At 44.2% G+C, this 256,627-nt stretch overlaps 7 protein-coding genes and 1 long non-coding RNA gene across 17 annotated transcripts; 4 read left to right on the top strand and 4 right to left on the bottom strand.

Moving 5' to 3' along the window:
* Positions 1–18,603: 18,603 nt before the first annotated feature.
* On the bottom strand, positions 18,604–25,292 carry MARVELD1 (MARVEL domain containing 1). Its single transcript, XM_032952096.2, has one exon. The coding sequence runs from the start codon at positions 24,520–24,522 to the stop codon at positions 23,893–23,895; it is 630 nt and encodes a 209-aa protein (XP_032807987.2). The 5' UTR covers positions 24,523–25,292; the 3' UTR covers positions 18,604–23,892.
* A 3,390-nt stretch (positions 25,293–28,682) lies between these two features.
* LOC116941250 (uncharacterized) lies at positions 28,683–34,489 on the top strand. The gene has a single exon (XM_032952097.2). The coding sequence runs from the start codon at positions 32,889–32,891 to the stop codon at positions 33,330–33,332; it is 444 nt and encodes a 147-aa protein (XP_032807988.2). The 5' UTR covers positions 28,683–32,888; the 3' UTR covers positions 33,333–34,489.
* Positions 34,490–44,491: 10,002 nt separating this feature from the next.
* On the top strand, positions 44,492–55,618 carry ZMAT4 (zinc finger matrin-type 4). Of its 3 annotated transcripts, none has more exons than XM_032952098.2 (7): positions 44,492–44,610; positions 50,863–50,967; positions 51,071–51,160; positions 51,601–51,784; positions 53,268–53,504; positions 53,731–53,827; positions 55,052–55,618. In XM_032952098.2, the coding sequence occupies exons 1-7, from the start codon at positions 44,557–44,559 to the stop codon at positions 55,188–55,190; spliced, it is 906 nt and encodes a 301-aa protein (XP_032807989.1). In that variant the 5' UTR covers positions 44,492–44,556; the 3' UTR covers positions 55,191–55,618. The 3 variants fall into 3 exon arrangements, with proteins under 3 accessions (XP_032807989.1, XP_032807990.1, XP_032807992.1); XM_032952099.2 differs by lacking the exon at positions 44,492–44,610 and adding an exon at positions 47,534–47,697; XM_032952101.2 differs by lacking the exon at positions 44,492–44,610 and adding an exon at positions 47,807–47,891.
* Positions 55,619–62,510: 6,892 nt separating this feature from the next.
* On the top strand, positions 62,511–68,714 carry TM2D2 (TM2 domain containing 2). 2 transcript variants are annotated; one of them, XM_032952102.2, is made up of 5 exons: positions 62,511–63,129; positions 64,170–64,329; positions 65,609–65,696; positions 66,818–66,933; positions 67,690–68,714. In XM_032952102.2, the coding sequence occupies exons 1-5, from the start codon at positions 62,907–62,909 to the stop codon at positions 67,901–67,903; spliced, it is 801 nt and encodes a 266-aa protein (XP_032807993.1). In that variant the 5' UTR covers positions 62,511–62,906; the 3' UTR covers positions 67,904–68,714. The 2 variants fall into 2 exon arrangements, with proteins under 2 accessions (XP_032807993.1, XP_032807994.1); XM_032952103.2 differs by having other exon boundaries at positions 62,513–63,129; positions 64,197–64,329.
* A 1,851-nt stretch (positions 68,715–70,565) lies between these two features.
* LOXL4 (lysyl oxidase like 4) lies at positions 70,566–146,708 on the bottom strand. Of its 3 annotated transcripts, none has more exons than XM_032952104.2 (14): positions 146,560–146,708; positions 139,971–140,422; positions 134,968–135,143; positions 118,909–119,126; positions 102,821–103,037; positions 101,585–101,768; positions 98,027–98,181; positions 95,736–95,906; positions 85,511–85,676; positions 84,527–84,770; positions 80,196–80,311; positions 76,543–76,679; positions 75,375–75,486; positions 70,566–74,677 (listed from the first exon to the last, which is right to left on the bottom strand). In XM_032952104.2, exons 1-14 carry the CDS (start codon positions 146,655–146,657, stop codon positions 74,607–74,609), a joined length of 2,517 nt encoding a protein of 838 aa, XP_032807995.1. In that variant the 5' UTR covers positions 146,658–146,708; the 3' UTR covers positions 70,566–74,606. The 3 variants fall into 3 exon arrangements, with proteins under 3 accessions (XP_032807995.1, XP_075922471.1, XP_032807996.2); XM_076066356.1 differs by lacking the exon at positions 146,560–146,708 and adding an exon at positions 94,167–94,322 and having other exon boundaries at positions 139,971–140,343; XM_032952105.2 differs by lacking the exons at positions 95,736–95,906; positions 146,560–146,708 and adding an exon at positions 94,167–94,322 and having other exon boundaries at positions 139,971–140,343.
* LOC142924282 (uncharacterized) lies at positions 118,236–140,817 on the top strand. The gene is made up of 2 exons (XR_012941470.1): positions 118,236–118,378; positions 139,767–140,817. It is a non-coding gene; the product is annotated as an uncharacterized LOC142924282 (long non-coding RNA).
* Positions 146,709–156,603: 9,895 nt separating the features above from the next.
* On the bottom strand, positions 156,604–222,816 carry LOC116941255 (uncharacterized). Of its 5 annotated transcripts, XM_076066352.1 has the most exons (16): positions 222,485–222,813; positions 205,307–205,390; positions 198,786–198,860; positions 190,642–190,878; positions 187,897–188,020; positions 186,879–186,920; positions 185,379–185,469; positions 181,490–181,631; positions 176,812–176,916; positions 173,675–173,765; positions 167,555–167,633; positions 166,155–166,232; positions 164,487–164,589; positions 163,355–163,458; positions 161,708–161,849; positions 156,604–161,195 (listed from the first exon to the last, which is right to left on the bottom strand). In XM_076066352.1, the coding sequence occupies exons 2-15, from the start codon at positions 205,376–205,378 to the stop codon at positions 161,708–161,710; spliced, it is 1,485 nt and encodes a 494-aa protein (XP_075922467.1). In that variant the 5' UTR covers positions 205,379–205,390; positions 222,485–222,813; the 3' UTR covers positions 156,604–161,195. The 5 variants fall into 5 exon arrangements, with proteins under 5 accessions (XP_075922467.1, XP_075922470.1, XP_075922468.1 ...); XM_076066355.1 differs by lacking the exon at positions 164,487–164,589 and having other exon boundaries at positions 222,485–222,816; XM_076066353.1 differs by having other exon boundaries at positions 156,604–161,849; positions 187,897–188,017; positions 222,485–222,815.
* A 7,637-nt stretch (positions 222,817–230,453) lies between these two features.
* LOC116941256 (histone-lysine N-methyltransferase Smyd1-like) lies at positions 230,454–255,892 on the bottom strand. The gene is made up of 10 exons (XM_032952114.2): positions 255,585–255,892; positions 254,105–254,278; positions 249,246–249,459; positions 247,286–247,416; positions 244,806–244,844; positions 242,836–243,013; positions 242,021–242,113; positions 240,739–240,902; positions 237,850–238,018; positions 230,454–233,435 (listed from the first exon to the last, which is right to left on the bottom strand). The coding sequence occupies exons 1-10, from the start codon at positions 255,710–255,712 to the stop codon at positions 233,280–233,282; spliced, it is 1,446 nt and encodes a 481-aa protein (XP_032808005.1). The 5' UTR covers positions 255,713–255,892; the 3' UTR covers positions 230,454–233,279.
* Between the last annotated feature and the right edge of the window lie 735 nt (positions 255,893–256,627).

The raw sequence follows: 256,627 nt of genomic DNA, 5'->3' as shown, positions 1-256,627 counted from the left end.
TGCGGCACTGCCAACTGCGCTGTGAGGCAAGCGCGTCCACGTAAGAGAACCACCGCAACTGTGGTCGCGCCATTGAGACACACAGCCCATCACACAGCCAGAACCATCGATATATCGAGGCTAAGGGAGCAGAGGTGGCCATGTTAGTGAGACCCCAGCCCGTTAATGCAGAGGCACCCAACAGGGCAATGCAACTCAGAGAGTCGGAGATAACAGCCAAACGGCAGGGAAGAATGGAAGCACCACAGCAAGTTACGACTTTGCTTGGTTAATAACGTCCTTCCAATGATTGCTCAGCTTATAGCCATCTTCTCGGTTGAAATTGTCTCTGTGTTTATATATCTGGATGGCTTCATGGACAAATCTTTGATGGTAGCCCGAAGGTTTGCAGAGTACCTTGGTCTCGGAAAAAACAATATCGTGCGAGCCCACTGCGATATAACAATGATCAGCTACGGCAGAGGTATTGGTTCTGCCGTGTTTCAAATCTGCCTTGTGTTCGCGAACACGGTCCGAGACATGTCGTTTCGTTTCCCCAATGTAACTGCTGCCGCAGACACAACTTAGTTTGTAGACACCAGGATATTGCATGTCAGGAATGACATCCTTCACAGATGGGATCAAATCACGGATTTTGTGTACTGTATTGAATCAGACCTGGATCTTGTGTTTGTTTAAGATTTTGGAAATCTTTTTGGTAACACCTGCTATGTATGGCAAGGTGATGGTTTTGATTGGGTCCTCAGATGGTTGTCTCCCCATGGTTGGGGCTACAGCTTTGTGGTATGTGCGGTCGGAGTATCCATTAATCTTGAGGGCTTGATGTACGTGCTCCAGTTCACTGGCTAGGTGGCGCTGGTCGGAGATGCAGCCCTATGGTGTAGTGTTTTGATGAGGGAGTTCTTCTGGGCCGGATGGTGGTGGGAGTCAGGCTTTAGATAGGAATCCGTGTGGGTGGTTTTCCTGTAGACAGAATGTCCCAACGATCCATCAGGCCTCTTCTTGATCAAAACATCCAGGAATGGTAGCTTGCCATCATTTTTCATTTCCATGGTGAATTTGATGGTTGGAATTGATGTGGTTGAAAAATTGGTTCAGTGCTGGCTGGCCATGTTGCCAGATGACAAAAGTGTCATCTACGTATCTCTTCCACAGGGAAGGACGTAGGGTGGATGTCAGGATGGCATCTGTTTCAAATTTATCCATGAAAACATTTGCTACCACTGGTGATAAGGGAAAACCCATAAGGGTACCTTCATTTTGTTTGTAGAATGTACCATTCCAGATGAAGTAAGTTTTGGTAAGGCAGTGCCTCAGTAATTTTTATATTAGTTTAGTATGAATACATGTTCATTTTGATTCATATGTTGTTTTTTTCTGACTTTATGTGGACGAAAAGAGACAAATTCGCCCGTTTTCTAATTGAAAATAGGTAAATTTCAAAATATCACTGTCCTGGTCACAAAATAAAGTTTGTGGGGAATAATATAAATTTTCTGTACTTTTGAGGCATAAGCAATTAGGAAATAACACTTACTACCCAGAAAGAAAATGTGTTACACAGTGTAATAATAATAATGCCTACGATATGTAATAATCTGTTCTTTGATTTACCAGGCCAGGTGAGAGAGTACTCGGCTTGCAATACAAATGTTGGGGGTCAACTTAAACCCTTTATCCCTCCAGAGTCAATATATGAATTACCACTCAGTGGAGAGTTCGACAGTGTTTGGACCATAGGAATGTGGAATTTCCATCAATGGCTCAAGAGCTGTAAACAGGAAATTAATGCCAGCATATGTTCAATTGAACGAGATCAACGCCGACTTTATACACATACATAACACGTGTTTAATCAAGTGTAGTGTTGCGCAAATGAGCACACTAGGGCGGTGCTCATCTCCACTGGTGGTCCTGAGCTGTGGAAATTCCACATTCCTATGACGGGACAGTCTCCATTGGGCCACCACTTGCCGCACTTGTTTTAATATTCGGTGAATTTATGTATCTATATCCTGTTGTTAACCTTCTCCCTAATGTTGTGCAGCACATTCTGCAGTTGCAGGCGTTATTTATACGCAAAAGTGTGTAAACCATCACAGATGTGGCATCCAACACCCGTGACAAAACATTGACAGCTTGTTTTCAAGCATTCATTTCTGAAGTCAAAAAAGTGCATTCGCAATTCTGACCCAGAGCGATTTTAAACAACAGTTTTGTATCGCTTCCATGTTGGGTCATATATCAGCGTTGTCAGTTTGGTATGTTAAAAAAAAACACGGTTAACTAAAAAAAAACACGTTAAAAGCCATCACTGTTTAGTTTCTCGGCGTCCATCCTTTCATATTAAAACACTTAATTACTTCAAATATACCTGTCATTTTCTGTATAGGATAACGCAAGCAGCAATGTTGATACTGCTAATAAATGATGGTGGCCATGATGCATTGACTTTTGTATTTAGCTCTGTGCAATTGAATGTAATCTAGTCTCCGATTGGACAGGACAATCTAGCTTGGACAACACATGGGAAAACGTAGCAATGGGATGGGACGTGATAGAGTGCAGGAGAAAGAGAGATAGATGGGAAATGAGATGGCGGGTGAAGGTGTACAAGGTTTGGAGGGTTGCACTGCATGGAGGTGGCAAGAGATCGCAAAGAGCGGAAAGCATTGGGTGGATGGAGGCCTTGGCCCAGAAGTGGAATCTTACCAGTTGTGAAATGAAGACTTAGTATTAGCTTTGTACGTTAGGCTTGTATTGCACCCACTGTAATGCCCATCACGGGCGACCCACTTCACCCTTGGAAAAGCGGTTTGAAGTCTCAATGAGTTTGTTGTCCTTCCCCGCACCTCCGATTTGCGCGGTTGGCTACGTACGGTGCGCAATAAGTTTAACATACATAAATACCACCCACAATATACATTCGTCTATAAGCCTATACAATCTTTGTTTACACACACACACAGCTGTGTTTGGGGAAAAAACATGTCTACACGCCGTGGTACAATACAATAACACATACAACTTGATCGTATCCACTATTGTGGGTGATGGGCTGTTATATGTACATACTACAGGCCACCGCCACAAGAATGTGGAATTTCCACCACGTGCTGCGGGCTATCAACAGAGATGAGCACCACCCCAATGCTTGTTTAGGCGTTCGTTCGAGCGTTGGCAAATGTCGTCACCACTCACGACCTGCAAACCCTCCCTGGCCCCGCCGTCGACTGACATTTGCTCGCTCAAAACAAGGGCACCATTGGGATAAAAGCCCTTTTAATATCCTCACACGTCGGGGTAAATACGAAATTCAAAAACAAATTCTTGAAGCTCCCAGCATGTCACACCACGTTAATGCAAGAATGTCAACAATAGCCAAACGCCAAAAGTTGCCATCATCATCATCGTCGTCAACAACAAATACATAAATAAACACGCAGGAGGGCGGTGGCTGTGTCGAGGCATAATTGAGGGTGGGGGCTTAATCGTTGACATGGCACATGAAATGCTGAACAACGTGTTCACGTGTGCTTTTCTCCACTCCTTTCGCTCCTGCCTTTCTCTTCTGCCGATTCTGACTGCAGGTCGACCCTGTCGCTCTTCTTCTGATGATATCTCTCTCCTGTGTCCTTTCTTCTGAACATTTTCCTCCCCCTATCGCTCTTTTTCAGAACGCGTCTAAGATGCCTGTCGCTTCTGATGACACAGCTCCTGTCTCGCTTCTAAGATATATATCCTGTATTTCTTTGTGTCTTGTGTATCACTTCTGAATCCCTCTCCTGTCTTTCGACAGAATACATTTCTCAACTGAATGTACATCTCCTATTGTAGTTTATTTTCTAGTATTTACATCTCAATCTGAAAACATATCTCCCAGCATCTCGCTCTTCTGTCTCGCCTGAATTGTTTCCTATCTCTGAATACACCCTCTCCTACTTTCAATCTCATCTCTCTCATAACATATATATCTTCTATCCAATTCTAATGTATCTTCTGTCTCCTGATCATCTTAAGAATGCATACCCTCAATATCACTGAGCTCTAATAACAGGGTTTTTCCACTTTTTTCTGGCAACAAAACTGAAACCTTTTTACAAGGATTCATGTCTGGATTAACCACAATACCTGCAGTCAAAATGCAAACAAAAAACATACTATGATAATATATGCATTTCGATTTAAAGCTTTCGTGACTGCAAGGATTCATCTTCTTTGGTTCTTTCGGTAAAGTCACGTAGAATGAGAATAAAATAATGAATTGTGTTATTTTATTTTATCAATTTATTATTTTATTCTCATTCTACGTGACTTTACCGAAAGAACCAAAGAAAATATATGCATTGTCCTTGAAACTGATTGGTCCACACCAAGGGACGGCTTGCTTTTGAGCCTCGACCCAATTGGTGCTCGACCAGATGACGCCAAAAGGCATACAGCTCAAAGACAATGCACTATCAAAGTAATGAGGGCTCGGGATGAGCATCTACATCATTAGACCTCCTTTGCCAGTTCCAAAATGTAATAACAGGGTTTTCCCCTTTTTTGACTTCAGGTATTGTGGTTAATGCAGACATGAATCCTTGTAAAAAGGTTTCAGTTTTGTTGCCAGAAAAAAAGGGGAAAACCCTATTATTACATTTTGGAACTGGCAAAGGAGGTCTAATGATGTAGATCACTAAGCTCATTTGAATGTATCTCCTAGCATATTTCTCAAATCTTATCTATCAATTTCATATTTTGTGCGAATACATCTATTTCAATGTTATATTACTGTCTCTTATCACTTCATCTCTCTTATAAATCATTCCCCATACATCTCTGTTCTTGTCTGCATCTGTCCTCTCATCTCACTCAATCTCGGTCTCTTGTCTGCATCTCTCATTTCACCACATGACCGCCTCGTCTGGATCTCTCATCCCATCACACTGCACGCTCATCAATTGACGACGTCTCACTTCAGCTCTGTGTTGTCTATACTTGTAATCTCATGACTTATCTCGCGTCTAAATCTCTTCCGTCATTTCACGAGAGTGGGGGGCCTCAGAAATATGGTTTTGCTTAGGGGGGTCCCAGAGATGCCCCCCCCCGACCCACCCACCCCCCAAGGGGCTAGCCACCACCACTACAACGTGGACGGGGATCGTGCAAAACTGCCCGTGCAACAACAGGACTTACGTGACTGCACGGACACGCGTGGGCTTTCATCACGAGAGCGGGGAACTCCCCGTAAACCCGTGTAACCACTGCCCTACAAAGCCTCTGGTTTCAATGCCAGTATCACTCCCTTAAATCTGAACATATGATGCCATCCGAAAATGACGCGAGTCAGCGTAAATAATGTGCACACCCGACTTTTAAACAAAACAGTAAATATAGTACTCTTTGGTTATTTCGGTAAAGTCACGTTGAAAGAAAAAATACATTAAATAATAGCTAGCATAAGACGCGTCGATTGCAACACAAGCAATCATCATCAGGTACAAATGAAAGAGAAAACAAACCTAGTAAACTTAGAAATATAATGATTGCTTGTGTTGAAATCGAAACGTCGTATGCTATTATTTAATTTATTTTTTCTTCCTACGTGACTTTACCGAAAGAACCAAAGAGTAATTCCTGCAGTCTTTTTCAGAACAAACGTTCCAAATCTATTAATAATTATAGTACTCTGCCAATGAGCAATGAATGAAGAATCGTATATACATCCTGGGACATTGTGCCACGAATATAAACGTAAAAAAAACACCGCAATTGTTCAACAGAAAAACGTAATTGGTAAACATCTATATTTGGAAACATTTACAGCCCCTATCTCAATCCCCCTGCTGGATGATGAATGGCTTTCCCGATGCCATGTCGGCTATTATGGCGGTTGTTTGACCATACTTGACCAATCTGGTCAGTGTGGGTGGGCTGAGGTGGTGGGGGGCATAGGTGATGACGTTACACACCACTCATATTAGCCATGGCCAGGAATCGAACTTAGGTTGACAGTAAAAAGCATAAGCCACTGTGCCACCATTCCACACCACGTCATACTTTGTAATAATGATAATCATTTTTGTTTAATTGAATCGGTTAACCTTTACAAAGCCAATTAGAACGAGTCTTGCTATTCTTATGCATGACATCACTCGATTCATATCAATGATCTTACGATGCGTATATGCATCGTTTAAAAGTATTAAGCATGAACAATACACGTGCAACAATTTTTGTTGTGGAATAGACTTTATTTAATGGTATATATTGCGCGTAATAAGTTAATGTAACCTTACCAGCCCGTAGAGGTCGCTATATTCTCCACAGTGTAAAACATTCATTTTTTAAATCAAATCACCACATCGCATCGTTACCATTTGTCAAATCGTTGGGGGAGGGGGGGGGTGAATTGTTCAACCATAACGCAAACTTCTTATAAACAGGCACCACGGAATTAATAACCCACAGTCCTACGCATTTCACCTTTTAGTTCACGACAAGCCTCACACATGCATATGCTTCTTATAAAATAAAATTCGATTTTAGCTCGAAGCATATCAGAACTTCCCCATCACGAAGTATTGTTTGATTTAGCCCAATCCTTTTGATGTGTGGACAACCAGTCCTTTTAATGCACACACAGCCGGCCGGCTCTGAGATTCCACCGTCTCGAGTTATTTTGCATGGCCACAGGAGGCAGCCAGGGTAGTAGCCACAGGAGCACAGGAGTTGGCTTATTTCGCAAATGTTCAACAGAACCATTTGGGCAGTCTTTGAAAAAAACATATCTCGTCGTTTTAATTTTTTCATTTTCCTTGACCGTAAAAGATGGTTGTTAGAAATAAAGACTTTATGCACAATCATAATATATTTGAGTTCGCAGGGGAAATATGCATAAAAAATAAGGCGGTTCGAAACAAACATTTCTCTGTAAATATTGGATTTCGTATTCAAATAAAGTAATGAATGGCCCCCCTTGTAAAGCAGAAATTCATTCATCGACAGAGTGGATTTTGGTGGAGGGGGGGGGGGGGCCTTGGAAAAAAGTTGAAGAAATAAGACGTGCGAATGAATGGAAATGAAGATGCAATGTTTTGTCTGATTCAAGGCACATTTTAAAGTTGAATTAAAGACATGGGTAGAGCTGATTATGCATTCACTGTCTGCCATGTGTCGCTGTGTGGCTATTTAGCACGCTTCTAACTCAGAATAATAAGGCTGGAATAATTGACGGCGCTTCTGGTCAATCCATTACTGGAGAAGGGCCTTCTCACGTCGTGGCAGTCGCGAGAATCGTTTGACCATACTTCACCACGCTGGTCAGTGCGCATTGGTTAAGGATGTCTTGTTTAAATCACAGCCTTAAAATTGGCACGACTCATAATAATCGATGCCGATAATTGCTCTTTAAATCACACTTCTGAGGAAAAACAAATATATTGACAATCATTTGATGCAGCATCATCATTAACATACTCATCAGCAGCCATGATCCATCCACTGCTAGTTGAAGACTTACTAAAGTCATCACCATGCAACAGTCCATCTAGCTCCTGCACACCGGTTGTTTTCATCGCCCCAACACAAGGGTGGACATTCTCCCGGCCGGGTCTCCTCTTTTGGCTGCCACTCTCCGTAGTTAATTTCGGCCACGGGTCATCAAGCGATTGTGTCCTGCCCACGCCCACGTTCCTTAACATTCAATATCGGGTTATAAAATAAAAAAATATATATATAACCATTTGTGTATCCACTGCTGGATGAAGGCCTCCTCGTGCAGTGTAGGTTATTGGGGGGGGGGGGGGAAGCGGTGTTGGGTAATGGTCCGAGACTGGTTCAGATATTACTCATCACCGATGTTAGCCGTGGCCAGCAACTAAACTCAAGGTCTCCGGGCTCATAGCCAAATGTACGAACCACTGTGCTACTGCTCCATGCCTTATAAGGTAACAGGGGGATTCTAACCACAGAATCATTGGATCCTGCTGACGTGTAGTTATTTGAACTTATTTCGCACCATACGTAGCTACATAGCCAACTGTGCTAATCGGAGGACTTATTAACCTGGATATTCATTTGCTTTCAATTATATCCTGTAAAATAGTTTCATTAGTTACCGATTGGCTTTTTATCCTGAGAAGTATCTCATTACTTCCCATGGTCATCTGCTAGATTTATTTACTCAAAAGTGTGACCCGTGATGAATTGCTTCATTACTTTAAGCAGTCCAACAATCCCATCTTCAGAAGGGTGTCACCCCCCACGCTGGAACGTGTTTCTGATATAATGCAAATTATAATGTGGTGGTGTGATGCTGTTGTGAAGGGAGTGGGTGGGCAGACAAAGGGCACTTATGGCAAGATAACTCAGCTGAAGTGCGTACGTACTACCTGAATGACGTCGAACATTTGCTGTAGTGATGTCACGAGCAGCCCAGTACAAACTGTTTATGACTTATAGTGGTTGATAACTAACCGTGTGAAGACAACAGCTGCCAATGTTCTATACTCAAATGTTGAGAAATAAATACTTACACAATACATAAGCAGACTATACGTCTCCTTCACATATATGTTTCTCAAACGTAAAAAAATAAAAGTGTTTCCTCCACAACCAAGCAGCCACACGGCCTTCTGGGAGTGCATAATTTCAGCAAACATTATTTCATGACAAGCCAATTCTGGACCGGCTTCAACACAGTGTCTCATCAGCAGTCATGCTTGCTTTAATCAATGCTGGAGAACTGCTGATCCTACAGGCAAGGACCCCCTCCCCTTATGATACTGGGTCCCAGTTCGACGCGAAATTATATAAAACATAACTCTAAATAAGCATTTGCATTATTGTGGAGAGTATAAAACAAAAAATATATAAGCAATGTCTCCAATGGCTGTTTTTGAGCTCCAGAATGAGTGGCTGTTCTAATGGCATAACAGTGCATGGAAGGGAGACCGGCAGAGTTGTAATCTGCTCATTGCGCTATAAACCCGACGGCCTAAGTTTGATTCGTTATCATGGCTAATACTGCTTGTGAGTGGTATCAGAACGAGGCCTGAGCTCCTTTCACAAAGACAAAGATTCCCCGTATAGCCTTGACAGACTGTTGGAGAAAGTGCTGTTAGCAAGCACCTATTAAGGTCTGCACAGTACGGTACACGACAGGGTGGGTGACCAGTATCACGCCCGACTGCCTTTGTCTCCCCAATGACGATGTTTACACACTGCACCAGTTACTCATTGAGGCTGAGTCGACCTAGGGGATGCACATGACGGGCTCAGATATTCGTCACTGGTGTTGGCCTTGAGCAGGAATCAAACTCAGCTGGCCGGGTTCGTAGCGCAGCGTGGTTTCCGCTGCACTATCGCTTCCCCTTCACCACCCACACTCTGACCAGCGGAGTGAAGTATGGGAGGCTTTTATGCAGCAGTGGACTGACAAAGGGGGCTTCAGAAAAAAAATACATGAAAGCCAATTTATCAATGAAAAAATAACTCGGCACATTTTCTTCTCAAGCCAATTGCACAGTTAACACTCTAACCGTGCATGAAATATCATGCACACGTTTAGAGCAAGTGGAAAGTGGATAATTTCAATTCAACACAAAAAGCCATTACTAAGGAAATCTGAACTGCTGTGTGATAATTATGGTATACTTACACGAATAAATAGCATTCAACCGCAACATTGTGACAGGTGTCCCAGATGCTTTGCATGTCAAGATGACATAACCATGATTTGTGCACATTCTGCATACAGCCTTGCGAATGCCACCAACTCATAAGAGCCTAAAGAGTACGGACTTTTTTGGTATATTCATTTGGTACATTAGCTGCAAATCAAGAGAAGATTGTAAAATGGGGCATCTCTGATTAAAGCTTTTAGACCTTTGGCTCATCGTCAAACAATGGCCGACTCTTGATTGAATCACAGGCTCTTGTTAACTCTACTAATTGAGTTGTGCCTTATAAAAACTTGAACCAAGGCTTTTGTTGAGAGTAGGTAGATTTATTGAATGAAAAACATGAATCATAAAATCCATTGTGCTACCATCCATGGGGAAATTATACCATAAAAATAAATATGAAACGTGTTCCAATCAAGTTCGCATGGTTTTATTCATATTTATGTATTATGTGAGGGGTTGACACGTTTTTTTCCAAGACACCCATTGATATTCCAAAGCAGTGAAACTCAAAATATTGACTAGCTCATTGGCAACCATTCAACTAAAGCATCCTGCCCATTGCCCTATTTATTTATTCACCCAAAACACAGTACTGTACGTAAATACACAGCGTATTAGTAATGAATATATTGCAAAAACAGCTCACGCTTAACAAATGTGCAGTGTACACTATATTTAGCAAACAAACTGGGCCCCGTACCTTAGTGGGTACAGTATTGACATTTTTTTTTTAAAAGGCATCCAATGTGCCTGGCAGGCAAAGATACACACATTCTAGACCACGTGAATGCCCTCCTATTGATGATGCAGAGCTGCCTGCCAAGAACGGTTCTCTTGAGCACAGGTTACTCACGTAAGACATTCAAAAATATGTTGTTTTACAGCAGCTGTATTGAGTTTGGATTACCCTCGGCAAAACATTTCGAAAAGTTATATGGAATATATATTCGGTTTTAGTATGCCCTTTCCTGTGTTTTTCTCAATATAATGGTACGGTAATGTATTCGCTCTCTTTACCAGTATCATTCGATGCCAGCTGCGTGTTTTGCGTTGTTCACATATAATTGCACAGTGTATTTGCGTTATTGCGTGGCTGTTTATTTGTTATTTAAGCAGCTTGTGTGTTTGTGCTGTCGTTGGCAGGGCCATTCTGTTCAAGAAAACTAAATTCATAGCGTTCTCTTACCTGCTTAAATAAATAAATGAGCCGCGGTATTGAGATACAGAGCAGTGTACAATTACACAGACTCTACTACGTCTCACTGAGGGCAAGACATCCTCCTCACTAATAAATGTAGCACTGAATGTCCTTGCAACAAATGTGTATATAATTATTATTTACGTAAATGTTGTCAATCCACTGCTGGATGAAGGCCTCCTAACGTCTTGGGGCTTGTTTAACCATAGCTCACCACGCTGATCAGTTTGGGTTAGCGAAGGGGTTAGGGAGGCCCAGGACCCGATCAGAGATATCAAGCTCCACCGATGTATGACGTGGTCCAGAATTGAACTGAGAACGTAGCGCAGTGCACTCATCACTATGCCACCACTCCACCCCCAAATGTGAATGCTAGTAATGTTTTTTTTAAAGATTATATGATTACATTCAATGTAGTTATTATCAGGTAGCTGTACTGGTTGCAGACTTGTGTTGTGAACTGTGCCAAGTAAACAACGCGATCTAACCCAAAAACCTTTATTGTGAATAATATTGGTCGCGAAAGCCTACGTGTTAAACTGTGCCAAGTTGTAGGCTTCAGAATTATATCACACAACGTAACATTCACAACACAAGAGTACCATTTTTTTGAAATGTGAAGTTATCTGCCACATTTAAAAATTGAATGTTTGGTATTGGCATGTTAAAAGTTGAATCAAAAAAATAATTACGTTTGATAAACATCACAATGAAAGAGTTAATCAATTTGAACACTGAAAGATGGACAGAACCCTATTATACAACTCATAAACATGGGCAAACAGTACCTTCCCTTGCTGATCTTGCAGTTGAATATTTATTAACAGAACGTTTTATATTCTTGGTTTGAGGCCACATTAATGGGTGGCATTAGCAGCAATATGGTCATTCACTGATGGATCGCGTTTCTGAGAGGAGGCAGCCAAAATTATTAGCCAGGAAAACTTAATTGCTGCACCCCCGTCACCTCCAGCTCTTACTCATCCTCATCCCTAAAAATATCCCCACCGGTAACTATGCAGGGAAGAAATTAGGGTCCAGATTTAGCAACATTCTCGTAAATATAATTAGTGCGTAAACACAACGTGAATAGATGTTAGTGACTTCCTAGAAAATCATTGGGTCAGTTTTTATGGCTCGTTGAAAAAAATGGATTGTTTTTGTGTATATCCAAAGCTTCCGGGTAATTATTTGTAATTTTCCTACTAAGCTCATACTCTGCATTTCTGGTAACTATAAAGTGTGTGCACGGACGTGCACGTTCGAAAATAAGTGTTCCAGTAATTAGACAGAGCTGCGTGTGTGGGGAAAGCACGCAGCGTGGCCCGATGCCAGGGGACAATAGTCGGGAAAGCACTCAAGGCCACTGCAACAACAATAACAAATGATGAGACGACGATACTTTACAGCCCTTTGTTTAGTACACCGTTCAACGAATGCCTCCCGACGATGCGTCAAATGTGGGGGCTATTTGACCCAACCTCATGACGGTCAATGTGGGTTGGTGAAGAGAGGCGGGGTGGGGGGGGGGCTCAAGATCATTGGGGGTGCAGCCAAACATTGGAAGGTTGGGGGCGTCCCCCCGGTGGTTTTTGGCCACATTACAGATGCACAGTTGTTGCCCATTATTTGTTCATGCTCCCATTGATTACAGTTGCCATGATACACGTCGCATTGGCACACCTTATTTCACGTTCGTTTCACTTGTGTTGGAGATAAGGGGACAACACATTTCTGGGTTTTTTTGTGAAACTACTGCAGCATAAGCTTATGAACATAACAAAATGTAATTCAATAAAATAAGAAAAATAAAAATTTCTTGAGACTTTGCATTGGTAATATCCACGAATTTTTTCCACTCATGACAGTCTTGGATAGTTTGATGTACGTATTAAGTTACGATCCTGTACCTTGTACAAACATACTTTACAACTTGCGGGTCCTATTATCCGCCGGTGATTCGCACTTTATTACTTATCCGTGACCAACAAAAAAATACGGCTGCTCGCAAATAATAGGATCAATTTGCCACTCAACAAGCGGAGTTGGGATGTTCCTGGGACATTGCATTTCTATGGTGACGCTATAAAGGAGAATGGTGTGGACAGCCGTTGGCGCTTGAGTAGATGTGCGTGTTGGCCGTGTGCGCTGGCTTTGCGGTAATGTGTGGCCGACTGTGTGAATGCGTTGTGTTGACCACACTCTGCACCGTTGAATATTCTGTGTGTGTATTCAGTGCGAATGTGGGTGTGCGTACTGACAAAAGGTGAGCGGTTAGTGTCGCGGTTTGCCCACTGCGCGACAAACTCGGCGACCCGAGTTTGATTCCCGCTCACGGCCAACATCAGTGACGATTATCTGAACCGGTCCTGGGCCACTCATAGGTTGACTCGGCCTCAAATGAGTACCTGGTGCCATGTGAAAACATTGGTACTGGGGGCGTGATGCTGGCCACCCGCCACCTTGTGGTGTACCATGTCGGCCTTCATAGTTGCTCGTTACCAGCTCTTGCCGCAACAGGCTATCAGGGAGATATTTGTCCAGTTTTGTGCTGTGTGTACTGACCAGGGGTGCAAAATATTGTGGGTGTCTCTGAGCCATATCCAACAATGTTGATGAGGGTGTAAAGGACACCCAGGACACCCACAGTGACTGCACCCCTGCTCAGGACCGGTCAAGGTACCACTCACCATTGATATTAGCCATGGCCGGGAATCTAACTTAGGTATCTGGGTTCATGGTGCTGCGCATTAATCACTGAGCCACCGCTCCAAACCGGAACGCATGCATACTGTACACTGTAATACATGTAACCCAATTCTTCCTGGGGGAAAAAAAAAACATGATTTTATTCTTAGTGTTCTCGCCTGGTTAAACAACCAAGGATCTGTCAGTGTACACGAAGCCGATGCGCACATATCCTTCATAAATGGAAAATGAAATACAAGGCAAAGTCGTGCGATTGTGTCCATGCAACTGTAGTCTGGACTCCTTCGACGAACGAATAACACAACTACACAAACGCCCTTCAGAAGCCCTCTCGTCGTGGCTAGCAGACCTCGACATTACCACTGTAATGAATGTTCATCATCATCGGCCATGATCAATCCATTGCTGGATGGAGACTTCCCCAAGTTGTCACCATCAACTATCACAGCATCGGGACCAATTGTTGGAATAAATGTCATGGACTTGTTCACTAAACATTAAAAAAATAAATGAAGTACCTCTATCATGCAGTGGGGACTCGGACATCCGTAGATTCAATCAAAGTTTAGATTTGCCGAATGAACCTTATGTGAACTATTCGGAAAAAAGAGATTTGAGGATGAATTCTATGACAAATATGGACAACGTTAAAAATAGCACTGGAATGATGAAGCAATTGGTCGGGTGCAGTGTGGCCGAGTGTACGGGAAGCGATTGCTGAGATTGCTGCAGTACGTGGGTTTGGTTCACATGACGCATTGCATTACAACATGAACTACTAAATTTGGTCAACAAATTTTATTTCTGGAAAACGTGTAAAAAATACAATTTGCATAACTACTGTGCCATGCACATACCTATAAAAAATATATTAATGTATAAATGCGCAAGTGTGTATTAATCTTGAGTACTGTACTTTATTTGCTTACACATTGTATACATTTAATGAACAAGGTGTCCATATTCTGTTCGTGCTGCGCTATCCGACTATTTAAACAATCGATTATTCTCCCGATTATCAGTTAGATTTCTGGAAATATCTGATAACATGCAAAAAGTTGATGAAAGCTCTCAACTGTGTGCCCACGTGTGCCACTGGAAGGCAGGTTATGGACAAGGATTGTTTACGTCATCAGTATTATCAGTTGTATCTCGCCAGGCGTGGTTTGTAGGGGTTTCCTGCCTTCAGTAATTGACCACAAAAGTGATGATTTTTTGTACATTTTGGTTGATTGATCGACGTAATTGACTCATTGTCCCAGCTGCACTGTGTTTTCAGCTGTTCTCATTTGCCCTTGGTTTATGCTTTAAAATGATTTGAACATGTCTATGAAAGATTGGGTAAATTATATTGGTGCCAACACTCCAGCAAACATGCCACCGTTGGACCAACGTTACATGTTTACAGGGATATGTCCAGCCTTGGCTTAGCTAATAAAAACAAACATTACAATATTTATATAATTTGGATATATCCTTATCGTTAGCACTGTGCTTAAAGAAAACAGATGACATTGGTATAGGCTCTCATTGATTCATGTCGAATTATTTTCCCCTATAGCCATGAGTTGAATCGCGTGTCGATGAAGTGAAGTTTGATTTGCAATGTAAAGGGTTCAATGTATGTAATGGGCTCGCTGAGCCCTACAGCAGCTAGAGGTCGCTACATTCACCATGGTACAAATTGCCATTGATTCTTTAATCGATTCGCCAGGGGGTGACTCGTCACATCCCTGTTGATAATAAAAATGACCAAACATGCTTCATGTTATAGACATATATGGGAAACTACATGACTTTTTCTAAATGTTTGGGTTCCAAATAAAGTGTGCTATTCGACATATGTTACAAATGCCGGGAACGAATTGCAGAGATGGATTGATGACTTCAGCTCTCGTCACCAGGACAAGCGGATTGAGAGACGAACGAACCGTGGCTGGGGATCGAACTTAGACGTGGACGCACGGGCAATGAACAGCGCAGTGCGCTAACCACTGCGCCACCGCTCCGTCCACCACAAGTGCTGTTCCTACTGTGTCGGAATGTGTCAGCTCACGCCGGCGCTCAACCTCGGGGGACAAGTGTTGGAAACGTTTCGTATCCGTGACGATTTTACGATTGAACTTCTACGACGATTTCACGATTTGTGTTGTTGTTGTTCTAAAGACTCCCACCAGCTAATACTGACATCAGCACCCCCCCCCACCCACCCTACACCATCACAGGGAGGAACCTATCGCTCACTCAACAGAGTCATTTAGCAACCAACTAAATATAATCATCAGCAACGGACAAGCAGCAAACATCATCTCTGCAGTCGTGTACGACTGTGATTATCATACCTGTCACCCCCTTATCAGTGCCCTACTTATTAAAGACCAATTCAGACCTTACTGGTCACCCCGTGCCCCTTATAAATCGCAACGTTCATCCTGTAAAGTCCCATCACAAGGGGGAAAACACAAACAGACACCAAATGTTTCACTCAATTTCCCTGGACAAGAATACGGGTGAATCGTATGGGTTGATAGGTATGGGTCACCCAGAACAGACCGGTGACGACGTATAACGAAGCAACAATGGCCGATCCACAAATACGAAGAAGACATCTACAGCGAAACCACGCCACTTCTGACGCGGTCATCTTGACTTGACCACCTTAATGTCGTGACATTGTGGCCGTTGCTCTGCACATTGACACATCACCAGCACTTATACGAAAGGAAGAGGCGAAGGTAAGATCGAGATATAGCCACGGGGCCACGGGGGGCAGGGAGGCGGGTTGTTTGGTCATACTTCACCAATTCTGGTCACCGCGGGTTAAGGAGTGAAAATGGGGTAATGCTACAGATCCACGTGTCGCTCGCCACTGATGTTAGCCGTGGGTCAGAGGACAACAAAAGCGTCGGCACCCCGACTTGACGATGATGCACGGATGACCAACATGTTGTAACGCTGTACTACTGTGTTAACAAAGGCAAAGACCCCTCCCCCCCCGTGTAGCCTTAACATACTTTTGGGGCAAGTGCTGTTCGCGAGTAGCGCTATGAAAGCCGACACAGCAGACGAGAGGGAGTGGGTGGCCAGCACCACGCCCGGCCACCTTTGTCTCACCAGTGGCGATGTACTCATTTTAGGCTGAGTCGACCTAGCGGGAACGCCCAGGACCGGTTCAGATAATCCTCACCGGTGGGAGCGATGAGTACAGCGGTTTAGTGCGCTGTGCTTACGAACCCTGTGACCCGGGTTCGATTACCACTCACTGTGTCAAAACACGCACACACACACACCTAAAGCATGACCACTTTGACGCCAAATGAATGTTGAAAATGCTGTTCTTGTTTCTTACCAAAATTGAGGAGGGGGTCCAAGACTGCTCCAGCGTTTTTTGGCCCTAAATGGGCAATCCTTTCCTTCCTTGCCCCGAGCAGCTGCTGTCCTGCTGGCTTTGTCACACACACACACTCTCTCTGGAGCAATGTCAGGGCGCAATGGCCCTTGCTGCTAGCCACTGAGTAATCATTCTCACCCATCCCCCAGTGCGCCACTCTCTTCACTGCCCAACGCTACTGGAATTTGCTGTTGATTTTTTTTCTCAGTTTGTATGTAGGAGAGCTCCAGTCACAACACATATTTGCTTAAGTCCCTTGAACCTTAGCTCACAACTAGGCGTGTGCGTTGTGTGTGTGTCTTTTCACTCCTGTGCTGTGCCACCCCCACACCGCTGGATGCCACTTTCATCATTTCACTGCTACAGTGCCTGTGTCAATGTTTTCCTTTCTTCAGGGTGGTCGGGATGTCTCGTGACCCCCATTTAATTCTCTAAAACGTATTTTTTTTTTGTTTAAAGTAAGGTTTATTTAAAACAAATAATGAATATGCAAAAAGGAAAATAAATGTTCGGGGTCAATTAATTTTGGGGTTACGAGACATGTGGAGGACCCTGTACATGCCTCGTCACCTACAGGTCACTGTAAGTAACTTCAGTGAGTCTGCAGGGTGGTCCATGTGCAGATAACCCAATAAAACAAGTAGTGAAAAGTGAGACATCATTAATTTCTAAGCCTCCACTTGTCCCCCACCCAATGCATGAACGATACGCGTTTACCAATGTCTCCTCTGTAATGTACGAAGCTTATCGCTTTCACAATATTCACCCCACGTGCTGAGAAGAAAGCGTGTAATATAAATGCTTCGCCCTGTATTTGGGCGACATAAGCAACAATACTTGCGACGTGCGTACGCGGTGTCCAACATCACTCATGTCCACCGCACATTTCGTCACTTGTCTCTACTTGCCTCTGTCTTTGTGCCAAAATGCTCAAGCAGTGCCACATGTCTGGCACCAATCTCGAATGTCATTCTCTGTGAGGTCTTCTTCCTTTCATTGGACAAACCACTAGATTACCATTTCACAATGAAGTATTCTTTTTTGTTGTTCAACTATGGAGGCAACGTCACGTGTGCCCCCTACAAATGTGGCGTTATTTTTTTTATGTGTTAACCAGCTACTGTTGTTTTCAAATCAGCAATCGTGATGTGATTATTGCTGGAGATATTGGTTATCAGCTTATTTTGATCAATGTAACATTTAATCATTCAGACGGTTTACAAGTGTAAAACTAAATATATTAAAATGCGCCTTTTTGAACACTAAGACAAGTGTGTGTTTTTGCCTATCTGACAACTACAATTGATGTTAAAATGCAACTTAAGAATCCGTAGAGCCTATGAGTGACTGCACAAGTTAAAAAGTGTCAAGTACTCGACATATTTTCACATACAGTAGGCACACGTTCGTAAATTGTAATGGTTGCGTTTGCTTCACAAAACCTGGAGAATGTGATTTATTAAAATTCTAAGTAGGCTTTAGGCTGACTTTGCCTACATACACTTACAGAATAAACACAGCTAGTCAAACACGGGCTCCCCTCCATTGAACATACCGTGGTCTTGAAAAATGTGTGTGTGTTTTCAGTGTTTTCTCACCAAAGTGCACTTTAGAGGCAACACAAAAGGCCGTTGTGTAGTAATGATTTATTTTGTATTAACACTAAAATGACAGCTGTTTCAATGGTAAGAGATTACATAGCCCTCGTACAAAACTGCATTGGTTTAGCAAACGTTGGGAATGATGATACAGTCCGTAGCCTATACGTATATCATGTTCTACAATTATTTTTTTAAGGCGAATGTAAACATAACAAAGTAACATGTACCTTTAACGAATCGTACAAAAAAGGCCTCTTATTAAAAATGTAAAATTTCAACGAATACTTAAAAAAAGTTTCAACTTGGCAGTTATATGTTTTATGTAAACAAATATCTCCTCCCATGATTTATTTGCGGAGATTGTACACCGTGTATTTGTTCATTACTGCACCACACTGAACAATTAGGTGTTTTAATTTCAGTAATTAAAATAACTTACGACTGTGACCGAATCTCCCAGAATGCACCCCAATCTCGTCAGTTTTCAGAAGCCAAGCAAAGTTTGGGCCTGGATAGTGCTGAGAAGCCAAGGTGTCGTGCGTAAATATCCATTGTTATACTGTACTCATGTATGCTCCCTGCCTTTACCAACCTATACTGTAGTGATCAGTGTGGTGACGTACGGTCAAAATAGTCCCCACAGCCTGTATGGCATGGGGAGCCCCTCATCCAGCAGTGGACTGACATGAGGGGAGTACAATACAAGTCATTATCATGCAGGTGATGCGGGAATGTAATTTGGTACGGTATATGTGGCCCTAATGTCAGGACACAGTGTCATTGTATTTATTTTAACAAATATCGGGTTATTTTTTTAACGAATGTTCAAACTGACTTCCATTAAGATTAATGAGTGCATGAATTATCGTTTGAAATGTATTTCGGACTTTTTCAAAAAGATTATCTTCGAACATTGATCAATCCTTTTTGTTTCAATTAATTCTGGGGTTTTTGGGTATATTTTGTAAACGACGGATTTGAAGTGACCCCACAGGAAGAAGAACAATAGATGATAATAATAATAGAATGAAGAAACAATGACAATGTTTGATTGCCAGTGTTAAAATAAATGAAATAACCCTATGTGTCCTGACTTTTGGACCACTCTATAGATTTAGTGTTTTTAAGGAAGTATTGTTGACAAGTGTGTTGCGTATCTTTGTTAATTGTGCTTGTGCACAACGAAATATCCATCGGCATGTTCTTTGTTAGACGCTGGCGAGATGTTAATTACCTCGTCTGGTATACAGGAGGTCGTGGAGTTCGATCCCGACCCTGACGCCTATATATTTGGAGTTTGCATGTTCTCCCTGTGGTCGCGTGGATTTTTTTTATCCCGGGTCCTCCGGTTTTTCCCTTCACGTTTATAAACACGCGTTTAGAGTATTTTGCTGCTCTTAAGTGTCCACATGATAATCCACTTCTTTTAGCTATCATTTGTGATAGCCAAATCGCTTCTGAGAAAGAGCTATATAGCTCATTGGGCTTTACCTGGTGATTTTTTTTCATTGCATTGGCTTGGCTAAAAACCATGGAGCCACATATCCTCAATGTTATGAGTCTCAGCTTTTGTTCTTTGCCCACGGATACATTTGGTACATTTTGTTCCCGCATAATTTTACATGCACACACCGCTAACACATTTATAAAACCTCATGTTAATATTTAAAAAAAAGAAATGCTGGTAGAAAACGTAATAAATATACAAAACAGTACTGTTAATTCTATGGCTGCTTAGGAATTGGTCATTTGTGGTCAGTTTCAGATAAGGCTGGAATTCCGATGAGGGAGATAAATGAAAAAAATAGCAAATATAAAAACATGTACTTGGTTCATTAGTAGTTGAATATGCTCATGAGCATATTCCTAAAATGTGTATACCACTAGGGGTTCGGTGGTTAGTGCAATGTGCTATGAACCCAGCAACCACAGTTTATTTCCCTGCCACGGCTAACATCAGTGGTGAGCGATATCCAAGCTGCTCCAGCCCCCCTCTAACACTTCACCAACCTGTACCGACCAGCGTGGTGAAGTATAGTCAACAAATCCCTATGATTGACAAGGTGTGGGCAAGCTGTCATCCAGCAGTGGATGAACAATGGCTATTTATATATACCACTAACATTCATGTTGTTGGAGGCAGCGCAATATCATAAGCCAGTTATTGATGGTAGTGCTTTAGAAGGCATCAATGTAATAAAAAAAACTGTAAATGTATCCAACACTTTGATGAGAGTTTTCTTATGCACATGGAATAATGATGCATAACCCAAATGTAAATTATGCTGTACCATCGTTATACTCCCCCTTTACGTATAAACAGTGCATTGCATTTGACAATAGTTCACAGCAGTATGCTCAGCAAACATACCAATTGGAATGGTACATTCATTCCTCATGGAAGGCTACTGTATTCTGCGATACCGTGTTAATTTCACAAGCTATGATGATGCAAGCGTGGCTATTTGAATACTTTACACTACATGAGCAAACTTAGCATGCTATATATTTCTCACTACGAAATTATATAAATACGTTCAGGAAAACAGCTTATTTTTATATGTAGACTTTCACGACTAATGATTCATAAACATTTTTATGGTTAGATCGTGTATGTATAATACCAATTTTTCACTATAAGCCTCCACTACCCGACATAGCCAATCAAATCAAGTTGTCTCGTGAGCAAATACGTGAGCGAAAGTCAGAAATAACTATCTGATCTGCAGATTCGTAGTATTCTGTCTGCACATCGCGTACAGGACTTGTGGTTCAGATTACTGCATAACTTTCGGTTTGACCAGACAACTGCCAAATAGGTGTGGGGTCAAAGCATGCCAGTTTATGGATAACATTTGTAAAAAAAATTGTTTCACGTAAAAAGGTAGTCTTTACCCAAAATGCAGAGGCAATTACTGTAGCTATAACTGGGGACCTCATGTCATTACGCGAGTCGTTTGTAAATACCCTAACCTGACCGTGGTCTATTCTGATTTGGTTCACTTGGTTTTGTTAAGTGAATTGTTAGAATTGTATTGTGGTAATTTATTTGGCATCATTGTTAATGTAACAGTTATTTACTGCTCCAGTCACAACAAAATATTATAGCCTATATTGTATTCAGACTATTATAGTTATTTATAAATACTGAGGGTCAAATCTCAGACTTCCAGGGACATTTGGTAGGCCAAACATTAACCCACAGCTCAATGTTGTTATTGAAAAAGACCCTTTAGATAATAGAAGTGACTGAGCATGCTGAAATCAGAAATTATTGAAAGAAACTTCCCTCTTGCACCCGATTAGTGCAGCTAAGATGCTTGTAGTGATAGGTGTCATTACGGGCTATTTGGAAGTGGTAGGCCTGATGTGGCTGTGATCCTCATGTCTCTTTTACAATTTCCACGTATGGTTGAAATAGTCATTGCCACTAAGTCTGTGGTCACTCACTTTCCTTTCTCGCTATGAGCCTGTTGATGAGGGTGCCATCTTTACCTTCTGTAGAACATGGAATTCTTAATCTCTTGTGACTTCCTATAGCCCAATTTGTAATACATGATTAAAAGGCAATCTTGATTTGAAGCTTTCGTGACTGCAGGAATCCATACTCTTTGGTTCTTTCGGTAAAGTCACATAGGTATAAAATAAAATACATCACGACGTTTCGATCGCAACCCAAGCGGTCCTCCTCAGGCGGAAAAAGTATAATCGTTGTAACAGTTATCTCGCTGGTTCAGCACTTCCACTGCTGGATTATATTATTTCCGCCTGAGGACGACCACTTGTGTTGCGATCGAAGCGTCGTGACTTATTTTATTTTATACCCACGTGACTTTACCGAAAGAACCAAAGAGTATGAATTAAAAGGCAATCGCCACCAAATCTGTAGTCACTCCCTGCTCTTATGAACCAATACCAATATATACCAATACCCGCCACTGACGGTGACGTCACCACGGCACCTGTGCCAGGTGCACTTTGAGGTCACGTGAAGTGTCGAAGGCTCGCTGACAAGTCACGAGACAGACCCAGGTGCCATGGGCTGACTGAGACGACTGGCAGATGCACCAACTGTGCCCCCTACTTTGCCAACTTGCTTAACTTTATCCGCCCGGCGCTCCGCTCGTTGTTGTGTGCATCACTCCTCTGCTCTCCGTTGTTGCTGGAGGGTGACTGTCTCCAACTGGCCAGTAGCGTCCTTCACGAGCCTCCTGCATAGAGGCCGATCTTGACACCGCTGGTACCAGTCTTTGGCAAGTCCACTCAGCTCCACATCCTCCCGTACCGCATCAGTACATCTCTTCTCCAGCCCGTGTCATGCCCGTTTATCCTACTCTATCTGGCCAAACAAAACCTGCTTGGGCATCGTGTGGTTGGGCATCCATGCTACATGACCCAGACATGGACAACACATAGGTGGTTACACAAAGATGACTCTAAAAGCTCATCTCAACATATATGTACATCATTAGACCTCCTTTGCCAGTACCAAAATATAATAATAGGGTTTTTCCCCATTTTTCTGGCAACAAAACTGAAACCTTTTTACAAGGATTCATGTCTTTGAGCTGTGTGACGCCTTTTGGCGTCCTCTGGTCGAACACCAAATGGGTCGAGGCTCAATAGAAAGCCGTCCCTTGGTGTGGACCAATCAGTTTCAAGGACAATGCATTATATTATCATAGTATGTTTTGTTTGCATTTGACTGCAGGTATTGTGGTTAATGCAGACATGAATCCTTGTAAAAAGGTTTGAGTTTTGTTGCCAGAAAAAAGGGGGAAACACCTATTATTATATATGTGCATTTCTAGAAAAGCCACATAATGACACACCCAAGTCTTGACTCCACCTAAACAAATTCATCAAGTTGCCACAAAGAGGCAGTTGACACTTTGAATAAAGTGTTGAGCAGTTGAAAAAAAAACCAATACTGATACAGGCCCTATGACCTTTGAAATGTAACATCAGAGGAGGCCATTCAAAACCCATTCCATGCCCGCCAGCCAGTTTGTAACAGTACAGGGTAGCTGTCATCAGCATGAGGGATGGAGAGAGCAACCGACAAAAGGACTGTGGGAGGACCAAAGAGGGTCCATAGGAACGAATAGGATTGTGGGACGGACAGAGGTTTGCATGACGGACAGAGGAATGTTGGGAAGCGCCAAAGAAACATAGAGACGTTGGGGTGGCCGTGGGCAGGGTGAGAAAACCAAACAAGGGGACAACAAGGATAGTGGTTGGACGACGAACATTAGGGACGGTGGGTATTAAAACGGAGAGACTGTAAAGACGACATCAAAACGCATCTGCAACGTTAATTCAAGCTAGGGCAGCCGGCCGCTCCTGCTGCTCCTGGCGGTGCAGCCGCCGCCACTTGAGGCCGTGCAGGAGCGCCGATGCGGCGTAGAGGAGCGCGCAGAGGCAGCAGAGGACCGCCGCCGCCACGTAGGCGCGATGCGGGCAGCGGGATCGGTAGCCCGTGACGTCACAGAAGGAGTGCGCGCGCGCCGCTTGCACCGCGACGGCGCACGCGGCGACGCACAGCAGCGCGCACCCGCAGTCCCCGCACGCGTTGCACAACAGCCAGCCGAGCCGGTGGCTTCCTCCTCCTCCGCCTCCTCCACCGCCTCGATCCTGCCGCTTGCGAGCTAATCCCAGGCCCAGCAGGGACGTCGCGTAGGCGGCGAGCGTGAGAAGCCACGAGGTGACGGCGGCGAAGACGACGAAGTGCAGCGCGCCGTGGTAACGCGTGCACGCCACGCAGAGCCACGCCGCGGCGCTGGCGAAGAGCTGAGCGGCGCGCAGCGCGCCCGGGACGCTTCGGGCGTAGGCACGGTCCAAGGAGAGCCGGCTCGCCTTGCTGCTGATGGTGGTGGTGGTGGCCGCCTGTTGCTGCTGCTGCTGTTGTTGTTGTTGGCCGCTGGTGGGGCCGCTCGCTGACTGAGCCATTGCCGACGATGCGTAGTTGTCGGCTGTTGTTGTGTTGGTTGGTGGTGGTTGTTAGTCTTCTCGCACAGTACTTGTGCTGGTAGATATTTGGTGGTGGTGGTTGTTGTTGTTTCACAGTACTTGTGCTGGTAGATTTGTGGTGGTAGTGGTGGTTGTTGTTGTTTCACAGTACTTGTGCTGGTAGATTTGTGGTGGTGGTTTTGTTGGTTCCCACCTTTTGTCCGCTACGCTGCGGGTTGCAACCGGGCGCGGCTCGCTGGAATGTCTCTCTCGGCGTCCCTCCCCGCCGTAGTCTCCTTCACACACTGCCGCAGATTCCCGAAGCGCTTTGGGTTGACTTTATTCGCCGTGTAATCAGCCAAGTATACTGTGGACTGACCGATGATACCGCGTCGATCATATGTACGAGCGGATTGCCCAGGTTCCGTGTTGCTAGAATCTCAGCGCTTGGACGTCGTCTCCGAGCTTACTTGATGAGACTGTGCGGGGTTTTTTTTGTGTGTGTGTGTGGTGTTGTTGTTGCGTGTGGCAGGCTCCGGGTTCCGTTTCCTGGCGGCTGCGGCTGCTGCTGCTGCTCCCACGGCGTATTTTTATTATTTATATTCTTGCTATTAATGTAAGGGGGTTCTGTCTCATCACGTGAAATTAAAATTACGCTTCGGTGCCTCTTCGGAGGGATTTAAGCAGCGTTTTTGCCGAGTCAAGTGCGACCAGGCTCGGAATTTTGAAAGCTGAAACCGGTTCGGACTTTGCCAGCGTAAATAAATGCGGCTGGAAAATATTGGCTGATGAGCCAAAGTTATATTTAGTAGCGTGGTTCAACATTTGTCCTATGTCAGTTCCCATAACACACCACGGCATATGACCACATCTCCCGAAATGCGCCCCATCTCGTCAAATGTTAACTACCTCGCCTGCTATGCAAGGAGATCGTGGGTTCGATCCCTACCCTGATGCCTGTATATTTGGAGTTTGCATGCTTTCCCCATGGTCGCGTGGATTTTCCTCCGGGTCCTCAGTTTTTTTCCCTCCACAACATTTAAAACCATGCGTTTAGGGTATTTTTGTGCTTTACATTTACACATGATAAGCCACTTCGTTGAGCGATCAATTGTGGTCAGGTCACTTCTGATAAAGAGCTATGTAGGTTAGTGAGCATTACCTGGGGGAAAAAAAATTGAAGTTGATAGTTTTAAATCTCGGAATGTTAATCATGCTGGAGCCCGGATAGTGCATGGATGGGCAATTACCTCTCAAGCAGGTGTTATAGACTGTGGGTCTATGTTGTGGGTAGTGCAGTGTTTAACGCGCTGCGCTACGAACCCAGCAACCCGGGTTCGATTCCTGCTCACGGCCAACACCAGTGACAATTATTTAAACCGGTACTAGGTCTCCCCTAGGTCGACTCAGCCTCAAATGAGTACCTGGTGCGGTGTATAAACATCGCCACTGGGGATACAAAGGCGGTCGGGTGTGGTGCTGGCCACCCATCCCCTCCTGTACCGTCCCGGCCTTCATAAGTGCTCGCTAACAGCACTTGCCTCTACAGTCTGTTGCATAGTCCGGTCCTCCTCTGGCAACCTAAAAAAACTTGAAAGACTTCAAAACAACCGAGTACGCATCATCATTGGCCGCACTTATCCTCGGCTCGACTCACTTGCCTCTCTCGGCACCATCCACTGGCTCCCCATTGTCAGCAGGGTCACATACAAGATCGCCTGCCACCGTGCCTTTACATCTGGCAGATGCCTTCGCAGTGCGGCTCACGACCTCCTCTCGATACCAAGATCCAGGAAGGTCACGGCTATGCGCCGCTTCTCGGCGGCTCCCCACAACAGTCTGGAACGCCATCCCCTCTGCACATTCGCAGCATCACCTCCATTGTCTCCTTCAAGAGACACTTAAAGACTCACCTCTTCAACCTGACTTTCGAGTCACTGAGCTTGGCTCCGCACCTCTGAGTTGCGGCCGTTCCGTCCACAAACTTGCGCGCGTTACAAATTGTATTATTAAAATCGAATTATAACATTGATTGTTAAGAAAATTGTTCTTGAGCAGGCCACGTCGCAAGTAGGGATCATATTTATATATTATGACTTATACTTTTATATTAGGCCACATCGCTAGATGGGATGAAGGCCGGTGGTCGAGGCTAAAAATGGAGCGACAGCCAGTGGAGAGAAAACGCCCGTGGGGACTTCAACCCTGGAGATGGAACGACTAAATCATATCGTGCACAGGTGCTCTCGATCTTTACATGACAAGACCGTGAGAGATGGCGATGGCTTGGGGGAGGCCTTCATCCAGCAGTGGAAATCCAGTGACTAACACAGTAATGAGTGTGACGATGGAAAACAAATAGCCACGATGTGACAAACATTACGTTTTAAAATGAAAGTAATCGCTTACGCGAAACTGACTTCTTGTAACGGAATGTTAAAGCCTGCTGGAGAAACTGTTTCCCGTTTCACCAGCCTCCCTGAGTCATAGGCGCTCTGCTCTAAACATGGATATGCAGGAAACGTGGATGAAAGCAATCAGCTGATTTAGGTGCACACTGCAACCGCTACCGAACTGGCTGCTGGGTTAATGGCAGAGTGCCAGATGTTGCATCACACTTCCAATATTGCAAATTAACGTTCTTAGCTCTCCGATGTAGTTTCCTGTTATGCCGTTTGTTGTTCGGAATGACATCCGACGTTTTGCTCCACGTGCTGGGATGGGAGCTTCTTCAGTTCCTGAAGTTACCGGGTTCTCAGCATATGGACCAAAACGTCGGACATCATGCCGAACATCACGCGGTACAACCCGAAAACACATCGGAGAACTCCGCAGCACAACCATGTAAAGTGTAAACCATTCCCCGCAGTATTATAACGTTCCTGTTACAAAAAAATGATGAATAACAATGTATTGATATTTGTCAATCTACTGTTGTATGAAGGCCTCGCTACACCGTATCAGTCGTGAGGTTTGACTATACTTCACCATACTGGTCAGTACTGGTTGGTAAAATGGGTGCTTCAGATATCACTCGCTGCTGATGCTAACCCGTGGCTAGGAATTGAACCCATGTTATGTTGTGTGACGCCACGTTTTGCTGTATGTGCTCTGACGTCACACCAGGTTGCTGTGTGCCTGACACACTTTTACGTCACAACGTGCTCTGTGCTTAGTGACGTCACCAGCGATTCAGAACCGGAGCCTGAACAATATCAGTTCAGACACCGCTTTTAAAAATTAATGAATATCCTTTATTGGCAAATTAATAGGATAGCAGAAAATGTCTACATCCTTCTAAAGAACGTATCCTGTTCACCAACGGCATATAATTGTGTACCGCCTTTACATATTTTCGAATAATTATGTTTGCACTCAGTGAATGTTTTATTTCAAAATAAGCCACACGTGACATTTTGGCGAATGACAGACAGTAGCTATAATTGGGAAATACAGTACTTAAAAAACTATGCATACACCATCATATGACACCAATAGCAGCTGTAAAAGAGATACTATTCCGCATAGGGTAACTAAGCCACTCAGATTATTTGAATGTTTACGAATCAGCCAAATAATTATTTGAAAACCCAGTAAGAGATAGAGAGAGATGGGCAGGGAAAGACACAATGAGATAGACCTGAAGACAGACGTGGAGAGAGATAAAAAACAGTTACACGGAGTGGCACAGTGAGACAATGAGACGGAAAAACATGAAGAGAGATCGACACGGAGACGCAACGAAACACAGAGACAAGACATGAGACACTGAGCAGCAGAGACACGCTTCGAAAGAAACTGAGAGATGCACAGAAACGTGGCGAAACTCGAAAATTACAATAGTTTTTCACTTTCAATGTTATGCAAAAGTGACATAGGTCTCGTCATTGGCGTGGGTGAGCTGTGTGGTGTGATCCAAAATATGTATTTTGGTTTAGATCGCGTAAATATATTAATGTCTCGTTAAACCCACCACCACCCGACACAGCCAATTAGTAAGGTCTGTCACGTAAACAAAACATGCCAATTCGTTACTAGTACAGCACACTGGTGTGTTGGAGAGCAAAACCACACCATTTACAATGAGGACGATGTTTCGTACTCAGGGCTAAACGCCGTACTCAGATTGTAAATGTTGTGGCTTTTCTCTCCAACACTAGTAACGAATTGGAATGTTCTGTTTACGTGACAAACCTTACTAATTGGCTGTGTCGGGTGGTGGCGGGTTTAACGATATATTTACGCGATCTTACTCAAAAACCTGTATTAAAGATATTGGTCGCGAAAGCCTACGTGTTAAACTGTGTGGTGAGATTTTCGCAGTATTGGTTTTGGGGTTTTGTAGTTTCCTGTGAAACCGTGTGGCTTGTTTGCGGATGACACAGATGTTCCCAGAATGTCATACAGCATAACGACCATGTCAGCTTCCTTAATACGTTTTATCTCAAAGGCCTTTATCCATCCACTGCTAAATGCATGTATGTTGAACTTATTTCGCACCGTACGTTGCCAACCGTGCTAATCGGAGGTGTCAACCGTGCTAATTGAAAAGAGGGACTTCAAACCGTGCGGGTCGTGGATGGTTATTTGAACGGACTTCACTACACTGGTTAGTTAATGCGGCTTGGTGTGGGAGTATAGAAGTGCAGTACAATAATTAGCGTTGCAGCACTACTCACCACGCAGCCCTGCAACCTCTAAATAACAACATAGTGGCCACGCAGCGCCTATCTAGATTGTAGGCGTCTTAAAACTTAAAGCTCCGTTCGGGAAAGTACCATTGTGGTCGAGCATCTAAGCACTCACTTGCCCATGCCTGAACACACGCCTAACTTTCGAGATGCCGCGAAATCTGGCGCCTAACCGTCTGGTTTAGTCATTTCCTTAACAAGCAGGACTTGCGTAGTGAAACAATTATATTCTCCGCTCACACCCAGTGATAGGAAGTGACACTTGACCCTAGCGACTACATGAACCGTTTGTTTGGCGTGCGCGGTGTTGACCACCGCTCCTAGAGACGGATTTCAGGGTGAGTAACGGCCAGCCGTAGATGGGGGTGGTGGGTCGGCAACTGCGGTCGTGGAATAAAAAAAATCTACGGTCTTCGTGAATTCGCAGTGCCAGCAAGTATCTCTACAGCTGAGCAATGCCCGTGTGCGTCACTGGAGAGCCTTGGCATAACGTTGAACGCACTCCCGCTATACGAACCCCGCCTACCACAGTTCGATCCCCGACCCCGTCTTACGTCGGTGGACGACGAGTGACATCAGCAGTGTGATAAAATCACCCTGTCCCGGGCCTCCCCTTAGGTCGACTCAGCCTGGTACAACCATGTGTCAATCTACTGCTGGACGTAGGAGGCCTCTAAACTTTGTCGGTCACGGAAATTGTTCGACCATACTTCACCACGCTAGTCAACGTGGATCGGTAAATGGCGAGCGGTGAGTCCAGGATCGGTTGGGATATCACTTGTCAATGATATTATAATTGTGGTTGGGAATTTAATTCAGGTCACCGTGTTCATGCAGCAGTGCGTTAACCACTGCGCGACCGGCTCCACATTATCAAGGGCTTGGCGTTGCCCACACCACGCACTCGTGCGTCGTGCTGACCTTAATAGGCGCTCAATAACGGCACTTAAGTCAATGTTGTATACGACTATACGGGGGATCTTTGTCTTCGTGACACACGGATGGACAGAGTTCAACCACAGCCTGCGTCATTTGCCAGCAGAGAGGCGTGACTCACCGCGTGCGGATTGCTCGTACAACGCAAGTAAAATACTCACCACGGCTATTTGGGAAAGCCCTACCATGTCACGATAGCGCGCTTTGACGTGAGATAAGACCGAATGATTTAGCGTCCTGTAAATTATCACACTTGGTCACTGTCTGCAAAGGCACTCCCTGGCACATGGCTTGCTCTGTAAGTAAAAATAATAATGATCGCCCCCATCCCCCCACTATTTCTCACATCATCATCATCTATGGATAATTTACAGCTGGATTAAGGCCACCCCACGCCATTGCTATCTCACAGTGTAGCGATGGAACGTCCACGACTGGCCCAGAAAGAGATGTGGCTCCCCCAAACATCGCATGAGCACGTGGCGACTGCGGTTTATCTATGTCTGTACTGCGATCACGTGAATGGATGGGAGCGATTAACACACTGGCCGACGAACCTACCATCAATGGCGAGTGATATCAGAACCGGTCCTTGGTCACCTCCTGTGACCGATAGTGGAGGCGTTTATCCAGCAGTGGATTGGCAAAGGGGCTGTAAGTAATCAATTTCATTCAGCCACTATTGTATATATGCATTCGATGGGAGGAAGCCAGTGTTTGGGGTTGGTGTCTCTATGTATAGCGCAACCTACAATAACTTATCATTTATCTTAACTCACGTCTCCCTTGTGAAACAGATATGCTGTCTCAAATTACGGTCATCCGGTTAAATAAAAGAAATGGTTCATGTCAATATAGTACAATGTACATGTTTGATATGTATCGCAGTTACATACGGAGACAGACGGAGAGGGATCCGTTTTAAAAATGGGAACCAGAGTTTTGTGGTGCAGTAGAAGGTTGAGCGCCCCGCACTGATGTACGTCTGGGTTCCAATTCAACCATGGGACTTTTAGTTTGCAGGAGAGATATGTTACAGAGGTTAACGCATTATGATACCAGGCACCCGACTTCAAATAAAGGCCATGGTTAAAATTCGCGGTAAGGGTTACCTGAATCACTCCCCAGCACAAACCCGCAACTGACTAGCGAGCGTGGTTAAGTTCAGTGAAACAACCCCTATGATCGATTCGTGGGGAGCCCTTTATCCAGCAGTGGATTGACAACAGGGATTATAATTATTACTTCAGTAAGACGCTTATTTGTCGACTGATTATAATTTCATTACGCAGTAATAATCCTTTAACATTAACGTATCCGTATAATAATCGTAAGGAGGGAATATAAATACGAATACAGGACCTGCTTAATGAATAAAACATTTTGAGTGTGCCCAGACATGTGATATTTTCGGATCAAAGAACCGCGTATTGTTCAAGGTGCCAATTTTACCGTGAATAATTATCTTGAGATATCCTTCTAGAATTACCGCGTGCGTATACTTCCAAGGGACGCGTGCATAGAACACATAGAACATGGTGTGCCTCTAAAGAACAGAGACACCGGTCAAAACAAGAAACATCTTATTGTTTAGATTATTTTTGGCACTGGCGCTCCATGGAATAGAGGACACTCAACCACTATAGTATTTGCTCTGGTAAACCGGCAATATTTGCTCAGCACACCTGATGACTGCTGATGATCCCCAGAAGGGTGAAACTGCCCCCAAAATGTACGTGTTTAAACAAACGCTGATGGTGAACAAACACTTTGAAAGGAAAATAGGCCGATGGATTAAAGCCATATTTTTGGTGTACAGACACCTAAGAATTCTGACACGGGTCACAGGGTGATTGATGTATTTATTTATGACAACGCAAGGGCTGTACAATGTACGCACACTACCACCGATACAACAACTTTAAAAAAAAACTGGGTTCTTTCCCTTGACAACTTAAATACAGTACGGTATACTGTATTTATTGCCTCCACACTCGCACGTACGGTACAACAAACATCCATCCAGCCGATGGTGAAGGTGGCAGTGTGTAGGCCTGCACCAACCCAGAGCACGTTTACCCACAAAGCCCCGTAACGCTACCACACCAACCAAGAAGCTGAATGTGGTCGTCTCGCTCGCCTTTATAGCCGGGGCTATTTTTCGCGAACTCAGGGCCCCTCTCTGCGGGCTTATCCATTGGCTAGGCTATAGGACCCCCCCCCCCTCTCGGAGTGGACGTTTCCGCCGATTTGTTCAGCCCCCGTCTTGCCACCCACCCCCCACAGTCCTTGCTCTCCTCCCCCAACCCGGGCCACCACCCTCGTCATCCCTTTCATGTCTGCTGCTGCTGCTGCAGCTGCCGCCTCCACACATCCTGTCGGACGGAGCCAATTGGCGCGAGGCTGGCGGCCACGAGGAGAAGGAATAACGCGCGGCGGTGGGGGTGACGGCTCCATGCGGGTGGGGAGGCTCAAGTTCGCCGAGTGTTTGTTGGTGGGGGCGGGGCTTGGCAGGTTGAGAAGGTGGAGCTTGGCTCTGGTACAGGAGGGCGAGTGGGCGGGGACTAAGTCGCGCTCGCGCGCTCTCTCTCTCTCTGCGGCTATAAAAGCAACGAGCACCCCAGCGCTTTGCCCAGCCCATAACCACTCTCCGTCCGAGCGATGAGACATCCTGCCAACGACACCGTGTCAACCGCGCACAGCACCGGCTTCGGCGCGCGACTCTCGGCCGGCTGAACGATGCAGGGCGAAACGTGCGTCCTCCACGCGCTGGCGCCCCGCGCCCCGGCCACCCTCGACGACGACGCCGCCGCCACCTTCGGCGGGTGCAGCCGCCCCGTGAGCCCCGCGAGCCCCGCGAGCCCCGTGAGCCCGGCCGTGACACCTGCGGGACGCGCCAGCACTGTGGCGGGCAGGCGCTGTGCGAGCGCCCACATCTTCTCGGGCGTGAGCGAGCGCGCCGTGCGGGGTCTGTTGTCCCGCGCCGGGGACCAGCAAGCGGTGGAGAGAGCACGGCTGGCGTGCACCGCCGCGTCCGTGTACGGCGGCGGTGATTCCTCCGCCGACGAGACGGAGGAGCAGCTGGCGGTCACCGTGAAGGCGCTGGCGGCGTTGGAGCAGAAGAAGAGCTCGGGATTTAGGAAGCTGCTGCGCTTCACCAAACGCTCGCTGAGAATCATCTGAAGAAAAGCGCCGCCCGCCCGCCTTGACGCCGCGGGTTCTCCCCCCTCGCCGCCTTGGGTCGATGCCGCGTTGACGAGCGGGGTGGGAGGGTGGTGGTGGTGGCTGGGGATGGGGGGAGACGCGAACGGCCACGGAGGGCGCAAGACGTGCGAACAAAGGAGAGAGACGCGCGCCGCATTGCACCAAGCCGCCACCCACCCCCCCACCACCACCCCCCCTAGGCGCGAGTCGCGATTTATTTTGCGTCGTCGTCTTCCCCCGGTGTCGCCATCCTTCCGTTCGCTGGGGGTGGAAGAGAGAACGACGTTTGCTCGCGCAATCTGGAGCGCGAAGGAGCTCGCTCTCCTCTCTCTCTCTCCCCCTGTAGGGGAGGACACACATGGAGAAGGTGAAATGAAAACGCAACTGACTCTCGTGTAATAGATGCCCAGCGTTTTTAAGCGCCCGCGGTAGCCCCGCAAACTGAGAGACGAGCTCGTGGCCGGGAGGAAGAAGAATAAGAAGACCAAGTCGCATGGCGGCGTAATTTGACGCATCGGTGCGCAAATGTGCAGATGAAGGTGGAAAAGGGAGGAAGAAAGAGCGTTCATTAAAGACCGTGAACCCTATCCCGTACAAGATTTACGGAGCGCCGAAAAAAAAATAATATCGGGTCCGAAAGTGGTGTAAAATCAATGGACCACTTTGCCAAGAAAAGATTGAGCTGTTTGCAACGGCGCGCGTTATGTGGTGTCCGCTCGGATTAATTAACACATTATGTATCGCAACTGTTGCTATTGAGGCATAACACGATGATGTTGCCGTTTTACTATCGATAGTATGTGCTGCACCTCATTGTTATGCAATGTACCCGCTGGTGTAAGAAAAAAATGACATGTTAAAACCGTTACCCTTAAATATTTATTTGACGAGACCCATGTTCGCAGATTTTTTTTACGCGATTGTCTCTGAACTATCGTATAGTTCAAAATGATGGTGTAACGATGTGACAATGCCGAAACCTTGTCGATTTTGTAAGCGAGTATTGTTACTGTAATGTCGAGTTCCTTTTGTGTTCCGTTGTGCGGTTGTCCACACGTGCCAAAGTCAGACTTGCGATGTGTGAACACAGCAGGTCTGTGATTTTTTTTAAAAAAAATACATTTTTACAAACTATACCTCACCAAGACCCCGTGTGATATGTTGAACTCACAAACGCCTCATACATACAGACATTAAAAAGGGAAAGTACTGTATACATTTTACTATACAATTACCGCTTAACAGTTAATGAGGCGTTAAGCAAAACGCCCCCAAACCTATTGCTTAATTATGATAATTGATTTATTTATTTACAAAGCAAATCCACCAGTGTCTCATTATTTTTTTAGGAGTGAGAATGGGATTTCTAGCCAATTCCATTACTCAGTTATTTGGAGTGTGGGAGGCAACTGGAATACCAGGAGGACGTACATATCAGGGGATATACAGCTTCAGTGTACACACAGGCAGATTAAATATATCGTCTCAATCCAGTGACTGGACCAAATCACTCCGTAAACCCCACACATTGCTGCACTGCCAATTCGCTGCCCCATACAGCCCCCACGACTACAACGCCTGCGTATCCATTGGCAGTCGCCCATCTCAATACTAACCAGGCTCGAACCTGCTTAGCTTGCAAGGCCCAACGAGATGACATCGTTATAGTCAGGGCGATTTGGTCGTAGGCAAATGTTCCACAACACATTGTGAAACAGTATTTGCAGTACTTTTGTCTCCCGTATGGTACAGTTACGCAGACCATAAGATTTTCTTATTTTTTTAGTAATACGTAATATGTAATGTCAGTTGTGTATATACAAGTACAATACCGCTATCCTAAAACAAGATCTGGTATATTTTAGCCAGTGAGGATATTACACGTTAGTTATACTTGATATGCCATATTTATCACTGAGTAGTGTATATATGCACTTGAAGTATACAGCTAATTTCAGTGTTGAAGACTAGGCAGTACTTATCAAGCACCACATATGGAAGACTAGTAAGTGGAGCGTCATGAAATTGATCATTTTTAAAATGGCTGCAGGCTTGAATTTCAGAGGGCTCGTTTTAAATGTAAAATAGTGTATGTAAGCTAACTACACAGCTTCTCTGCCATGACACCCGATGTGAGAGCGAATGTGGAGAGTCCACAAAGGTTAATAAGAGTCAGCATATAAAGACAACTGAATAATTTAAAATTCCTATGAGAATTACTTCAGCTTTATCATTTTTGACCTGAGAACTTGCAGACTTCAGGTTAATTCCCATCCATAGTTAACATCAGTGGCAAGTGGGGTCTCAGCCGGTCCTGTACAACCCCTAGGTTGACAAATGAACACCTGGTGTGGTGTGTAATTACTACCGGGGAGATAAAAGTTGTTGTATTGGTAACGCCACCTTATTTTGCAGTCCCAAGTGCGCACTGACAGAACCTTGCCCAAATGCAGTGGCATAGCTATTGTGTGTACAGGTCGTGCAACTGCACCAGGACCCACGGGCTACAGTGGCCCAGGCACCAGCCTACAAAAATAGAGGGAATTTGTTAGACAGGGGGCCCTAAGACATTACTTGCACCAGGCTACATCCAAATTACAAAAAAACACTGGCCCCACGCTTAATAGGTCCTTGCAGCTATTCGACGCACGAGCCTATCAGCACTTGGACCCACAATTGTCTGGCTGAAAGGGAGCTATTTGGAAACAGCTCCATAAAAATAGAGGTTCATGTTGGGTAGTGTGAAGTAACCAACGACTGAAGAAATGTAGGACGTCATGTGTGTTTCGTTAGAATTGAACATTTCCCTCGAAATTCATCTTTCCCCCACTCAGTTATAACATTCGGCATCGAAAATATACTCATAACGGAAGAGGCGCGTGTGGTTATGGCTGGAAGGGAAGCTTAGGTTGACACGCCAGCATGAGCAAATATGATTAAACAGTACTCGCACTATGAATAACTCAGACCTCACTTTCATGCCATGGTGGCACCAGGGAATTTAAATGAACCCCTCGTACGAAAAGCATTGCCAATATGGCCTTTATATCACGGACCAATTAGCTCAAAACATAAATTTAAAATTGCATAAATTCCATGGTGCCTTTGCTCATGCACACATTTAGAGAAAATGCAATTGTCCCTTATTTATTGATTAAACAGGACCGTTGTTTATTAAGTAACACTTATAAATGTAGGAATTACATTAATTGGTAATGGATAAATCAAATGATTAAATTGTGATCGATTGGCTTTGGTGAAACAACCTTGCCATTTGAACTATTGTTTTATATCACCATCATGAGCCGTGGTCAATCCACTGCTGGATGAAGGCCACCTCAAGATGTCACCATTTCTCGCATTCCTGGGATGCAATAATCCTTCTAACACTTCTAATTGCTGATTGTCATACACATATACTTTACACGTATGTACATGTTGGTCGAACATTCTTCACCGCACTGGTCAAGGTGGGGAGCATATACATGAGAACAATAACATTCACCACGACATTTGATTTTCCTGCACTGCCTACTGTTTCCCACCACAAAGCACAGCCCCTAAACTGCCAATGACAATTCATAAGAGGTTTTTTGGGTTCGATCGCGTTATTTATAAATGTGTCGAAACCCACCACACCCGACGCGGCCAATCAGCAAAATAAAGTGTCACGTTGACAAAAGACAATTAGTTCACTACTTTAGCCCACCGGTGTGTTGAAGAGTGAATCCACAACATTTACAGTTTGAGTACGACGTTTCACTGGTAATTACACCCAGCATTATCGGGCAATTCGCCAGAATGATAAAGCCCTTACTTGCTCTCGGCCTTAAATAGAGCAGCAGGGTGACGTCATCATTTAACTCATTTCAGGTGCAGTGAATTGAGGCGGAGGGGGGGTATTGTAATTATATAATCGATTGGCAATCAGTCAATGGTTATGATTAGTAATGAGTTGTAGATTGGTAATTAGTTGTAAGGTGTGTTATTGTGATTATATGCTACATTAGTAATCCGTTAATTAATATGTTTCCCTTATAAGGAATTGTAATATGTATTATTTAATGATACGCTGCCAATGACAACCCGGTTCAAACGGTGTTCACACATCCAAACACTCGAGGCTCAACGCTGCTTAGCTTCGGAGATCTGATAAGAAGTTCGACGTGCACGCATTTGTGTGATTTGGTCACAGGCTTACTAATTATCATTAAAGTTAAATGTTTTGCCTCACTGCGTAAGCACCGCCTATACAGAGCCCTGCTTGTGGTGTTGTTCAAGAGCCACGCGTTTAATGTTTCACCAGCTCGAATCATTCGCCCGAAGTGATTGACCCAGCAACAGTGCCTGCATTCAGAAATCCAGAAATATTTGTTAAATTGCACCAAAAATATCAAATACATTGACCCAATTTCACAACCGCAAGCCAAGTGCTAGTCCTGGGTATTTAAAGATGATGGTGCAATTGAAAATGGGTGGCAGCTTGGTTGACGATACCACTTGTAGAAATGCATTGAATAGAAGTGATTGAATGTAAAATCACTATATTGTACAGTACCGTATTTCAGTATTGTTCAGGTAATAACTTTGAACCACATTTTTTAAAGTATCAACGAGACATTCCACATACCGAACTATAATTTTAATTTGTAAAGGCTATCGAGTGTGCAGACCGTGCAACTTGCACAGACGCCCATGAGCCGGAAGGGCTCGGCCCATGCCAACCACAATATGCCGCCGAGGACTGGTCAATCTGAAATTGTACATTGGTGTTGTTAATCCAGATTTCTTCGTGGCTTTAGTGGAAAATGTGATTTGAAAAGTCGAGTGCATTCATTGAGTGAATTAATTCGGAAAAAAAACAAATCTCGTAGCTATGCATAAGTACAACAATTAACGATTAGAAGCAAAATGACATTGTCCCAAGTCAAACTACGGTGTTGGTCCCAAATGTATTTTTTTTAAACAGGGGTCTACATAAAAATATACATTCAATTTATTTTATTTTTGTAAATGGAAATCCAATCGAAAATGTTTAGGGCCTCAAGGAGAGTGTGGGGAGTGCCTATCGCCCCCTAACCCCGTCACTGGCAACATCCCTTTATTCTTGCAAGCCAAGCTGGGCTGCGTTACAGAGCCCCGTAATATTCATGCCATGTGCCTGTGGTTATAGCGCCATCTGCTGGCTTATCAGCATACCAATCTTTATTTGGACGGGAGGAATCCGATGTGCTCTGGGCGGGTTAAACAAGTTACAAGAAACAAAACAAAAAAACGATAATCGTGCAAAATAGAGGAAAATGTAAGCAAGTCACTCACTATGTATGTATGTCTAGGTGGGTGAGCAGTTAATGTCCCCTACTGTGCTGAAGCTTGAAAGGATCTCAGAGGTAGCTCTGTGTTATCCACGAACAATTCAATTCTCTTTGGTTCTATTCGGTAAAGTCACGTAGGTAAAAAATAAAACGACAAAAAATCACGACGTTTCGGCCACAACACCAGGCCACTTGTATATGACTAATGAGATAGGAGACATTAATCGGTGTGGTTATAAGTCAAATTATGCATGTTTTGATTGTTCATGTTCACGTGTTGGTCTTTTTCAACAATTGAATTGTTTATTTCTAGATTTGAAGCTTTCGTGACTGCAAGGATCCATACTCTTTGGTTCAATTCGGTAAAGTCACGTAGGTAAAAAATAAAACACGAAAGCTTCAAATCTAGAAATAAACAATTCAATTGTTGAAAAAGACCAACACATAAACATGAATAATCAAAACATGCATAATTTGACTTATAACCACACCGATTAATGTCTCCTATCTCATTAGTCATATATTTTACTCCGGCCTTAAAAGTAATGCATAAACATTTCATACCTGTCAACCCATACGGTTTACCCGTATTCTTGTTGCAGGGAAATTGAGTTTTCAGGTCTATACGACAAACAGCCGTTTCAAAACGGGCAACATTTTTTTCTATTCGTATTTCTCCCTTGTGATGGGACTTTGTAGGATGAACGTTGATATTTATATGGGCACGTGGTAACCAATACGGTCTGAATTGGTCTGTAATAAGGTAGGCACTGATAAGGGGTTGACAAGTACAGTATGCCATTTGTACAAATACATACGGCACACTCTGCCTTGTGATTGTGAGTACACAACAAAAGGTCACGTCATCCTGTCAGGTTATTTCTTCCTTTTTTGTAGTACTTCACGTGAAAGTTGCAAATTTACATTCCTTAAAAACACCACTCGTGATTTTTGTTTTTTAGACAGGTATAATAATTACCCAGAAAACTCTCGACGTTGGGTCAATGTTGGCCCAACCTTGCATGTTTACTGAGTAGATGCCACCATATATGTATGTTGAACCTCTTTCGCACCATGCGTAGCCAACCGTGCAACTGTGCTAATATACCTGATAGTGATTTTTTTTCATTCAACCTCTTAATAATTTGGACTGATAATTATGAGGCCTATCGAGATGTAGTATAAACATAACCGAGCCATAAAGAAAACATTACTTTTATAACACTGTGCAATACATTTGTATTATTTTTTGTTCCTGGGTAGTAAGTGTTATTTCATATTGCTTATGCCTCAAAAGTACAGAAAATGGCTATTATTCCCCACAAACTTTGCTTTTGTGACCAGGACAGTGATATTTAGAAATGTAACTATTTTTCAGAACATTCCAGATAGATTCAGTGCTGAGTAAACTTGGAGTAACTTCTAGAACATTCTAGAACTTTCCAGTGATATAAAGAGTAGTATAAATGCAGGGGCCTTAAGCCCACCAGTTCAGTTTAGTTTCAGCTGCCTAAGTAGATACATAGGCTGCAAGCATCCGGCAGACGCATTGTGCTATGTCTGCGGCCAATTTATCAAGATAAGAGTGAAAAAGTACTTTGTAGAAGCATCTGCTAAGATATGTGAGGCCTACAAGGCATATTTCGCCATGCCTGTTGGGGATCAAGACAAACCCTGGGCACCTCATTTCACCTGTGAGCAATGCAAAAAAACTCTGGAAGGTAAGATGGGCAATTGTTTCTTGGAATTTGATGTTGTAAAATTTATTAAAGTATTAAATCTTTCGTGACTGCATAAAATTACTCTTTGTTTTTTTCGGTAAAGTCACGTATGTAGAAATACAATAAAATTATATTAAAACAAAAAAACAATCACGACGTTTCGATCACAACGCAAGCGATCTTCATCAGGTGTCAAGAACAAATCACGGAGGTAAATACAACAAAAAGATGAGAGACAAGAATTCAACAAACCTGAAAAAACATTATGTGAAGCACATCCAGTCAGGCCAACAACACAGACACTTCCTGGCGGACCAAGAATTTCAGAAGAGTGTTAAATTTCGTGTTCAACCTTTGGATTGCACATACCAGCATAGATAGAATGAAAAATACGAGGTACACGGTCAGTAGAAATACATATACAAGCCCACCAAGAGGTAAGGAGGGAGGAAAGACGGACAGGGAGGCAAAGAGAGAGAGAGAGGGGGCAGCTCAAAAAAGGACCACCTCTTGTAAATACAAAACGGCAGCTCAAAAAATGACCACCTCTTACACGTAATTACAACGATAACTTCCCCGTAGAAGTGTGATAATAAAGTATTAAAGCTTTCGTGACTGCATAAAATTACTCATTGGTTTTTTCGGTAAAGTCACGTATGTAGAAATACAACTTGTTCACGTATGTATAAATGCAACATACGTGACTTTACCGAAAAAACCAATGAGTAATTTTATGCAGTCACGAAAGCTTTAATACTTTATTATCACACTTCTACGGGGAAGTTACCGTTGTAATTACGTGTAAGATGTACCCTTTTTTCAGCTGCCGTTTTGTATTTACAAGAGGTGGTCCTTTTTTGAGCTGCCCCCTCTCTCTCTCTCTGCCTCCCTGTCCGTCTTTCCTCCCTCCTTACCTCTTGGTGGACTTGTATATGTATTTCTACTGACCGTGTACCTCCTATTTTTCATTCTATCTATGCTGGTATGTGCAATCCAAAGGTTGAACACGAAATTTAACACTCTTCTGAAATTCGTGGTCTGCCAGGAAGTGTCTGTGTTGTTGGCCTGACTGGATGTGCTTCACATAATGTTTTTTTCAGGTTTGTTGAATTCTCGTCTCTCATCTTTTTGTTGTATTTACCTCCGTGATTTGTTCTGGACACCTGATGAAGATTGCTTGCGTTGTGATCGAAACGTCGTGATTGTTTTTTGTTTTAATATAATTTTATTGTATTTCTACATACGTGACTTTACCGAAAAAAACAATGAGTGAATAGTTGTAAAATTTGTTTTTTATTGTAAAAGTTGTTAATTTTAAAATGTTTTTCAATTTTCAATGTTATTTAAAAAATATATCATATATGAAAAATCTCTTACACATTAGTCATGGGTGAAATAAATGGTCGTGAAAGCCTACGTGTTCAACTGTATTTTGTAGGATGGTACAGAGGGGAAAAGAGAGCCATGAAGTTCGCTATCCCAAGAATTTGACGGGAACCCACTGACCACTCTAGCAACTGCTATTTCTGCATGGTCGACCTCTCCAAACGTCGGACTGGCAAGAATGCACCTGCTATCACGTATCCGGACCTTCCTTCATCCATCGCCCCGGTGCCACACTGCCATGAGCTCCCCGTACCCACTCCTCCAGAGAGAAAGCAGTCGTCTTTAGAAGAGAGCAGCAAGTCAGGGAGCGAGGAAGACGTTGTCGATCCAGATGACAATTTCAGAGGTGGAGCTGAGGAGAGAAACCCATACTACCCCAACCAAAAAGACTCAACGACTTTATCAGAGATCTTGGTCTCAACAAGTCCAATGCCGAGTTTTTAACGTCTAGGCTGAAGCAGTGGAACTTATTGGATGAAAGTGTACAAGTCGCAGATCAGAGGAAGCATCACCAACCTTTTTGCAGCTTCTTCACCCGTCAAGATGGGCTCTGCTTCTGCCACAATGTGACCAGTCTGTTCGAGGCAATCGGAATCGCCTGTAACCAGAATGAGTGGCGCCTCTTCATTGACAGTTCATCCAAGAGCCTCAAAGCCGTGCTGCTCCATAATGGTAACAAGTACCCGTCTCTTCCCCTGACTCACTCGGTGCACCCCAAAGAGGATTACAACAGCATTAAGATCTTGCTGGACGCCTTGAAGTATGATGAGTATGACTTGGAGGTCATCTGAGATTTAAAAATGGTGGCATTCCTGATGGGTCTCCAAGGTGATTTTACCAAGTTTCCCTGCTATTTTTGCATTTAGGACAGCAGGGACACCAAGGCACACTACCACAGGTGGGACTGGCCACAGCGGACCGAGTTCTCTGTGGGGAGGAACAACGTCAAGTGGGAGCCACTGGTGGCCCCCGGAAGGTGCTGATGCCACCACTGCACATCAAATTGGGCCTTGTGAAACAATTTGTCAGAGCTGTAGATAAGGAGTCGGCAGCCTTCAAGTACCTTCAAGATTTCTTCCCTAAGCTGTCTGAGGCAAAGGTCAAAGCCGTTGTCTTCGTAAGACCACAGATAAAGAAGATCCTGGAGTGCAATGAATTCCCCAAGAAGCTCACAAGTAAGGAGAAAGCGGCTTGGAACAGCTTTGTCGCCGTGGTTTGTGGCTTTCTGGGCAATCACAATGTCGAAAACTATGTGGAGCTGGTTGCGACTCTGGTGAAGAACTACGGCACAATGGGCTGTAGGATGTCCCTCAAAGTCCATATCCTTGATGCTCATCTTGATAAATTCAAGGAGGACATGGGAGCGTACTTGGGGGAGCAAGGTGAGCGCTTCCACCAGGATATACTGGACTTTGAATGCCGCTAACAAGGACAGTAGAACGAGAACATGATGGGAGACTACATTTGGGGGCTGATTCGTGAAAGTGATTTACAGTATAATCGTAAATCTCGAAAAACTACTTACTTGTATTACTTTAGTATAAATGCATGTTAATTTTGATTCATATGTTGTTTTTTCTGACTTTATGTAAACGAAAAGACACAACTTTGCCCGTTTTCTCATTGAAAATAGGAACATTTCAAAATATCACTGTCCTGGTCACAAAAGCAAAGTTTGTGGGGAATAATAGCCATTTTCTATACTTTTTAGGCATAAACAATTACGAAATAACACTTATTACCCAGGGACAAAAATTGTGTTACATAGTGTAATCCATAAGCCCATCGCAGTGGCAAAGGGTGGGTTGGCATGGGCCCTGGTGCAAAGAAATAAATGGAGAGGCCCCTGTCCAATTTTCCCTTCTTTGTAGCCCAGCCCATGGTCCCCGGTGCTATTGCACCGCCTGCACACTCGATAGCTAACCCCACTGCTCCAGACCAGCAGGTGTTGTGGCACAGGGATAGGACTGGGTGGTGTGACGTGGCCAAGGGGTAAGCGCGTTCGCCGCGTGTTGCCAAGGTTTACGGTTCGAATCTAGCTGCCGTCTTGGTTATAACTGCGGGTGTAACAACCAAAACAATATACCCTGTCTGCTTCACAGCAGACGCTAAAATATGCCGTGGTGTTATTCGAGTATGCCATTGTGTGTTTTGGTCAGGGTAGCACATTTTAAAAACAATAAATAATAACCTGCAAATTACTCAATTTGAATAATGAATCCCCGCTATAAGTTGCCACGTTATGCGCTGACGCTACAGGTCAACAGGAATAGAGGGGTTTGTCGATCAATCTTTAAATTAACCTCAGTTCTGTTACGCTTCGAGAATCAATCCCGCTCTCATACTCGGACTTGGTAAAGTGGACAAGCTGAGCACTGGCTGTGCCCGCAAACAAACCTTGCGGCTTGTTCTGCTGTGATCTGAATTTAAAGGGTACTGTGATTCCACAATCAAGGATGCAACAATCAATTGATGTGTGTAAGCGATCTACGTGTGTACGTGTATGGAACTGTTTGGAGAAATTATAAAGTGTACACTTTGAGATGATTGGGAACAAGTGCCCTGAGGGGACTGTATCGAGGACAGCGAAATGTACATGTTGAGATAATTGAAGGCACGTGGCAGTCAGGGGCGGAGGGCGCGGTCCAATTTAAGGCGGGGAGAGGGGGTATTATTTAAAGCAGCAGCCAGGGCATGAGACCAGAAACTACAATGTGGAAGACTTGGGAACGGAAACTACAATGTGGAAGACATGGGAACGGAAACTACAATGTGGAAGACATGGGAACTGAAACTACAATGAAGAAGACATGGGAACTGACTGTTCGCGGAGCTGTAGGTACATAATTATTTAAGGAATACAGACTTGACCATTTTATAATGGACGTCCCCAAATAGATGATTTAATATTGATATGGGATGTCCTAATTGCCTTCTTAGTGTATGTGTATGTATCTGCTCAGGTGTGTGCCATTTAATCAGATTACGTGTAATCCTTCAAACGATGTAGCTATCAATACATTAATATAGGCATGCTATTGATTTGAGCATGTGCATAGAAGTATCCTAATTTCCTTTATTGGTGTGTATGTTCACTAACGTGTAAATAATCGGATGGCACCCTTGACAATGTATTAACCAATTAAACATGACAATCTGCGTGCATAAACTATATTATAGCAGATTTATGTTAAATTCCTGAACAAGGGGAGGAACAATGACAACCTGAAATAACCTATGCAATATTTGCGTCATCACAGCTACCTATACTTAAGCAACAAAATATATTAAACTAAAATGCGTGTTCCTGTATTGGGTAGTCGTGCATCCTAACAAATAAGGTATTACAGTTACAATTATAATTTATTGGTAACTTATCAAAATGTCTAACGACACTTTTCAAAATATTATTTAACTTGTAGGCATCATCTCTTGAAGTTTCGATTCTGATGTCTATATATGTGTAGTCCTTTATGGATCAAGTGCTGATAATAATAATACTTTCTATGTCTACATAGGGCCTCTGTTTAAGCAAAATAAATGTTACATTCGCCAAGATAGTTCAGGCAGTGATCTGCACCTGGAGCAGTCGTCTTTTTTAGCATGCATCACTGGGATGTTTTAGTCAGTTAGCGAGATGTCTCTGGCTCTTCCAAGTAACATTGACCGCAACTACAATGTAACTTGTATACACCGGGGTACTGAAGCTCAGAAATATTAACTTTGATTGATGTGAGTTATGTTTAACCTCCAACTGCTTAAAAATAAATAATATGCACCCTCGATTCCTAATGTGAGGGATAAAGCGAACCCCTGCTTCCCCAAATATAGATGTAAAACTCCGCCTATGAATATTATCAAAGATATGATACTTCGTTAGAACCAATGGCAAACCTTATCAGTGCCTAGCTTATTACAGACCAATTCAGACCTTATTGGTCACCCCCTGCCCTTTATAATATTTCAACGTTCATCCTATAAAGTCTCATCACAAGGGAGAAACACAAATAAATAGACAAAAATGTGTTCTTTTTGCTCGTATTGTAATGGCTGTGCGCCGTGTGGACCTAAAAACTAAATTTCCCTGTACAATAATACGAAGTAAATTGTATGGGTTGACAGGGTATGCAAATGGTGCTGAAATGATGGGAGAGTAGCCGGTGCTTCGCGTACGAAATAAAAATTATAATTCGTTAATTTAGTTTGCTCTCCGAGCTTACATTTACATAAAAATTTCTCACTGTAACATCACTAGCCCCTCCCACTCAATCATTGGAAGGACGTTATTAACCAGTTTAAGTCATAACTGGCTGTGATGTTTCCATCCTACCTTCCGTTGTTAGTAGTTATTTTCGGCTTTCTGGTTTTACATTAACAGGTTAAATGTCTCGCTAACACAGCCACCGTTGCTCATTTTCCTCTATGTGGGGGTGGCTCTCCGATCTTACATTGACATGCAAATTTCCCACATTAACATAACTAGCCCCGCCCACTACGCTTTTGACCCTTGGGCTCCACCCATTTCAAACCTTTAAAACAGCCTGCTTCAGCAGCTTACCTGCTATTTTCTTCTCCTGATGACGATTGCTTGTGTTGCGATCGAAACGGCGTCGTTTTTTTTTTGTTATTTTCTTTGAACCTATCTACGTGACTTTACTGAAAGACTCAAGAATATCGTTAATTTATTTGAACGCGGACACGACGTGTAATGCGAAGGAGACACGTCGTCAGCGTATCTATTTTAGTCCTTTAATATTTTACAGGGTGCTTTAAAAAAGTGTTAACACATCTGAGAATTTTCAACAATACCACAATAAATGTTACCTCGGGGCTCTGGGGTACCACCCTGGATAAGATTCCATCCAGGCACGCGTTCGCAATGATGGCGAACAAGTGGGGAGACTCTTTGATCTTTTGAAGCTATTAACATCCATTTGTTCCATTTTATTTATTTCCATTTATTTGGTATAGTCCTGTGAGCCATTTGGCTCTTGAATCGGGTGCAACCGCAACAAACAAAAACATGAACAAGAAAACATCTTAAAGTGATTATGCGACTGTGCAAACAGAAAATCCAGGAAAAAAACCAGCAAAATATTCCTGAAATAGCACCGTACACCAACGCTGTGTGCAAAAATCCCAGTGGGATGCAAGTCAAACAACAACCACAAGACAACTAAGATTAAGGCCATCAGTCTAACTCCGTACTACAATAAACAAAAACAGGCCAAACCAAAAAAAACGTTTTCTAAATCACCAAAATAAAAGCCATAAATGCAATGTAACAGTGATCATAGGGACTGTGACCGAATTTTTTAAACAATAAACTATATAAATAAATTATAACACAAAACCCGAGAGCCATATTTTTGTTGTCATGTTTCTATTAAAAAAAACGATAGTCCCGTAATAAGTGTTAACATTTTATACTTTCGGTAAAGTCACGTAGGTATAATTTATTTTATTTTACCGAAAGAACCAAAGAGTATGGATTTCGTGCAGTCACGAAAGCTTCAAATCAAGATTGTTAACATTGTGTTTTGTTTGAAACACCCTGCATATATATTCTTGGTTCTTTCGGTAAAGTCACGTAGAAGGAAAAAAACAACACAATAATACGAAAAAAAATCGTGAGAATTTTATACAATTTTGTTGTATTGTTTCCCCTTTTCTACGTGACTTTACCGAAAGAACCAACAATATTAATCCATGCAGTCACGAAAGCATTAAATTAAATCTGGAGGGAAATCCTCGAGAACCTGACAACGTTGGGGTGGGGGGGGCGGGCGGTTCGCGTCGCTCCACCACGGCTCGAGACGAAGGTCTTAGCAACCGCGGGCGGCGACCTCGGCGCGCAACACGATGCCTCTCTCGCCTGCCAACACGTCTGGCGGCGGCGGCGGCGTCGACAACAACAACAAGGTTTGTTTGCGAGCCACGGGATGTTTTTTTTCTTTCTTTTCTTTCCGTTGTGTCTACCGCCGAGCGAGAGACGAAGCCGCTCCTCCGTGCCCCCCCCGGTCTGAACGCTGCGTCGCGGCTTCGCGCGGGAGTTGAAATGGCGATTAATGTCGAAGCCTGGGCCTCGAGGCCTCGGCTTTCCTTCACATGCTTCGGTATTTTCTAAATGTAGAGTAATAGTAATTACAAATAAACTGTGTTGTTGGTGTCGTGACGCGCGTTGAGTACCGATGTTTCATTTGCCGCGCCGATTAGTGATGTATGTTAATCGATGTGTGGTGTTTGTGTTGTGTATCGCTGCTGCTGCTGCCCATTGTCTTGATGGGGAGACGCACCACAGCGGGCATTTAAGGTGTCCCAAACGGCGCCGTAGAGAACACGACTTTACTATCTAACTACCTGCGTGCACCCCTTTATAGGGGGAATTTATCTGTGATGGCTGGGTTCTTATTTCGGGTATTTCAAGTCGGAGGAAGGGGGGAAGAGAGTGCGCTTAAATTGGTTGGCGTGTTTGCGATAGTCACGATTTTGCAACGTTATCATTAAATAAATGTGCGTTGCTGCCCAGTTACGTTATACATCTTAAGTTGCGGAGTGCAAACCACTGAAATGACGACATTATTGATCAATAGTGGATAGTAAGCTATCTTGTAATTATAACAGGCACGGTGCAGATAAAGCAAGGGCTTTTGTTAAACTGTTATTGACGGTCAGTCACCCTTATTGAATACCAAAGTGGATGGATGAATACGTTTGGTAATGTTACTGATATTGGCACATTTAAATATAGTGGGGTGCGATATGGTTTTTAATAGTAAGTTATGCTTCCTCTTGCAATGTTGGCTTGACATCAGCTTTTGATGAAGTTATGGTATTTTAAGATCTACATGTTTCTGATCACGCGAGGTCTCCAATGTATGATTTAATGTGCAGGGGACAGCCGACTATAGCTATCGTGTACATTCATTATTACTTATAGCAAACTGGCTCGGTTAATCAAAGAGTTGCCTAAAAACGTTTCAATCGTGAAAACCAGTGCTAAATAAGTATTTTATTCGACAAGGAAATCATGTAAAATGCTATGTACACAAGCCTCTCCTGCCCAACACGTGAGCTTACCTGTCAGCCCCTGATCAGTGCCCCTACCTTACTACAAACCAATTCAGACCTAATTAGTCTCACCCCGTGCCCTTATAAATCTCAACGTTCATCCTACAAAGTCCCATCACAAGGGAGAAACACAAACAAATATGAAATAAGAAAAGACAATTGCCCGTATTGAAACGGCTGTAGGCAGTATGGACCTTAAAACTCTTATTTTCCTGTACAAGAATACGGATGAACAAGTATGCGTGAAATTTCGATTTAAAGCTTTCGTGACTGCAGGGATTCATATTCTTGGTTCTTTCGGTAAAGTCACGTGGAAGGGAAACAATAAAATAAAAAAATATTAAACAATAAAATTCTCACGACGTTTCGACTGCAACACACGCAATCATCATCAGGTGTGAAAACCACAGCAAAAAAAACAAGAATAAGAATGCGTGAGCTACTTCGTAGGTCATCTGCCGTGTGACGTCTCGCTATGCGGCTTGTTATTATCGCTAATTGAACAGAAACTCCTTCCAGAATCAATGCAGTTTGCAGGGACACAGCCGTCGTGATGGTCTGCAGGAGATGCCTGACTAACACATTAAATATGATTTAAAAAGCAACATCGTTTTAGGGTTTTGACTGTACAGAAGCTAAATAGCTTGATTCAAGTATCAACAATTTTTGTCTTGTTTTTACTCTTTTTATTTTCCGTTTTTTGTGTATTTTATCATTAGCTACAGTTACATACCATTTGCATATGTGTAAGGCAATTATTTCTTAAACATGCGATTGAATACACGTGTTGTGAGTACTACTGATTGATAATGCATATTTACTGTTACACGCCTAATTTGAGATTTGATGCACGAATCGTATTTTTTTCGAGTAACAAATAATTGCGGCCTTAGTATGAACGCTAAATCTGAATCTGTCGTTGGGTTAAATCTCAGCAGGCCCACTCCAAGAACCTTCGTTGGCTGCATATCACCTGGCTGAAGATATTTTTATTTATTTTAATCTTAAAACCAAATGGCACATTCTTATCCTCTTTAATATAACACACATTCACGTTGGACTATTCATATTAATGCAAATTTTAAGACATGAAGAGGATGATGATGTTACTATCAAGAAAACAGATTGATTGTGTTTTTTTTATGACCCTGGAGTCGAAGCCAGGTAAAATCTGGAGCCAGCATGGAGCTGATTGAGCACTGCCTACCATAATTTTCAAGCAAAAGATTTCAGACAAGCACGATTAGCCATGTTCAATTACTTCATTAAATTCAACATTGACTACAAGCTGTAGTTAGTGGGTAATTTTGAAAGTTGAGTTTTTTTGTAGAATCTTAAAATGAAAAACAGCAGGCCTACTAGATTTCCAGCTGACTTGCCAGGGACTGTAGATGACATCTGATATAGCCACTTCATCTCATGGATGAATGCACATTGAGGACAGTGGCTTGCAATGACAATTATTTTCAGAATCAGAAAGGGTTTTATTCGCCATGAAAGTTCACACCGACACGGAATTTACTTTGGCAGGATGGTGCATACATTCAACATATAGGAATCTAAAATCTTAAATAAGTTTTAAACAAGTCTTACTATAATAATAAGGGTTAAAAGTCTAACTAACACCAAGGGGCTGAAGTATATAAAATTGTATAAATATCGAATATAAAATAACTTTAAGATATAATTTAAATGGTCAGAAGCAATCCTCATATTTTTCAGTGGAACTAAAGCAGTCGGTGCTGTATAATGGCTAGAATGTTTATTTTGTTCCAACGAAAGCTGATGGAAATGCAGTACTGTAAGAAACCAATCGCAGAAATAAAAGTGAAGGGTATTGCTATATATCACATGTCCTCCAAGCATTGTGGTCGAAAGTGCAATAAAACCAACATTTTAAACCACAAATTAAGGAAATGTGTAAATATTTTTTTATCAAAATTGTCAGATGTTAAATGCAAATACGTACAAGTTTTCTTTTAATATATTCAAACGACACTTAAAAATTGTTTGCAGATGAAGCCGGAGCTCGAGTTGGATGGCGTCCTGTTCACCGAAACCTTCTGTAAAGTTTGCTCTGCAAAGCTGATCTCCGAGTCACAGCGCCTGGCTCATTATCAGGTGCGGTTTTCTTCTGCTTATTTCATTTGTGGTATGTGTCGACGTTAATATGCGCAAAATGGATGCTGAATATATATGCGTGTCCCTGTCCTATTTTATCCAGAGCCGTAAGCATGCCAATAAAGTGCGCATGCATTCGATGCTGAACCCAGAAGATGGAGGTTCTCTGCCAAAGATGGTCCGAACAGAGGTGGTAAGTCTTGATTAATAAAAAAAATTTGCAAGAAGTTATGTTGCTGTTTTGGCCAAACAGATGACAATACATGCACTGTCTGCTTCATCTTTTTTGCAATCTTATCTAAAAATTGTGAAATATTAAGTAAAATTACACGAATGTATTAAGGACTCAGTGATTCGTTTTTTTATTAACGTGAATTAAAAACACGTGAAATACTGTATCTAACTGCTGTATGGTTTAAATAATTAGATGAATGCTTTGTGAAATGTTTTTCTTGTCCCACAAGTCATGCATATTTTAACAAATGGAAATGTGAGGCTTTGCCACGAAATAACAACTATTATATATACAAAATAGCATTTTTGTCTAGTTATTTAATAAAGATGTCCATTCTGTAATTGGTATTTGTCACGTACACAGATGTAACGTTTTGCATTTACTGTGTCACTTGGCAGCCTGGTGGCACTGAGGATTCCACAGATGTGGAACGTATGAAGGCATGCACCCTTTGTAGCATGGTCTTCAATTCAGCTGTAGTGGCTCAAGCACATTACCAAGGCAAGACCCATGCCAAGAAGCTGAAGCTGATGTTGGGCACTGAAGATGCCACTGCTACTGTGAGCCCTGCGTCCAAAAGGGGTAAGTGCATTTGCAGTGAATAGAAGGGTTTTAACACAATGGCATGCATAAAAAAATTAGACATTTTTATGCACAACTTGTATTAACATCCTATAGCAATTTAAAGGCACATTGAATGTTTATCTCAATATTTGAAGGATAATTGCAAAAGACATTGATTGAGCAATCAAGTTTTGAAAGTTACTGTAAGATTGTGTTCACAAATAGATATACATGCATCAGCAGTAATTTACCAACAAAAGAACTTGAAAATGATGTACTAGAAAGTATTTTGAGGCTGTGTAATCATTATGCATCAGCTGTTATATAAATTATGATGTCACAGTGTATTGAACTGTGGAGTAAAATTGATACATTTGCTTGCAAAATACATTAAATGTATTGTGTATAATAATTTGTTAATATGTATATACATGATTGAATCACGAAAACCTTGCAAACACTCAAGTTTCTTCACCAGAATGCCCAAAAAGGAGTTGGAACTTAAATTGTGAAAAATCACTTAATTGGTATGTACTTGATTGTCTTAATTGCAATTTGTAAATGTACAGCAAGTTTGTCAATCTATTGCTCGATGATGGCCTTTCCATGCCACGTGATATTAGGGTTATTTGACCACCCTTCACGCTGGTCAGGGTTTGTGAAACCAAGGGACCTTAGACATTGGAACACAGTACAATACAACAATGTATTGTACTGTGTGCTTCACTGCCCTCTGCTGTCAACGTAGATTTACAACCACCCATCATACCTATTTTTATGCATGGTAGTCGCCCATTCAAATGATATCTAGGATCAAGCGAGCTTAGCTTATGAGATCAGGTGCATGTAATTTATAACATTGCTATTGCATTCTCTGAATTATAAGACACTACTTCATGGGACCTCCTTTGCTGGTACCAAAATATGATAATAGGTTTTCCCCTTTTTTCTGGCAACAAAACAGGTGTTAAGATGTTAAGACGCCAAACTGAAACCTTTTTACAAGGAATCATGTCTGCATTAACCACAATGCTTGTGGTCAGAATGCAAACAAAAAACGTACTCTGATAATATATGCATTGTCTTTGAAACTGATTGGTCCACACCAGAGACAGCTTTTTTTGAGCCGTCTCAAAACGGTGTTAGACCAGAGGACGCCAGTTTCAAAGACCATTAATATATTATCAGTGTTTTTTTGTTTGCTTTCTGACCACAAGTATTGTGGTTAATGCAGACATGATTCCTTGTAAAAGGTTTCAGTTTGGTGTTTTAACATCGTAACACCTGTTTTGCCAGAAAAAAGGGGAAAACCTATTCTCATATAAGACGCTTTTCTCTCTGTATTTTAAAGCAAAAGTTGAGGGGGTGTCTTAACCCTCCAGAGTGTCTTATAATCTGCAGAATATGGTAATACTATTTAATACAGTATATTTTGGTGGGTGAGGAGACTGGTGTTAAAAGTATACAGTAATTCACGTGTGTTGCCTGTTTATATCCGCAGTGGTGATCCCTCCAAGCGGTGCTGCAAACCCAAGCCCAGTCGAAGATGCTGCATTGGTCAATGCTTCTCCTCTGGCAGGATCTGACCCACAAAAGCTGTGCAGGCTTTGTAATGCATTTTTTAATAATCCTGGAATGGCAGCTCAACATTATGAAGGAAAGAAGCACCGAAAGAATGCTGCACGTGCTCAAACATTAGGGGAGCCTGCAAGTGGTGTTACAAATCCTACCCCTGCACGTAAGAATTTTTTGTAGTTTTTACATTAATGTAGAGCATAATGGGCAGCTAGCACTATACTGGATAAGATATTTCATGTCAACATTGCGTTGTAATATTTTTTCTTGAATGCAGTACTTTTTAAAATAAAATATTTATGTGTAGTGTTGAAATTACATGTATTTTAAGGAATGGCCATATCTTCATCTTGTGGTGATTAAGAGTATTTTTTTCTATTTTATTTTAGCCGCCAAGACCACCTATGTCTGTGATTTGTGTAATGTGAACCTAAACTCAATGGATCAATACCAGAATCATCTCAAAGGCAACAAACATCAAAACAAGTAAGTGATGGTCTTTTGCAGCACTTGATACAAATAATGTTTTTACATATGTAAGATGACTTTATTCGCATTAGTTTCATGTAATTAACAATAGTATTGAAATGCAATCGACCATAATTATTTTTTATTTTGAGGCACAGTTTATAATTTGTCCTTGATGCATTGCAACATGAAAACTCTGTCCATATATTGTTTGTGCAGAAATAAGTGATTTTGCATTATTATTTCATGTTTTAATCTATAAAAGGCAAAATAAAAAAATACTACCTTTTAGCATTATAAATATTCCTCTACACTCCAATATACTATCGTAATAGTCACATTTAAACAGGCCAAGCATGTTCCTCCTGACATATTGGAAAGGTTGATCAACTTCATATAATGTAGTTTTTTCACCGAAATACTTCAATTCTATGTGGCTTTCATTTACGAGTCTTGAGATTTTTGGACAATTTCTTATTTTGTGTATTTGACAATCTGATTATCTGGCGAAAACTCCTCTATACCTGGGGATATAGTAAAACATCTCGGCAGATATGTGAGCAACTTGCTAGTAAGCATGAAATAATTCCTCTCCCTTTGACACATCATGAAATGATTAGATTTGGGCGGATTATATTTAATCCTTTTTTGACCAATCTGTTGCCTTTGTCTCGATTATTCAATTTGCTTAAAGGTATATCGACGTGTATAATTTGTATCAATTAATAAATAGCTCATTCAGATATGCATGATTCATTACGTCTTGTGTGAGCGTGACCATCAATTATAATTGAAGAATCGTTCGTTCATTTAATGGTTATTCGCTTCCATCTGCTGGTCACAAAATAAAAAAATATAGACCGACTGTACGGGAGCCGGAAGTTAGTATTGTATTATATTGACGTGTGATTTAATTAATTATATTAATGTCCCTCCAACAATATGCATATGTTTTCTTGGCTCCCACATAAATGTATGCATATATAGCACAATTACCACTTCCTTGCTTCCTTTGCATCCTCCACCCAGTGATCATGGCTTGCAGCTCAACATAATTTTCCCATACCCTTTTATTCTGCCCTTCACGACCCCTCTGAGCTCATCTAATGACAAGTGACCAAACAAGCCTCCCACTGGACACTCTAGGGAAAAAGACGGTTTACAGTTTTAGTTATGGAGAAGCCTGTACAAAACTCCAACCGATTCAAGACTTTTGATTATTATTTTGTGGTTGTTTTGCAGGCTGAAGCAAACATCGGCAATACGACCAGTGAGCAGCGACACCACCGCTGAGGGGAAAGATGAGGAATGGAAGCCTGAGACATCAGAAGAGGCATTCGCCGAAGAACCCACTCCTGGCATGGACCCAGAGTGGCTCTGAACACCTCCAGTCGCGCCATCTCTTGCCACCCTCCCACTTTTGATGTGGTTTCTGCTACAGTACAAGTCCGTCTTTGCTTATGATATACAAATCTAAAAGCTTCATTGCTCCAATAGATTGACTAGTCTTTAGTGTATTTACCATATATTGTGTTTTAATAAAGTAAAATAAGTAATGCTTGATTTGTTTTAAACTTGCATAAAGCTTTTCAAAAGGCACCTATTATAGTACGGTGTGGAAAAAGTTAAATGTCCATAGTTACAGTATGTAAGGATAATGTGTCGTTTGGTTTAGCTTTTTTTTACATGATGAGTTTCAGACATTCAAGTGTTTTACATTAGGTAGTTAATTCAACAAACAATAAATTTGGGGTGTAAGAATCGCTGTACTGTAGTCCACTAAATATTAAAATTGGTATAAAGGGTCTAGCTTGATTCTCCAGAGCATGAGTTTCAGTACGTGGGAATGGTGATGTCAACGTGAGGGTTTTTTTGCATTACATACACCGAAGGATCGTAACCTTGTTGTGGTGGTGGGGTTTGTGTTCCAATAACCTTCAGAACTATGTTGTCTGGAGTCTTGTATTCCTAGTTGGGTCTCCCTTTGCGAACAGGTCTGGAGGGAGGTTCCAGACAAATAACGGTCCAAAACAAGCCCCTTATGAATGATTCTGAAATATAAAAATCCTGAGAACCTTGCCCAGACAAGGTATACTGGGATCCCCTCCCCCCCCCCCCCCACGGAGCCAGGCCTGGTGGTGGTGTTCGCTGGCAAGCGCCTGGTGACTGGGTGACCCACGTAACCCGGTTGGGCCCAGCCCCAAATGGCTATTTGGTGCCGTCCTGTGGGCCCACCATCCGCAGGACGAAGGGTGAGGGCGGTTGGGATGCCATAGCAGGGAGAGGGATGGTCTCGGATGAACTGGACTTTGGCAATGGATACTAGTTATTGGGACGGCCAATGTCACGCCGCTGGGGGGAATGAGCCAAAGCTGGTGGAGGTCAGTCTCACCTCCACACACAGTTTTGGCACTAGAACCAAACTTCTCGAAGGGGGTGGTTTCTCTCCTATTCCGGAGTATCCCCTGATGAGAGGCCCTGAATGGTTGTGGGGATACTCACAAGGACCCCGGCTGGGTGCTGTTCAGTTGGAGAGTGTCCCAGTGGATGAGGGTCACCTAAATGAGACTTTGCGTCTCGGAAAGGAAAACTCTGTGCTTATGCACCAAACAGCCGTTCAGAGTATTCGGCCTTCTTGGAGACGGTGGGTGTAGTGTTCGATAGTGCTGCCTACCGACTCCATATTCTTACTGGGCGACTTAAATGCTCACATGGGAAATGATGGAGATACCTGGAGAGGTGTTTGGAGGAATGGGCCCCCCTGATCTGAACCCGACTAGTGATTGGAATTCTGCACTAGTCGCGGAATGTCAATAAACACCATGTTCGAACACAAGGATGCTCATAAGTGTACTTGGTACCAGAGTACCTTGGGCCGAAGGTCAATGATTGACTTTATAGTTGTATCATCGGACCCAAAGCTGTATGTTCTGGACACTCGGGTGAAGAGTGGGGCAGGGGTGCAACTGATCACCACCTGGTGGTAAGTTGGATCCAACGCGTGGTGCACTGACCAGATGGACATGGAAGGCCCAAATGAATAGTGCGGGTTTTCTAGGAACGTCTGGCGGAAGACCCAGTGCAGAGAGACGTCAACTGCCACCGAGAATACTTTTTCTACACTCGAGGTCATGGATTTTGAGTCCGAGTGGACGATGTTCAGGACCATGATTGTCGATGCAGCTGTGAAAAGCTGTGGCCTGAAGGCAGTTGGTGCCTGTCATGGTGGCAACCCTAGGACCTGCTAGTGGACACCAGTGGTGAGGAAAGCTGTTAATTTGAAGAATGAGGCTTTGAGCTATACTCAGGAAAAAGGTCTCCTGACTCGATTGAGAGGTACCTGCTTGCCAAGAGGGAGGAAGCGGTAGCATTCGCAAAAGCCCGGATGTGGGAGGAGTTTGGAGAGGGACTACCGGGCAGCCTCAAAGATGTTCTGGCAAACCATTCGATGCCTTCGGAGGGATCGACGGGACGTGGCCAAAGCTGTTCTCAGTAAGAGTGGCATAACATTGACCTCAAGGAGATAGTCGAGAGGTGGAAAAAACACTTTAAGGGGTGCCTCAACGCTGTGGATATGCCCTTGTCTCAGGAGGCAGCCCTGCAAACAGGTGGGGGGGGGGGGGGTCAAGGGCCTTCGTAGCGGCAAAGCTGCCAAGGTGGACGAGATTCCCCCAGAGTTCGAAGTGCTGGACAGTGTAGGAGTGCCATGGTTGACACGCCTCTTCAATGTTGCATGGGAGGTGGGTACAGTACCTCTAGATTGGCAAACGGGTTGTGGTCCACATTTTTACGAAAGGGGACTAGAGGGTGTGCTCCAACTACAGAGGGCTCGGCGTCCCAGGTAAAACCTATGTCAGAGTGCTGGAGCGAAGGCTACGCTCGGTGGTCGAGCCTCAGATTCAGCAGGAACAATGCGGATTCCGTCAGGGTCGTGGAACAATGAACCAGCTCTTTGCCTCAGATGTTTGAGGGGTCATGGGAATATGCTTCTCCGGTCTACCTCTGCTTTGTAGAATTGGAGAAGGCATATGACCATGTTCCCTGCAATTTCTTGTGGGAGGTGCTGCGGGAGAATGGTGTACCGGTGCTGCTTTTGCATACTATCCGGTCCCTCTTCCCGCAGCGAGAGCTGTGTGTATGTGTATTCTTGGTGTTAAATCGAAGTAATTCATTGTGGGTGTTGGACTCTGCCAAGGGTGCATCTTGTCTCCCCTCATGTTTGTGATTTGTATGGACAGGATATCAAGGCGCAGCCGAGGTATGAGAGTATCCAGTACGGGAGCATGGAGGTGGTGTCGTTGCATTTTACAGATGACATTCTCTTTCTCTCGTCAGTCTGATCTCCAGCGTGCACTTGAACGGATTGATGCTGAGTGTGAAGCGGCTGGGATGAGGATCAGCACTTCCTAAAATTAGGTCATGGTTCACTTCTGGGAGACAGTGGATTGTGCTCTCCAGGTGAGGTGGGAATAGCTGCCCTTAGTGGAGGAGTTTTAAGTACGCCGGGGTCTCTTTCACGAGTGGTGGTATGTGGGCAGCGGGAGATCGGCCGGTGGATCGGTGCGGCGTCCGCAGTGTTGTGGGAGCTGTACTGCTCTGTGGTAGTAAAAGCAGGAGCCGAGTTCTCGAAACAGCTCTCGGTTTACCGAAAGGATGAGACCGTGATTACAAGGGGCTGAAATGAGGTTTTGCCACAAGGTTGCCGGGCTCAATCTCCCATCATCGGGTAAGGAGCTCTGTAATCCTGGAGAGCCTTGGAGTCGAGCCGCTGCAGAACTCTACTGGGCACGTCCCACTGGGCGTAGATCCTGGGGCTGGCGCAGGACACGCTGGCGGACTAGGCCTCAGCAAGGTAAGGTAATTTACCCTTTTTACCGGGTAAAAGGGTAAAGGTGTCGACATGCCAAGGGTAAGGTAAAGGGTTGGGTAAAGGTAGCGCGGAAGAATTGCCCGGTAGGGTAAAGGTAGCGCAAAGTATTAACCCGGTAAATACGGTGCCTTGTTTACTGCTAAAAGCTCCGTGGCGCAGTCCGTGGCCTCCATTTAATAAGTAAAATTTTTTGAAAAACTTTTTTTAAAACACGCTTTTATGAAATGTACGAGTAATGGCAGAACTCCACGACTCGAGGAAGTGGCCCTGAAGCTCGCCACAACGTAAGGGACCGTGGGCAATTACAGCCAACGTGAGTTGACAGTGGACAATTAGACCCAAGCCGAAACAACATACAAAATGTTTAAAATTATTTTATTTTTAATGATAGAATATAGTATTGTCATCAGTATGACATAAGTATACCAAGTTTGCAGTCGATACCACATTGGGAAGTGGGTTAAAATTGAGTCACAAGATTTGAAGATACAACGACGACAACAACGACAACAGTGAGTTTAAAGAAAGCGTGTAAAATTGGAATAATCGAAAGTATTCTATATGATAAAAGCTCTCTACCTAGCATTTACCTGTTATCAACCTTGTTCATGTGTAGTACCCCAGTAATTACCCTGTAATGGGGTGATTTGTATGGGGTAAGGGTAAAAGGTCGGGTAAAGGTAGGCTCGTTGCTTTTAACCTTTTACCTTACCTGCTGAAGGGTAAAAAGGTAGGGTAGAGTGATTGTATTGTGGTAAGGTAAAAGGTAGGGTAAAGGTAGGCTCGTTTTTACCTTACCTTGCCGAGGTCAAGGCGGGACGATGTCACTCGGCTGGCCTGGGAACACCTGGGAATTCTCCAGGGAGAGCTAGAGTCTGTGTATAGTAGTGTATAGTGTAGTGTAGTAGTGCATAGTAATGTACTTCTGGAATCTGTCACCAGGGAAAGAGAGGTCTGGACCTCCCTACTCAACATGCTGCCGCCGCCGCGACCCTCACTGGGACAAGCAGATCGAGGAACGAACGAACGAACAATTTCACAACAAAAAACCTCTTTTACAATTGGAACATTGGTCGCAAGTCTGTTTTTAACTCTATGGGGCCTGATAAAGGCCTTTATTTTTAGCTCCTCTTGTAAAGTTGAGCGTGCAGCTAATGACAAACTGAAAAAAATTATGCTTGGCTGTTTTTGTTTGCTGTGAGGATTTGGGGGAGAATAGTGAATAGCAACATTATTGAAAGTCATGCAAAGTTGTGCTTAAACTTCAAGAATAAAAATGTTGAAAAATATTTTGTGTTCGTATTTTATCTAAGTATGGAAAAAATACGTCACGTACCAGGAGGAGCTTATGCAAGTTTGGAATTGCACTTAGGAAAAGTGTCTGGATCAGTTACCATCCTGTCACCTGACTAATTTGTTACTAGCCCTTTGTCACACCGCTGCTGGATGAAGGCCTCCCCTCGCTGTTCCGTAATGGAGGTTGTTGCAACATTGTCAGCTTTACATAATTTAAGTGCAGATGTTTTCTTACAGAACTTCGGTACACTCAACACATGGTGCAGTCTTGAGCCATGGGCCTTATAAACACCTTGCACGTGGAGTACTGTAGTAATGCACAAACTGCTTAAAGTCAACACTAAATCATCTAACGGCAACAAACGTAATGTGTACAGCTTGTGTTTATTTAGAATTTCAACCGTGGTGAATAGAAACGTAAGAATACTCACTTTACCACAGGCTAATTTTGTGTTGGCCTGCCTCTTTACACGTAATCTATTCATATACATTGTTCCATTATGCATATAGTTTTGGTGATCTGCAATGCCTCACACTGTATGCTGTGTGTAACGCTGGACAGGCTACGTGGATTAAAATGGTAACTAATTGTTAGTTTGTTACAAGAATAAAAACCAAGTGATCCCCTGTTTTTGTATTTTATCTTTGCGTTTTGTACACCTTTACAGAATGATAATAATATCCGGTGAATGTTTGTGACAATAGTTTTCTTATTTCTTATACATCGAATAGAAATTTAAATAAGCAGAATCACTTAATTTGAACTCAATGCAATTTCACTTTGACTTTTGCTCGCACTTACAATGAAAATTAGTGAACACCGACCTGCCCTTTCGGTTTATAGTTATTTATTTTGTATTCACATCAATATAAAATCTAGCAAGTCTATACCTATTCCTAAAACGATAAAGGTGATTCACATAGAGACATTTTTGATTAAATGAATTCAATACAATCTTTACATTTTAACCTTTTTCATAATGTTTTTAATGAACCCATCATATGAGGGGCAATTACACTAGTCTCTAAATATTCATGAAATTGCTAGAAAAGGCTATCTTGGTGTGTCGCGAAGTGATGGAATTACACTTTATGAACCCGGTAACCTTAGTTCTATTCGCGGCCACGGCCGACGTGTCGGAACATATATCATTTGTGTGGCACATATCATTTAGGCCAAAAAACACGCCAATTAAATATTTTCCCATTAATATATTCAAGTTTCCCAATCGACACGTTAGGCAGGTTACATGTTACACCTACGTTGCCATATAATTATTTACCAAGTTACTTTACAACATACTCTTTGGTGTTATTCGGTAAAGTCACGTAGATAAAATAAAACAAAATAAAAGAAAATAATTAAATCACGACGTTTCGGAGGCAACACAAGCTTCTTTTATTTTGTTTCATTTTATCTACGTGACTTTACCGAATAAAACCAAAGAGTGTGAATCCTTGCAGTAACGAAAGCTTCAAATCTAGAATTACTTTACAACATTCCCCAGCATTATTGCAAATACGAGGAAGAATTAGGGTTCTTAAACAACTGCTAAACCGGTAACCATTTTATAATCAACTAATGTACTCGTATTAGTAATTTTTAGCAGCAACAAAAAAAATGCAGCCCTGCAATGATGTCTTGCTGACCCCACTAAAGGTGGAAGGGCCTCGCTTAGAAGGCACCCTAGTGGGTATCTTGGTCTAATCTTCCACGCACACCAAGACGTCTTGGAAGAGGTCAGTGTGCCCACACTTTATTTTATTGCACACGAATTGCCAAATCTCCTGTGGTTGCAGACTTCTGGGTGGACAGGCCAAGTCGCTGGGGATTTGAATGAACTCACACCAATGTTTTAAATGCCGCGCCGAGAGACGGGAGTCGAATCGGCGAATTCTCTGGACTGCAAGGTCCAGTGTGATAATATAACCAATACACCACGGAAACTCCATGCGTTTTTCACTCGAAATGTTACGTTTGTGGATGTGCAGGCATAAACCGGTAATCGTTTTAACAAAAAAAAATCCGTTTTCAATGTGGTTACCGGTGATGCAAATACATATTTAGACAACTCAAGCAGGAATTAATACAAGTCTTAATTACTTCGAACACTAATTTGTACGCGCATTATTATTGATTATTATTGAGCGGCAACAGAGTGGTGTAACACACTGCGCTTTGAACCCGGCAGACTTCGATCAGCGGCCACGGTTAAGATCAGTGGCATATATTATCAGAGCATGTTTTTTTGTTCGAATGTTCGCCACAAGTACGTGTGGTTAATGTAGACATTATTCCTTGCAAGAGGGTTTCTGTTTGGTGTTTGTTGAACGTCTCGGCACCTGTTTTAATGCCAGAAAGGGTCAAACCTAATTTTTTTCACATTCATTCATTGGCATTTTCCTCCAACGTTGGCGTAAACAGCACATTGCGTCGCAGTGTGGTAAACGTAAAATTCCGGTAAGGGTTTTTTTTTCAAACGGTACTGGAGTGAGTGAATCCATTCCAGTGCTTTCCGCTGTTAAAGATCACTCCGTTCCATGAAATCCAGTTCAGGTTTCCTCTCCAACCCAGAACCGGGAAAACCTCAAAACATCTTCCGCTTTTTCCACGTATTCTTGAGGCGTGTTTCAATTAAATTAATTAACAAATGCGCGCACAAGACGCGTGACAGCGGTAATTGGGGCACACACAATGCATAACAGTGAGCGAGTTCGTCTTTAAAGCAGCACAGTTTACAAGTCTGAGCCACATTAGCAGCTCGTTCTCGAGGGCCTACGTCCGAACCTCGAGACCTCCGGCCTCGCTTGGATTTCCGCGGGGTCTTAAGCGCTGGAGGCCTGGCCGAGGCGACCAGGCGAGCCCGGTTGGGTGGGTTACGGGGTTTGTTGCTGGTGCCGCGTCCGCCCGATTTTGTGGCGCTGGCAACGATGAAAGCGGCGGTCCTGAGCTATGTTCTCGTGGGCGTCCAGCTGCTGCTGCTGGCGGCGATGCTGCTCACGCAGGGCTTCGCCGTGGAGACGGCGAAGCCTCCGAGCCTGGAGCCCGGGGCGGGCGCAGGAGCCGAGATCGGGGCTGAGGACGGGGGCGCCGAGAACAGCACTGATCCACCGTCGGCTTCGTCTTCATCATCACCGTCGTCGTCGTTGTTAGGTGTGAAGCGATTTAAAGTGGCCGGGTGGCCCAGAGTGCTGAGCTAGCACTCGCTGAGAACCCCGTGGTCGAATCCAGGTTTTCAGCGGCCCTTGATTAAACCGGGTTGTGCAATTAGTTGATGGTCTTAGCCTGGTCACCATTGACGGCACACTATTAAACGCGGTTCCGCACAAAATGTAGTCAAATCGCAAGTGTGGGGGATTTAATATCTCGACGTGGTTCCACGTCAATTGAAGCTTTCTCGGAGGTAGCTCTGTGGTATCCGCTTCCGTGGGCTGTTCTCTAGCACGAAGGGGTTTGCAGCTGTGCTTGATATCCGGATGGATACTTTTTACATCATAACATGACGCCGATAGCGCAATTGTGAAGGTCTGGAAAGACTGACCTCACATCCTTCCGCTCCACCCGGTGGTTTGACACAATTTGAGGCCAGAATTCGATGTTTTTTTAATGAATCGTTTGCACTGTATGATGCCTTGTTTGATTCGTAAACTTTGTTTTGTTCAGACACATCCTGTGGGTAGTCTCATTTGTATAAACTATTGTGTTGTTTGCTTTGAAGTGTCCGTACTGTTGATCCCCATTGTCTCTTATCGTTCTATCTTTAGTGTCTCCTACTGTCGTCCTCGATTATACTGTTTGTCTTGCCTGTATTCTCTCGTGTGTAGTCAGTCGAATTCCGTATAATTTGTACGCAGATCTTAGTACTTGTGTGTACTGTAAGTACTGTTTGTCCTGCACCGTCAATAATTTTCTCTCCTGTCTTGTTTGTCTATACAGTACTGTCTCTCTTTATACCGCCTTGCCTGTGCCTCGTTTTGCACAGTCTTGCTCTGTCATTAGTACTTCTCTATCTCGTGTATACCGTGTCTCGCATCTACTGCCTATCTGGTTTGTACTCCGTCTCATGTTTGTTCCAGCCGTTTGTTTCAAGTGAAAAATCGCATGAATGCAAAATGCTCAATTCGCTTGGCCCCAAATTTCAATCGTGTATCATAAGCGTGAGGATTGACCCTTAATTGATGAACACTTCTCAGATGCCTGGTCTTTATCATCCCGCTCAGTGGCGGAGGAGTCGGTAGAAGACCAGGAGGACACGATGAGAGCCGAAGTCAAAGACCACGAGATCTTCGAGGGTGGAGAGACGAGCGGCGCCCAATACGACCCCATGTCGCCGAATGTTATGTGCAGCTTTCTGTGAGCAACTCTTTCGGTTCCTCCTGGCTGTGGTTTATTGTTGTTCTCAAGTAGGGCCTCTTGTTGACGCGTCTTTTGTACCCCCAGACGGTGAGAATTCAGCTAACCGTGAGGAGGGCAAATGCTGCATGTTTGATGTGTTTCGGGCTCTCGCACGGGGGAGCAGTACAGATTCTCAGGCATTTCACGAGTGTGAGAAATCGGTGCTCTCCATACTGTGGAGCATAGCTACTCTCCACAGCCACCCCACCCATGTGGTCTCTAACGTTCACCAGTCAACATAAACATTTGGCGCATAATATATTCCCTCCTCACAACTGCAGTAGATACATTCTCTGTTATGAATGTAGCTCATCTAGTGGCTGCTGCAGGGTAACATAAAACTATGTAATGTAGTTTTAAGTATTTGAGCGGAAGAATACATTTTAGTTGCTTAATTGATGTATCTCTCCCTGATTTATTTTCGGTTTGTACAATGTGTTATTCTGCATAATGTCCTCCATTTTGCTAAATGTATTTGGAGCTTCATGATTCAGTTCTTGAAGAAGCTCAATTTTTGAAGAAGCTCCCAGCACATTGAGAAAAACGTTGGACATTATACGGAACAACACTGGGTACAACCCTTAAACACATCAGAAAGCTATACAGCATAACCATGAAAACATACGCATCGGTAACTGATGCATTGTTACGTGCTTGATAAGACATTCTCTTGGAGCCTTCACCAAACTGCACTGACCAGCGTGGCAACGTTTTATTAAATAACCCCCCTTAGGGCGGCCTGTAGGGGGCCCTCGTCCAGCAGTAGAATGACAAAAGGACTGTACATCATGCATGTATATGGAACTTGTTTTGCACCATTGTGCCCAGGTATCCATGTTATGCGTAACCCATTTCTCAGGTTCTTCATGCTCCCTCTCTCCCCCTTATGCCAGCTAGCCAGCAAAACTTTTAAATTATATAGTATGATAGCCAAGGTGGAGGATGGGTGGGGGGGGGGACGTGTCTTCATCACACTTGCCTGCATGCCGGCCACCCCAGTCAGGAAGCCAGCTAGCAAAAGTTTATTTATTTATAATATCGTATGATATTGTTCCTGTCACATTCAGGAATACTAAGGCTTTCAGGCCAGCGCTGGCATTGTTGTATACCCAGACATGTTTTTTTGATCCAATGACAGCATGGCATGAAACATTCTTCTGTAAGTTACTGAACTTTAGATCTGTTTATTATATATTGTGCAACTTTCTTTGTGCAAACTTTGTCCCTGTTATTGCAGGCCTGATGAGTTTGTGGAATGCGAAGAGCCAGTGGACCATAACAACAATGAAACAGCCTTGCACGAACTTGGATACGGATGTTTAAAGGTGCTCATGAAGCCTATTGAAATGCAATTCCTGATACTTGATTTTTCTGCTGTAATGGAAATCTCACAAGCATAAACCTCGAACGTGCATGATCCTTGAACATTATCCTCAGTTACATTGCCCATGAATATTGGTTCAGACTTTGTTGAAAGCAGTTGGCACTGTTATTAACAAACCTTGGACATGAACAAAAGCAGCAATATATTGAAAGTGGAAAATGCCGCTAAAATTTTGCTTTTGTAAATTTCTGAACCATTCATGTTGCTTGCTACTTTGAACTGAGAACATTTTCGTAGTTTTATTTCGTTAAGGAACTTTCTACAGCTATTGAAAGTGGAAAATGCCGCTAAAATTTTGCTTTTGTAAATTTCTGAACCATTCATGTTGCTTGCTACTTTGAACTGAGAACATTTTCGTAGTTTTATTTCGTTAAGGAACTTTCTACAGCTATTGAAAGTGGAAAATGCCGCTAAAATTTTGCTTTTGTAAATTTCTGAACCATTCATGTTGCTTGCTACTTTGAACTGAGAACATTTTCGTAGTTTTATTTCGTTAAGGAACTTTCTATAGCTTTTAACAGGAATTTAAAAAAATCTGAAATGTATTTTCTGCATGCATATTTCCATACTCTTGTGGCTTTCAAATATAAAAAAAAACTATTGACTATGGAAAGGCCTTTGTCCAGCAGTAGATTGACAAAGTATTGTAAATAATTGTTTTTGTATTGGTGACTGTCCCATACCTCTCAACCCTTATTCCTGTACAGATACATTTTGTTTTTAGGTCCATATGGCATACAACCGTTTTCAATACGGGCAAAATATATATTTTGTCTTTGTGTTTCTCCCTTGTGGTGGGACTTTGTAGGATGAACGTTGAGATTTATAAGGGTGACCAATAAGGTCTTAATTGGTCTGTAATAAGGTAGGCACTGATAAGGGGTTGACAGTCATGCTGTCCTATGTGCATTGTGTTGTACAATGCATGGACATATGTCACCTTTTCTGCAACATGATTTTATTAGAAAGTTATTGGTTGTAAACATAGCCATTGGCAGTTTTGGTGGGTTGAATAATGCGTCTTTGTGCCACTCCTCGCATCCCTCTTCACTCCCATCCTAGTTTGGGGGCCATGCTTACAAGGATGTGAATCACACTAAAGTAGTTTGCACGGCTCTCCCTAAGATTGAGTGCGTTGGCAAAAGGACTTTTCTTCGGGGACACGTGCCCTGCATCAAGTAAGTGATAAGTATCGCATCAATAATATAAACTACAAATGTGCAGTTTATTGCTTTTATGTCATCCGCATACAGGAAGTTTGCTAAAGTGTTTTACTTGTATCATAAACAAATTATGATATTCTTGAACCGCCAATAAGTCCCATTGATATCAATTGACGGTATCAATGAGTTTCAGAGAAAATTCTATACATCTATTGTACAGTTGTTAAACTAGTTTTTGACCATCAGTTCATGGCCTTCCAGGATGATATTTTTCAGCAGCATTTTTGTTAAGCAGGAAAACTAGTCTTAACAGCAGAGTGCGTTACGTTAAAACTGCTGCTGAGTTGACCGATAATATCAGAGGCAAGAGCAAGAATATTTATTTGATAAACATCTTACTATTAAGGAAAATATGTAAGTTTAAAAATATAGCCAAAGAATACAAGAGTGATATATCATTTGCAACATGGTGATGTAGAGCAGTTTCACAATGGTTTTGAATCTAACATTTTTAAAATTCAGAGTACATTCAATGCCCATTGGCAAAATGTGTGGATAAGAGCTTTTCTAGATTTAAAGCTTTCGTGACTGCAAGGATCCATACTCTTTGGTTCTATTCGGTAAAGTCACGTAGGTAAAAAATAAAACAACAAAAAATCACGACGTTTTGGCCACAACACAAGGCCGCTTGTGTTGTGGCCGAAACGTCGTGATTGAAATTTCTCCTCGTTTTGGCGTGTGTAAACATGTTTTTTGCTTTGTCTGCTGCAGGTACAATGGGCACTACTTCGTCACCACGCTGCTTTACTCGTTTTTCCTGGGCTGCTTTGGGGTGGACCGCTTCTGCCTGGGCCACACGGGCACGGCGGTTGGCAAGCTGCTGACGCTTGGCGGGCTTGGCATTTGGTGGTTTGTGGACCTGATCCTGCTCATCACAGGAGGTCTCATGCCTAGCGATGGCAGCAACTGGTGCACCTTCTATTGAGCCGTGTAGGCTGGAAGGAACTTGTGGCAGCGGACTAAGATTCTGCTAACTTTCAAATTCTGCTGCATCTGGAATGACAAACTTTCCTGCACCTCCGTTGGCTATGTGTGGTGGGACAGAAGTTCTACATACATACATATAAACTTCTAGAAAGACAAACACTTGTAGCTGGCCTGACTTCAACAAAATGACTTAACTTTGTGCAATCAGCAGATATGTTTGTTCTTTTGTTTGCATTTATTTGGCACATGGTTTGCACATGCACAGGTTTGTAAAGTAAACTGTAAATGAGCCTGCTTAAGCAATGCTGTTATTTTTTTTGTAAATCATTTTTTTATTTTATAGGAAGAGAAGTCATTTTTATTGTCAAAAGGAAATGACCATTATAAATGCCTTGCTGCCATGTGGTCATGTCATAGTTTTCAAATCTTGATATATACAGTAAACATGCTCTTTTAACTCCATGGCATCATGTTCGTTAAAAGTTTTTTTTTTTACTTTTGCATGCCTTTTGTTTCTCACACGATGCAGTTCCAAAGTGGGAACTGTTTAAACAAAACAATTATTGGGCCCTTTGGTCCATGGGTTAATGTATATTTATGATAATTTCCCAAGAAGTGCACACATGGTCCTAAATTTTACACGCTCAAATTTGTGACGGTTAAGTAATTTAACATTTTTGTTTGTGTAATGTCACAGGTTGTGTTCTTTTTTTAAGTTGAGTAAATAAATGTTAAAGTTTCTGGAAATACGAATTACAGCAATTTTATGGCTCTCCATTCTTTTCCTGAAATAAATCTCATTGGCTGCAGCGAGGAGATCGGTTCTCATTAGTCAGAAATATCCCCGCCATCTCTGGAGGCTTAAGTAAGCGCTTGGGCAATGGAGGGGAGGAATAAGGCTATGGGATGCACAGTTATGTATACAAAACTATTTCCACAGCGTAAATTTTATACCTGTTGGCTTTTAAGAAAATGTGTGGATAAGAGCTTTCGTTCTTTTTGTAAATATAACACTTTTTATTTGACACATGTAAAACGTGTAGGCCATTAGTGTACTTTTGCATGAACGCCTTCCGACACCATTTCTGTCTTGTGGGTTGTTTGGACAATGTTTCACCAGGATGATCAGTGTGGGTTGGTGAAGAGGTGGTAATTAACTGGTTCAGATATCAGCCGCCATTGATGCTAGCCATGGGGTGGAATCCTACTCGGGTGCCTGTTTTATATACTCCACTATGGATTAAAGGCAGAATTTAGCTCCTGTAGTGAGTACGTTTGGGATAATGTGGAAGAGTGAAGTGGTGTAGTGTAATGTGCTAACCTTGTGGCAGTATTGACAGAATGTTAATAGTGGCAGAAGAAAAAAACATCCTTACCAGCAGCCATTGCCTATCCACTGCTGGATACTTTACCTACGCCATCTCAAAGTTCTGTGGTGACACAATCTTCATTCGTGAAAAATTAAGGAACATTTTCCCTCTTAGTCATTGCTGTTTATCCTTTTTTCGGCGCGTTCTTTTCTTTGGCCGTCCTTCAACGACCAGTTTCATCCACGAGCAGAGCAAACGACCCCGCACAGCAGGTGACCACGTACAGTCAGGGGAAACCTCGCACAGCAGGCAAATGCGCACAATGGGCACCGACGCGGCATGGGCGGCTGCAAGCTGGCAGTTGTGCCAGTGAACACGTGAACCTGCCACCTGCATTCCGAAGAGCATGTGCGGCACAAATGTAGCCCCTGAATGCACTGCAGAATGTCTAATGACCCATCCCCCGCATTTTGTCCTGCAGCCCTCATATTTTGCATCATTATCACGATCATCTTTTAAAAAAACATTTTTTTGTATAAAATATGATCACCCTAGGGAGGGAGGGAGTAGTCACTGCATTGGCAGCATGCATTTTCATCATCAATTGTGAATTTGTGAGTATAAAAAAAGTAAACGGTAATCTTCCTATTATCTGTTGTTTTTTTATTGATAAAAGCTTTGAGACCGTTCATCATATCTGCATACCCCCCCCCCCCACCCCAGTGAAATGGAAAATGATGCCGACAACGTTTTTGTATTGGCCAATATCTGAAAGTTGGTGTGGTGAAGTATGGTCAAACCCCAAGCGTAGGGAGGCTTGCACAGAGCACTCGCAACACTGCATATGTAAGGCTGTTATGTACCTATACAGACAGTACAGAACATTTTCTCAGCGAGATCCACCAACCCCATACTATGGGTCAGTGCTGGATGGACCTGCACAACCACAACATCGTGTGAGAAGCGTAGCGGCAGCTTGTGGTATTGTAGCTGTACTGCTGGATCGCCCGTGTCTGTGGGTTTGATGTTTGCTCCGGTCCAGTCTGCTTGGAAATTTACTCAGCCAGTTTTATGTCGGGGCAGGATGGAGATTTGACAATCGCCGGCTTTGCACTGACAAATGAGGCGCTGTCCACTTTGTCAGTTGTGGCGGGGCTTGGAATATGCAGGATTCACTCTCATTTAAAGACTTTGTCAATGCGAAAGCTCACTTCCACATGGAAGGTTAGTTGGGTGTCAACATTCAGCCAATAAATTGACGTACTCACAATACAATTTTGACTCGCATAGCGTCAAAATGCAATTACATTTCAAGACAATGCACAGAACAATCGGACATGGACAACCAGGGGAAATGAGTCATTTATTATGTATAGTGAAAGAAGAAAGTCAGTCATAAGCAGAGGAAATGATCAAGGGTCTTGAGCCTGGACTTCAGGAATAGCGAGTCGACGGTACGCATGGCTGGGGGAAGAGTTTCTCGCTATGGGGGCGTCAGATATATCAACAAGTACATAATATACATACGCACACAATAATACAAGCGAACACATACAGACTACTCCCACATTGTACACTTGTCCACTTTTGGTCTCAATACACAAAGACATACATTAATAAAGTATTAAAGCTTTTTGACTGCATAAAATTACTCATTAGTTTTTTCGGTAAAGTCACGTATTTAGAAATACAATAAAATTATATAAAACAAAATTATGTTTTAATATAATTTTATTGTATTTCTACATACGTGACTTTACCGAAAAAAAACAATGAGTAAAGACATTGTGTACATACATTTCACAAGTTCAATATACAGTACTGTATTTCATATCGCGTACAGCTCCACGATAATTGATCGACAACTCTGATTCACATGGCTCAATCAGCACCCCAGGGTCATCCTCCCCCACCCAAGCTTCTAAAATGCTAATTTTCATGCGCGTCTTTCTCCAGAATCTGGTTGATCCTTTGGGTCCTACTACTTGCGTAGGTTTTCGCGTTCACGCGACATTGCACTCCGATGCGTTTTTATGGTTGGACCGCGATTGAGGCATTATGTCTGAAGTTTCGCTCCATTTGCTGGGAGCCATTGAGTTCCGAATAAAGCACGTGGAGCAAAACGTCGGACATCATGCCAAGCAACACGTGGTACAACTAGGGTGGCCACCTGTCTGGGGTTGACCCGGACAGTTCAATAATTGGCATCTGTGCTTGGGTGGCAAAAATTTATTTGTGCTGAGATCTGGTGGTATTGTGTTCAACTTTATTACGGTTTACTGCACAATTTTGATAGCGAAATATGTCCAGGTTTGCTCTGTGGAAAAAGTGACAACGGCAACCCTAGGTACAAGCCAAACACACATCAGAGAGCTATCCTTTGGGCCAATAGAAAATGGAGCTCGATACGTAACTGTCCTTCTGTCCCTTATTGTGTCTTGGTCCTGTGCCAAGCTGTAGCGACCATGGAGAAATATAATGCTGATGATGACAATATCCTTGTACGTGTCAATCCACTGCTGGATGAGGGCCTCCCACGCTTCACCGAGCTGATCAGTCGGTGCGAGTCTGTAAATGTGGGGAACATAGAGGTGGGAGTGTAGAAGTACAGTAGTACAAATGGTTTTTATTGCAATGGTTTCTGGTATCCACAATGTAGTCCCACAGCCCAATGCCAACCTGTTCGTGCGTGATCACCCAACAAAGCACTATGCAGGCTGGGCCCTGCTGAGATCTGATGGGATTGGCAGTATTCTGGGTGAATTGGTCATAGGCAAATTCCCCACATTCCTGGATGCTGCGCTCTAGACTTGAAATTCAGACATCGCCTGTTTGATGCTATCTCCCGGTGCAGCAGTTGCAACAATTGGCACGTTTCTTAAAATTCCACGCCTCTGTCAACCCAGCAGTATATACTCGGGCACACCACAGTGAGTCGACTGGCAGGTTGCGGATGACGAGGGAAAGAGTGGGTACTCCCACCTCTGGCAAGACATCTGACTAGTGTGGAAGAGTAGGCCAACTTCCCTCGGGAGAGGCTCTCTTGAGCTCCCTCTAGTGGAAGCCCTTCTGCCAGCAGTGGCGTGAGTGAGATATTGCAGGACTGTGCCTTTACCTTTTACAATCTCACAATTATAGCTGAAATATCTAGTTTTTATTAATGAAATGTTGGTATACCCCAACTTGTCATTTTTTACTTCGTAGCTGTAACCATGTAAATAGAACAGAGTTGGGTAAAGCTGTACTGCTCTCAAGACTTGTATACGCATATAGTGTATACATTGTATTCTTAATATAGTTACACATGTATTAAATACTTATATTGTACACTGAAGTCCCTCAACAACAATGATAATGGTTTAAGTATTTCGTGACTTCCTTATGAGCAAAGGTTGAATATATTTCCTGATTTATAAATGAAACAACAGATTGTATAAAATCCAGGAAACAATTATCAAAACAATGACATTTTAATTGATGACATTTGTTTTCATGAAGTTGTGAGGCATTTAAGTGGCATATTCAATCACCACAGAAAAATAAAGATTTTTTTTTTATTTAAACGCACCAAAATAACGTGCCCACAATCATACCATTGTTAACCTTAACTTCAAGTAAACTGTAAATCATATCAATACAGTAACGTTACTTATGGCAAAGCATTCCTCGTAAAACTGAGGAGCTCATAGCACCAGATTGCTAAACTTGTAAGAAAAGACAAAATATAAATGCGTACAATGAAAGAATAAGATGTTTGGAAGGTTGTTTTTGTTTGCTGTATGCATTTAAGAAGCAAAAGAGAAGGGTAAGGAAGTGATGGAATAACCGCAGCCTACTGTATGGAGGCACGCTAAATATGTAGTTTGGACATGTGGAGGGAGGACCATCAGGGCCAATACAAATGCAGAGAAGCACAACAGCACCCTAAAGAGCACCTTCAATGAGACTGGAGTGCAACCAATCAAAATCAATATTATAAAGTGCTCTGTGAAACATTGTGCAGCCAAGACGAATGTCAAATTTGGTTTCTTTTCTTCCCAGAAAAATGTACAGCTTTTTGTCAAACCACTGCTGGATGAAGGCCTCCCCATACCGTTGGGTATTGTTTGACCATACTTCACCACGCTGGTCAGTGGGTGTTGAATACCCCAGATGAATATACTATCCGAGATGATTTGTGTGTAGAGATTGCTTTTAAATCTAACCTCTAAGTTATTAAAAGTGAGATTTTATGGAGCTCTTTTATTAAGTGCTTCTGTGTATTTTTATTGGTTCTGATGCTGTGGTTTGATTGTATTAACCATTTTTTTAGATTTTGATTTAAAGCTTTCGTGACTGCAATTATTCATATTCTTGGTTCTTTCGGTAAAGTCACGTTGAAGGGAAACAATAAAACGTGCTTTTTTTAAATGTTGCACAGCGAGGATAACTTTGCATACTGTATATATTAATGAAAAACTATTTTTATTTTAGCAGGTAAGGCCCACTGGGCTATATAGTTATTTTTTTCAGAAGCGACCTGGCCACAAATCATAGCTCAACCAAGTGGCTTATCACGTGACTATTTATAGCAGCCAAATACTATAAACACGATTCAAAATGTGGTGGGAAAAACCAGCGGACCCGGAGAAAAATCCAAGCAAACACGGGGCGAACATGCACCTCCAAATATACGACAGGCGTCAGGGTCGGGATCGAACCCGCAACCTCCTGTATACCAGGCGAGGTCGTTGACATCTCACCACCGTGGCGAGATTTGCTCAAGTACTACCTGTATACATTAAACTATACACAGCTATTACCATGATCGCTGTTCCGACCGATTTAAAATAGAGCGGTCGTCATATGATGTCTAAATAGGAAACAACAATTAAAACTGGTGATGGAAAGTAAACCAAGGCCCCATTGTCCTTTCCCGTGCTCGCCGAGTCTATCAGTAGAGGTATCTCAGCTGCATGTCTTTGATTCAATGGAATGCAGCATTAGATTGAATTTACTTAACTTTATTTTCGAGCAACATATGTCAAAGTACGTTTTATAATAACGTAGTGAAAAAAAAGCTCTGCCGTTATTGCAATAACCTTGGTGACACAACGTGTTGTAAGGAAACAAAATTCAAATTATTTTCTTCTCTCCCCTTCCTGCCACCTCCATATGCAGTCCGAATGGAAAGTGCCAGCTCGAAGCTGGTGGCATAAAATCTGGATAAACTTGAACTGACGTGCGGGCACCGTAGTGTTAAGACATGTCACCAAAGGGTAAAGAAGAGCCTTCATTCGAAACGTACGTCCGTACATGGGACAATGAAGTGAAGGCTCTGAGTTAGGGGTGGGGGGGTTAGTTGTTGCGTGGCTTAAAGACCACGGTTCTGTTGACGGTCGTGGAGCGGTGTTATGAGATGAGGTTGTTTTCTCCCGGATACAGGTCAAACAGCTTCTCCACTTCCGCACTGAAGGCATCGCCTGGAGGCACAGAAAGCAGTCCGGAAAGAAATGGTAAGATTCCGCAAAAAATGTTGTTCTTGTGGAATTGTTTATGGGTACTGTACAGTATATTTCTTGAAAATTATAACTAGATTATAAACTTTGACCGATTCTTCATAGTGTCTCTAGGAATTTTTGTAATAACACTGTGTATTATTTTAAACTATTTTTATGTTAGTAGGTAAGGCCCACTGAGCTATACAGCTCTTTTTTCAGAAGCAACCTGGCCATAAATGATAGCTCAACGAAGTGGCTTATCACGTGCAAATGTAGAGCAGCCAAATACTTTAAACGCACGTTTATGCACATTAACTGACTTTTTTTTTGCCTACACTGATATGTTTTTGCACGCATTGTCCAACGGCTAATTGCACGATTGATAGATTTCTATACACAATTCTCACCAAGTCTGATGACAATGCTCGTGAAGTGTACGCAGGGTAAACTAAAGCCTGTTTTTGTCCACCTTTAACTAAGTGAGGTCAGTCAGTTCCTTTCAATGACATGGGAACCTAGAGAATTCAGCGGAGGCACTGAAGACTTCCATTCTGCTTCCCCCGAAGCTGTGATTTAGCTGTTAGACCTGGACTTAGGAGTTGCTACACACAAGAAGACGAAGAATGAGAGAGGTCATGAACAGCAACTCTTTCCCGTTTAACTCTGGAAGAAGTCGTACCATTGTGACAGTTGTACATCCACACGCGGTGTCCGTCGAATTTGCAGTTGCATTTCATGGCGTTGTTGGTGAAGTCAGTTTCTGAGACCTCGTAGTTGGGGTTTATGACAACCTGGAATTGTGCACAAAACAGAGCACCTTTACTTCACCGAATTATTAATGCAACGTTTCATTCTCAAAGGACCTATATTTTTCGTTTGTGAACAACAATTTTTTTATCGCACTAAATTATTAATGCTACTTTTAACCAATTATAATTATCGAAGGGCTATATTTTGATCATAGGAAAGGGTAACAGGATGCTGTGTGAGCTCAGTTTGAATGTTAATTCCATTGACTCATACTCCTTAAATTTCCATTCAACATAGTTCAGGTTTAAGTCATGCACAGGCACACTGACATAAAAACCAGATGCTTATTGAAATGCAATGTTTACACTATTTAATGAGCATCTTTGCCTCCTGTTTCCGTTAAAAAAAGCTTTTTGGACAATTTTCATACGTTTATAATGAAACACTTAAATAGCACATGGAATGTGAAATATCGCCCTTACGATATAGTTACTGTGATTTGTATTATCGTGGAATCTACATGTACAGCCCTTTTGCCAATCCACTGCTGGATGAGCGCCTCCCATGCAGCGTGAATCATGTGGATTATTGACCATACAGTACTTCCCCACAATTAATGTAATGGAATTAATCAATATATTTAATGTAAAATATAATTTGGTTATAATGTACCAATTCAATATCATTATCACACAATATGTTTTTTCCCCCCAGAATCTAACAAAAAGATTTCATTATTTTATGGGACACATGCTGGACTGTATTTAATACATTATACAGCTGATGCTTTGCTTTGTATTGTCATAAAATCAAATCTGGACAAATCTGTCCAGTTCTTAGAATGAGACTAACAATAAATTAACAAAGATTCAGGTGCTTTGCAGATGGAATTAGTGCATCATGTATATTTTATCACGTGGGACTCCAAACTGCAGGTTCGTGAATTGTTAAAAACAAAGCAAGAGACGTCTGCCGGTGGCTCAAAAGTTTGGTGGGGCAGTATTCTGGGTGAGTCTCATGCAAATACATATTATTATTATTATCATGATAAATGTTCAGTTTGTGCTGTTGGGTCATCACGCGGCAGCGACACTGACTTGGAAGATGTAGTCTCCCGGTGCCACATCCGTCACGTCGACCCACTGACAGTCGATGTCATGACGGTAGATGTCTTGGCAGCCGACTGCAATTCCCTGATCTCCAAAGTTCGCACACTCGTAGCGCTTCTGAACACCTGCACGGAGCCACAATTAAAACTATGAACGAAACATTTATTTTTATTTTAGCAGGTAAGACCCACTGAGCTATATAGCTGTTTTTTTTTTCAGAAGCGACTTGATAAGCCACTTGGTTGAGCTATGATTTGTGGCCATGTCGCTTCTGAAAAAAAAGAACTATATAGCTCAGTGGGCCTTACCTGCTAAAATAATTTTTTTGTTTAGTTTTAGTTTACTTGTCCAAAAGAAGGCCACGACGGACTCACATCGCGGGTGGCACGTTTGTGATTATTCCCGCGTGGTCATCGGCATTGTTAGGACAATGCCGAGGCTAAGCGATGAAAACGTAAGCGTATTAAAAAAACAAACTCATGACGCCATGTGGTGATTGACAGGCTTGTAATGCAGCGTGATATCCACTGGGCCACCGATACCCCAGACATTATTGAACAAGTGAAATAAAATTACACACAGACCTTTGTCAATCTGGTAGCATAATACAGTTAATAAAGGGCACGAGGAATGAGCCACTGTGTACATAGGGTAGCAAGCCCTCCTCTCACGGTGCAGTTGACAATGATTCATCTCGGCTGTATTCGTGATACCTGGAACTATGATCGGCACTGCGATTGCCGTGTGCTGTGCGTGGTGTACATATGGGGGAAATTCGGCGATCGTTCTCCGTTCGTGACGCTTTGTCGGTGGTGGAAATGCAATGGTACGGTAGAAAACCCTCTTAACGACAGTAACTGATTCCGCGAAACCGGCCGTTAAGTGATTTGGTCGTTAAGCGAGAAAAGCGAATGCACATTAAAGGCTTTAATTCGCTCCGATAGCATCTAAAGTTATCCCTTTTCAACCCAAAAAAAGTACTTTATTATATTTAAACAATGGATATTGATACATAAAGATACCAACAACATTATAAACACATAATATGAAAATAAACACGGTTAACCAATGCATTAATTAATATTTACTGTACCTACAACAGCCCGTCGCTAACAGGGGAATGGTCGGTAAGTGAACATATTGGGCTCTATGGAGGCACTACACTACTATAGACTACTCTATACACTACTATACACTACTCTATACACTACTCTATACACTACTATACACTACACTATACACTACACTATACACTACACTATACTCTACACTATACACTACACTACTATACACTACACTATACACTACATTATACACTACACTATACACTACTATACATTACTATACACTACACTATACACTACTATACACTACTCTATACACTACTATACACTACACTACTATACACTACACTATACACTACACTATACACTATATTATACACTACACTATACACTACTATACACTACACTATACACTACACTACTATACACAACACTATACACTACACTACTATACACTACACTATACACTACTATACACTATACTATTATACAGTACACTATACACTACACTACTATACACTACACTATAAACAACTATACACTACACTACTATACACTACACTATAAACTACTATACACTACACTATTATACACTACACTATACACTACTATACACTACACTACTATAAACACTACTATACGCTACACTACTATACACTACACTATAAACTACTATACACTACACTACTATACACTACACTATAAACTACTATACACTACACTATACACTACACATTGGGCTCTATGGAGGCCTGTCGTTATGAGACGGGTGGTCGTTACGAGGGGTTTCTACCGAGTGGCGCCCAGTCTATGACTGCAGAGAAACACATCGCAGAGCCTCGTTGGGGTAAGTGAGTTAGCGTCTGCCCCGGTTATAATCTTCTCAGACTTTCACTTCGTCTTGTTTTGTTGCACCTCTTTGTTGTCGGTCGTGGGGGTGAGGGGTTGTTTATGTCATACTTCACCACACTGGTCATGGCAGGCTGGTGAAGCAGACCTCTGGATGCGTTTCGTATCTCACTCGCTGCTGACGTCAGCTTTTGGCCGGGGAGTCGAACTTGGTTCGGTGATTTTTTTTCGGTAAAGTCACGTAGAAGGGAAACAATAAAATAATACAAATATAAAACAATATTTTATTATTTTCTTGTTTCCCTTCTTACGTGACTTTAAAATATAAAAAATATTTTAAAATTTTTTTGTTTCCCTTCTACGTGACTTTACCGAAAGAACCAAGAATATGCATCCCTGCAGTCACGAAAGCTTTAAATAAAAATTTAGTTCGGTGAGTTTAGGGGCCGTCCATAAATGACGTCACGCGATTTTGGACGATTTTTGACCCCCCCCCTCGTCACATGGCGTCACAAAAAGTCAGACCCCCCCTCAAATATGACGTCACAAAGCTCTGCCCCCCCCCCCAAAAATATATAAAACATGCTTCAAATCGCTTTAAACTATTGTCATTATAGTGCGTATTTAATGTGGCGCTGCACTCTGATGTTGTAGGAGAAAACATTTATTAAAAAGTCAATTTAATTAAGTAGAACGTGTTGTCTATATTTATTTAAAGTTGCGCATTTTTATGTGACGTCACATTTCTCAAACCCCCCCCCCTACTCGTCACACATCGTCACAAATGTCTGACCCCCCCCTCCCTTAGGTGCGTGACGTCATTTATGGACGGCCCCTTATCACGCAGGGTGATAACCACTGCATCGACACTAACCCCGGTTTTAGTGTGTAATTAGTTCACTAAAACTAACAGTTTGTGTCCAGATTAATTTTTGTATGCCAGTTTGCGTTATACACATTGTGTGATTTTGTTGTGGAATGTATACGCCGCACTGGGTATCCCACATTCCGCAGACCCTGCCTCGCGTACAGAGTTTGGCCAGCAGAGGGCACAGCAGATTAACAGATGAGCGAGTTGGGTTTGGACTGGGAATTATATATACACACACATTTTGGACAAATATACAACGATTATTCCATTAGTTTGAGCACACAAAAAAATAATGTATGCGTGTCAAAAATATTAAACAGTGAAGGAAAATTAAAAACTGTTGTCCTTATTTTTTCAGGCAAAATATAAAAAGTGATATATGAACCTACGCAAGTTTTGTAGTTATTTTGTTATACATATGCAAATATTAACATTCTTTGACACAGACAAGTTCTAAAGAAGAAAAAATATGGCCAAACATCCTTTTCCAGTTTCCCCCTGAAAAAAAGAGTTGAATGTATTTATATATACTTGGGGGTGAAAATCTGAAATTACATGAATTTTAATAAAATGAAAACAAAACTTCAGACTCAATGCAGCATTGATGAGTAAAAACTAATAGATGCCAATGGAAACTCTGACACGAATTAAACTCGAAACCGTTTGTAGTATTTTTTTAATATTATGATGGTTAGCATGTGAACCCACGTTTATAGAAAGTAAAAAAAAAACATCTAACATTAATGACTCAAGCTTCTCCCCCGCGTTGCTTCTTAGTGTGCGCTCTTGAATTAATTCACAGCAACGCAAATGTTGCCGATGGGTTTGCGTCGGCGCAGCGAGTTGCCGTCACGAACCTGGCTCGCACGACGTGTCCTCCAGGCAGAAGCTGGCTTTGTGTCCCTCCGCCACCTTCGTGCCGTTGAGCGTGAGCAAGTCGTAGTGGGTGAACACCTCCATGCTGTGGTAATGCCTGCGGTGGTACAAGTGAGGAGAGCAAAGTCCCATCTACTGCATCGGTGAGCAAGATGGGCTTCTCGCCAGTTGTAACCGCCGTTCAATGTGCTCACGAGATGTCTGCAGTGACAAACATCTACAGGTCGAAGTCAGCTCAAACTTCCCGTAAACCACCACTTGACTTCTGTGTGGTCACCAGCACTCTGAATCCCTCCCCTTTCCCGGCCCCCTATGAAAACACACGCTGACGCTCCTCCATGCAGCTCACTCTTGTTGCTCCTTATCTTTCCTTCCCGCTCAATTTCCCTGATCCCCAACATCTCCCGGTCATTCCTTCTCCCCTTTCCTGTCCGGCGTTCCTTCTATATTTTTATAACGATGCATCTATTTATTTATTTATTCATCTATTTATTTATTTAATCCTGCTGCTCATCTCGAGCTGTGCTCTCTGCTTTGTCTGGCTTGGGAACTTCTATCCCGCCATTCCTTCCCTTTCCCATTCATTTTAATTTCTACGTAAATTATATCCTTGACTCTACTCCCCTTCCCGTTGTTTGTCATGGTTTAACAGTTTTATATTCATCAAGTAAGATCTTTTTTTTAATATTAGTCAACAATAAATATGAGTGGACTAAAATCTTCAAGCGTGACAATGACTGCAACTACCCAACAAGCATGATTATGATGAAATCAAATTAACTATCCTGAATGAAGATGCAGACTAAGGTAAGTGAGTAACGTTTTCAGACAATACAGTGCACTGAGGAAGGCCAAAAATGGTAATTGGATATTTATGTATATGTAAATAAAACATATTTACAGTGTTCGCTGATTGGTTGACCAGATATCTTTCTAAAGAAAAATTGGCACCTCTCACACAAACATTTCATAACTAATCGTTAACAAATGTTTTACTGCGATAGTGGACCAGACTAAGAGAATGACAAAAAAAAATGCTGAAAAAATAAGACTGGTTCTAACAGTGTATGAATGATATTCAAGTTGACTTTGGCTAGGCCTTTTAGTTTTTCAAGACAACAGAATGCAGTGTTTATCAAATCTGGGAGTAGCATTTTCATTGCTTGCTAAATTGTAAAGCTGTTATCACTAAAATAATAAACAACGTAATGTATAAACACTCATCATGTGCTGCAGTGGAGGATTATGGGTAATAAAATAGATATCCAACTTTCATGAAAATAAAATACTCTTTAGTCCATCAGCCGATTGGCCTTCCAGACTAACATTGACTTGCTTGAATAAACACGACGGCATATTTTATTTGTACGTGGAACGACTAACAGAGGCCGGATTATTTATTTCCCCATGATCATTTGAATAACTTGGCGGGACCCCGGGGTCCCGCAAAAATCAGGTCAATAATAATTATTTTTTCAGTCCGCCCACTCGTGATCCCGACAGCAACGCGCCGCCCGCCCAGACTCGCGCCAACAAGCGCCAGCAGCAGCAGCAGGCGGCGATCGACACGATGGGCGCCACCCCACCGGCCAAACGCGAGCCCCGGGGGGCGTCCGCCGCAGTCGCGCGCGGCGACGACGCCCTCCGGTCGGCCGTCGATCCTCGGCTTCTTTGCCAAGGCGAGCCCGCCCCCGCAGTGAATTTAACGTGTTTATGTAATTTTTCAACTTTTTACGAAACTTAGTGCCCAAAGTAGCTCTCGACGAGGCCAATCGATTGACCACTAGTTTTGTTGTTGTCGGTAAGGCAAGACTCGTGTCGCTACGAAGGTTTTTCCCACCCCGGGGCAGTGATGGGACCCCGGGGTCCCGCCAATTGCTTCATTTACTCAATTGCATAGTCCGTTCTTATACAGTACAGCTGTTTTGTGCTGAAAAGGGGCCCTCTCTACATATATCTTATGTGGAGTGCTTATGCCTATAACATCTGGCACCGAACAGTACTTTGTTTAATAAACCTGACTCTGCTGATACAGTACGTCCTACAAGGTGAAAATGGAACACAGGAATTATATTCAGTCATATTTCAACCATTTACACGTGGTGGCAGGGAAAGTATCCAGTGAATTGGTGTGACGGTAAAGCAAGTATGTTAAAATCAACAATGTGTGGATTTGACCGGTGGCCTTAGTGGAGAGCTTTTGCAACTGTGAAGAGCCTTCGGAGCAAACTAGTCCTGGCGAAGGTACTGTGGTGACATCACCATCATTACAACGAGTGGTACTCATGTGTATACCTTTACTATTAATGTACTTACTGCGTGTTGAACTTCTTTCGCACCGTACGTAGCCAACCGAGCTAATCGGATGTAGACATGTACGTATTTCAACTTAATATGTATATCAAATGCTCATGAGCGCAGTAGTTAGGGGCTATACAACTGTGTATCGTGTATATGGAGCATATTTTTCTTATGTTTGCAACATTAACCAATACCATACGCACATCGAAACAGATCGGTAGACTTCCACTGCTTGCTACGTCATGCAAATTAAGCAGGATTGGGGCTCGCTTGTAGCATCAGCAAACTGTGGAGAAAGAGGGTTGATCGCAAGCATTCGAAGCAACTAGCCACCCCAACGATGGTGCCATGAAAATGTACCAACGGTGACCTTTCGGTGATCTCTGTTTGAGAACCTCAGACATGTGCCTCTGTGAGTTAGTGGACGGAGTTGCTTCGGGGGATTGTTACTCATCGATTTGCTCGTACGCGCACTCTGTGGACAATTCTCATCATCAATCTGCCGTGTTGCGTGCCTGTCCAAGGTGCTGCTTTAAAACGGACTAGCCACGCACATCTGTGGGACACAAATCACGATGCGACTTTCTTTTAGGAGACTAAAAGGAAGGGGCGCACACACCAGCTGCAGAATCTCCATTACATTTCAGGACTGCGTTGCCCTATCGCTTTCCATAATATATCGCTGCAATGTATATTTTTAATATACTGTATATATCGGCATTAACTATAACGATACAGAAAGGCGGCCTTTTGTCATCAGTTGTGAAATGTAGTGAGGCATGATTGTTATTATTATCTGCACCACTGCCAACAAGTTTCAAGATATTTGAACTATTTGACTTTAGCATTATATAACACGTAGGTTCAACCTGGCACTATCCAACACAGTCAATTAGTAAGGTTTGTCACGCAAACAGAACATGCCAACCCAAAAAACCCCTATATTTTGGATTTAGCATTATTGAAATAGGCAATCAGCTCATAGGTAAATTTTATACATAAGGCTTTCGTGACTAATATGATTGATAATGATCACACATCTTAGTAGATGCTTCCACAGAGTACTTTTTCGCTCTTGTCTTGATAAATTGGCCGCAGACAGAGCAAAATGCGTCTGCCAGATGCTTGGAAAGTTCTAAAATGTTCTAGAAGTTACTCCAAGTTTACTCAGCACTGAATCTATCTGGAATGTTCAGAAAATAGGTACATTTCAAAATATCACTGTCCTGGTCACAAAAGCAAAGTTTGTGTGGAATAATAGCCATTTTCTGTACTTTTGAGGCATAAGCAATTAGGAAATAACACTTACTACCCAGGAACAAAAAAATAATAAATTGTTACACAGTGCTATTGTTTTCTCCTGGGATAAATCGTGGAGGTATAATGCCATTTTTTTACTATAACGCTCCACCACCCCGACACAGCCTATCAAATCTAGTTGTAACGTGGGCAGATATGCAAATTGATTTTCGTTAATTATCAAAACGGGAATGTTGAAAGGCAAGCAACATTTTTACACTTTTATACATGCCGTTTCGCTTGAGATTACATCCAGCATCATCAAGATAACTAGATTATATTTTATTTATTTCAGCAGAAAAGGCCCAACAAGCTGCTAGGTTGTATTGCAAGAGCCCGGATCTCGTGTGAAACCTTTTTTACAGTAATACCCCGGTTTACGTCGGGGATGCGTTCCTCAAAGGTGCGACGACGAATATCGAAACGACGTCAATCAAAGCGATTTACAGGCTAGGTGGAGGTGAAGACTGAGAGGCGGATGGATACGAGAAAGGACGGATGATGCTGTCAGTGACGTAAGTGTGGGGTTGAGGCGACACGAATCAGGTCGTGGTTATTAAATAAAGTATACACGTATGTATGCCGAACTTCCTCTTGCCCTCTGCGTAGCCAACCCTGCGACTCGGAGGTGCGACGCATTAGCGAAATTACGTAAAGAGAGTGGGGAAGACCCCTGGCCCTCCCGCTCGACCGGGGCCGTCCCGTCTCGTACCTGTGGCACTGATGCCAGACCCACGCGTGGCTGCCGGCCTTGGGCCTGAAGTCGGTGCGCCCGACGTTGTGGATCTGCGAGGAGAAGCGCAGGAGGCGCCGCGAGCCGTACGGCCAGTTCATGGCAGAGGCGCTCGCCGACAGGCAGTTCTCCTCGGCGGCGCAGTACAGCAGGTGCAGCGGGCGGTCCTCCAGGTAGGCCGACTCCTGCACGATGCGCGAGTTCAGCACCAGGTCCGGGGCGCCTGCCGGGAAAGCCGCGCGGTGCCCGTTGGTCACGGGGAGCTCTGCGCTGTTGGCCCACGGTCGGACCACGTCCCTATCGACCCCGGCGCTTCATGTGTGTGCGTCTGTGTGTCCAATTGGGGGTGGCTGCAGTGAGCGGCAGATGTTCAGTTGTGTCTTTTTTTTTTCTCTCGAGTCCTCTTTCTGTTTGCGTAAAGCTACCGAATGACTGGAGTCGTAAGACCCAGCGAGGTTTTTCTGGGTGAACAGTTAATCGAAATATTAATGCTGGGAGGCTCAACCGTCCGGGATGCAAGGTGATGTTGCAACTCCTCCCTCCCTCAATCCTACCTACCTTTACATATTTAACAAATATGGTGATGCTGCGTTGGCAGCGGTGCACAAGAAAAAAACATAACAACAAAACTCAACACATTCGTCAATAACATTGCATAGGCAACGTTTCGGGCAGTGGCCCTTTTTTGTAGCAAGTAGCCGCTTTTGCCATAGCCATGCCCAACTCAGCCACTATCCACACCCGCAGGGGTGAGTGGCCTGCTCATCGGGCCCTGCCTGGCCCATGAAGGCTTTCCACCTCGGTTAGAGTTGCCGACTCAACGAACGCCGCTCGCGGTTAAAGAGTCATCGGTACGGGGCGGTAGCGGTACGGGGCGGTAGCGGGACGGGGCGGTAGCGGTACGGGGCGGTAGCGGTACGGGGCGGTAGCGGGACGGGGCGGTAGCGGGACGGAGCGGCGTACTCTCGGTGCAGACGACGCCGGCGGCATAGCGGCCACCCCCTCTCTTGCATTTGACGCGGCTGCCGTGGTGGCGGCAGTGGGCCAACGACATCTCGGTTCCCGAGCACTGCACGCCGCTCATGAGCACCTCCTCCACGCCGCTGTCGCCCTGGAAGTACCACGTCTCCTGCGCACCCGGGGTGGAGGGCGGTCGGGGGTTCAGGGCAGGATGGTTAAGTTGAGCGGAGCAGGGCGAGCACTCAAGACTGAACTAAACGAAACAATTTTTTTTTTACCAGGTAAGGACCACTGAGGTATATAGCGTATTTTTTTTTCAAAAGCGACCTGGCCACAAACGATAGCTCAAAGAAGTGGCTTATGATGTGGACACTTAAGAGCAGCCAAACACTCTAAACGCATGTTTCTAAACGCGAAGGGAAAAAAACACGCGACCACGGGGATAACGCGTGGGAACTCCAAAATACAGGCGTTAGGGTCGGGATCGAACCCACGACCTCCTGCATACCAGGCGAGGGAGTTAACATCTCCTAGCCACTGTGGCGCCCCATGCCTGGGAGCCAAGTGCCCATTTCTTCACACGTCGCCTCTCCACTTTACACTAAAACAAACTCCACTGCCTGGGCCTAATCCTCTTCTCAGATTTTTGTCATGGTCGATTACCGGTACTTGCTGAAATAGCAGCTATTATACTCTTTGGTTTTATTCGGTAAAGTCACGTAGGTAAAACAAATGAAAATAAAATAAACAATTAAAACACGACGTTTCGGAGGCAACGCAAGCTTCCGTCTTCAGGTAGGACCAGTCACAGCCAAAATCGCTGCACCAAGTGGCGAGGCTCTGGGAACCTAGCGCTTAAATACAGGTTAAGGTAGGGGGGGGGGGGGTGTGGGAGGGGCCATGTAGGAGACTTTAATGGGGTGCGGAGCTGAGTTAATCCACCTTTTGTCGTGTAGAAGGTGCGGGAGATGGGTCACTGTGTGTGTGCAATATAAACGGAAAAAGGTTCTGCCAGGCTGTGCTGTAAGGGGAGGCAGTAGAAAAAAGGAAAATCGAAAAGTTCGGAAATAATGTTTGGTATACCACTGCTTGAAATTGCTGTTAGAAATTAGTTAGCGTTTGGTATGATTTAAAACGTCTCTTCAGTGGTTGCTTAATTTGAAACCATCCTCTCGGTTGAAGTAATGCCTGTGTTTGTATTTGTTGTGTAGAGGGTGCGGGGGATGGGTGACTGTGTGTGTGCAGGGCTGAGTTAATCCGTCTTTTGTTGTGTAGAGGGAGCGGGGTGATGGGTCGCTGTGTGTGTGCGGGGATGAGTTTATCCGTCTTTTGTTGTGTGGAGGGTGCGGGAGATGGGTCACTGTGTGTGTGAAATATAAACGGAAAGAGTATCGGCCAGGATGTGCTGTAAGGGAGCAGTAGAAAAAGGAAAATAGAAAAGTTCGGAAGGAATGTTTGGTATACCACTGCTTGAAATTTTTGTTAGAAATTAGTTAGCGTTTGGTATGATTCAAAACGTCTTTCCAGTGGTTGCTTAATTTGAAACCATCCTCTCGGTTGAAATTATGCCTGTGTTTGTACATCTGAATGGCTTCGTGGACAAATCTTTGGTGATAACCTGTAGGTTTACAAAGAACCTTGGTATCGGAAAAGACAATCTCATGATCACCCATAGCGTTGTAACAGTGATCAGCCACAGCAGATGAATTCGTTCTGCCATGTTTCAAATCTGATTTATGCTCGCGAATTCGGTCAGAGAAATGTCGTTTCGTCTCCCCGATATAACAATCACCACAGGTACAGCTCAGTTATTTCAATGATAAATTCTCCTGTTTGATTTGTTAACCCCTTTGTCAAGGTGCCTCACTTCTCTAAACCAGCTTAAAAGACGCTACGAATCTTAACAACGTTCATTGAAGTTCTGTCGTCCCGACAGGTCTGTTCCTTCCACCTGAAGAAGGCCACTTGTGTTGTGGCCGAAACATCGTGAGAATTTTATTGTGTAATTTTATTTTATTATTTTATTATTTTATTCTCATTCTACATGACTCCGGGGTACTGTAAGTCAGGGATGACATCCTTTACGGATGGGATCAGATCACGTATTTTGTGTACTGTATTGAACCGGACTTGGATCTTGTGTTTGTTTAGAATTTTGGAAATCTTTTTAGTAATGCCTGCTATGTAAGGTAGTGTGATGGTTTTGATCGGAGTATCAGGTGGTTGTTTCTGTATGGTAGGAGAAACAGCTTGGCGGATGGTACGGTCAGAGTATCCGTTCCTCCTAAGGGCCAGCCGTACCAATTTTAATTCACTGGTCAAGTGGTGTTGGTCTGAAATGCAATGAGTCCTATGGTGTAACGTTTTGATGAAAGAGTTATTTTGAGCCGGGTGGTGGTGGGAATCCGGTTTCAAGTAGGAATCTGTGTGGGTGGGCTTTCTGTTAACAGAATGTCCCAACGAGCCATCAGACCTCCTCTCAAACAGAACATCCAAGAATGGAAGCTTGCCATCTTTCTCTATTTCCATGGTGAATCTGATGGAAGGGTGTCTGGAATTGATGTGGTCCAGGAAAAGGTTCAAAGCTGGGAGGCCATGTAGCCAAATGACGAAAGTGTCATCCACATATCTCTTCCACAGGTAAGGACTGAGGGTGAATGTCTGGATGGCGTCCGATTCAAATTTCTCCATGAAAACATTGGCTATCACTGGTGACAAGGGAGAACCCATAGGAGTGCCCTCATTTTGCTTGTAAAAGGGACCATTCCAAGTAAAGTAGGTGTTGGTGAGGCAGTGTCTAACCAGCGCAGGTACTTCGGGGTTTAGGCCATGTTGGACCAGATCCTCAATTATTTCAATGGTGTCAGGTACTGGGACCTTGGTGAACAGAGACACCACATCAAAGCTGACAAGGATATCGTCAGGGGCCAGTACAATGTCTTTGACCACAGAGACCAATTGGGATGAGTTAAGTATTATACAATGTGTGTGTAAGACTATTGTAATATCTTTGTAAGATGTCAGGGATTGCATTGGCAGTGGAGTATAAGCACGAGTAAGGACAATGAAAACAACTCCAGGAGATACAGAAGAAGAAAACCCCCATAATGGAAGCTTTTTTGTACACACTTCCATTTTAAAAAATGCGTGATATGTTGCTCATGGCAGCGAAAAGTATTTGCAATTTGTGTACTGTTTAAACAAAAGCTGGGTATTTTAAAATGGGGACTTGAGATCATGCCTTGGCAAAGTCGCGAAGAACAGGCCGCTGCCGTCTGCAGAAAGCTTTTGATGCCATGTTATTGTTGGGTTTCCTGTTTGCGGGATTGCCAGCTGGGCAGGAGATGGTGAATGAGTTATGTCTTGGAAAGTACGTAAACTGCCATTAAAAGAGGATGGCCAAGCGGCACAGTGCGTAATTGCGTTAAGGACGGAAAGATGAAATTAATCAACCGGACTGCAAGAGACGCGTTTCTGTTGATCACAGGGGCTATGGCGTAACTCAGCGGGGCTCGACCCTGAGGGGAGTGCAGCCTCACGCGCTGCCCTGCTGACTTTGAGGCGGCAGGGTTGTCGCCAAGGTGGTTGTCAATTCTAGATTTGAAGCTTTCGTGACTGCAAGGATCCATACTCTTTGGTTCTATTCGGTAAAGTCACGTAAGTAAAAAATAAAACGACAAAAAATCGCATTGATTTTTGTTGTTTTAGTGATTTTTGTTGTTTTATTTTTTACCTACGTGACTTTACCGAATAGAACCAAAGAGTAAGGTGGTTGTCGCCAAGGCTAGGGGAGCGGTGGCGCAGCAGTTGGCACGCTGCACGACAAAGCCTGCGGACCCGAGCTTCGCTTCCGGCTCGCAGCCAACACCAGCGACAATTACCTGAACTAGGCCTGGGCCTCCCCTAGATCAACTCAGCTTAAAATTCGTACCTGTGTAAATATCGATACTAGGAAGACAAAGGCTGCCGGGTTTGGTGCTGGCCACCCATCCCCTCGTGTTGAGCTTCCCAGAAATTTGGTGGCCTTACACGTGGATGCAATTCAACGCTTTGGAGGCAGGGTTGGTGGATCGTGCACAGATCTTAGGGCTTGTGGCGGTAGTCTCTACAAGGCAGTACTGCAGATGAAATAATAACTTGCTGACCTATTTGTGTGGATGATTTGAGTGTTCTTCCCTCGTGTGTGGGTTTTCTCTAGGTACAAATGACTCGACTAGCCAAAAGTGCCACGCATGATTCTCTTGAAAATGAGACTTAAGTTGTTATGCGTAACTAGTTACTGTCGTTATTTTTTTATTGCAGACATACCCATTTATTTATACTAAAGCAGAGAGGAGGCCGGGTAGTGTGGATGGGCGACCACCATGCATGAGAGGTTTTATCGGCTGGTGGACAGCAGAGGGCAGTGCAGCAGAATCCATTGTTGTACTGTACTTATATGCACCCACCTCTGTGCTTCCCAACTTTACCAACCCCGTACTGACCAAGGAGGTTAAGTGTGACCCAATAACCCCCACGACCAGCACGGCATGGGAAGGCCCTCATCCGGCATTGGTTTGACACGTGGACCGTACATTTCCAAAAGGTGCACTATTAAACACAACCGGGCCAATGGAATCCTCTTTCAAATAACAGTGAGTTATGATTGCAGTGAGGCCCCCTCCTTGCCGTGCTCAGCATGGCTGTTTATTTATGCTGTTGGTGACAGGAGAAATGTCTGTCTCCTACCTAGGTCCGAATTTCTGCTGACTCTGCACCCATTTGGACTGGGAGTCGGGCTTGCAGCAGTTAAGGCTACCTCTGTAAAAAAAAGATAGTCTGCTGGCCATACAGTAACACGTAACCCAGATGTGAAATAGATTAGAGTGGGGATTTTTTTTAAGTTGAAGACGAAAAAAGTATTTATTTTGTCAGACCCGGTATCGCTGGCCAAACAGAAAAGTAAATCAGGTGCCTAAAAGGTGAATTCGCATACCGTTACCAATACAACGTTGTAGCCATTTGGCGGTCACGTTGTATGTGTTAACTGCAATGATCTTAAAATGACATGTATACAGTATATACAGTGTAATGGATGTAAGATCAAAATGCCCAATGAGGCATGAAACAAATACTGTGCAAAAAAAATGTCAAATTATTACACGGCAGAGCTTAAATTTATACGTCCAAATGTCAGAATGTGAATTTTATGGACTAATCAGTGCCAAAGGAAAAACATAATCTACATATGTTAAAAATGAACTAAGTAAGAAAAAATAAATGTTCGAGTTTACTTTATATCAATGAAAAGAAAGCCTAATCATTTGTACATTTAGTTTTTTCAATCTGGAAATCAATTCTATGAGCTTGCATAATTGTGCAATTGCACAATTAACAAAGAAATTAGATTGCAATACATTTTACATCTGCAGTGTTACACCAGCGTTTTAAATAAAGCGAATCTTACTTGCTGAAAGGAGCAGATAAAATACCCTGAGACCTGAGTGTGCACTCAGAGGCTATCCAAGAGCTGCATGACCTCACAGTGTGCGTGCGCTTGTGTGTGAACCGGTCCTGGGCCTCCCCTAGGTCAACTCAGCCTCTAATGAGTACCCGGAGCGATGTATAAACATCGCTACAAGGGAGAAAAAGGCAGCTAGGCGTGGTGCTGGCCACCCACCCCCTTGTGTGCCAGACCGGCCTTTATAGGCACTGGCGGAGCCAGTGGGGGGGGGGGGGGCACGTGCCCCCCTAATGATCCGATCTAAATCCCTAATTTCCACCGGATCATTGGGGTTTGTTAGTAATAAATCGGCATTTTGCGACCCCCACTGCCACTGTGTAGCGTATTATTATGAGATGATAGGACAATAGTCTGAGTCCATAATTGGCAATAAGTAACGGCAAAGCAGTTATAAGTGACTCAGAATTGTGCGCAGTTGCGTATACAGTCCACGATTTCCCTGAAGGCAAACACCTTCAGCGAGCGCGATGCCGATCACACACGGTTCGAATTCGATCCTCGATCGATGGCTGCGCCATCGCCGCACACGCGTCGAATAAAAATCAAGGGACAAGCCCATACTAACAACTCCTCTATCATTTTTCATTGCTGGAGGGGTTGCCCCCCCTACCTGAAAATCCTGGCTCCGCCATTGTTTATAGGTGCTCGCTAACAGTACGTGCCCCAACAGCCTGTTGAGGCTATACGGGGAATCTTTGTGTTGTCATATCAATACCTTTTTTTAGACTGATCATGAAATCGCATGGCAGCTGCATAAATGTAACTGAAAAATTCCTCCAGTTATGGGTCACATTATGCAGAAAAATGTGCGGAGATGAATTACTTTCCGCTGCCCTGTGCCTCTCATAATGTGAAGAATGAAAGAAACTCGATTCGAAAGAAAATATAGCTTTTAAGAAAATTGCAGTTAAGTGGTGGAGGTTTTGCTGACCAAACAAACACAATGGGACTACCGGCATTACAATAACCAGGACCGGACCCAAAATGGCAACTTTAGGAAACGCAGTTACCTGAAAGAATTCTAAAGTCACGACAGCAATTTCAACGTAAAAGTGGTAAAGGCGCAGCCCCGCAATGTCCTGCTGAGCCACTGCTGGCAGAAGGGCCTCCGCTAGAGAGAGCTGTAGAGAGCTCCCTCGAGTAGGATGCCTCTAGAAATTATTTTGGCATACTCTTCTCTACACTGGTAAAACATCTTAGAAGAAGCGGGAGAGGGGGGACCCGCACCTTTCCCCACTGCACGTGACCTCAATATCGGTAATATCACAGATTCGCTGACACTTCTCATTCCGATCTCATTCCGTTGGCCGGGCGAGGATGGGTCTCAATTTTCTGGTACTACTCTGAGTTCTGTGCTACCACTGGTCACTAAATCTTCCGTTTATTTAGACGTGACTTGCGGCAGCTCCCGATTACATTTTTCTGCAGAACACTGACTCAGTTTTCCAAACAATTAATCTTCACAGGCATTTCCACAAATAAAGATAACACACATAGACAAAGATGCCCCATTTTAGCCTTGTGAAACTGCCAATAGAAATGTTTTCGTTGCGCATTTCAAAAGGCAATGCAAGGCGGGTCATGGTGAACACCTTTGCTCCGCCACCTTAGCCACTAATTCCTGATATGGACACAATGAATCAGATATTTATATATATTTAGGCCGAGCTAAACTTGACGAGGCCCAAATATGATTTTCCACTGGTAGTGTGCATGCGTTACGACCACGAATTGTACCCAGATCGCTGTGCTGCAGGTTGCTGATCAGACTACTACACCCACACACATACATACGGACATTCTCCCTTTTAACCTTAGAGACTGCAGGGGCAAATGGTCTTAGCGAGAATCAATTGTGGCCAGCATGGTGCACAACGGGATGTTGCATCCAGCGAAACGCCTGGCTGCATTTGTTTCCCCAGTGCTGATGTTTACGCACTGCGCTGGATACTCATTTCAGGCCGAGGTGACCTGAGTGAGGCCCAGGATAGATTGAGACACCACTAGCCGACGATGTTATCTTTATCCGTGGCTGAAAATCGAGCTACAGACGAAGATAGCGCAGCGTGTGAGCAACTGTCCTACACGTGCAAAAATACAAAGATCCTCCATGCAGCCTTTAACATACTTTTGGGGCAAGTGCTCTCTGTGGGCATCTATGAAGGCTGGCATGGCACACAAAGGCATGGTGTGGCCACCACCACACTCGCTGCCTTTGTCTCCCTAGTGGTACACATGGTACCATGTACACATTTTATGCTTCGTCCATCTCGAGGAGGCACATAACAAGTTCACACAAATATTATCCTTGGCTGAGAATCGAGCCCAGGTCACTGGGTTCATGGCGCAGTGCGTGAAAAGCAGAAATGCACCCCACATGCACGCACGCACACGCACGTACACACACACACACCCACGCGCAATCAGCATGATTGGTAGAAACTCTGAATAAAACAATAGCCGGTTTAGTGAGAGAGGGCAGCAGCTGCGTAACCTAACGTTACCTTAAGTAACTCAAGTAAAACAAGAATCACAAAATTAATCACAGATTCGACCTACGCACCACAGAGTACATTCCGTTCCCCTTAGTGACCACACTTCTTCTGAATTGAGCCAAGGCGTGTCGTATCGCGAAACACACGCTACACAATCGTGAAATATGAATGTTCATCCTTGTGTCGGGTTGGCACCGGGGAACTCGGTCGTGAGAACGCAGTGTTGTGGTGGGTCAACAATTAGCACTGCACATTTACCGTGGGATTATTGTGTTGTCGTGAGTTAACAATAGCCACTGGGAATTTACCAACCGAATACTGTGTTGTGGTGGGTCAACAATGATCTCCGGCCGTATGTCACCTTAAGCACAACGTTCTGATGGATCATCACAGCGTCCGTCGGCAATGTGTACGCACTCATCCTGAGAGCACCGCAGCACTTTGGTGGGTCAACATTGGCCACTGGGCACGCACCAAGAGACGTTTAGCTCTGCGGTGGCTCATCGCTGCTAGGGCAGCAGTGCGTAACACTGGGGGGGGGGGGGGGTCGACTACTAGGACGACGATAGCAGATCCTTGTGGTCATCTCAACACCTCGGAGACCAGGGCGTGTACAACGGCAGCACAGAGTTCTCGGTGGGGGTCAGCACCGGCCACATACCGTGAGCGCATGCACAGCAAAGCCCAGGCCCAGCTGACGACAGGCCACCATGGCCTCCAGCGTCGTCCACCCGTCGCCGCAAACCGTGCCCCACCTTTTGGATCGCCTCACCTCGAGCCGGCCCTCCCACTCGTTGCGTCCGCCCGTTAAGCGGATCTGCGAGGAGCGAGCGACAGAGCGGCGGCAGAGAGAGGGAGAGCGTGGAGGGGGGGGGGCGGGGGGGGCAGCGGGGGAATGGGGGGGGGCAGCCGCGTGCGTTCATCCAACGGCGTTCATGCGACAGGGCAGCAGTCAGAAGTGGGCCTCTCGCTCACCAGAGAGGCGTTTTCGTCTCCGTCAGAAAGGCACATAGACACCTTGAAAGACTTTTCCATTTACTCGTTTGGGGTTTTTGCGGTTGGGCTGTAGAGCTCTCCCAAAGGGTTTTTGGGTTGAATCGCGGTGCTGTCTGACGTTTCGCTCCACGTGCTGGGAGCTTCCTCAGGAATTCTGGGGAACTGAATTCGGTTCCTGAAGAAGCTCCCAGCACGTGGAGCAAGACGTCGGGCATCATGCCGAACAATACGTAGTTCAAGCCAAAAAACATTGGAAATTGCCAATTATCGCTATTCACACGGCTGTTGTATTTTCTTGCGCTCTCTTGAGACATATTTTGATGTGTATGGGTACACATATATGAGAAATAAAAAGTAAATTTTTCGTAACCGAAGCCATAACACAGGCTTGGGATGTTTGGCCAATTCCTTCTTGAGCATTTTTAGTGCATACGCAATAAACACTGTGTACACAGTATTTTGTTAAGCTTGTATATTTAATGAAGTTTCATATATTTTATTTAGACAAGGATATATATTTTAATAATGCTATAAGTATATGACAGCCGTTATTATTTTATAGTTATTATCCGACTACCGCTGAGCGCGTGTCACTGTGATCGTCGTTGAAACGATGACAAAAGCGAATGTCGTTGTTGGCCGAAATTAACAAGTCAATGGGAAAAAAAAGTCTTTCACACCCAAAGTGGCGGTGTCCATTTACCTTTCAGGCAGAGCCCCCTGGACTATGCGGAGAAGCAAAAAAGGGAATGACTGAGATAGCTCCATGCTGCTGAAATCTCTGCATTATGCTGCAGGCAAAAGACAGAAACCACCGAGCTCAAGCGCCCGGCACCCGCCTGAGTGATTTGAAATCCCAAGCCGAACCCTGGACAAGAGAGCAGAGTGATAGCTGAAATAATGGATGGCACGAGTTCCACTTTCATGGAGATGCTGCGGCTGCTTCAGCCAAAGCGACGGGCTGATGCCTTCCCCTCGCTTAACGCGACGAAGCCACAAAGCCGAGCTCGCTCCTGCAAGAGAAGGCCCCCATCTCAAAGCGCAGCCGTGGAACCTGCGGAGTGAAGGAAAAAAGGCGGCGGCGGACCGGCGGTTTGCGGGCGGCGCTTTAATCTCGCGGTCGCCGTCGATCCCATCGGCACGACCATCGCGACAACTTCCCTTGCACTACCCGTGGAGTTCACATCCACTCTTTTTGTTTTCAACGATCGGAGGAACCCCCGGGGGTACATACTTCCATAGCCTGGGCTGCGAAACCCAGGCCGAGCTGCCGACACACCACCGTGGCCTCCAGGGTCCTCCAGTCCTCGCTGCAGATGTATCCCCACTTGTGCTTCCCATTGCCCTTATCCACTAGCACCTCCACCCTGCCCTCACGCTCGTTGCGCCCGCCCGTCAGGCGGATCTGTGCCATTAGCAGTGAATACGGGAACAGGGGGACAGGCACAGGGGTGAGCGTTCGCCCGCTTGCTCGCCTGCTCGCTCTCTCTCTCTCTCGAACGGAACAACAGCCACAGGGGTGAGCGTTCGCCCGCTTGCTCGCCTGCTCGCTCGCTCTCTCGAACGGAACAACAGCCACAGGGGTGAGCGTTCGCCCGTTCGCTCGCTCGCCCGCCCGCTCGCTCGCTCTCTCGAACGTAACAAATGGACGAATGGGCGAGTGAGTGAACATCGCAAGGGATGGGGTCGTGTCCGGTCATCCACAGGTCACGTGTGGGTCACACGGCGTGGCAGCTTGACACCTGCGTGTTTACGAATGCTTCTGTGAATGCACAAACACGCACACGGTGCACTACTTTATATGAACACACACACACACATGGTGCAGATAAACAAGACGGACACTGATGCACACAAGGTGCGGGTGTACGGAAATCATATGAAGAGCGCAGTACTTAAATTTATCCACACAGGAACGCAAGCCTAGACACAAATTACGAATATAGGGTGTCCAAAACCATGCAAATATAGTCCTTAAATGTATACAAACACACACACACACAAAAACACACGTAACAAATTACATTTGTGTACAAATGTGCATAACGTTTTGATACATGGTGCACATACAACACAAAACACACGTGCATTCATACATTTCAGGAACAGATGAGAATGGAAAAAGATCACCGTTAATGCATTTACAACATTCTTGCATCAAACACATTTTGAACTGTAAAGGAAGCAGTGTTATTTAAACAATAAAAAAATGTGATTTTTTTTTACAACAAATCCAGCAAAATCATAAAGCATTCAGATTTGAACAGGGCTAAACTCAGCGCAGAGGTAATTCACTCGGAAAAGCAAACGCATAAAAAGCATAGAAGCCATCGTTATTTTATAATGTGTAAATTGTTAAAGCGTTCAATGATAAAACGCAAAACCTTACCTTCTCACTTTCAATTGCAGCGCGAGGCAAGAGAGAAACGACACATTTGCAATTGATCAATTGAGCATGAGCATTTGACAACAGTCGGCAAAAAAACCCCAATCATCCCAGCAGTCGGTCGGTGCACACGTTAATACCTGCAATATTAGCCGCTGACGCTCTCTGCACTCTGGACTGGCTTGCCACTGCCCTGCAGTGTCGATGTCGCTTGCAAACCTCACCCGCGGTGTCACCAAGATAGGCAAGTGAATTTCTCTGGTCGTGCCCCAGTGTGGCAGCGTTCAGATTGCCGGGCAACGGGTTCAGGGCGGCGACAAAAGTAATGCGTGGTAAGTCTTTAAACTTTTATCTTGAACTCGGCGACCCTGAGATTATAGGGAAATATATGGGGGGGGGGGATAAAGTTAGACTGTGCTTGGACCAGGTTGGCGCTACTTAGCGGACACAATTCAAATGTGCTGAGCCACATTTTGTTTTTACAACTTTCCAGTTAAAAAAACAATGCATATCAGTTTCTTCGCATGCCCGGTGCATGAATGTGGAGCTCCACTTTGGGACATTCAAAGTGTGCAATGTAATGCAGCATGTGTTTTTTGTAGGAATCTTGATCACATGGTTGTAAATCAGTTACTTTTTCGCCTTTGTTGGGAATTTAAATTTTGGAGGTTTCTTGTCCCTGACACTGTAATACATTTTCATATTTAACCTTAATGACTGCCGTTTATACTCCATATTTTTGGTATATTTATTTATATGCACACACGAGTGTCATGCAGAGTGCAACCTAGCAAGGCCCTCTTCAGTGACAGAAGTAACTGACGGGTGTACCTCCCCAAAGGCATTTGAAAATCATTTTCGGCTCTCTGTCCGGTCCTGTCCATAACAGCCGTCACCCATCCTTCCTGTCTTGCTTCTGTCTGCCACCCACCCTCATCTCTAGCTGCCACCCACCCTCCCATCTAGCTGCCACTCACCCTCTCATCTAGCTGCCACCCACCTTCATCTCTAGCTGCCACCCACCCTCCCATCTAGCTGCCACCCACCCGTGTCTAGCGTCTAAATGCCACCCGCTCTCACATCTAGCTGCCACCCACCCTCGCCCCGAGCTGCCACCCTCGTCTGCATTTGCCACCCACCCGTGTCTCGAAGCCCATGGCCGGCACGTGGCAGCGCACCGCCGCGTCCTCGCGGTGGCTGCACGAGTTGCCCCCGACCTCGCTGAACTTGCAGTCAGTGAGGGACTTCTCCGCGCCCTTGCACGCCACCTGCGTCATGTGCACCGGGCCCGTGCCTGGTGAGCAGCAGGTGGTGATGGGGCGCGGCAGGGAGACGGGGTGCGGTGGTGAGCGGACGATGGAGGGCACAGGGAACCGCCGCGTGGTGTTCCAGTGCGTGTGCTTTGTTCGCTCGTATTTTGTTAGTCACAGGTAATATGGCGGCAGATTACAAGCAAAAGAGTCTGACCGCTTTGCAGCCCCCGAGGTCACTTATGCTTGGCAAGAGGATACTGACCAGACAGCCCGTGCGTGCCTGCTTCCAGTAGCAGGGTACGAAGGTTCCACAAAATCGCTCTCTGTTGTAATGCTGCTGGAAAGCCGAATCTTGTAACGAATCAACTGAGAATAAGGTAGCATGTCGTGCGAAAAGAAAGTTAACTTCATAAGCGTGTTCTCTCCACAATGCCTTTAACACTAATTGTCTGCAATGTCCTCTTAACTCGGAGGTTACCGAAAGTTGTGTTGGGTTCTCCTGTGTTTGTTATTGTTTTTGGCAGCCCATTCCTGCGTTGAAGTTTCCTGCGCCACATTTGCAGCAAAGCGAATGCCATCTCGCTCAGCCCGCGACCTCTCCAGGCACCAGCACCTATCGACCTGCGTTGTAGGAGACGCCGCGGCCTTTTAAGACGCCGTGCATTCTGGTCGAACGTGGACTCTCTCGTGCATTTTTTGGAGGTCACTGAGTTTCTAGTCCTTAACTCCGAGTTCATTCGCAATGATCCATCCGTATTGTATTACAAACCTCACAGGAATCCGTGTCATAACAACCAGCACTGCGTGTACGCGCCATGTGCTTTTACAGTGGCCAATAACCCATGCATTTGAAATTATGTGTACATGAACAGCCCTTTTGTCAATCAGATGATGGATGAAGGCCTTCCCATGCTGTGCGGTCATGGGCGAAATTTAACCATACTTCACCATCCTGGTCAGTGCGGGTTGGTGAAGCAGGTTTCCAATACTGGTTCAGATGATAACACTCACCACTAATATTAGCCATGGCCGGGAATCTTACTCGGGTTGCCAGGTGCATAGCACAGTGTGCTTTCTACTGCGCCACCTCTGCCCCTCCCCACAATCATCACTGCATAGATGCAATGTGAAAACAGACGCCAATAAAACAGGCTTCTGTCATTGAAACAGTGGTGGATGCGTTAGCCAAGAAAGGACTTTTCTCGGTAGGGCACCGCGATATTTAAGTAGTTGTTGTAGCAGTGCAGGTTAATTGAGTTCGTCTGTGCCCCCTGCCGATGCCGTTATTGCCCTCCCGAGGGCTCAGAGTCTGCCACTGCCAAATTCCTGGGTTCTTTCAAGGCTGTCGCTGGGGCGTGATAAGCAGCTGATCTCACGCCCCACTCGCCCGCTCCCTTGCCCCCCTAAGGGATGCCGCAGCCCCCCGTCCGGCCGGGTCTGAGTCACGGTTGGCGGATGTGCGGCGGTGGCTGCAGCGTGGAGCGCGATCGTCAAACGAATCCAGACCGACCAATGGCGCGCGTGCGCTAACGGGCTCTCGTACTCTTTTTCATGAGCCGGTGGAAATTCCACATTCCTACGGTTAAGGGTCAGTTTATCCGTAAGGTAACCTCGATTGGCCAAATCGCCCGAAATGCAGCAGATCTCGGAAGCCTAGCGGGGTTGAGTCTGTGTTACCACATCTACTCTTTTCACCCTCACCAGCCTGGTAAATTATGCTAAAATAACCGCCACAATCCACATGGAATGGGAAGGAATCCCCGCATCCAGCAGTGGATAGCCAGAAGAGCTGCACGTTGTGTGTTGTACCATAACCTCGGACGACTTCCCAGCGGGTGGATGCTCAGCAGGCAGTGATCATTTTTACAACACCGGAGCGACGCGAGGTTAAAAAAGTTGACCGTGGCCGGGATTTGAACTCACGACCTCGTGATCACGAGCCGAGCATTCTACCGGGTGAGCTGCGCTTAAGATAAATGACCGAATTGTAAAATTGTGACTTTATGCCACCTATGTGTTGCATGCTTTAGGCAGTTGCCTCACCACCAGTATGGCAGCTGACAAAGGCACTCTCCCTGTTCAGTGTGAAGGATTGCATCTTCTGATGTAGCAGGTGGTCAAGGAATGAGACACAGATGGTTCATGAATATGTGAATGTCTTCTTAAATTTACACTTAACTCGCGAAGGTACTTTCTCATCCCTGCCTTCATCCTTTCTGAAAAGTGAATTTGATAAATGTTAAGAATGTTGACCCTCGATGGGAGAGCGTTTGAAATTGGTTCTCTGCAAAATTCAGTCCAGGCATTCCACAATGTGCACAATTCCCTTTAAAGGCAGGTTTTGCTCCCGCTATACGAGAGTGACTGCTACAGTACCAGCAGAAAAATGCATTGAGTTTCACATTTAAGTCAGAAAAACCTTGTGTTTATTTATTGCGTTGACAAATTGATACACGTGCTGGGTTACCAGATGCTATTGTAAAAATCCTCCACGCTACTCATGAGATCAGACGTCAAATCCGCTCCAGAGTTTTCTTGTTTAAACATATGCTCCTGGATAATGTTGGTCTGCAAGGTCCACGGACTGATAGAGATCAATATAACTCAATGAATACATTTTATTAGCCATAATATTCCACGACGGTGCGTACTCGGTTTTTATACTTTGCTCATATTTGATTGAAACTCGGAGTTTACGGTGCGTGCGATGACCGGCAACCAGAGGATTGGGATTGATTGCAGTGCAGAAGTGGCACAGTGGTAGGGGCACTGAGCATGATGCCTGAGTTCGATTCCCGAGTTCGATTCCCAGATGAACGTTTAAAGACGAGTGCTCTCTGAACTGATCTTTGGCCCGCTTTACCAACCCGCATTGACCGGCGTGGTGAAGTACGGTTGGTTTAAACAACCACCGTGATCAACACGGCCTGTGGAGGCCTTCATCCAGCAGTAGATTGACAAAGGTCTGTACGTGATTTTATTTGACTTATTCAATAATGCCGGAGGTATCGGTGGCGCCGTGGATATCGCACTGCATTACAAGCCTGTCAATCACAACATGGCGTCATGAGTTTTTGTTATGCGGCGCTAACGTTTTCATCGCTCAGCCTCGACAATGTCCTGACGATGCCGATGATCACGCGGGAATAATCACAACCTGCCATCTGCAATGCGATGTGAGTCCGCCCTGTCCCTCTTTCGGACAAGTAAACTAAGTAAAAACTTTCATTTTATTTTACCCGGTACGGCCCACTGAGCTGTATAGCTCTTTTTCAGAAGCGACATGGCCACAAATGAGAGCTCAACGAAGTGGCTTGTCGCGTGGAAAATCTATAGCGGCCGAATACTCTGCACGCACGTTTATAAATACCTCGCCGCCAACACCCCCCACCACCACCACCACCACCTTCCGCCCCCCACTCCCCCCAGCCCCGGCATCATCACCTTGTCCGAAGCGCGCGCCGGGCACTGCCTCCTGTGCGGCTCCGAATCCCAGCTCGCGGCACACGACGCTCGAAGCCACCAGGTTCCAGCGCTCGTCGCACACCGTGCCCCACTCGCCGTTCTTGAGCACCTCCACGCGGCCCTCGCCCATCTGCGCGCCGCCCTTCAGCCTCACGAGCGGTTGCTGCGGGAGAGCGCGGTCGCGTGAGACGTTCGTGTGTATGTATGTGGAGCTTCTTTCGCACCGTACGTAGCCGATCGTGCTAGTCGGAGGTGCAGGGGGAAGGACAACAAACTAAGCACAAAAAATCAGTTCTCAAAGAAAATGAGTTTTCAATCCGGGTGATTTTAAAGTGCATAGCTCCAGTGGCTTCCTAACATCGGAATGAAGAGCGTTCCAGACGGCCGCAGAAGCGCGTCTGAAAGCGCGCGATGCGGTAACCGTCTTTGTTCGAGGTCCAGCTAAAAGCCGCTGCGAGGATGACCGGAGTATGCGCGATGGAACAGATGGAACAGATGGAACAGCAGGTTTTTGCAGTCGGTGGCAAAACGTGCTTGGTATAGGCCCTGGTGCAAAGAATGAAATGGGCTCCTATCGAGTTCCCCCCCCCCCCTCTTTATAGCCCGAAGTCTTGGCCCCTTCCAATAGTGGGCCCTGGTGCAGCTGCACCACCTTCACACTTCATAGCCGTGCAACTGATTGTATTGAGGATGTGTTGAGGCAGATGGGGCTATGCCGAAAGGCCAAATCAGAGTGTCTCTTCGCAATCCAGTACACACGGATGGATGATATAAAACTTTTCCACATGTGTGTCTCTACTGAAGAATGTAATTATCAGTATGGAAGCTGACTGGTAGCTGTCACGGCAAAACGCTTCCACATATTTGCAAATAATCCTGTTAGTTCTGGATTGCTGCTTAGAGTTTGGGCGAGGCTAAACTCCCAAGAACAACACAATACTAGAGTTGTGCTCATATTCGACCATCTTTACAAGAGCAATAGTAGACAGACGGAGAGAGCTAAGGCATAAGCACTTTCAACCTTAGCTGAAAAGCATGAATAATGTATAACTCTGACACCTGTGCTCCGATGACTTGGGTGGTCAGGTCAAGTCACGTTCATTTAGTTTCAACCAGAGGTGGGAACTTGAGAGTCAAAAGGGATAAGTCTCATTCACGAGAGAGAGAGAGCGAGAGAGTGACCTAGGTGGTGGTGGTGGCAGTGAAGGCCCTCACCTCGCTGCGGTAGGCCTTCCTGAAGCCCGAGTTGTGGCTGTGCGCGTATCCGGGTCCCGGCACACAGCTGACGACGGCGGGGCCTCCGTCCCGGCAGCCCGTCACGTTGTTCCGCGCCGGCACCGTGCGGAAGCGGCACGTGGCCAGGTGCACCTCGTTCCCCGTGCAGTTCACGTCCCGCATCCAGTAGCCGTGCGTCCTCTTCTTCAGGTGTGCTCTGCCAGCAGCGATTCACAGTACGGGGAGGTTCACTGACATGTACGCAAACGGCTGGGACATGGTTCCGTACCCGTACGGTGCGTCAAAAGATTGTGAGAGTGGAGCGTTCTAGGAGATTGTTTTTTTGTGTCTTTTTCTTTCGTTCAAGTCGAGGCGAAGTGACCTCTATGCTCTAATGAATGTGGTGAATTTCGGAGCACAGGGTCGGTTCAGATGTCCGGTTAGCACCGTTGGCTACGTACGGTGCGAAATAAGTTCAACACAGGACATGTCGTTTGCCACTGATGTTAGCCGTGGCCAGGAATTAAACACTCAAGTTAGCCTGGTTGATAGCACAATGCACCAACCTCTGCGTCACCGCTCCACACATACATTTTTCTATATATTTCATAGAATCTTAATTAAGGTTAAATTCTAAGAAGTGCTACCTTCAACATCTCTCCAGTATTAAGTAACAGCCTTTGCAGCTGGACAGATTCGGTGAGACAAGCAACTGGTTTTGCTCCTTGGACCAAAAGTAATTTTTGGCACGGAGGTTGGGAAGCCCCTTGTAGAGGTTCCACACCTGTCTGCCTCGCTTGGATTATTACAGCCATCGCTCAGGTGCCATCTGTTTTATTTCTTGTGCTTAAAAAAATAAAACCCGTTGGCGAATGGTACCAGATCCACAAGGGACCCACAACTGCTTTCCTAAATGAATAAAAGTTGACAGTGAATGCAGAGTGAGCGAACCCGTTTCCACTTAAGACACGATGTGCCGTTGACCCAGGGAGCACTTGGCTTGAAAAACAGGATCTTGTATCCTCATTCTGCAGCCGAAGTATTTTTTTGTTTTACATTTGCAGTGGTTCGGTATAATAAGTAAATAATTATATCAATAATGCTTTCGTGTTATGTTGCATCGTTAGTTGCAAAATTGAATCTCGAAAATCGTCGAGGAACTGCAAACAGGCAGGAAGGCAATAGCCAGGCGATGAGCCGACGTCGCCAATTGCCCAAGCTCTGCAGTCCTTTATATTTTGGAATGTTTTCAACCACTTAATGAGTGTTTATACGCATGGGAGGAAACCGCAGCACCCGGAGAAAACCCACGTGTGTGAGGGAGCAACACTCTATCCCATTAAGATGGGACAGATGATATTATTCCGCACTTTGTCAACCCGTGTTCTCCTGGAAAGCCAGGGGTATGGCAGCCCGATTCCCACGTGAAGGAAGTGTCACAACATTCGTGTGATCCACCGACCCTCGCCTCCACGATATCGGATTACGGTCATACGCCGCCAATGCTGCGAATGATTAAAGTGATACGTAATGTGGCCCTATGGGGTTGAGTGGTGATTGATGAACTGCATTATAAACCTGCTTAAATTAGTTTTATTCCAGGCCAAGGATAACATCAGTGACGAGTGGCATCTAAACCGGTTCTGGAAGTCCCCTACAGCAACCCACGCTGACCAGTCTGGTGAAGTATGGTCAAATAACTCCGATGGCTAATGTGATGTTCGGGAGGCCTGCATATATTAATTGGCGAGATGTATAATATTATTGTATTATTTATAGTGCGGTACAGCATTGCATATCCAACTGTCTGGGATGTGGGGTTTAGGCGGATATGTGAAAAGGTCAGATATCTAGAAAATGACAGTTACACATTGCACAAATACTGCACTGGGTGTGAGCAGTTAATTGATGAAGGAGGATATGTGACGTTCGGAGATGCTACGTACTGTTTAATAGTTTGATTACTAAACCTCTGTGCACCAGGACACCCACTGACCACGTGGTATTCTCCGTCCATTTGCAGGAGTACGCAATGTCACGTTTTTTTTGTTTTTGGCCATATCTTTGTTTATTGTAGTACGGAGTTAGACTGATGGCCTTAATCTTAGTTGTCTTGTGGTTGTTGTTGTTATTTGACTTGCATCCCACTGGGATTTTTGCACACAGCGTTGGTGTACCGTGCTATTTCAGGAATATTTTCATGTTTTTTTTTCCTGGATTTTCTGTTTGCACAGTCACATAATCACTTTAAGATGTTTTCTTGTTCATGTTTTTGTTTGTTGAGGTTGCACCCAATTCAAGAGCCGAATGGCTCACAGGGCTATACCAAATAAATGAACTATGAAACTATGAAATAATTAAGAAAAAATTAAAGCCAACTTTTCGTTTATGGTGCAAGAATTTCAAGCGTTGGGTGCGGCGAATGCCACTCATGAAAATCACGCTCACGAGTTTGAATTGATCCTTCAGTACGTACCGGTCACACCTAGGCTGAGTTTAAAAAAAGGGGGCTCTCTTTAATTTTTAAGGTTGGCCTCAAAACGTTGGCGCTGATATGAATACGACCTAAACGACACGACTCTCAAGTCTGTAAAGCACACCGGCCGTGGAGTGCTTGCTCACACGGTTCATTCAAACTCGTGGAAAAAAAAACCGAACTAGAAGGGCAGTGCACAGTCGTCACCGTCATGTGCCACATCCCACATTCTCGTGAGCTCTGCTCGCCTGCATGTGGGGCTTTGTTTGCGTCCGTGGAAACGTGCGCGCCGGTTACGCACGAGGGCGTCGTAATTCGTGCACCGCCTTTTTTCCCCCTCTCAATTTGTCTCGCCTTGATAACTGGAGCCATGCTTCGTGTACAATAGGGTCATTTGGTTAACAGCTAAGGTTGCAGTGCAGTGACTGAAGGCGGCCGATGTGTAACGTTGGATGTTGGGAGGGCTTTCATTGGGAAAAGCCCGTTTAACGCTGTCTGACAAAGTGTCTGTTGCCAGCTCTCACCCCACATAATTGGACGAATTACCTTAAATCAGGGGTAGGCAACCTGTGGCTATTTAAGGACTGCTTCGTGACGTTATTTATTCAGGACTGCTGCCTCGTATTCACGTGCATTGCAGCTCTTGAAATATTGAGTTTTATTTTTGTTGACCAAATTTGGACCAAAATGGCCCTTCTTGTTATTTTGGTTCCTGACCCCTGCCCCAAATACGCCTGCTCTCATCGGATATTGGAAGCTAAGCAAAGTTGGGCCTGGTTTGTTCTCGGATGGGAGACTGTCTGGGAATACCGGGGTGTTGTAGGCTTGGGCTGCAAGGTGGCCCGAAGTTAGCAGTGCAGTATTAAATCTCTCTGTGCTGAGCTTTGAATGGTGTCCCCTTGCAAGTGTAGGTTTACTCCGGGTTCTCCCACAAGCCAAAGACTCATTCGTAGAAATAACCAAATATCCCAATGCAGGATCCCCCTGAAAAATATTCTCTGGGTAAAAAAATGAAACTATAGCAGGAGCTGGATATAAGCACACAGTTCTGATATAGGCAACACATGCTTATGCTACAATGGTGGGTGGAAGACACAGAGAGCATATTCTGATACTTGCACATATTTCGATATAATCACCAGATGGTCTCGTTCCCAAGGGTTGTGTTTATGTCCAGTGTCGATTGTATTTATATTATCAGACTCAATTCTTATAAACGCAATCTTCCGTTAACCAAATATGTCGAATACCAGACTAACTAAACTACGCTCTGATTGAATTAAATGTTGCTATGTGGCTATATAAAGTTGATAAACATTCGACTAAAATATAAATACTCTGGCGTACGTGTGTGAAGAGCAAACCTTGCTACAACCGCCGTAATGGCACTAGACTTTGGGAACGTTTGCAACGCTGCGGATTCAAGAACACTTGAAACCAAAAAAATCCCCTAAATTCTTATCCCGATTGTGCTGTCAGCATCACACCACAAGACACAGCATCCACTGTGGTCTCTCGCAGAGCACGTGTGGCCCTTTGTGCTGGAGAACGGTCTACAGAAGCGGATGTCGCAAAGCGACCTCTTCAACATCCCTTTAAGCGACCTCTGGTCCGCACACGGTAGAGGGCAGAATTCGCTCGTAAAATTTCAACAAAGCCCTCCCCCCTCCCCACATAATCGTAGTCGAACCGGTGCAGACAAGGTCACGAAATCAGCCTCAGGAATGTTTCCTGCCCCTCTGTGGAGAATTCATGCCGACACAGTTACACTATTTATATTGGAGGGAAATGTTAAACCGGAAAATTGTGAAGAGATTCGTAATAGTCTCAGGTTATGGACACCGAAAATATAAGGACACAATAAATGTGTCACGTTTTGAGTTGTGGCGTGTGGACATTGACATGGCTTTTTTTAAATATTTCGGTTGTTGGGTTTGTTGGTGGTAACAGCCACAGATTTTATGGCATTTTGCCCACAGAATTGGACATGTTTTGCATGATTCATTCAAAAGGAACATTGGAGAATGGAAAATAGTTGAAGACAGCATTCACGACTGCCCACAATTCTTTCCATATCCATCGTCACTGTCTCATTGTCTGCTGTTGCTAAAAGTTTGCGACGCGGATTTCGAGATATGTATTTATTTATTCATTCATTTGCGAGCGAGGTTGCTTTTTATCTTGCCCCAAAACGGAAACCAGAAGGAATTTTACAAAGGATTTCCCTTTTGTGAGTCGTGCCACTGGAGCCATATCTTCGTGTTTGGCAATGCCAAGAATGGTCAGTACGGTGGCCTTGTTTAACAACAAGCAAAGAGGCACACGATTATTTAAGCAGCCGTGGCACAGTGGTTTGTGCCATGGGCTATGAGCCCCTCCTCCCGAGCTGAATGCGACTCCCGGTCGTGGCTAACATCAGTGGCGAGCGATATATATATCTGAACTGGACCTGGACCACCCCCACCGCCCACCCGATAGGGTACTTGAACGTGGTGAAGTATGGTCCAACAACCTAAGCCACCAAAACAGTGTGGGATGGCCTTCGACCAGAAATTGATGTACAAAGAGATGAAAACAGCTGAAAGCACGTGGGGCCTGAATATATTTCCAATTTGTTATGGGCAGTAATACATGAGAGGCACTGCAATTCGTTTTTAAACGTGTTCCACTTGTATTTCGTTAAGATGGTTCAGAGATTATATATTCATACAAATGGTTAAATGTCCGTTCGACTAACAAGTATATAACTACTCTTCGTTGTATTTCGTTAATTACAATTCTTCTTTAACTTATCTGAGCATAAAAAGTACGTCCGACTGGGCAATGATACGATGACATGGAAGACACAGAAAGTATTTTGTCTCGTCCAGATTTATTTATACAGGAAAGCGCCAGTGGGGTCTCGGGATTCTTTCTGGGACCTTCTACACAGTCACCCTGAATGCTCCTGCCCTCGTTGGATCTGAGCCTGGTCGGCGCTGGGGACTGCCGTGACCGGCGGGCGGGGGCTTGCTGCGCCTCGCATGCCAGGAGCTCTGCAGTGTGGCCAGGGGATGGTAGAGCCGAGCGTTGCCCTCTCATAGACGAGGTGGGCTTTCTCCGAGTGCGCCGATTTTCTTCCCGAGCAGAACCAAACGCTCATTCGTGGAATTGGCCAAACGTCCCAGTGTAGCAGGATTCCCCTTTTAACCGCGTAGTGAGATTTTTGTAACACTTTTCTGGGTACATCATTGACGTTGATATTCCGATATCACCGCGGGCATCAGCGGAGTGAATCGGGTAATGCTGCAGACAGGAAGGGTTTCGTCGAGTTCTGAAAATGCACCCTGCCATACAATAGCTGGCTCCAAAGAATTCCCCACCTGTCTTGAATTTACCAAAGTATGGACCTCAGCTAAATGGATCATTAAACCAGAATGATTACAGAGCAAGGTATTTTATTGATAATTTAAGGATAATTAAAGCAATCTACAAATACGAAACAGCTCAGTAAATGGTTGCAGTCAGTGATGATCAAGGGTGGCATTTTAAAGTTGTTTAATTAAATTATCCTTTAAAGGCAAATTCTACATTCAGTGTTTCTTAAATGTAGGTATGAAATAGAACATTTACAATAATGATGCATTTAACAACCATTTGTGTACGTAAATACATCATAAATGGGCATATATATATTTATATCATATCAAATGCAGTCATAAGTTATATCATTTATGCAAATTGTAATTTCGCTACTGCGAATGAACAAAAAAATTCCAGTTTCACAGTAAACTGAATGTTGGTGCCAATTATAGTGTCATCATGACATCTCTTTTCCCAAAATCTGAAAAGGAAACCGTTTTATATCTATAATATGTATTTGTCACTGAGACATTCACATTTTAGCCAATAGAATGTGGAAATAATCCATACGGAAAGCATTCACATCAGTACGTCCTACCATTCCACGACATTTAGGTTTTAAATGGATCTGACATTGGTCACAAAAATCCACAAAGGGAAACCTGCGGGTGCCAGTTCTCTACCCAGACATTACAGCATGGACAGGGGGCGGCAGTGCTTCAGACTAATCACTAACACGTGCACTCGGCAGTCAGCCTTCCACATTTAAGTCGTGTCCTTCCTAGGGTTTCACTGCTGTCTGGTCTCGAGTAAGAATCGGTGTTCTCCCATAAGGCAAATACATTGTGCCATAGGCCACCGTAGGGACACTGTAGCTTTTCCTAGAAAGAAAATTATATTTACCATTAAATTGCATTTATTTATAACCTCCACTTATGCTATTTTGTATTGATTAATTATGACTTTTAGACAAGTGGATGTGACATAGGCCATACAAAATGTATCCTGACACGTAGTCCAATTATGCAGTCCTGGCCAAAATGTCAGTGACAACTACCTTTCATACAACGCTACATGAAACAACGTTCGACATTATTTATTTATTCAGGAAAGCCTCACTAGGTCTCAGTTTGATAATTATAATTCATATTTTGGGAGGGCTCCTTGCTATGCACGGGACGATTGGGCAATTCCATCAATGAGCTTTTGGCTTCGCGTGGGTGGAGTGACCGGAGAAAACCCCCCACCCAGACGAAGGGAGCACACTCGGCGGCTCTGCAGGATCACCAGCGCATGTGCCACCCATACGCCCAGCTAACAACCCAACGTGGGCTTTTTTGACCCTTCCCCCAACAACGGAACTTCACTGTTGCTTTGCTCTGAAACGTTGCGAAAAAAACCTACTAATGACCTTTTTTTCACGTAATATTTAATAAAAAGGCCTGACGTTCAACACGATCTTGGGCGTGTAAATAGTGCCGCTGTTGTACTGGCCATTGGAACGCCAAGTGTATTTACATAAGGGCGTTTTGAGAACAAGTTTATATTTTTTTCTCATTGCGAAATTACATAAAGGGAAATGACCCCAATGTGTGGTGTCTGTAATGCACGTAACATTTAGTGGGAACGTTGCCAATGCAGTTGGGTGTGTTTACGGGTTGCCCTCAACATGTAATTGTCCAAATACTGCTAAATATCAAAGACATAAACTCAACGCTGTGTAACCGTTAATAAATCGTGAGAACAATTACAAATCAAGTAAATAAATAATATATCCAAAAACAAAGATCATTCAAGGGAGTTTGAGGCAGAAAAACTCAATCGATAAAGAGGCCCATTCTCTCGCGAAGTTTGGATTAACTTTGAGAACATAAACACGCCACGTGTATCCATGACGCTAATGGCCCTCGGTACTTTACGATCCGAGATCCACAGCCACCGCAGAGTCGACTGTGCCAGTACTACGATAGGATCCGTGCGTTTGCGTGCGCACGCCTGCGCTGAGCTGCTAGCGATGAATCACATAGGCACGTGTGCACTTGCACATTTTTTTTTATAAAACACTCGCAGTGTGGAGGTTGGGGCAGGATCGCGATGTGCTTGGCAGGAACCTGGGAAGGGAACTCGATGTGAGTTGCAGCCACCCAGCTCTCCGCACGGGGCTACCGGTGTTTACCACGGAGTGCAGAGGCCACGATGATTTACTCAGGTAGCCTGCAGCTATTGCAGAGTGTCTAAAGAGGTTAACGTGCAGCCCTGCAATTGCTTGCTCATGCTACTAATGGCTGAAGGGCCCTGTGTAAAACTAAAAACTAAACTTTTTATTTTTTTTATTTTATCAGGTAAGGCCCACTGAGCTAGAAAGATATTTTAAAGAAGTGACCTGGCCACAAATGATAGCTCAACGAAGTAACTTATCACGTGGAAATGTATAGTAGCAAATACTCTAAACGCATGATTCTGAATGTGGAGGGAAAACCCGGAGGACCAGGAGAAGAATCCCCATGACCACAGTCACGCAAACTCCAAATATACAGGTGTCAGGGTCGGGATCGAACCCACAACTTCCTGTATACTAGGCGAGGTAGTAACACCTTGCCAGCACGGGGGAGTTTTAGATAGCCCATCTAAAGGGTATTTGGCCTCCTCTTCCACGCTGGCCAGATGTGTTGGAAGAGGTGGGGGTACCCACACTTCACCCCACCAAACACGACCCTGCCGATTGGCTGGCTAACTGTGGTGCACCCATTTATACTGCTGGGTGTACAGGGGCGGGAGGATTTAAGAAACGTTCCCATTGTCTCCACTGCGGCGCCGCCGGGGAAAATAAACCGGCGACCTTTAGACTGCTGGTCTAGCGTCCTCACCATTACTACACGGTGGAATGTCTAAGATTATTTATTTTGTTCTCTTCCCGCCACAAATTTATTCCAATTGTGCTCTCGGTGTCATGTCATCAGAGGAAGAATACTGAAATGTCGCAGGAGAGCATGCGTCCAGGTGTCAGAGAATGGCTGTATAATAAATTATTCACAGGCCTTTCCCCCGAAAAATCCTTATGTCTTTTACACAACAGGAAGCGGCACTTTTCCCATGCACTTTGCAATGGCTTTGTTTGTTGCATGACAATCAAACCGATTTTTTTTATTCCCAGAGCTGAAATTCCACCAAATGAAGTGCAAAACCCAATTGAAAATGGGTGGGTTTGTTTGTGCAATCACCCATGGGATAGGCTGAGACCAACTCAATATACAGTGAGGGAAAAAAATATTTGATCCCCTGCTGATTTTGTACGTTTTCCCATTGACAAAGAAATAATCAGTCTATAATTTTAATTGTAGGTTTATTTGAACAGTGAGAGACAGAATAACAACAACAAAATCCAGAAAAACGCATGTCAAAAATGTTATAAAATGATTTGCATTTTAATGAGGGAAATAAGTATTTGACCCCCTCTCAATCAGAAAGATTTCTGGCTCCCAGGTGTCTATTATACAGCTAACGAGCTGAGATTAGGAGCACACTCGTAATGGGAGTGCTCCTAATCTCAGCTTGTTACCTATATAAAAGACACCTGTCCACAGAAGCAATCAATCAATCAGATTCCAAACTCTCCACCATGGCCAAGACCAAAGAGCTCTCCAAGGATGTCAGGGACAAGATTGTAGACCTGCACAAGGCTGGAATGGGCTACAAGACCATTGCCAAGCAGCTTGGTGAGAAGGTGACAACAGTTGGTGCGATTATTCGCAAATGGAAGAAACACAAAAGAACTGTCAATCTCCCTTGGCCTGGGGCTCCATGTAAGATCTCACCTCGTGGAGTTGCAATGATCATGAGAATGGTGAGGAATCATCCCAGAACGACACGGGAGGATCTTGTCAATGATCTCAAGGCAGCTGGGACCACAGTCACCAAGAAAACAATTGGTAACACACTACGCCATGAAGGACTGAAATCCTGCAGCGCCCGCAAGGTCGCCCTGCTCAAGAAAGCACATATACATGCCCGTCTGAAGTTTGCCAATGCACATCTGAATGATTCAGAGGACAACTAGGTGAAAGTGTTGTGGTCAGATGAGACCAACTGGGCATCAACTCAACTCGCCGTGTTTGGAGGAGGAGGAATGCTGCCTATGACCCCAAGAACACCATCCCCACCGTCAAACATGGAGGTGCTTTGGGGGTGTTTTTCTGCTAAGGAGACAGGACAAATTAACCGCATCAAAGGGACGATGGACGGGGCCATGTACCGTCAAATCTTGGGTGAGAACCTCCTTCCCTCAGCCAGGGCATTGAAAATGGGTCGTGGATGGGTATTCCAGCATGACAATGACCCAAAACACACGGCCAAGGCAACAAAGGAGTGGCTCAAGAAGAAGCACATTAAGGTCTTGGAGTGGCCTAGCTAGTCTCCAGACCTTAATCCCATAGAAAATCTGTGGAGGGAGCTGAAGGTTCGAGTTGCCAAACGTCAGCCTCAAAACCTTAATGACTTGGAGAAGATCTGCAAAGAGGAGTGGGACAAAATCCCTCCTGAGATGTGTGCAAACCTGGTGGCCAACTACAAGAAACGTCTGACCTCTGTGATTGCCAACAAGGGGTTTGTCACCAAGTACTAAGTCATGTTTTGCAGAGGGGTCAAATACTTATTTCCCTCATAAAAATGCATATCAATTTATAACATTTTTGACATGCGTTTTTCTGGATTTTGTTGTTGTTATTCTGTCTCTCACTGTTTAAATAAACCTACCATTAAAATTATAGACTGATCATTTCTTTGTCAGTGGGCAAACGTACAAAATCAGCAAGGGATCAAATACTTTTTTCCCTCACTGTACTCGAGAGCTCGGTTTAATCACAGGCGACTGGGACACAGATTCAAACCCAGATTCCAGAATCTTAGCAGTGCCAACTCAGCGATTTGACCTCTGGGCCACCAAGCTACCTTAAGAGACACTAAATAAAGAAGCTCAAGTAATGAAAACCAGATTTGTTCCGTCAAACCAAACACAAACCAACCGTTCACTGTCACATTGATTTCCAGACAACACTTAATCATTTTCTGAAATCCACTTAACATTATTCTACTTTCAACATAGGATAAAAAACCCTCAAAGTTGAAAAACTATATATTTTTAAAGGCCTTTTATTTTAGTATCGGTTTATATTGATGCACCGCTGCCAGTGGGTATTAAAACGATCAAAGACGTTATAAATAATAACTGCTCAGGCGTTGTTTTAAAACAGTCCCTGAAGCAACTGACTTCGAACCACCCTTGAAGAAAACTGATGATTAATGTACAAATAAGACAACATTTCGGGGAGCGGTGTCGCAGTGGTTAGCACAACGTGCTATGAACATGATCACCCGAAATCGATTCCCGGCCATGAATAACAACACAGGCGAGTGATATCGAAGCGAGTACTGAGCTCCCTTTCACAAACTCGCATTGACTGGCGTGGAGAAGTATGCCAAAACAATCCCCCACGACGTGGGGAGGCCTTCATTCAGCAGTCGTTTGACTAAAGGTTTGTTGGAGACAATATTTCATACCATTGGAATTTCAAATCCCATTTTACGCCGTTTTTTGTTAAAAATCCTAGCAAGTTTTTTTTTTCTTTTGTAAAAAGTCTGGAGTCACATTCCTGTCTGGGGTGGGTGGCTTTCTTTTTTTTACGAGTTCCAGCGCCATGAGCCGAAAAAATGGGAAGCCACAGCCCACAACGGGGAGCTGCGTGGGTCCTCAAATGTGTCCGTTGAGATGCAGAAAAATGACCTTTAGGAGACCACTCTGACCGAGCTGGGAGATAATTGTTTTTTAGGTTGTTCCCATGTGGCTGTTGCTGGGAAAGCCCTGCATTGTGTGGGAGGCTCACGCAGGGCACAGTGAATGAATGGCCGCGGCGAGGAAGGGCGTCACGGGTCACCCTGGAGAGTGGCAGTCATTACCGCTGGCACAGACAGAAGGGGAAAATCTGCAAACGGCGCTTTCGACTCCTGCGTTTCTCTCTCACCAAAAAAACAAATGTTTGACTTTTGCATGAGGTCCTCGTTCATGTTATATGCTATGAACATGTATGTACATGCAATTGCGAATGCTGTACATGCTATGTGGTATAGAATCATTATCAATAGTTGATAAACCTCGGTCAATCCACTGCTGGATGAACGTCTCCCCATGCTGTCTAAGTCACGGGGGTTGTTTTGATCATACTTTACCATGTTAGCCAGTGCACATTGGTGAAGGGGGGGGGGGGGGGTGACCCAGGGTTGGTTCAGATATCACTCGCCACTAATGTTAGCCAAGGCTGGGAATGAAGCTCAGGTCGCTGGGTTCATTGTGCAATGCACTAACCAGAGTGCCGCCACTCCACCCATTTATTTGCAAAACCACCTCGGAAACGGTCTCCTTCATGACATGCAAGAAGCAGAGTCCACTAACCACAATCCCACAATGGAATGAAAGCATTGATGAGTGTCCATTCATCGTATGTAATGATGCCGTGCCCTCATTATGTCATGTAAAACAGGGGCAAATACATTTTATAGGTCAGTGCCTCTCACGCCACAACCTGCCAAGACCCACACAGACAGGCCGACCGCCAGCCAACCCTTCCAGGATCATGCCCCGGCCCTGTTTACGTAGCTGGCCCACCGCAGCTGCCGCCGCTACTGCCACTACGCACTGTTGTCGCGCGTTCCCGAGTGGCTCGGTAGCGGTCGGGCCACGACAGCCGACACGCCGCAAACAACGGCGTCGTCGCCCTGTCCCCCGTCTCGCCCCGCGATTCCTCGCTGTTTAAGGCGCTCTGGGCAACATGTGCGCACGCGCAAAAATATGCGTGTTGGGAGCTCATTCAAAAGCTACACACGCATAGGGTCCCCATTGAATTCTGCCCCGTGTGAGTTGTTTGGATGCTTGTAAGAGCACATTCTTCAAACGTCTGATTTTCATCTCGGATTATATGACCGAGCTACTGGCTTTGCCACTGCATTCCACAAGCTGGAGGTTGTAGGAAGCCACATTGAGGCTGTATTCCACCATCATCATCATTATTATCATGATCATCATCGATTTTTAATCTACAACTAAATAAAGACATCACTAAGGTGATGCGTTTTTGTTGGATAATGAATGAACACTAAGTATAATCTTCTGGCCGTAGTCTGCAAACATCTGCGCATAAAACTCATAAATATATTTTTTATTACATCGGTTTCAAAATAATTTAAAATCACCATCGGAATTTTCTGAAGCTATGACTCCTATCATTACTTAACGGCGCCTCTGAGATCTTTCCGCAATTGCTAACACGTGTCTTTCCATGACTGCGTCACTTGAAACGATATCGCATTATTTTAGAACTGACGCCGTTCACAGGCGAAGTGCCCTTGCCACTGCACGCCTTTATGAGAACCCCACCCCAAAATCATAATCCCAGCCGATGCCAAAATAAGTCCAAACTGGGTCTGGCCAACAACGGCAGGGGGCATTGAAGATGACGACCGAGGTCTGGACGTGAAACCCCCGCGCTGAGCGGCGCCTAGGAGCGAAACGGAGAGCAATATAGTCTGTTCTCACATAACGCGTGTTGTTATAACACGAATTGGATATAAAGCGATGAATGTATTGGGGAACACATTTTTATAACGTGGATGTGAATTGGATATAATGCGATTAAGTGAACAGAACTATGTCACGCGAGTAGGAATAAGCGGTCGTACAACTGCCTTGGCGTAGTATCATCACAAAAGGCGGGATGCTGCTGGATGCTTTTAGATGCTCCCCATACGCCACGGTCTTTGTTCAGCCTGCGTACGCATCTCACGTGTTATCGCGGACTGTCCTTGACCCTGCATTATTATAACGCGATTTTTACATCACCCGGTGTTCATCAGGAACCCAACTACCCCGTTATAGGAGAACAGACTGTACCAATAATAATAATAATGAAAACCCTGGTCAGACGCAGATGTGACAAAGACGGGCGCCACTCCCTGAGCGTACGCTTCACCAGACACGGCACACGTGGGATCGTGCACAAGGCCGCTTTGTCTCGCTGCAAGGTCACGCACGTGGCGTCCTTCACAGGCGTTCTCTCCGTCCACGTTCTGACGAGAAGCGATGGGATTCCCGGCGGCGCAAATTTCGTGAGTTGAGATATCTCTGGGGTTGCCACCTCGTACGTATCAAGGTGAAGAAGGATACCTCACAATGCCAGAAGAGGGGAGAACCACTGATGTTAGGGCTGTATATGTCGCAGGACAATCCGTTAAGATGTGTGGTGGATCATTATACAACTGACAAAAACTGTACCATGGAAGACTTATAGATTTCCCAGGACAGCTGCCTCAAGAAGAGGCCAATTCCATAAAAAACAGGACCGTTGGTAACCCGCTAAGATTTACACATGAGCATGGTCACCACGCTACAAACGTCTGGTGAGCTGGGTTTAATTCACGGTCAGGTTGATCATCAGTGGTGAATTATTCCCTTAGTTAGACTCAGCCCTAAGTGATTACCTGATGCAGAGCGTGAACGTCAGGTGAAGGCAGCCTTGGTTGTGGCCACACCGCTACTGTTCCGGCCTTAGTAGGTGCTCGTTAACTTGTCTGTTAATGTTTATCCGGGGGACCTTTATATTTTGTGTGTGGGTGTGTGTGTGTGTGTTATAAGGGGTGGGCGCAAGTTTTGAGAACGGTGGCTAGGGATGGTGACGTAGATATAATGTCAGACTTATTTAGATTTTCAGTTTTATTACCAGAACGATCCCAGCTGTGCTCTCGCGTCAGACTACTTCTGTGCTCAAACGAGCATCGGGCTTCGTGCTCACCTCGAGTGACATCCCTCGGTCAGTGATAGAAACTCTACATTCCTATGCAAGCATTCAGCCCTTCAGCACGAAAGCTGCTGTTTATCGACTCCGGGAAAGACGACAGGCTGAGTTCACTCCTGACCCACCGACTCATGCCCTCCTCATGCCCTTTCGAGTCTGAGTCAAGCGCCCTAACAGCAGCACTCGACTCGTGAATCTCCAGCATAAAATAAGCAGACAGAAGTCCGTTTAAATTTTAATAAACATTTTTTTAGCCCTTCAATCATAACAGCGTGTGATCAAGCAGCCAAACTCTGGGATAAGTTTCGACCATTGCAGTTGTTTGAACAAACACACGGCCATGCCTGCACTTGCGCAAAACGCAAGGCAAAGCTGCAGCGTCCCGTACCGCTGTGGAGCTACGCGACCTCGACATTCAATTGACCGTGACCTCGACCACCCACACGGCCCTCGCCAGGACCGCTCTTTGTCCCAGGAGCGGTGGCCGGCGTGGGCTCGGGTCAACGGCGTCGTAAACGCCGAACGGCCGAGTGGCACGGGACTCCACAGGGCGAACCGTACGCCTCGCCGAGTTTGCCGATTGGGCCGACTGTCTTTGACCCCCCCCCCCGGCTGAGGCGACAAAGGGCCGTCCGCGTGGGGCATTGCATATTTTAAATTTTCGCATTTTGTATTTTTTTGACATGGCCTACAATGGAACACTGACGCGTGCTTCGCGGTAATTCTGTCCATAGGATCTGGATGCCGTTATCGACTCAAGCGTTTACGTGTCTCACATCTTCACCATTTCACTGCCCTGCTGCGGTTTAGCCAAGGGGACCGCCAGCGGCAGCTGTCCCTGTGCAACACAAGGCGTATGCAGTACCGGACTGCAACTGAGCATTCGTTTGCCAGCAGAAGGTGATGTTGCTCTTTGGTTTTTCCTCAAAGCAGTAAACAACAGTTTATAAAATTTTGTACATTTGGACCGTGACGCCGCAACACACAGCATCTGCGAATAACGTTGTGGCGTCCACTGTGAAGCCGACTGCGTAAAGCTGTGGTCAATTCACTCGCGGGATTAACCAGGGCGGCCGCTGGCACGGGTGGACACCGTTCGCTTGTATCACTGCTCTCCCCTTGCGCTGTCGTCGCCCGCACAGCCCACACCACCCATCCCACCCACCCCACCCATGCCACTCACGTCATCCATGCCACCCGTACCACCCACGCCACCCACCCCACCCATCCCACCCACCCATGCCACTCACGCCATCCATGCCACCCGTACCACCCACGCCACCCACGCCACCCACACCACCTATCCCACCCACCCACCCATGCCACTCACGCCATCCATGCCACCCGTACCACCCACGCCATCCATGCCACCCACACCGCCCGCACCGCCCGCACCGCCCGCGTCGCCTGCGTCGCCAGTATTGCCTCACCGGTAGGGCTGCGCGTCGAAGACGCGGTGGCTCGGGAAGCCCAGCATGCCGCACACGACGCGCGCCTCCTCCTCGGCCCAGCCGGCGTCACACACGCGGCTCCACCGCCCACCGTGCTTCACCTCCACCACGCCCTCGGTGACTGGCACCCGCTTCGCCCCCTTCCTCAGCACGGGCTTGAGGCGTACCTCCGTGAAGAGCCTCTCGCTCGGCAGCATCTGCCACGGGATGACGACGACGGCGAGGAGGAGGAGGAGGAGGAGAGAGGGATTGGGAAAGAGGGGCAGGTGACACGGCGATGAGCGATTACACTAAAACAATTTTTTTTATTTTCCCAGGAAAGGCCCACTGAGCTATGTAGCTCTTATTTAGAAGCAGCCTGGCTATCACACATGATGGCTCACCGAAGTGGCTTATCTTGTGGACATTTGAGCATCCGGTTCCTCTAAACGCACGTTGATTCTAAATGTGGAGGGAAAAACCGGAGGGCCTGGAGAAAAATCCACACGACCACGGGGAGAACGTGCAGACTCCAAATATACAGCAAGCGTCAGGGTCGGGATCGAACCCACGACCTCCTGTATACCAGGCGAGGTAGTTAACATCTCGCCACATGGACGAGATCAATTCAATTTCCGTTGGGCTTGGCAGTCGTGCTGCGCGACTCCTCGATGCGGTGCCCGGCGTCGTTGTCGACTCTGTTGTTCATGAAGAAGCTCCCGGCACGTGTAGCTCCTGTTCACGATGTGTGCGTTTGGCTCTATGCGTGCATCGCGAGCCGAGGGAGATACGTTTAATCGAATGAGTAATTTGATCGTTCCACCCCCGAACGCGCTTGACAAATGGAAAGTTTTAAAACTACTTCTCTGTGCGCATAGCTGGAGGCTGGATGGAATAAAACCGTAGCCACTTTGGCCAAACGAATGGACACTTTTTAAACTGCTACCAAAAATTGCTAAATAATTTGAGGTTCTATGTGTTTGTTTTAAGCAGCTATTAAACAAGCAACCTACATTTGTAAACAGATACAAACGCAAGCGACTGTGAAGAGGTCACTGTTTGACGGTCTGGTAAATATGAACACATTTTGTCCGCACGCTGCAGTTTGGCCGTGAAGTATAAATCACAGAGCAAATAAAGTCTGTCTCCAATTTCACGATTAAATTTCACAGCCTTCGATTTCACCACAACTCAGAGGCTTCCTGCCCAAGAAGCCACAGAACCGCAAACGGGCAAAGAATAAAAACCGATCGTGCGCGCACCTCATGGGCGAGGATAACTTCGCGGATAGGAACACAGAATGGCATTCGGGTTACGCCTCGGTGTGACAGTTACCAACTGGACTTGAACTCCAGAGGTCGCGCGTTCGATCCCCTGCGGCGTGGCAGTTGAAGCAATGGGGAAATTAATCCCCCGCCGCCGATGGCGCCGTCTCTGTCCATCAGTCTACATGGGCACACTGCTGGTAAATCGGGTGGCAGAGGTGGCACGTGGTGGGGTAAAGCGTGGGTACTCCCATCTCTCCCAAGATATCCGGTCAGTGTGGATGAGTAGGCCAAAAATACTCTCCAGAGAGAGCTCTCTCCGGAGCCCCCTCGAGCGGAGGCCGGTTTGCCATGAGAGGAGTGAGCAAGGATTTGCAGGACTGCTCCTTTACCGAATACAACGATGCGTACAGCTCATCAATCCACTGCTGGATGAGGAACTTGTCATGCCCTATGTATGTATGTATGTTGAACTTCTTTTGCACCGTACGTAGCCAACCGTGTCAGTCATTGGGGTTGTTTGACCACACTTCGCCATGCTGGTGAGCGTGGGTTAGTGATGGTGTTGTAGAGAACTGATTCGGATATCGCTCGCTCTGGCCGGGAATCACATTCAGGTCACGGCTTTTATAGTCGGGTGCGCTAACCAGTACACCAACTCTTCACCACCACGACAATAACCTCAAGGATATATGGAACATGCCGTGCACAATTTCAACTGACAACGTGTCACCCCTCAGCAGTGTCAGCAGCAAAGCCCCGTGACAGTCCCAGAGTGATTAATGGGAGACTTTGCCAGACATATCCCAGGGGCAAGCGGGTTTTTTTTTGTTTGGTTGTCTGCGTGGTTCACAGCTGATATATCCATCCTCCAACCCCCCGCCAGCCACCAGGGAATGTTCTCTGTATTCACTGCATGAGTGAGACATCGGAAGATTGTATCTCTGGCCTTCCCATAAATGTTCACAATTTTTTTAACGACTCGGGAGTGCAGTGAACCTCCAGCATTCATGAACTTTAACCGGTGTAATTTGTCGCGAAGGTATATTAGGTGGCATGTACATGAAGAGCCCCTTTGTCAATCCACTGCTGGATGAGAGGCTCTCCCACACTATAGCGGTTCGTGGGGGTTATTTAATCATACTTCACCACGCTGGTCAGCGCGGGCTGGTGAAGGTGGGCAGCGTGGAATATTTGGACAATAGTACTGTACGCTCATGGCTTTTGCTGGACTGATCTCCTCTGAAAAGATAGCACCGCAACAGCCTATAACACCTATGTTCTGATTGCTGGTCGCCTGTTCCAAGCAATTTCCAGGCTTCCACCTGCTTAGCTTCTGAGATCTGACAATATCGGGTGTGTTCTGGGTGATTTTGAGATAGGTTTAGGTGAGCTGAAGGGGAACATTTTAGGGAAAAAAAATTACGGGACGAATGATGTACAGGAAACAAATGGAGCAAATAACCATGCTAAACAATGCTAAACTTGTAGTGATAAATACCTACATTGTAACCTTCCAAAGAGATAACCTAAAACGCCATGAACTGAGTCAAAATTGCCGTTGAATTTGAATACGGTATTCTGAAACAGAGCAACTGTGCAGTAAAAACACTTTTCCATTTGTTTTAGGCTGCAGAGGGAACCTGCACAGCTGTTTTCTCGCGACTGTCAATCGCGACGCATACACAGACACGGGGACTGTTCGGCTCGCGACATTTGATTGACCGACACTACCTTTGATAGAAACGAGTAACAACAGTGAAGGGATTTGCGACCGCGTTTCCACTTGTTTATTTTGTTGCGTACAAGTAGAAAAATAAAGGGGGCCCCAATTAAGACGGAAAGTCTCGCACGGCAGAGCGTCTGCTATCAAGGGGTTCGAAACGCAAAAATGGGCGAGGCATCTAATTCCCCGCCTGCACGCGGCGGGTTATGCCGAACGCCGACTCCACACAACCGGGCCGTTTATTTCTGAATCAAGCAAACCACAGTCCGGAGCGGCGTTTGAAAGTTTCTTTAACGCGTACCAGCGGGGGTAGCCTTTTAGGAAACGGGGTTGGAATTTATTTTATTTCATAATTCCGCTTGCATAACTCTCACGCAGCCGGCTTAAGTGGTAATTGCATTCGTTCAAAGGCCAAGACTGGTAAACTGGCCGCGTGTCAAGATAAGCAAACTTCAATCCATATGTCAAAGAATCGTCAGAGACCAGCCCTTTACACACACACATATATAAATACACTGTATATATTTTAAAAAAATCACGTGATTAACATCTCTAGGAATAAGACAGAGCAGTTGTATAGTCCATCAAGAGAGTGAAATGCAAGCCCTGATTTTATTCGTATTTATGGAACACATTCATCCGGTAACTAGGAGCCCCTGGGTTTCATTACCGGATGTCACAATATATATTGCACTATTTATGTTCATATGACTTCCTAATGTTAAATACGTGTTCATAAGTTCAACGAAGATTTAAGAGCAAGCCACTGAATCCTTTTTTTTCCAACTAAACATTTAAGGCTTATTTTAAATCGAAAGAAACATGGGTCAAAATAGTCACAATAATTAACAGTCCGTTGTCAATTCACTCCTGGATGAAGGTTCCCACATGCCGTGTTGGTCACGGCGGTTGTTTGACCATACTTCATCATGCTGCTCAGTGCGGGTTCACAACCAGAATATTTATACTGGAGGAATCCGATGAGCTATAAAGCTCATTTTCGCAGATGTCCAGTAGTTAGTGAAAGGGGAAGCTCAAATATCACTTCGCCACCGATGTTGGCCATGACCCGGAATCAAACTTATTCCGTTGGGTTTATAGCGCAGGACGCAAACCACTACACCTCTGCTCCTTCCCCATGGTCAGTGGGGTAGCTAGCAAGTGTGCAGGCGGTGCCACTGCACCAGGGCACACAAGCCAAGGGGGCTCATACCCTGAACTACAAAGAGCGGGGGGAAATTGGACAGGGGCCCCCATTTAATTATTTACACCAGGGCCCATGCCAGCCACACGATGCAACTGCCCAAGATTAGGATAATAATAAAAATACAGTAAAAACAAAGTGAAGTGCTTAATATCTCAAATGAGTACACGACAGCGTTCGTTTGCTGTTATAAGGCATTGGCGGAAATTCCACATTCCTATTGTGGGTGTGAGTTACTCATTTGGATCACCGCTGTAGTAACTGCATTAATGGGAGAGGCTATAATGAAAAAGAAAGTGTTGTTTGTGAGCGTGTGCATACTTTTAGGGTCTCAGTTTCAAATATGTGAATTGACCGTATTGACTCAACCAAAGTGTAACTGCATACAGTAGCAGCAGTTAAACACTCTCAATGATGGCGCAGTGGTGCATTGCGCCATGAACCTGGCAACCTGAGTTTGATTCCCAGCCATGGCTCACGTGACATCTCAACGGGTCCCTTGATGCCCCCTTCACTAACCAGCACTGACCAGCGTGGTGAAGTATGGTCAAACAACCCCCATGAACGACACAACGTGGGAAAGCCTTTATCCAGCAGTGGCTTAATAAAGGCCAGCACATTATTTATTATTCTACATCCGAATGAACAGATGAATAAGGATTCGTATTTTTGAGTGCTTAAATGCCAGGACATCTCAAAGCATCCTTGCATAAGTAAATAAGCCACGAGCATGCAATGTGATAGTTGTATTTAGAGACATGTTTCAACTCACCCCCTCCAAATGGCACAATTTGGGATCACAATTCGATTCAAGGATCTAATCTTATTTGTATAATTTTTGTCTCACTTGTATTATTTTGTCCACTCCATATCCTGCCATATAACTTTTGCATATCATCCTTTATTGCTTGGGTAAGTCATACAAACATAAATGTTACCTCGCGCAGACACGCAACTCAATGCATGTATCCTGCATGTAAGAATTGATTTTAATTGATGAATCTATGCATTGTTAAATGGCCATTCAAAAATATACAGTATAGTTGCACGTAAAATGTTAAACCCGAGTGGACGTGCAAGTACTGTCAAGTGGCCTACAGTGGCACGTGACAAGGTGAAAAGGGCGCCTGCATCGTGTCCTGCACCTGCCTTTGTGGCGACCTGCATAGCGCTAAAGACTGAAGCCAAATCAGCGAACCTCGTAAAGCAGACACGATGGACCCTGATGCTAGGCAGCTTCGCCGTCAGCGAGTCGGGGGAATGTTGCACCGATGTTTATTTATTTATTTACTCTGCGCCTTTGGGTTTAAAGCTGGCGCGGAGAGACTACTGCGTGGAAGAAGCTTGGAATTTGCAGTGGGGAAAATATATATTTATTGGGCTCCACCATGGTCTGGTCTTTTGGTCTTTTGGCGTCCTCTGTTCTAACAACGTTTTGAGATGAGGCTCGAATGAAAGCTGTCTCTGGTGTGGACCAATCAGTTTCAAAGACAATGCATATACTGTACTATCAGAGTATGTTTTTTGTTTGCATTCTAACCACACGTATATGTGGTTAATGCAGACATGATTCCTTGTAAAAGGTTTCAGTTTGGTGTTTTAACATCTTAACACCTGTTTTGTTGCCAGAAAAAAAGGGGAAAACCTATTCTCATATTTTGATACTGGCAAAGGAGGTCCCATGATCTATCTCCATTGTTAGAGTGGAATTATCTAATTATATGAAAAAGCTATTGTGAATTCTCACAGAGCAGAATATTCTACGGAAGCAGATGTTACAGAACTCCTTCTGAAATCTGTTCAAGTGACATCATAGCCACACTCGGGGTCAGCTTTCCCGCCTATCCTTCTACGAAGTCATATTTGTCGCACGGCAGTGAAACTGATATTTTTAACTCTCAGGGCTGAAACTTAGAGCCAGCTTCCGTGTAACATTGAATATGACGGGCATATGTGTGTGCAGTCATGATGACCAAGCTGAGACAATCGACTTCTTACGCTTGAGAATCCGATTTAATCGCAGGCGGTCGGAACCCATATTCAACCTGATGATCGTAGTGGTGTCAGCTCATTGCTCTGACTAATTAGCCACCTGGTCACCTTATGAAACTATTATTCTTCAATGTTATCAGTCATTAAAATATATATACATGTCTAATGGTACGTTTTGAACATTTTGTATACAACGGCCTAACAATAAATGTTTTTTTATTTGCTCTGCTTCATAGCTACGATAAATACTGCGCCACAAGTCGTATACAAAAAAAATCTCACATCATGTGCTCTGAACGTGGCTGAATGGATGCCACTGGTTGTCGTTAATGCAGGACAGATTCCGATGGTTTTGAAGTCCACTTGGCCCCGTTTGCTTCCACGTGGCTAACTTTTGGCAAACCTGGAGCTCTGCTTTCCCTGCCATGTCTCTTTAGCAACATGTGCTTTGCCATTGCAGTGCGTTGCACCACAGAATGCATCAAATATGATCTGTGCTTTTTATCTTATTTCTTTCTGCTGTAGGTTTTTTTTTTTTAAACAATCGTGGATACTATAAATTATGGATATTTCAGAAAAGCAAGACTTTTGGGTATTTAGCAAGTAATACATCAAACCGTTTATTGTTTCCTGTCGGTAATACCACATATTGGACCCACAACACTATGCTACAAATGTCTTGAAAATTATTCTCCCATTATCCTTCATATGTTGAAATGAATGATAAGAGGCAGAGTTGTTTGTGTCTTTAAGAAAGTTATTTTAAACGGCACCGCATGGCATCTGCATAATATAAATCTTGCCAATATTGGTCACGATGGGTGAAGCTGTTTCCTGTCATGTGGCACCATTAGAGTTATTTTGCACTGATCTTCCACCACTGTGGCAGTCAGTATAATACATAATAGGGTAGAGGTACAATGCATCAGTTTGTAGCCCTTCTGTGCCTTGCCACGGAAGATATGCAAATAATCTGAGCACATAGAAAAGGTCACAGGTCAAGCGACTGGGTTTTAAAGTTACACATTACAGGTGGCCATGTGGCTCTAGGTTCAGAGCCTTGAACTAGCTGCGCTGAGATCCTGAATGGGAATCCAGATGTCAGGCATCCGTGGTTAGATCTGGTTCTCCAGCATCGTGAATTGACGGTCTTATCCCCAGTCACCAAAGTCTGAACAAAATTACCCGCTCCATCATATCAAATGCAGTGTTGCACTTAATTTAGCAAAATTCCAAGATATGTCATTTTCAAATATTGATTTGACTGTCATGTGACAAATAAACTCGTAGTCAATGCCTACTGTGTTCAGGACAAAAAGGGGAACTGGAAGGGATTTTCGGGATAAGTCTGCGAGAGAAAAAAAACACCTCTTCCACAGCCGTTCACGGATACACCGAGAACAGTGTTCTGTGAGATCTCTGAATTGATTCTGTGGCCCGTGATAGGATGCCAGTGGCGCAATTGAAATATAGCAGGAAACAAGCAACTAAATGTTAACATTTAAAGCTGTTCCATTGCGCGTTTGGCTGAGCAAAAGCAATGGAAGCCTGACCTCCGGAGGCCACGTATTATTTGCGAAGAGGACATCGACTATAAACAGCTGACATCTGTTTCCGTTTCCAATTGCGCATCCATGCGACAATACGCAGGGCTGTAGAGGTGGGGGTACAAGGTGGGCCAGCTGTAGAGGTGGGGGTACAAGGTGGGCCAGCTGTAGAGGTGGGGGTACAAGGTGGGCCAGCTGTAGAGGTGGGGGTACAAGGTGGGCCAGCTGTAGAGGTGGGGGTACAAGGTGGGGCAGTTTGCTCTAGCCCTCAGATCGGGAAGGGGCCTCAACAAAGGTTGCGGGGGCCTAGGAGGAGTCCTCGTCTGACATTTTAGCTCTGGAACTCCACAAATCCTTAAATGGCCCTGGAAACGTGCACCATGTTCATTGAGAAAAGCAAGCGTGGCCCTGAACTCCAACATCAGTTTTGGCAGAGCTCATCTCTGATGGTGGGCTTGAGCAACGAATGGAAATGTCACATTCCTCTGGCAGAGGCCAGTCCATTGGACAATCACTGTTGACTTTTCCACATCTTCATCTTGAGGTCTGTGCCTAGTGGCAACGTTTTTAGTTCACGTTTCCTTCATCCTTCACGATGCTGTTTTTTCTTCATCGTTTTATAACTCAGTCGCTCTTTCTTAAACTCATCGGGCATGTGTCTTGCTTCTTCTACTGCTTGTCTTTTCTCCCACATTCTTCCTTCCTGAGCTTCCTTCAGCAAACCTTCCCCGAGGACAGTGCTCCCAATTGCAATATGTTGCCTTCTCTGAATTGTTTCAGTCAGACTTCTCTTCCCACCCAATGGTGTGCAAGGTGCTGCTTGTCCATTCAAAGACGCCGCCTTCGTTGGTCGTAATACTCATCTCATGATGCTATGGCTGCAAAATTTGGTCGTACATGTCACGTATATAGTTTATTGTTAAATTTGAAATTACAGTTCCTGTGATCACTGTTACATTGTTTTTAGAGCTTTATTTTGGTGATTTCGAAAAGGTTCTGTTTTAGCCATATTTGTTTGTTGTAGTACACAGAGTTAGACTGGTAACTGTAATCTAAATTGTCTTATGGTTGTTATTGTTTTACTTGCATCCCACTGGGATTTTTGCACACAGCGTTGATATACGGTGTTTTTTTCTGGAAGACTTTGCTGTTTTTTTTCCTGGATTTTTCTGTTGCGCGTAGTCACTTTAAGATGTTTTCTTGTTCATGTTTTTGTTTGTTGTGGTTGCACCCGAGTCAAGAGCCGAATCGCTCACAGGGCTATACCAAATAAATGAACTGAACTGAAAATGAACTGAACCCTTACTCCACTTTAGAACTTCCTCTATACTCTGTCTTTCGGTCCAACTGACGTTCTACATTTGACGCCACATGCACCCGCATCTATAAACTTTGCAGGCGTCTAACATCTTTCTTTCCATATAGGGGTACCCAATTTGTCAACTCCAGAAGTATGATGGGCTTCAGTTGACCTCTGACTAGGATTTGAACTCCCAACCATCCAACTGCGATTGGGTCACTCCTCCGTAGTGTCACTCAGCCAGCACAACATTCACTCCGTGCATCTACATTATTCATATTTTTAAAATATTTTTTGTTTTCCACAGGGATTCAGTTTCACTGTTCACGATGGGTCACACAGCTGCCTTATCACTTCCCAGCCAGGTCCATTCATTCATGAGGGGCTGCCAAGCGATCTGATAGCGATACCAGTATACTGGCGCGCCTATAGCAGTGTCCTCTTATAAGGTGAGACACCCACCACTCCGTGTCCTTGAGCAGCATCTAACGCACGCGAGCACTGGTACATCCAGGGTTTTTTAAAATATATAATTTACCGCCATAGGAATGTGGAATTCTACCACTGCACAGGCGGTGAGCACCTACCCAAGCGCCTACAAGCAGAAATCACTTGTGAACTTTTTAATCCAGCAAATAGCATTATGCATCCACCCAGCGTGCCCATCTTTCTTCTATAATTTACAGCCCATTTGCCAATCCACGAATAGATGAAGACTTTTCCGTGCCGTGTCAGGTGTGGGATTTGTTTGGCCATACTTCTCCAAGCTGGTCAGTGCAGGTTGCTGAACGGGGTAGTGGCCCAGGGCCGGTGCAGATGTCGCCCGCCAGTGACGGTAGCCGAGGGCGGAAATCGAGCTCAGGTCACTGGGGGTTTGTGGTGCAGTGGAGCGCAAACCACTCCACAGGCGTGTGCTACCCCGACTCCACATTGTACAGTGTGGCCATCGGACTCGTTACAAAAAACAATTGTAACAAGGCACTGTCATTTAAAAAAAAGCCCAAGAACAACACCAGAACAAGTCTATGGGTAACACATTGCGCATGAGCGCAATAATCCCACTGGAATTTATTATTTGCGGTATTTCCAGCAGACTTCAGATGACAGAACAGTGCATCTCCTGGCGAATTCTCCCCCGGCACAGACGGGCCACAATTCGCGCATTCACATTTCAGCTTCTCTTCCTTTCCGCTTCTGCCGCTCCACGAACACCCCACCGCGGACTTTCTCAGTGCACGTCGGACTGAACGCTGCTTCCCCAAATATAAACAAATATTCTCTTCCCCCCCCCACAACCTTCCCCCCCCCCACCTTCCCCCGCCCCCAACCCACCTTCCCGCCCTTCAGATTACAGATTAGATCTCTGGAACTCACTGCCAATCCCAATGGGGAAAGTTGCGTTTGTACAAACACAGTCTGCTACCCTTCACTGAAGACCTCCGCACCGACGTCCCCCAGGCTGGAGACAGCGTCAGCGTTCCACCGGGCATCAGCGATTGATGGCTGCCGTGGAATTTGCGCGTGGCACCTTTGACCTTTGCAGCATATTCTTGGTAAAAAAAAAACACGCGGGCTGTAGCGGAGGCCTCACAGCAGTGCGCGCACGGAATCTCAAACACATGGAGGCTGTTTGTTTAGTATCGAGTTAAGTGACATCATCAAAGCCCAGAGTCTAAATCCGACGCGGAAACTCCGACACCCACATGACACCAGGCGAATTGCCAGAGCTCTCGGTGCCAGCGTCAGGGCCACTCAATGAGAAAAATGGAGAGAATGAGCAGAGTGGGAGACTTAGGAGGGTGGCCGTAGAGCCGGGTGCCTTTAGATTTGAATGGTTTCGCGCTCCAGGGTTGTACTTCTGTGTCCACCGTCGAATAACATCCCCGTTTGTTAATTGGAGCCAAATTGGCAGATTTTGTTTTAACAGCAATGCTTCTGTGGTAGTGCAGCGGTAGACGCAGAGGGTTAGTGCACCACGCTTGTGATAACTGAAGCAGTCCTGGGCACCTCCCTTCACCAACCCGCACTGACCAACGTGGTGAAATATGGTTAAACAGCACCCATGACCGATACGGTATGGGGGAGGCATCATCCATCAGCGGACTGGGCAAACGGCTGTAAATTATTATTTTTGTTATTGTGGGCACTGGCGCTAAATGCGTAGAGGGTTGGCCTTGTTGAATTCAGTGGCCTGGCCACAGCTGCACACTGCAATGCACCAACACTGCAGAATGCTGCTTCCCCAATAGGTTCTGAATTTCTGAACGCTCACATAAAACCCTCCCCCCTCTGGTCTCACTCTACTCGCCTCCACGCACTCTCTCCGCTACAGCAACCAAGGCTTTTCTGTTGAAGCTATGCGGTCTCATTTAAATGTTGTATGAATCCAAATTGTGTTGTATCGCCACACAAGGATAGTCGTACCGTAGTTCCGAATATTCTGTAGGTGCACTATGTGACGGACACTATAGAACACAATGTGTGCCAATATACGGATTTTACAGACGTATGATTCATGCAAGTATGAAAACACGTAGGTTTACACGTCTGGGTCTGCGCTGCATTTAAACTTACTCACTAGACTCCTGTTTGCTAATTGGAGCAGAATGTCCCGACATTGCAATGGCATTGCTTTGTTTTGCAAAGACTATGGTGAACCGTAACTGACGCACCATGTGAACTTTAGAACGGACGACAAAACCGAATGAATCAACTCGGGATCCTGGGCGGTAGATACAGCACCACCACCCCTGCTTGGCACAAAGACGCAGTGTACAGTAGAACTAAGGGGCAGGGTGCACGAGAGAGCAGCGTTCACACGAAATGTTCACGTGAATAGTACAGAAAAAAGAACAACCCTAAGCCTTGCCACTATTACCACTGCCACTCGGCAAGTATCGACAACAACAAAAAGCCAGTCTTAAAATGGAATATTTTACGGAATAATTGTGGATGCTGCTACTGCGGTGCGATGGTCAGTGAGCACTCCATGTGCAGTCACAGAGGTCACCGGTTCGATCCCAACTCCCAGCGTGGCAGTGGAAACAACCGTTAAAGTTTCTTAAATCCCCCCTGTATGTATGTATGTATGCACGGTATGTTGAACTTCTTTCACACCATACGTAGCCAACCGTGCTAATTGGAGGTGCTGGGGAAAGGACAACTAACCAAACACAAAAAGTAGTTCTAAAGAAATGAGTTTTCAATTTAGCTTTAAAAGTGCAATAGCCTCCGGTTGCTGGAGCTATTCAATGTCCACCCAGCAGGATACATTGGTACAACACAGGTAGTCGATCGGCAGGTCTGGGATTTTGCTCGTGTTATGGCTTCGTGAATAGCAACGTGAAGATCCACGCCCAAGTTTGAAAGCCATGCGACGGCTTCGGGCGAGGCCGAATGAATTGCTGCTGTGCCTCTGTTGTGGCTGTGGTGTCGGGTACATTGTGGGCAATCCCACCTCTTCAAACATCTTTATTTTAGACCGGAGGAGGAATCCGAGAAGCTATGAAGCTCTATAATGGGACCTTTTTTGCCAGTATCAAAGTATGAAATAATAAGAATAGGTTTTACCCTTAAATATTGACTTAAAACTTTCGTGACTGCAGGAATTCATATTTTTTGGTTCTTTCGGTAAAGTCACGCAGAGAGAACAATTACCACGTGACTTTACCGAAAGAACCAAAGAATAAAGGAATAGGTTTTACCCTTGCTCTCTCTGGTGTAGGCCAATCAGTTTCAAAGACAATGCGTATATTATCAGAGCATATTTGTTTGCATGTTTACCACAAGTACGTGTGGTGAATGCAGACTTGAGCCCATTTTCACAGTTGTCCAGTAGATGCCTTACCAGCATGGACAAGGGGGTCAAATACCCTCTAGAGGGGCTCTCAAGAGCTCCCTCGAGTAGAGGCCCGTCCATCAGCAGTGGTGAGAAAGCAATTTCAGGGCTGCACCTACATCTTTAAAAAAATGTTTAAACAAAATAATTAGTTAATCTCCAACTTTATAATGGTCAGCAAAAACAGGGAACAATTTCAGGCTGGGTGTCTGATCTTCTATACTCTTACAAAAATTGAAGGGATGTGATTTAAAACCAGCCAGGGCCAACTTTTTTTCTCTTTCTCAAAAGACGCCAGCAGCCTACGTTTGTTTCCCATGAGGTCGTTCCAATTAGAGTCCAATAATTGGATTTTTAGGCACAGGTCACAATTCGAGGCCAACACCAGATTTCTGAGCCGAAGCCTGCAGTGTTTCGCGTCTACGCGCATGTTTGGTGAGGATATTTGAAGAATGCTGCTGCTTTGCTCTCAGGGCTATCCCAGGTGCCTTTGCACAACAAAGGACAAAAGACACGGAGGGGTTAAGGCAGGTCATCCAAATAAAGAAAAAAGCTCCCATCATTTCAATGCGATGGAAAGGGAAAAAGGCTATGGGGGCCCAAGCTTGTCATTGATAAGCTCTGCGTTACCTCGGCTTCTGAGAAAGCAAACGGTCGTTGGGGAACATCCTTTCACCCCTTCGCTTGCCACCTCCCCATTGTGGCATTTGGGCACAGGCCATCATTGTGGCAGTTGGGCACAGGCCATCATTGTGGCAGTTGGGCCATCATTGTGGCAGTTGGGCCATCATTGTGGCAGTTGGGCCATCATTGTGGCAGTTGGGCCATCATTGTGGCAGTTGGGCCATCATTAGCAGCTGCCGCACTCAGCACAGGGCCTGTTGCATTTTGCTGGGTCCACCGCAAATGGCTACCTACTCGCTGCCGTGCTAGCATGCGTGCTGGTACTTTTCATCTTACAAACACAGTTACAGTACACAACGTGCTCTACTGGGAACGCTTGTCGTTTAGCCAAAAAGCAAATCACCACGAATGCACCCGATTTCTATCAGTGCTCGTGAGCCGAGCAGGCGCTGAGCCCGGTTCGTACTTGAATGTAACACAGTCGAGGAAAACCAAGCGTCGTAGGCTTGGTTTGTGCGTTGGCCACGATAGAGGAGTACAGTCATAAACTTAATACATCTGCATGAAACGTAAATATAAATTTGCCATTAAACCCGCCACCACCCAACACAGGCAATTAGTAAGGTTTGTTATGTAAACAAAATATGCCAATTAGTTACTACTTCAGCACACCGGTGTGTTGGAGAGTAAACCCGTCCTTGGACAGGTAAAAAAGGTAATGGAAAATATTGGTCACGAAAGCCTACTTGTTAAATTGATATCTGCAAAACGTTTGAGTGATATCCCCTCGTATGCGAGGGTTTACCTCCGGGTACTCTGGTTTCTTCCTAACAGCCAAAGACATCATTAATGTGTCCGGCTAAACATTCCATTGCAGCATCCGCCTGAAGGCAGAGTCATGACTTAGTGAGGCTTCCTCTGTGAGGCTGCCACAGTGCTGAGATGTTAACGACCTCGCCTGGTATGCAGGAGGTTGTGAGTTCGATCCTGACCCTGACGCCTGCTGTTGCTGTATATTTGGAGTTTGCATGCTCGCCCTGTGGTCGTGTGGATTTTTTCTGGGTCCTCTGGATTTTGCCTCCACATTTAGAAACATGCGTTTATGGCATTTGACTCCTATAAATGTCCACGTGATAAGCCACTTCGTTGAGCTATCATTTGTTGCCTGGTCGTTTATGAAAAAGAGCAAAATAGCTCAGTTGGCTTTACCTGGTAAAATAAAGAATAATTTAGTTTAATAGTTTATAGTTTCCCGAGATGTAAGAAAAGGCCGTAGTTTAAAATCAGCAAGACCATCCACGTGATCGTGTCTCTCGATGAAAATGCACAGGCGAGGTCACATCTGTAAGCACAGTATACGGAAACAAAGAGTAAAAGATCACTGCTCATGTTCTATCCAATGAAGGACTGCACAGGCAAACACTATCATGGCATACGGTGGGATGGGCACTCTCATCGCACTGGGCAGGCGCGTGGAAAATGTCATCATCGTACGAGCCTCGTAATGGACGGGTTTTTTCGCTCTTTTTGTGTCTATTTCGATTGTTATTGCAAAGGGGCTGTCGGTGCCATATCGTGAGATAAAGAGGTTGCCAATTTTGTACCATTGCCGTGAGCAGTGCATCACCCTGCACCAGAGAAGAGCCTACGGAAGTTGATATCATAGAACTGCTTCTGAGCTCTATTTAAGTACCTTCTCAGGGACAATGTTCATTCTCCTTTGCCCTGGCATAAAGATGTTTATCGTGTGGCAGTCAAACCGATGGCAGCATTATTTTGTGAGTCTTGATTTTTGCTAAATTAAGTAAAAAAACCTAACACGATGGCTTTCCTGTAGTCATTGTGACCAAGCAGGGACCACCAACTGGCTATACTTGAGAACACCGGTATATAATTATCAAGGGTGGTGCTGAAACCTCGATTTGTGAACCCGGTCCCGGCTCATCTCACTCACCCAGCCACCTCTTTGTCCAGGGTTGTCTGCAACTGAATGTGCCACCGTTCCTCTACAGTCCAGCGGTACTGAACCGGGGTGACGCGGACCCCCTGGGGTTTACGTGGCAACGTCGCAGGGGGTACGCGATTTTTAAACGTGTGAAATTATTTCATACGTGAGGAATAATCATGCAGGGAGCGTGTTTTTGTTTTCATGTTCACCACAAGTACCCTGTGTGGTTAATGCAGACACGATTCCTTGCAAAAGGTTTCAGTGTGGTGTTTTAACATCTGAACACAACTGTTTTATTGCCAGAGAGGGTAAGGCCTATTATCATAAATTACGGGATGCATGCAGAGCGTCCGTTTTAGTATACATTTGAATTCGCTTGCAGTTGCTAGCTAGTCAGGGATACCTCACAAAATGAACAATTGAGTTAAAATATTGATGTTCATTCATTCACAGATTTAATTCTCAGAACCATGTTGGGTCAGGTACGTAGGGGCGGGCGGCGGCGGCGGGGGGGGGGGGTACTCGATTGAAACAAAATTCAACAAGGGGGTAAGGTACAAGTAGCCGACACGAGGTTGAGGACAACTGCTCTGCACGCGACGCGGCGACCGGCACCTCGACGAAGTTGCTGATGTCCTCGTGGCCCTCGAATCCTGGCAGCCTCTTTTCCAGACAAATGACGCTCACGTCCTCCGAGTGCTTGCAGTCGTGGACTCCCCAGCCATTGGACTGGCACTGGATTAGTGATCTCTCTTCTCCATTGCAGTAAATGTTGTCCAACAGAATTGGTCCTGGAAACAGGCGGGGGCAGGGGGGGGGAGAGGGGGCACAGGGGGAGGGAAGGGGGGGAGGGGGCAATCCTTGTAGCAAATGATCCAGCTCAAAATGTGTTGGAGAACCGCAGCCGACCGACAGGGTGACGATTGCGATGCTTGGGATTTCTCTCCCTTTGCTGCGATCGTGCGGCAAAATCTCAGACGCTGTTGCAAAAAAGCAGAAGCAGAGAGCGTGAGTCGATATATCTTCTCATAACACTTCTGCTGTGACGGCGGGTATTAGGGTACAAGGCGCATTGCGTGCGCACGCTACCGCCAAATGCCATTGCACAATGGGAACAAGCACAGAACGCTTGCCAACTGACTGCAGCCGTATACAGATCAGATAAGGGAGCTTCCTGCGAAGTAGCGCATTACTTTATCTGAGGGGCTCGATCAGCCCTGAAGCATCAGACCGTTTAAATGCAGGGCGCGAGTGACCTTCAGTGTCGATCTGTATTCCTCACAGAAATTTACCTAAGGCGACGCTGCTGTGGCCGCTGGCAATGCGTTATTACCGCTCTTCTTGCGGCAATTACACGGACAAGTCACAAAAGAAATTGTTGTAAATATACACGTGATATTTTGGTTTCCTGAGAAAGTCTCGCGTTGAGTTCATGCGTTGTGATTCGGCCCACAATGCGTGACTTGCTTTAATTCGTGCTGTTTACATTTTCAGTCTTACCCTGGGAGTAGCGGGGGGTTGGGGGTTGGTGTGTTTTTTAAAGACTTCTCAGATCTGTTCATCTATACTTAAACTATAGTTTCATGAATTTCTCGTATTTTGCTGTTATAGTACTAATCATAGTACTTTTTAAACTGTGGTTTTCACACCTGATGATGATTGCTTGTGTTGCAGTCAAAACGTTGTGAGAATTTTATTGTTTTATATTTTTATTATTTTATTGTTTCCCTTCTACGTGACTTTACCGAAAGAACCAAGAATATGGTATAAATGTAGTTTGATTATTTTTTTTTATATATAAATATGCATTCTTTAATGAACACGATAATTACTTACTTATCCATGCGATTCATTACGCGACTTGCAATCAGTAGCTACAATAGAAGAGCAGTACAGTCGCTAAACTTAATACATCTGCGCGGAGCGTAAATAAAAATGTTCCATTCAACCCGCCACCACCTGACACAGTAAATTAGTAAGGGCTTTCAAGTAAACAAAACATGCCAATTAGTTGCTAGTTGAGGACACCGGTGTGTTGGAGAGTAAACCCACAACGTTTACAATTCGAGTACGACGTTTCGCTGGTTGTTACAACCGACATAATCGAAAAGTTATTTTAAACGCGTGGGATTTCGACGATCACAGCATAACCCTTGCAAATAATACAACAGCCCCGAGTAGCTTTTTACATTTTGTTTTTATCTACCGAGCCTTTCAAGTAGCGGCTTGTGAGTTCTATTTCAGATTCTGGTTTTGAAACGATTCCACCCAGAGAGGAGTGACCTTCGGGAGACTGGGAGGGCCCTCCACTGGATACGTGGACCGTGAAATGCACACCCTGTTCTGTGTTTGTAGTGCACGGGTGCGGTGTTCACCAACTCTCTTCTGCCCTGATCCAGGTCAGGAAGCAAGGCCGTGTTTGTCCTTTCACTTCGAGTCACCAGTGGGGCTCCCCCCCCTCCCCCCCCACCATCTTCCTCTTGGGCTCTTTTACTGAACGCATATTTTCATACTCGTTTATGAATGTCTAAAAAACAACAGCAGCAGCAGCAGCAACAGTAATTTGTCGTCTAACCCAGTAAGGCCTAATTTAATCCTGCGGCTGACTCATGCTCAGGGAGTTGCTATAGAACTTGGGACGTGTAGGCAACGTAGGGTGTTTTGTGTGTGGGAGTCAGCTGGATTTCCCGGAAGAAAAAAAACCCCACACACACACTCAAACTCTACACAGCTGCGTCAGAAACCTATTTGCTGTACTGCTTGAATATAAGCACTTTGCTGCCATGCAGATAGCTGTCACCTCGATAATAATTCCACTAACTCCACCACCCAGTGACCGAATAACACCTGCCAATCTTAATACGATCTCCATCAGCCTCTGGGCCATCTGAACTCATGCTTTGCAACAACATTTGTTTAAGCGGGCAAACTGGATCGCTTTTGACTCGCCGAGTCTCACTTAGCAGTCAGGCTGGTGCAAGAAATGCTCTCTCGATTGCGAGATGTCACATGCAAGGGTGGTCGTCACGAGTGGGGTGAAGTGTATGAATAACTGACCTCATGATCGCATTGTGCTTTATCGGACAGTGATACACCAGGGTTAGCAAAGTGCTGAGAGCGAGTCAGCAAGAGGCTTCATTATAATCAATCATCATTGCAGAAATTGATGCGTTACAGCCTCAGTTACTTTCGATGTCTGGAATGCGTTCTGAGAGTTGACAGCAAGGACTAAAATAGCAAGTGGACGCCACAGGAATATTGCTTGCGTAACACTCGTGTGCACTGAGACCCCAGATCAGTGTTCTACACCCACGGCCTGCTGACATCATTCGCTGGTACAGCATTGTAAGGATGTTCACCAGGTGAATCCTGCAGCCATCCACTGGCTCACTCACCAACCTCGGCATGGCCGTGTACACGGTGCTGATCAACTCCCGACCAATACGAAAGGAGTTGAGGTTTCTTTAAAAAAAAAGCTATAATACGAGTAACCGTGCAGCAAGCGGTGGTCTGGGTGGCGATGACCCAGCCAAATCAAAAGGGGGGTCGAGGGGGGGGGTGACCTTGATTCGTTTATGGTGAAGAGCCGTGCTTGCGAGCGAGCTCTGTCTCAGCTCTGTTCTTTGAACGCTCCAATCAGATTACTCTGTGCTCCTCGGGCGGATCTGTCACTGCGCACACTCACACATTGTGCGCCCAAGTGTTGAATTGCGCGTAATAAAATGAAGACTAAAGCAGTGTCTCTCCACACAAAAAGTATAAAATATATACCCGGTATGTTTGTTCTCCGTGTGTCGAGGGGCCTTGCGAACCACAATGCCTTTCAGCAGCATTTGTTTCAGCAGGACTACTCCAGACCGCTGTTGCCTCTCATTTAAACAGCCAGGCCCCATTTAACAAATGCTGCTAGATTGCTTAGATTTTTGTTGAGTTAACAGACTCGGCTTATTATGTATTAACTTATTTGTTATTATTGTACACAGTTTCGGGATCAGTCGGATGAGTGTTTCGGTGCTTATACAGGGTGCTTCAAAAAATGTTAACACTTACATGGGACTATCGTTTTTAATGGAAAAGAACGGATATTACACTGTTACATGATAACAAACGTATGTTAATAGCTTCAAAAAGTGAAAGAGTCTCTACTTGTTCGTCATCAATGTCAACGCGTGGCCTGGAATCTTCTCCAGATGGTCTCCAGAGCCCGGAGGCAGCAGCACATGTCACGTGGTATTGTTGCAAATTCTCAGAAATGTTAACATTTGTTTTGAAGCGCCCTGTTTATATATAAAAAAATGATAAACATTTTTCACGCAAAATTCTCCAGTGTTACACTTCCCAGGCAGTGGATGCCGTGGAGGGCTGTCAAACATGGTATGTGCCCCCACGTAATCTATCTCCTAACAGAAAATGTAATACGTACGGTTCTTAGTCATCTAAGTTATTCGCCCGATCACTAAACCAAAGAGTATGAATCCTTGCAGTCATGAAAGCTTCAGACGTAGAAATATTAGCGCCTGTGAACTAATTGGCTCGGCATGCACCCGATCTCATCGGATCCCGGAAACTAAGCAGGGTTGAGACTGGACATTGCTTGAATGGGTGACTCCGCATCCATGAGAGGTTGTTATAAGCTCAGAGGGGGGGGGGGGGCACGTGGTGAGCAAGAGAGGGTAGTGCAGCTTTGCGTTGTTGTCCCATCATTCTATGCTCCCACGTCAATGTTCCCCACCTCCACCAACCCACGGTGACCAATATGACGAGGTGTGGTTGAACAACTCCCCCACAGCTCTAAATGCGTTGGGAGGCCCTCACTTGGCGGTGGATTGACAAAAGGGCTGTACACGTACGATCGTGATACAATCGTAAAACAAATTAAAAATAATATAAAAAAAACTATGAGGATGTCCCAGAAGTGGAAAACCTAGAAAGGGGGGGCTGGTCAGTGTGGGTTGGTGAAGGAGGGACCCCAGGACCGGCTCAGATATCACTCGCCACTGATGTTAGCCGTGACCCGGAATAAAATACAGGTTTCCAGGATCAGAGCAGAGTGCGTGAATCTCTACACCACCGCTCCTCCCCTCATCGATCATTCGGTTCAATGGTTGGGCTTGCTTACAAAACGGTAACATTTTGAATTAAAAAGTATCTAAATATGAGCTCACCTCGAGCCGCTGCACAAGGATGGGAGCGAGGCCTAATTTCTCACAGGATAATTTTCGGGGTCGCTGGAAGACCCGGAGGTGGCACGTGGCTGATAGCCACAGCCATACTCGATGTGGTGTGCTGGGTCGATAAATATTTTCTGGGTTGCTGATCCAGACAGACTCGGCTGAAATTAAGCCCTGGCTGGGAGACATATGAGCATCACGATGGCTCTGGAGATGCGTGTGTGTGTGTGTGTTTTTTTACAGGGGGCAGAGGTTGTGCTGTGATTCCTACCGCCGGTGGTTATGAACTCCAGTGCTCACAACCAGTCACGTGGTGTGATTGGCACAGGCCCAAGGCAGAGCACAACAATCCTCGGCGACAACCGCGGCTTAACCCGCCCGAATTCCATCAACGACCGCGGAGGAGCGGCGGGACACACGGCGCGTGCCGTGACGGTCTCGCCTCACCTGAGCCCTGGCCGAACTTGGCGCTGTGGGCCCACGTGTTGGCCCCGGTGAAGCCCAGCTCGCGGCACACCACGTTGGCCGACTGCAGGTTGAAGTCGTCGTCGCACACCGTGCCCCACTCGCCGTTGAAGTAGACCTCGACGCGCCCCTCGAAGAAGCGCCGGGTCGGTCCGGCGAGCCGGACCTTCACGGCGGGCTCGGCCGCGTCAACCCCCGGCGTGCTCCCGTCGCCCTCGCTGTTGTCCGCCTCTCCCTGGCCCCAGCAACCGGTGACTCCAAGCAGCAGCAGCAGCAGCAACAGCACCAGCGGCGGCGACGGCGGCAACGGCGTCGCGACTTTGGGCGCGCACGCTCGGGACGCGTGGAGTTTCATCGCCGGAGGAGACGGCGCACCGCGAGCTGAGAGGGGCGTGCGAGGCAGGGCGAGTGAGACGGCGCTCGCGCGGCGGTCCCTGCACGCGGAGAGCCACGCGCGCGCAAGTTAGGCACGCGCCGTATTTGACCCTGAAGGAGGAATCGAGCGGGCCTTGGGCAGGACGCATCGCCAGACGGGATGATTGTATGACGACCGAGGCTAACGATGAACAGAAGGGGCAGACGGAGGAGAGGATGTTCGCCGAGGGAGATGGGGCGACGACAGCGGCTTGTGTGCACGTGCTACGTGGATTGTCACAGGGCGCAATCGTGAGAGGCGGCGGTGGCTCGTGGAGGCCTTCATCCAGCAGTGGACATACCTGTCAACCCACGCGGTTTACCCCGTATTCTTATACAGGGAAATTTAGTTTTTAGGTCCATACGGCGTACAGCCGTTTCAATACGGGCAAAAATATAATTGTTTAGAGACATATTTTTTGTTTATTTGTATGTGTTTCTCCCTTGTGATGGGACCTTGTAGGATGAACGTTTGGATTTATAAGGGCACAGGGTGACCAATAAGGTCTGAATTGGTCTGTAATAAGGTAGGCACTCATAAGGGGTTGACAGCTATGAGTAGATGTCATGGCTGATGACCATGGTTCTGTTTACGATGGTTCTATTCGCTCACGAGGGTCACGCGTGGAAGCTTTGGACAATTCCTCCATAGATAGTCACCCGCTACTTCAGCGCGGAGTTTGGGAAATGCTTACAAGGGGGCAGATGCTGTGCTGTGATTCTCATCGGCCGGTGGTTATCAACTGCAGTGCTCGCAACCAGTAGCGTGGTGTGTTTGGCACAGGTCCAGATGCAACGTAATTCAATGCAGCCGCCTTTCAGATACCTCGTCCCCCACTCGTATTCCTTGTGGCCCACGGGTCTCGATGCTGCAGCACGGCCTGGCATGCTCAGTGGCGACCACACCACCAATCGTAGCTCATCTATAGTCCGGCTTTCAACCACGCCAAATTTCCCCCGTTCACACGCTGGCCAGGTACAACGATATGCGTTATGTAACAACGCCACGCTTCGTGAATGCGACTGTTGTGTGTTTTTTTTCGGACGTGGAATAATGAACGGCAAGAACACTGCCGTGAGAGAGAGAGCTGGAGTTGAGGACCACTGTCGTCCTACTTTTGCACAGTTCTCATCGACACTCGATGCGTGTGGCTGTGTGGAGGACCTCATGCAAAACACACACCGCGTGTGTCTTCTGGGCAGTGGGATAACCAATGGCATGACGCTGACAAGTTGCGCTGAAGGATTTGCTTGTGAGATTTGACTGAATTAAAAAACCCATCCGATCACAGGTCTAACCACGTGGTGGTGCGTTGACAAAGGGCCTGTACATTTATTCTTATTAAAATTGTAAATAAATGAAAGAAACAAATTCCCAGACGTTCTTAATCCACCAATGAGTGAAAGGCCTGCCAACGCCATGTGGGTGTTGTTTGACCATACTTCACCTTGGCAGATCGGTGCGTGCGGGTTGTCAACGGTGGTCGGGAAAGAGGCTCGTGACAAGCGATTCTGAATTATTACGAATACGTGAGTTCAGGCAAATTGCCAGTGGTCCACTGCAAACTGAGCATATTGCGGCCTCTTGTACACAGCATGAGTGAATTTACATTCGGCGCAATTAATGTATTTTGAAGGCACTTACACCTGGCACGTGGAAAAAGCATGGACTGCCATCCATATGGCAGTGGCGGCAGTTAAACGGGAAAGAAAACTGGCAAGGATGTGTGTCTGTGGCCCGAGCACTATATCCCTACACACGTGGCACACACGCGTCCCACAAGCTCTTCACGAGCGAGCTGGTCTAACGTTAGCAAGTTTACACGGTGCACCGATGGTGCTATTTGGCACAACGTAAAGTGAGTAGTCTGCCAGGTTTGAACGTCTATAAATACAACAAATTAATGAGGCTTTTAATAATGGGGACCTTTGAAATAATGGTCCAGGTTGTTCAAAGTTAAACATTCCCGCAAAAGACATTCCAGCGGTTCGTGCATAAATTAGTGTGGAATGCCCTGAACAGTGCTGGACAATAGTGAATGCAAACGTTTATAACGGCGCTGCTGTTTGTGACGAGAATTTCGCGACCCGTTCGTGACAAGGATTTTTTTTTAACCGCACCTCCGCGTTGAAGTTGGTTGAACACAGTCGCAAAATTGAAACGGCACCGCTGCTATTTTTCATTAAAGGCTGGCGTACGAGTGTGCGCGTCATGCTAAAAGCCGCTGAAAACTGGCTACGTAATTGTGTGGTTATATTTTTGGCACGGACCCACACCAAAGGTTTAGTGACCACCACGTTTGAATACGATAGATTTTGTACATTCTCAGCGGGCGAACCTCGTGTCAATGTCCAGTGGTGAGTGATATAGATGTATCCGCCAAGGAGCCTGGAATTATCCCAGTAACTCTGGGATAAAGGGTCGAATATTTACACCGCCATTCACCATGGCAATATATTCAGGAGAGAAATTCCAATGCCGAGGTCTGCTAGGCGCGAGAGGGCTTCATGAGAGATTTCGTGTCGTTTTGCTATTCCTCCTCCATTGAATGAGCGCAGGCTGCAGTGGTTTACGATATGGCCCAGAGTTTGGGCTGCATAGCCACAACTCACCCGCATATTCACGCAAGGCTGTGGCGTGAATGCAGATCACTCATCGCAATCCCCGTGTATTCTAGACATTAGTTTAATCCGTAAATGGGTTTTGCACCTAACGTGCACCAGCATGCATCGACGCAACGTAAAACCGGGACCGGGTTAGCCAGCCCCGCTGGAACGGAGCCAGCTTTGGCATGCAGTTTTATTCAACTTGGATTTTCACAATGAGAAACGTGGAATTTCGTGCATTAGGTTTAGCCACTTTTCGAAGTTCAGAAAATGTTACTGTACACACACACAATCATAGCCAAATTATTTACATCCAGATGTAGGCTCTTGGTTTCATTACAACCCACTACTCACACCCTCTCACCCAGTTCGTCTTTTGATATTCTCCAACCATTTATTATCATACCAACAACTCACTTGTATTTAATGCAGAGTATTGATATGCTCTCCGTTGTGAGATAGGTACGGAAAGCCAGAAAGTGATACATAGTTGTATAAATAAATTGATAACTCAGTTGGGAATTGGTGTTATATTGTGCATTCATTATTGACACAGCAAATAATTGTGTACTTCTGTGAACAAGGGCTCGATTTCAACCGCGATCCATCATGGCCAGTGACCCCGAAATAATTCCGCAGCCGGCACACCACATGCAGTATATTTCTCGCCATGACTTTGACTACAAGTCACGGGCCTACTCCAGACCATGAGCCACCCGGAAAATAATATGAACTGTAGTTAGAAATTAAGCACGACTGGTCGTGAAAGATGAGTTTGCGGGGTCCTGAATATACACCCTGCAACGTCAAACTTTGGTGATTCCGTTTAGAAGTTACTAAAACTAAACTGAAATATGTCTATTTTACCAGGTAAGACCCACTGAGCTATACAGCTCTTTTTCAGAAGCGACCTGGCCACAAATTATAGCTTATTATTTAGAAATGATATAGCAGCCAAATACTCTTAAAAGCACGTTGATTCTAAATGTGGAGGGAAATACCGAAGGACCCGGAGAAAAATCCACGCGACTACGGGGACAGAGACACGCAAACTCCAAATACACAGCAGGCGTCAGGGTCGGGATTAAACCCACGACCTCCTGTACACCGGGCGAGGTAGTTAACATTTCGCCACCGGTGGCGCCATGAGTATAGTGTCAGCTGCCGTGCGAAGTAGCGCGCTAGCGAGCGGGATGAGCAGCGGGCGAGCCAGACGCGATGCGGATAACGCCCTGAGCCCTCCGTGTACTCGAGAGAAATAAAGGAGACGTTAACTGTATGTGCACAGTGCTCCAGCACTATGCACCAGCGTTCAAAAAGTCAACCCATGGACCCATACTCAGGTGGGGTTTTTTTTTACACCTCGCTCGCCTCCATTATCCATCCCGAGCCAATTTTGGAAACTCAACATTCCTATGGCAGGGATCAATACATCCCGAGGACAACACGACGTGCTTCATACGGGTTCGAAAGTAGTTGTTCTTTGACGGCAGGGCGTGTTGAACTCGCGTCGTTCGTTGTTAAATGATTGGCATGCCTCTTGTGCATTTCATTTACAACTTTTCAATCTGGGTTTAAGCCACCGTCTGTCTGCATCTTAATTTGTCGTTGTCATGACTCAGCTTGCATTCGTAGTTGTACAACAACAACAACCTGGTCTGCCAGTCTGAGCATAGAGGGGACCACTTTAAAACTTCAAAGACTGCAAATTAAAATTTCTACGGGGTCACCATCATCACCTTCATCATGCATGATGGAACGATCTATCTCGTACCTGCGCACGAGCTTAGTGCTCTTAGCTTTTGAACCTACTGCATAAACATGAATACTAATAATAAAAAAGCACAAAGCTGGTCGTATTGTCGCGGAACAAAACTTATCTTGCCAATTAATTAATGCCAGAGAGTCCGGCATTGGTGTGCTATCTCAAGAGATTAGATAAATCTGTGATATCCGTTTCTGTGATAACCCGTTCACGAACGCAATGGGTTGTTGCAACAGGATGTTGTAAGAAATCAGACAATGTAAAGATGTAACCCACATTCTGAAGGCCTATATACTGAAAGTTATCTGACATATCTGCGTGTAAGACGAAACGGCGAATTCATGGCAAGTTGCTCGCTCTCCATACGTTCAGACCGACGGGCAAGATAACACGTCAAAGGCGCAGCCCTGCAATGTCCCGCTTACGCCACCGCTGGCGGAAAGGCCTCACGAGGTCTTCTCTTCTACACCGGCCAAACGCGTTGGAAGCGGTGCAGCACCCACACTTGACCCCACCACTCTCAGCCTGCACACCGGTGCGGCACCCACACTTGACCCCACCACTCTCAGCCTGGACACCGGTGCGGCACCCACACTTGACCCCGCCACTCGCAGCCTGCACACCGGTGCGGCACCCACACTTGACCCCACCACTCGCAGCCTGCACACCGACCGCGGGGACCCCCATCCGTGCCGCCGGGCTGGACAGAGGCGGCTAGGAGCGGGGCGGTGAATGTAAGAAACACGTGGCCATTGTCCGAACTTTCAGCGTCGTAAAATTGATTGATCTCTGGTGATTGCAAGTCCAATGTTCTATCGATGACAGCGCAGCAGCTGCCTCGGGTAGGAAACACGGGGTGAATGAGGATTTGTGCTTTGGGACATTCCGTTATGTTGGTGGAGGATCCCTTTTATGAGTGTGAGTGGACGCAAATGGCAGCTGTACAAGCCTGTTTCCAATTCCATCCTTGAAGGGTTCTGCTATATATATACGTCTTAGGGTACAACGTATGCACGCACGGCACGCTATATATATACTGCACGACAGCTCGAAGAGGACAAAGACGCCGCGTCGCTCAGCCTTACAGACCGGCACGGCAATGCCTTGAGAGCCAGACACTTGCGCAAGTGCTGCATAGGTGACAAGCAAAAAACCTCGTGTACACACATACATATAGAAGACACACATAGGTTTGTAATTGTATACGCGATACTCCTCCAGTGTACACACTTGTGCATTGTCAGGTCAAAGTGTCCCTTAACTCAGCCGATCGCACGTTGCTGTTGCTCGCCTTAAGCTTGTCGGCCAGTGCAAGAAATTCCCCGTTGCTATGGCGAGTACAGTATTGCCGAGCTGTTTTTGATTAACACAATTTCCACCTTTTCATCAAACATTTCCTCCACCGACTGATGCAGAACTAAGATAATGAAAATTGAAACGGCAAGTCTCGCCTGTCTCCGGATGTGAACTCATGGACCTGTGGCCATGAGCCACCACGTCTAGCATTGCCTGGGCAATCCGAGCCTTGACAATGAATGACAGCTCATACTCGCTTGGTGCGCAGCAGGGCAAATGGGATCGTTGGGGCGAGGCGAGGCGTGATTGTAAGGCACGTGGGCATTTAAGCAAAGGTTCATCCGTGTAACAAATCAAATACGCATAAACTCAAGCGCCCCTATCTGTAAATGAAAAACATCTCATCCTTACAAAATACACTTCACGATTCTACTTATAGATATATGTAGGTACGTGTGTGTGTGTAATAAACAAGGCATGAGATCTCACCGGCAGTGATGCGAATTGCAGGAGCTGAGCTTGCTGCTGCTGCTGCTGCACATGAACTGTCGCAGCTCTGAGTGTGAGGTGAGGGGGACACCGGGCATAGGAGCCACGGGGCCCACAACAGAACGTTGACGTCAGTGAGAAGGGGGAGCTGCTGGCTGACGTGTCTGGCTGGCTGGGTTAATGCGTGGGTGGGAGGGGTGAGGGGGGTTGTGGTTGGGTGCACGTGTGGATGGTTGGGTGTGTGACTGACTGGATTGCTGGGTGGGTGGATGTGTGGGTGTGTGTTTGCCTGGATGTGTGGTTGGTTGGTTGGATGGTGGACTTGATTGCTGGATGGGTGGATGTGTGGTTGGGTAGGTGGGTGTGTGGTTGGCTGGATGTGTGGTTGGTTGGGTGGGTGGCGGGATTGATTGCTGGATGGGTGGGTGTGTGGTTGGCTGGATGTGTGGTTGGATGGATGGGTGTGTGGCGGGATTGATTGCTGGATGGGTGGGTGTGTGGTTGGCTGGATGTGTGGTTGGATGGATGGGTGTGTGGCTAGATTGTTTGCTGGATGGGTGGGTGTGTGGTTGGCTGGATGTGTGGTTGGATGGATGGGTGTGTGGCTAGATTGATTGCTAGATGGGTGGGTGTGTGGTTGGATGTGTGGGTGTGTGGTTGGGTAGGTGGGTGTGTGGTTGGCTGGATGTGTGGTTGGATGGATGGGTGTGTGGCTAGATTGATTGCTAGATGGGTGGGTGTGTGGTTGGCTGGATGTGTGGTTGGTTGGGTGTGTGGCTAGATTGATTGCTGGATGGGTGGGTGTGTGGTTGGCTGGATGTGTGGTTGGATGGATGGGTGTGGGGCTAGATTGATTGCTGGATGGGTGGGTGTGTGGTTGGCTGGATGTGTGGTTGGTTGGGTGTGTGGCTAGATTGATTGCTGGATGGGTGGGTGTGTGGTTGGTTGGATGTGTGGTTGGTTGGGTGTGTGGCTAGATTGATTGCTGGATGGGTGGGTGTGTGGTTGGCTCGGGGAGTGTGTTTGAGTTTTGGGGGTGGAAGCGGACGCAGGAATAAAGGTGCCAGTTCTCATTCTCAACCTTTCCACTTTAGACACGTGTTGGCTGCTCCCTGTATGCCCAGACCCTACCCCGATCACAGATAGGAGTAAGAAAGAGCAGGGTGGGAACTGGGGGGAAGGGGTGGATGAGCGGCACGGCTTAGGGAGGCATGGAGGAGGAGGAGGTTGGGGGAAGGGCAGAGTTAAACTTTTTTTGCGGTTCTGAGATTTTGCTATGATGGCAAAATCAGACGCATGGAAAATAAGAAAAAGAGCTTTTGGATCGTTGCCAAGGCACTGTTTTGAGACACAAAGTGTTCCTGCAGAGAATGACCAACTTAACTGTGTACAGCCAAGATTCATATCCCGCCACTGCCAGCGACACCAATAAGTGTTTTTTTGTACGTTCTGTGATGTTTCCATTTTTTTATGTATTTAAAGTTTCATAACAAAATTGCTACACCACATCGATAAATAACGTCAGCACAACTTCAAGTTTATTTTGTTGAACCAGGTGGGCACTCTCAGGAGACAAGGACGGAGTCTCATTCGCGAGTGACCTCGGTCATCAACATTACAGAAAACCAATAAACATCAGCACGAAAAGAACTCCAACGTGAGGAATTGAAAATGTTAATTCATCATCACCGCCTCCAACTTTAGCGCGGTTGGCTACGTGCGGTGCGAAAGAAGTTCGACGTACATACATCATCCACGATCTCTCTACTGCTGGATGAAAGCCTCCCGAAAGCCGCCATCATCTCACAGTCTCGCAGCGCACGTCCTCTCGGGAGCGTCCCCGCATGTCGCTGTCACGCCGTTGTTAGTCTCGACCACTGCCATCTAGTGACGTTGCCTACCCAAAGCCCCCCTTGAAGGTATATACGACGTCTCTGAATATATTTTTTTTGTTGTTGTACGTTATCTGATCCCACGCGTTCTGTCTCTCTCAGCATCGTTGCAGGAGCGGGAGGCTGACGTCCACTCAAAGAACATGTTTTTTTAAATAGTAAATGTATCTGGTGTTTTGACTGTGGGAGGTCGCGTGAAATAGCATTCGCTAAATAAAACGAGTTATACTCGGTGTTTGCACACTGTTCAGCTTTTGACAAGGACCAGAGTGCTCGAGCCGCTGAGCTATCCCAAGCTGCTACGCCGACACACAGCGTAGTCTCACTGCCAAGCCATCAAGGGCAATTGTCAACAAATAAGACCAAGGACTTCATTATTGAACGTAATACCACTTGGGAAGTGTTCATCTCTGTGGGCTATGAACATGTATTGCATTTACACATTCCTACGACGGGGACTCGTCTATTCAGACGGACTAACTGTTGTTCATCGCCAATCCTGGTTCGCATTCACCAGGATTGTACTCATTCCATTTAACGAGGCCGACCCTGCCCGGGATTTGAACCCACGCGCTCACTATACTATAAGCCAAGCCAAGATGCGCTAGCCAGTGAGCCATTCTGGCCGTTGGCATACATCCGTAGTGAGCTGCATTCCTATTACATAAGGCTGTTTTGCATATAGAGGTCGGAGTGAGGGAAGGACCCTGTGGAAACTCATTTGGCACGACGCCTCGAACGCTTTCCCAGGAACAAAACGGAACGATATTTGCTTGCATTGGACACATCTGTTAGAAACCACCCGTGGCTCCGCGAGTGATCGTTCCGTCCTTCAGAAAACTCCAGGAAAGTTCCGGGCACACGAATGTGCTTTGCCGGTGAAGGCTGTCGCGGTGAGCCCAGGAATTCGACGTGCGGGAGGAGAATTGGACTCCTCTGACTCACGGAGAACGCATTGGAAATCTTGAGTTTGGGGAGCACTACTGGGAGGCAGGCATGTCGGGCTGATTATACGATGAGAGCATGCCGGGGGAGAGGAGAATAAGGAGAAGCAGTCCTAGTGTGGTACATGAGTCAAATGCATAGGAAATATATAATACGCTGTACTTAGTATTATTATACATCAGAACCAGGGCCGAATTAATATTGTGTAGGCCCTTGGGCTACAGGTACTGTGAGGCCCCTAGTAAGTAATATTTGCCAAAGGAAAACAAAGTTAAAGAAACATAAAATGTATTTTTTACAAGGCTAACAACATAAAATTCAGAATTCACAAATGAAATAACACTTCACTTAATCTCTGGAGGCCCTCCAGACTGGCGGAGGCCCTTGGGCTGCAGCCCCTAAAGCCCCCCGTGCCTTAATCCGGCCCTGATCACAACAAGGACTGGCAACCTGCGGCGCCGGAGCTCTTGAATGACTGCTTCGTGACGTCGTCGATCAAGGACCACCACCACCACCGTCACGTGTTCACAAGCATTGCGACCAGTGCCGGATTATCCTCGGAGCAAAAGTCGCTACAAATGCTACGGGCCCCGCATTTTCAAGGGCCCCCGCGCTAAATGCTTTCGAGCTATCAATTCCGCTTCAGTGATTCTGTACTTGCTCTATTACTATAGTACTATACCGCCTTCAACTTTTATGAACGACTGGGTGTTCAAGGTTAGCGATTTGTCGTATTATCTGGCTGTATAGCAAATGAACAAATACAATGACTTTACTATGCAAGTTCACAATTCGTGTTTTTTTAGGGCTCCTTTATAACATATATTACAAGCCCCGCACTAGCTTCATCCCGCACTGAAATCTTGGCTCCTCGTATTAGTTTGCTTGCCGGCCCCTGCACTCCACAATATTAAACTGTCTTCTTTGGTTCTTTCGGTAAGGTCACGTAGAATTAGAATAAAATAAAAAAAATAACACAATAAAATTCTCACGACGTTTCGGCCACAACGCAAGCGCCGTCCCGACAGGTCTGTACCTTTCACCTGAAGACGGACGCTTGCGTTGTGGCCGAAACGTCGTGAGAATTTTATTGTGTTATTTTATTATTTTATTCTCATTCTACGTGACCTTACCGAAAGAACCAAAGAAGATGAATCCTTGCAGTCACGAAAGCTTTAAATCGAAATATTAAACTGGCCTGCTTGTTATGAGCAACCAGGAAGAATCCGCCCGATCTCGTCAGATCTCATAAGCCTGGATAGTGCTTGGATGGATGACCGCCACCACCGCCACCATCACCATCACCGTGGTCGTTGAGCCGCGCCGCTGACGAGGTGGGTTTAGAGGGAGGCAGCGAGGCAACATTCATTGTTGTCCTCCACTTCTACGCCCCCCCCCCCGCCTTCAATAACCCGCACGGACCAGCGTGGCCAAAAGAACCCTCACAGCATGTGTGGAGAGGCACTCATCCAGCAGTGGATTGACACAAGGGGATGCACAGCGGCATCATTATCCAGTGACGGCTTCTGTTCCGTGTGGGGCGTTGGGGCGGCGCCACACCTCAACATTTGCCGAATTGATTTTTTTCTTTAACCTGATTATTAAAAAAAAATTAACGAAAAAAGTGAACACGCCATTCATTACTTTTTTTTGGGGGGGGGGGAGGGAATAAAAAAGTGGCGAATTTGAGTGGCGTTTTATTTATTGGCAATTTGTGCCGCGCCCAACCCACGGGAGGGAAGGGGGGGGGGTCCCATCTCCATTCCCTGCCACCCGCCCCGAGGTTGCAAGCACGGAACGTCGCCGTACCTGGGATTCGACGTTCAATTTCGGCCCACACGACGGCGTCAGCTGCGTTACAAGAAAACAGCGCGCCACGACGCGCGGGGCAAGCAGCCACACAGAAAGCCCTCTCGTCGCGGACTCCGCTGTCGTCTGCGCTCCTTCAACGGAGGAGGAGGAGCCAAAAACTCCACCAACTCTCTCTCTCTCACACACTCTCTCTCTCTCTCTCACACTCTCTCTCCCATTCTCTCTCCTGAAGCGCCCTCTCGCCGCGGCGAGCTAGAAGACCTCGCGACATTGGAATTCAGCTCCTGGACAGAGATTGCCCGATTACGCGAGGATAGAATAAGCAGCGGAGGAGACGCGATGGGAGAGTCACAAGCACGCGGGAAACCCTTCAACCCGCACGGCGCTCATCAGTTACTCCTTGGTACTACGTTCCAGCAGCAGCAACAACAACAACAACCGCCACCAAGTGGCGTTGACGTCACCACGGCGCTTGTGCCAGGCTAGGTGCACAAACAGACTACACACGCCCGGGCGCGGCGCTTTTAGTGTTCGACATTTAGGGCATCATAATCAGCCACGATTAATCCACTGCTGGATGAAGGCCTTCCGAAGCAGCCGCCACCCTCTCACGAACCTGCGATGTAATAACTCGCCCAGCACCTGCTCACGAACTGATTTCGTTGCTCCATCTCCACTTTTGACGTAGACCCTCGGACGCATTCCATTCCTTGGCTGCCACTGTGTTATTATTTCTAACCGTCAGCTATCGTCTTGCCATGACAGTCCTATCCAGAGCCACTTTCATTACGTTTCAACCATATTATTAACCTGTCTCTTTGTCACGTGTGCCTCTTTCTGTATCAGTGTCATTGCAAAGGGGTGCATCTTCCCATGATTAATTGCGCAACTTTAAATATTTGTGTTTCCATATTCTTCGTTAACTACCATGCTACTGAATCACGTGGCATAGCAGCACTGATGTCGGGGAAAAAAGACTTGCAGGACACATTGGGTTGTTTACTTTTCACGATCAATTGCGTATCAGTCAAAGCACTTCCACCTGCTCTCGTCTGCCTCTTCACTTCAATACTTTGATCCGTTCAGTAGCTGAGCAAAGTTCGTACACAACACAAGATAATAGTAATTGTATCAGCCACTGCCCCTGGTGGGTTTCGCACTCCTCTTTCAGTGTGCGTCGGTTGCGATGGTTGGAGCGGGACAATTGCTCCTGGCACAGCATTGCTGCTCCCACCAGCCAGAAGAGTGGTTGTTGTTATTACGCCCATTGGAGGGATTGTGGGGTTAGGAGGCTCCAGGCCACGAGGCTGGGATGCGTTCGAGCTCGCGGATGGTTCTCGCAGCTGATGTTTGAGACGTGGAAATGAATCCTCGTCGGCGCAATCGACAGCCGAGGAAAACAACAAAAGCGACCCTTGCTGGCGGGGTTGGACATCTCGCTCAGCTGCGTTTTCGTTCTCTCCGCTGTAAGCAAACATTGACGTAATGTGGAAAATGGCCACGATCGTAGAAGTAAATAAGTCACTCTGACACAAAGTCCATGTGTTTTTTGTGTACTTACATAACAGCTCAACAGCTATTAGCATTTTCCACGTGTTAACATTTTATCTAACAGAATTTGGCAACTTGAATCAGAATGTGTTTTTGTTATATATATAAAAAATGTTCGCCACACCAGGCATATAAACGCCACTGAATGTGATCATTTCAAATACTTTTTTTGAATCACGACTATTGATAAAGTTTCGTGAGGGCACGCTTATTTAAAACATTTACGGCGTATACCAATAAATCCCCTTGATAAAAGTTTTAAACATTTACCATATGTCAATCGTCTGTGTTTACATTTCGTAAACAGATTTGCAAATATTCTTGGTTCTCTCGGTAAAGTCATGTAGAAGGGAAACAATAAAATAATAAAAATATATAGCACAGCAAGACAATTTCAAATTAGAAATTTTCTTGCTGTGGTTTTCACACCTGATGATGATTGCTTGTATTGCAGTCGAAACGTGGTAATTTAATTATTTTATATATTTTTCTATTTTATATATATTTTTCATTGTATTGTTTCCCTTCTACGTGACTTTACCGAAAGAACCAAGAATATGAATCCCTGCAGTCACGAAAGCCTTAAAGCAAGATTTGCAAATGTTGTATATCTTTGACGACATCCACAGTTTATTCCATCTAGTCCAGCAGCTTTCCCATTCTTCATACCGCAAAGGATGTCGTGAAAAGCCGCATACCAATCTGCCTCTGTAATAAAGTTTTCAATCAGTGCATATTACCTGCTATGGTAGTATGTTTTGGCAACCTGGATACTGGCAAATACGTTTGAACAAAAGTTGAAAAATATGTGTAAATTAACATGGGGAGGTGCATGTTTGGAATGACGATGAGAGACAGGAAAGTGAGAGAATGTACAAAAGTTAGAGAGACATCTTGACTGTTCAGAAAAGTCAGTGTTTGGCAAGGACACGTCGCTAAAAGGGACGATGCCCTCTGACCGAGACTTATTGCTGGAGTGGCAGTCAAAGGCTGGGAATCAGAATGGTTGGTTCATGTGCAGGATCGAGACGCATTGTCGCATCACGTGACTGTGAGGAATGGCAATAACTTGGAGAGGCCTTCAAGCAGCAGTGGATAGATGATGACATGATGATGATGAGTGAACCGTGTGTTTAAATAGCGGAAGTGAAATCCCTGTTTCGTCTTCTTGTCGTCTCGACAGCATTATTTGATAACTTTAGCATTCACCATTACGTCCGCATGGATTTCCCTTGGCGATCAATAACATCTGCCTCGCAAAAATACATTTGTCTGAAGTGTTGTCTCACCTGGATGTGTTTGGAAAAGTACGTAATGTTGATGGTGACAGTGTGTGTTAATTAAATGTCTACATTAAAAAGCACAACCCTAACCTCTCCGTCCTTTTGAGAAGTTGTCAAAGACGCAGTGTCTGCTGGGTGCAGCGCGGTGTGTGTTTGTGCGCGTATGCAGCCATCTATCAAGAATAGCCATCGACTATTCAGAAGCTTCTGGGGACCACAATTCGTCCTTTAATGATACAGGTCTGAGAGCTAATACATTGATTGATTCGTGTAAAATATAATGGTAATCCTTCAAGACCTACTACCCAGTGAGGTCGCAGTGTTTAAGCAGCCTTTCGTGGCACCACGATCTGAAGATTAGTGCGGGGCCAACCACTAATCCCAACCGCGCCAGAGGCATTAACATTATCAAGAGGTGTGTTGTCTTCAAAAAGGAAGGAAAAAAATACCCACTGCAGGTCCCATTGGTTCCCATGCCAACGTATGCGTTGTTTCCACAACCTCAGCTCGGAACTGGGCTGCACTGATCCAGCAGCGTGACTGAGCTTCCGATCGATTTGCCCGATAAGCGGCGGTGTCCCGGGACATGTGTGAACGCAGGTGTAGATGTGGCATCAGATACACGATAAAAAAAAGGTGCACTACTACTCTACAGAGGCAGGAACATGCCAGCCTCAGACTTAGCTTATCCCTCCCGATCCAAGCTCGTCCCTGCTTTGTCTCACAATGGTTTATCCCACCACGTGGCTGAATCCAGCGAGGGGGGTAATCGTCTCTAACCCACCCACCCACGCCCCATTTACAAGCACAAACATTAGTCCAGTGTTTTATTTACGGTTAAAAATACATTTGATGTTCTTTTTTTAATGTAATACACCCCAATTAATAATCTTTAAATTTTAAGAGGGCCTCCCCTCTCCACGGTGGACATCCTCTCAGGCATGTTCTATACTTTGGCTGTCACTGTCTTTAGTCTCAATCACCAACCATCATCCCTTATAGCCAAAGCCCACTTGCTGTTTTAACAATCAATATGGTGCCTCTGATTGTGTTTTTCTATTACCGGATCAATGTGCCCCGCTTTCTGTCTCCCGGCGTAATTCCGAGCATGCATCAAATCTGTGCGTTTTTTGCACATTTTTCAAGTTGTTCCATTATCCTCGCCAGTGTTCGCGTTCCTTAATCGTATGTCGTACCTGGCAGTGTGCACCGATTGAATATTTCAATCTTCAAGACACATTAGGATGCTCCCTATTCATCATCAAGGGTCAACCTTTCGCAATTAAGTTGAATTACTTATTGGCATGCTGCCCTCGACAACCGAGCGAGCCCTCCACAAAAGTGATGTTATGTTTCTGTCTTGAGGCCCCCTCCCCCCGCTCTGTTCCAGCTCGGCACACCGGTGGATAAACCCTGGCGAGCGGTCACACGGAGGTGACCTCAATTTCAGCAAATTCTCAACGCTCGCCTGCGGCCATCTGCTGACAATGGGCTACTCTTGTGGCGAGTAGAGGGTAGCCCAACTTGTCTTTGGTTTTGCCAGGATCGCCCTCTTTTTGAGGTAGCCATTGTCCTGGGAAATCGGTCAAGTCTTCCTGCAGACAGAATAAAAGTCATGGTGGTTTTTTTTGTCAGTTGCGGAATAACACACCGTTGAAGACGATGCATTTAAATGTAGTATTCCCCTCTTCTGGCATCGTGAGATTTTTTTCCCATCTCTTGATGTCAAATTGTTTTTGTACCTAAAGACGTGAAAACCTTACTTGTGAGGTACATTCGTCGTGGGATCTTTTAAACGTACACAGATTCGTACATGTTACAAATCATCGCCACAACCATGTATAGCCTAAGACTATGATGCCCTTGTAGTTTAAACGTGGAACTTGCAGATTAAATTCGGATCACGTCAAAGGTGTTTTTGTATTCAGCAATTCCAAAAGCACAATTTACCCTGAACCTTCTCACCTTGACGCATGTGCACGATATGCAATCGGTGTACATAGGAAGACGTGGCTTTGGCCGTTCTACTGAGGGCCGGTGATAAATCAACAAATGTGCCCTGAGGTAGCACTGCTAATTCTGCAACGGAACCTCCGGAGCTTAAAGTGCAGTTAGTTCATTGACCTGAGCATTCCCGGTTTTCTAACCTGTTACCATTCCTCTCATGCCTGCATTAGACTAAGAATAGCCATTCTCAGATATATTGTAATGGTGTTGCGCAATATGATTGCTTTAATAATTGTGACTCCACCTTTTAAAAGAATTTGTATAGAATAGGTGCAAGAATAGTAACCGACTCCACCATTGTCCAGCTGCCAACACGTTACCAAGCTCGTTTTGCAGAGATGAATGTGCACTTTTGGGGTTGACATTAGGTCGAACAGATTTTGGGAACTGCATGAAATATAAAACTGGGCACGAAGTGAATTCACGTGTACAAAGTTTTAGAATCCCTGAAAAATGCGTACTGTTATTATTCGAATTGTATTTTTTTAAAGATGCACGTACGATAATCGAGGCCTTCTTACGTTACTAAAGCGAAGAGACAACCGCGAAAGGGAAAACATCGGATGTTGTTTATTTCAAGTGGATGGAGAAACAAAGCACTTGTCAGACATAAATCACGGTAGATGGCGTATTCTCAACAAAACTGTACCATAGCACACAACATGAAACGGATCTTTGCAACAGACCATACATAATAGAACTATATCTGCAACATGCAGGAGCTTTAGTGATTTAAATACTTTGAAGAAAAAAATGCTAAAAGTACAGTGTTTGGGGAAAACCCTACAGGACTGTCAAGTTTGCAGAGTTAGAGATCGTGATTATTTTGAGGTGACATTGGTAAATTTAATGTCTAAACTGGTGGTCTGGTTAGAGGTTGCTGGTGTACGCTTTTGGCCTGGTTTTCTATGCGAGGCGCGTTTTGCTCGGAGTTTGTGTGCATTTGCATGTCACCCTAAACCACGGGTTTGGAATAGTTTCCTTACGGAGGGGCCGACGAGGAATATAAAAAATACCTGTGATAGACAACACATGAACACACCTAGGTAAATGTTGTCAATGGAATAGGTCCTGCAGTGACACAGGTGAATGACCAAGCAAAAATGTGAAACTGTTGTTCACAGGTCGAAAATACAACCCTCTAGTACCCGATTAAGATTATTTATCCTGGAGAAATCCGATGAGATATGAAGCTCTTTATAGTTGTTTACAATGTCCAGTAGGGGCGGGTCAGAAATGTACCTATGCTTGCAGTGATTTATAAATAATATTTGCGGGCCATTATTAAGTGAAAGGGCTTAAGGGGCCATGAGCCTATTAAAATGAAGTTGTGGGTCATATCTGGCCCATGGACAGCAGATTCCTTAACCCCTGGCCTAAGGGGCTGGGCATACTGCACATGGTGTTGGTGCATTATCGTACGAGCGTGCAAAAGGGCTGAAATGCGTGTAACAAATGCAATGCATGTGGCTTGACAGTCCTGAAAAATACATTTTAATATACTAATCTCAATGTTCCAAATGTATCAAAACCTGCATTAAGATGTATTACCAAACTAAATCAAAATAGTCTTCCTTTCTATAAAACGTCGAATTCTTATACCTTGATAAAAAATAAAACATGTTTTTTAACTCAAAACTGTTTGAGAACCGCACTCGTTTCTAATCGGGGTTGTGGGACACTGCTGTGATGCACATTTCACAACGGCAAATGCAATTAGTGGTTTATGATTTAAAACATCGGCGTATTTGTAAACAAAACTAACGTTCGCAACACCTGGTTTTAATACAGCTCATAGCTTGCACTAGCCAGTACAACATACAGTATCAACAACTTGCTATTTAACAAGGACTAGATATTCGGATTGTGACGCAACATTCCTTATTAAGCACACATGTGGATACAAAAAAAATAATACATTGCGTATTACACAAAGGAAGAAAACAAATTAAGACAAAAAACATTCTGTACAGCAGCGCATATGGTAGAAACCAGTGGGACTGGCAACGGCCTTCCCAAATTTGCGACCACGTGCAGGACGTGCTGTTTCTCGCACTGACCGTCAAGCCAATGGCAAGCGGGGAATGCTTCAGGGGATGAGAGGTGGCTCACGGAATGTGGCTGCTGCCATGCCGATACAACATTATTTCTACCAGTGAGTGTGCTAAGGAATGACCCATCTCGAGTATTTTTAAGCACAAAAGGAAACACGTCAATGTTTAGTCGAACACGTATAGTATATTATAAATCTTGCTTTATATACCTTTGTTATAATTTAAAATAATCGAGGAAACACTAAGAAAAATAGTTACATAACAAATAAAGTTACAAAACTAATGCTAGGACGATTGCAACATTCCTATTATATACTTGCCCATTTCATGAATGCTACTTACAAACACAAATCCCTTGATTGTTTCAACCTTACAAATTTGGTCTCTCGTGCTACACTCACACATAAGGCACTCTGGTTTCAAGTAATTCCAATTTTTAGCACACACGCGCACATCGTCACACACAAGTGCATTGCTTGCGCTCTTAAATATCGGAATTTTTGTTACACTTTATTCCCCACAACGCGTTCCGACTCCGCACCACTCTTAACGCCGTCGGTCGTGACAAACGCATGCACCTGGCCGATCAGCGTGGAAAATGTGACTTCAAAACTGGAACTTGTGCACATGGCTTCACTTAAACCTGCCGTGCAAATGTGTCTTCCCACTCTCCTCTTACCGTATGTGAGTAAAAAAAAAGAAAATGGAGATGAATAGTTTCAAGAGTCCGGGTTGTTTTCAAAAGGTTGGGTGGCCCAATGAATCCAAATGTGCACGCATCATGACAACTTAATGCGTTAATATATTTGGGACACTGTACACTGTGGATATTTACAATACAATACCAATGGAAATTTTATATATCTTTTTTTTCCCTTAAGCTCATACGATGTCACCTTCGAGAAATACACAACTCCGCTTGCTAGAGAACACTGAAGCTCAAACCTGCTTTTAAGTTAATTCCTGCAACTGCATATGTACTGTTTATGGTTGGGCGAACACAACGGAGCAGACAAAATACGGTACACCGGACTTGTTAGCAATCGGAATAATGGCTTTCCACCGATGGCTAAAATAACGTTTGTGTACTTCTTCAAATCACAATAAAATGCAGAATGCATTTGCATTCAATAACTCATGGATACCTTCAGCATCAGATATTATCCCACACATTTATGCCAGCGCAATTGGTGAGGGATGCATACAAAATGTAACCAATGTTTGCGAGGACATCAAACCGAGCATTATGTCAAGTGGGTATGCATTTGATGCCCACTATGTTGTCATTGCTAAGGCTTAAAATCCTCTTGTAATTTTAATTGATTACTTCAGGACAAAATTTACACACTGATGTTTCTTCATTGTAACAAAAAGAACATATGCACATGATGAACTTACATTTTGGGCCACAGTAGTACCTGCGTGTGTATATGGCCTGGCACAAGCGTCGTGGTGACGTCACCACCACTTGGTGGCGAATGGCGGTTGTTGTATAATACTCCTTGATCCGTTGTGGGGAATTTGGGGGAAAGTCGTTATCAATTTCTACACGAAAACTAAATATTTTTCGTCTGTTGGCCTATTGCTTCCAGACTTAGAAGATTGTTCACCAGTATTTTGCAAGCTTGACTCTGCTGATGAAACCCAGAAGGTCCAAACAGGTCTTGCATTTGCTTATTTAAATTTTGCTGTATAATTTATGTCTGGAAAGCCAACAGACCGACAGAATAAAAAAACTAAATATTTTTTGGCGTGAATTAAAATTCAGTTTCGTTCTTCATTGGCTGTATTATTGCATCTATCGTGAGATCTGTGCTTTCGCCCTCGAAAAAATGCATGTCAAGAGTTCATGTTCTGGGAGCCTGTGCCATAATTATTTATCCTGGATTGAATTAGCATAATTAGCGCAACTCAATAGTGTTTTTGAGGATGCATTTCCCACCGTTAAACTTCAAGAAAACAAACGGGAGAAAATGGTGCTAGACACGAATATTGGAAAAACCAAAAGCGGCTGAGGATTATCAGTGGACATGATTACAAGAAATTATTTTAAATAGTTGCACGCAAACTACAGAATGAGGTGAGTGCCAGGTACTGAATAATTATTTCAAGCCAAGTAATTAAGGTCTCAGATTTTCATTGACCTGCAATCATTCTCACCGTTAACATAACATACAGTGCCGAAGAAGTCAACAACAATCTGGTGCCCCTTGCAATTGAAGCCATTTTAAAACAAGAGGACAACATTAAGATTATTACAGCTGTTTTAAAAGTGCAATGCAGGTAAAAACCGATGCAAACAAAAACACTTATCAACGATCCAACACCTGAATATCTACTGCTGGCATTTTGTTTTTGTTGACACAGCAAACACCAACCAACGACAAATGTGGAGGCTTTTTCAGTGACAATACCAGCCGCTGATCACTGACCCATCATGTCCTGTACAAATTCCCCAGTGCGAACATGAGAACATGAACTCAATGAGGTTTTAAGGCAGTTTTCCACACTGTAAAAGAAAAACCTTTCAGTCCCTCACACAAAGACAACTGTATCAAAACAACAGTAGCTTTTACTCGTGTGATATAAGAAATGCTCAAGATCTGTCGTTGAGTAAAAACAATTCTCATTTTTAAATGTATTTGTTGTTTGCGAGCTTTGCTGCAACACTTGACAATGTATATGCACAGTTCACCCGTTGCTTCAAAACACTTAATCGCTTTTGCTTTTTAAATGTTGCACTATACACTGGTTCATATGAGGGGCGTTCTGGAATAAAACTTGAAATCTCACAAAAATGTATTGTCTAGAAGGTAAGGTTCAGTTGACAGTGGATATTATTTACAGCCTCTAGTCTATCTGCTGCTGGATGAAGGCCTCCTCACACCGTGTCAGCTAGCATATTGTTTGACCATACTTCATCATGCTGATCAGTGCAGATTGGTGAAGGGGTGTATCCAAGACTGGTTCAGACATCACTTGCCATTGATGTAACTGTGGGCCCCGTGAGAATCGAACTCGGGTCGCCAGGTTCATAGGGCAGTGGGATAACCACAATAAGAAAAATGAATTAACGTTGATCATGCCGCCATCTGCGGGGAGGAGGTACAATATAAGCTATGAAAAGTGTCTTGTAAAGTGATCCAAAGAAATTAGCAGCAATTTTACATAAAACAAATATATACTTTTATTTATTTATGATAGAATTTAGAGTTAGGCCACGTAATGATCCGACTGTTAAGACCTTCCACCACTGGACAGCTCACAAGTTAGAGAACACATCTCACAAGTAAATTTCGTAATTGTATCTAATTGCGAAATATGGTTGCAAATTGCTCTTCAACCTTTACTGGTGAGCTCAACCAATACAAAAATGGTACGTTGCACAGAAGCAATCATAGATTTATCTGGCTGTGTCGGTTGTTGGTGAATGGTCCGATTATTATGTGGCCTAACCCAAAAATGTATTATGAATCGTAATATTGGCTGTGATAACCTACGTGTTAAATATACATATATATGTGTGAGGATTACATTTTTTTTCTAGGATGGCCCTCATTTTACATTGCTGTTAGAACGAGGACGTGAGAGAAAGAGACGAGACCTATTTGAAGCGCTGCCACGGTTTGAGGTCAACGGATCGGTTCTCAGGGACGTGGCGAAACCGGCAACGGTCTTCAAAGGTGCATCCGGTCGTTCTCCAGAAATAACACTCATTGCCATTGATTGGTCCACGCTTCTTGTCTCTGTCACATGGGATGCACACAAGCGCACACGTGCACACACCGTACGATAAAAAACCGTCGCTTTTATAGCCGCAATGTGAAGTTTATCTGGACGGTGTCGAGCTCTGGTTGGGCAATACACAAAACCAATGGCGAGGTATTAAGTTGGAAGATATATAAACCGAATTCTAAATAGGTGAGCATTGATTCATGATTAATGTAACAATTCATGATCAATGTCTTTATTAAATTCCCCCCAGTGATTCAATGAATTTCGATGATTTTGGGGTCACAATTTTATTTGAGAATCACGTACTTTTGGCCTTGTTTTTGTAACGATTCGGATTTCTCTAATTTGCAACAGCATTTAATTTAATCTTGATTTGAAGCTTTCGTGACTGCAGGAATCCATACTCTTTGGTTCTTTCGGCAAAGTCACGTAGGTAGAAATAGTGATTGATTAGATTTTATTTCTACCTACGTGACTTTACCGAAAGAACCAAAGAGCAAGCATGTAATTTACTCATACTAAGTATAAATCGTGACGCACTTTCGTGCATTAAATATTTGCCAAATAGTTGATCTTAATATTTGAATGTATGCATCGTTACATGCCATAAATACATACAAATATGAACCTTATGCAGTCCAGTATCGGAATGAGCAGGAAGTTTAATGACCGTCACTGGTGACAAGAATCGAAATCTACATTTTTGTTAATAAGTAGATTTAAAAAGTGCGGTGTCACTGTGGAGACGGAGGATGGATCCACAACTGTGGAGGATCCAGAAAGCGGACCCCTCCTCGTGGGACAAACGCTCGGAACAAGAAGATTTAAACACGGGGACAGGAGTTGGCGATGTGGACAACTTGCGGAGGGGCATGTTAGACCTTGTAACGACAGAGCAGGAAGGAGCAACCCCCATTGGTGTAGAGATTCATTAAAGTTTCATGGAGCGGCAGGTTTTAATCGACTTTAGTTAAACCTCATGGAAATGTTTGCTTGTTTTTCTGTGACATGCATGAACAAACAGCAGTGCATTTTAAGCAAGGAATAAACACCATGCATATGAATGGATGCTTTAAATAAATTACAACACGCGTTTGTTCTCGAAGTATTTAATTGGCTAAAAATAACCATTAAGTTTCAAGCCATACGATGAGATCACGTCACACAATGATGTCATCTGCAGAGGCGAGGCAACGACATGACACGCGATATCATTTTAGCCTAAAACATCTATTTAATTCTGGCTTTTATTTCCAGATTTTGTGCATCCTGTTTTTCTAAGTGTCCGGTTTTATATCGGGAAAGTCCCGAATCACAAGACCACTTTGTGCTCAAGATTCGTTCTAATTGGATTATCCTTCATCATGACTCCCTGATACAGATGGACAAGCAGAGTTAGTGCTTTAACAATTTCAACCTTAATTGGAGCACATACAAGTAATATAAAAGCGTGCTTTTTGACAACATGGCACACATCTCAGGCGAGTGACGTGACGATGTGGGCTCTGAGAAATACCCCGACAGTGGAATGTTAGACGTCTTGCTCTCTGCCTTCGGTGTGTTGCTGGGGTGGTGGTCCGGGTATTTGATGAGAAGCTTAGTGTTGGCCACCTCACAGCCCTGCGGAAGGAAGCGGACAAAGCAGATCATAGATAAAGACCAGCTTGAATAGGGGGAAAGGAGAACAATTGTACGAGGGTAAGTCACTGGACAAGCTTAGTTGCAACAATGCAGTTCCCTTACATTCATTGTTCGAATTGCACCTTGGAAGCAACTATAACCAGCACTCTTGGTTTTGCGTCTCCACAGGGAGGTGTGGTTATCTGGAGTTTTGAAAGTTGAAGAGCTAAAGGGCTTGGGCAGAATGGTCAGTGTGTGTGATGGCAGAGGTGAAGTACTACATTACTATTTGAAACAGTTATTTATAGACAAAGTATTACTATATTACTGTAAATAGAACACTCGCAAAGTGTAACCATTGGCAATAATTGATGGCGCTGCTCTTAGGTGCATACAAAGACCACCTTGTACAACCATATGCAGGGTTAACATCCATTCATGCTGTTATGGTGGACGAGGGGGTGGTGTAACCAGCACCATTACTGGCTGCCTTTGTCTCTGTAGTCCTAACATATATACACCACACCAAGTACCAGGTACTTAAGGCTAAACAGACCTGATTTCGATTTTCGGCCATGGCGAATATCTATGACGAGCGATATCTGAACCGGTCCTGCCCCCATATGATCAAACAACTCCCATGACCGGACACAGCAGGGTGAGGCCTTCATCCAACAGTAGATTCACCTAGGTTAGGCCAAGGACAAATTTTGCTGCCGCTTACTACTGACGCAAGCCGTGACCGACTGAACAACCGCTCCCAAATACGAAAATACATACGTGTTCATGCTTCCGTGCTTTGTTAGCACCAATAGATCAGACGTGGGGGTCACAACTACGCTTACAATCGCGTCGTTCACAAAGCGTTGCAATCGCAATGTACGTGGTTGTAATTTCAGCTCACGATGGTGATTGTAATTATAATTGATCTCAGACGTGCTCGAGATCAGTCACGGGGCGAAGGACTCGACGGGCGGTGGTGGTTATGGAGGCGTCGCGCGGTTATGGGCCGCCCCGACGGAGCGAACCTGCAGCGCGGACATGGCCTTGGCTGCCGCCTCGCCGTTCGTGTAGTTGACGAAGGCGCAGTAGCGCTCGTGCATGACACGCACGCTCCGGATTGTGCCGTACCTGCCGGGGCGAGGGGACGCACGACGTTAGATGTCGGGCAAAGGCATCGTCGTCGTGACCACCCGTTTAATATTTACACCGTGCCTGCCGCGCACCGCAATGCGGAGGGTGGTCGACAGAGGCACCCCTCCCGGCCGTGGGGCACAAGGTGAGCGCAGCACTGGCCTGCAAAGAGGAATTCATCTGCCAGGAGAGGGTGATGGTTGCTTTGCGGTTTTTTTTAACAAGGATGTGGTTTGCGAATAGTTGAGCAATTTCGTCAATTTGGATTGTGGCACCAGCACACTTGGCCTCTTTTTCCAATAACGTGACGTGAACTTTTAACGTCTGCTTTGAAGCAGGGGGTATTTATTGATACACTTGCACTGGGCTCGAACCGCGGCAATCCTATACCGCATTGGGCAGGGAGATGGCGTGGCATCCGTTTCAGCGCGCCCGTGCTTAGGAGAGCGAGAGTGAAAATGCTGCCACCACCAGAGGGTGAGACGCAAGCTGTGAGTAGCTTTACAGCCAGTGCAATACAATATCATTAACATGTGAACATGAACAGCCCCTTTGTAAAGCCACTGCTCGATGAGAGCCTCACCACACCGAGGTTGCTGGGATTATTTGACCACAATGCAATATGCTGTTCAGTGCGGGTTCGCAAAGTCAGGGGTGATGATGTGGGAACAGATGTAGAATGCACCAATGGATTTTGCTGTACTGCCCTCTGTTGCCAACCACACGTCACTGCAGCCCTATGATAACCTGTGTGTGGTGGTCACCCATTCAAGCACTATTCAAGGTCAACCCAGCTTGGCATCGGAGATCTGACAAGATCGGGTGTTTTCCAGGTGACATAATCATTGGCATGATATTACACTTCCCAACAGGTGGAACTCCAATACCTGGGATGTAGAGCACAGGTTGACAATACTTTTTAGCCGGTTAATAAGTAATCCTTTTTTTTTACAGTTACCGAGATGTAAGATATTGACGGTTCAACCGCTGGCCTCTTTACGGAACTGCTGATGTTTCGAGCAAGAGTCTTAACAATAATGGAGAGGATGGCTGAGCTTGCGTGGTGGGCAATGCCAGATTGAGTGGAGGGGAGAGGCTCGCTGAATGTCACCAAATCTGCAGCGTTTGAATTCATCTTTCCGAATTTCAGGGTGGGGGTCACTGTTGCTATTAACGGTGTGTTTCAAATGAAGTACATGCAGTGTATATTAGCAATAATACAATGTTATAGCTAAGACATTTTTTAACCTGTGACACACGCTCATTGTGTTATGGATGACACACAACTGCGGCAATTTAAATTAGCGGCGCAATAACAAGCAATATAACGTTCAAACAAATCAAATTCTATTTCGTGTTTATTAAAATAGAAACACTCATTATTGTTAGAATGTAAATTACAGTTGAACGAAAACTGTGTAATGATAATTAAATAAATATTGCCATTCTACAACTACACATCAATCATCCAGATTGCCTTCCTCTGCTGAATAAAGTGCAGCAGATGTGAATTGAAAGTAGCATAATGTAAAAACATTAAACATATTAAATGTGAGGAGTGCCTTTTAAAGAGATCCATGATGGCCTTCTCTGTGACATTGCTCGTGACGTTCCCGATCCACAGAGAGTTCGCTTCCATCCTGAAAAACAACCGCAGAGCATTCCATTTGATTTAATTTATTCCATCTGGAAAAAATCCCACTACATGAACCTGGTGCCCTGAGTTTGAGTCCTGGCCACGGATCGCATATTGTGCGATCATTTTTAACCGGTCCTGGGCATTCAACCTCCACCAATCCACACTACAAGTGCGGTGAAGTATGGTCAAATAACGTCCATTACTGACATTGCATGGGGAGGCCTTCATCCAACAGTGGATTGACAAAGGGCTGCAAATGAGAATTTTTATTTTCTCATTATAAAGACTTTAAATTTTGGTTTAAAGCTTTCGTGACTGCAGTAATTCATATTCTTAGTTTTTTCGGTAAAGTCACATTGAAGGGAAACAACAAAATAATAAAATATCTAAAACAATAAAAAAATTATCACGATGTTTCGACCATAACTCAAACGGTCGTCTTCAGGTGTGTTGGTTTGCATAAATGTATTTTTTAAACGGCGCATTTATTTATTTATAAAAAATGTTAGCGCCACGCGCAACGATTTGGCAGTTTATTTAGGACTAGTCCATCTATATTCTGAAAAGAGGAGGGGGGAGACGAAATTTTTTATAATGTATGCTGTCTGAAAGCCACTGTAAGCATGAACAATCAATTAAGACCTGAAATGGTTTATCAAATCTTTCCAATGATTGCTAAGATAGAATCCATCTTCTCAGTTGAAATTGTCTCTGTGCTTGTATATGTGGATAGCCTCATGAACGAATCTCTCATGGAAGCCAGATGGCTTACAAAGAACCAACACACCTGAAGACGACCGTTTGAGTTATGGTCGAAACGTCGTGAGAATTTTTTATTGTTTTATATATATTTTATTATTTTGTTGTTTCCCTTCAACGTGACTTTACCTAAGAAACTAAGAATATAACGACTTTGTCGGTAAATTTAAAAGCAGTGCAACCTGAAATTAATATATGAAAGAAAGTACAATGACAACCATATTTGCCGGACATCGTAATGTCATACGAGGTTATGATTCCATCAAGTTACGTGCGTGTGTGGTAACACACACGTAACTTGTTAATATGGATTTAGACACTGTCACATGTTATGGTATTGTTGTTGAATTCTGTGCAATTGGAAACATGAAAAAAATGTAATCAGTGACATAAGTGCTGAATTGCTGATACAGATCTATAATTGCGAGTACACCTGTCATAGGAATGTGGTCTTTCCATCACTGACCCAGGACTATAACCAGAAATAAGCACTGCCCACCCCACCACTGTGCACAAGATTGGGGAAGGCAGCTTGTACACGTGGGTTACATTGTGAAATTTTACCTGGATGTCTGTCCCATGTGATTATTGTGAAAAATATCCGAATCACTCCCATTTGAGATGTCCATTGTCTCCAGGTAGTCTGCACAGACAAACACAAACATCAATGCATCATTAGGCTGAAACAATACAATAGCAACAGCAGCAAAAACTCTTCTATTTTTTCTGCCAATTACAGAACCGAACTAAAAATGGAATTTTGCATCGCCGTTAAAAATCTTGGATTTACAAAAGAAATAGCACCTAACGTTCAGTGTAAAATTGTTATGATAATATAACAATACCCTTTGTTTTATCCAAGAGGCCTCATGACTAGTTTTCAGGAGGGTTACTCACCGAGACGTCTGGCAAACTCCGTGACAGAGTTTAGCATCCTTTTCTGGACTGCCACCTCTAGGCTCCTCACAAACCAATTGTATAACATTTTGGAATCCCAGGCAGTCTTAAATACACGTACTAGCCAGGATCAAGCCTACTTCGCTTCCAACATAGAATGGGATTGGGCATATTCAGGGCGATTTAAATGCATATGGGCACTTGTACTTACCCATTTACTAAAGCGTTTGAGTAGTACTGTGGTTAGAGCGTGCACCTCACGGTTGGAAGGTTGCGTGCAAACACCTGCTCATTGGGCCCAGCTCAGCCCTTCGTCACCTCCACGTTCAATGAAATTAAACACCACTTCATGGGACGTCAACAACGACTCTCCAACAGATTATGTTGCCTCCTGCCCCTGAAATGTGGAATTTTCACCACTGACTGAAGCACCATTCGTTGAGAAAGCTTTAAGTCAAGTCAATTCGACACTGAACGATTGACCAGGGAGACCCTTTTGACTGTAATTTAAATACTGCATCAGTGACAAAAAAAAAACTTTATTTGAGCGTTGCCCGTTGTGCTTTAGTGCCAACACGGGGCAACGCTCTCTGTGTAAGTCTCCAATACGGAAACTATGAGCTGCTTCTTTTCCTCGCATCATCATATGCCCATCAACCATCCTAACCTCATTAATTGGGTCTTTCGGTAAAGTCACGTAGATAGGTTCAAAGAAAATAACACAAACATTACCAAAGAAAATTCTAATTTTTGGTTGTTCTCTACGTGACTTTACCGAAAGACCCAAAGAATATGAATTCCTGTAGTCACGAAAGCTTTAAGTCAAGATTTCATCCTAACCTCATTAGAATTTAATGCCACGTCTGACTCAAAACCTGCCAACTAGGGGATGTGTGTGCTGCATGGAATGTGCACAACGCAAATTGCATACGTTGTGAAAATGCACAGCGTTTAGAGGCACCTTGTTAATTTATACTATTCAAAAATAGCAGTTGCACCTATGTATGTTAAACTTATTTTGAACCGTACGTAGCCAACCATGCTAATCAGAGGTGCGATTAAATAGTTATCAAAGCACATTGCTACCTGCTATTGTGCTTGTTGTATTTTCAGCCATTAATGCTGCTCCATGAAATAAAGATGGGACTTCAGGTTGTATCATCACGTCCGAAGCGACGTACAAATGCCACGTGTTTCATAGGTAAAGCTATTTTCAGTGACCATTTCCATAAAATACGTTAAAGGGAATTTATTACCCCCGTTCCCATATGCTGTTTTAAGTGATGTTAAGTCAAGAAAGTCAAAGCGATTTGCTTTTCAAAGGGGCATAGAGGCGGTACTCGGGGCCAGTGGTGGACATTCTGCATTCCTATGGGGAGTGGGGGGGGGTCTATCTATAGGAAAACTATTGTTGACATTCCAACAAAGTGATACTTATTATTTGAGCAACTCTGGAGGGATGATGGGCACGGTCAAACCCCAACCAGGCTATGAACTCGCAGCCCACCTTATTGTAAGCCGCTCATTCTGGCACCGATCCACCTGGCTGGAAGCGACTGGAAATTGCCCCCTTAAAGCTGTGCATTTTTCCCACAGGGCAGCAAACGTGCTACTGTTTGAGACTGAGTGGAGCAAATTACATTGGGTTGTTTTGAACAATGCCATAGATCACGTGTGCTACCAACTTGTTTTTACAATTCGTTTTGCCCGGTAACGATAGACGTGCCAGGATGTCGCACAACCAACTTCCTAACACAAGGTGGCAGAGCTTTATTGAAAAACACGAACGTGAATGAAAACATTCCACGGCACACATTTACTGCTCGGGACACGCATATCAATTTACCTCAGCGATTTATGCATCGTCACGATTCAGTCGTGATCCAATTCAATATTTGTTTTGCTATAATATTTTTACAGTCTCAATTTTACAACGTGTTCCATTTATAAATAACCCACCACTGATGTAAAAAAACGCTCTTCTGAACAGAGCAGTAGCTCCATATCTTAGAGAGGAGAATGTTATAATATTTTTTTAATAAGGGCTATTCGATTAGTGGGCGATATCCAAAAGGCTTTGAAAATAACTAATTTCTATATAATTTCTCGCTATTATTGTCGTGGTGGTACAGCCCCCTTCCACCAGCTTTGTCACGAGAAACAACCAATCACAGAGCCGCACCTTCACCTTTGAAACAAAAAATAGTCAAATGGATCACGTCGTACTGTCACGTGGATCACGTCGTACTGTCACGTGGATCACGGCGTACTGTCACGTGGATCACGACGTACTGTCACGTGGATCACGTCGCAGTGTCACGTGGATCACGTCGCAGTGTCACGTGGATCACGACGTACTGTCACGTGGATCACGACGTACTGTAACGTGGATCACGACGTACTGTCACGTGGATCACGACGTAGTGTCACGTGGATCACGACGTAGTGTCACGTGTATCACGTCGTACTGTCACGTGGATCACGACGTAGTGTCACGTGGATCACGACGTACTGTCACGTGGATCACGTCATACTGTCACGTGGATCACGTCGTACTGTCACGTGGATCACGACGTACTGTCACGTGGATCACGACGTACTGTCACGTGGATCACGTCGTAGTGTAACGTGGATCACGACGTACTGTCACGTGGATCACGACGTAGTGTCACGTGGATCACGTCGTACTGTCACGTGGATCACGTCGTACTGTCACGTGGATCACGACGTAGTGTCACGTGGATCACGACGTACTGTCACGTGGATCACGACGTATTGTCACGTGGATCACGACGTACTGTCACGTGGATCACGACGTACTGTCACGTGGATCACGACGTACTGTCACGTGGATCACGACGTAGTGTCACGTGGATCACGTCGTGGTGTCACGTGGATCACGTCGTGGTGTCACGTGGATCACGACGTAGTGTCACGTGGATCACGACGTAGTGTCACGTGGATCACGTCGTACTGTCACGTGGATCACGACGTAGTGTCACGTGGATCACGTCGTACTGTCACGTGGGTCACGTCGTAGTGTCACGTGGATCACGTCGTAGTGTCACGTGGATCACGTCGTACTGTCACGTGGATCACGTCATACTGTCACGTGGATCACGTCATACTGTCACGTGGATCACGTCGTACTGTCACGTGGATCACGACGTACTGTCACGTGGATCACGACGTAGTGTCACGTGGATCACGACGTACTGTCACGTGGATCACGTCATACTGTCACGTGGATCACGTCATACTGTCACGTGGATCACGTCGTACTGTCACGTGGATCACGACGTACTGTCACGTGGATCACGACGTACTGTCACGTGGATCACGACGTACTGTCACGTGGATCACGACGTAGTGTCACGTGGATCACGTCGTGGTGTCACGTGGATCACGTCGTACTGTCACGTGGATCACGTCGTACTGTCACTTGGATCACGACGTACTGTCACGTGGATCACGTCGTAGTGTCACGTGGATCACGACGTACTGTCACGTGGATCACGACGTGGTGTCACGTGGATCACGTCGTACTGTCACGTGGATCACGACGTACTGTCACGTGGATCACGTCGTACTGTCACGTGGATCACGTCGTACTGTCACGTGGATCACGTCGTGGTGTCACGTGGATCACGACGTACTGTCACGTGGATCACGACGTACTGTCACGTGGATCACGACGTACTGTCACGTGGATCACGACGTACTGTCACGTGGATCACGACGTAGTGTCACGTGGATCACGTCGTGGTGTCACGTGGATCACGTCGTGGTGTCACGTGGATCACGTCGTGGTGTCACGTGGATCACGACGTAGTGTCACGTGGATCACGACGTAGTGTCACGTGGATCACGTCATACTGTCACGTGGATCACGACGTACTGTCACGTGGATCACGACGTGGTGTCACGTGGATCACGTCGTACTGTCACGTGGATCACGTCGTACTGTCACGTGGATCACGTCGTGGTGTCACGTGGATCACGACGTACTGTCACGTGGATCACGACGTACTGTCACGTGGATCACGACGTACTGTCACGTGGATCACGACGTACTGTCACGTGGATCACGACGTAGTGTCACGTGGATCACGTCGTGGTGTCACGTGGATCACGTCGTGGTGTCACGTGGATCACGTCGTGGTGTCACGTGGATCACGACGTAGTGTCACGTGGATCACGACGTAGTGTCACGTGGATCACGTCGTACTGTCACGTGGATCACGACGTAGTGTCACGTGGATCACGTCGTACTGTCACGTGGATCACGACGTACTGTCACGTGGATCACGTCGTACTGTCACGTGGATCACGTCGTGGTGTCACGTGGGTCACGTCGTACTGTCACGTGGATCACGACGTAGTGTCACGTGGATCACGACGTAGTGTCACGTGGATCACGACGTAGTGTCACGTGGATCACGACGTAGTGTCACGTGGATCACGACGTAGTGTCACGTGGATCACGACGTAGTGTCACGTGGATCACGACGTACTGTCACGTGGATCACGACGTAGTGTCACGTGGATCACGACGTACTGTCACGTGGATCACGACATACTGTCACGTGGATCACGACGTAGTGTCATGTGGATCACGACGTACTGTCACGCGGTGTCGTCTTGTCGGTTCCTTGATCACAAATATATAACGACGTGAATTTTTACTCAATCAGAAATAATTGACGATTAAGATCATGCGTGTATTGTAAGCATAACAATTCAACTATGCCATATTAAATTACGTAAATACTTGGGATGAGTTTTACGTAGTGAAACCGATGAGCATAAGAACAATTCAAACAAGCGTCACAATTCACGATTCGAATCGAGAAGTGGCAATTTTTTCCCCCCCGACCGATTTTACTCTTGTTTTGGGTTTTGTTTTTCTCCCTCATTTTGCATAGCTGTAAATCTATTCGCATTAACGTAACATGTACATATCATTTGCGCAGTTGATGCACTGCTGCATATCTCATGAATATGAATAAGCCAAAATCATCTCAAATGTATTGGGTTGCATACCAGACACAGCAATGGAAAATACGATTGCCAACCACGCATTATATTGGGCCTCTTAAAATAGGCATTGTCATTGCACCGATTGGAAATTCTCCAAGAAGAAATGCAAATTCACTGTCAGGAAACAAATCTACTCTTAATGAATGCGGTTGTCATTGGGTTTTCAAACCACGATTACGGCCTTGGTCGGTCCGAGTGATGATTCATCCTCATATCATATTCGCCTTATGCCGACTGCTCCACACAACGGGCAATGATCACACGTTCCTACGGCAATGCGATGTTATCGTTAAAGACCATTATTAACCGGCTGGTGTTACTGGCTGCAGTGCAATAAAAATGGGCGGATCCTGTCCACAGCATTATTATTATAACTGTTGTTCAGAAGGTGAGAAACACGATTAGGCGTAGTTGCTGGGGTTGATGATGTGGGAAAGTAGCGTGGGCTGCATTGGAGAATTGTCAAATGACAGCCGCCGTGGAGAGAGAGAGTTCTAGAGCTCGTGCTGTACTTGTGCACGCACGCCCGGGCTAACGTCCGCAAGGCCTACCGGAGGACATTCAAGGACATTGTGTTGTAAATAAAACGGAAGCAAAAAGAAAAGGAATCAATTAAACTTGTGACAAAACAAGCGAGAACCCAGTGAAGAGAGGCAAGCTGTGAGTTAGAACAAAGAATCGAGCATTAGGGGTGGATGCATAAAAGGGGCACTTGGGTAGACATGGACAAAGGCATCTCACACATACCAGTGCTGTTCACAAGAAAGTTGTGAGCTGCTTCAAAAGATTCCTCCTGATTCAGAGCCTTTTCAGAGTCCTCGCGTGTGAAGCCGTGGTCCTGGAACGGTGGGAGAGCGTGTGAAAAAAAGAGGTTCTGCTCAGACTACCAGAACTTTCCGAGTGCATATAATATTGCACATTGAGAACCAGGTTAGCGGCCCCTTAGTCAACCAGCGGTGCTGAAGTATGTCAATACCCAAGACCTGCACGGCGTTGGAAGGGCCTCATCCAGCAGTGGATTGAAGTGCTGTACATGCACACATTTACATAGGGTACCATACTGCAAGTGTTACACTGATGCGTATTTTTAAACACCAAAATCATTAAGGAACAACTTTCAATCATTTAAAACACTTTGTATGTTTTTTTAAACATACAAATCATTAAGGAAAAACTATCAATCATCGAAAACACTGTGCGTACTGCACGTGTACAGCCTTTGTGTCAGTCCACTGCTTCTTAATGAGAGCCTCCCCCCATGCCGTCAGTGTGGGTTGGTGAAGGCAGGGAACACAGACGTTGCAGAGGAGTACAGTACAACATGGATGTTGCTGCATTGTCCTCTTTTGACAACGTAACCCCACAGCAACAGCATACTGCACCTGCTTTCTGCAGTGGTCACAAATGCAAGCACTATTAAGGCAAAAAAAACCTGCTGAGCTTTTTTGAGATCTGATGAGATCAGACGAATTTCAATGATTTTGCTCATGGGCTTATAAGTATAAGAATGGAATTCATTCAGGAAATCCTCAGTTTCAAAGCTCTTATTTTAAACTAGTACACTGCATTGGGATATTCAGCCAATTTCATGCAAAGAAAGGGAAGAAAGCAGTAGACCCCGACAAAATCTCAAAACAATTTTTTTTTTGTTCACCAGGTAAGGCCCACTGAGCTATATAGCACTTTTTCAACGAAATGGCTTTTGGAAATTTATAGCAGCAAAATACTATAAACGTATGTTTCTGAATATGGAGGGAAAAACCGGAGGACCCAGAGAAAAATCCACATGACCATGGGGAGAACATGCAACCTCCAAACATACAGGTATCAGGTTCGGGATAGAATGGGCAACCTCCTGTATACCAGGTGAGGGAGTTAACATCTCGCCAACACATCACACTCAGCAGGTGCACACAGATGGACTCAACACCTGCTTGCTGTACTGCGATATTGTGGCCACCTCGCAATCAAGCGGTATTCTTCAAATCTGAATGATTAACCTTAGCATGCTGGATCACAGGGGTGTACCACCACGCCCCGGCTAATGAGCTCAGGACATCAAAAGCTCAGGACAGTCCTTAAGCTTTCACTCAAATGATGTTGCAACGCTCAGATCATGCAACCGTTAACGTAGCATTAAAATTATGGTATATACATGCGCACAATAGGCTGACCATAATTTGAAGAATGATGCACTCCACTTCAATAACCCCAGCCTAAAATTAGGCGAGCCTAACAGCCTCCCACGTTTGCGTATTCAGAGTCAAAGCGTCTTGCTGTTTATCACTATTGGTGGTTGGAACCAAAGGTGTAAATTACCACTTTACAATGGTGGGGGGGGGGCATTCTCTCGCTAGCGTAACCACGATTGACTTCTTACAAAGCAGTGCTCATTTTACTGACTGTAGGGGGATGTGATGATGGGACGAGTCGGCCTCTGACGAGATGTGAATTTGCGTTTGTTCGAGAGTGAGTCAAGCACCCAAACAACAGTGCCACCTGGAAGATGACATTTGCGTAATAACTCACAGGATGTGACAGTGAATCAGTGCTGGTTGTGGCAACCGACAGTTGAAAAATGTCACAATTAGTCGATTAAAACTTTAAATATTCTGCTTTCAGAAGAATTTTCTTTGAATGTCGCATGGGCATACACAATACATTAAAACGTGAGGAATATAACGATTCAGCACGACAAAACAACGTTATAATTTGTAAAAAAACATGTGGTTGCGACTTGATTCAAGAATTATTTGTATAGTTTTTTCCCGTCTATTTTGTACAGTTCCAGTTGCTCCCTAAACAAAAATATCATATTTACAATTTGTGTTAACAGTAAGTCATTCAGTCTCGTGGGTATGTTTAAATGCATAAATCATGCGCGCAATAATACGATTTTCAATGATTTATCGACGGATTGTTACACGTCAACTCAACATGTATGTGATGAACAATCTTGATATGCAATTATGCATCATCACAAGTAAATACTAGGGAGTATTTCCGGAAACGGATCACCCTTCATTAAAGAACAATTATAGAACAGCAGTTTGAAATGCACAGTTTAATGTTGGGTTTATGTGAACGATAAAGTGCATGGCCCAAAACTGGGAAACTTTGAGTTGATCTTCAACATCACTTCATGACAGAAGCATAACAAAAATTACAGCCGAGATGTTTATGAACACCTGGAAATCTGTCAAATGTGTCACCAACACCATGGTCGACACCTGCAGGAATGGAGGGGTGAGACGTTATATGATTGGGCTTTAACTTTGCGCGTGGGGAAAGGCGGCGAAGTGGTTAGCACACTGCGCCGAGAACCCGGCGACCCGCTTTCGATTCCCGCTCACGAGGCCAACGTCGGTGACAAACATCTGAACCGGTCCTGGATCTCCCCCTAGGTCGACGCCGCCCGAATCGAATCCCTCGTGCGGTGTGTAAACATCAGCGTTGGGAAGATTAAGTGCGGCTGGGTGTAGGGCTGGCCACCCACCCTTCATGTGCCGTGCAGGTATTAACAGGTGCTCGCTAACAGCACTTGGCGGCCCAACAGTCTGTTAGAGGCTATGGACGAGACCGTTATAGATATAGTAAAACCTTGGGTTGCGAGCATAATTCGTTCCGGAAACGTGTTTGTAATCCAAAGCGCTCATATATCAGTTGTGATCACGTGACGCTCGGCAGTACAAAGCGTATACGTGCTGCTCGTATTGCAAGACCTCGCTCGTTTATCAAATTTATATTTATTTAAAATTTTTGCTCGTCTTGCAAAACACTCGCAGACTAAGTTACTCGCATTCCAAGGTTTTACAGATAGTGTGTAAATTCAAATAAAAATATAAACAAGTGCACTGGTTGGTAATGCATATGCCAATACTCACCATCAGCCTCTCAACTTTGATTGAAAATAAAGCCTCTACAGCTTCCTCACAGTCTTTATCCAAGTCGAGGACTCTCTTGAAGGCTTCTTCAGCCTGTTTGTATTTCTAAGGGTGGAGAGAGAAACAATCGATTACTCACACATTAAAACAAACCTCAACATCGTCATCTGCCTCAGAACGGAGAAGCACAAGTAGGCTTTTGTTCACAAGGTTTTTTCACAAGGTTTAGTTTGCTCAATGTCTGCTCATGTTAATCTGTTCACATGTCAAATCAAACTGTTCACCTGTCAACTGTCTAAAATGTCTCAGTGTTCTTGGTGCATCCCAACATAAATTGTGAGTGACAAAAACATTATTAATATATAAAATTTGGTAGCACTGCATTGGTAGTGCTGCAGAAAGCACACTGATCATAAACCCTCACATTCGTCAATACTACTGCATTCAAAATAAAAGGTAAATGATAGTCAACGTTTTGGGCCATGGCCCTTCTTCACAGCACAGAGAGGTAGAGTGGCAACTTCTTATATTACACTATTACTAACACTATATTTTATTTTACCAAGTAAAATAAAATATAGTGTTGCATTATATTGTTTCCAAATTTTACTAAATCTTGTTCAATTTGATATGCTTCTCCATCTTTCTGTTTCCTCTCTCTCTTAAATTTAGCTCTGTCCCATGTGTACGTCTCTCTCTGTGTCTCTGTGCTGGCTCTCTCTGCTTGGATGTCTGTATATATGTCTGTGATCTGTACTCTATCACTCTTAACCTATAATTTTGCAATCTTTGAAATAACTTAATCAGCCAGACTATGTGTTAATTGTGTTTTGACCGACCCTCTGTGCTGCATTATATTGTTTCCAAAATTTTACTAAATCTTGTCCAATATGATGTGCTTCTCCATCTCTCCGTTTCCTCTCTCTTATTAAATTTAGCTCTTCTATACCTGATGATGATTGCTTGCGTTGCAATCGAAACGTCGTATGCTATTATGTAATTGTATTTCATCATTATTTCTTATTTTTACGTGACTTTACCGAAAAAACCAAAGAGTAATTCCCACTAAGCGATATAGCTATTTTTCAGAAGTGACCTGGCTATTGCAAGTGATTTCTCACCAAAGTGGCTTATCGCATGGACGTTTAGAGCAGCCAAATACTCTTTAACGCATTTTTCTAAACTGTGGCCGGAAAAAAAACAAAGGACCTGGAGAAAAATCCATGCAACCACAGGGACAACGTGCAAACTCCAAACATACATGCGTCAGGGTCGAGATTGAGCCCACGACCTCCTATGCACCAGGCAAGGTAGTGAACATATAGCCACCGTGGTGCCCCACAGCACACGAGAAGCCAGAGAGATAAGAGTGGCAACCTCTTGATAGCATAGAGAGGCCAGAGAGTTGCCACTCTACCTCTCAATGTGCTGTGACGGGCCATAGCTAGGAATCGAATCCTATGGGCTGGGTTTATAGAGCAGTGCACCAATGCACCCGCCAACTGTCAGTTAACACAATTCTCTCTCTTCTCTGAAGAGGGATCCCCTGGCTGAAACATCGGTGTTGACATTTCCCGATGTTCAAACATTCCATCAGGTACTTATTTAATGCCGAATTGAGATAACGACTTGCAACTGTAAGTAATCAAATATCTCTGTTCTAATGATGGGTGGATTGGCTAAAATGTCAGCATTCTATATCGTGTCTTTCCACTCAAACCTTTAAAACTACTTTTTGTGTTTAGTTTGTTGTCCATCCCCCGCACCGACCATTAGCTTGGTTGGCTACGTATGGTACCAAAGAAGTTCAACATACATACATACCTGTAAATAATGGGAAATATCAATGTTTGTTACACAGAAAGTCCTGTTTAGCCAGTTGCCCAGCTAGTATGCAGTTGAGATTCGTGTTGCATGAGCACAGACCAAGAAGATCCTTACAGGGAAATAGGAATGTGCCAAGAGGTGCAGGCAAAAAGAATGCTTCAAGAATGTTTTTTTTAACAATAATAATTAAAACATAATAGAAAAACTGCAGGCTGGAAAAGGCAGAAAAGTGTGTAAAAAGCACACAGCCATTGCACGCTATGCAAATAAAAATGGCCAATTGACAACAGCTGCATCACTTCTGCTTTCGAAATGTCACATTTGTCTTCGGTGGTGATCGAAGACAAGATAACCAAATTGCACTTCTTCAGGAAATGCCGACGTATTTCTTTCTATTGGGAATCCGTGTTCATGATGTGGGTTTTTTCTGGTTTCCCTCTGCACGACACTATGCAAAAAATGATAGGTTTTACCCTTTCCGGCAAGAATACCGGTGTTAAGTTGTTCAAACAACAGACACCCCCATCACAAGGCATCAATTCTGCATTAACCACATTTGGAAACAAAAATGCATTGATATTGTCTGCATTGTCCTTGAAACTGATTCGCTTACACCAGACGGCCTCCTTTATGGCCTTGTCTCACGATGTTAGATCAAAGAGCGCCAAAAGGCAAACAGGACAATGCAAATATCAAAGCACCATTATTTCGGGTCCAGCAGTTATATCCATACTAACTATTAAGCCTATTTTTTTAACTAACTAGGCTCGTGTTTTGGATAAAGGCCAAAATATTTATTTGAAAATAATGAAACGTCACAGCCTAATACATATTTTCCCATTGTAAGGTAGTGTTAATGATGAAGGCGGTGTTTTCTTGCAAGGTAGTGTTAATGATGAAGGCGGTGTTTTCTTGCAAGGTAGTGTTAATGATGAAGGCGGTGTTTTCTTGCAAGGTAGTGTTAATGATGAAAGCGGTGTTTTCTTGCAAGGTAGTGTTAATGATGAAGGCGGTGTTTTCTTCATGGGTGCCTGTATACCACCGCCGCCAATGCCAACCCATTTATTTTTTTACATTAAGAATAACATTCTATAGTTTGTTTGAAAAAAAAAAGTTGTTACTAAAGAATAACGGTGAGTAAAGAACGGTAATAGTGTGAACATTTTTTTCCCCGCCGGCATTAGGCACCGATCTGAACTCGAATCTGAGTGCATAAAATTACGCACAACTAGCTTTTGTCCACATTATGGAACATTTTGGAAATACATTTAACAGAAATTAAACTTCACTGATACTGCATTGCCACTTGGCGTCAACAAAAATCTCGTTGACCGTTACACCATTACAGCCGAACAGCCGAGAACCTCCACGCCACCATAACATGTCCAGGATCACTGCCGTCTAAACGGAAAATAACTTCCTTCGGACCAAAACGATAAAAGTTTAAACCCTCCAAATTCAAAGACCAGTAAATATTTAACTTCAAATGGAAGCCGAACTTGTTTTCCAATTATTATGGGGTAACAGGATATTTGTTTCAGTTTCCAATGTTATCTTATCCAATCCTACGATTTCCTTCCATTAATTTGTTGTTGTAGTATTGTTGTTACAGCCTTGAAAAAGTGTGGTAATGTTTCCTGGCAAGGAATGCTGAGATTCTTTACAATAGCGTGTCATGCATGGGCTTTGCGACCAACTGTTGCTGTTAAGTTGCTCATAAGTGGACAAGGGTTTAAATAATCACATGGCCCAAAAATGGGAAAAGGGTTCAACCAGCTGGAAAACGAGATTTCTGTCTAAAAAACAAAATGTATGTAAATACAATTGTGAAATAAGTGCATATAAATTAAGTATTTTAATTGTTTATATTAATATTTTTCTGTATTCTTGTTCTCGGTGGCATTTAAAGTCATTGGCCAACAGTTGTAGAGCACCGCTGTTTTTGGCACAATCTAGCAAATTCGCCACGTGTTTTGATGCCAATTTTGTACTTATCTATATTTTTTCCTTCCAGCATTTTCAAATGCATGTCAAAGATTTCCGAGCACCAGTATGTGTCGTCTCGATCTTCCTTTAAAAAAATCAGCACCTTGCCTCAATGCATGCTACCTAATGTAGGCGGCTTTGAGCGAGTTCACAGACATTTTGACTGCAAAATCATATTATACTTTTTCAATCGGCACAATTCAAAACCTCAAAACACAAACCTTATTTGCCATTAGGGAAGGCTTGTCAAGTACTGAATTGTGGTGCATGTCATCTAGAAAAACTGACCTCAGTGTGTGCTACTTGAATATTTATATAAATACACACACAGGCCTGGAGGATGCTGCCTTGATGTAATGGTTAGCACACTGGACTTGCAATCTCGAGGTTGCCGGTTCGTTTCGATTTCCCGGCATGGCAGCTTAAACATTGGGCACGTTTATTATATCTCCTCATCTGTGATCACCCAGAAATATATATATGGGTAAGCACAGTTAGTTGATTGGCTGGTTGCGTGCAGTGAGGTAAAGTGTGGGTACTCCCACCTCTTCCAAGGCGTGTGGCCAGCATGGAAGAGCAGGCCAAATACTTTGCGAAGTGGGCTGTCTAGAACGCCCTCCAGTCGAGGTCCTTCCACTAGCAGTGGCACAAGCAAGCAATTGCATGGCTGCGCCTTTACCACCTGCATATGGATGTGCTGGGTGATTTGGCAGCGACACCTTCTCACCATCCATTGATCGCGAGGGCAAGTTCTGCTGCTCTGGCTGCGTATATTAGCACCTCCGATTAGCACGATTGGCTACGTATGGTGCGAAAGAAGTTCAACATACGTATATATACACGTGAGATAATGTGTGCTCTTTGCCTCAAGTCCGAGCAAGGCACGTCCACGGCGAAAGTGTCCCTTGGCCCAGCCTGGGAAGAGGTCGAGAGCCACATCAGCATCCTTCAGAGCCTTGGGGAACTGACGCAGCATGTCATAACAGTACGAGCGGTTCCCAAACGGCCTGCACACGCCACAGCACCCGGCAGCCACATCAGCGAGATCCAAGTCCCACACAGAGAGACGACGCAGAGACAGGAACAGGCACAAACATGCACAAACACGCACAGGACCTAAAACATTCTAAACATTCCCATTTAACGTTACAGTCCGGCGCTTGTCCAAACTTCCTGACCTTTCTAGCCACATACCAAGATCTTCACATGGCCAAGAGCCACAAAACACACACGATGTTACAGATGCATTTCCCTTGCGGGTCACGTGGGGTCGGTCATCTGGCCGGTTCACTCGAGATGGTTGGCGGTGAAGTTTTTACATTTACAAAACTGGGGGCGCGCGCAATTGGCTCGCTAACAGTGCCTGGACCACCCCTGCCATTGACCATCGGGGAAAGTGTCGTTAGCGAGCACCTATTAAGGATGGAGCAATGCTTGATGTGTGGCCAGTACCAAGCACGGCCACCGCCGTCTCCCCAGTGCTCATGTTTATAGACACTTCTCCAGCTACTCGTTTGAGGCAGTTGACTTAGGGGAGCCTCAAAGACAGGTTCAGAAATGACTTGCAACTGATGTTATCTTTGACTGAGTTTTATCTACTATGTACCCAGTGACATCATGTGAAATTATGCTGCATTTATTATAACCTGCTAACTCCAGCTAGAATTATGAAACATGGACAGCGTGATTGCATTTATAGATATCCCACGAACATAATTAGGGAGACATTTTAGAGAAAACAAGATATTACTTAAAATCCTCCACACGTCTTCCCACCAATCTCAATACACGAAAATAAATATTTTAAAACTCTCCCTCCGTGAGATAAGGGGCCATCACTTTAACAATATTAAATCACCCATTCGGAATAAAGTAAGATGATTGCGAGAAATCAGTGGGGCAATCTATAAATGGATCGCCCTGTATTCCAGCTCGCTAAATCCAGTTGCAATTTCTCTTGTATGAAGTGTAGAAATGTGCATGCAAACTCCACTTCATGGGAGTGTATTTTGGCTGTAGTGCAATAAGACAAATTGCATTATTTTAGGTGTGTATATTTCTAGCTGTCAGGACATACCCAGTAGTGTTAAGAAACCTCAACCACGTGTTAAGTTCTGATTTTCACCTGCAAATACACCTTTGTTGCCCATTGGCAACTCACCATATCCAACTACAAAAGGTACAGTGAGGGAAAAAAGGATTTGATCCCCTGCTGATTTTGTACGTTTGCCCACTGACAAAGAAATGATCAGTCTATAATTTTAATGCTAGGTTTATTTGAACAGTGAGAGACAGAATAACAACAACAAAAAATCCATAAATACGCATGTCAAAAATGTTATAAATTGATTTGCATTAAAATGAGGGAAATACGTATTTGACCCCTCTGCAAAAACATGATTTAGTACATGGGTGGCAAAACCCTTGTTGGCAATCACAGAGGTCAGACGTTTCTTGTTGTTGGCCACCAGGTTTGCACACATCTCAGGAGGGATTTTGTCCCACTCCTCTTTGCAGATCTTCTCCAAGTCATTAAGGTTTCGAGGCTGACGTTTGGCAACTCGAACCTTCAGCTCCCTCCACAGATTTTCTATGGGATTAAGGGCTGGAGACTGGCTAGGCCACTCCAGGACCTTAATGTGCTTCTTCTTGAGCCACTCCTTTGTTGCCTTGGCCGTGTGTTTTGGGTCATTGTCATGCTGGAATACCCATCCACGACCCATTTTCAATGCCCTGGCTGAGGGAAGGAGGTTCTCGCCCAAGACTTGACAGTACATGGCCCCGTCCATCGTCCGTTTGATACGGTGAAGTTGTCCCGTCTCCTTAGCAGAAACCCCCCCCCAAAGCATAATGTTTCCAACTCCATTGACAAGATGGTGTTCTTGGGGTCATAGGCAGCATTCCTCCTCCTCCAAACACGGCGAGTTGAGTTGATGCCAAAAAGCTCCATTTTGGTCTCATCTGACCACAACACTTTCACCCAGTTGTCCTCTGAATCATTCAGATGTGCATTGGCAAACTTCAGACGGGCATGTATATGTGCTTTCTTGAGCAGGGGGACCTTGCGGGCGCTGCAGGATTTCAGTCCTTCACGGCGCAGTGTGTTACCAATTGTTTTCTTGGTGACTATGGTCCCAGGTGCCTTGAGATGATTGACAAGATCCTCCCGTGTAGTTCTGGGCTGATTCCTCACCGTTCTCATGATCATTGCAACTCCACGAGGTGAGATCTTGCATGGAGCCCCAGGCCAAGGGAGATTGACAGTTATTTTGTGTTTCTTCCATTTGCAAACAATCGCACCAACTGTTGTCACCTTCTCACCAAGCTGCTTGGCAATTGTCTTGTAGCCCATTCCAGCCTTGTGTAGGTCTACAATCTTGTCCCTGACATCCTTGGAGAGCTCTTTGGTCTTGGCCATGGTGGAGAGTTTGGAATCTGATTGATTGCTTCTGTGGACAGGTGTCTTTTATATAGGTAACAAGCTGAGATTAGGAGCACTCCCTTTAAGAGTGTGCTCCTAATCTCAGCTCGTTACCTGTTTAAAAGACACCTGGGTGCCAGAAATCTTTCTGATTGAGAGGGGGTCAAATACTTATTTCCCTCATTAAAATGCAAATAAATTTATAAAATTTTTGACATGCGTTTTTCTGGATTTTGTTGTTGTTATTCTGTCTCTCACTGTTCAAATAAACCTACCATTAAAATTATAGACTGATCATTTCTTTGTCAGTGGGCAAACGTACAAAATCAGCAGGGGATCAAATACTTTTTTCCCTCACTGCAATTTGTATAAGATACTGGGAAATTGTACATTTTTGTGAGGCTCTTCAACAACCACAGTAATTCTAAAAATGAAAAAAAAAACTGCATTACCCATCGTCATGCAATGTACTTTTTATCTACGACAGGTCAAAGAGCGATCGAGGGCTTAGTTCTAAAGTGACGGCCGTCAGTCTTTGGACACGTCGCCCATCTTGATGCGCAAACTCCAGCAAGCGGCGCAGCTTCAGTTGGCGGTTGACGGTCGAAGAAGACTGCGACCTTACAAGAATGACGCCACCCCCTTGGTCACCCCCCGTGAGACATCGCTCATATAAATTATTAGTGACATCACAATGGCAGCAAGATAATTTTTTGTTAACGCTGTCGCAAGAGGGCACAAGACTGGTGCAACGGTCTTTTGCCGACTATGCGTGACGATTGATTGATCTGTGCATATAGGCCATCGTCACCATCGGCAAAGATGCATTCACTGCTGGAAGGCAGTTTACCCCGAGCTCGCGATGCAACAATCATCGAGCTGATTTCATCACATCTCCATGACAAGACGTATTTTAGGGTGTTCCCCCTCCTTTGGCTGCCACTCGGTTGTTAGTCTTGACCACAGGCTATCATGCCTTACAGCGGTTTGACCTACTTCAGCCCACTTACTTTTCTTAAAAATCAAGATGACGTTGTGTATGGTCCCAGATCCAACTATTCCTCTGCCTCTCAGTCGAATTGCAAGCATGCACCTCTCTACGCTGCTTTGTGCAGTTTTCACAATTTGTTCCATTTTGAAATTGTCCTCATTTCTGATCCACGTGAAGGTCAAAAGTGGCGTTTAATTCATTCGACTGGCATACGAACGCGGGATGGGCGAATACAATAAAATAACACAAAATATATTATTTACAGCACTTTGAATAATGTATATTTGTTAGACACGGTCACAAGTCGACATGGTGTTTGAGCGAAGGTACCGGAAAGCTCACCGGTAGTCGTACGGGTCTATCGATATCGCTTTCGAGAAGCACTTCACGGCTTCGCTGTACTGCCCATTCTGCGCTCTGTCGTTCCCAAGCACTGCATGGCATACAAGACGAGTCAAGCACACGCACAGGGGGGGGGGGGCATACATTCATAAGGAGGCACATTCCACGTGCTCCAAAAGGCAACTTCACCTTTAAAGACGAGTACGCGTACAGCTCTTTTGTCAAACCACTGCTGGACGAGGGTCTCTCCACCCCATGCAGGTGTCGAAGGTTACTGGACCACGCTTCACCACGTCGGTCAGCGCAGGTTGGTGAAAGCGGGGAGCATAGTACAATACAACGATGGAATTTGCTGCACTGCTGTCTGCCGACTGAAGCGCCGCAATAGCCGACAACAGCTGCTTTATGTCCGATTCACGTTGGGTCAAATGTACAAATCACGACCTAGAAAATAATTTGTGGACTAATAATGGAGGCTGCTGTTTAAAAAATAATATTTGGAAATGGTGTATAATTTATTTGAAAAACTAATGCAGACCTAACTCCCCTTTTGTCATTTCCAGTTACACTCAAGACAGTTGGGAGGATGGAATGTGTGCTTTACACAAAAAAATGTATGTATTTACAGCACAAACTGTTTTTTAATGGACTTAACAAAGACTAAAATTATTCCACTGCCAATGTTTTCTTGTGAAAGCCCAAGTTGGATAATAAAATATTCCTTTCAAAAGGATACTTTAGTTTTGCCAATTAATATTACCATATGGATCTATCAAGCATCTCAATTCTACCGCATCTCAAGACGCTGTACAATAATCAGGACATGCACAGCATGGCGAACCACCAAGAACAGGAAGTGTAATATAGGTAAAGACAGTAAAGTCATATGTAGGAGGGAAGGAAAATAGACTTGAACAGGTTCAGGGAATTAGCAGGACGGATGGCTGGGGAAAGGAAGTGCACCAGACGATGGGAGCATCAGAGAAGAATGAGTAACCTTAATTCTAGATTTGAAGCTTTCGTGACTGCAAGGATTCATACTCTTTGGTTCTATTCGGTAAAGTCACGTAGGTAAAACAAATTAAAATAAATTGAAATAAAATGAAAGAAACAATTAAAACACGACGGGTCGCGGCATAAAAAACACGACGTTTCGGAGGCAAAGCAAGCTTCCGTCTTCAGGTGGGACCAGTCACAGCAAAATCACTTGGTGCAGCCATTTTGCTGTGACTGGTCCCACCTGAAGACGGAAGCTTGCTTTGCCTCCGAAACGTCGTGTTTTAATTGTTTCTTTCATTTTATTTCAATTTATTTTAATTTGTTTTACCTACGTGAATTTACCGAATAGAACCAAAGAGAATGAGTGACCTCTCATTGACCTGAGCTTGAGAAAGGGTCGACAACAATGTCACAAAGTAATGGTTACAAAAAAAAAACCTGTATCTCTTGGGATGCGAACGTGAAGTGATGCAATTTGAAGACAGCAGAATGGTTACTTACACAGGTATTCTCTGCTTTTTAACGAATCGGAGTCGGGGTCTTCTCCCTAAACAAAGCAAGCACAGAGGCACAAGTGTGCGCAAAGTCATAAATGACCGAAGTACAGAATAAGGATTAATATTTGGTCGTTTGTACTGGCTGCTTGGAGATCACATACACTGAGCAATGCGCTGATCAGAATCTAAAATTCCAGGGTACATTTCATTACAAATTTAAACTGTAACATTTCAGTGTGACCTCCACGCGTTCGTCAGGAATTCACCTTTCTGAAAGAAATGTAATTGTCATCAGAGCCACACTGCATTCGCAAGATAACCTTCTATTGCGAATTTTTTTACGGAAAAAAAATATATAGTTCATGCCCTACCATCGTAAGTGCGTTAGGTTCCACTCAGCATCTCAGCCAGCGGCACAGTGAAATATTTAGTGCTGCGTGCTGGGTTCAAAGGTTTTATTGTGCAAGTCTTTGGAACAGGCATAGAATTTAGTGCAGTTGTGGAGGGAACCAAATTTTATTCAAACAAAGATGACCATTTAAGAGCAACAGCCAGGTGGTTCAGAGGTCCGAGCACTGGGCCGGTAATCCAGAGATCCTGGGTTCTTAAGGGTAGCGAGTCAATGGTCTCAGCTTGGTCACCACAAAGAGTGAGCAAAAATCCATCACATTAAACTTAGTTCTGCATTTAAGTTTCACAAAAATTCAAGATCTTGAAAATTTTAAATATCAGTTTGACCAAAATACAACAAACATCAGTCTCTGTAGATGGGTGTGTGTGAAAGTCCTGCCCCCTGCTGCGTGGCCCAGAGGTTACTAAAAGGGATCTCAGAATTAGTTCTGCAATATCCGCTTCCATGGGCCATTCTCTAAGATACCGGGTGCACCGATCAGCGACAGTTCAGACTGGATTCTTCGTCTCATGCCACTGACACGAAGAGCACAAGTGGGGTAACATTGTGAAAGACGACACAAGTGACACGGAATGCTCCCGATGCACAGCTCCTATTCAGTTCCTGAAACTTGCCTCCATCATGGATGCCTCGCTCCTCCTCTTCTTGTCAGCTTTGCTGGGTTTTTGTAATGCCTTCACGTGGCTCGCCGCCACAGCAAAAAAAGCACTGTTGACGTCCCACTCTGCATCCTGCTGTGGGAACGCAAGGAGATGGCAGTGGTTAAAAAGGGAATTACAGTAAAAAAAAAGGATACAAAAATACGAATAGGTTTTACCATTTTTGGCAATGAAACAGGTGTTCAGATGTTCAAACACCAAACATAAACCTTTTGCAAGGAATCAAGTCTGCACTAACCACACACAGTACTTGTCGGGAACATGCTAACAAAAGCATGCTCTTTGAAACTCGTTGGTCTACACCAGAGAGAGACAGGCTTCTTTAGGGCCTAGTCTCACCAGTGTCAGACCAGAGAATGCCAAAAGGCGAACAGTAACAGTGGTGAGACGAGGCCCTAAAGAAGGCTGTCTCTGGTGTAGACCAATCAGTTTCAAAGACAATGCCATATATTATCAGAGCATGTTTTTGTTTGCATGTTCACCAAAAGTACGTGTGGTTAATGCAGACTTGATTACTTGCAAAAGGTTTATATTTGGCGTTTGAACATCTTAACACCTGATTTATTTGCCAGAAAGGGTACAATCTATTCTTATTTTTTCATACCCACCGAGCTAGAAGCTGTTTTTCAGACGCGACCCGCCCACAAATGATAGCTCAACATAAGTGGCTTAATTTATAGCAGCCAAGGTGATTCATTACGAACAATATTCATCACACTCGCTCGATAACTCTTGCAGTTTTAGTCATCTTAGTCGCACACAGCTGTTTGGATATTATAAAACAAATCTGAGTTCACTTTTTTGGTAACAGCATTGTTTGTGTCTAACTTGCACGTTTGTTCCTTGTTTTTGATCACACACGGCAGACGATGTTTTAATTTCACTACCCCTTTGATAAGTCTTTTCAAAAACACAACAGAGCAGCTTTTATGTCCTGGTTTAAAAGTGGACAATGATTTACTACCTAACATTTGATGCAACGAAAATATTGCGTTACGTTTTTGTTGCATGAGAAAAGTCCTTAGCAAAAAGCAGAGAAACCGAACCCTACAGGGAAAGGCTCTGGAATCTAATAAACAGGCTGTCACAAGTAAGATGAAGAATGCTTCTCAATTTCCCTCTTACTCAACATTCTTTAGCAGTGAAGAGGATTAGAAGGATATTCCTGGTAAAGATCCTTTTTAGTTTCTCACACAGTGTTACGCAAATTTATGTTTGCAGGTGTATGACTAAGTATCCTTATGTATTTTTCGATTTAAAGCTTTCGTGACTGCAGGGATTCATATAAATAAAACAATACAATTATCACAACGTTTCGATTGCAACACAAGCAATCATCATCAGGTGCTGTGGGCTGCAGACTGTACAGCCCTCTCTACGTGACTTTGCCGAAAGAACCAAGAATATGAATTCTTATGTAATAAGGAACGTTACTGGTCTGCCCGCCGGGCAGTAAAAGTCAGTCACAACCCTTTCTTCAGCGATGTTTGTAAGGGCACATTATGAGTGATATAAAATATAATACCATTTGGATTTATACGGCATCCAAATCCTTAAATATTTAACAAAGTCCCTGTATATCCTTATTTCGTCTGTATTGCTATTTTTTTTGTCTACACTTTATCTACAAACATAAGTGTTATAACAAACAAACTGTTTCCCTCCAGTTATCATGTGAACATTAACATTTCTCGTGCAAGGTTTTCACAAATTGTGATTTACACTTAAGAAATATATGAAAACCCTTTTATTCCATTTTTAATAGCAAACAAATGGAAAAGAGTGCTATGAGATAATCCACAGAGTCGTGGCGCGTGGGCAGCGATCAGTGCTGGTTGCGGTGAACACAAAGCCAGTGTGTGGACACGCTCAGACACAAGCATGTGACTAATAATGACTCCAAATAATAATCATTCTCCAACCAATTAATTTATTTTAAAAAATGTGGGTTGCTGCAAATGGAAAATCTACAATTTTAAAACAACAGAATTTATCAAAACCATTCGGGAGTAGCGGGGAAAAAACGTCCCAGGCTGTCTCCCATGTGACTCCCTTCTTCAGAACGGAGAGGGCTGTACAGTCTGCACACAGTATCTATTGAAATAATTTGTGACCTGCCTCAGAACATTAACAATGGGCACACATGAGAACTGTTTAATTTCAAATCATAACACAGAATGAAAATCCTAAATCTCAAGAGGATTAGTTAAAAATGCTTGCGTGCCATGTACTACCAGACATTGCCAAGTCTTGGTCATATCTTGATGACAAGTAAACAATGTTCTTTTACAAATCCTTCCATATTCTTGGTTCTTTCGGTAAAGTCACATAGAAGGGAAATAACAAAATACAAATAAAACAATAAAATTATCACGACGTTTCGATTGCAACACAAGCAATCATCATCAGGTGTGAAAACCACAGCAAGAAATTTTGTATTTGTATTATTTTATTATTCCCCTTCTACATGACTTTACCGAAAGAACCAAGAATATGAATCCCTGCAGTCACGAAAGCTTAAAATAGAAATTTAAATCCTGCCATGTTTAGGTTTAGACCATGGGTCGGAAAACCAACATAACAAGAAAAGCCATTTTTTTAGAATTCGGTAAAGAAAGATTTTTTAAGAGCCGCAATGCTTGTGAATTACGTCACAAAGCAGTGCTTAAAGACCCCTGGGCTAAACAGTGTCTCACCTCTCCCAGCTCCGCTGTGCTTTTTCCTCTTGACTTTTTGGTTTTTGATTTCCTGTCGGCCGAGTGTCTCCGTCTGCTGAAGTCGTCTCCATTTGTCTGTCCGCCAAAATTTGTGTCACAGTTCCTGTTCAGACCGTTAAGAGCCTCCAAGTTTCTTTCCACCTCCTCCTCCTCTTCCTCTTCATCTTCCTCTGCATCCTCTCCCTCCTCCCCTTCATCGTCATCCGAAGAGGAGTCCTGTAAGAATGACATGTGATAGAGGCAGTGTGCTTAGCATCCATTGAATTCGAAGTGATCCAACACCCCTGCACCTGACTTATGTAGTAATGGACAGTCATGACACTTTCTTCAGTAATGTTTGTCGTATACAGTAGAGAAAGTGTTCATTTTGAAAGGAACGCGGGACAATCATTATTTATTCTACCGTAAAAACACTTTGCCATAGGCATTGTTCGTCTTTAATTTGTTGTCCTTTCCCAGCACCTCCGATTAATTATCAAGGTTGGCTATGTCTGGTACGAAAGAACATACATACCAAGCAAAGGAAAGTCAACAACATCAATCGGAGAGGGAAGAGAGTTCCAGAATATAGGGGGCAGCAGAGCAGAATGAGCCACCTTTAACCTATACTTTTTTTCATCTCGATCAAAAAAACCCCTTTCGTGAATGAAATTGTTCACTATCCTAACAGCAATGAGTGGTGGGTCTATATTTAAGTTGTAAACAAAGGCAAAATGTGGTACTACTGTACCCAATGTTAAGAGTGACGGCATGTTGGAGGGCAAAGCCTAATAAGTCCTAAGGCCTTTTGTGCTATGCAATTTTATTAAGGATTGGGACATACAAGCTCGTACACATTGTATTGTTTTGGTTGTTGATTGTGTATATCTATATGTAGCAAAGATGTATTTTTAAGTGGCCACACGTATTTATGATCTGCCAAATAGAGTTCAATGTCTCAACGGGCAGGCCTCTTTCAAAAAGTATTGGACAGTCCAGAGCATGGGAGACATGGACAGGTTGTCGCCCCGAAAAGGCTCATCGGCACAATGCAATCGCCTGTGCACTGCCACGGCGTGCCCAGAGAGTTGTGCGGTTGAGGAGAGCGCAGGGAAAACCGTGGGGTTCCTTGTTCGCTGTGATAACACACAACGGTGCTCATTTACAGGAATACAAATCTAACATGTTCAACGTCCACACGTATCTCCGTGCATGTAGATCCGTTGATATTCACATGCATATCCAATACGATGCCAATTCACATGCTGAGTAATGTTCCTTGCTTTTTCGTGAAAACGTGGCGACGTTCCCCCATCGCTGTCGACGGGCAAAATGCCAACGTAATTCATATTCTTAGCTCTTTCGGTAAAGTCACGTTGAAAGGATGTTTCAAGAGTTTCATCAAGAAGCAAATCTGGACGTGCTATTAAGTGCACATACTTATTACACCTGCCTCTATGACCGGACGCACACTTGCAGACCCTCATCCACTCCCCTGTGTAACAATTTTTTCTCACAAATCCTTGCACTCTCAGCTGTTCTGTCATTATCGAGATGCTATGTGTCGTGTTTGACATTGAACATAAATAAATCGTGCCCCCGATGACAGCAGACCTATTGAGAACGGCTATGGAATTCTCTGGGCAGGCCACAGCAAGCATGTGTGACCATCTGTTTGCACATTACTAAACATGCATATTTGCACAGGAGCGATCGGTACAAGAGATTAGAAGCTCTAATCCAAGCGGTAGCAGGCACATGTCATTGCTGGGCTTGCAAGGGCATTTCTTTCTCAATCATTTGGTGAACATGAACATGCGTTTGATTTTTTTCCTGCCCGCTCATGCAAAGACACTCGCTTGACACGAGGGGTAAATGTTGCACACAAGGACAAAGATCCCCCCCCCATGTAGCCTTCAACAGACTTTGGGGGCAAGTGCTGTAAGCAAGCACATAAGGCTGGCACGGCACATGAGGGGCTGAGCCGACTGAGAGGTCGCCACTTAGGTTGGCCACGAGACGGGAATCGAACTTGGGTTGCCGGGTTCATAGCGCATGGCACCGACTACACAAACCTGTGCAGTGAACCAAAACACGTGTTTAACTTTGCATTTCACTTTGTCCAAACACAAGCAGTGTGCACTGGGATCTGAACTTGGCAGCCCGATTCTACTGTCGCTACCCACGCTCGCGCGCACATTCAAAACATAGACACACACTCCAAACAGAAGCCTTGAGAAACCTGTTAAACCCACTCACATTCTGGAATTCACAAGTTATCTAACTACACAAAAACGTGTGCAGTGGACTAGAACATGACTAACATTGCATTGTACCATAGCCAAATCGAACCAGTAAAGTAATATTATTAGTGTATTATTTACCGATTGCTTAGTTACTTTGACGTTAAACGTTAACCAGTGAACATTAACCAGTGACATTAACCAGTAAACATAAGAGGAGCTGAAGACCATACAAATGATCAACTAATTTTCATTGGCAATAACTACGTGAGATGATGGCAATAATCTAATTACATTTGAAAAACGCCACCTTATAAAACGTGTGATGTCAGTGCTGTCGAAAGGTATTGCATTTCTACATAATCCTTTGTACGAATGAAACATTCACAGCTGGAACAAGAAGTACTCCTTTGGATGATGTGTTATTCAATCATATCATCCATAATTATCTTTAAATGCAGCGAATAGGCAACATTACGCTTGCAGATGATTGACATGCCTACGTGTAGATTAATTTACAAATTCCTAAATTTGAGTACTCATTCTTATTACAAAGTAAAGTTTTTCAAAGTAGAAAAATTCATAGCATTATTACAGACTTCATTGAACTTGCATATACCATTAAATGTGATATATACCCTCGTCTGTTTACATACTTGCCTGTATGTTGAACTTCTTTCGCACCGTACGTAGCCAACCGTGGTAATCGGAGGTGCTTGTATAATAATATAATCAGCCTACATCTATTTTGATATTCCTGATTATTTCGGTAAAGTCACGTAGAAGGGAAACAATAAAATACAAATATAAAACAATAAAATTCTCACGAAGTTTCGACTGCAACACAAGCAGTCATCATCATCATCAGCATACCGAAAGAACCAAGAATATGAATCCCTGCAGTCACGAAAGCTTTAAATCAAAATCTATTTTGATGTTTGTGACAATTTAAAGTTGAATGGTTTTTAAAAGTAATAATAATTTGCACCAATTAGGCGCCTTTCACAATGTACATAGGCGTCGTGCATGCAAACCATAAAGATAATACAGAAATAACTGGTTGGTAATGTATGGGCAATTGGAAGTTTTAAAAAATGTTTAATTTGTACGTGCCAAATTTTGTTCGAGGAAATAATATATTTGTAAATGTAATATTGATTTATACTGGTACACGGTTTTCAATTTCTTTCGGACATCAATTGCTTTGGACTAATTTATATTTGGCTGTTTTTCCTCCAATTTATATTTTACTTCATTGTTGAGTTTGTTTTTACACGATTGATTCTTATAACCCAGGTCACTCTCGCATATCAGGCTACCTTTGTCTCAGGTTCTCATCTGATTAAACAAAAATAGACTTGAAAAGCAATGAAAGGCATTCGGATACAAATCGCTTCAGTCTTTTGTAAAATCATCTACTGATTTCCAGGAGCCTGGCATACAGTGCTCCCGCACACATGTGCACCACATCTCTCCAAAGCCCTGTGCTCTGTGCACATGAGTTATTTAACACATTGGCTGGATTAATGGAGGGATCCTGAAGGCCTGGCTATAAAATGTGTTCGCAGAAGTCTGTTGTTGTATGCATAAAAACATATCTGTGTGTGCACTGTAAACGTGTGTATTTACTAGAAGCAAAGGCCAATTATTATAATTGCGATTGTAATTTTGTAGTCTCAATTCATTCAAATTTCGTTCATTCTAATACTTATTATCACTGTAACTGACATTGCGTTTACGCACTGCACTCGGATAATGGCTACCTCAGTTGAATTCCTGGCCACGGCTAACATCAGTGGCGAGTGGTATCCGAACCGGTCCTGGGCTCATCTCAACAAACCCCAAACCCACACTGACCAGCGCAGGGGTCGGCAACCAAAATAACATGTCATTTTTTTCGAATTTGGCAAAAAAAAAAATTCACGTGAATACGAGACGGCGGTTCTTAATAAATAACATCACGAAGCAGTCCTTCATGAGCTGCATGCGGTTCCAGAGCTGCAGGTTGCCAACCCCTTGCCCATGGTGAACTGGACTTCCATGGTGAACTGGACTTCCATGGTAAACTGGACTTGCATGGTAAACTGGACTTCCATGGTGAACTGGACTTGCATGGTAAACTGGACTTCCATGGTGAACTGGACTTGCATGGTAAACTGGACTTCCATGGTAAACTGAACGTCTATGGGGAATTGGACTTCCATGGTAAACTGGACTCCCATGGTAAACTGGACTCCCATGGTAAATTGGACTTCCATGGAGAATTGGACTTCCATGGTAAACTGGACTCCCATGGTAAACTGAACTCCCATTGTGAATTGGCCTTCCATGGGGAATTGGACATCCATGGTAAACTGGACTTCCATGGTAAACTGAACTTCTATGGGGAATTGGACTTCCATGGTAAACTGGACTCCCATGGTAAACTGAACTTCCATGGTAAACTGAACTCCCATTGTGAATTGGACTTCCATGGGAAACTGGACTTCCATGGTAAACTGAACTTCCATGGTGAACTGGACTTCCATGGTAAACTGGACTTCCATGGTAAACTGAACTCCCATTGTGAATTGGACGTCCATGGGGAATTGGACATCCATGGGGAATTGGACTTCCATGATAAACTGGACTCCCATGGTAAACTGAACTTCCATGGTAAACTGGACTCCCATGGTCAGGGGTCGGTCGGCATCCAAAATACCAACAAGAGCAATTTTTTTCGAATTCGACCCCTGGACCAGCGTCATTAAGTATGGTTCAACAATCACATCCAGCAGGGGACTGACAAAAGGGGTGTACGTTATTTATTAACTTATTATACTTTATTGCAATATAATCATCAGCCTTGAGAAATCAACCACTACATGAAAACCTCTCCAAGTGATTGCAATTCTCACGATCCTCTGATGCGATGCAACCATCCACTTGGCACTTGCACACAAGCGGATTAAATAACTCCATTCCCTCTGTGGATATTCTCTCAGCTGCATTTAATTTATCGGCTGCCATTCCGTCATTATCCTTCACCACAGGACATCATCCCTGCCCAACCTCACTTATTTTTATGAACAGTTTGATTTGTTTGTTAATTTGCATATATTCTCTAATCAATGTGTTCATCATTCTGTCCCTGCATGAAATCCAAGCATTGTTGCAAGGCAGTAATTCAAAAAGAACATGAGCTGCAATTTATGACTTCACAACTATTGCATACCGAAACTTTGATAACAAATGACATAACTAAGTTTATTTATTTGTACAGATTGATAGTATCTCCGGATCTCCACATGCACACAAAAATCTGTTGTCTCTGTCGTATTCATAAGGCATGCCCACATTTTATGGGAGGACAAGCCTGTTTTGTTTTTCACATTCACGAAAATAAACTTTTCAGTTTCTGCATATTCCCAATACGCCTTACACCAACCCATAATGTGCCCAATTTCGTCAGAGCTCAGTAGCTCAGCTCCGTAGAGCTTGGATAGTGCTTGGATGGGCAATAGCTATGTACAGCGATGTTGCCTGGCAGGGAGCAGTGAAGCTAACTCTATTGTTGTAATGTCCTATACGCACCAAGTCAATGTTAGCCATGGCCCGGGAACCAAACTCACATTTGCCAGTTTTGCAGTGCACTGCACCACCACAATCTTGTATATGATATTTAAAGTAATTTCAGCACCAAAAATAACCTTCTTTGGAAAGGATGAAATATCTTCCTGTAACAACCAATGCCTTTGTAATGTGTTCCATTATCCAGGAGTTACCTATCCAACGGGGGATTGGGCAATCCGTGTGAGAATCAGCTGACCACCTTTATTGCAACACGAGATAAAAGCCTTGGAGGCCACGGGGCACATGAGCTCATCCATAGAATGCGAGTAATGTGCTAAAAAAATAAAAAATTTGCTCTAGAAATAAAATCTTGGCAAGACCAAGGCAGGTGGATTTATTAATTATTTACAATATACTCTGCTACGATCCCAAAACGGAAAGCATTACTTATCGCCTTTTCACAACACAGATTTACACTGTGGTTGGAGCATATGGAAACCTAGATAATACTGTTTTCTAAGTGTACTGTCTTTACCAAGTTCTCGGGAATGCAAAAACAAAGTTTGCCAATGGCATGTTTCCTGCAGGCAAAAAAAAATACAAACGAAAATACTTCCACAAGCTCGACCGAGCAACTTTAAGTCTACATTCCAGCAGCAATTTTACGCAACAGACAATATTGCCAACCATGGCTTCATGCAATTCAACATGAGCAATGTGTAATTCCATAAGAGATGGTGTGGCTATGATTACTTGTCTCCTATACCCGATTTGTTTTGATGAAAAAAACTAGCTTCATTTCATGAAATGTTGAACTGGTTGTTCTAAGAATACAGAATTTTTTTATTTTAGTCTACAATAACATTGCACAATCATTGAATAATACATTTTTTTACGTTCCATGATATATTAATGCACAGCTAAAGCAAGCGGCCCGCCACACCGTCAGTCACGGGGGTTATTTGACCAGAGTTCATAACAGGTTTGGTATGTGGAGTGGCGGTGGTGGGTACATTCATCTCCCTCGCAGATAGGGTACAAGCACAAGCATACACTTCAAGATTCTTTCGCAACTTCCTTCATGCAGCGCGAGAGAACCGCTCCGTCAGTGCAAACAGACGAAGGAATTTCACATCGTGTTCTCGTTCGGAAAGGAGGGGGGGGGGGGAAAATGTCAAGGGCAGGTGAACTGCTTGAAAACGTCACGATCCCGCTTCATTTTCGCCGTACACAATGAACGCATGCTTGGGCTCATTGCGCAATGATGTGTTGTCAAACCCTGCGTCGACATATTTTGTACAGTTTATTCGTTTGGTCTGCGTAAAAAAAAAAAGCGTCGCGCACATTTATTCCCGATTGCGTAAACACACAATTTAGAAATTAGACAATGTCCATGATACATTTACGTGTATGTGGTTCGTCACTTTGGCAACAACGAGGAACTTTCTCATTTTAAACAATGCTAATTAAATAGCCAAAATTGACTCCTTGCTAAAATCAGAAATGCACGGTGCTCAACTCTTAGTTTTCAGCCCCGGCACCGAGTGTTAGAAATTCCACATTCCTATAGTGGGCACCAGCCTCTCATCAGGGGATGCGCCACTGACGACAGTGTTCAGGGGTAGGCGTCATTGGCAGTCGTCTGGAGTGAAATATTTCGAGGGGGGTGCAAAATAATGGGAATTCAGAGTTCCCACCACCCATCACGACACGTCCTGTATTCTTCTTTGCATTAATGATGTTTCTGTATTTTGTTTTTGTTGTTGTTATTGCTGTGCTCAAGCACCATGGATCTACCTTGAAAAATAGCCAGAAAACTGGCTAAACGAGATCATCCGTGTGACAAATCAAATCATCTCAAACTCGGGAGGCCCAGGGCCCCAGCCACCGAGACAGACGCGACGTATTATTAACCTCGCATCACCCCTGCTTCGTTGACATGCCACTCAGGATCAGAATAGTTATTTATCCTGGAGAAATACAATGAGCTATGAAGCTCTTCTTCACAGATGTCCAGCGGGGGCGTGTCATAAAGATACAATACCAAACAATACACTGCAAAGTATAGGAAAGGTAAGCAAATCACGAAATATAAATATGTAAAATAAAGTATACGAGTTCAAATTGCATAATTACACCAATTCTCGGGCAAGGCAGCAAAGTAACGGCAAGAACAGTCCAAGACCACACAGAGACAACACGCAGTCTCTCAATAGAATTGAACAAAATTTAACTATCGATACATGGGTAAGGATGAAAGTAACGGAACTCGGAGGGACAATAGTGCAGACGTAACTCAAAATAATTTGAGGATTCATTTGCGTGCGGCAGACAAGGATTTACGCTCACCTGAATACCCAATGTCAACAGCGTTCCCGCGAGCCCACTCTCGGCCTGCTCGATTCTCTTACGCTCCTTTTGTCGCTGCAAATAAACACAACAAGCAGCAGCAAGGTCAGCAGAGCAAGAGAGGAATGCAGAAAAGGTGGTTCTATTACTATCCACGGTAAATAATGACTCCAGGAGAGATAAAAGCAAGCAGGGCGACCAGGAGGTATTATGGAAATATTTGGTTACTAGCCTTTTGCCCGTCCAAGGACGAGTGTATTGCAGTAAATGTGAAACTTGCAAGCGAAAAGCACAGACCGGCGACGTGAGATATTCATTGCATCAATTCGTGTGCAATTTGTAATGGCGCGGAGACACAGACTTATTTCATTTTAAGGTTATAATCCCTTGTTCATTGTGACGTCCTTTTTACTTCGATGTCTCAACAGTGTTACGGAGATCACGTGACGCGAGGGTTCTGCCTCTGTAGTGAGGGTTGTGAGTTGACGCTGAGGAGGCGCCTCGCCCCCCCCCCTATGTGGAGTGATGTCACCCGGTAATTATTAATGGTGGGGGGGTGTCCATTTGGTGGACGTAACCTGTTCATGATTATTAATGAGGGGGGCTGGTCGCCGTGGAGTGACGTCACGCGCGGGACACAGACATTCTTGGCTCATTATAGTCGTTAATATTGTCTTCGCTGTTGTTGATGTATTCATCAAACATTTAATATTTAGTTTAATACTTGATTCGGATTCCTATTTATTCCAGATGTAAGTTGCAATTCGCCCGAGTTTCACATAATTAGCAATTTCACATCTTGTTTTACTTCTGTTGTTCAAAATTGTGTGTTATTGATTCTTTGTTTTTACCTGGATATTTTTTTAATTAAACCTGTGCTTCAAACCAGCATGCCTTTGCAAGTACATCCAAGTTTCATTGTGTCCTCATGGGTTCCTTTCTAATTCTTGATTAAATAAACATCCACTACCATTTACAGTCTAATAATTGAACTTATACGCCCATTAAATTTCTGCCAACAACCCTTTACCCTCCCACCCATTGCCTATCGACACTTTACAAATAAGTGAGAGACTGAATGATTTATAACATACTAGCAGGAAGTCCCGGCGTTGCCCGGGCGAAAAATATATTTTAAAACTTCTCTTAAAAACCTTAAATAAACATTCACAGATACTAAGCTCCTGTGAAAGCTCAGTGAGCCGTTTGTCCATTTCTCCACCAACAAAATTATAAGAGGCTTGCAGAAGTCCAAAAAGGAATAGAAAGTGAGGGGTAAATAGTTGATCTAAAATGTTTCCGAAAATTGTCGACCCCACCCCCCCCTCAAAAAATGCATTTACCCCCTGTAGGTAAATATACCTACACACCCTACATACAACAAAGTAGTATCTATTGACTCTGTAGTTGTATCTACTGACTGTACAGTAGTATTTACTGACTGTAGTATCTACTGGCCCTACAGTAGTATCTACCGACTCTATAGTAGTAACTAACTTTATAACAGTATCTACTGACTCTATAGCAGTATCTACAGACTCTATAGCAGTAGCTACTGACCGTAGTAGTATCTACTGACTGTAGCAGTATTAACTGAGCATAGTGGTATATACTAACTGTTTTAATATCTACTAACTCTATAGTAGTATCTATCAACTCGATAGCAGTATCTACGATCACAACAGCAGTGGATACCGACTGTGGTGGTATCTGCTATCACTACAGCAGTTCATACCAACTGTGGTGGTACCTGCTTTCCCTACAGCAGCGCATACCGACTGTGGTGGCACCTGCTATCACTACAGCAGTGCATACCGACTGTGGTGGTACCTGCTATCACTACAGCAGCACATACCGACTGTGGTGGCACCTGCTATCACTACAGCAGTGCATACCGACCGTGGTGGCACCTGCTTTCACTAGAGCAGTGCATATCGACTGTGGTGGTACCTGCTATCACTACAGCAGTGCATACTGTGGTGGTACCTGCTATAACTACAGTAGTACACGTTAACTCTATATCAGTATATATCGACTCCATAGCACAAACTACTAACCTAACAGTGCCGTCGTGAGGCCTAGTCCCGTGCAGAGCCCCCGTCCTCGCCTAGATTGCCCAGCCGGCCGAGGTGGCACCTTGGCAGGCTGGGGATTCGGCCGTTAACCTCCCCCCACCATCCCCCCCGCCCGCTCTACAATAAAAGTATCTAAACGCTATATTAGTATCTACCGACCCTATAGAAGTGCACACATTGGGGTGGGGGGGGGACATGACACTTTGAAGAATTTACCTCAGCGTTGTGTTTATTTTGTTTTGCATTTTTAACGCGAATGAGAATTCACCCCCCCTCCACCGATGGCGCGTTGCTAGGGGTAACCCCGGTCAGCTTTAACGTTCGCAGAGCGGTGCAAGGAAATAAATAGATAATAATAAATAGCCCTACATTTTTTATTTAACTACTTTAAAGTTGACGGATGGGAAAATGAAATAGCAATGGCTCACCACGGAGCTTATGGCGTGGTACCTGGCTACTTTTTTTAAACGTAAACCCCACGGTTTGCGAGCCAAATCCTTCGCAAGTTGCGTCCACAGACAAACAGATGGACAGACGGAGAGACAGACAAAAAATTACGTTTATATGTTAGAAGCAAGGCTCAGATAGAAGCAAGGCTCAGATTATTCATTACACCAGGGACATGATGGTTAAACATAGACAACAAAAGGCATGATTGTGACAAAAGGACTGATCGTCCCATCATGCCTTGCATATCATGTGACATCATCATCACAAGGCTTGTATAATGCACAACAGACTTGTTTCAGATGACCAACTCAAGGGTCAAAATGAGATATGATGCAAGAACTCAAGGCATGGTGGAGGGTGGTGGTATATAATGACGTTAACAGTCCAAGGTGATGTTTATTCAGAGGCTGAACATAGATACAAGCCTTAATTTCCCAATGATGACCCAGACTGTACATTTATCTGCAGGTGTCAACTTATTGCTAGGTGAAGGCCTCCCCATGTCGTGTTAATCATGGCGGTTGTTTGACCATACTTCACCACGCTGCTTAGTGCAATTTGGTGAAGTGGGAGCCCAGGGTAAGTTCGGCTATCACTCGCCACTGATGTAAGTTGTGGCCGGGAATCAAGCTCAGGTCCAGTGGTAGTGCAAGCCAATTGGGGGTCCCCTGAACAGAAATTAATTTGGGGGCCCTTTTTCAATTCATCCAATCAATATAATGATATATTTACTTGTGGATTTATTCCAGAAGCCATATTGAGTCATCGGGAACCTTTCAGGAGAGTCATGTATTGTTTTTTTATTTTAAGATGTTTTCAGCCAATGAATGATCAGTGTTTATATAAGTGGGAAAAAAAACCTATGCATGGCAGGGGGCAATGCTGTCCCCGTACAGATGGAAACAGATGGCGATTAGTCCACTTCCTGTACTGCCTTCTCCCGGAAAGCCAGGGTACCTGGCACCTTGACGCCCCACGGGAAGGGAGTTTGATAAACAAAAAATGTGTGCAATCCACTAACCCTCGCCACCACAGTGCTGGATTACAGGTGTGTGCTTGATGATAGACAATAAATGTAGATGTAGTGAGAAAAGAGAAATGTAGACAAAAATGTCATAAGATGCAGACAAGATGTACATGAGAGATATTCATTGTTGCTTTATGTTAATTAGATTATGTTTATTCGAATTTGAAGCAAGCTGATATTTAATGGACCCTAATTTTTGAAGAATCTGGGACACATTTTGCTTGGTTTGTTTATATGCATCGCACCGCCACTGTTCAGATGGCCAGGTTCGTAGTAAGCCAACGCTTCGCCACCCTACATTCCTCACCAGGGTGCAAATGCAGGTCTGAGCGCACACACGGAACAGATCACAGCTGTGTGCGCCAAATAGAGTGCAAATGCTGTATTCAAGCTGTAGTCATTCATGTGCGTTACCAACCTATGATGTATGCCAGGGCGAAGTGGTACCACTTATGTTTACTCTTCCACAAAAATCCTCAGTTAGACCCTTTTTCCCAAGTCATGCTATTCTAGAGTAAACCCATAATGTAATGGTTCCCGGTTAAACTTTAACAAAGTTAAAAGGAAAATAAAGATGTTTTTTTTCCGTTTTATTCCATTTACGTATAGCCACTTTTACCGACACCGCAAGCGTTCGGAATTTAAATGGATTACATTTATGCATTTAACTAACATTTATGTATGTACACAAGAGAACATACGCAAGTTAGAGACATCGTACTGAATATTAAGAAAAGTGTGCTTGACCAGGGCTTATCACTGTTTATGCCTCCTCGGATTGGTTACAAAAATGTTGTATTCAACAATAACACGTTTCAAAAACTGTTGCTTTTCCATCCTGCCATACGAAAGAAGATCACTATTACAGATGAGATGTCCAATGGCCCAAAGAAACAATAGAGTGGAGATAAAGCAATAAAATCAGCTTGTGTGCAAGGTGCTAGATGGTTTGTTGCATCGCAAGATCGTGAGAGATGACAAGGGCCTGGGAAAGGACTTCATTTAGCAGTGGCTTGATCATGGTTGATGATATGTAGAGAGTAATGTATTTACATAAACAGACAATTACTGTACACCATTATTCAAGTCAGCTATACAAATAGTTGACACACAAGACGATACTTAAACTAAATGGGACGAGGAAAATATAAATTGATTTTGCGGACAATGGCATTTTCTCAACCATTATCGGTGCCACCCAGGAGAGAGATTAAGGCAGGGGTGAGGAACCCAACACACCCCTTGGGCTTCATTTCACTGGGGCCCATGGCTACGCGAGGCTGACCACTTTTAAACACCTAACTCACTACAAACATCTTAGCCGGGTGCCTATGTCTGGAGCTGCGACTCAACGTCAATGGGTTTGGCGATAGGTAGGCAGGCGCAGGCATCACACTGGTACGGTAAAGGCGAGCCCCACGTTTATTTTGGGATAATATTAAGGTGTGTGTGATGTGTGCCCACACTACCGATCCTTCAGGAGGTATTTAAAAGTTCTACTCAATTCTCATTAAGGAAATAATTCCCTACTCCTGGATTAAGGGGAGTGAGAGGGGGTTCGCTTTCATAAACTAAGGTACAAAGCTTATACCGTGAGACAACAGTAAAGGTGGGTGAAAGGTCTGGCCTTGTGCGAGCAATGATTACCCTGGGTTCTTGGTATGGGGAGTGCAAGTACTCGACACAGTCAGGAGAAGTTGAGCAACCCACTGCGTTGAAACGTTCCATTCATAAACATCCTCCAAATTACTAAACCATATGGACAATATACTTTTTTCTGTGTACATGGAAAACATTTATGAGGTGTAAAAGGTTGAGCATTTCTCCATATTGTATGCACGAAGATAACTGCATTCAGCTCATCATCAGCCTTCAACCACTGCTGCATGAAGGTCTCTCCCAAGCTGTTGCAATCTTTCACGGTCTCGTGATGCAACAATCTATACAGCTCCTGCACAAGTGCTGCTTTCCCTCTGGGTGCCACTCCGCTTTTAGTCTCGACAGCCACTTTATCATTCCTTCTTGTGACGCGGCGTCCTACCAAAGTCGAATTACTTAATGGTTAATTTGATATCTCTAACTTGAGCTTGTTCTCTATTCAATGCTTTGCCGTTTGTTTTTCATTGTAATTCCAAGGAGGTAATTCTCCATTATTCTTTTTGAACTTTTCAGATTTTGCTCCATTTACATGGTCAATTTGAGTGTTTTTGATCCATATTTCATATCAGGGAATTCACGTCAGGGTTGTGGTTCCTTCTATAAATGGCTTTATTATTTCAAAAACTTTTTATGAAATAAGTTTCTTTGGAGTCACAAATTAAAAATGGCACATGATTGAACGAGAATTGCAGTGGCAATCTGCTGTGTTGTTGATGAATGTGTCGAGTTTGTGTTATTTGCGCTTGTGCACCACTGCCGACGCAGTATCACAATATTTGTGTGTGTGATTGGTGGGCAAGGCAAGCTGCTAAAAAAATGACTACTTTGTGTATCCGTGTTTAAAATCTCAGTTGCACTGTCATTGGGAAGGACAACATGGACACATGCCAGCTCACTTTTCAATGTGCATTTTTCACAGCCAAGGGAACGAAATGGAACAAGGTATAGGTTACCAAACCACCCCACCTTAGTTTAAACTAGAATATCCACATCAACTCCATCTCAGGCTTCACCGATCATATGAAATGCACGAAAAACGCAAGTGTTGCCGTGGAGCATTCTGGGTATAAACAGAAGCATCAATCGGTTCCCTGTCTCCATATATAAACAACACATTAACGTAGTCCATCAGCCAGTGTTAGTCAGCAACATATGTATGTGAAAGGAAACGCACAAGATTGGTTTCAACCTTCAAGGTCTCACCATCAGATAGGCTCGTTGCACAAATGCTGCTCGGTTAGCAACCTTGGCAAGAGCACTCCATCGAAACTCCGGGGCCTTGTTCCACACAGCTCAGAGACACACTTTACCTTTTTCTTGGCCCTCCTCTTTTCTGCCTTCCTCTTGGCTTTCTCTTCCACGTGTAAAAGCTCATCTCCCATCCTCCGCTAGTTCTGCCCACAGAGAAAACAATCCATAAAAACGTTAAAAAAGGCAAAAGTATACCTTTTAATTGTGTTATCCCATTTACGATTGCTCTTTGGAAATGACCTTGCGTCAGGAACATCAATCTTCATTCGATGCCACAAGTGTGCAAGATAATTAGGATGCAACGTAGATTTTTATCCCTTTAAGTTCGTGCTGTTTTCTATGCCGACCTTGGCTCCATTGGATAAGTCATTATAGAATTTAAAAGATGTAAGGATTCAATGAAAATATATTAAAAGGCAAAGAGCCAAAGTACAATAATTTGGATAAAATTAAATAAACCATATGGTGCATTGGATAATATTGTTATAAGCACACAATAAGGAGCTAAATTAATTACTGTTCATTTATAAATATATATATAAATTGTGAGTCTTACCATTTTAAATTGAGTTTCTTTAATTAACCAAATGTGCCCCGTATTGTTCAGATGAAGAGCAAGGATAACACAGTGTGTGGGCATGCTTTCTCAAATGAAGGCCGATTGCAAATGAAACACAAAACTTTGAAAAAAGTGAAATAAAAATGCGGGACTTTATAAGGTGTCTTCATGAGGCACATTACAACACAGCTGGAATGCCTTCTGATCCATGATCATGATGGCGGATTGTTTTGCCGCACATTTGCTCCACTTATCCACGGGGAAAAAAATATCTGAATAGTGCTGATCAAACGCAAGAACAAGGCGGCTCATAAGTAGATAAGTCGAGTTCTCCACTACGTATCTCCTGTAAAGGAAAAGTCGACAAGAGAACAATATAGGAATAGATTTTACCCTTTTAACTGGCACAAAAACTGACACCTTTATTCAAGGCATCATGTTTGCAATAACCACAACACAAGCAGTCAAAATGCAAACAAAAAAGACAACTCTGATAATAATATGCACTGTCCTTGAATTTGATTGGTCCACACCCGAGACAGCTTTTCTTAGAGCCTAGTCTCCATTGGTGTTGGACCAGAAGACGCTAAAAGGCGTACAACTCAAAAACAGCGCACTATCAGAGTATTGAGGGCTCGGGGTGAGCATTTACATTATGATACCTCCTTTGCCAGAAACAAGATATAGGAATAGATTTTACCCTTTTAACTGGCACAAAAGAATAAAGGTGTCAGTTTTTGTGCCAGTTAAAAGGGTAAACTCTATTCCTATATCTTGTTTCTGGCAAAGGAGGTCTCATAATGTAAATGCTCACCCCGAGCCCTCAATACTCTGATAGTGCGCTGTTTTTGAGTTGTACGCCTTTTGGCGTCTTCTGGTCCAACACCAATGGAGACTAGGCTCTAAGAAAAGCTGTCTCGGGTGTGGACCAATCAAATTCAAGGACATTGCATATTATTATCAGAGTTGTTTTTTTTGTTTGCATTTTGACTGCTTGTGTTGTGGTTATTGCAAACATGATGCCTTGAATAAAGGTGTCAGTTTTTGTGCCAGTTAAAAGGGTAAAATCTATTTCTATATCTTGTTTCTGGCAAAGGAGGTCTCATAAAGAGAACAATACTTATCTCCCGGACAGGACAATGCTACTTATCTCCCGTACAGAATTCTACTGATCTGTAACGCTCTGCATTGTAACGCTCTGCACCTCAAGCTGAGAGGAATGAAACTTCACGAAATTATTATTTATATACTTTCAAAAATATGTCCGGAATGTTGGAAGCGTACAATTACCGTGCACACATTCACATGGAGACGAAAAAGACAAAAACAACTCAACCGGGGCTTATGTTACGTTGCGTTTGTAATGTGGTGATATTTTTATTTTTCTCACCTTTACTGCTTATTTGGGGAGACTACCGCTCTTTGCAAGAGCGATCCAGCGTTTCAGCAGAGAATATATTTCGAGTTTGTCGTGCCCTTGACGAATTCAACCTCTTAATTTGGGTCTTACAAAAGATCTATGAGCATTTACCATATGGGTGTGGTTCATTGCACTTATCCCATTGCGGTTGCGCTATGAACCAACGTCTCAGCCCCTCCTGAACTCACACAGACCAGAGCAGACTGAAGAGGCACAGGTACAATACAGTGCTGTCCCGCAATTACTCATTGAATATTATTCTCACAAATGGATTCCGAGCTGAAAATAAACAATGTCTAGACATTTCTACAAACGCCTGGACGTGTTTTGGAGCATATTCATTAAAAAAAGAATACTTCATTTGTGAACTCGCCACTCGATGCAATTTGCAGAACCACAAGGTATCTTATTAAAAAAAAGCAATCTATTCGTGACATTGTGATATTAACATAGCCGTGATTGCGGTTGAAATTACACAGTAGTGTCGTTTCACTTAGACCAACTTGACACAACGAATTAATGCATGTAACCGAAAAGCATTCACAATATATTAATAAACAAGACAATGCTTCCCAGATAGGTCATGTTGTTTACATGAAATGTAATCAATCCAACACTGAAGACGTGTCTCGCAAATTAACGAATAGCAAGCAAAATACAGAAACAGTTGATGTTCGTGTGTACTTCCCATGGTAGTTAATTAAAAAAACAATAATTTCATAATGACTTAATGCAAAGGTGCTTCCCAGAAAAAATGAAAGTTGGGTCAAAGGTTCCAAACCACATGGTGACTGACTAACGTTCGCACGTTTACTGGGGGGGGGTTATTTAACAAAAAAGGTATAAATCAGGGGCTGCTACCATTCTTTAACATGACAACACATTTACGTCATTCATAATATACACGGGGGCTGTACTACTCACAACTGCCAATTCGTTTTTAAGAAAAATTATGACGTGAACTATCACTTCACATATTCCTCGTAAAAACACAGGTGTCCATATGCAAAATACACAAACACGTGTGCATTGCCTACTATAATCACCCAGAAATGTCTGTCCGTCCTGCACGTGACGTCACTCCACATGAGGCCCACCCCTCCGTGTGACGTCACTCCACATGAGGCCCACCTTCATTAATATTAATGAGTGGATCTTGACACTGACGCAGGTCGAGCTGAATTAAATAATTTATTACGCAAAGTCGCTTCAAATATGACGTTTCTTTACAGAAAGTGACGGTAAAAAATAAATCTACACAGTGACATATCCGTGCGTGACGTCACTGCAAAAGAGCCCCCCCCCTTCATTAATATTCATGCACGCGTGGAAATTTACACGAACACACAAGGTCGCGCACTCCACACGCCGCACCCCTCCCCAATAACCATTAGCGGGTGACGTCACTCCACAGGCCGCACCCCTCCCCAATAACCATTAGTGGGTGACGTCACTTCACATGGGGCAACACCCCCCCTTCTCATTAATAATGAGCTGAACTATTTTTCTAATGAATATTTCAGATTTACTGCAATATACACACACCTGTCCTTGGACGGGCAAAAAAGCTAGTAATTGATAAGAGTTAAATGGTGGCAGAGATCATTTTGGTCGTAAGTTTTATCTACGAGACATTTTTAAGCCCGGTACAGTGCAACAAAAATAAGCGTACATCACTTTATTTAGGCAAATTCATCGGTTGCGACAGTTTAATTCGAAAAAAAACCTCAATCTTGTACCGTTCCATTTCAGTGGTGCAACGGAGTTATGTTTCCATTGCTGCTGGTAGCTCCCATGCCTTCATCCAGCAGTGGATAGGCGAAAAGGGCTGTTAGATGAGCGTAACAGTATTTTCTCGCAAAAATCTCGACGTCTTTCTATGTACATTAATGCTTGCAACGTGACACCCTTGTCTAACAAAGCATTCTTGTGTGAGAGAGAGAAACAACTGAAAGCCCATAGACATTGCAATAGTTGAAAGACGTCGTTTATCATGTGCATTTGGAAGCAGGCAAGTCGTAGCCACATTCTTCCATCCAATTATTCGCTTTAACGTAACTTCTTAAAATTTAAATTTCAATGAAAGTTAAACACGCTCGCCAATAACAATGCCCTAAAAAGTCAAAATACACGAGTTTGACGTTCTGTACAATGGCCCTTCATAGCGCACAGGATGGACCACTGCTAACGTGACATTATGCATGAGCAGATACTTAATTAAAACACATTGGTGAAATCTTGACTTAAAGCTTTCGTGACTGCAGGAATTCATATTCTTTGGGTCTTTCGGCAAAGTCACGTAGATAGGTTCAAAGAAAATAACAAAAAAATACAAAAAAACTACGACGTTTCGATCACGACACAAGCGATCGTCATCAGGAGGAAATAAACATTTTGGGGTGGGTGGGGGGGGATATTTGCTTCATCTCGTGTGCATAAGCCACTAAGCCAGGCTGCATCACAGGGTGGTCCAGATGTCCCGTGACACCCCCCCCCCCCAATTAATGAATTGGATTGTTTGTTGTTCTTGTAACGTTCTGGCCTGCCCCTGTGAAGAAGAGCTTTATAGCTCATCGTATTCCTCCAGTATAAATACATATTATGATTCTGAAACGCACTGTGCTTAAATACAGGCAACGCAAACGCTTTACTCACGAATGTCCACCAATTCCGAAACTAAAAGTTATGCCACGATAACAATGGAAGAAGGTATCACATAGACATAACATACTGTGGTTTTAAAGTGTAGTTTTAAATATATACTGTATATGCAAAAAACATAGTAAATTATCCAGTGCCTTTGAACAAATGAGCCGGATTGCACCCACCCTGTCTTGCCAGATCTCGGAGGCTAAGCATGCGTTGAGCCTGGATATTAAATTGGGGGTCACAAGACATTTGAACTACCCTGTACAGTGACATACTACCTAGGTGTGTTCACGGTTGTATTCTATAGCTCTCTGGAGTAGGTCTCCGGAGTATTTCAAGGTTGTACCACCGTGCGTTGTGTTCGGTTTGATGTCCAACGTTTCACGTCACTGAAGAATCTCCCAGGACGTAGGGAAACAACATTGGCAAGGCTTTTGTCATACCTCTCCCCATTGGGTGTTTAACTCAAATGCATCAAAGCAAAGTACGTTCGTTGTTTAGCTTTACAAGTGAATTATTTTACAGTTCAAGAAACAAAGGCCAAACATTGCATGCCTTTGCAAAGGATAAAAAAATAAATAAACACCACCATGTTACAAGGGCATTTTAGAGAGAGAAGAAAAAAAGGTGGTGTCAGGTTATTTTAAACAGCAGTCTCATTTTGAAAAACAAGATTTTATCTGCTGCTATCTCCTTAAGGGTTTCCTGCAAAGTCTGAAATGGAAACAAAATCAAGCAAGGACAAATGTATCCAATGAACGATGCCACGTATCATCACTAACTTTGTCAAAGAATGTTTCCGTGCAATACAGAGTATACTGTACTCGCAATGGATAGTTAACATCTTGTTGACCTTTTCACTTTTTTATGACGTGGTCACCCTTCCTGGAACCTGGTTTAATTACAAGACTGAAAACAAGTACAGAATGTCCACAATGTGAAATATTTCCCAACTCGCAAAACGGAGTTGTTTTCAGTGAATGGTACTTCAACTCGATCTGTATTATAGACTTAATTTCTAAGAAATACTGTGCAAGCTTTCGTGACTTGAGGAATTCACACTCTTTGGGTCTTTCAGTAAAGTCACGTAGATAGAAAAATAATAAAGTCATAACTTGCTGTGATGCTTCCAGCCTACCTACCGATGTTAACAGTTATTTCTCCGACTCTCTGAGTTACATTACCTTGTTAAATGTCTTTACATTGACAGGCTAAACGTCTCACTAACATAGCCGCTGCTTCCCTTTTCCTCGATGTGGCGGTGACTCTCGTTGTTTAATAAGCTGAATGTCTCTCTCATTAACACAGCCGCCACTGCGGGATCCGTCTCACATTGACATTCTAATATCTAGCAATACAATGGCAGAGGTATATTACTTGTAAATTCCATCTTCTAGCCCCACCCACTTACCCTTGGGTTGCACCCATCTCATACCTATATAACCTCTGGCTGCAGCAGCTCTCTCGCTATATTTCTCCTGCCTAAGCAGTTCGCCTGCTGTATTTTTGTTTCACCTGAAGACGATTGCTTGTGTTGCGATCGAAACGTCGCGATCTATTATTTATTGTTTTTCCATCGACGTGACTTTACCGAAAGACCCAAAGAGTATGTGCAAAACATTGTAAAACACTCTCCTGCAAAATGACAGTGGCTGCTATTTAAGCAGCTACCACAAGTCATGTTCTTGAGGTTATCGCACTCTCGTCAATGCAATACAGTACAATATTACAGAAAGTCGTATTTTTTTATAGCGAGTGGTGCAGCGGGTAACGACACGTCACCGTGCGACACGGTGACCCAAGCTTGAGTCCTAGTCCCGTCATCTGTGGCGAGTGACATCTGACTAACGTAGTGGGCCCTACCGGTCAAACAACCCCCATCACCAGGGGGTTCGGCAGCGGCTCCGAAGGGCTGCTCCGTGACGTTATTTCTTAAGGACCGCCGTCACGTATTCACATGCATTGCGTCTCTTGAAATAGTTTTTTTTATATATATAGAATGAATGTATTTATTTATTGTTATTTTGGTTGCTCACCCATACCCATGACCAACAGAGCATGGGGAGGCCCTCATCTCAGAGCGGACTGATAAAGTGCTGTACATTGTATTTTCATATTTAGCATCTAAATTCGTTCTCGTCTCAAGATGCTGTACGAATGAGTGGGACATTTACAGTGCATATATATTGTTGGTACAAGTTGTAGAAGTGAGACTAACACAACCCTGGTCAAAACAATATGTTAAATTACTACAGCATGATTATGACCATGGGCGTGTGTAGTGGTGGAGCAGTGACTCACGCACTGCACGATGAATCAGTCCACGTGGGTTTACTTCCCAGCCACAGCTAGCATCAGTCCTGGGTCACAATCATCACTGGTTAAATAGTTTACACTATTAAAAATTCACTAAACCACTTGGTAACAATAAGTTACTAAACTACTGTCCGTGCAGATCAAAGCAAAGCAGAAATAATGGTGAATTTTCAAGGGTTCATAGAAATAACTTTACCATATAAATCACTGATTAGACCGGGACAGGTTTAGTGTCACTGGATCACTGGGCTCTTGGGACAGACGTACGTTCTAAAAGTGATCTCCCTTGCACATAACCATTTCATTATTCAACATGCCAAACACATGAATGCAAAAAATATATATAAACTGTATTAAGTTAATGGAAAAACAAATCAATCACACTCTAATAAAAATACCACTACATCACGTTGTCTAAAGCAAATGTATTTCCATTTTGATGTCAATTCGAAAATCAATGCTGTCCAGTACTGAAATATATCATAAGGCATTTATGTGAAAGAGCAATTCACAAAATATTGCTTTGTGGGCTACATGAAACATTTAAGGTCATTTAAAGGGTAAAACCTCAGCTGAGCTACTGCATTGTCCAACACAAGCTCTGTCCTTGACCCCACACGTGTATTTCCCACGTGACCTTTTTGAGTACAGATGCTGTCATTGTTTTTTGTGACATTTTGTTTTGGTCATTGCTCTATGTACAAGGTGGTTCAGATGTCCTGTGGCCCCCATTTAATTGTCTAAAACTTAATATATTTTGTTTACCAATGGGTGTGAAAACAGAAATGAATAAGGGGAAAACAATGCTAGGAGTTAATTCATTGGAAGCCACAAGCCATATCGACCACCCCTGCATGTTACACTTCTTTCACACCGTACGTAGCCAACTGTGCTTATCGGAGGTGCGGGGGAATGACAAACTAAACAGGCAAAAATATTTTCTAAAAGAACTGAGTTTTAAATTGCAAACACATGGGTGATTAAAAAGCACTGAATAATTTACTTCAATTCGAGAGCAGCCCCTCCGAGGTCGTGACGGATTAGAATCGTCAGGCATTGGTTAATTCGCCGCGAGAAGAAGGCCATTCCACACAGTGTCAGCCATGGAGGTTGTTTGACCATAGTTAACCACGCTGGTCAGTGCAGGTTTATAGAGCGAGGGAAGGGTCAGGACCAGTTCAGATATTACTCAAAACTAATGTTAGCCGTGCACAGCAACTGAATTCAGATCAACGAGGTTCGGAGCGCACTGCACTAACCGCTGCTCGTTCCATAAACTTGTTTTACAATTCTATAACATCCTTTTATGCGTGTTTAAACAATCATCCTATTGCAAAAACAGAGGTGTAATCTTAACCTAGGGAATCACAGGAAGTTTAAATAACTTCTGAACGTGTCAGCTGCACTGAACAATAATACCGTAAAGTATTAGACAAACATGATATTACAATACTTTACTCTGAATGTGCAAGAATGTTGTCTGCCACAAATACAATGCTGCGACTCATTTATCTGGCTGTCTTTCCGATTACAAGGCCAGGTACATTGCTTTATGGTTCTGAATCTATTTTAACAGTTGAAATCCACACGATTATCCAAATACAGTACAATATTAAAATAGATAGGATAATGAATCACGCTCATGTACTGTACTCTCAAAACGTGTATCTCACACAAACAGAATAAAAACATCCGTCCTTGATGTCGCTGAATATATTCAACATAGTGCATAGGTTACACGTGATGAGATTCCATCATACTGTACAGTGTTTTAAAAAGATCTCAGAACACGGTGACAGCAGTGACTGCTGCTGATAAGCATTTACAGTTTGCAAAGTGGTAAGTTACTCAAATTATAGAAATGCATTTTTATTTGAAATAAGCCAAGTCTTTAATCCCACGTTTAAATAGAAATTGACGTGCGGTTTTTGTATAGCATTGCACTGTATCATGGCACTGCACGTGTACATATGTGTACGGCCCTTTTGTCAATCCATTGCTGGATGAGGGCCTCCCCACGCTTGGGGTATGGAGGTTATTTAACCTCCCTAACTCCACACTGGTCGGTGTGTGTTGCTGAAAGCGAGAAGAATAGACGTTGTAACCTACTACAATACGCAGTACCCGTGCAATAATGGATTTTACGAAACGCTTCCTGCTCACCTGCACAAGCAAAATCGAGAGTCAACCCTGCTTAGCTGCCAAGATCTGATAACATCGGGCGCATGCGGAGAAATTTGTGCTCGAGATTGCAGGGTACAAAAAAAGCAACAGCGTTTTCAGCATGCGAGATGGGAATTTTATACGCACAACATTTCAAGTGGGCTAACAAATACTATAATAAATTGATAAAATAAAATAACACAATAATATTCGCACGACGTTTCGGCCACAACACAAGCGGCCTTCATCAGGTGAAGGGACGAGACTGTCTGCTAAATTCTATGCTAATTCCTTTGTCAAGGCGCTTTGTTTCTTCTCACACAGCTTAAAGGTCACGATCTGAGCGTGGCTTTTTCACTCCAGCGCTGTCCTCCAGACAGTCTCGTCCCTTCACCTGATGAAGGCCGCTTGTGTTGTGGCCGAAACGTCGTGAGATTATTATTTTATCAATTTATTATTTTATTCTCATTCTACGTGACTTTACCGAAAGAACCAAAGCAGATGAACCCTTGCAGTCACGAAAGCTTTAAATCGAAATTTAACAAATACTATGCGAATCTTTTTACTTCCGTAAACCCGATTTATTTTTTTATTAAGATTTTCCCCATTGGATTAACTTTTAACGCAACCGCATCGGGATTTCTTGCGGTGCGTTCGTTGCAGGTGCACAAGGCTGGCTGTGGGGGGGGGCTGATAACGTTGCCGTCATTACTCTATTGCTGTGGTAAGTTGTTGTTGTAACAAATCCGTTTTTTTGTGGTTATTGTGGCAGTAGTTGTTGTGGTGTTGCACCGTGACTGCAGTGTTTTTGATGCTGTAGTTGAGCTTGTAGGATCTCTCTGTTATTGTTTGTGAAAGGTGAAGTATTAAAGGGGGGTTTTTTTTTTGGGGGGGGGGGGGGGGCTGGCTTGCGTGTTGATGGTACGTTCCTTTGCCTGGAATGATATCTTTACCAACCACACATAGACCACCGCTAGCAAAGCAGTCGCCACAGCAACTCTGGTTACACCGGGCCATGGCATCAGCAGGATAAGCGAAGATGCAGAGGGGGTGGTGCTAAGAATATTAACCGCGTATGAATACGACGCCTTCTTCTGGATTTCGCTATTGCAATAACACACGGGTCTCTCGCTGCAAATGCAACTCCTGAACTAAAAAGAGAACTGAGAAAAATTAACTAGTCACATTTGGACCCAGATTTTTCAATTGTAGTAATATTTTCTGTCGGTGGGAGAGCTGATAATAATCATGGAGTGGGATTGTTTAGTCTTTCCAGGAACAAAACAAGATATTAGGATTTAAGCGTACAGTATTTTACATGAAATGGCCCAGCTAATATTAGCCCTCTTGACCATTAGACTGTGAAAGATAATTCAAATTTAAATGGTAATTTGTAAAAAGGGTAGGTTATAAGTGTTTTTTTATGAGCAGGGACATGATTATAATTAACACCTTTTCAAAAACGAGTAGAGAAAATGAATGTGAAGTACCCAAAGTACGCAATACTTAAACAGGAATGAAGTGGACTTGATTTTCTGGAACAAACCCCTAGACTGTGGGATGTATCTGTCCTTACTAGATCTAATGCAATAAGTGATCACCAGGTTGGTGCGATGCAAGTTACACTTCAGCAAATGAATCCGACACATGAATATTGACAAATAAAATGGAGCAAACGTTTAAAAATGTGAAAATAAGCTGGTAAAGGTGCATCCTTCGAATTCTACGGACCAGGGAACACATGCATTGCTGAGATATGATTCATCATTCGCCGCTGAGATGTGCAGGCGCAGATGTATTTATGTATCACGAGACTGTGAGAAATGGTGATAGTGTGCGGGGATGGGGGGGGGGGGGCTTTATCTAGCAGTGGATAATGGTTGATGATACACAGGAAGTTGTCTGACATTTTAATTTTTGTAAATACTGTATAGAAACCAGACAACCATCCATACTATAAAATACCCACCCTTTCATTCAACACAATCCTATAAACTGAACATTTAATGTACTGTATTTGGTTCACAATTCTATAATTGTGTTAAATAAAATATATACAAATACAAGTAAAGACAGGTGGAAATGGTGTCGTGGTTCGCACACTATACGATGGGCCCAGTGACCCGAGTTTAATTGCCAGTCATGGCTAAAATCTTCTTCTCTCAACCAGCTTAAAAGACGCTGCGAATCTTAACAGCGTTCATTGAAGCTCTGTTGTCCCGACAGGTTTGTTCCTTTCACCTGAAGGCCACTTGTGTTGTGGCCGAAACGTCGTGTGAATTTTACTGTGTTATTTTATTTTATTATTTTATTCTCATTCTACGTGACTTTACCGAAAGAACCAAAGAAGATGGCTAACATCGTTGGTAACGGATATCACAACCGGATCTGGCCACCCCCTTTCACCAACCCATACTGACCAGCACGGTGAAGTATGGTCAAACAACCCCCATGACCGATATGGCATGGAGAGGCCTTCATCCAGCAGTGGATGGCCAAAATGCTGAAAATTACGATTTTTTGTATTATAAGAAAACAAACGAAAACTTACAATAATACAGGAATACGTCTACAGAGCATAGGTAAGATATACGGACTCACCTTGACAGATCCTTAATGTAGTGTTCTAAACAGTTGCACTGCCGATCAGTGCCTATCAGTGTCCTTACAAAAAAAAATGCTTACCATGTACAAAGGAAGATGAACACAAAGGCTCTTATCAGAACGCTGCATTGCTGTTACCGAATCAAAGAAGAACAGCACTCAGGAATTCCTCGGCTCAGCATGCAATGCAGGCGGAGGCATTACAGTACTGTATTACCACTGACGTACGATGTGGTGGGGTGGCAAAGGCAAAATGTAACTTGTGCTAACCTTAATCACGTCGAACAAAGACACGCGAGCAAATGTAAAGCTCGTAGGCAATGTTACAGGAAATAAAAAAATGGTATTCACTCACAGCCAAGTACTGTACCCGGTAAACATGGGACCTTGGGCCAACGTGGGGCCCTACAGTTCCAACCACATGCCAGCATTGCATGTTTACTGGGAACCCGACTACAAAGGCATGTGTGGCCTTATGCTGTCACCGTGACACGTCGTGAGTCAGAATTCAGTTGTGTCCGAGTGATTCATCGCAATTTACCAGAAACAATATTTGCTATTTATAGAGTGCTAAGAAGACGGCAATGATACGTATTTAAAACATCCATTGTTTATACTGTAGTTTATGTGCCCCACGTGAATGCGTTCTGCCTTCGCCCCCAAGGACTGACTAGGTGAGGTGGGGTTCAGGGTAAATGTATGTCCCTGCAATGGGATTCCTCCAAGTTAATGAAGAGGCGGGCATACCCACACTTTACTCTACACACGCGATTTGCCGATCAACAGTCGTGTAACCATTTATAACTGCTGGGTGGCAAGGAGACAGGAGATTCCAGAAAGTTTGCCCATGATGGTCAAATAGCCCCCATGACCAGCACAGCATGGGAAGGCCTCTCTCGTCCGGCAGTGGATTGGCAACATGTCCATTAAAACTCCAGTGTAAATAAAACGAGGGAAACGTTCTTCTTTGATGAGCATAACTGACACGACATTAAGGGTAGTATCACAGTACAAACAGTATGTATTAGGACTGAACGATTAATCGATTTCAAATCGAAATCGCAATTTGAAGCAATGCGATTAGGAAATCGCAAAGGATGCGATTTTTTGAGATTTGAAAAGTCCTATTACTTTCTTATTAGAATTGTTTTTTTTAATTATAACTTTATTTAACTTGACAATTGTTCTGTTTGATTGTTCTATTTCAATTAAAACATTTTAATATATAAATGTTGGAAGCAATTCATATCTTAAAAATTATCATCCTTGCATTAGAATAGAGCAGTTCCTATTTTGATGGTATCATGTGGTAATGCTCCATCACGTTTTAAATCTATTACACAGTGAACATTGAACTGAAGCTTGACTTAAACAAATTTTATCGCAAATCAAATCGAAATATATCAGAAAAATCGCAATTAGATATTTCCCCAAATCGTTCAGCCCTTGTGGGCCATCCACCAAATGTGCCTGTGTGAGAACAAGACCTTTGGACTACGTTGTGACGACAATGTCCATTAACTAAAACATTACGTTCTTTATCCGAGCTGTGGTGTTCCCAATTGTTAGGAAGTGCAGGTTCAGCAACTACTTACAGCACAGTGTGCATGGCCATACACGCACACAGGATTGAACAACACTGTGCCAAAAAGGTAAAAAACCCACATTTATATATATAAAAAAAGTTAAAACACCGTTTCACCTCAATTCATATACATGTTAGAAACATGTTAATTGATGGTCAATATATATTCTTGGTTCTTTCGGTAAAGTCACGTAGAAGGGAAACAATAAAATAATTAAAATATAAAACAATAAATAGTTTTTTGATTCCCTTCTACGTGGTGACTTTACCGAAAGAACCAAGAATATGAATTCCTGCAGTGACAAAAGCTTTAAATCAAAATTTGATGGTCAATATGTTTAAGAACACGACACTCTACTGCAATTACCACAGTAGATATGTTGTAATTACTGTAAAAATTATGTTTGTATTTTTATGATCCCTTTCTTTTAACGTCAGAATACGTACTGTGCAATTAGCACAGACTGTAAAGATAAGGCAGTGTGAATGATCTCGTATGTCAATCTAACACATTTTAAGTGCCCCTTTAAGTAATTTGTCATGCAATGCATTGCCTCATTCTGATAAAACCATAAGCCCATCACCATTATACATCAGCCATGATCAATCCCCTTCAAAATTAGTGGAACATGGTACCGTGGAGGAAAGTGATTATAGCATCATCATCACCAGTCATGATCAATCCATTGGTGTACAAAGTCCTCCCCAGGCAGTCAACTTCTCCTACCATCCTTCGATATTAACAACGTCAACTACTACTGCAAAAGTTAAACACGGAGCCGATTTCATCACTCCATCTCTGCGGGAAGATTCCTCCTCGTGCTGCCACTGTTGTTTGTGGAGACGACTCCGACCTCCGGTCAATCATCTCATATACTAGTCACATGATGATCTGCTTATACGACTCAACAGTCAATATGACGACTAACTTGAACATATGGACGCTTATTTTTGCAATAATGTTGCTGTAATTTGATCTATTTGTCATTGAGTTATCTGCAATGGCAGCTACAATAAGCAGGTTTACGGTTATAAATGAGAACATTACAGTAGAGAAGTTAATTGCATCAAATAGATATTTTACAAAAACGAATTTACAAAAAAAAACAATTAGTGTACAGTACAAGCTAAACCCTGGAAAGGATTAAAAGAGGATTTGTTACATCTTCTGCACACACAGGAAGCTATATTTAACCTGTGTATGTTCTCTAATACATGCCTTCCTCTTTCTGCTAGAATATCTTAGACAGCCACCACTAGCTGTCTTATTAAACTACGGTACTTCAATGAACTGTTTGAAATCCAGAGGTTCGCCATTAATCCAGATTGAACATTAAGACTGTTGTTTTTATGACCTGTTTCTAATAAACCAAGACATAAAACCATAAAACACATTTTTCCCCAAACCCAGGCTAGTGTATTGAAGCAAAGGGTTATTCATGACCAGCATGGCATTGGGGAGGCCCTTATCCAGCAGTGGATTGGCGAAAATGTGCATTAAAAAAATAACTACAATATACATAAACCAAATGAGGCAATTTGTATTCCTTGAACAAAAATCACTGACATCAAAAAAATACAGTACCACATTATTTCAGTACATAACAGTGTTAGTTTACACAATTGTAGGGCAATTCACCGAATGTTCCTGTGAAAGAACAAGACCTTTGGACCAAGATCTGACGATAAGGTCCCAACGACTGAAACATTGGTCTTCATCCGAACCGGTGGCGTTTCAAACTGTTAAGAAAATGTCCTATCAACACAACTATGGGTTGTTTTGCTACGGCTGCATTAGCACCGCTGCCAACGCAGAGCATCGCCAACTAATGTGCATTTAATACACGTGCTGCTGCTGCTCCACCGTCCATCGCTGCAATAGTAAATCTTCGTCAAGATTTCGAGAAAACCCAAGCAGGGGTTGGCGCCGGCAAGAATGGGTGACCACCACGCACAGGCCTCCCAAAACACAAACAAACAACACACATTCTATGCTCCCACCGCTTTCAATAGCCTGCGCTGACAAGCATTGTCGAATAACCCCAATGACCTGCACGGTGACCCTTCCTCATCATCCAGTGGATTTACAACAGGGGCTGTACACGTGCAGAACAGCGTGTAAATCATTCATTATTCTTGCATGGATCGTCCGTCTTTAAAACAAAGTATCGACATAGCACTTTTTAGTAGAGTATGTAAAATGTATACAAGCAAAGCACCTTCCTTCAATCCACTGCTGGATGAGGGCCGCCCCCCCACGCCGTGCAGGTCTTGGCAGATTGACATACTTCACCACGCTCGTCGGTGCGGGTTGGTGAAAGACCAACGAATGGATACTGTAAACACTGAAGTAGGTAACAATGCGTGGATATTTGTTTGCAACTTCCCTCACGCAGACCACCACGTAAGTAGGTTAGACCGACGCAGCGGCCCTGTAACCAACCCAACCCTGGTTTGTCACACAATCAAACCACTATCCAGGTTTAAAAAAAAAAACATCCTGCTTAGCTTTGCGATGGGGTGGCCTGCCTGCAATACCACTTAAGACTTTGGAACATACGAACCTCACCCACGTACCCATGCAGTCACATCTCTGGTGGTACGCATCATGCGCATGCTGATCGTCATCTCGTGCAGGAGCGAAGGCGAGTTGTGAATGCGAGTTGTGAATGCGAGTTGTGAATGCGAGTTGTGAATGCGAGTTGTGAATGTGAGTTGTGAATGACACATCGCACGATGGGCGAGGGATGGCCGACGGCTTTGTGGTTGTGGCCTTCATCTAGCAGTGGAATTGATCATTGCCGATGATGATGATGATAGCTATTTGGCAAGGGGACTGCTAAAAAAAACACAAGTCATTGTGCAATGTGTAGTGACACACGCAACAATACCACACAATCATCGTGCGGTGTGCAACTTTTATATAAAAATATATATATAACAAAACGAACCACTCAAAGCGAACCCCCCCCCTCTCCGTGTTGCAATAAACACGACCATGTGGGGGGTCACAGCAACCGCCTCGGACAACGAGTCGAGAAGAAGGGAGAATAAGAGTTGTGTTGTTCAATCATCATCAGCAGCAGCACGCGTTGTTAAACAACAGCCCGCAACACACACGTGGGCCAACAACGCCAGGCAAATGCTTTTGGTACGAGCAAAGCTTGTTACGACATTGTTTTCAATGTCGTAACACCCCCATATCGGCGTGGCCTTACAGTGAACAACCGGCACAGGATAAGACGAACCAAGCAGACGAACTATAAAACTCTACACAGTTATAGAAGAAGCACGGGGGGACGCAACCACACGAGTACTGTACCGGATATGTAAACAAAACAGCGCCCACCACCCCGCTAGGTCCCGCGCGTGTCAATCCACTGCTAGAGGTGGGCCTTGGTGGTGGTGGGACGTGGTAAGTTGGCGTCTGCCGTCCTCACACAGCTCCACCACGTTAACCAGACCCCGTGGTGGTGGTGGTGGGACGCGGTAAGTTGGCGTCTGCCGTCCTCACACAGCTCCACCACGTTAACCAGACCCCTTGGTGGTGGGAAGTGGTAAGTTAATGTCTGCCGTCCTCACACAGCTCCACCACGTTAACCAGACCCCTTGGTGGTGGTGGGACGTGGTAAGTTGGCGTCTGCCGTCCTCACACAGCTCCAGCACGTTAACCCACCCCCCTCCAGCCCGTGACAAGACAACCTGTTTGTGCATGCTGGTCGTCTCGCCCTTCCAAACGCGCCACCAAGTCTCTCTTTGTTATCCGACCAGGCTCTGTGTGAATGTTTCGTCTCGAGACGCGTAAAGAAACTACGCTTTCGCGAAACTTAACGCAACTTTGTCCGGCTCGCGGCCGGTATACCGCCTCCTCCTCCCCCCCACCACCACCCCGGTTGTCGGCGGCGATAGAAGACGCGATGTTTAAAGTTAAAGACTCTTACCTTTGTGTCTTTCTTTCCGACCGACAAACGGGCAAGTCTTTAATAATTCCAATCAACAACGCGCGCGTGTTCGCTTTTGACGGCAAAGTCGTCTCTTCTCCGTTGGCCGAGACCTCTTCTATGGGACTCCTTCTTTGATTCCCACTGAGCCACCGCCGCCACAAAACCCGTGAGCCAACGCGTTACTTTAAAAAAAACCCCTCGCTGTGCTCGTGTATATGTTGCACGTTTCCGTCCCCCCCCTCCCCTTTCCTTACTTCCTTCCGTAGCTGTGTGCACGAAACATGTGACAACTACGGCACAGTCTCACACACACACGACCCCCTTCCCTTTTGTTAAACCCCAAACACGTGAGAGAGTCCCTCCCCACCCACTCCGGGCCCCACCCCCCCCACGTACTACCCCCACCCCCTACGTACGTCCCCCACCCCCACTCACTCACCCACTCACCCCCACTCACTCACCCACTCACCCCCACCCACCCCCACTCACCCCCACCCACCCCCACTCACCCCCACCCACCCCCACCCACTCACCCACCCCCACCCACCCACTCACCCCCACCCACTCACCCACCCCGCGACTCACTCGCGTCCGCGTTGTCTCCGGGGGTTGTGGGTGGATGGGGGTGGATGGGTGGGGGTTGTGGGTGGGGGTGGATGGGTGGGTGGAGGTTGTGGGTGGTTGTGGGCGGTTGTCTCCGGGGTTGTGGGTGGATGGGTGAGTGGAGGTTGTGGGTGGCTGTGGGTGGGTGGGGGTTGTGGGTGGGTGGGGGTTGTGGGTGGGTGGGCGGGCGAGCGATCGAGGGGGACGGGCGAGGTGGGTCGGACGGATTTTTTTTGTAGGGGTCCCTTTGGGGGGGTACTGCGAGGGTCAACGTAGTCGCTCGTTTAATAAATTCGGATTTATAACAATTTTAAACGACGCAAAGACAATGGATACTATCCCGGTGTCCATAATACAGTATACACCATAACACAATAATAATATCCGGCTTTAACTGGCTGTTGGAGGTGGGGGCCAAGTTGCTGTTCGCGATCAGCTATTAAAGTGGGATGGGTCACGTCACGCCCGGCCGCCTTTGTCTTCCTCGCGGCGATGTTTATACACCGCGCCGAGTACTCAGTTGAGGCCGAGTTGACCTAGGGGAGGCCCAAGGACTGGTTCAGATAATCGTTACTGGTGCCGAAGCTAACTGGGCTCGCCGGGTTCGTAGTGCGCTAACCACTGCGCCACCGCTCCCCACCACAACACAATCTCACACGAGGAGGATCACTTATTAACAGTTCCCTTTGTAAGTCTGTTTAATCATTTACTTCGCAATATCTGGTAGCAATAATGCTTCTACATTGAAAAAACGTGACTTCAGAAACCCGTTACATAGTTCACGTAAAACGTAAGCTTAAAAAAATTAATGTAAAATAATGTGTAGTACTGCATACTTTGTACAAGTCTCAATTATATCTTCTTAATCTCTCCCCCAAATAATTGGGAGGTTGCCTCAATTAAAAATCACGCACTGTTCCGTTAATGCTCTACACATTATGTGAATACATACTGCTCGTACCAAACGCTGCAGTAAAATTGCAAGAATACTCCAAGTACCCCCACCCCCAACTTTCCCTTTACAAACAAATTAACACACAACCCCACACACACTCAATAACAACACATTGCTGCAGCAAACGGGCGACTCACGATTGGCTGGATCTCTCCCCCCCCCCTATTGCCCAATCACAACGGCCCAAGTCGATTTCAGCCAACCAGCGACATCCACACCGGCGAGATGAGAAGGGCAGCAGGTGGCGTGATGGTTTTGCCCTGACATCCGTGTGGACAGCTGGGTTTAAAAACGTGTTTATTAATTCCCTCCCTCCCTCCCCACCCACCCAATCAAACCTAAAAATGTAGACCTCTCTCACACACACAGACATTGATTGGGGGTGAGAAATGCACAGTGCCTTAGCCAGACATATAAGCGCCTAGCCTTTCACGTGGCACAAATGAAAGTTCTCCATCGAGTCGTAACAAAGATGCATGGGAGAATTAAGAAGTTTTATTACCAATATGGCCCGCCAGCCTGTGTTTTCTCACAGGCTGTCGGGCCATTTTATTGTACAGGATGGTCCAGATATCCTGTGACCCCCCCCACATTTAATGATCTAAAACGTAATATTTTTAAATTTAGCTTTATTTGAAACAGAAGTTAATATGCAAAGGGACAAAAATGTCAGGGGTCTATTAATTGTGAGTCACAAGATATCTGGATCACCGTGTACATAATTTGAATCAGCAGCAGCCATGGTCAATCCACTGCTGTAATAAACTCGTTTAAAAACGTTTTTTTTTAAACAACGGTTTTATTAAAAACTTTGTTTTAACTCAGGGTCGAGAAGTACATCCATGGCGCCTGAGACACGCGGCGCCTGCGTTTTGTGCGAGCCGATTCCACAGTTTAGCGACCGCAGCGTTTTTGACCTACACATACAAATATATATCAATAATAATGCGTCCACACAAAATGTAAATTGCTTTAAAGTAGCGAATTAATTGATGCCGATTTTGATACAGGCATGCATTGTCACCGGATCTGAGCACGTGTGCAAAATGTGGAATTGATTGGACAACGGGAAGTGGACGAAATTTTGATGACAAGATTTGACCCAGACAAACAGAGGAATCAAGTTAAGTAAAACCTTTGAAAAAAGCCATCGCCAACAACCGCCACGCGCCACTGAGTGGCGGGGACGTCGTCACGGCGCCCGTGCCAGAACCTGGTGCACTTTGAGGCCACGTGGAGTGTCGAAGGCTCGATGCTGACTGGAGGTCACGAGAGAGTCCCAGGTGTCATGAGTTGACTTGGCTCCTTTGCTGTGTCGACTTGCTGCGGTTTAGTCGCCCGACGCTCTGCTCGTTGTTGTGAGCGTCGCTCCTCCGCTGTTGTTGGAGGGCGACTGCCTCCAAACGTCACAGTTGCGTCCTTCACAAAGATCTCCCATGTAGCCTTGAACAGACTGTTGAGGCAAGTGCTATGAGCAGGCACCTATGACGGCCGGCATGGCACACGTGGAGGTGAGTGGCCAGCACCATGCCCGACCGCCCTTGTCTCCAAAGTGGCAATGTTTACGCATCGCACTACGTACTAATTTTAGGCTGAGTCTACCTAGGGGAGGCCCAATACCGGCTCAGATCATAGTCGCTGGTATTGACCGCGAGCTGGAATCGACTCCGCGTGGCCGGGTTCACGAGCTGATGTCCCATCGGACGGGTTTCATTCTATCACTGTCACTCCCCGTCATCCTTCACCATCGTCCACCATCTCTCCTAGCGACACACGTGCTGCCCAAACCCACGTGCAGTTTGAGTAATTAACACGCACACGTTCTCTAGTCCGCGTTTTTGCCCGTCTTTAAACGTCATGGTTTTAGGTCAAGTTATGTTTAGGGCATTGTGGGATAATGGGAACCCAAGAGCAAATAGCAAGCCACATTATTTTATTTCGCTGCTATCTATATCTGGATGTTGTGGATAAGAGTCTGAGCCGGTACAACCACGTGGTTCGGGGATGACACGTGACCACTTGATGACCCAGGTGATGTGCTGCAGTGGTAATAGGATGATGGAGTTTGCGTGTCCTCCCTGTGGTCGCGTGGATTTTTCCCCGGGTCCTCCGGTTTTCCTCTGCACGTTTAGAATCAGCATCACGCGTTTAGAGTGGTTGGCTGGTATAAATGTCAACATGATAAACCACTTAATTGGGCTATCAATTGTGGCCAGGTCGCTTCTAAAAAATCGCGAAATAGCTCAGTGGGCCTTACTTGGTAAAATAAAAATAGTTTAGTTGAAAATATGTTCATGTACAGTACTGTATATGAAAATGTAAAAAAAATATAATATTTAAAAAGCTGTAGCAAGAGAAACAGAACTGATTTTTATTTACAGCCCTTTGTCAAACTACGTGGATAAAGGCCTCCCCCACACCGTTTTAGTCATGGGGGCTGTTTGACCATACTTCACCACACTGGTCACGATGGGTTGGTGAAGAGGTGCTGGTGGTAACCGAGCTGAAATAATCTTAAAGGATGGTGGTGAATTGTATATGAAGCAGGATTTAAGATGAGAACAGCGGGGCGATACGGTTACGTACATCAAATGCGACTTATTGTTTACATATTTTGTGGTGCATTGGTGTTTCTGTAACTTAAACTTAGTCATTGTACGATAATTATCAGTCTAAACTTGCACTGCTGGGAAATGTATTTTCACATCGACTTGTGTTTGCGCAATGTTTTAGACTTCTATGGAAGACATAATAGTTGTTTTGGTCTCATTGCTATTTGCTTCATCGCTGTAATTTTGTAATGTTGGTGACCCAGATCTGTCTTGCGAAGGAGACTCTATCCTGGTCTCTCGAGTTCTCTCGAATGATTAAACGACGAACTTGAAACCAGAACTGGATGTTCTCCAGCCAATTACTGTTTGACGCCTGGATTAAAAAAAAAAACTGCTGTAAATGAAAGTGTTAAGCGTGCTGCTCATGCTGATGAAACAATGGAGTATTCCGTCATTGATAGGAATTTGATACGTACGTATTGTCACTGTTGTAATATATTGCAAGACGCTATGTAATTTAAAATATAGAGTACTATATATCATATTACGCTACATTGTACAAAGTGTCGTGTTAAAATAAAATTGGTTATGAATGTAATGTTTGATACGTATGTCAGGACACAACGTACCATTAAATACGAAATTACAATGAAAGCTTAAAATAAATGTAATGCTATCCGCATGACTTTTATACGAGATCACACATAACTTGGGGATAACTTCAAATCACCTGATAATTAAAGGTGTCCTAATGAGATAACGTGAAATGCAACCGTGTAATTATTTTCAACCTTGAAATTGCCTCCTGAAGCCACTGTTAGCGGAAGAGAGCTAAATATGCGGGTATTTGGCCTACTCTTCCATGCTGGATAAGACGTCTTGGAAGAGTTTGGAGTACCCACACTTTACCCCACTAGACACGACCTGCTGATCGACTAACTGCACGTAGCCATTTATTATATTATACTGCTGGGTGGACAGAACCGAAATAATCGAAGAAACTTGCACCACTGTTTCAACTGCCGCCGCATCTGTAGATCGAATCGAAGTGTCGACCTCTGGATTGTAAGTCGTGTGCTGACCATGACGCCACGGGCAGCATCCCTAAATGTGTCCTAACGTGAATAAATGATGGTCATGCAGTTGAAGGAATGGTAATTCATAACCCTAAATAATACTCATACCATAGACTGATGGATGTTTCATTGCTTCAAAAAGAAAATGTATAAAATTAATATTCCTCAGCACACAGCTGGACAGCACATTGCTGGAACAACAAATAGTTGGGACGTTACCACTGCACTTGGCTCATAAGTCTCACTCCAGATTTCCTCAACAATGTCAACACTTCTCACTTCATGGCCAAGGTTAACACTGATGTGGTCAAACCACCGCCTTGACCAACGTAGCATGAGGAAGGCCTTTATCCTGCAGTGGCTTGACAAACAGTAGTGGATTTGATGCATGCATTATAGCACAGGATTCACGGACGTATACAGGTTATTCACGTCTTTAAAACTGTTAAGTGGGCTTGGGTAGGACACGTGACGAGATGAGACGCTGGCCGGTGGTCAATAATAATGACAAAGTGGCATCCAAGGAACGAAACGAGTCCGATAAATTTCGTCCACAGAGGAGATGGAGCGATTAAATCAGTTTATGTGCATGTACTAAGCGGATTAATACATCACATGATAGAGATTTGGGAAGCTTAGGGAGGCCTAAATCCAGCAGTGGGTTGATCATGGCCGATGACTGATTATATTACAACAGGCCGTGTGTATATATCTGCTTACACCATTAGCGTATTCAGTCGGCAACAGAAATTGATTTGTGACCGAGGAAGCGCGCCACTGTATCCGAGGATTAACAGATTAGCGTATTTGAAAACATTGTTTTACTGCAGAGGACGCACAATATTTTATCATGTCATATCCAATTCCAATTCAAAAGGTCAAAGATACGACGCAACTGCATGTAACTACAGCACAAACATAAACACTGACACGTACAAGGATTTCAGTGGCATACTGGAGGCCTTTGAAATGCTTGCACGTGCTGCACAAGATGTCCATGCTATCACTAAACCGTGCCAGCTTTCTGTAGTGTGGGGGCATTTTTCGTCTTGCTGTGCCACTGACATACAACCATTTGTATACAATGTAGGCTGAAACTGAGATTCTATTCTACCGGCCATGCCTTATCGTTTTCTATACAGTACCGTAAGTTAAAGATAAATAACTTGAACTACACCAGCACAGTTCCGTGATTCCCCTTTTTGTTCTCACTCTCACATGAGTTATGGCCAATATGAATATTTGTGAAGTTGGTAATTAAAAAAAAGAGCATTAGCTAAACAAACAAGTGTTTTTTTGGCGTATTTATATTGTATACCTGGGCCAATGGTATGGTGATGATCATACTACTGGCCCAGGTTCATTGAACCGTGCCATGGCTAACAACAGTGATGGGGGTGATGTCTGAACTGGTACTGGGCCCCCCGCCCCACTGACATGCCATAGCGAGGCCTTCATCCAGCAAGATTGACAAAGGGCTAAACATCTCATTATTGCTGTATTCTATACCCAATGCACACATGAAACGTCCATCATACAAAAAGAAACATAAAAAGTTAGGTAAAGATAATTAATTGCTCGTGCAACTGCAAGCGAAAGGGCCTCCATTCGTGGCACTTCTAGAGAGTGTCTCTAGAGGTAAATTTGGCCTACTCTTCCACTGGCTGGACGTCTTGGAATAGATGGGAGGATCCACATGTCACAGCACCACACAGGTCCTGTAGATTGACTGTGTTGAACCCATGTATACTGCTGGGTGTACAGCAGTATAAATATATTGACTGTGTTGAACCTATTTATACTGCTGGGTGGACAAAGGTGGGGAGGCAGGGATGGCATTTAAGAAACTTGCCTGTTGTTTAAACTGCCATGCCAAGAAATCGATTGGAACCGGCCACCTCTGTATTGCAAGTCCATTGCGAGAGTCTGCTGTAAATTGCGTCAGCTGAATGTAACACAGATGGAGTGTAAAAAAAAACACAACACTCTTTTATAGCAATACAGCACATTGGTTTCTCAGTAAACGTTTCAAACTATTGCATGGAACTATGAATCATTTTACGTGGTTCCAACTTGAAAAACAATTTCCCTTGAAGGTAATGTGAATTCGTGAGTAGGGGCATTGTTGCGTTCCAAAAGGGTACAACAAGCAATAAGTGAAACAGAATGTACATAGATCATTATTAATACAAAACCAGGAAGTTGGCTAATTGAAATTTGGCCTCTTTCCAGGCAGCAACAGTTATCAGAATAACAATGCCAGTGTGGGCCCCTTTCTCACCAACATGTTTGAATTGCACCCAATGGCCACTTCGTAAGTGCTGTACACAGATGGTGTTCGGCACACTCAAGGAGGAAGTATGTTGTGCATGAATGACGAAATTTTGCAACGAGCAACATCCTAAGTTGAACACGCGTGTCAATCAACAACACACTACATTTGTATGCGTTTCAAATGATCCATGCCACGTGATCCGTTTGTTTACATATTCCTACTCATTTGCACAGACTCTTAAAACCCGTGCTGATGGCCAAAGGCATGCGTTGGTCCTGTACCTCAAATGTGCCTCCAAAATCCTTAAGCGTTGCTTTTTCTGATTAAAAATTCCCCGCGCATATATATGCTTTACACAAACATACATTGTGTGATTTAAAAATCTTTATCTAATATATATATTTTTATGATGGTTCTGAGTATATTGTTTGAGCTGGATAAGTCGTAGATTTAGAACTCTCATGGCGCAATCGCACGTAGCGAAAATGTAAAGATTTGCGGAACATTGCACAGGTGGTATTCCGTTAGACACGGCTACCGAAAGCAAACATGCACACGTTTATTTGAAGTAGGTAACACAGTTATATAATTTGTTAAATGTTGGCTATAATGTCTATATGCCCATGAAATCAGTGCACACCTGCCTGTCTCTCTCAATATGCCGCAGTATTATTGAGCAAAGTCAACAAACGGGTGCGCTATTTCATAGCCTTCCTGTGAAAATGCAATCCTGCCCCCTGCAGTTTCAGTAATGTTACTACCTCACGTCGTCACTATGGTAGGAATGCAACACAGGATTCGAGCCGGGATAGTTATTCGATAGGTGACCACCATGCATAACAGGTGTTATAGGCTGTAGGACCTACAGAGGTGGAAGAGTTGCCACCTGTCTGGAGTTTGACCTCGACAGTCTGGGAATTGGCATCTGTGTACAGGTGGCAGGAATTGATTTGCACTGAGCAATGTTGAGCTTTATCAGATAATACTGCAGTTCTGATAGACTATTCAAATGACAGCTGTTTCTTATTTTCTGCTGTAGAGCAACGGGTTCTCTCACAGTTAATTTTGTTGTTGTATAATCACCACGTTTGTAATGAAACCTGCCTTTCACCAGAGATAAATGTTGTCTTCATAAAGGCATCACACAGTATGCACATCTAATTTCTTAAGACTCTTCAGATGACAGTAATTGAATGGAGAATGACATATTTCCTGTGACCAACATATCATATTCATAAGACAAAGATCCTCCGTATAGCCTTTAATATACTGTAGGGCAAGTGCTGTTCTCGAGCACCTATGAAGGCTGGCACGGTGATGGGTTTGTGGATAGGGGTTCCCAGGACCCTTTCACTGCGGATTTGTAGCCGTGGCCGGGAATCCAACTCGGGTGCACAGCGTCGTGTGCAAGCCACAGCACCACCGCCCCCTCATGCAGAATGCATTGAATTGTCCAAAAGCCACACATTTGCAAACGACAGTATATTGTTGGCATGATTCAGCAAGTGCAGTTTAATGGAGCATGGTTATTGCAGGCACTTCCATTTTCCATTCACCAATTTTATGCTTACCTTTGTTTTAAATCGATGTTTGTACCCTGCTTACTTGTGGATTCGAGCTTTTGTTAAGGGCGTTAGTCGGCTTTCAGCAAGGAACGCACTTAGGAAAAAAACATGTCTTGCTGTCATATGGACTCGTCAGCTGTTTTCCATGACGTGACATGTCACGCAGATGAGTACCACCTCCCTTCAGTTGTCACAGGTCGTTCTGTCCCTTTGGAGATGCGAAGAATAATGTTGGAACAAGTTATAATAGCGGTCCCTGGAAAGCACGACATTTTAAATGGAGTGTGTTGCTAAGTAATACAAGCTTTAACAGATCTGTCAATAACACTACATTAAAAGGACAAAATATATATTTCAGGTGGCTTTTGGGCAATTGCCCTTCTTCATAGCACATCCAAAATTTGTTTGGCGACAATAGTTAACTTTAAACTGAACACATTTTTATCGGTAACATTCGACAAATGCAATTCTTGCTTATAATTCTTTGTGTAAAATAAAATGTAAGATAATTATGGTAATGAACGTTGCTTATACTTTTTTTACAGTGCAGTACTTGCTGAAATACCTGTTTGGCAGTAGTGAAAAAGATTCAGTTACAAGTGCTGATTAACAATGTCATGAATTAGGGCATTAAAGTTAATTCAGTGGCTCATTAAAACCCAAGCCAGATGGAAAGCATTACAAGCAAGCCATGATTTAGGATGCAAATAAAAGCAACCATACATATAATTAAACAGTTACATTTTCAGTGTCACAGCATACCAACATTGCAATCACGTAAACACTCATTAATTGGCTAACACCTTCAACAACAGAGGACCGCAGAACTTGGGGAGGAAATTTGGCACCAGCTTAGTGCCTGGCTGCCTTTCCTGCTTGCCTGTCGCTCCTCGCGCCTCTGACTCGTTCTCTCTCTTTAATAGCGAGTGAATACTGTGCGTTGGCGTATGACAAGTTGATTTATTTTTCACGCCGTATTTGTGAATTTAATAACGGATACAAATTGTTGAGTTTCCCTTCTCCTTCGCAAGCTTTTTCATATCTAAGCATATATTAGCCATTGTGATTCAAGTTCAAAAACATTGTTTTAAAATAATCTCCAAAATAAGCACGACATAATGATGTGATTGTTGGTGACATTTCAAATGCAGCAGGGTTTGAAATAAATCACATTTAAAAAGTAAAAATAACATACAGCACACTTGTGAATGAACTGAGTCACCAGATATAGTCCATGGGCCAGAGAAGAACCCAGTATCACCGAAAGTAGAAAAACTATAGTCATTCCGATTTATAAACCCACTGATTTAAAAATTATTATCAAATCATTCACTGTTGTTGGCCACGTCACGAAATTAGAACTGCTGAAGTGGTGCCACCTCAGGTGATACTGACAAGTGAAATATCTCGTCTGGACTCAAGGACTAACACAAGTGAAATAATTTCCTGAATGATATTCTTTGGGCGGGTCACCACTAAAAAAATAGCTTCTTAATTCAATGGGCCTTACCTTAAATAAACCGACTGGCTTACGGTGGTTCAGTAAAACCCTGCAGCATTACGTTGTGTGTAAAGAGAAAGGCCATACGAAAACTCACACAGGGGGCATGCCACAGTCAGTGTTAAACACACTTTAAAGCAACTTTAATTAACAGAACTAGTAACGATTGCTTTCCTCTACGATTGCTTTCCTCTATCGGGCATTCTGCTCTAGATCTCATCATCCTCCAGTGCCTCCGCGCCCGCCGACGCCGCAAGGGGCTGGCTCAGTATCTCCGTGGGAAGATGGTCTTGATGTACGGCGCCAGTAGGCCATGCAGCTCACTCTTGCGCTCGAGGGCACGCTCGCTCTGGACAACGCGGGGAATGACTTCGTTTCTCCGCAGCAGAGCTATCTCCCTCTCCACTTTCGCCTTCATCACCTGAGCACACGAACACGCATGCGCGCGGACGATGAGTGGGTTTTGTTCGGATACGTTGCGGTTTATCTGATTGGTGACTGCAACAAAAACAAAGGGGCCGTCCATAAATGACGTCACGCGATTCTGGACGATTTTTGACCCCCCCCCCTCGTCACACGGCGTCACAAAAAGTCAGACCCCCCCCCCCTCAAATATGACGTCACAAAGCTCTGCCCCCCCCCCCCCCCAAAAACCATATTTCCATTTTGAAAATAAAACATGCTACAAATCGCTTTAAACTATTGTCATTGTAGTGCGTATTGAATGTGGCGCTGCACTCTGATGTTGTAGGAGTGTTGTTATAACAATTAGTGTTATAACAATTAGTGTTATAACAATTCTATATTTATTTAAAGTTGCGCATTTTGATGTGACGTCAGATTTCTCACCCCCCCCCCCCGTCACACATCGTCACAAATGTCTGACCCCCCCTAGGTGCGTGACGTCATTTATGGACGGCCCCAAAGACAAATGTCCTTGCAAAAAAACGTTCACTCTACTCACGAACGGGTGAAAGGTGCAGCCCGTGCAATTCCTTGTCCACTCCACTGCTCGTGGAAGGGCTTCGAGAACTCCCCCAACCCTCTAAGAGGCTATTTTTGGTCTACCCTTCCACACGCTTGTCGAGGTGGGAGTATCCACACTTTACTCCCACCACACGCGTTTCGCCAAATCGCCTGTGGTGTGTGTACACGCTTATGCAGGGGTGCTTCAAAAAATGTTAACACTTCCAAGAATTTGCAACATTGCCGCAAGAAATGTGCTGCTGCCTCCGGGCTCTGAAGACCACCTGGAGACGATTCTAGGCACGTGTTGACAATGATGGCGAACAAGTGGAGAATTTTTTAAGCTATTAACATGTTACAGTGTATTATCCGTTCTTTTTCCAGTAAAAACGATAGTCCCATATGAGTGTTAACGTTTTTTTAAGCACTCTTGTTCTGTTTGGTGGACAGAGGCGATGTGGTTTTATTGTTTCAAATGCCATACAAGGCGTCCAAATGAGCAACCTCGAATTGGATGAACGTTTATATGCCATTCATATTTTGTCAAATGATTGCGCTTAGGATGCAGTGCATATGTTTTTATTTGATAGGCTAATTATGATGGATTCCAACCAATCGCAATTATAATCACACGAATTTAAAAGCCAATGCGTAAATCACTGCTCATGATGCCAATAGTGGCTATTAAATAAACATCCCACGTGGAAAAATACTGTTTACGAATACATTTTGATGATAATTATCTTATCTTTAGCTCTTCTGCATGGGAAACGAGCAATTTTTACTTCAGACTACAGCATGTTTGGAAATGTTAATTGGTCGTGGGAATTTTTTTTCATCGGAGCAGAAATCACAATGTAATTACTTGGTAAGAGCCTCAAATTACAGCAACAAATTTAATGTTGTCAAGTCGAATGAGGCATTAATATTTTAATTGTGTCATGCGATATTTAGCCGGTAATTGCCAGATAAGTGCCCCAAACTTACCATGGCCCGAACACCATTCACCTAGAGCTAGAAAATTAATGTAGAAATATCACGTGACACTTGTGTGTAATCAGCTGGAAATTCTAATCTTGCTGACTTGGCCACTGCAACCACCCTAATGAGTTTTTACAGGGCGATTAAAATGTAAATAATTCCCCTGATGCTGAGATGTTGTTTTAATTATTAAAAGGCTCCACACAAAACACTTTACACAGAAACGCATTGTTCTTATTCACGCGATACATCCACAGGCCCATGTGTGAGGGGGCAAATTAACCTTATTGATCTCGCATAATGTCCGTGATGCTAGTCATTTTTAGTCTGCTGATGGTCGGCGATGCGGCAATCGACTCATCTCGACGAGCTGTACACACGATGCACCAGTACGGTGCGTACGAGCGTTCAGGGTTTCGGCGAAATCGTCCTCGCTGCGTTTCGACATCGCGGAGTGTGGCACCACCAATTTCGGATTGATTGGTTACCCCAATCGCGGAGTGAAGTACACCCCTGGAAACAAAAGTGTCCCAGAAAGAAAATATTAAATTGCCTCGACAATTTTGTATTATTTGGTACCCCGGAGTACCAAACAAAAAAGGATCAAATGTTGAGTTTGTGAAAAAGAGGATGTGGATGTCTGTTTTGCTGTGGGTGCAAAAGGTAAAACAGGACAGAGTAAATACTAGTGCCTTTAATTTTATTGCCGCAGACATGCTGCACTTTTACGACGATTATAAACGAGACATAAGCCATGATGGGTCGTTTCTGGGAAAGTCTGAAGCAGCTTAGGTCTTGTCTCAAACAGAAGATGTGTGTCTATGTTGTGTCTTTCTCTGCATGTGTGTCTGTCTGTGTGTGCCCGTGTCTGTGTTTTGTCTCTCTCTCTCAAATTTAGCAGTCTTTGGAAGAACGTAATCAACCAGGTAAGGTGCTGACTGTTTTGTTAGCCGACTCTCTGTGTTGTATTGCATTATATTTCTAAGTTCACTAGGTTTGTTTTCTACCTGATGACGATTGCTTGTGTTACAATTGAAACGGCGCATTCTATTATTTATTTATTTTATTTCTACGTGACTTTACCGAAAGAACCAAAGAGTAATTCCAGCAGTCACGAAAGCTTCAAATCAAGTTTGAAGATGTGAGTTTGGATCTCCCTTCTGCAGAACCACACCACTTCCACATCCCTTCCCAATTTATCTCCACGGATGCAATAGTACATTTTACTGGCTTAGCTCATGCTATGCCAAGCAATATGTTTATTGATGGTTATTTATCAATGTTTGCGATATTTGCTCACAAAAACATGGCCCTGAAGCTAAGCTATGCTAGAGATGTTGTTTCGTTTATAACCATCAAATACCTCGTTTGTTAGTTGTCCAATACATCAATATTACTCCCTGCAATCTTGATGCGTGTTTTTTTGTTATTGTTGCTGTGCTCACACACCACAGATCCCCATTGTAAAATAGCCGGGGAAACTGGATGAATGGGAATATCCGTGAAACAAATCGAATAAATTAAAAGACTCAAACTATTAACGGCATGTGTCTGTAAATGTTGTGGATTCACTCTTCAACACACCGGTGGGCTAAAGTAGTGAACTATTTGTCTTTTGTCAACGTGAGATTTTTTTTCTGATTGGCCGTGTCAGGTGGTGGAGGGTTACGACACATTTATAAATAACGCGATCTAACCCAAAATAAATTTATTATGAATAATATTGGTCGCGAAAGCCTACGTGTTAAACTGGCATGTGTCTGTTCAATGTGTCTGTTGAATTGGATTTCCACGGTAAACTGGACTTTTATGGTAAACTGGACTTCCACGGTAAACTGGACTTTGATAGAAAACTGGACTCCAATGTTAAACTGGACTCGCATGGTATCGTCACATCTTTGCGAGGGAGGCCCTGGTGAAAACATTTCAGTTTAATGTATGTGATTTCTTACACGGATTGTCTCGTGTAGGCAGTCGCATGGCTATTTTACAAGAGGCAAAACAATTCAGAGAATGAGTACAGGGTCCTGTAGGAATGTTGCGTGCAACTAACAGACAAGGTATTTAACACAGGTTATAAACAAAATACACGCGAATCGACAAAAAAATTCAGACATAATAACACGAGAGCAAGAGGCACCAGACAAAAAAAAAACAAGGTGCAGGTACAAGTAAGCTTTGTTGCCTGGAAAAAGTGAGCTGCGTGGCCCGAGTACAGCTCGCAGGCCCGCTGGTGGGAAAGGGTTCGGGCCACTGGGCCATTCATCGGATTGCAGCATTGTCGGCCTGCGTGCACGTTGTCTATTGTACACGGCGGTCCAGGTGTCTTGTGATCCCCATTTAATTCTCTGAAACTTATTTTTTTAATATATATAATGTACTAATGGGTGTGAAAACAGAAATGAATAAGCAAAGGTAAAACAAAATGTTAGGGATCAATTAATTGGGGGTCACGAGACATCAGGACCACCCTGTACATGACAAAAAACATCTTTATACAGTACATGTGAAATTAGCAAACAGTCGCGTTTTAAAATCTCTAGCATTGTTTAATCAAAATATAAACTGTCTGAATTTGCAAACTAAACAATGACGAAATATATGTGACAGTATAGGTGGGCCTTAATTCAGTATATTTACAAAGGGATAAAAACGAATTTTAAAATATAAGTAACATTTTTGCATAATGTATGTTGAACTTTTTTTGCACAGTGCATAGCCAACCGTGCTAACCATGCGTATGTAATATGACCATCACTTTAGCTAGGTTTGTTTGGAAGATTAACCTGAATAAAGCATTATTCATATTGTTTTTGCAATTAATCTTATTTATGGAAGCAGCGGAATCATATTGGCCAAGACTGGCCCCAAACGCACGCGGTTTGTACCTGGATGTATTTTGTCCTCGCGTGCGTCGCTCCGTGCGTGACGATGAGAATGGCAAGTGCTTCGCACAGGAAGGTGTGGGCATCTTCATAGAGGCCCGAGCCATAGCAGAGAGCGCCAGCCCTCACGAACGCATCCAGCAGCTGTGGAGACTTTGGGTGGCACACGTCACTGCAAACGCACATAGGTGAGCAACAGAGATAAAGTTGGCCTCCGTAGGCAAGAAGAGCTCTTGGTGTACAGCGGCTGGCATGGCGCACAGTAGGATAGGGTGGTCAGCGCTATGCCATGCCGCCTTTGTATCCCCAGACTGCACTGGGCAAGGTACTCATTTTTAAAGGCTGATTCGAGCCCAGGGGAAGTCCACGCGAAGTTTATATAATAGCCGTAGATGATTTGCGTGAACAGGAATCAAACTCAAGTGGCAGGGTTAGTCGTGATATGTGAGTGACACACAGAGACACACACCGTGGAAATTAGGAATATAACAAAACAGCTCAATTCTTCTGGCTTTCCACAACATCCTGTCAAGCTACTTAAAATTGTGGCTGATAATATACGTTTGCTATATATATTACACAGACCATATAATGGGAGATACAAGCAAATATTTCACACGTAAGACTCTTTTGTCATGAGAATGATGGTGACACTCACTGACTCTCTGGGCAAGTGACAACTGAAGTGAAATCTGAGGTGATGTAAAAAAATTTCGAGTGACCCATCATAATTTGTGTGTTTTACTATTAACAAATGGCAATGATATTCAATTGCATTAGGTTGCACAGAATTTATATTCAACAGCAAGTTTTTTTTTTTATGAGCTTCGTCGGGGTTGAGAGGTTGCGCTGTTGTTTGCGAACTGCCTCAGCTACGAACCAGGCGACCTAAGTTTGTTCCCTGGCCTACGGCCATAAGTGGCAAGTGACATCTCAACTGGTCCTGGGCCCCCCTTCACCAACCCACATTGACCAGCTCGGTGAAGTATGGTCAAGCAACCCCCATGAATTAATAAAGGAGTAAAAATTGAAGAGGGGTCAAGATTATTATTGTTATTATTTAAGTATTATTGTATACATAAGTCTGCTGTCAGCCTTCCACACACAAAATCTATTTGCTTAAATTGGCACATTGACAGGATGCCAAGCAGGATGAGGAGGGAAAAAGGTAACCGTGACTGGGGAATATTATGTAGTGGGGAAAAACAACTTTGAAATGCTTTATATACTCGGAATAATTAATAAAACTGTTATAAAGCAAATCAAGGCAAAGCTGTGTAAAGTACTACGTTTTTTTTCTAGAGCTTCATTTAAATAACTTTACCATTTAAAGCACTTCAAGTAGCCGGGGACAGGTGGGGTGTCGCAGGATGACACTGGGCACGTGGGACAGAATTCGTTCTAAAAGCGATCTCTTTCATTCTCTAGCCTGCCAAAACATGTTTCTCTAAAATTATATACTGTATTGAGTTAATGGCAAAACTAATCATTCATAAGTTATGTATAAGATGGGGGAAGAGGACATTGTGGACACTCTATAGATAGCATTCTCTAACAGAGCCATTGTCTGTGGATTATACGGTTCTATGTCAGTGCAATGAGCCACATTTGAACATATCCCAGAGGTCCTAATTAGGTGATGATAATGATACACTTACAGGAGTGAAGCATACATGACTAATTGATATAACATCTAGATGATATTCCTAAATTTAATAACAAAACTTCTATGAACAAAGCAACACCGTAAGCTGTGCATCTCTTTAAATTGGCAGCAAGACTTAGCTCTCGGGAATATAACCCAGTAGGGGACAGCGTAGCCTAGAACGTTGGTTGAGGAAATAAGCTCATTAAATCACGAGAGAGGCAGAAGCATAACACGCAGTTGCCTTTACCTGTACGTGGCCTGGATACAAACAGATAAAATACGACTGCAATTTTCCAGCACCACACAAAGCTGGCATTGGTAAGAACACGTTCTGATTAATCCAGCAGTGGATCTTTATCTGATGATAATGATTTTATAATAATTATGGTTACATAATTATGAATATGATAATGATCTAATAATCATGATAGTTCATACTTTTTGTTTTTTTTCGGTAAAGTCACGTAGGTAAAAAAAGCAATAAAATAAATGAAAACTAAATTAAATTACTTATTATAATTATAATTTGTGGCGCTGTGTCAATTCGCTGCGAGATGAAGGCATCTACAAGCCATGTCATTCATGGGCGTTTTTTTCTTTAGCATACTTCACCATGCTGGTTAGTGCAGGTAGGTAAAGAGGGTCAATGTTTTTGTAATTTAAACTTGGTTCGTAATAGCATCAAAATGACTCCTCGTTCATGGAAATTGGTGAAGTTGCCTAAGTCTGGAATTCTCCTAACATACATGCATACAGATTAGTCGCTTATATAAAATACACCATACGTACATGAATTTGTGCTCAAACTTTAAGACTGCCACACCCTAACTTATTGGTAGGTTTCATGTCCATTATCGTAGGCTAAATGCGTCCTGTAACGTGTCTATACGTGCCAGTTACATTTGTAGCATATGAACAAATCACCAGGATTGCACCAGATCTCATCAACATCTCGGAAGCTAAGCAGGCTTGAGCCTGGATAGTGCCTAGGATGGAAGACCACCGTGCATTATAAGAGGTGCTGCAGGCTGCTGCTGCTGCTGCTGCTTCGGGGGGCTGCGTTGTCCGCAGAGGGCAGTGCCGCAAGGTCCACTGTGGTTCTGCAGTTGTATGCTTCCATCTCTATCCTCCCCGCCTTCACAATCCTGCACTGACCAGGCGTGGGGGGGGGGGGGGGGGGTGGCTCACCCAGTAGTGCATTGGCAATAAGAGGCTGTACGTGTTCATGATGCCGGATGGATTACCGATAACCGGTCACAGCCCTGGCTGCGTAGATGGCAGCAATGCCGAGTTCCCGGTTGTGGGTGGCAGCCTCTGCCGCAGCGCTCAGCATCCTCAGGAGGTAGATGTTTGTGTCTGCGAGCACCGGCAGGTGTTTGTCCAGAGCCTCTTTACACAGGCTCCACACCTGTGGTCATGCAGAACAAAAACATGTATGTAGTATGGATGTATGTTAAAAAAAAAATTCACACCGGAGGTGCGGAGGAAAAACATCAAACTGAACACAAAAAAAAATACAGACCAGCGATGCTCTAAACATTTTGAGTATGATTGTATGCCGCCTCTTACAACCTGCTGCAGCAGTTGAAAAATTGGGACAGGTTCCATAAATCCCCTCCCCCCCCGCCCGCGTCCACCCGACAGTAGAAATACGTGTGCACCATAGTTAGCCAATTGTAAGGTTGCATGTGGTGGCGTAGACTGTGGATACTACCACCTCTTCCAAGACATTTGTCCTGCATGTCAGAGTAGGCCAAATGCCCCTTAGAAGGGCTTTCCAGAGACTCCATCTCTTGGAGGCGCCTGTTGCCAGCACTGGCATAAGCAAGTAATTGTAGTGCTGCAACTCTGTTTTTTTGTACTTTAACTTATATCAGGATTGGGGAACCTACAGCCCTACAGCCTGTGACCACATGAAGCCTACCTCTTTAACAGAGCCTGCAGATCATAGCCACACTGATCGGGTATGAGACGGGAATAGATCCGACCTGGAAATGGTAACTTTAGCCCACTCAAGTCACTGCAAGGGCGTCATTATTATTTCGGTGGACAGGCACATTCTTCAAGTTATTATTATTATTGGATAATGCGAAGGCGTGTGTTAATGTGTGGACAGCCACACGTATCGTATTTAACGTCCTACAAAGGTCTGTAGTTAAGAAAAGGTTCACACTTTTGTCTTTGGTCAATGTACATATTATTTTGCGATTAGCATATACATATGGTGTTTCAAATAAGTCGGGTCGTGCTTGTTATTAGTATATTTCAAAGAAATTGCTGAACTCGATTGTGCATGTACAGTGTTTTATGAGTACGGTGTTTTATGCACTTGAAGAGCTCATTAATTCAGAGAAAAATAGCATCGCCAAGGCACTTAAAACAGAGCAACGCAACGCAAAATATGCTCCATTGCTACGCGCAATTAAAGCTCACGTTACACAGTGTGGCTCGCCATGAATTACAAAGCACCATTACATGAATTGACAGTCATGGTCAGTAACCTTTATTGTCTGGCATTTAGATTACCTCGTCCCAGTGCTTCTCTGCCAGGGCCATGTCAACCTTCCCAAGGGCATGTTTGGAGTCCTCCACGACTTGTTTGGCATCGATATCTTTTGACTGGAAACAACAAACAACACGAGCCTTTCAGGATTATGTGTCCTTGGCACGACTGCCAGCTTTAATGGAAAGCATGTTTTGCTTTATATTTTTCCAATATTTTTTCAAATTGATGACCCTAAAAATCAAAAGCTGTGAATACTGAGCATTGTCACTTGCAAAATGTGGCAATTAGCTTTGAGGGTGACCCTGGCGTGGCGAGAGATGAAATTATGAAGGGAATTCAATAAATGGTCAACAGTCACACACAATAGTAAATGGGATTGTAAATTTGCCACGCAAATTACAATTCTTAGCTTAAAATGCATCAATGAATACAAAATTTGAAGTACATATTCCAGGTGAATTCGTCATAGGATCTCAGCAGCTGAGCAAAGAGAAGCCTGGGTCGTGCTTGGATGGGAGACCGCCATGCACACGCTGCTTGTTGTAAGGTTGCGGGGCAACTTGGTGGGACAGTGGAGGGCGGTGCACTTAAATCACTTGCTGTTCTGTACTTCTAAACTTCCACATCTGTGTTCCCTGCACCATCGCCAACTCGCACCGACCAGCCCGATGAAGTATTACCAAAATAACCCGAACAATCCACACGGCATGGGGGGGGGGGGGGGGGACGACTCATCCTGAAAAACACGGATTAACAAAAGGTCCGGAAATTATATATCAGTGCACGAAAGTTTGGACAAGGCGTCGCTTATGATCATGTCTGGCGAGTTGAAAACCTTGGCTGCAGTGAGCAAAGTATCTTGCGTGTGATCCTGACAGTGGACACAGTTGCACTCGAAGAAATAGTCTCGGAGCAAGAAGGCTCGGCGCTCCTCTGCCAGACCGACAAAACTCAGGTAGGAGACGGTGAGCTCCTCGTCGGCGTTGATCGCTCGCATCACACGCAGCTCCGCCCTTTTGTCGAAGTGAAGTTAGAGGCAGGGAGACAGGGACAAAAAGAGTCTTTATAGTATATTTGCTTTTGATTATCACGCTTACCAAGTCGAATACATATTTTGTTACGAGGATCCTCTCAAGTTTTCAGGGGCTGTGTATGATTGCATTTTTTTTGCGTGGCATATTGGGACCATGATGCCGCCACACAATGGGTTACTCTTGAGAATTACGTCACGGGATCTTTTAACGTCCACTGTGACGCAGGCGGCGTGTATTTTTTTTACAGTTAACAGATCCGTGGTGTTAATCATGGCGGCCACAGGATTCGAACCGTGAACCTCTGCACACAAGCGGCGAACGCGCAAATAATTTGTCAACCATAAAACATGAGAATAATTCTCCTGGCGAAGAGAGTCTAGTAAAGGGCGTATTACTGTATCTATGGAAGACCAATGAATTACCGTATAGACGATGTGCTGGTAAAGTAACCATGACTTAGAAAAAAACCATGACCTCACATAAAAAAACAACCACGACCTCACATAAAATAGATGTCATGTTATTATACCACTACCACCAGCGCACTGAACAGCGTGGTGAAAATTTATCAAACGACCCCAAAGATAGAGAGTCACGAGGATGCCTTCATCCAGCAGTGGACTGAGGACTTTACATGAACATTACACTAATAACCACTAGACGGCAGCAGTGACCAGTCGGTGACAATTTATTTGACGATGCATTGGCAGCGGTGCACATAAGCAAAAAAGTAGCCAACGAAAATTTAAACACATTTGTAAATAACACTGTGGCCTTAAAAGGAAACATATTACAGGCATTGTTGCGAGCAATGGCCCTTGTTTATAGCACGTAAAATCACGTGCTATGAAGATGGAAATAAATGTATGTGCTTTGAAAAATTGCCATTGCCTCTAACATTACATTGTATATTCTATATTTTTCCTTTTAAGGCCAGAGCGCCATTGACACGTGTGTTGAGTTTAAGATGAGGTGGAAGGTCACCCATATGCAATGCAGCTTTCATTCATGGGGTAACCTTGATGAGGTCACAAGTAACTGGGTGCTGAAGGGCAAAGCCTAATGTGGGTTCAAGGTCATTCATTTTATGCAGTTTTATTCAAGATCATCATAAATAAATTCCCTGCCATAAGAATTGGCTGGTACGGGCTTGTGGGTAAAATGAAATGGATCTTCATTGGATAAATGAATCAAAAATCACAAGAGGGTTGTCAAATATACCAATTCTCGGACATGTTAGAGGTAGTGTTTAAGAAACTGCATTCCAAATCCCAACACTTGCATTTACTAATAAACGGAATAAAGGTGTATATGCTAATTAACGTATATTTACGAATACATTTTATATCTATACATATATTTTAATTACATGAAATTTTAGTTGCATATTTTTGATAGTTAGTTGCAATAAGTACAGCCGTGCACTCTGTTTGTATATGGTTTTATCCAACCGTGTCCTAAAGAACAAAACGTTAATAGATATACTGTATTCACGCACTAATCACAAGCACAGCAACTTAAATACATAGGGATGCGATTTGTTTATTGATAGCTACATTGCAAGCTAATATTCTAACAAGTCATTAAGTACCTCCATCAGCTGACAAATACAATTGCAGCACGAAGTTTGCTCTACATTTAAATAGTCTGCTTCATTCCCTTCGTGATTGACGCCAAAACGTTTGGATAATTTGCGAGCGTGGATTTCAGTGTTCAATGTTGCATGCGACGCGAGATACAAAAACATAATTACGGATAATGTTTCACTCACCTCGCACTGGAGTGGAAGGTGGCTTTATTTGCTTGGCGGCTGCAAGACAGTTTAACGGACCATTTATGGAACATTCAATACATTGGGAGTCTGTGAATGCCTGAACCTTGTAGATGAAATCGCTCCGCAACAGGCCATACCTTTTATCCTGAAATTAGTCTCATGGTAGCCTGGTACGAGTAAGTCAATGTGGTTCACCCCGACATGCAGCTCATGATTCGATGATTTAACACGATTCAAGGCCGCTATTTATACCGAGAATCAATCTTCTAAATGTTTGAATGCAGCAACCGATATAGGTCATGTGAACTCATTACACATGACAATTATTCATTTTAAAACATCGATTTAATGCATGTAACCTGGGCGTATTTACATATTTTAATCGAATGGGATGCATTATTAAACTTCGAGTTTGTAATCATGCCTGAATTAAATATATATATACCGTCGTGATATCTGAACACAGGAAGGCGCTTTCGCTTAACCGACGTGCACTGACCGACGTCTGGTGAAGCCTTCATCCAATCATTGATTTACATATCACTGTTCCATTCCCGTTTTTAATTGGCAGAAAAAAACAAAACCGAGTTTAGCTCCAAAGTGTGTTTTGTAGGAATTTTGACAGACAATTAAGAGAGGCATGTTTATACCGACACATCCTGAGCCGGCACTTTTTTACGTGATTGAATATATATATCAATAAACATCTCCGTCTGTGTAATCACATCCCGCATCATTGTTAATGCAATGCTATGCAACACATCATTGGGTAGGCAATTATATTTGTTGGCACGGAAACAGAGACATTAATAAACCACGCTTCCTCTCCATTTATTACCACTTAATGCAATGATTTGCAACAGGATTATAATTCAAGCGATTTCCAATGTGTGTGTGGTTTTTTCACCAATGACTGCATGCAACGTACTTTGGTACATACTGTGCGAGGAATACACACCCTTAACGAGCCATTTAACGTCCTCCATTCTCTTTAAAGCTCTATTATGTATATACCAATACCCGCCATGGTGACGTCACCACGGAGCCTGTGCCAGACCAGGTGCACTTTGAGGACCACATCGATGGCTCGCTGACAGGTCACGGGACATACCCAGGTGGCATGGGTTGACTGACTGAGATGACTGGCAGATGCACCACCTGTGCCCCCTATTGTGTTATGTACAGTGAGGGAAAAAAGTATTTGATCCCCTGCTGATTTTATACGTTTGCCCACTGACAAAGAAATGATCAGTCTATAATTTTAATGGTAGGTTTATTTGAACAGTGAGAGACAGAATAACAACAACAAAAATCAATAAATACGCATGTCAAAAATGTTATAAATTGATTTGCATTTTAATGAGGGAAATAAGTATTTGCCCCCCTCTCAATCAGAAAGATTTCTGGCTCCCAGGTGTCTTTTATACAGGTAACGAGCTGAGATTAGGAGCACACTCTTAAAGGGATGCTCCTAATCTCAGCTTGTTACCTGTGTAAAAGACACCTGTCCACAGAAGCAATCAATCAATCAGATTCCAAACTCTTCACCATGGCCAAGACTAAAAGAGCTCTCCAAGGATGTCAGGGACAAGATTGTAGACCTACACAAGGCTGGAATGGGCTACAAGACCATTTCCAAGCAGCTTGGTGAGAAGGTAACAACAGTTGGTGCGATTATTCGCAAATGGAAGAAACACAAAAGACCTGTCAATCTCCCTCGGCATGGGGCTCCATGCAAGATCTCGCCTCGTGGAGTTGCAATGATCATGAGAACGGTGAGGAATCAGCCCAGAACTACACGGGAGGATCTTGTCAATGATCTCAAGGCAGCTGGGACCATAGTCACCAAGAAAACAATTGGTAACACACTACGCCGTGAAGGACTGAAATCCTGCAGCACCCGCAAGGTCCCCCTGCTCAAGAAAGCAAATATACATGCTCGTCTGAAGTTTGCCAGTGAACATCTGAATGATTCAGAGGACAACTGGGTGAAAGTGTTGTGGTCAGATGAGACCAAAATGGAGCTTTTTGGCATCAACTCAACTCGCCGTGTTTGGAGGAGGAGGAATGCTGCCTATGACCCCAAGAACACCATCCCCACCGTAAAACATGGAGGTGCTTTGGGGGTGTTTTTCTGCTAAGGGGACAGGACAACTTCACCGCATCAAAGGGACGATGGACGGGGCCATGTACCATCAAATCTTGGGTGAGAACCTGCTTCCCTCAGCCAGGGCATTGAAAATGGGTCGTGGATGGGTATTCCAGCATAACAATGAGCTGGCACTTATCCAAACAAGATGGCTAACCAAATGCTATATTAATGTTGTACAGTAATTGATGATTGAACCGAGACCATAAACTCATAAACTCGAGAACCCAGTTTGATCATGGCCCGGCTGAAATGCAGATTCGAACCCAGGATCTTAGTGGCGCTGGCTAGTTGCTCAGACCCAAAGAGCCACCCGGTCAACTCTTACTTTCCGTTGTTGAAGGTCACGCAGCAATTGGGCCAGCAGTCGTGATTAAGCAGGCTGATGGTTGGAAAGAGGCCCACCCCCATGGCTTTGACACCACTCTGGTCTGTCAGGATAAGGCTGTTGAGGTTTACCTGCAATAAATAAACAACACGTCAACAGGGACTGAAATGCACACGTACGGCCCTTTTGTCCAATCCGATGTTGGGTGAGACTCTCACTGCGCTCCTCTCGTCAAGGTGCTTAAACCATCACGCAAACTCCGGCCATCCTCGCAGCAGCAGCGGCTTTTTGCTAACAATCGAACAAAGACGATCACCGCATCGCGCGCTTTCAGGTGCGCTTCTGCGGCCGTCTGGAACGCTCTTCCTTCCATTATTAGGAATCCCCTGGAGATGTGCATTTTGCTTGTGTTGTGATCGAAACGTCGTATTTTTTGTTATTTTCTTTGACTTTACCGAAAGACCCAAAGAATTTAAATAGAAAACTAATTTCTTTCGAACTGCTTTTTGTGTTTAGTCTGTTGTCCTTCCCCCGCACCTCAGATTAGCACGGTTGGTTACGTACGGTGCGAAAGAAGTTCAACATACATACAGCAGACAAGTCGTTGGGGTTGTTGGGTCATACTTCGCCACGATGGTCAGTGTGGTTTAGTGACGGCAGCGAGAATAGATGGCAATGTAGCCCCGTATCAGCCTATAGCAGCTGTATATGCACGGTGGTGACCCGACTAAGCGCTATCCATGCTCCATGCTGCTTAGTTTCTGAGATATCATGAAATCGGGTTATTTTGCTCATGGGCAATGACATTCATTCAAATAGTTTATTATATCCAGCACTGATTTAAACAACAAATGTAATGATAAATAGCATGAATACCTTAGTCTTGGGCTCACAAACAAGTAGGAACAATTGGCAAAAGCATTTGTTAAATAATCAAAACGCTAAAATGAAAACATGAGACTTAAGACGGCTATGCAGCAAGAATTTCACGATTTACCTCTTCCCAATTCCCATGATTAGATGAATAATCATGACTTGGGGGGTCACAATTCCCTGCCAGAACCGATCCCTTCGTGTCCCGTTTGCGTTTTCGCGAGTACCGACTTTCATTTAGTCCATCTCATTATCGCGTTTCTGTTCGCATTCGTCAACCATCTGCATTTAATGTCAAGGCATTGTTCATAATAAACGATTTCACGCGCGATTACACACGTGTACGATGAGTATATGAATGTGAATCCAATCAAAGAGTTATTTAAATTCGTACAGTGCGGTATTCATGCATTTTTTTTTTAAAGTTGACTGTGTTTGCTAGGGTTCACGTAACCCGGGTGAATTTTCCCTTTACGAGCAGAGCTGAAGCAGCTTTGGTTCAACATGAAGTTTAACGCCGGCATGCAAAGGGGGCACGCGCGAGCGGCGTTATTTTGAGAGTGCCTTCTCTGTGCGCAACTTTGTCCCTGTCAATTTGTGAGCGCGCCCGTGAATCCCTGGAGCAGGTGAGTATCTCCCGCATTGCATGCAATCGATTCGCGAAACAGACGTGGGCTTCCTACGTTTGTAAAATGCTTTCGTGTCTCTTCCTCGAGTGGTGGCACTTTAACTCCTTCCCGTTCCGAGACGTCTGCAAGTTTGCAGGGTGGGTGTCTCGTTCACCGCTGAATCCCAGAACGCGCAAGCGGTTAGCATTAATTTTATTTAGAGAGGCATAGCGCCGCTGTTTTTAGAGACATTGTGCTCGCCGCAGAGAACTGTAGCGACACGACCGCACTCTGTGATAGCTGGCGCCAAACTGCGCCACACGCCTTCCCACATGGCCTTGTGGCAGCCTCGGTACTGGTAACGTTATTTTATTAGTTTTTCCTCCGGTTCCATTCCGATTCCGTACACGTACATCATTTGCATTTCATCAGTACATGTACGTCGTCAGAACGGGAAAGGGTTTTAATAGCATTCTTACAATCTGAAGCATTTGCAGTATGAAGGCTGTGTCAAAGTGCTTTGATGCCGCGGGGCAGAACTGCAGGCACGCTGTCACGTCTCGCTCCATAGCTTGCCGTTCGTCGTTGCTCAGCCTCTCGATGTGTGTTTCCAGCCGATCTGGAGAAATGATTTCGCCCTCTGCTCCAAAAACACTGTCCTTAATCGCCCGCCTCAAAATACGGGCCACCAACCTATTTAAAAGGATAATGACAACAACAACAACACATTGTGAGATCATACCTCCGATGAGCGGGGTTTGGCTACGTACGGTGCGAAAGAAGTTCCATATACAGAAAGCAGCTCGCGTGCAGATGGATTGTAACATCTCAGGAACATGAGAGATGACGAGGGCTTGGTCAGACTTTCATCCAACAGTGGAATGATCGTGGCTCATGATAATGATTATGAAACGTAAGGTCCCAACATAAGGGAGGCCTACTTCTGTTTGTGCACAATTGCTAAAGTAATTCACGCGATGCAGCATGGTATGGCGACACATATCCGGCCGTCACAAATCCGCCCTGACGCAGTGCAGTCGTTGTGCAACTTCTATGTTTCTGTGGGTGTTCACTATTGTATCCTTAATCTCGTGTACATTAAATTTTAAATCACGGTAAATAATTATCCCATGTTTAAATGCTATTTTCTCTTTTTGAAAATGTTGTCCGACCTGAGCACGTAAACACGACCTTTCAACATATTCGCCTATATCTCTCCAGTCTCCAGTAAGTCTGAAATGAGAGGTTGCTCTGCATCGCACATTTCATTACTGGAACTACAATACCTCAGCAGTGCTGCTTATACCAAGGCTGTGTGTGTGTGCGCTGCATACAGCAAGCAGGCTACGCAGGGGTTAATAACAGAGAACCCAGCCCACTTTGCCAAATGCGAAAGGCCCAATTCCTCATGACCTGGTGCGGCCACAACAGCTAATGGGAATTGTAAATTACTGATCAGTTATATAAGTAAATGTCTCACACCTGGCACTGGAAATATAAAAAAAGCTTATTTAATCCACTAAGTAGACAGTTCATTGGATACTCTACTGGCTAATATTAAAAATAGCATGCTGCATTGTACATGTGTACATGTACGTGCACATCCCATTAGTCAATGCACTGCTGGATGCTGGACGACCATGTCAGTAATGGGGGTTGTTTGATCATACTTCACCGCGCTGGTCCGTGCGGGTTTTGTGAAGGTGGCAGGGAGCATAGGTTTTGTAGCAGAGTACAGTACAACATAACAATGGATTTTTTTACACTGCCCTTTGGCAAGAATGCAACTCTGTAGCAGCACCAGCATCCTAAAAACCTGTGTGTGCACGGTGGTCACGCAACATCCGAACACTATGCAGGCTCAACGCATGCTTAGCTTCCGAGATCTGACAAGATAGGGTGGGTGAAATCTGGGTAATTTGTTCAAAGGCACTGGATAATGTAACTGGCTTTTATATATATTTTTAAACTACATATTTTGAATCCACAGTATTATATATATGATTTATTCTGCCATGGTTATCGTAGCATAACTTTCAAATATAGGAATTGCTGCACAACGTTGAGTAAAGTGTTTGCGTTGTCTGTATTTAAGCACAATGCGTTTCAGAATGAGAATACTTACACTGGAAGAATCCGATGAGCTGTAATGCTCTTCTTCACAGATGCCCAGTAGGGCACGAATAACCTGTGTTTCCCTTTGCAGTGTGGATTAATGAAATCACATCGTGCAAATGTTCAAAGATTCTTCTACTCGGTTCGCCATGGCAACTCGGTGTCAAATGGACACGCGGAATGCTCCCAAATGCCTGGAGCATTATGAACAGCTGCGGCTACAATAAATGTAACGTCTCATCATCTGCGGCCACAATAAATGTGACGTCTCATCAGCCCTCCCTACCCCTGCCCCTCGCTAAAACAATTCAACATCGTTCATCACGATTGTTATTCTTGTGCGAGTTCGAAAATCGCAACGGTGTGCAACGTTTTCCGATTTTCCGACATCAAAGTAAATAAATGAGACGCGTTAACAGGGAAGGATATTTGCCTGCAGTAAGTGAAGATCCTGCTTCCAAAACAAAGGCGTAGTACAGGGTGGTCCAGATGTCTTGTAACCCCCAAATTAATTGACCCCTCACATTCGTGTTCCTTTGCATATTCATTTCTGTTTTAAATGAACCTTAATTTAAAAATATGAAGTTTTAGAGAATGAAATGGGGGTGGTCACAAGACATCTGAAGACATATCGTGGTGGTACGCGCCTCCGCGTCTATTCAACAACAATGAAGTAGTGTACATGCACCCTTTTTTTTTATCAGCGAGCAGTTAAATGAACCCCTGCTTAAAGCCAATTTAAAATAACGTCGCTACAAGACGCGTATATGCCCATTTCTTCATATGCATAGTCGGCGAGAGCTACAGCAGAATGCACGACGGACAAAAGCAGATCGCATATCCTTGCTCATCCTGTTCAGCACTCGACCTGTGTCGACGTCTGTTGAACGTTGACTGCATCGTGCGCCCCCGTTATTGGGTTAGGGGCCGTCCATAAATGACGTCACGCGATTTTGGACTATTTTTGACCCCCCCCCTTCGTCACACGACGTCACAAAAAGTCAGACCCCCCCTAAAATATGACGTCACAAAGCTCTGCCCCCCCCCCAAAAAAAATTAAACATGCTTCAAATCGCTTTAAACTATTGTCATTGTAGTGTGTATTTAACGTGGCGCTGCACTCCTCTGATGTTGTAGGAGAAAACATTTATTAAAAAGTCTATTTAATTAAGTAGAACGTGTTGTCTATATTTATTTGAAGTTGCGCATTTTGATGTGACGTCACATTTCTCAAACCCCCCCCCTCTCGTCACACATCGTCACAAATGTCTGACCCCTCCCCCCCTCCCCTAGGTGCGTGACGTCATTTATGGACGGCCCCTTATTGCCCTGCTCCCAACCCCCCCAACCACCGGTCACCACAGTAAAGCTGCAGCGGTGTTGCTCCCTCCTCCTCCTCACTGCGAGTGCAGGAATGGGAATGCCAACTGGGAAAGCCACCTCGCAGGTTTGGGATTCCCGGAGGCTTATGAATAGCTGCGCGCAATCCAACCAATGCGATGTCCCCCCCATTCACACTGCGACAACTGTACAGTCATAACAATTTTCCTAATCGTTTTGCAATTTTGAAAGTGCACACTTGTTGTGTCAATCTTAGAGAGAGAGAATGATTGAGAGGTGCGGGAAATACTATTTTTTTATATATAGCGTCATTCGTGCTGATAGCATGAAGACGAACGAGTTTAAGTAACCTCGGTTCCAACGATGTGTGTTGTGATGGATCACTATAAGGAGAGATGAGATCAAGAATATGGGCTGGATGGCTGAAATGGCGAGAGATGACTGGTGTTGGTGTGCGTTAAGAGGGTCCCAGTTTCGTTGAAGGGAAAAGTGTGTCGTGTATAGTAGTGGATAGTGCAGTGCATAGTGTAGTGGATAGTGTAGTGGATAGTGCAGTGCATAGTACAAGACGGTGGTGAGGCCGGTGCTGTTGTATGGGCCGAGTGCTGGGGCACAAGAAAGAGGGAGGACCAAGCTATGGCAGTCACAGAGGTGAGGATGTTGCTGGTGGATGTTTGGGGTTTAACAAGGAAGGACAAGAGGTGAGAAATGAAGAAGTGAGAGGAAGACTCAAGGTGGTATAAATCACAGATAAGATGAGAGAGAGAGAGAGAGAAACGACTGGTGTGGTTCGGTCATGTGGAGAGACAGCAGGAAAATGATGTGGGTCAGAAGGTGCAAGTGATGCAAGTGGAAGGAAAGAGATGAAGAGGAAGGCAGAAGACGAGGTGGAGGGGGGGGATGTGGTACGATGGGACCACGGTGGCCCGAGAAGAGGAAAGATGGCGCAGGACAGCGCAGCGTGGAGAAGGTTGGCAAGGACAGCGGACACTCCCACATCAGTGGGACAAACCCGTGGAAGAAGAAAATCCATGCTAATAGCATCCCATAACGTGATACATTACATTAATTATATAGAAGGACCAAATCCAATATACAGCCACTATCAAGAAAATGAAACCGCTACTACCAAGCAAAAACCTAAAATGAATAAACTAATTAAGAAACGGCACTAAAACAAAAAAAACAACAAAAAAGTTATCACAAAGAAATTGGTCCATTAGGTTTACATCATAGACCACAATCTCAACTTCCCAACCAAGCCAGGAAACCTTGACAGGAGGGGCAAAAATCACAGATACGCGGGAAGGCAGCCAGACACGGCATCAACAATTCCCCAAGAGCTGTTGGTCCTAAAATGAGATGTTCTGGCCATTTACATTGATGAGAGTTCATACACGTGGGAGGAAACCGGAGTACCCGGCGAATACCCAATCGCGCGTGCGGGTAACAATCAAAAGGGCGCTGTGGTGGCGAGATGTTAACTCTCTTGCCTGGTATACAGGAGGTCGTGGGTTCGATCCCGACCCTGATGCCTGTGTATTTGGAGTTTGCATGTTCTCCCTGTGGCCGCGTGGATTTTTTTCCGGGTCCTCCTGTGTTTCCCGACACATTTAGAAACATGCGTTTAGAGTATTTGGCTGCTGTAAATTTCCACATGATAAGCCACTTCGTTGAGTTATCATTTGTGGCCAGGTCGCTTTCTGACAAAGAGCTATATAGCTCGGTGGGACTTACCTGGTAAAATAACAACTTTGTTTATTTAAAACTCCGTACAGATGGAAACCGATTGAAAACGGACTTACATTTATCATGCACTGATAGCGTCACATGGGGCTCAGAGCGCTAGACGTCAAACGTCAAAAGCCAGATGCTTTCTTACCGAACGTTGTCCGTGGGCAGGCCGCAGCTCTGCATGTCGGCGCACTCCGAACTGTGCTGTGGCCAGCCTTCTTGTCGGCACGTCCGATCGCAGTAGAAGGCAAAGCCACAGCGACCACACTGCAGCAGGTTTTGGCCCGAGCGGTAGCAGCTGTGGCAAACCTGAGCAAGGTGGCTTAAAAACGCCAGCAGAGACAACACCAAGGCCGTGCCAATGGATTAAAGCAGAAGAAAACGCAACAGCATGTCAGGTGCGCTACGGGAGTAATCCATTTGCGGGTGATAAAGGCGCAGGCCTGCAAATGTGTGCGCATTGCACTGCTGGTGGGAGGGGCCTCCACCAGAGGTAGCTCTAGAGAGCCCCTCTGAAGGGTGTTTTGGCCAACCCTTGCACGCAGGCCAGACGTCTTGGAAGGGGTGGGAGTACCCACACTTTACCCCACCACACGTGACTTGCCGATCGACTAACTGTGGCCTATGTATTGTTGCTGCAGGGTGGACGGAGGAGTTTAAGGAAACTTGCACCGTTGTTTAATCCGCCGTAATGGACGGTCGAACCGGTGACCTCCAGTGTGCTGACCTACACCACGGCCTTGACATTTACAGGAGTAAAAGTGTAATATTTCAATACTTAATCACTGCATGAAAAAAAATGGTTGATCGCCCATTCATTAAAAATGTGTCATTTTGGCGAAACAAATAAGATAGAAAATGGTCACTCAGAAATGCAGTGTGGTTGCCATGCCTACGTGTTAAACTAGTTTTTCATACCTACACTGTATTAATAACAATTTCACATATGTTGTGGAACTGTGGCAGAGTGGTTATCGATCTGCCCTATGAACCAGGCAATCTGAGTTTGATTCCGGGCCACGGCTAACTTCAGTCACGAGCGACATAGAAAACCGATTCTGGCACACCTGCCACTAACCCGCAATGACCAGCGCGGTGAAGTATGGTGAAATAACTCTGCAAACCCGTACGGCATGGCGGAGGTTGTCATCCAGCAGAAGATTGTTAGGTAAGTGAAATACAACAATGTACCTAGGTGTATCTCTTCGATGTGTTTTCGGGTTGCACCGTTTGTTCTTCGGCACGTTGTCCGACGTTTGGTTCCATGTGCCGGAAGCTTCTTCAGGAACTTGTAACCAGAAATTCAGTTCCTCAAAAAGCTCCCAGCATGCGAAGTGAAACGTTGGGATGTTGCTCTGCAGAGTGAGAGTGAGTGAGTGGCGTTTGTATGTTTTCTCCCTTTTCTCAAAAGTGAGTGCATGGAGTTTGTATGTTCTCCTGTTCTGCAGAGTGAGTGAGAGGAGTTTGTGGATCACAAGGCAGAGCTCTACAAGCACAACCTGAAAAGGGCTACGCGAGTGGTATCGGATAGATCGGATGGTGGTGGTCATGATGATGACAGTGATTTGCCACATACAGTACACACGTATTGTACCGTTCCAAACGCGAAACGGTACCTGGCAACATACCTGTCAAATGCCACTGCAGCGTAAGGCTTTGCTGAGAATATGACGTCCCCGGTTCGGTAACTCCTTGTGGTCACCAAGCAGCGTCCTTTCCCCGGCAGCGTCACAATCTTTAGCCCTTCCAGAAACATGCCTATTCTCGCAATTAAGAAACCCTGTTTGTAAATAGCCCTAATGCCGCAACAAATGTTTATTTTTTTTTTAAAGTCACTCAACGAATAATGTTTATGTGCCTGTCTGCCCCCTTCGACGAAGCGGCGTTCTCGGTTTGCCTGTCGCGACAGAATGCCCAAGGCTTCGACAGCAAGGGCTCTATAGAGATAACAGCATCCGTATATTAAGCCAGCCACGCGCATTCAACACCATATTTAGAAGAGTCCTGCTATGGTGACCTACACAAGGGGCATGAAGTTGAAAGCGAGGTGGCCGCAGTGCTAGGCAACGCACAAAAAAGAGCCTAAGCCCCTGTCAGTATCACAATGTCTGCTATTTTCTTGTTAAGTTATGAGTGCAAATATCCCTCGGGCTTTAGGTACATTTTATTACTGGAAGACACTTCAGTTTGACACCAGTAATTGCTATAAAAGAGAATGTTGTGTTGATGTTAATTGTTATGATGTTATGTTTGGGCGCCACGTAGGCGAGGAGTTAACTATCTCGCCCGGTATACAGGAGGTCGTGGGTTCGATCCCGACCCTGACGCCTCTATACATTTATAAACATGCGTTTAGAGTATTGGTTGCTATACATTTCCATTTGATAAGCCACATCGTTGAGCTATCATTTGTGGCCAGGTCGCTTCTGAAAAAAGATCTAGAAAGCTCAGTGGGTCTTACTTGGAAAAATAAAATATGAAAAAATATATATACGAAGAAAAACATTTCCATATTTTTTTTGCTAACAGACGTCCCTCATTTAGTAACACAGCACCTCACTCTTGTAAAGCAGTTGTATTTCAATATCACAATTGAGAGTGCCACGCGCTCCGCAGAGCAACACGGGAACATATCTGAAAACTGCGCGCGTAATTTAATAATGCATTACAT

Source organism: Petromyzon marinus, chromosome 11, assembly GCF_048934315.1.
Source record: "Petromyzon marinus isolate PM22_M1 ecotype Great Lakes invasive population chromosome 11, UKy_Petmar_22M1.pri1.0, whole genome shotgun sequence".
In the NCBI taxonomy this organism is placed as follows: Eukaryota; Metazoa; Chordata; class Hyperoartia; order Petromyzontiformes; family Petromyzontidae; genus Petromyzon; species Petromyzon marinus.
This window is presented reverse-complemented; position numbering and strand designations above follow the sequence as displayed.

Coding starts and splice junctions, on each gene's coding strand:
- TM2D2 (XM_032952102.2), top strand. CDS start 62,907: ATGAAAGCGGCGGTCCTGAGCTATGTTCTCGTGGGCGTCCAGCTGCTG. Junction 65,697..66,817: donor TTGGATACGGATGTTTAAAG/GTGCTCATGAAG, acceptor CTCCCATCCTAG/TTTGGGGGCCATGCTTACAA. Junction 66,934..67,689: donor GGACACGTGCCCTGCATCAA/GTAAGTGATAAG, acceptor TGTCTGCTGCAG/GTACAATGGGCACTACTTCG.
- LOC116941255 (XM_076066351.1), bottom strand. CDS start 205,378: ATGGGAGATGAGCTTTTACACGTGGAAGAGAAAGCCAAGAGGAAGGCA. Junction 188,021..190,641: donor GCACAGCGGAGCTGGGAGAG/GTGAGACACTGT, acceptor GCGTTCCCACAG/CAGGATGCAGAGTGGGACGT. Junction 164,590..166,154: donor ATCATGGATCTCTTTAAAAG/GCACTCCTCACA, acceptor TCGCCCCGGCAG/GTACGGCACAATCCGGAGCG.
- MARVELD1 (XM_032952096.2), bottom strand. CDS start 24,522: ATGGCTCAGTCAGCGAGCGGCCCCACCAGCGGCCAACAACAACAACAG.
- LOC116941250 (XM_032952097.2), top strand. CDS start 32,889: ATGCAGGGCGAAACGTGCGTCCTCCACGCGCTGGCGCCCCGCGCCCCG.
- LOXL4 (XM_032952104.2), bottom strand. CDS start 146,657: ATGCCCGGTGTCCCCCTCACCTCACACTCAGAGCTGCGACAGTTCATG. Junction 140,423..146,559: donor TGCAATTCGCATCACTGCCG/GTGAGATCTCAT, acceptor CTCCGCGTGCAG/GGACCGCCGCGCGAGCGCCG. Junction 103,038..118,908: donor TTCGACGCGCAGCCCTACCG/GTGAGGCAATAC, acceptor CGCTGCTGGCAG/AGCACACCTGAAGAAGAGGA.
- LOC116941256 (XM_032952114.2), bottom strand. CDS start 255,712: ATGTTTCTGGAAGGGCTAAAGATTGTGACGCTGCCGGGGAAAGGACGC. Junction 247,417..249,245: donor TACTGCAAATGCTTCAGATT/GTAAGAATGCTA, acceptor TATTTATTGCAG/GTAAACCTCAACAGCCTTAT. Junction 233,436..237,849: donor CGAGGACAAAATACATCCAG/GTACAAACCGCG, acceptor TCGTGTGCTCAG/GTGATGAAGGCGAAAGTGGA.
- ZMAT4 (XM_032952099.2), top strand. CDS start 47,638: ATGCCTCTCTCGCCTGCCAACACGTCTGGCGGCGGCGGCGGCGTCGAC. Junction 47,698..50,862: donor GCGTCGACAACAACAACAAG/GTTTGTTTGCGA, acceptor AATTGTTTGCAG/ATGAAGCCGGAGCTCGAGTT. Junction 53,828..55,051: donor GGCAACAAACATCAAAACAA/GTAAGTGATGGT, acceptor GTTGTTTTGCAG/GCTGAAGCAAACATCGGCAA.